This window comes from Nomascus leucogenys, chromosome 2 (genome assembly GCF_006542625.1).
Source record: "Nomascus leucogenys isolate Asia chromosome 2, Asia_NLE_v1, whole genome shotgun sequence".
NCBI classification, from domain to species: Eukaryota; Metazoa; Chordata; class Mammalia; order Primates; family Hylobatidae; genus Nomascus; species Nomascus leucogenys.
Genome location: NC_044382.1, coordinates 30006204 through 30235413, shown reverse-complemented (window position 1 = coordinate 30235413; position 229210 = coordinate 30006204). Strand labels below are relative to the sequence as shown.

At 39.1% G+C, this 229210-nt stretch overlaps 1 protein-coding gene across 4 annotated transcripts; it reads right to left on the bottom strand.

The window, feature by feature from the left end:
- Nucleotides 1-5850: 5850 nt before the first annotated feature.
- Nucleotides 5851-206722, bottom strand: HTR4 (5-hydroxytryptamine receptor 4). Of its 4 annotated transcripts, XR_001115209.2 has the most exons (8): nt 206257-206722; nt 189049-189121; nt 110398-110523; nt 108620-108820; nt 80552-80705; nt 66523-67091; nt 47778-48024; nt 36187-37917 (listed from the first exon to the last, which is right to left on the bottom strand). XR_001115209.2 is itself a non-coding variant. In XM_003266614.4 (7 exons), exons 2-7 carry the CDS (start codon nt 189072-189074, stop codon nt 37827-37829), a joined length of 1167 nt encoding a protein of 388 aa, XP_003266662.1. In that variant the 5' UTR covers nt 189075-189121; nt 206257-206722; the 3' UTR covers nt 36169-37826. The 4 variants fall into 4 exon arrangements, 3 of the variants coding, with proteins under 3 accessions (XP_012360124.1, XP_003266662.1, XP_030678552.1); XM_003266614.4 differs by lacking the exon at nt 47778-48024 and having other exon boundaries at nt 36169-37917; XM_030822692.1 differs by lacking the exons at nt 47778-48024; nt 206257-206722 and adding an exon at nt 38876-38995 and having other exon boundaries at nt 189049-189122.
- Between the last annotated feature and the right edge of the window lie 22488 nt (nt 206723-229210).

The window sequence follows — 229210 nt, the reverse complement described above, 5'->3', positions numbered from 1 at the left end:
TGCAGTGGCAGGATCTCAGTTCACTGCAACCTCCGCCTCCTGGTTCAAGCGATTCTCCTGCCTCAGCCTCTCAAGTAGCTGGGATTATAGGCACCCGCCACCATGGCAGGCTAATTTTTGTACTTTTAGTAGAGACAGGGTTTTGCCATGTTGGCCAGGCTGGTCTCAAACTCCTGACCTCAGGTGATCCACCCACTCGGCCTCCCAAAGTGATGGGATTATAGGCGTGAGCCACCGCGCCCAGCCAAGTTTGGTTTTGTTTGTTTTTTTGTGGCGGGGGGCGGGGGGCGGGTGATGTGTGGGGTTTATTTGGACTCATCTTTCCATAACCTGTTCCTCATACCATATTCCAGGATAGTAGGAAACAGAACTGGTGAGGCTGTTGAGAAAGAGGAAATCATGACAGTATGAAAGCTAGCATTTTTAAAAGCGATTATTACTAAGTGCTTTCCATACCTCCTGCAATAACACTTTAAATGTATGATCAATATGTTCCTACTTTACTGGTGAGAAAACTAGATTTTAGGAGGTTACATAAGTTGCTCAAAAGCACACATCTAGGAATTGATGGGAGCGGGATGCCGTCAAAGGATGACGTCCTGCAGGATGAGTCCAAAGCCTGTGCAACTTGGGCAGTTTCTTGGTCCTTCATAATGAGAGAAGGCCCATATAAGGGTGGGCCTGCCCTAATAGGGAAACTGCCAAGTCAACTTACTGCTGCCACTTAAATTGAAACTACTACAGCTATGTTTAGCACAGTCCCAGAAAAACAGAGGCTGATTTTCTGATGCGGGAGATGTTCCATTTACACATGGGAGGCAGGTAGAATGCAAAAGAACACTGCAATCCATACAATGTCTATAGCATGAAATGGATACGCAGCAGCTAAAAAAATTATATGTGTTAATGTGAAATGATGTTTAGAGTACACTGTTGAAAAGGCAAGTAGCAAATTATTATATACCAACATCATTTTATTTACATATAAGAAAAAAACAAAGCCATATGTTATACATGTACATTTATACATATGTAAATGCATAGAAAATGTTCTTGAATTACATAAGCCAAGTGAAAAGAGCATTTACTTCTGGGGAGGGGGGTAGCATTGAGTTGGAGTCAAGGGGTATTTTGTTGTATGTATTAATATATATAACAAGAAATTTTTACAGTGGAAATGGATTGCATAAATACATCATTTGTGTAACCTGTAATTTATATAGTCTAAAAATGTATAATTTATATATTTAGAAATAAAATAAAGAAGAAGGAAGCATTTTGTTAGAATTGAGAAATCTGAATGTTTTCAGTCCTGACTTCAGCCTCATATCAGCTCTTGTTCTTGGACAAATCACTTTCCCTGACAAAGTCTTTCCTCTTCTATAAAATGAAGTCAACAATCCCTCTTTATATGCTGTCATGAGAGACTTAGAGATCTTATAAAAGTGCAGAGAAACTGCACAAAGCTTGCAATGGTAGGCAAACTGCCTTTTTAGGGGCCACTCCTACTATGAGCAGCCTCCCTGATGGCCTGGAATATAAAGGACCAATGCTTTCTTTGACTCACATCTTGTTCTCACGGTCTATTGCTGGTTATTCAGTAATCCCAGGTTGCTGAATACTAGACAGACTATAAAAGATCAGTGCAGAAGGGCCTTTCCTGCTGATCAATAATTTACCAGAGTCTTCCATGGTTTAAAGATGGAAATCGAGGCTCAGGCAGAGGAAGCAAGAGCAAAGGAAAACAAGAAAGCAAGTGAGTGGCAGAGTTCAAACTGGAATAGGCATGTCCAGAGTTCCTTTTCGGGTCCCAGGCTGATGTGGAAAGGAAAATTCTTAAGCAACATTGTTCATTGCTCTTCCCTAGCAGTGTCTAACAGGTGAAGGTGGAATACATACATCCCCATAATGAACACAGTTGCACATGCTTAGGACTGTGGGCCTCATTTAGAATAAGACTGCCTGGGTTTGCATTTCAAATCCACACTTCCCAGGTCTCTACCTTGAGCTAGTCACCAGTTACAGCTGAGGTTTGCTCAGCTGTAAAGTAGGGGTAATTTTCATACTAATCTTGTAAGGATTTCACAAGGATTAAATGAAATAATCCATATAAAGCACTGACCACAATGCCTAGCAGAAAAAAAGCTCATTAAATGTCAGTTTATCTTATTGCTATTTTATTATTTTTATTAACAAAGATATTGATCTGGGGCAAGCTGAAAGAAAAGGTAAAGAAGGAGAAACCTAATCTGAATCCACTATAACAGTAGTTAAAAATATATGCAGTTTCTTATCCCTTCTCTCCATGTTTCCAAAAGTGTAGAATGCAGCTTGTAGCTAAATCACAGTAACTCCTAAAGCTTGGAAGCTCCTCTTCTGTAAGTTCTCTTTTGATCCTCCCAATTAACTGAAAGAGCCCCACACAAGAGGTAGGGCATTTCTAACAACTCTCCAACATTCACTTGTCTCCCTTTTAAACACAGAAACAGAGGTTGCACTTTGATCACTGGCATCTAGTTAAAACTCAATAGCCTTTTTTTCTATTTTGAGTACTGATATAATGTTCCCTTCAAAAATAAATTTAGGTAAGTGAAAACTTGAATGGACTTAAAGATATTAAGTAGGTAACAGAACAGGCAGAACACATTTGGTAAAAATCCTAACAGTGGCCCTCAGACGACCCATGTTGGAGCACTCACAACAATCTTACAAACTCAGAAATTCTATTTTGTAGATGAGACAGGTGAAGTTAAGTTTTGAGTAAGGCCCAAAGCAACGCGTTGTTCATACTTAGGACTTAAAATCCATTCCTGAATTGTTTGAATTCAAACCAAATATTCAGCCTCAGTTTTCTAAATTAGATGGAAAAGAGATTACAAATTTTGGCCAGAAGAGGTAAATGCATTAGTCTTCTTTTCCTTCCTAGACTAGGTGTTACAAGATTTTGACCACAGCAAAGTGAAGAGACAAAAAGAGAGGAGTGACAATGTTTTCTCACCAAAGAGAGATCCAATTCCAAAGAGATAAGTGGATAGACAGCACAGCACCAAGAAGACATTATTTTTGTTCTTGCTTGAAGACAATATTAAAGGCAACATAGTTATATCCACTCCCCAGCCCCTCCCTAGGTCCCCTCCCTCATCCAACCCATGCCCACCCCCCACTCTCCAGCTAGATGGCAATTTGCATCAGTACAGAGCAAGTTAGCAGCATGAAGTGGAAATGTTGGCAAGACAAGAGGGTGGGGGCTCAGAAGGAAAAGGTTTTTTTACAAGCACATACTTGGGTATTAGTTGAAGAAGTTGGTTTTTATTTCTTTTGCTTTCTAGCTGTAAATGGTGAAGACTAGAATGGTGCATCCCTCTCTAGTTTCAGAGCTGAAGAGTCTTGCAGCCTGGAGAGTCAAGTGGAGAGGAGGCACCGTGAACTTCCTTTCTCCCAGACATGGGGATAGTCTGATTGTAGCATTTATCAACCCCAGTGATTGTCAAGGCCAATCTGGCAGACATGTCTGCAGCACATCATCCTCTTCCTCAGATGCTTCTCTTCTTGACACGGCAGGCTTCCTGGAAGAGGGTGGCCTTCTTAGAGAAGAGGGCAAGGTATACGTCTCCTCCTTCCTTGGGCAAGCTATAAGTCTTCTCTTTCTGAGTCTTTCATACACATGCTAAATTACCTGGATTCCTAGGCAAGGCTAGTAGCTGCTCACACAGAACAAGTCTGGCCCTGTCCTGTAAATCACCAATGTTGGCATTTGATGAATCACTCACAGCATCCCAGCCCTAGTCCAAAGTGGTAACAAAGCAAGCTTGTGAGGCTCTCCTCTGCAAAGGAGACCAGTTTCTTGACAATGACAAGGAGTACTATTCTTGCAATTGCTGTCTTTTCCCTGTCCAGGGTGCCTGTGACCTCTACAGACACCAATCATGGGCTGGCTCACAAGCACATCTAGAGAGTTAAGAAGAGTCCTGTGATATAGTGAGATCTCATTTTCCTCTCTATGTTATAATCTTTGTGTCTCTATTGAATCCAAGTTCCCATTTAATATGGAAGACCTGCCACTGAGAAATAATATTTTACATAAGCAGATATGCTTACTAAGCTCCTGGGAAAGAAATATTTCATAAGGGAGAAATCCTACTGTAGTTATGTATATGTGTATGCGTGTATGTATTAAGTAGTAGATCCTGTCAACAATGGTGGCATTAAACAAAAGTTTACCAGCTACCTCAAAGCACTATTATCTGGTTCTTATTATCCCTGTTTTAGTCCTTCCCTAAGAAATGTTTCATTGTTGGAGGGGAAGAGAGCCATTTTCAGAAAGGAGAACTGTGGACTTCCAAATTCACTAATCTTTGCTTTTTCCATGAAAAAGAGAAGAAAGAGAATCCACTCTGAGGAGAGATGGGTATTAATCCTCAACACAGGGAGGTCCCATCAGTGTGGTGACCAACATTCCTTAGTTTGCCCGGGACCATGGAGTTTCCTGGGATAAGGGACTTGAATGTTAAAACCAGAAAGGTGATCACCCTAGTCTCCTCTGTGGTGTCTGACTATCCCTTCTCACCATACCTGGGCACAGAAAGAAGAGAGAGGGCCGGCTAATGGGTTCTACCTTCATGGAAGAAATAAGGGTTAAGGAGGCAATTGTGGCATCTGATATCAGTTAGGAAGAAGAAGGATCAACAGACAAAGTACAAGGGCAAAGAGAACTTGTGAGGTTTAAACTCCTGGCACATCTTTATCTTGCTGTTAAACTCCTGGCATGTCCTCAATCAAAAGCGTGTTACATATGAACCTCAACATCGCCCACATGCCCTGTTTCCTTTGTCTCACTAAGGGAGGACCAGTAATAAATCCTTTCAATGGGGTTTTAAAAAATCAGCTCAGCAGCCAAAAGAAAGGCAGCTTTAAAAATTTGCCCTCAGACCCTCAAGCTGAGTATATAATTTACCCCAAGATGAAAGAAGATGGTGATTGCTTTGACTGAGAAAGAGAAGCATCTCCATAGGTATTTCGAGAGGATAAGATGCTGACAAAGGTGAAGAAAAGTCAGTTTCCCTCCCAGACTCTGGGTTATAAGGTCATTCTCAATCAACATTCTCAGGAAAGAAGTAAGATCCTTTTCCCATTGCCATAGAAATGAAATGAATTCCTAATGACCTCAACATCAATATGCCAATAAGAAAATGTCAACTTTAAACACACATATGTGCATGCACGCACACACATCAGACAAGCTGCAAAGATGCCTCTTAGCAATGGCTCTGAAGCCAAAACCTAAGTGGAATCTCCAAAACCTATTCCCAAGGAGGAAAAGAAGGAAAATATTCATGGCTATAAGCCAAAAATCTTGACACTTCACTTGTCACTATGTCAATGCTTCTAGATAGACATATTGGCATTGATATCAACCTAACTTTATTAGAAGAAGCATGATTAATTCAACCACCAAAGCATGTCCAGAAGAAGATGGCCACAATGGAGAGGAAACTGGAGACGTTCAGTTTATAAAAAAAACTCACAGGCATGGTGACAGATTACTCTCTTCCAGTATTCAAGGCCTCTCACGGGAAAGTGGGGGCTAACTGCATGGAAGTTGGAGCAGCAAAAGGTTTGTGTTCCAAGAAAGGAAAGAAATTCCTTATAATGAGAGCTTCTCCAAAATAAAAGGGCCTGAATTAGGAGGTAGTGAGCTCCTGTCCCTGGAGGTGTATAAGCAGAGATTGACCAACTTTCAGGGATGAAATAGAAGATGCTACTCCTGCTTTGCGTGGGAGGCTGAATCTGACAATGCCTGAAGTTTCTTCACAACTCTGAGACCCTCAAGGCTCTGGCCTCAGCTACCCCCCAACACTGTCCTCCATGTACCTCCTCTGGGCTCTCAGCCCCTACTGCCTCGTGCCTCACTGGTGGTGATGAGGATCAGGAGTGATGCCAGGGTGACCTGTTCATGCAAACATGAATGCGAATGAATGGCTAAGTTGTGAGCCATGTCCTCAATCAGAAGCATGATTCCAGGGATTCTGGGTCATTGTGTATGGGCAGTTTCTCGAGTTCCTGATGATGTCCACTGTGCAGAACGGTGTACCTAGAAAGGAAGGAAAGAAGGCATGAGAATTCAAAAGGCATGCTTCAACAGCACCAAAGTCAAGAGCACTCCTTCTACTCTTGACTTCCTTTCTTTGCATACTTCTGAGGGTATCGTGAAGTGGGAGTGGGGGTGGGGTGATACTTCATAGAGATAGAAAACCAAATGAACTGCACCCAGATTACTCATATTAAATGTGGAGAAACAGTCCTGGAGGAAACGACAGGCCTAGGAGTGCACAGGGGGTAAGTGGCAGAGCTGGGACAAGAACCCAGATTTCTTACTGCCAACAAAGCCTGGGATTCTTGTGTCACTCATCAGAATGAACCCTATGTACCACCTCAAGCTGTACCTGAATATGCTACGTCCTATCTACCAGGGATAGTTTTGGGTTCTGACTGCTGATTGAGATGAATAAACCACTCAGAGCCTGAAATACAATGTAACCATATTTGTTACTTTCATTCCTTTTGGTGCCATTTGGAACAGTAAATCAATTAGATGAATCAAACAGCAAGTTGACTCTAAGCATCAGAGTGAAATTTACTACTTGACAAGTGTTTATTATTTTTCTGCAGTGTCATACAATTGCACTCAATATCTTAATTGCCTTTAAATGCATCTCAATTGCAGGCGAGTCTCATCATCAGTTACCCAGATTCCAGCATCTGGCAGCCATTCCTATGAAATTTCTACAGATTTTAGAAGCATGTTCACCACTCATTTCTCTGAGGCCAGTGTCAAGCATTTTCAGTGAGACAAACAAACAAATACCAGTCAGCTATTTGGCATCATATGTTGACAAAACAACTTGGTGGTAGTTTCTCATGACTTACATTGATGCTTTGCTTTGAGTTACAATAATTTATTGTTGATTTGTATTGACAAATTGGTTTGTACTAAGCCCTCTCCATAAATTACTTTATTTAATCCCCATAATTGCCCTATGAGATAGTATCATTTTCATTTTACATGTGAGCAAAATAATGCATAGTCAAGTTTAGTGATGCCCACGGGAATATAGGTCATACATGAAGACACATCCAATCAAACCCACTCTAGCTCATGCAAATACCCATGTGCTTAACTGGTTCTCACATAGCCCATGGACTAGGTATAAGTCTAGAAAAGTGGTTCTCAGCAGAGAGCATTTTGTCCCCCAGGGGCCATTTTGGAAGCATTTTTGGTTGTCACTGAAGAGGTAGTGCTACTGGCACCTAGCGAGTAGGGACCAGGGATGCTGATCAACGTTGTACGATACATAGCACAGCCTCCCACAACAAAGAATTATCTGGCCCAAAATGTCAACGGTGCCAGGATTGAGAAACCCTAATCTAGAATAACTAGTCCCTTTAGCTGGCTAGAAGCAGGTGTTAATTGAAGAACAGGGCCTCAGTGAAGGGCCTGAGTCCGAGCTCTCACAGAACCATCCACCATAGCTGTTGTTGAGAGAGAGCTAAGCCAAGCAGATGTGACATACAGAACCAAAGCATCTGCTACTACTTGCCAGATAGGTCAATGTTAAGAAGAATAAAATGGGAAAAGAGATAGAAAGGGCCAGATCAGCCACTATTAACTAGGGTGGCCAGGAAGGGTCCCAGTGAGATATGCAAGACCTTAGGGAAGCTAGAGTCCCAGCTAGTGAGTCGTAGATGCTCAGCCTCCAAACCACGCCTTGCATACTTGGCTTTGCCATTCTGCAAACCAAATGTCTGCTTTGTTGGCTGGCTTCTTGTCCAGCTCCATGAACACAGGATGTCACAGGGGAGTGGAAGCTGGAGGAAGGAAAGGGGTTCGCTCCTGTGAGCTTTCTGTCTGCTGTGGTTCCTATACACGTCATTCCTGGAATGCTTCTTTACCCCAGCGAGGCAGTGCTTTCCTGGAGCAGCAGCTGAGTCCAGGTTAGTCTTTCTAACTCTTGCAGAACCAGCCTTACAGCAGCCCCTCAGAAACATCAGGTTCATCTAGACAGTCCCTCTTTCTCAAAGGTCTAAATTTCTGCTCAGTAGGGTCCCTATTCTAAGTGTCTAAGTTTTTGTGATTATTTTATCTATTTTCTCAGCCCTAGAGCGAGTAGTTGCTCCCTGCAGTTGCTAACTCCATAATACTTCAGAGCATTCTTTCAGTAATTAATGACTATATGCCTAGTTAGCAACATTTTATGTTAAAATGGTGTTTAAATACCCAGGCCGTTTCTGTCTACTGACCAAGCCCTGTGAGATATAGTGAGAAACTGAGGCATGTGCCTATCTGGGAAAATAACATTCTAGGTAGAGGGAACAGCAGATGCAAAGGTCCTGAGGTTCGATCCTGCCTGGTGTATCTGAAGAACCTCAAGGATGCAGCCGGTTGAGGCAGAAAGAGTAAGGGGAGGAATGAAAGGAGTTGACGTCAGCAAGGCAGCCAGGGCCAAGTGGGCGAGGGTGGGCTTGAAAATCCCTATAAGGCTCTGGCTTTTACTACATGTGAGGGGTCTGAGCAGAGCACCGACATGGTCTGAATGGCCTCTCAGCAGACTCCCTCTGGATGCTCTATTGTGAGTATATGGGATGGAGGTAGGGTGTGGACGGTGAGACCAATTAGGAGTTTACAGCAATAATCCAGGTGAGAGAAGACAGTGACTTGGTCCAGGAAGTAGCTGTACAGGTGGTGAGGAATGGTCAGGCTCTGGATATAGAAATATAACTCCCAGTAGCCATTTTATGATGTACTTAATTCTGCAAAAGGTTTAGCCTTCACAACTTTTCTCAGGCCCTGTCATGTGTGGTTATTTCCCTTTGCCTTGTCTCGTCAGCTAGAGGGCTGCATTATGCAGAATAGTAACCATGACCCTCACTTGAGTCAAGCAAACCTAGTTCCCATTCAGGCTCTACCACTTGCCAGCTTTGTGGTATTTGACAACTTATTTAATCTCTCTATGCATCGCTTTCTATACCTCTGTAACTGAGGGTAATGATACCTACCACATAGCTTTGCTCTGTGGATTAAATAACATAATGTAAGAAAAACATTAACACAGAGTCTGCCACATAGTAGAAGCTCAATATGTTGAAGCTAAAATTATTTTTTTTTACTTTTTAATCTTAATTTTACTATTTTATTGAGATTAAAAAGCACCACTTACCAACTTTGTGACATTTGGCAAGTTATTTAATCTCTCTATGCCTCACTTTGCTCCTCTGCATTGAATTAAGAGTATGTAATGATGATGATGATAATGATAATGATGATGATGATGTACATATAGCCTTAGTGGCTGAGAAATATTTTTCTCTTGTATTTCCTTTATGGATGAAACTTAACTGGCCTCAAGATATAGAAGCCTCCCTGACTTTGCCTTTCCCTTCTCCCTTATCAGAGTCACAAAGCCCTCTTTTGGCAAATATGCGTACTAAAGCAACACCAATTGATTTCCCTATCCACGGACTCCTGTCATAATCAAAGTTACTCTGCAGGCCAGGCAAGGCAGGTGATAAGACTGGTATTATACAGAGGAGAGAAGTAAGGCTCATAGCAGCTGAGTGAGTCTCCTGAGTGTCATGATGGGTGAGCACAGGCCTGGCCAGGACCAAGGCCAGGAGCCCCTTCCCCATTGCTCTTGCCCCTGAGCAGCATTGCTTAATGACTTATGTATGAGTCTTCAAACAAGGGCTCAGGACCAAACAGCCCTAGGAAATGGGGCTGCGCTTTAGTATCTGAGGTGCAGGGATATCCCTGAAGTGGATGTTTGTGCAGGAGAAACCTGAATGACAATACTAAAAAATCATACACAGCTCAATTTATTAAGACATTAGGATGTGTGCCAGGTACCATTTTTGGAAGTTACATACCTTATTTCATGTATACAATTTACCTTTTACATTCGCTAAGTGGCAGGTGCTCTACTTAGACTGTTCTTACAGATTAGAAAACTGAGGCTCAGAGCAGTTACACAGTTTATCTAAGGTTACAATGTGCATGGTGCCTGTGCCCTTAACCTCAGAACACACTCCTGAACCTTTGCCCTGTTCTATGGCTAATAGATCACTTTCACTGGCAAGCAATGACACCTTCTCCTACACCGAGTTCACATGAAAAAGGTATCCTAGTTGAGAAGGCAACCAGACATCTGTGACCACGTAAAAAGATGTACTGCCGTGGAATGCAGGCAACCTCTACAGCAGCCTGCTTTTCACACATCTCTCCTCATAAGCATCTGTTTCTCATGTGCTAATGAGTCACTTGTCAGGAATAACTAGAAAAGAAGTGTGGGAATGGAGTGGATATTCCAAATGGAGGTTCCCTTTCTCCAGAGGGCAGTTGAAAGGCAACAGCTCTCTGTGGATATGAGAGTAAGCAGATGGGCAGGTTTTCCAATTACAGTTGATCGTTGAACAATGTAGGAGTTAGGGTTGCTGATCCCCTGTGCGGTTGAAAAATCTGTATATACTGCTCCAAAACTTAAATACTGGTAGTTTACTGTTGACTGAAAGCCTTATTGATAACATAGTCAGTTAATGCATATTTTGTACTTATAATAAAGTAAGCTACAGAAAATGTTATTAAGAAAATCATAAAGAAGAGAGCATATATTTACTATTTGTTATGTGGAAGTGGACCATCATAAAAGTTGTCATCCTTAGCATCTTCACATTGAGGAAGGTGAGGAGGAGGAGGATGAAGAGGGGGGTTGGTCTTCCTGTCTCAGGGGTGGCAGAGGCAGAAGAAAATCCATGCGTAAGTGGACCCACACGGTTCAAACCCATGTTGTTCAAGGCTCAACTGTACAACATTTGAGTGGTTCCTCTCACCATGGTACGGTGGCTGATAGACACAGGAGGGAGGAACTAGTCCAAGCTTTCCTTGGCAGGAGTCTAGCAGAGGATAGTACATCCCAACCGGAGTCTGGCTTATAAAGACATACCCTGGGTTTGAGTATTCCCAAGTCTCCATGACTCAAGCATATATTTTTAAGTTGGTATTTTCACTTTGGTAATAAATAAATAATAGGAGCAAATCTGGGATCACCTGGTTGGCCACCTTATAAACTTACATTGCCTTGTGAATTCAGAGCTCACAGCTGCGTTCATGTCCACTCCGCTGTTGCTGGCTAACTTCATGCACTGTCTCTAACTGGAGTGTGCAAACCTCCAGCAGTCTGTAGCCCCATTCATGGGGATCTAAACACCCTCAATTTGGGAAATATTGAGAGAAAAGAAAGCACAGGGTACTGCAGGCAAACCGAATAGCGTTCAAATCCCAAATTACCATCTACTAGTTATGAGTCATGGTCAAATAAGTTACTCCCACCTCCTTAACACCTTTGTTGTGAAAGTGAACATCTACAAATGCCTTAATAGAAGGGCTGGACACGCAATGGATGCAGGAATCTTCACTGGTAAGTAAAACAAGATTCAGAAAATGTGAGTTTCCTAGGGTCAAAGAAATAAATAAATGCAGAATAGTTAAGAATACAGGTTCTTGAGGCAGAATGCCTTGGTTCAACTCCTGACTCTGCCATTTACTAATTCTGTGAATTATCACAAATGTTCTGGCTTGTTGTAGACATTAAATGAGATAATGCACATATAATGTTTATTGGAATAGTGCCAGCCAAAAAGTATTGCTCTTATCTGATGATTGAGGTAGAACTTGAACTCAGTACAAAATTCCCAATTCAGTGCAGAAATCCTTTCCTTAGTAACTGAACAAATGTTTATTCACTTGTTAATTGATCACAGAGCTAAGGAAACCTTAACCCTGTGATCAATAAAGATCACTTAGAGCAGCCTGGATTTGGGAACTAGTAGTATAATAATAGCCCCCCTCTGCCTGCCTAGCCTGGCATTATCTGTAAATGGCTTTACAGATAAAGAGCTCCAGAAAGAGACAATCATCTGTCAGAGTGGCAAAAGTCTCCCTGTTCCATTTGGTGTGAGATCTTACTTGCCTTCTCACAGCTGCTTTGGTGGAAAGACAACTCTAGATGGGCGGGTATACCTGGGCAGTTTCACATCTAATAAAAAAACACTGCTGTTTCCCAAGCAACAGCAATGCAAGCGGCAACTCCCTTCAAGCTGTGTTGCTTCCCCCATTTGCATTAATTTACTCAAACATGACGGAAGCCACATTACATTTGGTAATTACCTGAGTCTACAATTCATTCACTGAGCAATTAGCATCGCACTTAGAGCAGCCTGGATGTGGTAATTAGTAGCGTAATAATAGCCCCCTCTGCCTGCCCAGCCTGGTATTATCAGGAAATGATTAGACTTTACTATAAATCACCCCAGCCTTCTCCTGCAAGGCAGTGTTCACAAAGACTGGGTGAGGAGGGAGGTTTGCAAAATGTTTTAATCATTAAAATATATTATATTTTAATATATATTTAATATATCATTAAAACATATTAAAATATATAATATTTTAATATATATTTAATATATCATTAAAATATAAAGTGCCTTGGTTTAAAGAGATTCAATACTAAGGCAGTTTCACAAAAGCCAGAGTTCTGTTAGCTGGAAACAAAGATTTTACAGTTGGTATTTTTTGCACGAACACAAATCCTAGACATTTATTCATTCAGCCACTTATTTACTAAAATATTTTTTTTATTGCTTACAACAGTCCAGGCACAGTGCCATGCCTTGGAGATATCAGAATGGAGACACAGTCCCTGTCCTCATGGAGCTAGCAGTGTAGTGTGAGAGACCACAGCCAGCTGTAACATTATAGTTACAAGTAGTGTCAGGAGTGAGAGGTATTTGGTGATGCTATGAGAGCATGTCAGAGGGGGATGAGATCTCGGTTAGTGTGTCAGGGTTCTGTCACTGAGGAAGCGACAGGAGATGAGAACTGAAAATTGAGTAGGGGCTCACCAAGCCAGGGTGCGGAGGATGCAGGCAAAAGGACCAGCAAGAGCAAAGGCCCACAGTCCTGGGGGCAGGCCCATGTGGTGAGAAGGGAACAAAGTAGGCATCAGCCGAAGATGAGGGCACAAAGTCAGCAGGGACCTACCACACTAAGGACCGTTGTCCTCGTCCTAAAAGCAGTAGGATGGCAGCCAAGGTCATGAGCAGAGGAGGTTCCTGAAGACTTTATGTTTTTAAGGAACATTCTGGCTGTGGTGTGTTGAATGGACTAGAGTGAGGTTGGAGTGAAGACCCAGGGGCAAATTAGGAGGTGTATTAGCTTCCTGTTGCTGCTGCAACAAATTACCACAAACTTAGTGGCTTCAGGTGACACAAATTTATTATCTCGCATTTCTGGAGCTTAGAAGTCCTGTATGTTGGTAGCAGCGGAGGTATTGAGATGTAGTTGGATTCAGGATATAGCTTCAAGGTAGAGCTGACAGGATCTGCTGATGCATTGACTGTAGGGGCAGTGAGGACAGTCCAGGCACGGGCATGGAGTTGGCATGACTGTAATTGATAGACTGTTAGAGCCTCTGAGTGGATAAGTATATGAGAGATAAAAACTCGAGGGGGGAGGCCAATAATAGGGGACCTCTCACTTTGGTGAGTTTCACCTTCAGGAACTCAACCAGATTTCACTGTAAATATCTGAGAAGAATCCCCTCATGCTTCTGACAGGGAGGAGGGAAGTAATTATTTTGAAATATTCCAGAGCATTCTGTTCTTAACGATGTCTGCCTTCAGGAGAAACATGTAGCAAGCCTAACCTATTAGAATTTTATCTAGCCCAGCTGACCTTGGGGGAAGGGAAATATCCAACTCCAGCCCCCTTAAGCCACCCAAGAACCAAAGGGGGTGACAAACTAAGAAGCACGTGTGAAGTTCACAGCCCAGAAGCACAGGTTCTCTAGAAGACAGAGAACTGATCACAGGACTACAAACCATTCCCCTCCCCCCATACCTTAACACCACATCGGTAAATAGTGTGGCTGTTTACTAAAGTGCTTTTACCAAAGACATCACGTGTAGCTATCAAGAAAAAATTACAAGGCATAGTAAATGGCAAAAAAAAAAAAAAAAAAAAAAACCCACATGGTTGGAGAGGCCAGCTTAAGCATCAGAACAAGAATCAGATGTGGAAGGGATGTTGGAATTGACTGGGAACTTAAAACAACTGTGATTAATATGCTAAGGGTGTAATGGAAAAAGTAGATGACATGCAAGAACAGATGAGTAACGTAAGCAATGAGATGGAAATTCTGAGAAAGAACCAAGTAGAAATGCTAAAGGTCAAAAACACTGCTGCAAAAATGAAGACTGCCTTTGATGGACTTAGTAGACTAGGCATGGTTGAGAAAAGAATCTCTGAGCTTCAGGATATCTCAATAGAAACCTCCAAAATTGAAAAGAAAAAAAAGACAGAAAAAAAATACAGAGCACAGTATCCAAGAACTATGGGACAACTAAAAAAAAGTGCACCACAAGTATACAAGAAAAAGAAAAAAGAGAGAAAGAAACAGAAGAAATATTTCATGGAGAATAAATAATCATGGAGAATTTCCCTGCAAATGAATGTCAGATGCCAAACTATAGATCCAGGAAGCTGAGAGAATACCAAGGAGGATAAATGCCAACAAAATTACAACTAGGCATTTCATATTCCAACTAAAGAAACTCAAAGATAAAAAATTCTGACAAAAAGCCAGAGTGGAAAAATACTTATAGAGGAGCAAAGATAAAAATTACATCCAACTTCTCAGAAACAGTGCGAGAAAGAAAAGAGTAGAGTGAAATGTTTAAAGCGTTGAGAGAAAAAAAAAAATGGTAACCTGTAATTCCAACCCTGTGAAATTATCCTTCAAAAGTAAAGAGAAATAAGAACTTTCTGGGACAAATAGAAATTGAGGGAATTTGTTGCCAGTATACCTGCCTTGCAAAAGAAAAAAATTTTCACAGACATTATTTAGATGGAAGGAAAATAAATAGGCCAGATTCTCAGTTTTACAGAGAAAAAGGAAGAGCATCAGAGAAGGTATAAGTCAAGTAAAATAATAGCTTTTATTTTTCTTATTCTTAATTGCTCAAGTAGATAACAGATTGTTCAAAAATAATAATAGCAATAATCTATTAATTACACATGCTTTTATGCTCCTCAATGGAGTTACATCCTGATAAACCCATCATAAAGTAGAAAAATTGTTAAGTTGGACCATCATAAGTTGGTGACTATCTGTACATATGTTTATGTGTAAATGAAATGAATGACAGCAATAAAATAAGGGATGAGAAGAGGAATTATGATTATTTTGTCATTATAAGGTATTTGTACTACCAAAAGGTTGTATAGTGTCATTTGAAAGTGGACTTGGATTAGTTATTAAATATGTTTTCCCAACTCTAGGGCAACCACTAAAAAAAGTAAAAATAGAAGTTAAATTGATATGATAGAAAAGATAGAAAAATAGAATAATATAAAATGCTTATTCTAAACCACAAAAGGTAGAAAAAGGGTAGAAGGCAAAAATAAGAACAAAGGAACGAGGGCAACAAATAGAAGACAAAAAATTAATTTAGCTATGTTAAGAATCACTTTGAATGATAATGGCCTAAATACACCAATTAAAGGACAGAGATTGTCAAAATTGATCAGAAGTAAGACCAAACTATATGTTGTCTACAAGAAACCCACTTTAAATATAAAGACATATAGATTAAGAGTAGATGGATGGAGAAGTATATACCAAGGTAATATTAATCAAAATAAAATGAGAGCAGTTACACTAATTTTAAACAGAGCACACTTCAGAGCAAGAAAAGTTATCAGAGATAAAGAGATGCATTACATAATAATAAAGGGGTCAGTTCTCCAAGAAGACATAGTAATCCTTAACACTGCATACACATAAGAACAGAACACCAAAATACAGGAGGCAAAAACTAAGAAGTGCAAGGAGAAATAGATAAATTCACGATTATAGCTGAAGACTTCAACACTTCTCTATCATAAATGAACAGATTCAGAAGGCAGAAAACTAGTTAAGGGCATAATTGAACTCAACAGTACTAAGAATCAATAAAATTTATATCAACAGACTACTTTACCCAACAATGCCAGGATAGACATTCTTCTTAAGTTCATATGGAACATTTACCAATATATTCCACATTCTACATTAAACTTACCTTAACAAATGTAAAAGAATAGAAATTACACAATGTCTGCTCTCAGGCCACGGTGGAATTAAAGTAGAAATCTATAACAGAAAGATAGGTGGAAAATTCTGAAATACTTGGAGATTCAGCAACACACTTCTAAATAACATATGGATCAAAAAAGAAATCTCAAAGTAAGTTATAAAATATTTTGGACTAAATGAAGAAAGATCTAAAATCAGTGATTTAAGTTTCTACTTTAGGAAGTTAGAAAAAGAGGAGGAAACTAAATTCAAAGTAAGTAGAATGAAATAATAAAAATTAAGGGAGAATTCAGTGAAATTGAAAAAAAGAAATTCATAGAGAAAATCAATAAAACAAAAAGCTAGTTCTTTGAAAACAACAATAAAATTGATACAACTCTAGCCAGTCTAAACAAAAATGAAGAGAGAGAGAAAGAACAAAAATTATTAATATAAGAAATGAAAGAAGCGACATCACTATAGACACCATGGGCATTAAAGGGATAGTCAAGAATAATCAAGTACTACAAAATACTCTATGCCCACAAATTTGATAACCTTGATGAAATTGACCAATTCCTTGAAAGACACATTCTGCCAATACTTACACAAGAAGAAATAGACAATATGAATAAGCTTATATATATATTAAAGAAATTGAATAAAAATTAATAACCTTTCAAAACAGAAAGTACCAGGCTGAGATGGGTTCACTGGTGAATTCTGCCAAACATAGAAGGAAGAAATTATACCAATTCTCTACAATCTGTTTTAGAAGATACAAGCAGAGAGAATACTTTCTGACTCATTCTATGAGCATTATCCTGTACCAAAACCAAAGACATTACAAAAAAAAAACCCTATAAATCAATACCTCTTGTGAACACAGATGCAAAAATCATCAACAAGATATTAGCAAATCAAGTCTAACAATGTATACACAGAATTGCCACCCAATCAAGTGGGATTTATCTCAGGTATGTAGGGCAAATACAACTTTTGAAAATCAATTAATGTAATCCATCATATCAGTAGGCTAAAAAAGAAAAATCACATGATTATATTAATAAATGCATAAAAAACATTTGACAAAGTGTAACCTCAATTCATGATTTAAAAAGCTCTCAGTAAACTAAGACTAGAGGAGAACTTTATTAATTTGATATCGAAAATCTACACAAAACCCATAGCTAAAACCAGGCTTAATGGTGAGAAACTCAAATATTTCCCCTAAGATCAGGAATAAGTCAAGAATGTCCGCTATCACCAATGCTTTGCTTTGCTTTCCTTTTCCTTTCTTTCTTTCTTTTTTTTTTTTTTTTGAGACGGAGTCTCACTCTGCTGTCCAGGTTGGAGTGCAGTGGTACAATCTTGGCTCACTGCAACTTCCATCTCCCGGGTTCAAGCAATTCTCTTGCCTCAGCCTCCCAAGTAGATGGGACTACAGGCATGCACCACCATGCCCGGCTATTTTTTTTTTTTTTTGTATTTTTAGTAGAGATGGGGTTTCACCACGTTGGCCAGGATGGTCTCCATCTCCTGACCTTGTGATCCACCCAGCTCGACCTCCCAAAGTGATGGGATTACAGGCATGAGCCACCACAGCTGGCCTGCTTTTCAAGTTTGTACTGGAATGTTGTAAAATTGTAAAACATGTACAAGATTTATATGAAGAAAAGTACAAAACTCTGATGAAAAATATCAAATATGAACATAAATGGAGGTATATTCCATGCTCATGGATAGAAAGGCTGAATATTGTCAAGATGTCAAGGCTTATAATTGATTTATAGATCTAATGCATTTCCAATCAAAATCTCAGTGAGGTTTTTTTTGTTTGTTTGTTTTTTGACAAAGAATAACCGATTCTAAAGTTTATATGAAGAGACAAAGACCCAGAACGGCCAACACAATATTGAAGGAGGAGAATAAGTCAGAGGACTGATACTACCCAATTTCAAGACTTAATATAAAACTACAGTAAACGAAGCAGTATAGTTTGGCCAAAGAATAGACAAAGAGATCAATGAAACAGTATAGAGAGCCCAGAAGCAGACCAAGGTAGATATAGGCAATACAAGGGAGAAAAGATAGTCTTGTCGACACATGGTGGTAGAACAACTGGACATTGACATGCAAAAAAAAAAAAAAAAAAGAGTCTAGACACAGACCTTATATCTTGCAGAAAAATTAACTCAAAATGCATCATAGACCTAAATATAAAATAAAAACCATGACAATACTAGAGGATAGCTTAGGAAAAAATCTAGATGACTGTTGGTTTGGTGACAACTTTTTAGATATAACACCAAATGTACAATTCATGAAAGAAATAATTGATGAGATGGACTTTATTAAAATTAAAAATTTTGCTCTTGGAGGTTAAGAGAATGATAAAGCAAGACATAGACTGGGAGAAAATATTTGCAAAAGACATACCTTATACCAAAGACATAATATTATCCAAAATATACAAAGAACTCTTAAATTTCAATAATGACAAAATGAACAACCTAATTTTAAAAATGGGCCAAAGACCTTAACAGACACCTCATCAAAGAAGATATTTAGATGGCAAATAAGCAAATGAAAAGATGCTGCACATATATCATCAGGGAATTGCAGATGGAGATGAGACAACACTACACACCTATAAAAATAATCAAAATTCATCATACTGATAGCATCAAATGCTAGCAAGAATGAGGAGCAACAGTAATTCATACAAAATTAGTTGGAATGCAAAATGGTTTAGCCACTTTGGAACACAGTTTTTGTCTGTTTTTTTACGAAACTAAACATATTGTTATCATACAATCCAGCAATTGAGCTTCTTGGTATTTACACCAAGGAGTTGAAAATGTTGATGCAAAAACCTGCACACATGTATACATGAGCTTTATTTGTAATTGCTAAAACTGGAAAGCAACCAAGAAATTTTTAGTAGGTGAATGGATAAATTGTAGTGCTTCTGACAACGGAATATTATACCGTGCCAAATCGAAATGAGCTATCAAACCGTGAACAGACATGGAGGAATCTTAAATGCATATACTAAGTGCAAGAAGCCAATCTGAAAAGTTTATGCACTGTATTATTTAAATAATATGACATTCTGGAAAAGGTAAAACTATGGAGAAAATAAAAAGATCAATTGTTGCCAGACGTTGGGGTGGGGGAGGAGGAGGAAGAGATAGGCAGAGCACAGAGGATTTTTAGGGCAATGAAATGATTCTGTAAAATACCACAATGGTAGATACATGTCATTATGTGTTTGTCCAAGCCCACAGACTGTACAGTACTAAGAATGAACTCTAATGTAAACTATGGACTCAGGGAGGTAATGATGTGTCAATATAGGTTCATCAGTTGTAACTAATTTACCACTCTGGAAAAGGATATTGACAATGGGGGAGGCTGTGCCTGGGGTAAGGAGGCATATAGGAAATCTCTGTACCTTCCCCTGAATTATGCTGTGAACCTAAAACTGCTCTAAAAAGTAGTCTCTTTAGAAAACTTTTTAAAAAAGTACCTTATTTAGTCACGATCAATTGTTTAAGAAGTATGAAGGAGTCCACCACTTACAGCCAAGGAGATAAAGAAGTGAATTGGAGCACTGGGGGTAATCCAGACGAGAGGACTTCTAAGAATCACAGTTATACTGGGTGATTTCAGCTCCATCACAGTGCTCATCTCCCATAGGGCTTGTGAAGGCCATGCTCCCAGAACAGGGAAGAAGCCAAACCCATCATTAAAACATTTAAAAATAGAAAATTAAATAAACCACTGAAACAATATTAATATGGGCTTGGCAGTTCTGTGCCAACAATTGGGCACCCTTAACTTTGTCCTGTAGGACAGAAGTATAAACAGACACTTAAGGATATTTTGTATAAAGAAATAAATAGGCAGACACAGACAGACTCACAACAGACAGTGACAGACTTACAGAGCACTTTCAGAGTTAGACAGGAACTGGTCTATTGCAGAAGAGCAGGAGGAAGCTGGAGACAGGGGAACAGCCACTTTTAGTTGAAACAGAAAACAGCCACAGATGAGGGAGAGCCAAGCAGAATTTGGGAAAGAAAAAAGAAAAAAAAAAACATAGAGATTAGTAGACACATGATCTCAGCCTAAATGAGCTTGCCAATATTCTTAAAGTGCTTTTAGAGGAGGATAAGAAGGGGAGCATAATTATTGCACAACATGGTTATGCCACAGTGTACGTCTAAAAAGCACACTTAAGCTAGTGTTTCACTTGAGTCTTGCAACAACTTGGGATGTTCACAGGACACATTACTACCTTAATTTACCAACTAAGGAAACTCAGCCTCCTCTTCCCTCCTGTAGCTAATCTCCATGATATGTCTATGTTGAAGGAGCTTTGAAAATATAGTTGAATATATATGGCCACTTCCTCCGTATAGTCATCTCTGACTGTCTCAGTGTGATACTCCCTTTCCTTCTTTTAAACAAACAGCACTTTCTGCTTCTGCAATTCATTTAACAATATAAGCCGCTGTGGCTTGTTAAATGCAACTGCACGTGAATTGAAATAGCATGTTTTCAGATAAATTACAGACCTTTTGGGGAAAGGAGCCATGACGTACTCATTCAGCGCAGTTAGGTATTTCACTGACCATTAACTGAGCAATGGTGGCTGAGAGTTAAACGTCCATAATTCTAATCCCAGCTCCATTACTAAGTAGCCTTGCAACCTCAGACCTCCCTACGGTTCAATTTCCACATCTACACATACAGACAATACCAGTACCCTCTGTCAGAGAGTTATGGTGAATAGCAAATGAAGTAAGTCATGTTCATCATGTATAAATAATTCCTGGCATAACATTTATAAATATCAGCTAGCATCATTTTAATGCAACTTTAAGTTAAGTACATGATTAAATGGTCATTTAGATCTCCAATTTTTTCTTCCTTCAACTTGATTTGTCTTGTATTTCATTAGCCTGATGGTATGACTTGGTATCCTGAACTAACAAAGCTCTCTTAGTGTTACCATCTGAAAACTATGTCTATTTTATGAAAATTTCCAATTTCATAATCCATATGCCAGTGTGAAAATTTAAGAAAGAAACTCAAAATCTTTCAATGGGCTCTAAATAATCATTTGAAAATTTAAATATCTGGGTATCTGCATGTCATGCTTCTCTGAAAATTAAACTTCAAGGCAATAAGGATCCATTCACTCAAATAGCAGCAGGATTATTGAATTTCAGTGCACAAAGGGTAGCCAAAACCATTCCTTCACTCTTGATCTCCCACAATTAAGCGGTGTTGAATGTTCCTGCGTGGAGCTAGAATTACACATGAGATAATATAATAAATTATTACAAATCACCAATATTTGGCATATATATGTTGTTTTATTAGACCTTAATAATTATTTAATTATGATCCTAACAACTTTTACATGTCTATTTAATATTTCTTCCTAAATTCAGGTAACATTGGTGGGTTTTTTTGGATGCAACCCTTAAGGAGTTGTTTTTTTTTTTTGAGACGGAGTCTCGCTCTGTCGCCCAGGCTGGAGAGCAGTGGCGCAATCTCGGCTCACTGCAAGCTCCGCCTCCCGGGTTCACGCCATTCTCCTGCCTCAGCCTCTCCTAGTAGCTGGGACTACAGGCGCCCGCCACCACGCCCAGCTAATTTTTTGTATTTTTAGTAGAGACGGGGTTTCACCGTGGTCTCGATCTCCTGACCTCGTGATCCGCCCGCCTCGGCCTCCCAAAGTGCTGGGATTACAAGCGTGAGCCACTGCGCCCGGCCGCCTAAGGAGTTAAATGACTGAATTTTTGAGTGTGCACCGTGTAGATAATATAGACATGTCTGAAATTACTGAGCAAATTCTGGCAAAAAAAAAAAAAACCACAGCCCTTTCCTTGTGAAAATTTCAGAAGAGGATATAATGCTTATGAACAGTTGTTTTCACCACAACATGCTTTAAAATGACAAATGTGATTAATGTCACACAATAATGTTAAGATGAAATCTAAGGTATTACTATAAAATAAAAGTTTAGATTTTCAGAAACTGTATAATTTGTATAACATGCCTTATCCACAGTCTCCTATTCATGTCAACCTTGCTGAATTAACAGTATAGTTTTCCTGAGACCTCTGGCTGCTTGCATTTTTCACTGGCTCGAATGACCATGTAAAACCACACCAACTTTAACATATGTTTTTACATACAGAGATTGTCGCTTACATTTGTATTGCAAACCATAATTGTACAAAGCCCTTGGACATCCATTATTTTGTTTTCTACTCACCACAAACCCTTGAGGTTGGTATGGTGAAAAGGAGTGTTACACATTCCCCCCAAACCCCACCTCCCAGACAATGTAGAAAACTTTAAATGACCACGGTACAGCCTATTCTAGAAGGTCAATCTTTCCATTCTTAAGTTTGGATATGTTTGGTACAGGTAAGGCCTTAGCCTCTCAGCCTGGGATAGAGCTGTGGTAGATCACAGGCCTAGGAAGCAGCCAGGTGGCTGTTGTGTTAGCTGTTGTGTGAATGGTGATGTGACAGGCCAGGGATTGGTTGGTGGTTAGCCAACTGCCTGGCAGCAGGTGTTAGGAAAACTCAAAAGCAAGAAGACAAGGGCTTATGTTAGCCAACAAAGAGAAGAGGTCAGTAGAGACATGGGATCCCAGAACATTGGCTTAGAGTGCTTCAAACACCTGGATAGCTCCCAGACCTGCTTTGAGTTTCTAAGAACCCCAGCTTTCCTCATTACTTCTATCTCCTTTACTCTGGCAGGAACTCTTGGCTACTTAAAATGGTCTTATCTACAAATATTGAGATATAAGACCTTACACTTGTTTGTCTTTGCCTTAGAAGGAAGAACTAAATCTATCCCACCATAGGGATCCATAGGGATGTCTTTCTAGGAAGGGAGGTCTTCTTGTCCCCTTCCTCAGACTGAGAGCTCTGTGTCACAACAGTCGGGGAACAAGTCTCAGAACTTCTTCTAAGCACAGCTTACTTCCATCGTTGGAAGCAGATGCCATTTGCTTATCCTAGCATGGCAAAACCCTGTCTACAAAGTGTATTTTATTTATTCTGCCCTATACATCGAGTACAATTCTGAGGAGTCTTGATATGGCTTGGCTGTGTCCCCTCCCAAATCTCATCTTGAATTGCAGTTCCCATAATCCCCATGTGTCATGGGAGGGACCCAGTGGAAGGTAATTGAATCATAGGGGCGGTTACCCCCATGCTGCTTTTCTCATGATAATGTGTGAGTTCTCATGGGATCTGATAGTTTTATAAGAGACTTTTTTTCCTCTTTTGCTAGGGACTTCTGCTTGCTGCTGCCAAGTGAAAAAGCATGTATTTACTTCCCGTTCTGCCATGATTGTACGTTTCCTGAGGCCTCCCCAGCCCTGTGGAACTGTGAGTCAATTAAACCTGTTTCCTTTATAAATTACCCAGTCCTGGGCATGTCTTTATTAGCAGTGTGAAGTGGAGGAATACACTTCTTAAACATAATTTTTATTATTTTTGCAGCAACAATACCAGGAAACACAAATTTACATACTGCTCCACAGTAAAGTCTATTTGAATCTCCTGACTTAAAAAAAAATCTGAGCTAAAGCTGGTTTAAGTACTATAGAAACAACAGGGTGATATGAAGATATGTGACTCCTTTTATAAACTAACTTCAAAATGTTAGCTTTTTTTATAGTCATCAACTCACTCTAATGCTGTACCACTGTGATCTTAACTTTGTTTAAACATCAATCCTTGCACACACTTTGCTTAAACGAGTCTTGCCATAGCCTTTGGCCTACACCAAATAATAAAACGGTGCTGATCTGACTACACAAGATCTGCTGTCAAAAATGTTTTGCCTCCTCACCTGAACATTTCCCCAGTCCAAAAGCTCTGCTTGTCGTAGTGGCAGTCTGAGTCCTGGCACATTCTGAAGCCAGCTCTGCAGCATAAACAATAAGTTCCTACACGGGGGTTGTGTTTGTTTGGTCAGGGCTTTCTCCATTAGGCTTGGTCATCAGCAGTTGGCTGGTTACAAATGCAGTCCTGAGACCAAATGGCTGCAATCCAATTATCCCAGCTTCCTGTCTGCATAACCATGCCAGGGAGGAACATAGTCATGTTTGCCTGCCTTGTCAGGCTCCTAGGATGCAAAGTATATCATTTGGAGAAAACTAACAAACAACAGATCCTCAGATATTTTGATGGAGAGGCAGTATGGTGTGGAAAGAGGACACATTGGTCCAGAATGCAAAATCTCTGGCGCTAGTCCACATTCCGCCTCTTCCTGGCTCAGTATCTAACTCTTCATTTCTCCAAGCTTCATTTTCTCATGTATCAGAGGGAGATCACAACAGCAACAACAGGGTAGCTGGGAGCTTCTAGTGAGATGATGTATGTGAAAGAGCTTTGAAAATTATAATGATGATAATGGTGATGGTGATAGTGATGACAACAGCAATGATAGCTGACAGTTATTGAGAACCTATTGTGAGAAGGGCACTGTCGTATTTGTTTGATGGTCACTATCTTATTTAATATTCACAAGTATTTTTGAATAACTGATGACAGTGGTAATGATGCTATTAATAAAGATAGCTAAGATTTCTTAAATATTTACTATATATAAGCCTCCTTTCTCAGCATTTTAAGCATATTAACATATGCAGCTTCCCATCATGTAAAATAAGTACTATTATCATCTCTACTTGACATATGAGGAAAATTAGATACAGAAGTTGGGCAATTTGCTCAAGATCATACTGATGGTAAGAGGCCATAAGGATTCAAATGCAGGCATTCTGACTATAGAATAGGAGTTGCCAACTTTTTTAGAGTTGGCAAACTTTTTCTGTGAAGGGCTAGATGTAAGTATTTTAGGCCTTGAAGCCACATAGAGTCTCTGTTGCATATTCTTTTTTGCTTTCCTTGTTTTCCTGTTTGATTGTTGTTGTTTGTTTTTATACCCCTTTACAAATGCAGAAAACATTTCTAGCTCAAGGATCACACAAAAAAACACACATATGGCTGAACTTGGGCCACAGAGCTGTAGTTTGCTAACTCTTGCTCTAGAAGTAATTTCTTTTTTTGAGATGGAGTCTCCTTCTGTTGCCCAGGCTAGAGTGCAGTGGCACAATCTCAGCTCACTGCAACATCCACCTCCCAGATTCAAGCGATTTTCCTGCCTCAGCCTCCCAAGTAGCTGGGATTACAAGCACCCACCACCATGCCCAGCTAATTTTTGTATTTTTAGTACAGATGGGGTTTCACCATGTTGACCAAGCTGGTCTTGAACTCCTGACCTCAAACGATCTGCTCGCTTCAGCATCCCAAAGTGCTGGGATTACAGGCATGAGCCACTGTGGGCCCAGCCTCTAAAAGTAATTTCTATTTTACAGATAAGAAAACTAAAGATCAAAAGCTTCAGGAATTTAACTAAGGCCATTCAATGAGTGCTGAAATCAGGATCTGAATCCAGTTTCGTTTACTTTCAAAAACTGTGTCAACCCACACTATACTGTCTCTGTGGATGCTGTTAAAATGTAGGATATTATTACTGAGTTAGGGGTACTGTACTTTCTCCAGTCAATTTTCAAATTGAAAATAGTTTCTCCTCTTGGAACAGACTTGGGGGCCAGATAGCAGGCTGAGAGCTAGCCGACCCCATGCCCAGTACAATGCCTGACCCACAGCAGGCATATAATACATAACTCCCTGTTGAGTGAAATAATTCTGATTTCTGACTGAATTCAATCATTCCCCAATATCTCAGCCATTTTCCCAGACTCTTCTGTATTTTGCATTTGAATCATGCCTTCCTTGTAAAGGAAGGCAATAATATATTCCTTAATCCAGTTTCTAGGGAACCTGGAACAATTTATGAGATAATTTCCAGAGAACTATGTGGAGGAAAGAAAAATGTTATACGTAGAAATATTATTTTTGCAATGAGTCATTGTGCTCACAAAAATGTCACTAGAAGACTGTACTTATGACTTCTAAATAAATACATCACTAACCACAGGAAGGAAAATAGGGAGAACCTAGTGACTTTATTATAAATCACTATTGTTGTATCCACCAATACAGTTTCACATTAAAGCAGGGATTTTAATTGTTATTTAACCTTGGATTTTTATTTCAGGGAATAAATGAACTTCTTAGAAATGTGGCAAAAATTGTGTGCATATGTCCAGATTTTTAGGGAAAAGATCATGGATTTCATCAGACTCTCAAAAGGATTTATTATGCCTTAAATGTTAGCACTACAGCAGAATTGTTTCAGTGTAGTTTACCTTTGAGGAGAAAAAGGGAAACATGAAAAGTTGCTGGTGTGTGGTGATCAGTACTAGGTTTTCCAGGTGTCCTTGTCCGTGTGATACTTTCTTATATTCTCAGGATACTCACATAGGGTCCCACTCACCAGTTTCCCACTGGCATAGGTGTCTGGGTCTGCAAACTGGTCTGGAAGATTAATCACAGTCCAAGCTGTCCACAGTGACCAGCATTCAGAGCACCCAACAGGGTATATGCAACCACAGAAGGTGGCAATACAGAGTCTCTTCCATTTTATCTTCAGCCCCAAGATCAGGCCCATAGAGACTGGCATAACAAGCCCTGAGTTTATTATTTTGCATTACTAGCACTTAACACAATGCCTGGCACACAGTGGGTGCCTCCTTAAAGTTTGTTTAAATGAAAACAAGCAAAATGGTGAAACTGATAGCATTTTTTCCTTACATTCCTGAGATGGTTAATAAGGTTGTTTCATTTCTGTTATCTCCTGAGATTATCTATATATGGACCCACATGTCTTTGCCAATTAGAGAATGACTTTTACCTTGTCCTAGTTTTTGCTGGCGGTGCTGGTGATGTTGGTGTTAGTATTGTTGTTTAGTTTTATGTGGAGATAGCTAATTTGGATGCTTCTCTTTTGTATGTAGGCCTGAGAACAACCATGGAGATTATGGTTGTTACCCCAGGGAACTATGTCCTGTGGAAAAATGTATTAAACAGGTCACAGTAGGCTTCATTAGGTTTCATAGACAAGGTAGTCAATGAACTTAGCCTTGGTTTTAACTGGCAGGCAATGGAAGAAAAGCATGGTTAGCAGGGAGAAGTTGCACACAGCCTGAGAGCTGAAATGGGAAGTGGGAGTTGGCCCAGTTTTACTTATTGTACTCTGAATTGGGCACTGTGTTGTAGGAGTGGATGACATATTGATGAGAAACTGGGCACTACTACATAAAGTTTTTGAGTAGAGTTGCTGAATATAGAAAATTTTAGGAAGGCATAACTATTTTTTCTTTTTGTATTTATTGTTGTGTGTGTATGTGTGATTTTAAAAACATCAACCTGATGGTATGTCCAGATGTAGAGGGAAAAAAGGTAGAAGAGGCCAGGCACGGTGGCTCGTGCCTGTTATCCCAGCACTTTGGAAGGCCGAGGCGGGTGGATCACGAGGCCAGGAGATCGAGACCATCCTGACTAACATGGTGAAACCTCGTCTCTACTAAAAATACAAAAAATTAGCTGGGTGTAGTGGTGGGCGCCTGTAGTCCCAGCTACTCAGGAGGCTGAGGCAGGAGAATAGCGTGAACCTGGGAGGCAGAGGTTGCAGTGAGCTGAGATGGCGCCACTTCATTCCAGCCTGGGCAACAGAGCGAGACTCCATCTCAAAAAAAAAAAAAAAAAGAGGTAGAGGATAGCCATAGTTGTCCTCATATGAAGTGGTGAGCAGTGAAAGACCAGATAAGTTGTATCAAAGTAAGAGAATTTGAAGAATAAATGTAAGAGACTTGGAAGATACAAAAATAAAAAATGACTTCCTACCTGGAATATTAGACAATCAGTAATAATAATAGTAATATCTTGAATTTGTTGCCTAGTTCTACATATTTTAGAATATAGTATCTTAATGAACCTCACTGGTCTTACTACTTTTTGCCTGGCTTTCTGTTTTTTGTGACTAGATATTTCTCACCTATTAACATAATCACTATCGGTGTTTGTTCAGTGGCCATTGAACAAAATTGATTTATGTATCTCTCCTCTAACAACGCAAAAACACTTGTCAAGTGAATGAATAAACTTTGGTGAGGTAGTCTAGGGCATCTGTTTCATGAGAAAGCTGAGACCCAGAAGGTAAGTGGCTTGCCAGAATTTACCCAGCTAGTGAGCGGCAAAATGCAAGGTGGAATCACAATCCATATCTTTTTTTTCCCATTATTCAGGCTATCACAGTAAAATCATCAGCTGCAATAGGAAGGTCTGAATAGCAAAGAAATGCCAGGAAATTAGAGAATAAATAGAGAATGCTCTCCACCGAGACGGCTACTATTAGATGAGACAGAATTCAAGAATGATTTTGGCCTTTTAGTCTTACAAGTTCAGTGTTTCCAGATAGCTCTGTGCTGAGGAGAGGAGATGCAATAATAAGAGTGACCCTGATAAGAGTACCCTTTCCTAGTTCCTTCCACTGACTCATATCCCTTGACCAACTGCCCACTCTCTAGCTGGCTGGGACAAGAGGTCCCACCAGAAATGGTGCCTCTGCTCAGCGAGCCAAGGCCTTTTCACTTGAAGTTACAGAACCCTGGCTTGGGTTCTCTTTCACAAAGCCTTAGTAGCTGATGACTCACGATCTTCCCAGCGGCAAGTTCCTGAGAATGATAAAAAGCGATCGCTATAAGTCTTTGGAGAAAGAATGTGGGGTGGTGTAGGGGGGCTGATCTTTATCCTGGCCAAGAATTTCATCATTAAGCAGTGGCATATGGGTCCCTATTTGTACCCTATTGACAGGAAGGCCATATACTGATGATTGCCATGCTAATTCAGGGGACCAAGGCCGGAATCAAATGACGTAAACCCCTAATGACATTCAATACGGAGAAAGACTAAATTGAAATTAAATTATCTGATCTCGACCAAGTTTTTAAAAGTAGAGATAATGTCTGCCCTTTCATTCAGGACTCCAGACCAATTTAAATGACTATTCATCCAAGCTACTAGACTACCCTCACGTATTATAAAATATCTTCTAATTTCAGAGGGAGTGTCTCTTTAAAGTTTGGTGGCATTACTTCTGTCTCTCACCTTCTAGGCAGCCAGAAAATTAGAGCATGGATTCTCAACATAGACAGATCTAGGTTTGTAGCCTGGCTCTGCTCTTTATAACTTGCATGACCTTCGGTTAGAAACGAAATCTAGGTGGGTGGATTACCTAAGGTCAGGAGTTCAAGACCAGCCTGGGCAACACAGGGAAACCCCATCTCTATCAAAATACAAAAAATTAGCTGGGCATGGAGGCGTGTGCCTGTAATCTCAGCTACTCGGGAGGCTGAGGCAGGAGAATTGCTAGAACCCGGGAGGTGGAGGTTGCAGTGAACCGAGATGGCGCCACTGCACTCCAGCCTGGATGACAGAGTGAGACTCCTTCTCCAAAAAAAAAAAAGTAGTCTCCTTAGGCCGCATTTTACTTACCCATAAAATGGGCATTATATACAATAATAATAAAAACAATAATAGAAACTACCAATTATCTCCCTGGCAGTGTGTTAATTGCTATCATAATTTCATTTAAATTATACAACCTCATGAGTTAGGTAGTGTTAATACCTCTATTTTTACCAATACAGAAACTGAAGCTCAGAGAAATTAATTAAAGTGTCCAAAGAAGCAAATTTGCAAATTGGGAAGTAGGGATTCAATCCAGTCAAAACTTCTTATGAGAATTAAATGTTACCAAATATGTGAAGTGTTTAGGTAGTCCTGATTATCTTATATGCTCAATAAAGTTGCATCCTTTTACTGTCTTAGAAGGTGAAGTGAGACTCTTGCTTGGGAGACACATTAATTGGAGAGGATTAAGAGGCATATTAGGAGTGTCGTAACAAGACACTGAATGACAAGTAGATACCATTTTCCATGCATGCAGATTATGTTTCTTCTGTGACTCCACAGCCAAATCCTTTACCATCTCCATCTTCTCCTGAATAGTCCTCTTAGCCTTTCCCTTCTCAGATTAGACAACTGGCACAGAAACAATCACTGCCTGCCACTTCCACCACTTCCCCGCTCCTGGTTGCTGAACAACCCTTTCCATATGACTCCACATACTGCTTCTGAATTTCAAATGTCATGAAATTCAGAGTAATAATAGTAACAGCTACACTTCAGTGAGAGCTTACTGTATGCCAGAGACTGTGTGCCACTATTTATATGCTTTAACCCACTGACGCCTCATCACACTGGGTGGGGAATGTGCTATCATTATCCCCTTGCAAAGAAGATACTGAAGCTCAAAGAGTTGAGGAACTTCCTTGTGTCACACATTCAGTAACTGGTAGACTCTAGATCTCAACTTATGTCCATCTAATGTCAAAGCCCACGCTCCTAACCAAAGACAGTTTCTCAATTTACAAATGGCAAAACTTTAGGCAGAAAGTTGCAGAGACATTCCCAGTCACACAGCAAATTAGAAAGGATGCTGCTGAAAAATCTGACATTTTATGACATCTTTCAAAGATGCTTTGTTACACCGTAGCCTGAATAACTCTCACTGGGTCCATTCTACATCTATGGCTCAGTTCACGCTTCATTTGCTCTATGTTGTCTCAATAAATGCCATTATTGGTGAAATGGAGGCCAGTGTCCTCTAGGATTACACAATGTCAAGTAACTCACAAAACTTCAGTCCGCTTCATCACAGCATTCTATAAATACAAAACTTTAAGCTTAAGCCCTTTTTCAATAGACAGGACCAAAAGAGAAAATAAAGTTGCCGTAACTCAGGGATATAACGGTATTTTAAAACTCTAATCTTTCTGCCACTTGAAAAAGGTGTGATAAACATCTTGATTTTATTCAAAACTGTCACAGAAAGACTTTTCTCTTATCAGAAGGCTGCAGCTTTTGAAGTGCGTGGAGTACTAATGGCAGAGCAGCACTGAGATTTGGGACTGAAGGGGCAAAGTGGGCTGGTACAGTGGAGATGCCGTAACAATGAAAAGCTTCACATTCTTCCAAACAAATACATCCAATGAATTTATTTGATAATTTCAGTGCACAAAAACCTGTGTTGGGCACTAGGAAAAAAAATGAGCAATAAGAATTGGCCACAGTCCTCAAGGAGCTCAAAATCTGGTAGGAGAGATCAAAAAGAGCATAATTAATGAATCACACTGAAAAGCATATCAAAATGTCACAGGAGAAGAACAAATAACGTGTTTGGGGATTGGAATAGGTCAAAAACCTCATGCAGTCCTGGAGGCTGGAAAAGACTTCAGGTAGGAGGTGGTATTTGAAATACACTATGTAAGAGGTGCCAGGGGAAGCATGCCCAGTGGAAAGAACAGCAGGAGTAGTAGCTGAATGTGCAAATCCAAAGAGTTGAGCATATTGTTTGCTTTGCGGGGATGAGGGGAATAACTGGAAGAAAAACTCTAACAGTGGACTTACAGAAAGTATTGGTAGGCTATGAGGAGTCCTTGAGGGATTTTGACTGGGGAAATGGCATGCTGAAACTTATGTTTTAGAGCCTAATTCCCCAATCCAGATGAAAGATAATGTCAGTTGTAGAAAGGATGATGTCAGTAAGGATAGAGATAAGGAAATGCATGAGAAAGTCTACTGATTACATAGCCAGATTGATTTCCACTCATTTCTGATAAAATAATTTTTATCAAGAATCACTTTCTGGCTGGCCAATAATTGGCTTTTCCTTCCAATTAGATGCTATTTGGAACTAGCTAACTTGAAATCAGTGAAGACCTACTGTATAAATGCATCTTTGTTTGTAGACAGCCAAAACTCCACGGAGAAACAAAGGGGCAAAGGGGAAAAGTGCACAAGAAGAGAATCCATCCATTTCAAGGATTGTTCTTGCTGCTAACAAGAACAGGCCTCGGGTGGATCAAGTCCCCTTAGATTTGGTGGAACCTGGGCTCCATTTCCAGCTGCAGGTAATTTCTGCATCCTTGGAAAAATTCCAGATTAACTTCTCTGACGTACAGCCTGGTTTTCTGATCCCTATGATAGGAAAATGATACTTACCTTAACAGGGTTAAATGAGGTGTCTCATGTAAAATGCTTTCACCAAGGCTGACATGTAGTAACTGGTAAATGGCACCAGAGCTACTGAATTATGATCAGCCTTTACTTATTTCTCTGATCTCATCCTACCACTTTTTTTTTCACATTCATTAGACTGTACTGGCTATGTCAAGCACATTTCTGCCCCAGTGCATTTGTATTTGCCTTTCCCTTTGCCTGACGTGATATTCCCTCAGATCAAATATATGCCTGACTCCTTAGAATGCTTGTCCCCTGTCACAGAGCACACCTCCTCCATCTAACCTTCCCTAACTACTTCATCTAAAACACCCCCTTGCTCATCTCTATTTTTTATTCTCTTTATAGCACATATCAGTATCTAAACTTGCCTTATTCATGTATATGTGTCTCCTTGTTTATTTTCTAGTTTCTGACAAGAGAGAGTAGAGACCTTGTCAGGTTTATTAGTAGACTTCTGGCAAGAGACCCTGCCTCATAGTCGGTGTTCAGAAAATCTCTTTTTCTCTGAATGCCATAGTGCTGTTGAGTGAATTAAACTATAGCAAATAGAAATCACCTAGTGCACAGTAAGCGCTAAATCAATACTAGTCTCTTCCCCTTAAATGAATCTAGAGATGCTCCAACATGCAAACAGACAATTTGTAAAAAAATCAAGAAAGAGGGCATTCTCCCAAGGGTAGGTTAGTTTGGAGGTGGATTCTGCAGGAGTTTGTGGGGTCTGGTAGCAGGTACTTCACAGCCAGTGAAGGCTCAGGTCTTCATTCTAGGAAGGAAGTTTCAGGAGACAGTATGCTTTCTGAATGGAGGAAGAGATTTTGTAATGGGGAGGTGTGATTCTGAGGAAATGATTGTCACCTGGAAAAAATAGTTCGTGGCAGTATTATGAACACCGCCTCAGAAAAGCTAAGGACAGGAGGTAAACAAGCACCGGCACAGAGGATATTCCTTGGTCCAGCGATTGGGCTTTAGGCTCCCAAGATCATTCCTTCCAGGGCACAGATTATAATAACCAGAGATGGGGGATCCAGACCTACCTATTCCCCATCCTGCTTGAATCTTTTATGTGATGGAATTCCAGATAGATTTGTGTATGAAGAAAGGATTCTGATGTGAAAACCTAATTCTTGTCCACCCCTGGCATTTTATATGTGAGAAGATAGGTCCCAAGAGGTAAACAAAAGAGCTAAGTCTGTTTTACTCTGGACATTACTCTGTCTCCTGACTGCTGACAGGGTTCATTCCATTGTTCCACACCCAGAAGAGATGGCACCTAGATTTCATTGACACATAACCTGGGCCTAAGGGAGACAGACTCCAGGCTCTTGGATGGCTTGTGACACCCCCCTTCCAGTTTTTTTTTTTTTTTCTAAAGGCTTCAGCAGGGATGCACATACTTAACCTCAATCCAAGACCTCCAGATATACATTGTCACACTGCCTTAAATGGCTCCTCGTGGTTTGTGTTCTGAGAGTAGCTGGACAGGATCCCCATCCTCTGCTCATGAGGTGACCATGTCATAGAGGTCTGTCTTACTGCTGGAGGCCTTGATGAAGGTGACAGACAGGCAGACAGGTAGAATCTGGTAAAATCACATTATCTAGGGGCCCGAGGCTTCTAGCTTTCCTTTGAGGGGAACCTGGTACTGGAGTCAGAAAATTCTCTAGCTTCAAATGGCATAGCTACTGGAGAATGCCCTGGGACCTTGGAGGTTACCGAGAAGCTCCACAAGACTGAGGCATGGGAGTTGACTTTGGCATTTTATTGCATATTCAAAATTCAGTTATTAGTTTTCAGACTCATTTTTCCTTCAATATATAATTTATATAAACATGTACAGAATGCAATCATATAAACATATGTATAATTTATCAATAAATATAATTTATCAATTAAAAAATCTATGTAGGCTCCAATTTTTTCCATAACACATTTCTGGGAACTGCATCAAAAAGTAGATGACCATAAAGCCAAAGATGCTTTCCATGTAAACAAAGTTAGATCAAGGATTCTAGGACCTTCAAAGCCTTAGCTTCAAATAAATCATAGCTATAACTAACAATCTCATAAACCAAAAACACAACCATCATTACAATTTATAATCCTTTGAAATTATAGAATTAAGTTTCATGTTCTATGTGGTGGGCACACATGTACTTTATGTGTTGATCACACAAGGGATCTCAGTGCATTATAAACTGTATAAGTGGCCCCTTTGTAATTCTACTTTATTAAAAATGTAAATGAAATTAAGTTGTTAGCTAAAATAGCATTAAACCACAATTAACAATCATATACATAGACTATCAGATCAGGAAAATTTTCAAAAGTTATCAGGTTCAATATCTTAGTTGACTCTTTATGTAGTATTCATGCTAGCTGGTCATAGTCTGGTCCATGTTTGATTTTTTTCATAGGATTTGTACATATATAATTTATAGTGTGGGGACGATTTTGATGGTCCAAGTATTTTCTTCTTCAAATACATTTTTTCATAGTGAATAGACATTTGAATCTTATTCCATGTGACTTTGAAGTTATATGAGAAGTTACACTCCTTATTATCAAAATTAGCCTGTAGTGCCCTACTTTGTGAATAACCAAATCCCTTTAAATGAGTTTTTGTGATTCATAAATTCATGTGTTGGGCAACCTGAAATGACCAAATTAGGATGGGTGGATTTGGAAGAATTAATATCCAAAGGGTGCTTCTACAATTCCTAGAATTTTATTTATTTATTTATTTATTTATTTATTTATTTATTTATTTAGTGAGATGGAGTCTCACTCTATTGCCCAGGCTGAAGTGCAGTGGTGCAATCTCAGCTCAATGCAGCCTCTGCCTCACGGATTTAAGCAATTTTCCTGCCTCGGTCTCCCAAGTAGTTGGGACTACAGGCAGATGCCACCATACTCGGCTAATTTTTGTAGCTTTAGTAGAGATCAAATTTCACCATGTTGGCCAGGCTCGAACTCCTGACCTCAAGTGATTCTCCCAGCTGGGCCTCCCAAAGTGCTGGGAATACAGGAAGAATTAATACCCAAGGGGTGCTCCTAGAATATTATTTTTTTTAACAAGGCTCTGGGTTTGGCATTTACCTTCCTGCGACCTTTGCCCTGGGGCATTTCTTTCTCTGTTTCTTTATCAACATAGAAACTTACTCTCTTAAGTTGGTTTACCTCCCAGTAAATAAATTCGTAGTCCTTGAGTGCTCAGGCACATCCACAATAATCCAAAACGCCCAAAGTAATGATAAATATGTGGAATGGCATTTTATGATTTACAGAATGTTTTCACAAAAAAAAATTATCTTATTTATCTCCACAACAACTTTGTGAAGTAGGCAAGAGAGATTCTCTCTGAGGTCTGAGACATTCAAGAATTAGTTCAATTTGCTTAATGTCAGCAATGGACCCAGTGCACGCGCTGCCTCTGTGCTGTACTCCTCCCACCAATGTGCTCATGCAGGCAGTGGGTGGGTGTGTGGGCAGCCACAGCAGATTGGTTGGGTCTCATCATCAGGTCCAGAGCCGTGGGGCCCAGAAGCTGGCTGCTCCCTTCTTCATATTAGAAAAGCACCTCAAAATGGTGCTTGCCTCCTAATGGTGGTTGCTGAGCCTAGTGATGGCAGGGGAACAATGACTTGAAAAATCAAAGGGGGTTGGTCCAGCCACAGAGTCAGGGTGCAAGTTAGAACTTAAATAAACTTTCTTCGTATGTGACAAGAATGGTTCCCTGGTTCAACCTGCTTCATTGATCAGGGAGAATCCCAGTCTACACAAAGAGCATTTCAGCATGGAGAGATATTTCTCACGAATTCTGAAGAGCATTTCTCTTTCAGAGGCTATTTCCTTTCCCTACAACATGACTTTCTCCCCAACAGAATTAAGTCTTCATAGGACAGAGAGGCTTTTTTTTTTTTCTTTTTCTTTTTGGCATTTGGATGGTTCTTCTCTTCCTTATTCCAAAGTTTCTTCCTGTCGGTTTCAGTTCCAGAAGTAAAGTAAACAACAATGGAAACAATAACTGACACTTCATAAGCAATAAGAAAAAAAGAGAATACGATAAATAATCCTGAGATGCTATTAAACCACAGCCAAGATCAAAGTCAGAATCTCACATGGCTCTGGGTTTGGCATTTACCTTCCTGGGACTTCTGCTGTGGGGCATTCGCAAGAGCCACTGACTCAGCTTTGAATAAAAGACATCCAGATTAATCTGAAGGACAAAGCTGGAAAGGTCAGGGGTCTAAAAGGCCCAAATGAGGAGGGTCGTTCCTTTGAAACAAAGCCAAAAGGCAGGCAGGCCATGGCTTCTCGAGGTAGCAGACGGCGATAGCAGCATCCTGTTGTCTTAGAAACAGAAAGAAAACTTAAAGATCCTCTAGTCCAAGCTTGAGTGCACAGATGTGGTAAGTGGGGTCCAGAGATGAAAGAACACTATTCAAGATCTCACAGCTTGTTAGCAGCACAGCCAGGACGGCAACTTGGTTCCTCTGGCTTCAAGTACGGCATTGCCTCCGCATCCCCAGTACTGCTGGATCCTGCCCTCCTGCACCTTGGGGGAGCTGCAGGGGAAAATGAGTCTACCTAGTGTGAACTTCCAACAGTTCTCTCCTTTCAGAGCAACAAAGCCAGATTGAAGGGTTTCAAAATGATATCACAAGTTCATGGGAAAGATCCTGAAGCCTAATAAACACCTATGACGTTGCTAGCCCTGCCCAAGGCTCTTTAGAAGACGTCCCGTTCTAGCCCAGCAGGAGAGCGAGCATCTCAGGGCAGACACGCCAGCGGCCAGGACACCAGGAGGAAGCTATCTGTTTTCAGCTTCCCTCCAGAGTTGCTGTGGAGACCATTTTCCTCTGACAGATCTCTGACCCTGTGTCTTCCATGGAAAATAAATGGAGCATGTCCTGAAGAGGAGGACAGACATTGGACATAAGGAAGAGCAAGTGGACCTCTGGGACTGACAAGGGGGCCAGCCAAGAGGATGCACGTTTGGACCCAGACACAGGGAGAAAAGTGTGTTAGCGTCTGGCACAGAACAGGGTGAAGAAGAGGCAGGGGATAGCTTGAACATGGCTGTGACGGACGTGACCAAGCAAGTAAGCAAGACAGGAGCGACACCTCTGGCTAAGACAGGTACAGAGAGGGAGTATTTTGTTGTTATCTGTGAGCCCACAGCAAAGAAGGCGTATTTGGAGACATCAGTGACCGAGATAGGACGCAGCAAGCTGTCTTGCTTAGAACGTGAGTGAGACAGATCAGACATAGTGAGTGACGGGAACATGTCAGAGACACCAGAGACCACGCAGCAAGAGCAGAGAATCTGGGAAGAGGGAGGGTTGGGAAATAAAAAGTGAACAAGGAGGCCATTATGCCCCTGAGTCCCTCCAGCGCCACCTGCTGGAATCTCAGAGGAAAAGCCCAGCGAGCACTGGGTTCCCGCACCGGCGGACGGAAGGCCTCAGGTGAAGAGAATACCGCGTGCAGTCGCGCACAAGCAGCAGCTTAGGACCTGGCCCTCTTTCGGAGGCATGGCTGTCTTCTGGGTCATTGTCCCAGGGGCCTAAGTGTCACTGGGCTGAGCAGCCACCAAAGGAGAAGTTGCTGGCGGGTGACACTGACTCTCCCACTGGCCACCACACTCCACTGCATCCCTAGAGAGAGGAGAAGATTACAGAACCTCAGAATTGGAATGGATGTTGCAGATCATCTCCTGAAAGAGCCCACCTGCATGGCAGGAACACTCTGTGACATGCAGATGAGTAGCTATTTGGCTTCTACTTAGGAATTTCCATTGACAGGCCAGTCCATATGAATTTTGGGCAACAATAGCTATTAGAAATAGCCCATTAATGTTCAGCCAAAATCGGTCCCATATGGCTTCTACCTGATGAACCTATTACGCCTATCAGGCCCCCTCAACATTGTGCCCTCTACCGATTATATCCTCCAAGTTTTCTCTACTCCAGGCTACACATTCCAATTTTCTTTAATAGTTCATTATATGTTATGGTTTCCAGATTATTCCCCATAATGGGCACCTCTCTTGAATTACGGTACTAGGAAAGTGAACACCTCTCTTGAATTATGGTACTAGGAAAGTGCACAAATTTTCGCAGTGAGCCTGACTTACATCATGTGCTTTTCATCATCAACTGGGTTTACTTCTATGAATGTAGTCAAATTCAGTTCATTTCTAACAATAGTAATAAGTTATTGGCGTATATTCAGCTTGCTGCCAACTTTGATTGTTTTTGATACAACAACTGTCAATTCCTGAGGTTCTTTATTACATTTCTGCATAGTTGATTTTATTTATTTATTTATTTACTTGAGCCAAAATATAAACCATCACACTTTACTCAGTTAAACTTTGTTATATCGGTTTGGTATCACTTTAGTCAGCTGAGATCATTCTAAATCATAGCAATTTTAACATTCAAGATATAATTATTTAGCACTCACTCAAACTAGACATTAAATTTTTTGCAAGCACATAGTAAGATCAAATAATCTACAATGGTAGATATTTCAGTTTAGTGTCATCTGCCTTTTAGTTTTTCAGGCAAGGTAAAAAATGTTGAGCAAGATAAAATAGAGAAACATAGTTACCCCAAGACGGGCTTCCTTGCAGTCAAACATCTAATGCTCAATGTGCCTGAGAATGGACCCACTCTGGCAGGCTTTGTCCAATGCCTTGCTAAAATGTCTCTGCCAAACAGAAAATCTGTCCTAGCAGATAAAGAAATTATTTGGCATGAATTATTATACAACAGTGAATCTTACTTACACAAGCTATGAGTCTATGGTTTCTGGAGTTTAGCTTTAGTGTTTCTTGAAAAATTGGGGCAATATTTACCATCTCCAGGCTTCCACCTATTCCCCAGTCTTAGACGAAGATCATTCAGACTTGTTAGCAACAAGTTTTTTTAAGCCCCTGAGATATGACACATCTTGGCTCAGAGAGAGTTAAATGCTTTCCATCAATCCTGGACAGCAACTTTCTCCCTAAAATGTTCTCTTCTTTCCAGTTGGAAGTTCTATTCTTATTACAGCAGAATATGCAAGATTTCTTCCCTAAATAATGAAATCTAACTATTTCTGGGTTAGATCTGAACATAGCTCTGAACATAGCTTTTGTTCATCCTTGATTCATCCTTGGTTATATGTTCCTTCCTGCAGATTTTCCACATGCCATTTTAAAGTGTAAACTCTCTAGATAACTCAAGATGTGCCCTCAGGCCTTTACATGCTCCCTTACATTTTTATCTGTCTTATTCATTGAATATATCTATTGAGAGAAAAACGAATGAATGAAAAAGAAGGAATGAAGGTTAAAAAGGAAGGAAGGAGAGAAGGAAGAAAGGGAAGGAGGAAGGAAGGAAGAATGAAAGGAAGGAAAGAGGGAAGGGAAGGAGGGAGAGAGGGAAGAAAGAAAATAAGAATTTCTCATCTCTCATTGGCCAAATCCCCTTTGTATCATATTTGTTATTATTGTCATTATTAGCAACAATAAAAACAACCACCCATCAGTGCAGCACTGGTGCACCAGGCATTGGGTTGAACGCAGTATGTGCCTTAATTCATGTATTATACCCATTTAACAAGCAAGGAAACTGAGCTTCAGGGAGTATAAGTAATTTGCCCAAGTATACACAGTTAATAAATGACAGGGTCAGACCTTACATTTAAGTCATTTTTGACACCATCATCTGTGCTAGTAATTGTTCTACTGTATTGTCATTCATCATTTTGACAACTACCACTATGGATACAGTATTAGGTGTTGCTGTCTCTAGCATTTCTTTGTCCCACTATAGCAGACTCCTGGGTGAAATGAATATGTACAGGGGTGCATGTTATAAATGTTCCACCTGTGAGAAACCTGCAGTGTGATGTGGCCTCTCCATTTATTGCAACACAATATGACTGTGACACTAACATGGGACTCTTTCCTGCTAACTCCATCTGACCATTAAAGAAGAGTCATTGCTAAGTGGAACCCAATGTTTTCTGTGATGTAGAAATAGGGAGAGTAGGTGTAAAGGGGGGGAAAAAAACCCTGCAAAGATAGGAGGAAAGTACGGAAGACAAAGAGAGGGGCTACATGAATAAACATAATAAAGAATGAGGGGTGAGGATAAAAGACAAGGCAAAAAGATCAGAGCTAAAGAAAGCCATGTGGTTGGGCATGTGGAAGGCTCCAGAGCAATTGGAAAGAGGAAGAGGTTCTTTGAGAAATGTTTCCAAAGGGCTACATCAGCTCTCTCTTTCTCTCCCTCTCTATCTATCTTTGACATTGGCAAACTCAGTTTCAATATATTGGCTTTCTTGTACAATTCTTTCAGAGATTTAAATAAAGATTGAAAATACTCCAGTATTGCTATTTGATGCCTAATGCCAGGTTACATCGATATAGCTTTGGCCATGGAGAAAGGACAATGGCCCAGCATCTAACTCCATGAAGGACTCACAACCATCTCTCTCTCAGCAGGACGAATGGGAACTTGAGAATAATGACAGAGTGATCTTATGGACAGTTGGTTCATAGCCGCAGTTCTCATTGTTATACTTACATAACTGTTCACAGTTAACAGTTTAGTGCCATCTGCCTTTTAGGTCTTCATGCATGACAAAAAAAAATATGGTACATTATGCAGCACCATAAGAGACCTCCTTCCTGTGCAATAAGATCATTCTCAGTGCACATGGCTTTAACACTCAGGAAGCCCCTTTCACTCCCAGCTACAAGGTCACCCTACTAATTCAGAGAAGAAAGCAGCAGAGTGTAGCAACCAGAAGACAGGGACCTGGGTTCTAATGCCTTTGGAGCCTCCAGTTGAGTGACTCTGGATGACTTCATCCCTTTCCTGTGCCTCACTTTTCCCATTTGTTAAATGAAGGGGAGGATAATCTGTCAGATCCTTTGCAACTCTGACATTCTGATTTTATGAGTAGCAGGGATGGTGGGTGACAGAGACAGGCCTTCTGATTGGGCACCAGCTGTGTGTGGGACTGTTCTCCAAAGCTGTGGGTAATTGCTTCAAATTTGGCTTTTAATATTCTATTGTTAGTATCTGATACTTTATATTCCATGTGGAGGGAAGAGGTTTCACTGGAAACACAAGGAGGGTAATTTTGGATTTGTATTAAAGAATCTGAAAGACCTCAATTTCGGAATCTGTGAAATTACATTGCAAAGCTGTTAAACGTATTTGGGTAGGATAGGATAGGGTGGGGCTGAGATGCCACAACTTAAAATGCAGCGAGATCACAACTGTCTCTCCTCAAACATATGTTTGATCAAAAACATTGGCAGAGCCACTCAAAATCCCTGATGCAAAACATCATTTAGAAAGATCTTTCTCCAATATCTTAACGGATGAGTTTTAAAAATGCATTTCTTGTTGTAATCGTTTTGGTAAAATCCCTGACAATTTACAAAGCATTGTCATATCTTTTTTCGCATTTAATCTTCAATGCAAATCTGTAAGGCAAGAAGGTACAGAGTCTTGTTTCCATGTTAGAGGAAGAGGAAAGTGTAATGTAGGGGCATGGATTGATCGATGGGTAATGGTGGATCTAGTGTTATAACTCAGGTATTCTGCCCTACAAATCAAGAATTCTGCCCATTTGGAAATACGGAAATCATTTATCTGGTGGGAAGTTTTATAACGAAGTTTAATATTTGCAGTTAATGAAACAGACTTACAATTACTTGTTCTCTGGAAGAAAGAATAGGAGGAAGAAGAAGGAGAAGAGGAGGAAGAAGAAAAGGAGGAGGAGGAGGAGGAGAATCACTTGCTAAGTCATCTTTCTCAAAGGTCCAGAGGCTATGTGCATGAGAACTATATTGGGTACTTGTATAAAATACAGATTCCCAGGATCCATACCAGACCTTTGACAGTGAGGGTAGGAGGGCAGGAGTGAAGCGGAGAGAGCGGCAATCTGCATTTTAAGAAGCTGCTTTCAGCTGATTCTTACGCACCCAGGTGTATGAGATTTCCCTCCAGCCATTCTACTCATACCAGAGAGCGAGCTTAGAGCTAGGGACTTAGGGGGCAGTAGAGAGAAAGCACAGGCAGGTCAGAGGAGCCAGAGCTAGAAGTCCCTGCTCCCAAAGGGAAAGGAATGGAAACAATAAAATAAAACATATATTTCAGCAAAGTGGACAAGGAAGTATTTATTGGTTTTCATCGCATTGAAGATAAACAGATGAGAAAAGACTTGGTGATTATGAAAATGAGAAAGCAAAAAATGTAAAGAGATGCATAGAGCAATGTTTTTTTAGGTGCTTTTCATGTGATGAGAAATAGAATTCTTGGGTATTGTTAGCTGATAAAAACTGAGTTGTCTATAAACCGTGAGGCACATAGATTTGTAATAAGTTATCAGCAAGTTCGCTTATTAAAAGTCCATTTCTTAAATTGTCTTTAGATTCACTATCAACCAGAATTCTACTAAGGCTAGAAGATCAAGTGTTTCCCAAGCATAGGATGTGTTCTGTGAGTGATATCTCAGACAATAGACACAGCATTAAATAATCTGAATGACAGCAAGGGGATTCAAATTATTCATTCAGTCATTCTGACTCAGTGTTGTCCTGCTCTGGTTTAACAAGTCTTTAATATCTAACAAACGCAGTGCAGGTGTCAAGCTCAAAGCCTTTGGCAAAAAAACACGATAAAGTTAAATTTTAATAACTTTGTTTTATTTTCATTTCATTTATATTAAAAATCATCTTCTCTATATAGTTTTGCATTTAAGGTCACGATACAGAGTTTCCTTTACAAATATATTTATTTAGATTTAAAACGTATTTAAAGAAAAATAGTAAATAAATAATAGCATGGCATGGGTAGAGTGGTGACATGATAAAAAATCATGAAAGTAGCATGCAAGTGACAAAAGCCCCTATCAGACAGATGAGAAAACTAAATTGCAGAAAGCATAGTGTCTTGGCAAGGACATAAAGCAATGCATCTGCAGGGCATGAGCTCTACGATCTTTCTTTCTACTGTGTTTTGAAGCTTGCAGAAAGCTGAGCTTTCATAGTTTGGGATGTTAACATTGTGGCCTCTGGACAAAATGTATTCCCAAGGGCCCTTTAATCCCATCACCAGCCTCAGATATGTCCGTGTTTCAATACACCAAAGTGCAAGATCAAATCAGGTGTGGTTTATTCTAATCCCAATGTACTTCTTTCCCTATTTCTCAATATGTGTATGGAACTAAGAGGTCAAATCATATCCTTTCATGACTTTTTTCCATTGTTTACCACAGTTCCTAAAAGGCAAATAAAAGGATTGAAACTCTGAATCTTTGGGAGTCAGACTATCTACCTGCTTTTTCTATAGTATTCCAATATAAAAGAACCTAAAATATCTAGGAGAAAATACCTTAAAAGTACGTTTTAAACACAGCCAATATTTACTGAATGTTTATTATGTGTCAACTACTGTGCTAAGAAATTCATGGATTATTTCATATAAACTTCACAATAATCCTATCACATGGGTTTTATTATTTGCAGGCTCTGGCTGAGTGGAACGAATCCTAGTAACTTTCCCCAGGTAGAATATCTAGAGAGCGGTGGGGTCAGGATCTGAACTCAGAGCCTGATTGAAACAACATCACTAAATTTGCACCTTCATGGAATGGGCATTCTTAACCCCTAAACAGTGCTCTTGAGAAGCTGCCCATATGAGTGACAGTGAGTCAGGTACATGAACAATGAGAACACATGGACACAGGAAGGGGAACTTCACACTCCGGGGACTGTTGTGGGGTGGGGGGAGGGGGGAGGGACAGCATTAGGAGATATACCTAATGCCAAATGATGAGTTAATGGGTGCAGCACACCAACATGGCACATGTATACATATGTAACAAACCTGCACATTGTGCACCTGTACCCTAAAACTTAAAGTATAATAAAAAAGAAAAGAATACTTAAGATACTGAGGGATAAGCTGAGCTCCCAAGAGAAGGGCAAGCAGGTGGTAAGAGAGCCCAGAGACTGAGGGGAAAGTGGGGCAGGAAAGTTTGGAGAACTCCTATTGGAACCGTGCCTAGAAGAATGAGTAGTCTTGTGCCAGGCTGGAAAGTGAGACAGCATTCAAGGCAGCAGAGACGATCCAGAGACAAGATAATTCACTATTTGTTTGGGAAAAGCTGACCAATCTTGTATGTTTATTGCACAAAGAGTTAGGTCAGGGGAGCTGGGCTGCAGTGGGGAGAGTTGAGGGAAATAAGCTGGAAAACCAGATTGGATCAGGCCAAGAAGGGCCTCATATGCCCTTCCCTCTCTGCCCACTGCAAGTCCTACTGTACTGCTCAAGGTTATCCTGTTACAACCCAATCCAGCTGGCATTTGCAGTTTAAAATCCCACATGTCTGAATGGCCTTTCCATCTTCCTGAGTGATAAACACGAAGCAGCTTCTCCCTTTATGGCTATATTATATACATAGTCCCAAAAGAAAACCAGAGGCAGAGAAAATAATTTATAATTTGCAACTCTGTCAAGGAAAGAGCATCCTAAAATCACCAAAATGTGTGAATAGCCTTTCAGTTCAATTCTAGAACTCACCCTTTTGGAAAGTCATGCAAAAAATGGACTGAATGTAGAAGTCTCCCAGGATGGTCCGGTTAACTTTTGAATGCATGTGTCTGTGTGTACCTTCCAAGGGCAGGAATTAGACCATCAGGAAAAAGTGAAAAGATAAAAGCTCAACTGTGAGCTCCTTAGCGGCAGGAATCTTGCCTGTCTAGGTCTTTGCTGCAGCCCTTCTGCCTAGTACAGTGTCTGTACCCTATTAGGTATGTAATAAAAAGATAATAAATGAGTGGAGGAATTAATGAGTAAGTGAGAAATTGATGTAGGAGTTCTGAGACCTGGGTTCTGGTCTTTGTTCCTCTGATGATGTGGCTGCACTAGCTTAGCGAACTTCTTAAGTTCTCTGAGCCTCTATTTTCTCGTCTGTAATAGATTGAGGTCAGCAATCTACTTCAGGTTATTTTTAACAAAACTTCAACCAATAACCTCATGGAGTGGTCATAGGAGTGATGGGGCAATGGTCATGATGCTGTGCACACATGTCTCCACACCAACACCTGTTTTGTTCAAAGCAATTCTATTTTTGTTGTTTGCACTTCCAAGTGAGATACCGTTTGAAGAAAAGATTGCTACACCCTCCAAAAGTGTTTGATAACCACTGGACTATTTGAGCTCTCATATCACTTCCAGCTAGAAGATTATAAGCTTTTATGATGAAGATACAGAGAAGTAAAATTTGACCAAACTTTGCAACAACTGGGACTGTCAAACAATATAATGCCTTACCTTGGATAGTAATGAGCTATCCTTCATTAGGAGAATTGATAGAAAGCTGCTTACAGGCAAGTGAGAGAAAATATCACCGTACTGGGTGGGACATTTGACCAGATCACTTCTGAAGCCCTCTCCATGTCTAAGAATCAACAATTCTGAAATTTTACAGGCGTTTTGAGTTAACTATCAAGGAGTACAGTTTAGTGGTTAACAACAAAGGGATGTGGAAATTATTAGAATCCTGGCCCTAACATCACCAGTTGAGGGACCTTAGCAGTTATTTAATCTCTCTGAGTTACAGTTTTCCCATCAGTAAAATGAAGACAATAATACATGCTCCACAGAGTAAATGAGATGACTCAATGAGATGTCATATACAACGCACTTAGCTCAATGCCTGGCATATAAACTGGTGCTCAATAAATGATAGCTCCTAAGATAAGATGATGATGATTATAAAGATGAAGTGTGAACCAAAAAGCCAAAGTATTCCTAAAGCAACTAGTTATTATATATGACAATCATTCATATCTATATATGTGTATGTGTATATATTCATACCTATGTGTGTGTACACATATACAGACACTCCTTTCCTTAAAGTCAGAAACTCAAAGCAGGCAATCCCAATTTACACATGGAGAAAGCAATTAAATTTTACCAGCCAGCAAAGAAAACTAAAGTCAGAAAAGGAGAAAAAAAACTTGAGCAGATGCCAAATGTATTTGTTTGTCAGGTTTATCAAAATACGAATTTGCTCATTTCTTTGAGAATAAAAAACTCTCCAAAAGCAATTCTAACTGTGAAATGTTTCTAAGAATCTTGTTAAAAATAACCTGAAACAGGCATGGAAATAAGAAAAGACAATTCAGAAACCATTTTTCGAAAAGTAGATTCTTGGCTCTTTGGTTGAATATAAGCAGAACGTACTCAGCTGTTTGTTTATATAACCAGAGACATTCAGTGGGTCTCCTTGCTCAGGGCTTGTAGATGACCTCACAGCATTTCTAGCAAGACAGCAGCTAGAACTCTGCATCATTCCTTTTCTCACAGCTCACCTATCCTTGCAGTTGAAGTGCTTTTCCTCCTCCTCCTGAACCTACTGCTCAGGAAAAATCCTGTTTCTTATCAGAGGGCTTTATAGTGATTTTGACACCACACCATTTCCCTTCAAACCCTGTTCTGATAATGAACCAGAGTTCCAGAAATAAGAATCTTGTCCTAACAACCACTCTTCCTGCCATTTTGCCTAATAAGATGGTGGCGATTATAACAAGAATGTCATTTATCAATAACTTACTGTGTTCCAGGTATAGGTACAGTATCTGTCTCACACAAGTCTTGCAACAGTCTGATCAGGCAAGAACCACTTGTGCTCCCATTTTGCACAGGAAGGAACCAAGGCACCAAGAGGTTGAGTAACTAACGCAAGATCACACAGCTTCAAAGCGGCAGGACCAAAAATCAAACTGAGGCCCATCAAATACCAATTCCTATGCTTTTAACTGTAACACTAAACCACTGCATCAGAAACATGGTTCCTCCTACATTGGGATTCTGTCTTTTTCTTTCCAGAGCCTGAAGTCTTGATCCTAATTGTCTCTGTATGAAAAAGGAAGCAACATAAAAACTGAATGAGAAGATGTATCCTTAATTCCAGCCCAGAGCCCCTTCTTGCAAATCTTTAAACAGCAATTTGTTTCTTATTAAAGCTTCAAAGAACATATATATATACATATACGTATATGTGTGTGTGTGTATATATATACATATATGTGTGTGTGTGTGTATATATATATATATATATATCTTGATCAGTAAATAGGTCCAATATTTTTTCCAAATGCAATCTCAGGCATCAAATTAGCTGTTTACCACTAAGCACCTATAGAGATATTTCTCCTTTGGAAATGTCTACATTTTCTACCAACCCCAGATTGCCAAAGATTCAGTAAAGGAAAGCAGAATGGCCCCCTAAAATTGACAGTATCATCTCTGACATATCTCTTCTCACTAGTATTATTTCCAGAAATTCTCCAGCTTCAACCAAACAAAATGTTACACTGGCTGAAGTAGAGTTTGCTCTCCCCTAAACTTAACTGCACTGTGGGACGATGCTTATGATTTTGTAACTCACAGAATCACAAAAAAGGGGCTGAGAACATGTTATTCAATCTACTCACCTCTTCCCCAGAAATGTTGACTGATGAACATTCAGTTCTTCCAGTTACTGATATTCAGTCAATCAACACTTTTAATTGATTGATGGTCATCCAATTTTCTCCTTCAACTTTACTAGGACCTCCCTAGTAAGGCAATCCATTCCATTTTGTGCTGAAATACATGTTCTTATAACCTCAATCTTTTGTTTCTTACCTCTCTCCCTCACATTATGCAGAAGAAGTCGAATTCCTGTTTCCTCTAACAGCCCTTTAAATATATAAAAACAATAATTATGACCTAAAATCTCTTTGCTCTAAGCTCAGCATCCCCAGTTCCTTCTACTGTTATTTATATGTCATAAATTCTGTAGAGAAAATCATGGCATTTACCCTCTTCTGAACATACTCCAGCTTGTCAATTCCCAGTATAAGATGAAGCTTTTATCATTTCCATGGACCAGGTACCTGCCATTGCACCATGGACTAAACACACATTTACATGGGAATATGGTTTTCCAGTGGGTATCTCAGTGTGCTTTGGAGGAGATTTCTTCCTGAACAGCTGCTCTGACTAAATTGGGAGGTCTGTGTCCTCGCCAAGTACATGCTGTAAGAGAACATGCTCCTAGAGCCTGCCCTAGTGGAAAGGGCTTATCTGCAAGGTTACTGCCAGCACTCTAACCACAGAAGTTCAGGACCCTTCCTCCTAGAAACCACATCAGTCACCTTCTACAGCACTTTTTTTTGTTTTGTTTTGTTTTTTTTGGTCTTGCCTTAAGAATGTATGAGGATTAAAAGGAGCCAAATGGTGCAGGGGCTGAACCTCCTGGCACTGTTGAAAGACCTCTCCTGCTGTCCTTGGCAGTGGCAAGGAGGTTCTCTGTTGTAAAGCTCAGAGGACTGGTTTAAAGCAGGGTTTCTTAACCTCGGCACCATCTGGAAATCTGGGGCCAGGAAATTCTTTGCTCTGGGGTGTTCCACGCATTGTCAGATGATTAGCAGCATCCCTGGCCTCCACCCACTATATACCAATAGTATTCCCACGTTGTGACAACGAAAAATGCCTCCAGATATTGCCAAATGTTCTCTGGTAAACAAGGTCATTCCTGATACAGAACTACTGGTTTAAACCCACACAATCTCAGTGATCTAAGACGTGCAGCTAGATCTAAACTTAAAGCATTATCTAATTCAGCTTCTTCATTTTCTTGGTGTTGGGAGAGGTCATGACTTGCTGATGATCACTAAGGAATTAGAAGACAGGCCTCCTGCTCTTTCCAGGACACCAGCGGTTGTTAACCCTGCTGTACACTCAAGCTCCTAAAATAAATGGATTTCTGGTTCCCAACCAGACCAATTAAAATGGAATCTCTACAAGCAGAGCTCAGGCTCAGGTATTGCTTAAGAGGCCCCAGGTGGCTGTAATGTGCAGCCAGGGTTGAGGGCCAGGGCACCACATCACACTGCCTCTATCTTTGACCTCAAATAAACCACGTTGGGCATTTCTGGAGCTGAGGGTTGTTTGGGGGCTTGCCCTGCAGGGTGGCATGCATAATCCCTTTTTACTGTGAGCGCTGATCTCTGAGGGCTGGTACACAGAACCTCGACACCCTGACAGTGGGTGCACCTATAGAGCAAAAGGGGGAAAACAAACACACACAGAATGTGCTCGACTTGTTTGACATGGCTAGTATATTTTATGTTGGGTCAAAGAAATGCCTACAGGTAATTTAAAATCCAGAAGGCATATTCAAAATAACAGCACAGGGCATGATGTACCCAGGAAACGAGTCTTGTCTCATGTTGCTTAAACAATTATTTATAAACAGTGTGATTAATTTATTTCTGGCTTTTCTTCTAGTAGAGGAGCCCTGCATTCCTTGTTTCAGGAGAAGTGTTCAGAACATGGAGATTTCTATTGACTCATTTCTTAAGAAATTCTTATCAGGAAGCTGAGAAAATAACTGGAGACCTGGAGGAAGATGTTTTACCAAGATATGAATGATGCTATGCAAACACTTATGATAACGATGTAGCAGTTTCCATTCATTGAGTGCTTTCTGTGTAATAGGAACTGGCATATCCCTGAACGGATGTTATCAATTTAACCTTAACAAAATCCCCATGAAATGGGTTCTAATATTATGTCCATTTTACAGATGAAGGAAAAAACTTGGAGATGTTTGGTCAAACACTTAAGGTCATATTGACACTAAATGGTAGATCTCAGACAGGACTGAAACCCAGGTGGGCCAGATTCCAGCGCCTGCAGCCATGGCACTGTGCTGAGTGGGATGGCTCTTTGATTACATACCAATGGTCGCCTTCCACTAATCCAGAAGCTGGAACTTTTCCTGAGTAGTAAATCTCAATGGAGGGGATAATGTTTCAGCCTCAACACATTAGCCTAGAAGTGGGCATCCTGGAGAGAAGCTTAGGCCACCCGATTAACACATTTCTGAAAAGCAGGTACATTTTGCAAACAGCACTAACTTTTCTAATCCTGAGTATTTGATGAGACCATTGGTGTTCTTTTGAAGTTTTTATTCTCGCTATTTTCCTGGTGTGTTCTCAACAAGAACAGTGTTTCTGGAAGATTACTTCATGTTGTGATGGGGACCAAGGCCGGCTTTGTGGGTATGTGACCAGTGCATATACAGGAATCCAGACCTAGGTTTAATGCTCTGCTGTTGCCATCTTGAAATTCTTAATAAATTTATTCTTGAATTTGTGAATATTAGTAGAATGTGTATGTATCAAAAAGTGAAATAAAAGCAGTTGAGTTAGTTTTCTGCACTACTCTGGTAAAAACAAAATACTTAAGTGTGTATGAACTACCTACCATGATTTGTATAATTTTGATAATTCCACATACCAGTTAAATGCTCTTTTATTTACATTCGAAATTGGCATTGCACAATGTAAAAGTGAATGATAAATTGATTCATGTATCAATGATGAATGATAAATTTATTCATGTATCAATGATGAATGATAAATTGGTGCTAATAATTTTAAAAATTTCTTAACTAGAACAAAGGTAATTAGCAAGTAAAAAAACACCAAGACAAGTTGGGAGGGAGTGAATGAAAAAAAAAAAGAAAAGCTTTAAATTTTAATACCTTTAAGAAGACTTTTTCCTGCCGTTTGAACAAGTGGCTTGTATTTTTATTTTGCATTTGGCCAGCAAATTACATAGTCTGCCCCGGTAGGGGTTAATGGAGACAAAGGAAGGTCATCCTCATCCACCTTTGATTTACCCAGATTAAGTCGGTTTTGGCTCAAAACAATGAGGTAAATGTTGAATACAATTGTAACCTCTAAAGTTCAAGGTAAAGGCCGTAAGATGGCTTTTAAATGTCAAACAACTTTCCGACATTAGCAGAAACCTCTGAAGAGCCAAAGTAAATCAACTCTAAATCATTTCCTCATCCATGGGTAAAAATCTTCCAATTCACAGTGTGAAAATCTGTATTTAAAAGGGGAATTCTGATGTGCTGAAGTCAAAATTTAGCAAATGGTTTCACAGTGAACAAACAACTATTTCAGTTATGGAATTAATACATATTTTTTAAAGTGGTGGAAACTTATTCTGGCATACACAGTCCAGATGAAAAATGAAGTATAAGAACATCTGTTTATTTAACAAATACATTAATTGAGCAATTTCTGCACCATGGGGAAATTTTAGGGAATAAAAGTGACATGGTACCTGCCCTCATAGACTGGCAGTCTGGCTGGAGAGACAGATAATAAACAAGTTAACAAGAACAAAAAAATATATGGTAAGTTATCATAGTTGTTATTTACAAAGGAAATAACAAGGGGCTGTAACCCAGATTTTTTTTTCTTCTGCTGTGTTTTGGGGGAAGCTCATTCTCTTTGCCTCTTACTCATTTTCATTTTTTTTCTATGTTTACATTTTCTCCTCTGTTGATTTAACATAGAAATCTGAATACACTAATGTCGTACATGGAAATGTTAAAGATTTATATAGCACATCCAATAGAATTGGTTGATTAGTTTTTGAGCGTTGGCTGATAACAAGAGCTAGTGAGTCTGAGAGAAAGTTATATTGCCTCCTTCCAGAGAGAACGCACATTTAGCTCTGGAGATGCTTGGTCAAACAAACTTTTTACAATCATGAGAATTTTCTACATTTATATCTATGCCAAGAGCCACTCACCACATGTGGCTAATGAACACTTGGAATATAACTAGTGTGACTAAAAAACTGAGTTTTTAGTTGTGTTTCATTTTGGTTAAATTAAAATGTAAATAGTCACGTGTGGCTAGTGGTTACCCTATTGGACAACACAGATCTAGAGATCTCAAGTCAATGGACAGCCTGTTTATCACAGGGATTGACAGTGGATAACGGAGGATGATAGCCAAGAACCAAGTTAGATAGGCAATAAGTTATTTGAAAAGTGCTTGCAGAAGTTCTCAGACTTCTCAGGAATTGGGTAAGTGTCCTAGGTTTGAGTAAGATCTGAACCTGGAAACTGGGGAAGAATCTAAGCCTGGTGAGAGAGCAGAGAAACCCATCTCCAAAGCTAAACTTTGCATGCAATCTCTGCTGTGTTGCCTAATTTATAAATAGTCTGTTCTTAAAATTATCACTGTCATGTGGACAGAGCTTTGCAGTTAGCAAAGCAAATTCATATCAATTATTTTGTTTTATTTTGACAATGAAGGAGTGAAATAGGAGGATGGGGATTATCTACCAAAGAGCCAAAACTGGAATCTTTAGCAGATTTTGTACAGGGAAATTCTCTGCTCTAAGGTTACAGTCAGCACCGCTAGTCCCTTTTCTGCTCTGCCCTCAGTTATCTGAACTAATAATCATGGAGACAGTTAAACAGAAGAGACAGTAAGCCAGTAGAGTAAAGACAGAGCATTTTTTCTTCCCCTTGTCAAGTCCTACAATGTTCCAGGCACTTTACTAGGCTCTGAGGATACAACAGGCAGCAAGACTGGCAAGGTCCTTGGTATTTATCCAATGGACAAAGAACCCCATTATCAAGTCCCCAAAGAACCTCAAATCAAATTAATATGACTTGTTCCTACCACCTGCCACCTTGTTGTGGTCACAAGACTATGTAGTCATACCATGTCTTCCAAGCGGGGAGAGAGGCTTAAAGCATGACTGAACTGAAGCAGGCTTCCAAAAGGAATTTTCTGCTAATTATATTTTACCAGTTAACTTAGATAAAGTTATTATCTTTTAAGAGATTCTGGCCCGGGCATGGTGGCTCAAGCCTGTAATCCTAGCACTTTGGGAGGCTGAGGCAGGTGAATCACGAGGTCAGGAGTTCGAGACCAGGCTGGCCAACATGGTGAAACCCTGTCTCTACTAAAAATACAAAAAATTATCTGGGTGTGGTGGCTGGTGCCTGTAATCTCAGCTACTTGGGGTGCTGAGGCAGGGGAATTGCTTGAACTCAGGAGGCGGAGGTTGCAGTAAGCCGAGATCATGCCACTGCACTCCAGCTTGGGTGACAGTGTGAGACTCCGCCTCAAAAAAAAAATTTTATAAGAACCTAAGAATTCTAATATGTGTCATAACTTGAAGCCCTGAATCACAATCAATGCCAGCACACCTTGGACCATTCTGATCCACAAAAGTCTAGGACTGTGGCTCTAAACCTTTAATATGCATAACAGTCATATTAGTAAAAATGTCATTTACAAGCCCTGCACTGATTCAATGAGTGGGACCCAGGAATCTGTGTTTTTACTAAGCTACCAGATGATTCTAATGTGAGTTGTCTGCTGAGCATGCTTTGATGGAAAAATGATCAAGAAAAATAAAAATAAAAGTTGCAAATAAGGGAATAAAATTGAACTCCCCAAATTTCCAACAATAATATACACAGAGAGCACTAAAAGAAATTGGGATATTTATTCTGAAAAACAAAAGCCTCAGAAAGAACCTATGGCCAAATATGCATAAAGGGCTGTCCTAACGTAAGAGATATAACCTGTTTTTCTCTTTCTCAAGGCAGAACAAGGGTTAGTGAGTAGAAGACACAGGGATGGAAACGTCAACTCAATATTAGGAAAACCTTTCAAGCTCTAGAGCTGCCCAAACTTTGAGTAGGCTGCTCAGGTAGGAAGCTTCTCTCATTGCAGGAGTTCAAGCAGAGAGTGGATGCCCATCACCAATGATGACAAGGAAACTGTTGATTTGTTAGCAATTCCCTCAGCTCCTGATAAACCTTGGGCACACCTGCAGTGATGTTCTGTTCACCGTACTGTAATACCTTGCTTGTGTATCCCTTGCTTCAGTGGTTCATGTTTATATCTGCTGCATGCTGCCTTCTGCATTAAATGATCAATACATGGTTCCTGTGAATCAAACTTCAGAACCTAATAAACTGAGTTCCAGAATCTGCAAACCTGGAGTTCTAATGGGCTTCCTATAACCTCAAAAGCAAAATCTGGGTTTTACAGCCACCTTTTCTACATCCACAATGAACCTTTAGCAATTTATCTGCCCTTCTTCAGTAAAGTTTTAAAGTTTCCTTCAATAAAGTTCTTATACTTTAAAAAACAACTTTTTTTTAAGGAACTTTAGTTATTGCTTCTGTGGATGGTGGTTTTTTTTTTTTTTTTTTTTTTTTGAGAAAGGGCCTGGCTCTGTCACTCAAGCTGGAGTGGAGTGGAGTGCAGTGGCACAGTAGTGTTTTTCTTAATTCACATTCTAATTGTTTTTTTCTTGTGTGTAGGAAAGTCACCGAGGATTGAGTGTTATCTCATATCGTCCATCCTTATGGAATATTACTTTACACAGTTTATAGGGCACTTTCCTGGAAGATGATTATAATAGATCATGCAGATGATTAATAAATAATGGCAGATTTGCTCTCTTTTTCCAGTTTTTGTATATCATATTTCTTCTTTCTGTTCTTTGGATTTTGTATGTACAATGTTGACCACAAGAGATAATAAGACATCATTGTCTTATTCCTGACTTTAGTAGGAATGCAGCTAATGTTTTATCATTAGGTTATTTCTTTTCTTCTCTGCCACTATGTTCAGTATGGGTTTCCTAGAGTGGGAAAAGTGATTTCCATAAGACTAAGACAGATATTGGTGGGTGGGGAAAACACAGCTGCAGAACAAGATTAAGGACAAGACAAGGAGAAAGAGGCTGCCTCCAAATTCACTGAGAATCCGAGTTTGTACACTTGATGAACCTCTTAGAATTTCACACACTGGCATTATGCCTCTTTTTAATACATCCATGCAGACAAATTAAAATTGCCCCCAAAACATTTATATGATAATAATTCATGTTTAGAAGCTATATTTAGAAGACTATGTAACCTATATGTCTAGACAAATTGTGTCATCATTCAACCAAATGCTGTCTTCACTTCTATTTTGATCATGGGTTGCATATTTCCAAAAACACTTTTCCAACAGAAAATAGTCAAACACAATTGCAGACATCTCTGCTACTGTGTACACTAGTTAGTACAATTTTAGTAATCAAAACCCTCTAAGAATGCCTTTCAAAAGCATATTTTATTTCATTGGCTACCCATTTGCTTATTTAACAATAAAATTGCATGTAAATCAAAGGGCCATAAGGATAGGACAAAGCTTGGGAGACCTATGATTCTAAACCATTGAGGCCAGGCTTGGCTGTTTCTAATTCAACTTGGAAAAGTAAAATTCCATTCTGTTAAAAAGACTCTAAAGGAAAGAGGTTCCACAATATCAGAGTGTTGTCATGAACTGGGTCTTCCCAGTGTGAATCTTGTAGACTAAGTTCTCTATAGCTTTTAGGATCTCAGGGAAGATTTAACAAACAAAACCTAATTTTTGATTTTGAGTATTTTAATCCTTCATAAATCTGAAGAGAATCAGGAAGACCTTTCATCAGCAAAAACTGTATCAATCAATTGATCATCGACTGTTATACAGATACTATGTTAGAGACTATATGGTTCCTAGAGAAAAGGAAGCCATAGTTTCTCCCCTCAAGGAATATTTGATGTGACAGGAATTAAATAAGGAATTGTATACTCTAAAGCAGTATGAGTGTCATGAGAAATAGTGCTGTAAACAGGCCACTGCCATCCAGCAGAAATAGAGAAGAACAAATACCCAAGTTGAAGAAATGTGAAAAAGGTATGTTCTGAAAACCATAGGAAGAAGAGTTTGATCCCAATCCTGAGACAAACTTCTTTTAAATTGATTTTTTATTTGAATAATCAATGGGTACCCAAAGATAGAAGTCAACAGGTGGTTAATAAGAATAGGCCTGTCTGATCTAAACTTACTTCCTTTAAAAAAATGTGTATGAAAATGCCTTCATTTGAACAAGTTATTAGTCTCCCATGGTTTGTAGGCAAACTAGAGAAATATGAACAAAATGGTAGAGTTGATAGATTAAAAAATGACTCATTAACTTTATCCAAAAAGTCAAGGTGATCATGGTAAGTTGTAATCTTAACTCTGACTCTATGTGGCTGGACAAGGCTGAGTTTTGAAGTCAGAAAGAGTTGGGTCTGAATTCCAGCTTCATTGTTTACTACTTGTGTGACTTTGGGCATATTACTTACCCTAACACTCAATTTTCTTATCTTTAAAATGACAATGATAATAATACCTTACCTCTTTGAGTTATAAAAATTAGATGTAAATGATGAACTTAGGGCTCTCAAATATAGTAACAAACATTCTTTCCTGGAATAATCTTAGGTTTCATAATCATAATCATTATTATTAATAAAATGGAAGGAGGTTTCTAGTGACCTGTCCAGTACTTTTTAAATGTTTGCCTTGGGTGAGGAAAATGAAGGCATGCCTGTAATATTCTAAATTTTATACATGCAGCTAGAAATTTATTTATCTTACACTTTTATGATTTATATTTTGCCCCCATGGTTGAATTTTACAGTTATTTTTGTTTAGCTCCATCTTTTCAATACTAGCTGATTGGTTTCTTTTTAAATCCTTAAGCCTGCCCTCTAATATGTTAGTTCTCCCTCAGAGCCACAGAAAAAGTGTCTTGATTTAGTAACACGATACAAGATTATTCCATTTATGGAGATAGGGATGACTCAGAAAACTTGTGGTTGGAGGGTGAGATAGTTTGGATATTCATCCCCTTCAAATCTCATATTGAACTGTAATCCCCAGAGTTGGAAGTTGGACCTAGTATGAGGTGTCTGGGTCATGGAGGTGGAGACTACATGAATGGCTTGGTGCCCTCCTTGCAGTAACTAGCGAATTGTCACTCTATTAGTTATTGTGAGATCTGGTTGTTAAAAAGAGTCTAGCATCTCCCTCCTCTCTCTTGCTCCCCTTCTTGCCATGAGACATGTATGAACCCCCCTTCATCTTCTGCCATGAGTAAAAGCTTCCTGAAGCCTCACCAGAAGCTGAGCCAATGCTGATGCCATGCTCGTACAGCCTGTAGAGCCATTAGACAAATAAACGTCTTTTCCTTGTAAATTACCCAGCCTCAAGTATTCATTTATAGTTACACAAAATGGGCCAATACAGGGGGTAAGAGTACAGAGCTAAGAATTCTGTTTTGGTTGCATCACATTTAAGATTTCTAAGAGATACCTATACGGGGTTGTCAAGGAAGCAAATTGGATCTTCTCTCTGGATCTCAGAGGAGTGTTATGTCCTGGAGATATTGATCAAAGAGAGAGATGACAGCATGAAGATTGTATTTAAAGTTATAGATAGTGAATGTATAAAGTAAGAGCATAATATGAGAAGAGTATCAAGAACCAAGTCCTGAAGAACTCCAACAGTTTGAGGCCAGAGAGAGGGGAAGAGCCTCTAAAAGAGACTGGGAAAAAGTTGCTGGTGAGTTAGCAGGAAAACCAGGGAAGTGTGGTATTAAGGAAAATCAACATAGGAAGTATTTTAAGAAGGAAGCTAGGCCAACTCCAAGAGGTCAAGTAAGAATACGTTTTCAAAATTTGAAACTTCTGTAAGTCAAAAGTTAACCAAAGTTAAAAAGCAAGCAGGAGATGGGGGGGTGTATTTGCTAAATCTATGACACAAGATGAATATAGAGAATATAACAAAGAACACCCAGAAATTAATAAGAAAAATACAACTAAGTTGTCACAAAAAGGGCCAAACACATAAAGATGCAGTTTATATAAGAATAAATATAAATAGTATATAGCTAATTTAAAAGAGGTTCAAACTCACAAATCGCTGAGTAATGGAAATTAAATGATACAGCAATTACTTTTGCACCAACCTAATATTTTTTAATTAAGAAAATATTAAAGATTGATAATATTCAATGTTGGTGAGGGGAACTCACACTCGCAGATGAGAATGCAAATTGTTACAGTGTGCTAGGATGCCAATATTATAGTAAACATAAACATTTTAAATGAGCATACCTGTCAATATAGCAATTTCATTTTTGGTAGCTATCTGAAAGAAATACTTGCACATGCACCAAGAACTGTGTTCAAGGGCATTAAAAACAGTACAGTTTGCAATGACAAATAATTGGAAATACTTACATGCCCACTAATAGCAAATAATTAAATAAATTTTAATATGTATTTTTAGTACAGAAGATTATGGAACAGCTGAAACAAATGAGTTAGAGCTATATTTTCCCCAGTGAAAAGATCTTCAAAATGTATTGTTAAAGGATAAAAAACAAGATGTAGAAAAGTACATATAAAATGATCCCATTTACATAGAGTGAGAAAAAGTTATGATATTTCTATGGTTTTTATGAATGTCTGTAAATACATTGAAACGATCAGCAGACTAATGTTAACTCTTGCCTCTGGGAACAGGGGTAGGATTAGCAGGATAAAAGCTGATACTGATTTTCATTGTTTTGGTTTTATATTTCTTGAATTCATCTGAATTTGCTGATGATCTACCATGGGATTTTTAAGAAAAATGCAAAAATTGTCTTAGTTGTGTTAAATTAAAACAATTGATCAGAAGAATTAATTTTAGAATTTGTTCATTCATCAAGAGTTTAAGTTCCTATTACATATCAGACAATATGTAGAGTACTTGGTATATAGCGGTGAATAAAATAGGCAGAATTCCTGTCCTTTGTAAGATTTAACCTCCAGCAGATGCAGGTTTCAACTATTCTCTACAGGCTACCCTTACTCTTATAAGATTCTCCACTCCCACAGTAAAACATCACAGACCAACTTCCTGCACTTTTCATGAACTCATGAAGAAATTTATGGAAGACTGTAATCCCAGTACTTTGGGAGGCCAAGGTGGGCGGATCACAAGGTCAGGAGATCGAGACCATCCTGGCTAACACGGTGAAACCCTGTCTCTACTAAAAATACAAAAAAATTAGCCTGGCATGGTGGCGGGTGCCTGTAGTCCCAGCTACTGGGGAGGATGAGGCAGGAAAATGGCATGAACCTGGGAGGCGGAGCTTGCATTGAGCCAAGATCATGCCACTGCACTCCAGCCTGGGCGAAAGAGCAAAACTCCATCTCACACACACACAAAAAAAGACTGAACAAAAGGCAGCAGAAAACGCAGACTTAAATGTCCCTGTCTAACAGCTTTGAAGAGAGTAGTGGTTCTCCTAGCACAGAGTTTGAGATCTGAGAACAGACAGACCGCCTCCTCAAGTGGGTCCCTGACCCCCAAGTAGCCTAACTGGGAGGCACCCCCAAGTGGGGGCAGACTGACACCTCACACGGCCAGGTACCCCTCTGAGATGAAGCTTCCAGAGGAACAATCAGGCAGCAACATTTGCTGTTCAGCAATACTTGCTGTTCTGCAATACTCGCTGTTCTGCAGCCTCCACTGCTAATACCCAGGCTAACAGGGTCTGGAGTGGACCTCCAGCAAACTCCAACAGACCTGCAGCTGAGGGTCCTGACTGTTAGAAGGAAAACTAACAAACAGAAAGGACATCCACACAAAACCCCATCCATATGTCACCATCATCAAAGACCAAAGGTAGATAAAACCACAAAGATGAGAAAAAACAGAGCAGAAAAGCTGAAAGTTCTAAAAATCAGAGCACCTGTCCCCCTCCAAAGGAGCGCAACTCCTCGCCAGCAATGGAACAAAGCTGGACAGAGAATGACTTTGATGAATTGGGGGAAGAAGGCCTCAGACGATCAAACTTCTCCTAGCTAAAGGAGAAGTTCAAACCCATCGCAAAGAAGCTAAAAACCTTGAAGAAAGATTAGATGAATGGCTAACTAGAATAACCAGTGTAGAGAAGTCCTTAAATGACCTAATGGAGCCGAAAACCATGGCATGAGAACTACGTGACGAATGCACAAGCTTCAGTAGCCGATTTGATCAACTGGAAGAAAGGGTATCAGTGACTGAAGAGCAAATGAATGAAATGAAGTGAGAAGAGAAGTTTAGAGAAAAAGAGTAAAAAGAAACAAACAAAGCCTCCAAGAAATATGGGACTATGTGAAAAAACCAAATCCATGTTTGATTGGTGTACCTGAAAGTGATGGGGAGAATGGAACCAAGTTGGAAAACACTCTGCAGGATATTATACAGGAGAACTTCCCCAACCTAGCAACGCAGGCCAACATTCAAATTCAGGAAATACAGAGAAAACCACAAAGATACTCCTGGAGAAGAGAAATTCCAAGACACATAATTGTCAGATTCACCAAAGTTGAAATGAAGGAAAAAATGTTAAGGGCAGCCAGAGAGAAAGGTCAGGTTACCCACAAAGGGAAGCCCATCAGACTAACAGCTGATCTCTCGGCAGAAACTCTACAAGCCAGAAGAGAGTGGGGGCCAATATTCAACATTCTTAAAATAATTTTCAACCCAGAATTTCATATCCAGCCAAACTAAGCTTCATAAGGGAAGGAGAAATAAAATCCTTTACAGACAAGCAAATGCTGAGAGATTTTGTCACCACCACCACCAGGCCTGCCCTACAAGAGCTCCTGAAGGAAGCACTAAAGATGGAAAGGAACAACTGGTACCAGCCACTGCAAAAACATGCTAAATTGTAAAGACCATCAATGCTAGGAAGAAACTGCATCAACTAACAAGCAAAATAACCAGCTAACACCATAATGAAAGGCTCAAATTCACACATAACAACATTAACTTTAAACGTAAATGGGCTAAATGCTCCAATTAAAAGACACACACTGGCAAATTGGATAAAGAGTCAAGACCCACCAGTGTGCTGTATTCAGGAGACCCATCTCATGTGCAGAAAAAAAAATAGGCTCAAAATAAAAGGATGGAGGAAGATCTACCAAGCAAATGGAAAACAAAAAAAAGGCAGGGCTTGCAATCCTAGTCTCTGATAAAACAGACTCTAAACCAACAAAGATCAAACGAGACAAAGAAGGCCATTACATAATGGTAAAAGGATCAATTCAACAAGAAGAGCTAACTATCCCAAATATACATGCACCCAATACAGGAGCACCCAGATTCATAAAGCAAGTCCTTACAGACCTACAAAGAGACTTAGACTCCCACACAATAATAATGGGAGACTTTAACACCCCACTGTCAACATTAGACAGATCAACGAGACAGAAAGTTAACAAGGATATCCAGGAATTGAACTCAGCTCTGCACCAAGCATACCTAATAGATGTCTACAGAACTCTCCACCCCAAATCAAGAGAATATACATTTGTCTCAGTACCACATCACACTTATTCCAAAATTGACCACATGGTTGGAAGTAAAGCACTCTTCAGCAAATGTAAAATAACAGAAATTATCACAAACTGTCTCTCAGACCACAGTGCAATCAAACTAGAACTCAGGATTAAGAAACCCACTCAAAACCGCTCAACTGCATGGAAACAGAACAACCTGCTCCTGAATGACTACTGGGTACATAATGAAATGAAGGCAGAAGTAAAGATGTTCTTTGAAACCAGTGAGAACAAAGACACAACATACCAGAATCTCTGGGAAACATTTAAAGCAGTGTGTAGAGGGAAATTTATAGCACTAAATGCCCACAAGAGAAAGCAGGAAAGATCTAAAACTGACAAAGGGGATATCACCACTGATCCCACAGAAATACAAACTACCATCAGAGAATACTATAAACACCTCTATGCAAATAAACTAGAAAATCTAGAAGAAATGGATAAATTCCTGGACACATACACCCTCCCAAGACTAATCCAGGAAGAAGTTGAATCCCTGGATAGACCAATAACAGGCTCTGAAATTGAGACAATAATTAATAGCCTACCAACCAAAAAAAATCCAGGATCAGACGGATTCACAGTCAAATTCTACCAGAGGTACAAGGAGGAACTGGTACCATTCCTTCTGAAACTATTCCAATCAATAAAAAAAGAGGGAATCCTCTGTAACTCATTTTATGAGGCCAGCATCATCCTGATACCAAAGCCTGGCAGAGACACAACAAAAAAAAGAGAATTTTAGACCAATATGCCTGATGAACATCGATGCAAAAATCCTCAGTAAAATACTGGCAAACCAAATCCAGCAGCACATCAAAAAGCTTATCCACCATGATCAAGTGGGCTTCATCCCTGGGATGGAAGGCTGGTTCAACATACGCAAATCAATAAATGTAATCCAGCATATAAACAGAACCAAACACAAAAACCACATGATTATCTCAATAGATGCAGAAAAGTCCTTTGACAAAATTCAACAACTCTTCATGGTAAAAACTCTCAATAAATTAGGTATTGATGGGACATATCTCAAAATAATAAGAGCTATTTATGACAAACCCACAGCCAATATCATACTGAATGGACAAAAACTGGAAGCATTCCCTTTGAAAACTGGCACAAGACAGGGATGCCCTCTCTCACCACTCCTATTCAACACAGTGTTGGAAGTTCTGGCCAGGGCAGTCAGGCAGGAGAAAGAAATAAAGGGTATTCAATTAGGAAAAGAGGAAGTCAAATTGTCCCTGTTTGCAGATGACATGATTGTATATTTAGAAAACCCCATCATCTCAGCCCAAAATCTCCTTAAGCTAATAAGCAACTTCAGCAAAGTCTCAGGATACAAAATCAATGTGCAAAAATCACAAGCATTCTTATACACCAATGACAGACAAACAGAGAGCCAAATCATGAGTGAACTCCCATTCACAATTGCTTCAAAGGGAATAAAATACCTAGGAATCCAACTTACAAGGGATGTGAAGGACCTCTTCAAGGAGAACTACAAACTACTGCTCAACGAAATAAAAGAGGACACAAACAAATGGAAGAATATTCCATGCTCATGGATAGGAAGAATCAATATCGTGAAAATGGCCATACTGCCCAAGGTAATTTATAGATTCAATGCCATCCCCATCAAGCTACCAATGACTTTCTTCACAGAATTGGAAAAAACTACTTTAAAGTTCATATGGAACCAAAAAAGAGCTGCATTGCCAAGTCAATCCTAAGCCAAAAGAACAAAGCTGGAGGCATCATGCTACCTGACTTCAAACTATACTACAAGGCTACAGTAACCAAAACAGCATGGTACTGGGACTAAAACAGAGATATAGACCAATGGAACAGAACAGAGCCCTCAGAAATAATACCACATATCTACAACCATCTGATCTTTGACAAACCTGACAAAAACAAGAAATAGGGAAAGGATTCCCTATTTAATAAATGGTGCTGGGAAAACTGGCTAGCCATATGTAGAAAGCTGAAACTGGATCCCTTTCTTACACCTTATAAAAATTAATTCAAGATGGATTAAAGACTTACATGTTAGACCTAAAACCATAAACACCCTAGAAGAAAACTTAGGCAATACCATTCAGGACATAGGAATGGGCAAGGACTTCATGTCTAAGACACCAAAAGCAATGGCAACAAAAGCCAAAATTGACAAATGGGATCTAATTAAACTAAAGAGCTTCTGCACAGCAAAAGAAACTACCATCAGAGTGAACAGGCTATCTACAGAATGGGAGAAAATTTTTGCAATCTGCTTATCTGACAAAGGGCTAATATCTAGAATCTACAAATAACTCAAATAAATTTACAAGAAAAAAACAAACAACCCCATCAACAAGTGGGCAAAGGATATGAACAGACACTTCTCAAAAGACATTTATGCAGCCAACAGACACATGAAAAAACGCTCATCATTACTGACCATCAGAGAAATGCAAATCAAAACCACAATGAGATACCACCTCACACCAGTTAGAATGGCGATCATTAAAAAGTCAGGAAACAACAGATGCTGGAGAGGATATGCAGAAATAGGAACACTTTTACACTGTTGGTGAGACTGTAAACTGGTTCAACTATCGTGGAAGACAGTGTGGTGATTCCTAAAGGATCTAGAACTAGAAATACCATTTGACTCAGCCATCCCATTACTGGGTATATACCCAAAGGATTATAAATCTTGCTGCTATAAAGACACATGCACACGTATGTTTATTGTGGCACTATTCGCATAGCAAAGACTTGGAAACAACCCAAATGTCCATCAATGATAGACTGGATTAAGAAAATGTGGCACATATACACCGTGGAATACTATGCAGCCATAAAAAATGATGAGTTCATGTCCTTTGTAGGGACATGGATGAAGCTGGAAACCATCATTCTCAGCAAACTAGCAAGGACAAAAAACGAAACACCGCATGTTCTCACTTATAGGTGGGAATTGGACAACGAGAACACTTGGACACAGGAAGGGGAACATCACACACTGGGGCCTGTCATGGGGTCAGGGGAGGGAGGAGGGATAACATTAGGAGATATACCTAATGTAAATGATGAGTTAATGGGTGCAGCACACCAACATGGCGCATGTATACATATGTAACAAACCTGCACATTGTGCACATGTACCCTAAAACCTAAAGTATAATAAAAAAATAAATAAAATAAAATAAAATAAAATGGTAATTGTACTCATACCATATAAGATTCTTCAAAAAAAAAAGAAATTTATGGAAGAAAATATGGAGTGTACATCCATATGCCATCTCTAAATTGTCTCTTTGCTTTACAATGATCCTGCAGATTACCAGACGCAGCAGGATTTTAACAATACATCTTATTTAGTAAAATAGGCTTTCTTGGGCTGCCCTAGAAACTCCCAAACTCTCTATGAAATAAACCATCAACTGCTAAACAACTGACTTAGCAAATGTATTACCAGAGCATACGCTGTTTGTAAGTTGTCAACAGCCTGTACTTAGGCAACTGCTAGCTTAAATAGCTAAAACCTATTTGGCACCCACACAGAAGTTCTTGTACACACACTTTATGGTTGATTTCTTTCTATGACACTCATGAAGGCATAATAATTAAGAGAGAATGTCAGTTTCTAGGAGTATCCTTTGGGGCCTTTCCTCCAGCTGAAACCACAACACCATGCTAGGCTTTAGCTACAAATCTGCCTACACTTGTAGCAAAAAAAGGAATTCATGCTCTGAGCAGCCTCTGAGGCACAGGGTTTATATTTTATAGCAATTCTTATTTTTCTTTTCTTCTTTTCTTACACATGCAAATGAAAATATCCCCCAATTTTCAGTTGCCAGAACAGCTGAATACTAATCATTATCAGAAAAATTAAATGCTTGTCTCAAAGAAGGAACTTCTCCTTAGAAATTCCTGTGCATCTCAGGGCAAAGAAAAAAATGTCATTGGCAATCCAGTTTTGCTACAGGATGGATGTACTTATCACACACAGCTTTGCATAGCTGAGAACAATTCTAGCCCAGGGTGACCAGAAAAGTCTCAGGGTTTGGAAAGAGGTACCATAACTAGACACTGGACATTCAACTCCAAAGTCACTCCCACCTCCATCCACTTATGTGACCTTGGGGAAAAAAAAATCACTGGACCTGTCGGTATTCTATTTCATTTCCTTCCTTGTACTGTTCTATCTGCCTGAAATGGCTTCCCTGCCTTCTCCTCCATGTCTCAAATTCTTAGGAAATACTGTTCTGTGTTCTGTGAAGCCTTCCCTGAGCTTCTTAAGCCAAATCAGCTTCCTTTCCTTTCTACCCCAATTCTAGATTGCCCATACATCAATTATATCACATGGTATTACTGTTGTATATTTATTATGGTATTTATTTTAGTTTATCATGTTATTTATGGCTATATTAGATTTTCAGGCACTACGTTATTACTATTGGTCCTAATATTAATAAAACTTTTAGTGTCATTGTGAGTGCTTACTGTATGTCATGGCCTATATGAATATATTATCTCTACTCATCACAAAACCCACATGAGATGAGAATTAACATTATTACAATTTTTTAAAGGTGAGGAAAGTAAAACTAAGAGAGGGTATGCAGATGGCTAGTAGGAGCACTGAGAATCAAGACAAAACCTATTTTACTTTAAAATACATGCTTTTAACCACTAGTCTAAAGTACCACCTTTAAATAATAATGGATAACATTTACCAATTACTTGTTAAGTGTCAGGCTCTGTACCGTGCACTCCACATACACTAGCTAATTTGATTCTCATAAAAACTCTGTGGTGTAGATACAGTGATTATTATTTTAAGTTTTTAAAAAATGAAATTGAGGTTAATAATGTTTAAATAACCTGCCCAAGGTCACAGAACTATGGGGACTCGATTCGAATTCAAGTCAGTCTCCCTCCAGAGCCTGAGCTCTTAACCGCTGCTGTATTCCAAGACCAGATAGTAGAATCTTTTATAATCTTTGCAAACTCTATGCAGGTTTCAGGGATACCCCTCTGGAAACAGAAAACTGGAGCATTACCCCTTCTGAGTGATACAAATCAACCAAATTGATGAACTCCCTTAGTATACTCACCTTAGTACATGTGTGGATCCGTTAATGGTTGTGGTTGAACAAGGGACAGTCTGGCCCAGAATGGAAGGTCTTCGGTAGCGCTCATCATCACAGCAGAGGATGATGAGGAAGGCACGTCTAAAAGACTTATTCAAGAAGGCGTAGAGAAAAGGGTTCAACCCGGAATTGATATAGCCGAGCCAGAGGAAAGCGGTCCACACCTGCCCAGGGACAGTGTAGTCTATGAAAGGATCCACAATATTGGTGACAAAGAATGGTGCCCAGCAGAGGCAGAAGCAACCCATGATGATGCACAGGGTCTTGGCTGCTTTGGTCTCTGTCCTCATGCGGTGAGTGCTATGCTGGTCTGCCGACTGAGGCCTGCTCTCAGAGGAGGCTCCTGCCCGTTGTAACATCTGGATCTGGTGGGCATGCTCCTTAGCTGTGACATAGATGCGGTAATAGGCCAGCACCATGAGGAGAAATGGGATGTAGAAGGCCACCACAGAGCAGGTGATGGCGTAGGGCTTGTTGACCATGAAGACACAGTATGTAGAGTTAGAGTTCTGGTTGAACTTCCTCTTTTCTATCTGAGAGTTGGAGGGAGAGAGGAAATGAGGAAAGGAGGTAAAAAGGAAAGAAAAAGTGAAAAAGAAGTGGGAAAAATGGGGGAGAGTGTAAGAAAAGAAAAACGGAAAAAGAAGAAAGTGGAGGATTGGAAGATAAAAAGAAGGGGAAGAGAACAGGGAAAGAAAATGGGAGAATAAAAGAGTAAAGGGGAAAGGAAAGAAAGAACAAAGTTTATCAGCAAAGCTTTGGTTTTCTTATAAGCCTACAACACAAAGAACCTTGATGACAGAAAAGGAACACGATCATATCCCAGGGCTCAGATAACTTATCTGTACAAGAGGAGCTGAAGGCTCCAGGACAGTAGAGAAATAAAATAGAGACAGAATCATTTATTACATTTACCCAACCAGAAGTGGAATTCTGCCTCTGTTCTCCCTTCCCTGTCTGCTTGCACATAACAGATCAGTCTCTTAACAGAATGTCTGTAGATCAGTAACATTAGAGTCACCCGCAGTACATATTATAAGTGCAGATTCCTGCCCACTCCCTGCTGCCAGCCCTCCACTCTCATCCCTGAAAGATCTACTGATTCTAAATCTCTGGGCAATGAAGCCCAGATATATGCATTTTAAGCAAGTTTTTTCTAATAATTCTAAAGCTCATTAATATTTGAGAACCATTGCTCTATACCATGCTAAACTTAGCTCTTTGGGGGATGCCATGGGGCACTTTTCTAGAGTCATTTCTCTACTTATTGAGTTCCCTGATGGAGGTTTGTCTCATTTAGATAATACAGCCTGTGTTGTAGTAACAGCCTGTGTTTTAGTGTAACAGCCAAGAGGGGCCTTAGGGCTTGGAGGAAAGAAAGGGTAGATATTTTAATGGAAGAAAAGAATATAAAGATTGGGTAGGGCAAGGTCATGAGGGACTTTGGAACCCAACAAGAGTTAGAACCTAGACAATACTCAATGCTTCAACTTACTCTCCTCCCAGTCTCTCCTGAAACCACTCCATTTAGGTGTTCACCCTAATCACTCCATTGAAAATGCTCTGGTCAAGGCTATCAATGACCTCTGTGTTGCCATTCCTCCTTTTAAATGAGCCATCTACACCTTTGACATAGCTGAACCCTCCATCCTTCTTTTTTTGAATATTTTATTGGACCAAAATACATATAAAGTACATAAAGTGTATATACAGATGAATCAATTATTACATAGTAAATATACCTGTGTAATTACTATTCAAATCAAACCATAGAATATTATCAACAATGCAGCAGCCTCCCAAATGCTTCTCCTAGTCATTAATATGCCCAAACACAGCCACTTATCTATATCATCATAATGTAATTTTGTTTTCCAGCTAAGTATCGATATAATAATAAAACACACAATCTGTATCTTCTTTAACTTAATATTGCATCACTCACATTATTGCACGTACAGGTAATTTATTCTTTTTCATTGTAGTATAATATTGCATTATAGGAATAAACTACAATATTACATATTCCAATATTGACAGACATTTGAGTTATTTTTGGGTTTGCACTATTTTGCATAAAACTGTTATGAATATTCTTGTAGAAGTTTGTGTGTGTGTGTGTGTGTGTGTGTATTTTCATCTCTCTTAGGTATATACCCAGGACTGAAATTGCTGTCTCATAGCTTGGGTATATACAGCCAAACGGTTCCCAAAGGGACCGTATCAATTTATATTCCCACCACGAGAGCAAGAGAGTTCCAGTTACTCCACATGCTCGCCAACATTTGGAATTTATTGTCAGTATATAGGGATATCTCATTGTGGATTTGTTGATGATGTTGGTAAAGTGTATTTGATTACGTAAGTAAAATACTCTATGTGTTTTTGACTCTTTCCATTGGTTTAGATTAGGATTTGTCTTATGCTTTGTTACTGGAAAGTGTCCTGGGCATCCATATCCACATAATTATAGTACGTTGACATCACTCCTTTTGGAAAGCATGTGAGACTGAGTTTCTGCATCTGTTTCCTAATTAGCACTCTGTTTCCTTCAATGGGACGAGAGCCATGCCTTCAGAATGGTAAAATATTGCCTAGATCTTGCCAGTCCCAATTCTTGCAGCTGTATCTTCAGTTTCAATCCGAGTAAGTCACCTCAAACTCTCAGTGTGCCCTGCTTTCTGCATCTTTGTTCCCTGTTTACTATGTCCTGGCTATTTCATTGTAATTTTGAATTAAATCCAATAAACTTGAATCAAATCTAAGTTTATTACAACCCTTCAGTTTCTTATTGCAGTTTTACTGTGCATCTCCTGAGAACTAATAATGTTAATCACTGTTTTGCCCTTTTGATATCCTCTCTTTCGAATTGATTATTCAGATATTTTCCCATTTTAAAAATTAAGTTGTGATTCTCTTTCTTATTGATTTTTAACATAATAGTTCTTTTATATTCTAGATGTCTTTTGTCAGATTTATGTGTTGCACATATATCACTCTGTGGCATGGCTTTTCACTCTAGTATCTTGTGATACAAAGAAGCTCTGAAAGAACCTATACTTTAGGTTAGTACTTGTATCCTGTTTATGAAATCTTTGTTTACGCCTAAGTATAAAGATACTGGCCGGGCACAGTGACTTACACCTGTAATCCCAGCACCTTGCGAGGCCGAGGTGGGCAAATCACTTGAGGCCAGGAGTTTAAGACCGGCTTGGCCAACATGGCAAAACACTGTCTCTATAAAAAAATACAAAAATTAGCCAGGCGTGGTGGCAGGCACCTGTAATTCTAGCTCCTAGGGTGGCTGAGGCACTAGAATCACTTGAACCCGGGAGGCAGAGGTTGCAGTGAGCTGGGATCATGCCACTGCACTCCAGCCTGGGTGACAGAGTGAGACTTGGTCTCAAAGATATTGTCAAGAGATGTAAAGACATTCTTTTACATGATCACTTAGCATATCTTTATTGTGTTAATTTTTATGTCTTTTTTTTTTTTTTTTTTTTTTTTTTTTTTTACAGGATCTTGCTCTGTCGCCCAGGCTGGAGTGCAGTTGTGCTCACTACAACCTCTGACTCCCAGGCTCTAGCAATTCTCCCACCTCAGCCTCCCTAGTAGCTGGGACTACAGGTGTGGGCCACCACTCCCAGTTAATTTTTAAATATTTTTTATAAAGACAGGGTTTCATTGTGTTGCTCAGACTGGTCTCGAACTCTAGGCTCAAACTATCAGCCCATCTCAGCTTCCCAAAACGCTGGGATTAGAGGCATGAGCCACTGTGCCTGACCAGTTTTTACATTTAATGCTTCTACCCACCTGAAATTAGTTTTTCTGTATGGAATGATGTACAAGATATGGATATTGAATTGACCCCTGCAGCATGTATTGAAAGGATTATCTTTTCCTAGTTGCACTGCAGTGTAACCTTGGTCATAAATCAGAGGACTGTATATGCACATTGCTCCACGTTTGGATTTCCTGTTTGTTCTCTTGAGTTGTCTCTCTCTGCATATACTGCTTTAACTTCTATAACTTCACACATCTTAGACATCTAGTTATAAAAGTCTTTGAACTGTGGTTTCTTTTCTTGAAGGCTCTTGGATAATCTTTTATCTCAGTATTTCCATATAAAATTTAAATCAATATCTCAATTTCTAGAAAGATCTTCTAGGATTTTGATTGGAATGAGAGTAAAATTATTAAGGGAAACTGACATCTTTACAATGTTAAGTCTTCGAATTAATTAACATGGTAATTCCTTCCCTTTGTCTTTTTAAGTATATTTCAATAATGCTTTTTAATTTCATAATTTTCTTTGTGTCTTGCACATCTTTTGTTAGATTTGTTTCTAAGTATTTTATGTTTTTATTCTGTTGTAAATGGTACCATGTTAAAATTCTTATTCCTAATTGTTGCTAATATGTAGAACTTGGTGAGGATTTTTATTGTAAGCTGGCTATGTATTCAGCAACTTTGCTAAGTTAGATATCAACTAATACTTCATCTTTACATTCTTTTTTTTTTTTTCTTGAGATGGAGTCTCGCTCTGTCGCCCAGGCTGGAGTGCAGTGGCGCAATCTCGGCTCACTGCAAGCTCCGCCTCCCGGGTTCACGCCATTCTCCCGCCTCAGCCTCTCCAAGTAGCTCGGACTACAGGCGCCCGCCACTACGCCTGGCTAATTTTTTGTATTTTTAGTAGAGACGGGGTTTCACCATGGTCTCGATCTCCTGACCTCGTGATCCGCCCGCCTCGGCCTCCCAAATTGCTGGGATTACAAGTGTGAGCCACCGCGCCCGGCCCATCTTTACATTCTTTTGAATTTTCTCCAGGAAATACTTATATGATCTGCAAATAATGGCAGTTACATTTTTTTCTCTTTCCAATCCTGATATCACTTTCTCTTGCTTTATTGAACTTGATAGGGCCTCCCGTCTAATTTTGAATAAAAATGAGAGTAGTTGACACCTTGTTTCGCTCCCAGTTTTAGGGGATGAGCCTTCAGTAATTTACTAAGTATGATATTTGCTAAATTGTTTGTCAACACCCTCTACTTGATTAAGGAAATTACATTCTATTCTTGGTTTGATGAGATTAAAAAAAATCATGAATGGGTATTGAATTTTGTCAAAGCATTTTTGGCAGTAACAAAATGAACATGTGGGTTTTCTCCCCTTTCTTTTATTGATGCAATGAATTACATTGATTGCATTACAATTCCTGGAATAAGTCTTATTTGTACTGGACCCTGTGACACACTAGTATTTTTCTTAAGGATTGAAGGACTTTTCCACCAACTATAAACACTGCCTGCTGACAGGTCTTAGTCATCAACCTTCTCTAGAAATAGCTCTTGACTGAAGGGAGCTGCTTAACCCAATGTCACTTACCCTTCTTGGGATCAATCTGCATCCATTGTGAATATACACATGCATGAAGGTATGAAGAATAGACACCTATATGATATACTCACAAATGTTTGTGAGTCTATAAAACATATTCAGTATCTTGTTTTATAGACTATTATAAGGTTATCATGTATCATCCTCTGAATTGATATTTTTATCATTATGAAATATTTCTACCTCAAGAAATATTACTTTCCTTAAATTTTATTCTATCACTTATAATAGCAGAGTAACACCAACTTTCCTTGAATTATCACTTGCATAGTGTATTTCTATTTTTTTATTTTCAATTTTTCTGTCGCTTTATATTTAATGGTCCTCTCTTACAAGCAGCATATATTTGTATTTTGTTTTGATGCAGTCTGACAACTTTGTCTTTTAGCATTTATTCTTTTCATAATTTAATATTTACTAAAATTACAAATTGATTTAGGTTTGTCTATAATCTTACTGTTATCTATTAACCTTTTCTGTTTCTTGGTTCCTTGTTTCCATATTTATTGCTTATTTTCAGAATAATACCTGTTTGTATTAACACATTACCTCTCTCCCTATTAGCTTATTGGATATATATTCTTTTATTATCTTTATTTTAGGGGCTACAACTCATTACAGTCTATTTCATACATTTGCCATTTCCTTGGCAATGCAAAGATCCCAAACAGCCCATCTCCATTTACCTGCCCCACGCTTGCCTTTTATGCTATTGTTTCCATGCATTTTAATCCTACATATATTTGAAAACCCACAAGACATTAATATTATTGTTATTTTAATAGTCAATGTTCTCTTACACTATCCACATATTTATCATTTCCAGTGCTCTGCACTCTGTCCTGCATTATGGTGCTTCTATCTGGGATTATTTTCTTTTTGACTGAAAAATTCTCATAAAAGTCACAGTATAAAACCTGATGTGGAAAAATTCCCTTCATTTTTGTTTGCCTGAAAATGTCTTAATATCATCTTAATTTTTAAAGCATATTTTCACTGGGCATAGAATTCAATGTTGCAGATTTTCAACATGTCATTCCATTGTCTTCTCACTTCTTTCATTTTATTGCATGGTCAGCTGTAAGTCTTATTTCCCCTGTTAAGTTTAATTTATCATTTTTCTCTAATTACTTTTGAGATTTATCAACTTGTCTTTGATTTTCAGCAATGTTTTAAAATGAATTTTCTAGATATAGTTTTCTTCTTTATTTAACCTGCTGGGGCTTTGTAGAGTTTCTTGAATCTGTGACTGATAGCTTTTATCTTTTTGGAAAATTCTTAGGCACTATTTCTACAAATATTACATCTGCCCCATTTTCTCTCTCTTCAAATAGAATACTAATTATATGGACATTAGAACTTTTCTGTATTATATATATGTAACATATATATACACATATACATATAAGTATATGTATGGACACACACACATATATTCTGATATGATACATATATGTATATATATATATATATATCAGAATGGTCTGTAACAAAATTTTATCCATTTATCTCTATGTGCTTCAATCAATATTTTATTACAAGGTTATGATATAACATCCTCTTGAATTGATATTGTTATCATTATGAAAAAATGATATTACCTAAATTCCAGTTTACTACAGGTGTTCTCAGATATGTCAAATCTACTATTAAATTTATCATTATACTTATTTATTTCAGTATATTTATTAGTTGCAGTATTTCCATTCAATTCCCCCCCTCTTTTTTTTTTTTTTTGAGACTAGGTCTTGCTCTGTCGCCCAGGCTGGAGTGCAATGGCACAATCTTGGCTCACTGCAACCTCTGCCTCATGGGTTCAAGCGATTCTTCTGCCTCGGTCTCCTGAGTAGCTGGGATTAAAGGTGCATTCCACCATGCCCCACTAATTTTTGTATTATTAGTAGAGATGGGGATTCACCATATTGGCCAAGCTGGTCTTGAACTCCTGACCTCGTGATCTGCCCACCTTGGCCTCCCAAAGTGCTGGGATCACAGGCATGAGCCACCGTGCCCAGCCAAAAATTCCCTTTTTTTTTTTTGTAGATGCTCCTTATCTAATTACTCCATTATCTAGATTGCCTATGAGACTGTTTCTGTTGTCTTTCTATGTTCATGGTTTTTGGCCATTTAGTCTTGTTTCCTACAAGGTCTGGTGACTTAATTAAAGGACCGACATTATATATAAAAAAGTACAGGTGCTCTGGATGGTAGTAGCCTATTCCAGAAATAATTTAATTTTCTTCTGGCAAGCACATGGAATATGAAAAGAACACCTCAATCATGTTTAGGTTATGTTTAATGCATTACTTTCAATGGCAAAAACCACAATTACTTTTACACAGACCTTATATGACTCAGTAAAGGCCCTAAAGGAAATAGTAGAGGTCTTCTTTTTCTCTTTGAGAGTATGGCTACTAAGTCTTATTTGCCTCGGTTATTTTCTAATCTTTCAGAGAGTATTTTATTTAATCTTCATATTTTGTATTTAATTCAGTGTGTTTTATTTAGCATTGACAGTCATGCTTATGACAGTTCCCGCCTTATCTAGAAACCCAATTCTCTCTCCTTCCTTATAATATATTTTAAGGCATATTTGCTTCCAAGACAATTTTCTCTTTCTTTGTTTTCTTCCTCACTGGCTGTTCCTTCCGACTGTCCTTTACTGTCCTTCGTTCCTTAGACCTCTTCTATTCTGTATCTACCTGCATTCTTCAGGTGATCTCATCTAGTCATATGGATTTAAATAGCATCTAATCTTTGAGAATGGTCCACTTTTTTTTCTTTCTGATCAGGACCTCCTAGGAACTGCAGAATTTGATATCAAGCTCCTTACTTGACATCTCCACTTGCATATCTAATAGGTATCTCAAATAAATAAAAAAGCCAAGCATTTGACTCTCCCCACCCTATAAACTTACACACAGTATTCTCATCTGGATTGATGGTCACTCACTCTAATCTTCTAGTTGCTCTGTCCAAAATTTTGGGTCATGTTTGACTTAGGTTTTCCTTTCACATTCCTCTTCTAATTTTTCAAAAAAAAAAATCATGTTGGTTAAATCCTCAAAATAGATCCAGATTCTAAATCACAATCTCGACTGTTATCACTGAGGTTGGAGCACCATTGTCTCTCACCTGTCAGATTACTTCAATAGACTCCCTTACTGTCTGCTTATCAACAGAAAACCAGAAAGATTCTTTAACAATATAATTCAGGTCATGTTACTCATTTGCTCAATACTCTGCAATGGCTCCTCATTTTCCTTATAGTAAAAGTCAATGTTCTTAAAATAACCTGAAAAGTCCTACACGATCTTTCTCCTATATATTTTTTTACTTCCTCTCCTACATTTCCCTCCCTCATTTACTCTGCAACAGCCACACTAACCTTGATATGTTAGGAATATTCTGCCACAGCACTTTGCACTTGCTATTTTTCTGGCCTGGTATGTTCTCTGAGATATCCACAAGTACAGCTCCCCAACCTCCTTAAAGCTGTAACTGAAACATCACCTTCTCAATAAAGCCTAGTTTAACACCCTATTTACAATCTGTTATCCCATTCACCTGCTTTTTCATAGTACTTACCATCTCCTAACATCCTAGATATCTGCTTATTTTTAATCTCCTCTACTTATTTTCATCTCATCACTTATTGTCTGCCTCTTTGTTAGAATATACTTTACAAGGATGTGGGTCATTGTCTATACTGTTCAGTAATGTACCCTAAGCACCTGAATTAGATTCTCAAGTATGGTTGGGGCCTGAAAAATAATTAATTATAGAGCAAAAGAAGATGCGAAATCTGACCATTTCTTACCACCTCAAATTGCTATCATCCTAGTCCAAGTTAGCATCATCACTTGCCAGAATAATTGTAACTCCTTCCCAAAAGTTTTCACTGTTTTCTGCCATTGCACAGTCATTCTCTATAGAGTAGCCAGAATGATTCTTTTAAAACATAGGGCAAATAATGTCATTCCTCTCACCCAAACCCTTGAAAGCTTCTTCTATCACTCTGAGTAGCCACAATCTGACTCCAGGCTACCTCTCTGACTTCTACTTTTCTTAGCAATTTCCTCCTTGCTCACTGCTGTCTGTAATCTTCTAGGCCATTCCTTGAACTACCCAAGCATGCTCCCACTCCAGGGCCTTTATGATTATTGCAATTTTGTTCCAAAACACTTTTTTTCTTAGTGCTTACATGACTTACTTTCCCTCTTCCTGCAGGACTCTGCTTCAGCAATATTTTATCAAGGAAGGTGAATGTCATGTGTAAATCACTCACTTTTTACTTGTTTTTGTGGTTTTTTTAAAAATAAAATGTAACACCTGAAATATATCATACTTTCTCCTCACTACATTTTAAATGCCATATGAACTGAAATTTTTTTTACCATTAATTTCTCAATTGCCTATGCAACATAGTGGGCATTCAATTATTTCTTGAATGAATGAATAAATGAACAGTGCAGCCGTTACGAGCTTAGACTTTGAAGTTGTAAAATTTCCTTTATAAAATGAATATTAAACATAGTAATATTGTGTTGGTTAGATGATATTGAAACGTGAAGAATTTAGTATATCGTCTATAAATATTTAATAAATGGTAGTGATGATGGAAAGAGAAAGCAGGGTCTAGGTTTAGGAACATAAATGAGAAAATTATTATGTGAACACTGAATTTTTAGGTGGTTTCTTTCCCATTACGTTAACAACCCTGCATTGGGTGGGTGTGGTTACCAATTTGTAAAATTTGGGGATGGATTAGGACATTTCTAGCAAGCTTAGCTTTAAAAGCACAGCTGATTCCATTGAGCAAAGGAAGAAAGTCCTTGGAGTAGGTTTCTGCCTTGGGCATCTGTACTTGCACGTATGTGTAGGTTTATATGTGTGGGTATATAACTGGTCATCATTATGCATGGATTCCATATTTGTGAATTAATCTACTCACTAAAATTTATTTGTAACTTCCTAAATCCCCCAAATCAATACTTGAGGTGCTTTCACAGTGTTTTTATGGTCATTTGTAGACATGCATGTGCACAAAGCAGTGGAAGCATTGTTTCCTGATAGGTGTGTTTCCAGCTGAAGTCAAACAAGGCAATGCTCTATCATCTTGTTTCACTTCAACAACTGTCCCTTTTGCTATTTGCTGGCACATATTTTGCCTTTTGTGCTTTTTGATGGGGATTTCATGGTTTAAAATGGACCCTAAGTGTACTGCTGAAGTGCTGTCTGGTGTTCGTAATTGCAAGAAGGCTGTGATGTGATTTACAGAGAAAATACATGTTTTAGATAAGCTTCATTCAGGCATGAGTTATAGTGCCTTGTCCATGACTGCAGTGCTAATGAGTCAACATATAAATTAAATAGGGGTTTTTAAGCACAAACACACATCAAACAAGGTTGTGCATTGATTGGCTGACGAAAATGTTGTGACCAGAGACTCACAGGAACCTAATCCTGTATTTTTCCTGGAAGCAAAGATTCAGTATTTACCAATTCAGTGTTTGCAATGACTTTATAAAATTTAATTGCTGCCAACAACATGACCATGTGGATGGCGCTAGCTTCTCTCTAGGCAGGTTCAGTGTGCGAATGAGTGGACAGATATGAATATTAGTCATGTTAACAGTAAACAGATGCTCCATTTCCCATTTAGGTGAATTAGGGTCCATTTTAAACCATGATTAAAATTTAATAGGCAATCCCTTTGGATCATTCTAAGTGAACAAAAACTTTCTGGGTTGTTTTCTTTAGAAATTCTACTCAGGAGGTAGAAGTGCTGATCCCTCATCAGAAGTTCCCAATGCACAGAAGCATATGTTTCCAAAAATCTTCTCCATTAGGGAATAAGTATAGCATATAAATTAAGAGCATAGACTCTGGAATCCAAAGCCTGGGCTCAGATACAGTCCCCACTACTTCCTACCAATTACTTTAGTGAATAATCTCCCCGATCCTCTGTTCGCTGATCTATAAAATGAGGACAATGATAGGATCTACTTCATAATGTTGTTGTGAAGCCTAAGTGAGGTTCCCAGGAATAATGATTAACAGGGGGCTTCATACATACATAGTAAGTGTTCAACATTTACTGCCCATTACTATTCTTGGAGCAATAATAATTGTTGAAAATTTGGATTTCATTTCCTCCAGGAATGGTAAAACTGACAGTTTAAAATAAATTGGATAGGATTCAAACACTGTCCATGCAGTTACCCTTCTAATTCACTCTCCTGCCTCCGGCATTTCTTTCAGAATCCCAAGGAATACTTGTTCTGACATGAAAATCCTGGCCCAGGCCTTTAAAGGAGGTTAGACTCCTTTCCTTAAAAAAGAACAAGGCAGGACTAAGGGCTAAGAATGGGGTGAAAAGAGGAAAGGGCAGCTCCTTCTCTTGAGGGTCCTGTTGCTCTTAATCTCTCCTCTCCACTCCCCTTCCCACATCTCGATGTATCCTGGGACCACTTTTAAAGTGAGTGCCTGACAACTTCCTTATGGAGTATATATCCCTGCTAAGGAATCTAGATCATAGATTTTGATCTTCATTATAAGTTTAGTATGTTAAAGCTGGAGGACTCTTAAAGGTTAGTATCTAGACAGAATGAGATGGTTAATTTTTTGTGTGAACTTGACCAGGCATAGGGTACCTACACATTTAGTCAAGCATTATTCTGGGTGTGTCTTTGAGGAAATTTTTGGATGAGATTAACATTCGAATCAGTAGACTGCCTTTCCCAATGCAGGTGAACCTCATGCAATCCACTGAAGGCCTGAAGAGCAGGGAACTCATGCTGCCTTACTGCCTTCAAGCTGTGATATCAGTTTTTTCCTGCCTTTGGACTCAAACTAAAACATTGACTCTCCTGGGCTCTAGTGTGCCTGCATTTGGACAGGAACTACACTATAGGCTCTCCTGGGACTCTAGCTTGCTGACTGTAGATCTTGCTACTGGTAAACATCCGTAATCCCATGAACCAATTCCTTACAGTATCTCTTTCTCTCTCTCTCTCTCTCTCTCTCTCTACACACACACACACACACACACACACACACACACACACACACACATTAGTTATGTTTATCTGGAGAACCAATACACAGGGATTGGAATAATGCCTGGCATACGTTACATGCCCTCCTAGATCCCTGGTAGACCTTCTTCTCCACTGAGAACCAATGGATCTTCTCATCGCAGTGCTTCAGGAAGTGAGACAGTTCAAGCTGGGCTCAGGGCTTACTTCTCTCAACTTTTAGCCTGGAGCTGTCTTCATTCCCCGGCAGCCTCTACCCACATGACATATTTTCTTCAGGTCCATGTCAGCTGATACGGTTTGGCTGTGTCCCCACCCAAATCTCATCTTGAACTGTAGCTCCTCCCATAATTTTCACATGTTGTAGGAGGGACCCGGTGGGAGATAACTGAATTATGGGGGTGGTTTCCCCCATACTTTTCTTGTGGTAGTGAATATGTCTCATGAGATCTGATGGTTTTATAAAGGGGAAACCCCCTTCGCTTGGCTCCCATTATCTCTTGCCTGCAGCCATGTTAGATGTGACTTTTGCCTTCCACCATGATTGCGAGGCCTCCCCAGGCATGTGGAACTGTGAGTCCATTAAGCCTCCTTTTCTCTATAAATTACCCAATCTGGGGTTTGTCTTTATCAGCAGTGTAAAAATGGACTATTACATCAGCCTTAAAGACTCTCCACATAAAATGGAATAAAAACCTTTTGGGGCAAATGACATGCCTCAGGCCCTGGAGTCTAAGCTTTGAATACTTGTTCAGTTATCTACAGGCTGTGTGACATTGGGTATGTTACTTAACCTTAACCTACATAAGCTTGTGAGCCTGGGTTTTCTCATCTGAAAAATGGGGGAAATAACTATACTTTCCCCACAAGGAGGTTTTCAAGATTATATATAAAGTATTTAGCATACTCTCTGGCATACAGCTATGTTAAAGAAAAAAATTATTCATGACATTTGTTAAAGCAGTAAAGCAGACTTTATTCAGGACTATCAACATAGGTTATAGGGACTACTGTGATGGGGTTTTGTAGTAGAAGAGAGAGATTAAAATACAACAACGGAAAGTGGAAATTTATAGCCAAACAGCATGGTGAGTGGGGGTTGGTGGATGGAAAATTACCAATAGGAAACATCAGGAGTAAGAGAGGATTCTAGCTAAACAAACCTAGCAGGGCTCTTGCTGAAGACAGGCCAAGGTGATCATACATCACCTGGGAGATGGTGGAGGATGAAGAATCCAGTCAAATATCAAGGGTGGGGGATTCTGGCTAAACCAACTTAGCAAGATTCTTGCTAAAATTGGGTGATGCAAAAACAGACATAGAAATCCAAAAGTCAAGACCTAGATGGGACAAGGATTCAGAAAAGTCTAACTAAAGTTGGGTTAAGGAGAGGATTTTTGTCAGTAAGCATTCAAAAGTGTTAGCTTTAAAAAAAAAAAATCACCCAGACCACTATCAGATTCTTAGGATACTCAATCTAATATTATTTATTCATTTAGGAATCCCATGCAAAGTTGATCAGACAGTAAACCAGTGGGGTCTGTGTGGATACTCACCAAATCAATTATGCCAATGTTATTCCAGCCTTGCATTATAGGGAGAAAAGAAATAAACGTGGGGATGACCCAGCAGCCTCCCAGCATTAATGCGATGCGCAGAGGGGTCATCTTGTTCCTGTAGACCAAAGGCTGGCAGCAGATGGCGTAATACCTGGAGAGAGAATAGAGGGCAGAGCATAGGCATGGGCAAGGAGGAATGGGAGGGAGAGAAAAGAGAATATACGAGAGAGAAGAGGGGAGGAAGAGGGGATGGAGCAAGGGATGGAGAAGAGCAAACATTGAGGAGAAGAGTTGGAGGGGAAGCAGAGAATAAAAATAAGGAAATAAAAGAAAGAATAAAGGGTAAAAAGAGGAGAGCAAGTGGCAGAGGAAGGGAAAAAGAAGGAAGAGAGAAGGGAGAAAAGAACAGAGGAAAGGAAAAGTGATTATATAATACAATATGATATACTGGCCTGTGAGTTTCTGTTAATATAAATATTAATATATGCTTTGGATCACATCTCAGGATCATTGCCTGCAGTTGGCCCCACAGTCCTCTCCATCTCCCAATATCTGGAGGAGGTCCACATACACCAGAAGGTCTTTTCTATTTCTAGCACTGTTCCAACACTATCCCGATGCCTGTGCATTGAGGAGCCTCTACCCAGCCCTCTGGGCCTCAGTATCCAGGCAACTGAAATCTATTTGATTACAACTTGAGGTGACCCAGGTGTAGCTCTATATCTGGGCTCTAACCACTGTGTCTCAGATTTGTCCCCATACCCTTGATTACCTGCCTACATGGAAGTGGAGCTCTAAGTCAGTGTTTTTTTTTTAATTGTGGTTCAAGGATTCCTCTCCATCCCCCCCATCCCTGCCATGCTGAATCAAACTCACCTGAGGAAGCCTTTTTAAAATGCAGATCCCAAGGATCTCCTGAATCAGAGCCTGTTGGTGAACAACCTGGAGCTTGATGTTGACAAGTGTGAGTTATTACTAAGTGTGAGTTATTGCTAAGGATACTCAGTTTCCTCCTTCCAAACATGTACACTTCTTGGCATCTTTATGGCTGGATAGGACCAAGGGACTAGTCCTGACCAATGAATCATGAACAGAATTGACATGCATCACTTCTGGGACAAACCATTTAAATGTTTCTGGGATACTAAGAATGTAAAATTTTGAATATTTCCTGCTCCATCATTTCCTGTCTACTGGATGAGACCACCCCACTTCCATTTATTAGGGTCTGACCTCTCTCTTGGGACACAGTGCTCACTCTCTTTTGATTCCATATTCTGCCTATGATATTAGCTTTCTTCATGCCTCCAGACAGAGGTACAACCTGCCCATTCAACAGTCTGGCCTCTAACTTCTAGACCATTCCTGCATGTTATTCTGGCCTTGGAGATCACCTGTTCCATGCCCAGGCATGGCATGGAATTTCACAACAGGCAGAATGCTACAGTAGATCTATCATTTATTTCTCTTTGGGAGAGTACCAACTATAAATGGAAAAAGAGCCTGGAGGCTAAGTCTATTCTTTAAGGTTTTATACCATTTAATGATGAACCACCCTCATACACCCCTCATTTTATGCAGTTCACTTTGTTAATTTTTCCCACCTCTTCTTTTCTTAATTCAAAGCATAACTAACATAACAATGGCTATATTCTTTGAAGAGGTGGAAGTAGGATGCGTTGAGAGAGAGGGTGGAATGAGGAGAGCCCCGTGTTGGAGCATGAGGAGCAGGTGCCTCAGGAGCAGGGAGAGGAGAAATACCCCCTTTCCTACAAGGCATTGAGGAGCAGCTGACGACATTGTGCTAAAAGCTCCTTGTATCCAGCAAGCTCGGTGGGGCATCCTGATCTGGGCCAGAGTGCAAGAAACAACAAATCGAAGAATGGGATAGTGGCTTGCTCAGAAAAACCATTGTCTCCATTATAATTCTGACACGGCCGCAAAATCAAACTAAAGATAACTCAGTCATTGAAAGAATCATGATTAGCTGGATTCCCTCCATACTGTTGGCTTACAAGAAAGACAAATTATATCTGAGTAGCAAATTTCTCTGAACGGTGATATTCATAATCATCAGGGGTTTATTATTAACATAGAATTAATGATGAATTTGAAGTGGATGAAATATACTCTTTTTTTTTTTCAAATTTTGTTTCCTTCTTGATTTCCCGTTGGGGGCAAGTTTCTTTCCATTTAACATCCTTCCTCTTTTCTCTTGTTAATAGCACTTCAAATCCTTCAGGAGTTATCTCTTTGCTGTTGCTATAGTGTTATTGGGAAAACAAATCATGGGGCTGTGACTTTTCTAGCCTAGGGGTGACCCAATCAGACTTTCTCCTGGGACTCAATGTCCTGCAGAGGGATGGAAGGTGGGCAGGTCAGCAGAGGACCTTTTATCCCAGCAGCAGCCCCCTGGCAGGGCTGGGGATTAATTCCTGCTCCTTGGATCTTTTGCAGCATACTTTTACCCATCAAGTCCTCACTCCTTAGCTCTCTCTTTAAATAAACCGCCTCATATATTTCCAATAAATTCTCTTTTTGCTTAAGCTGGTGTCATGGGTTGAATTGTGTCCTTCCTCTTCCAAAAGATATGTTGAAGTCCCAACTCTCAGTAACCTTGGAATGTGACCTTATTTAGACATAGGGTTTTAAAAGAGGCAATCAAATTAAAATGAGGTCTTCAAGGTGATCCTGAATCCACTGTGACTGATGTCCTTATGAAAAGAAAAATTTTGACACAGAAACTGATATGCACATTAGGAAGGTGGCCATGAGAAGGTGGAAGATTGGAGTGATGCGTCCATAAGCCAAGGAACACTTAAAGTTGCCAGCAACCAGCAGAAGCCAGGAAGAGGCAGGAAAGAATCCTTCCCCTACAAGTTCCAGAGGGATAATCGCCCTATTGATACCTTTATTTCAGACTTCTAGCCTTTAGAACAGTGAGGCAATAAGTGTGTATTGTTCTAAGCCATCCAGTTTGTGGTACCTGTTATGACAGCTTTAGCAAACTAATACAGTTGGCTAACAACAATCTCTTGCTTGCAAGAAAAGTATCCTCCCTCACACAGAGCAGTAAAACTGGCTTGAATGCCAGATATATCTTTCATAGTATACTTAAGTAAGAATATCTTTTGTTTCATTCAATATACTTTCAGATCATAGCTCAAGTTTTGGCATCCTTTATTCTGTTATCCCAAAAAGGCAATAGAGGGATAAATGAAGAATGAATTCTGCCCTATCTTTGTTGTGTAATCAATATAATTTTCGAGGTTTAGAACGAGGTGCCAAGATGTTGCCAAGTAAAGAGCAGATTTCAGAAATTTTGGTTGGATCTCCAACATCACAAAAATCCAAAAGTTCAAAAACACAAGGCCAAATTAAGTATCCTATAGGGCACTATTCACCACAACCAAGGTGCGGAACCAACCTAAGCATTTATCAGTGGATAAATGAATATAGAAAATGTGGTATATATATATATATATATATATATATATATATATATACACATGATGGGATATTATTCCACCATAAAAAAATAAAATCCTGTCATTTCCAGCAGCATGGATGGAACTGGAGAACATTATGTTAAGTGAATAAGCCAGGCACAGAAGGACAAATATTGCATGTTGTCACTCATGTGAGGGAGCTAAGAAAATTGATCTCATGGAGGTAAAGCATAAAATGATGGTTACCACAGGCTGGGAGGGGTAGTATGTAGGGGGAGTATGAAGAGGGGTCAGCGAATGCATAAAAAATACAATTAGACAGTGGGAATAAGATCTAGTGTTTGGGCAGCACAATTGGGTAACTTTAGTTAACAATCATTTATTGTATCTTTCAAAGTAACTAGAGGAGTGGATTTGGAATGCTCTCAACACAAAGAAATGATAAATGTTTGAGGTGATGGATATCCCAGCTACCCTGATTTGATCACTACACATTGTATGCTTGTATCAAAATATCACATGCACCCCATAAGTATGTACAACTATTATGTACCCATACAATTTAAAATATTTTACATAAATAAATAATATCTTGCAGGACAAAAGGTACATTTGAGAAAGTAGGATGTCTTAGCTGAGAATATTCTTTGATTTCCATAAATGGATGTGGATGTTTAGAGGGTTATGTTGGGAAAATAATAGAATTTACAAAAGAGGGCTTTAGGATGTATGGTTATATTGGTGCTCATAACATTTTTATGAAAGCCTTTCTTTCTAAATCTAACTTGCCCAGGGCTATTGCCAGTTTCCCTTGACATAATGAACATCCCATGAACAATAATATTGCCCTACATTCTGCTGTCCAAATGTTCTATGCTTTAATTTGCTTTAACCTAGATTTCTAGGAGCTGCTGCTATATAGAATTAAATAGTAGTAACAGGTTTGCTTTTAAAATTCAACTTAAGGGAGGATACTGTGAATGTAGTACACATTTTACCAATTCCTTACACATTTTTTTATTTGAAACAGAATCTTGTTCTGTTGCCTGGGCTGAGGTGCTTATGTGATCTTGGCTCACTGCAACCTCCGCCTCCCAGGCTCAATTGATTCTCCTGCCTATCTTCCTGAGTAGCAGGGACTATAGGCGTGCACCACCACACCCAGCTAATTTTTGTATTTTTATCAGGGACAGGGTTTCACTACACTGGCTAGGCTTGTCTCAAATTCCTGGCCTCAAGTGATCCACCCGCCTCAGCCTCCCAAAGTGCTGTGATTACAAACATAAGCCACCACACCCGGCCCCCTTACACATTTTACATACACAGTCAGTTCCCTGGAAAATCCTTGCCAGAAGTAAAGTGCTTGGACAATGAGCCCATCTCGTAGGGGGCTAAGGTGGAATACATCAAAACATGCCCAGACACAGATGTAGAAAGTTGCTCTTGCAGGATCTGGGGTGGTTAGGTAAGGGTGGGAAGAATCCTTTTTTAAAATTATCAATAAGTAAAGGGGGAAAAAGGATTTTATTTTACTTAAATTTAAACTAGGTTAGGTAAATTGTTAGTGACAGGTAAGGATATGAATAAGAAAAATACTAAATTATGTCTAGGTATATGTTTTACTTGCATTTTGACCTCTACATCTTCTTCCATCTGGTCCTCTGTCTTACAGTAAACATAATTTGATTTTTGAGTGGGACTGAGTATAGAACATAAGGTTCTTATTTGGAGCTCAAATTCTAGCATCTACTTAACTTTATGTGCTCAAGATTCACACCAAGACCTGGTACCCTTGAGGCAGCAGCCCTAAATAAGTCACCTCATATCCTTCCAATGTCTTTCTGATCTTTGCTTTCAAGCAAAAATTCTAGAAAAGTAAACATCCTCTGAAGGCTGGACTCAAGAATGCAAATTAAGTAGGTGAAAACAAACATCACTGAATAAAGGGATTAATACAAATTGAGTTCTAGTATTAACTAATGGTGCTTCCTTAAAATTTTAATATTTGCCTGTAGATAAGACTAGACAGAAATCTGATAACTTCACTTTTATATATTGTGGTTGATTTTCAGTTTCTATATTTGGATTATAATGTCCTTGTTAATAACAAAAAGGAAACTGACCTATCACGAACTATTCCTGCAACACATAAACACCACCACTAGACAGAATTAGCTAATTAAATTTGCAAGTTCTTTGGAGGGAGGTAAGGCAAAATGCACTGGCTGATTTGACAATAACAGCTAGTATTTATTTACTGACCAAGGGCTCTGCCCATTTGATCTCATTTAATCCACACAACTGTTAGATTGGTGCAAAATAATCGTGGTTTTTGCCATCAAGAAAAATGGCAAAAACCATGATTATTTTGCACCAACCTAACACTTTTGAGACAGGAACTATAAATATATCCATTTCACAGATGAGGAAAGGGAAGCACAGGAGTGATCGAAATTTGCCCAGTCTCACAGGTGGTAAGAACTGAGCTGGCATCTAGCCCAGGCAGCCTGACTCAAGAGCCAGGACATAAACCTCCTATCATTTCACTCAGCTGCCTCTCCCATTGAAAAGCCACTTTGGAAACAATCAAAACATAAACATACTGAATCTCAGAACTTGAAGGATGCTGAGAATCATGAAATCCTCAAGTCTTCTGGTATGGTTTGGCTGTGTACCCACCCAAATCTCATCTTGCATTGCGGCTCCCACAATTCCAATGTGTTGTGGGAGGGACCCAGTGGAAGGTGGTTGAATCATGGGGGTGAGTCTTTCCCGTGTTGTTCTCATGATGGTGACTGGGTCTCACAAGATCTGATGGTTTCATAAAGGGGAGTTTCCCTGCACAATCTCTCTTCTCTAGTCTGCTGCCATGTGAGACATGGCTTTCACCTTCTGCCATGATTGTGAGGCTTCCCCATCCACATTGAACTGTGAGTCTGTTGAACCTCTTTCTTTTGTGAATTGCCCAGTCTTGGGTATGTCTTTATCAGCAGCATGAAAATGGACTAATACAGTAAATTGGTACCAGGAGTGGGGTGCTGATGAAAAGATACCTGAAAATGTGGAAGTGACTTTGGAACTGAGTAACAGGCAGAGGTTGGAACAGTATGGAGGGCTCAGAAGAAGACAGGAAGATGTGAGAAAGTTTGGAACTTTCTTAAGACTTGTTGAATGGCTTTGACCAAAATGCTGATGATATAGACAGTAAAATCCAGGCTGAGGTGGTCTCAGATAGAGATGAGAAACTTGCTGGGAACTGGAGCAAAGATGGCTCTTGTTATGATTTAGCAAAGAGATTGCTGGCATTTTACCCCTGCCTTAGAGATTTGTGGAACTTTCAACTGGAGAGAGATGATTTCGGGTATCTGGTGGAAGAAATTTCCACCATCAGGAAGAAATGCTAAGCAGCAAAGCATTCAAGATGTGACTTGGGTGCTGTTAAAAGCATTTAGTTTTATAAGGAAAGCAGAGCATAAAAGTTTGGAAAATTTGAAGCCTGACAATAAAATAGAGAAGAAAATCCCATTTTCTGAGGAGAAATTCAAGCTGGCTGCAGAAATTTGCATAAGTAACAACAAGCTGAATGTTAATCCCCAAGACAATGGGGAAAATGTCTCCAGGCCATGTTAGAGGTCTATGTGGCAGCTCCTCCTATCACAGGCCTGGAAGCCTAGGAAAAAAAATGGTTTGTGAGCCAGGCTCAGGGTCTCTGTACTGTGTGCAGCCTAGGGAATTGGCGCCATGTGTCCCAGCCACTCCAGGCATGGCTGAAAGGGGCCAACACAGAGCTCGGGCCATGGCTTCAGAGGGTACTTCCATGTGGTGTTAAGCCTGTGAGTGCACAGAAGTCAAGGATTAAGGTTTGGGAACCTCCACCTAGATTACAGAGGATGTATGGAAATGCCTGGATGCCCAGGCAGAAGTTTGCTGCAAAGGCAGGGCCCTCATGGAGAACCTCTGCTAGAGCACTGCAGATGGGAAAAGTGGGGTTGGAGCCCCTTTGCAGAGTCCCTACTGGGGCACCACCTGGTAGACCTGAGAAGAGGGCCAGCATCCCCAGACCCCAGAGCTGGAGATCCACCAACAGCTTGCACCGTGCACCTTGAAAAGCTGCAAACACTCAATGCCCGCCTGTGAAAGCAGATGGGAGGGAATCTGTACTTAGCAAAGCCACAGCAGTGGAGCTTCCCAAGACCATGGGAATCTACCTCTTGCACCAGCATGACCTGGATGTGAGACATGGATTCAAAGGAGATCATTTTGGAGCTTTAAGATTTTACTGCCCCACTGTATTTCAGACTTGCATGGGGCCTGTAGCCCCTTTGTTTTGCTCAATTTCTTCCATTTGGAATGGCCATATTTACCCAATGCCTGTACCCTCATTTTATCTAGAAAGTAATTAACTTGCTTTTGATTTTACAGGCTCATAGGCAGAAGGGACTTGCCTTGTCTCAGATGAGATGTTGGACTGTGGACTTTTGATTTAATACTGAAGTGAGTTAAGACTTTTGAGGAACTGTTGGGAAGGCATTATTGGCTTTAAAATGTGAGGACATGAGATTTGGGAGAAGCCAGAGGTGGAAGGATATGGTTTGGCTGTGTCCCCACCCAAACCTCATCTTGTTTTGTGGCTCCAACAATTCCCATGTGTTGTGGGAGGAACCCGGTTGGAGGTGGTTTAATCATGGAGTGGGTGTTCCCCATGCTATTCTCATGATGGTGAATGAGTCTCAAAAGATCTGTTGGTTTTATAAAGGGGACTTTCCCTGTACAAGCTCTCTTCTCTTGTCTGACACCATGTGAGATGTGTCTTTCCCCTTCTGCCATGATTATGAGGCCTCCCTAGTCATGTAGAATTGTGAGTCCATTAAACCTCTTTCTTTTGCAAATTGCCCAGTCTTCAGTACGTATTAACCAGCAGTGTGAAAATGGGCTAATACATCCCCTCTAAAATGAAGTGTGTATCCAAACCCGCTTAATTTTTCTAGGGATTTGGAATTCACCAGGTCCTACTGCAGTACATTCTAAACTTAAGGGCATCCTAAAGTTAAGAAAGTTTCCTCTAAAAATCAATTGTCAGTAACTTGCAGTTTTTCCCTCTGGCTTAATTTAAATTTCTATCTAATTCTTTTTCTGCATAGTGGTTCTAGAGACATCTGAAGAGAGCTTTTACATCCCTCTGAAGTCTTATTTTCTGCAGGTAAAAAATTCCCTGTTGCTCTCAACCAGGGGTGACTTTGCTCACCAGGGGACATTTGACAATGTCTGGAGATTTTGTTGTTATTGTTGTCACAATTGGGAAGGAAATGCTACTGGCATCCAGTGGGTAGAGGTCAGGAATGCCGCTCAACATCCTACAGTGCCCCAATAACAATACTGGTCTATGTCAATAGTGCTGAGATTGAGGATCCCTGGTTTAGATGAGGGGATTTTCACCAATAGCAGGAGTGGAGCTCCTTGTCCTCTATATGTGCTATAACATGTCATTATTTCTTAAGAGTGGGGTGCCACAAGGACAGCACTATGTTCTGGTGCATCCTATATGGACCAAAAACCACTGCATTGCCTTCCACTTTGCTCACTATAACTTAGTATAGCCTAGGGGATACCCATAAGCACAGGACACCTGTGCCCCTAAAAAAGGAAATGATCTAGGACAGGAGGTGGGAAAACTGTCCCCCAACTGATGTATAAGTTCCATGAGGGCAGCAATGTTTGCCTTGTTCTGCTTTGTGTCCATGATGGCTAGTACAATGCCAGATATATTGTGGATACTGACAAACTGGATTTTAAAAAAGTAATAAACTCTCAATCACTACCAAGTACAATAAATTCCATTAAAATATGTTACCAGATTTTGGAGATGTGAACAGGCATATCTAGTAGAGGGATGGGGAAAGGCTTTCTTCAATGGTTTTTTAAATCAAATGTTAGAGACTGGATCAGGATGGTAGAGGAGAAAGTGTAATCTAGGTGCTGCAGACAGCATGGCCAAGGCCTGAAGAGAGAAATTATATATATGAAATACATACCCATAAATGTATATTCCTATATCTATATAGCCCTATAAACATAAGAGTAAAGTTAATGAAATTGTAGGGTGTTCACAAGGAAGTAGACAAAAATAAGCCTAAAAAGGCTGACTGGGGCACGTCTCAGAGCAGTGGTTCTCAAATTGTATCATCTGTCAGAATCACTTAGAGGATTTGTTGAAACACAGATTGCTGGTTGGTCTGGAGTGGGGCCCAATAATTTGCATTTTTGATATGTTCCCAGGTGATGCTGTTGCTAGTGGATTGGAGACCACGCTTTGAGAACTATTGTCTTAGAGGTTTTGAATGTTAGGCTAGGAGGAGTTACCAAAAGATTTTTAAGCTGGAAAAAAATCGTAATCAATATTGCTGTGTGCTTTTCTAAAGAAGCTGAATTAAAACAAAGTCAAGAGAAGGAGTTGTTGATTCATATGCTAGGTGGACAGTGTTTAACAGGAAAAGTAATTGTCTCATCTCAGGAATACATGAATCAGCAAGATTTGTTCTCCAGCCTTCCATTGGGTATCTCCCATTCTTCCTTAACCAGAAAACTTTTACAAAGTAGTTAAATGAATGTTCAAATGATGAGTGAGGTTCCAGATGGCCAGGATTAACTAAAATGAAGCAAGGATATTTACAAAGTAATTTCTTATGCAAAACATTTCAAAAGTATTGCTCATAAAACTCCATTAAAATCCGCTTTTGTAGACCAGCCACCAGCTTCTCCCACCGCAGCCATGTGCAAATGTGTGATCAAATTGCTTTTAAATGTCTCTGGGGACACAATTTACTTTGACAACTCTTAGTAGGCAGCCATGTATTTTAAGCTCCATGCTAATCCCTTCCGTGCTCCTTCTGCAATTAAGGAAAATTCTACCTCCTCACTTCCTGCCCTCCCAACGACAGAAAAGGCACAAGAAGCGATGATAATAAGTTGGAATTCTAGACTGTCAGAATTGGACGAGATAGTAGCAGTCAACTTCATGTCTTCACAATTGGGTACCAACTTTCCCTGCCTTAACTATTTAGTAGCTCTGTGGTCTTAGAATCAGTTACTAACCTCAAGAAGATCCAGTTTCCTCATCTTTAAAGTTAGAATAATTATGTCTACCTCCAAATATGCCTCTCCTTCACTGTGAGAATTGATGAAATAATATATTTAAAACATCGGAAGTTCTTGGCACATAAATATCTGTTTAATACATATTATTATAAACAGACTCAAATATATTTTGGAATTATGAGCTCTACATTATTTAACAAATAATAAAAAGCCACTTGGTTCAACATCTTTCCCTAACAGTTGATTCTAAGAAATATAAAGGTGAATGAATTGGTCTCTAAAGGCAAATGAAAGCATTAAGACCATATTTGTTGTGTGCAATGGAGTTGGTTACATGTAAGATTTGATAATCATACATTGTCGCTTAAGCTGCTGAGTTTTGATGTAGATGTTACATGCCAATAGATAACAACAGGGTAAACATGTATAGCTTGGGGTAGCTGTGGGGTTCACTGGTTGAATAGCAGTCCTCCTAGCAAAAGGTGGTTCAATACATTTTTGTAGCAGAGCTCTGGATGAAGAAACTTGTGTTTCTGTTCTTAGTAATTCTTTTTGTTATATTTTAGTTCCCCTTGTTCCCCCTTTAAGGAGGTGGAGAAGAGAGAAGAGCAGTAGTAGCTTTAAGAAAAAACTAAAGGCCTCTTCCCTGTGGTCTCCAGGCTTGGCAAGCTTTGTCACTGATCCTCACTGATCCTGGAGGATCAATGAGGAAGACCCAGCAGAGATATTCACCAGGAGCTGGAGACAGGAAGAGGGGCTGAGGAATTAGCCAAAAGCAGAGGCAGAACTGTGGGTTCCAGGAAGGAAAAACTGTAGGGGTAAGGGGACAGAGAGAGACTCCTTTCTGTCAGCAATCTGGAGGACATCAGGTTGGGCCCTTGCAGGAATTATAATCCCATGAGCAATCTTCAGATTTAATGTTTATTATGTTCCTCTCTTAAATATTCTTCTGTGGGTGGGCACAGTGGCTCATGCCTATAATCCCAGCACTTTGAGAGGCCAAGACGGGTGGATCACTTGATGCCAGGAGTTTCAGACCAGCCTGGCCAACATGGTGAAACCTCGTCTCTATTAAAAATGCAAAAATTAGCCAGGTGTGGTGGCGATCACCTGTAATCCCAGCTACTCGGGAGGCTGAGGCAGGAGAATTGCTTAAACCCAGTAGACGGAGGTTGCAGTGAGATGAGATCCTGCCACTGCACTCCAGCCTGGGCGACAGAGTGAGATGCCACCTAAAAAAAAAAAATTATTCTTTACCTTCATGATAATAAAATTTGTAAGAAAGGGAGTGTCAGCCATCTAGAAAGGCATTTTATAACAGACTACAGGAAAAATAATAGCCTGCCAAAAATGTCATCTAAAAACATCTTGGCAGTGGCTTACTGGACACACATAGAGGTTACCAAAGTATTATTTCATAGCATATACTAATTAATAAATCTGCCAGCAGATACTGACTGTTCCACTGACTCATTGAGACTCAGCTCAGGGATCACTTTCCCTGTAAAGTCCTCTCTGGCCCTCAAAAATCAGTGAATGGTTCTCCACCTCTACTCTGTTTTTTTACAGTACCTTGTGTGTATCTGTAACACAGTATTTTCCTAGCTATATTGTAATTGTCCACATTCTTTTCTCCTGCTACAACTACTACTATTTCTGCTACATACACCATTCAGTTATTGAAGGCACACTATATAGCAGGAAGTGTATTCTATGTTATATCTAATTTCTAAAGGAACTCTGCAAGGCAGCACTCATCCTCATTTCAAGTATGAGAAAACTGGGGCTTGGAGAGTTGAACCCACTTACCCAAGATCATACAACTAGGTTATGGTAGAAGTGGGTCTTAAACCCACATCTGCTGAAGTCTATGCCTTGGTGACACTGGTAAGTGGGACAAGGCTAGACAAAAGTGACTCTATCTAGTAAGAGGAGAAGACCATGCAGTGGCCTAGAAGCTTTATGAGCTGAGAATACACAAGAAAAAGACATATTTAATGATGAACCTGACAAATAAGGTAATATACAGGAAGAATAACTCGGGAGCTATTACAGTAATCCAGAAATGGGATGGGAAGAAGGAATAAAGAAGAAGAAGATATATTTCAAAGATATTTGTAGGAAGTGGCCAAGACGGCAGACTAGAAGCAGCTAGTGTGCATAGCTCTCATGGAGAGGAATGAAAGAAGCGAGTAAATACAGCACCTTCAACTGGCACATCCACATACACGTATTGGGACTACTCAAGGAAGCAACTCGACCCACAGGGAACGAAGATAAGCAAGGCAGGATGTCGGCCCTCCTGGGAGTGACATGGATCCAGGGGAACCTCCCCTGACCAGGAAAGTAGTGAATGAATGTGCGACCCCTGGAACCCATGATTCTGCCATAGATCTTTTCAACCCTTGGGTCAGGAGATTCCCCTGTGAACCCACTCGACGAAAGCCTTCAGTTTGATACATAGAGCTACATGGAATCTTTTCAGAGCAGCCGCACAGGCACGTGCAGAGACCTGGGAGCCCTAGATACCTGGACTTCCTGTGCATCCTGGCAAAAGTAGCTGCAACTCTGGCAAAGCAGAAAGTTAGATCCCTGTACATACCCCTAGAAAGGGGCATGAATCCAGGGGGCTGAGCAGCAACAGTCTGCAGGCCCCACTACCACAGTACCTCACAGGATAAGCCCTACTGGCTTGGAATTCCAGCCAGCCACTGGTAGCAGCATTGCACCTACCTGAGACAGAGTTCCCAGTGGAAGGGGTGGGCTGCCATCTTTGCTGTTGGGTGACTTACCCATTCTAGCCTTTGGGCTTTGGCGAGTCCAAGTTGACCGCGGGCAGAAGCTGTTTCTTGGCACAGCATAGCTGCTCTATGAAAACGTGGCCAGACTGCTTTTTTAAGTGGGCCTTGATCCTGTTCCTCTTCACTGGGCATGACCTTCTAACTGGGGCCTCCAGCCACCCCTGCTGGGGCTCTCTGGCCAACAGAAGCTCCCTGGGATGGAGCTCCCAGAGGGAGGGGTGCGATGTCTTCTTTGCTATTTGGGTGGCTTAGCTGTTCTACCCTTTGGGCTTTAGAGAGTCTGAGGTGGCTGGGGCCTAAAGCAAATCCCCAGCATAGCATAGCTACTCAACAAAAATGTAGCCAGACTCCTTCTTAAAGTGAATTTCCAACCCCATTCCTCCTCACTAGGCAAAACCTTCCAACTGGGGTCCCTGGCCACCTCTTAACAGGTGCATTTGGGCTGGTAACAGGTATGTACCTTCCTGGGATGGAGCTCCCAGAGTGAGGGGCAGGCTGCCATCTTTGCTGTTTTGCACTTTTCACTCTTGATACCTCAAGGTAGTGGGAAATCCAAGGTGACTAGTGACTGGAGCAGGCCCCCAGCATACTGCAGTAGCCCTATGTTAAAGTAGCCAGACTTAAGTGGGTGCCTGTTCCCATATCTCCTCACCAGGCAGGTCCTCCAGGCCTGGGCCTCCAGCCATCCCCTGTCAGAGGTATTGAGCCAGTAGCAACTCAGGACCTCCCGGGGCAGAGACTCCAGAGGCAACTGAAAGCCTCTCTGTCACTGCCTCTGCAGTGGAACTGCCCTTGCTACCCTTGGACTAATGAAGGAGCAAAGACCCTAAGTGCCTTCTCTACACCTCCAACAAGCTGCTCCTTGACCCAAGGAGAGAAGGCCAGACCATCTCTCATGGGTGCCACCTACTCCTTCTGCTTGCGCCAGACAGGTAACCCCTAACTGGGGCCCCAGCACATACCCTTCAGCCTGGGCTGACTGCACTGAGCAATTCCTGACCTCAATCTCTCTGGGGTGGAGCCTTCAAGAGACAAGGAAAAGACCCTTGTCCACAACCACTACTAAGGTCCCTTCCTCTGCTGCCTCCAAGTGGAGGAAGGAAAATGAATACTGAGATTGCCCCAGAGCTACAGGGGGAAGCCCAGGACTTCCAAGCCATGATCTACAGCCAGCATGTAAGGGGGAGAGGAACCCACACCTTCAGAGCATTTAGAAGGAACACAGCTGCAACTGTGAGGAAACAGGGGAGCCACACAACTGAGCAAGAGTCTACCAATTGACCATATGTTTAAGTGCCACCCACAGGACCACACCTCAAAGCTTAAACATCCAAAATACCTCATTTACATACCCATCTCTGAACCCAAAGACAAGAAGTCAGCTTCAAATAAAGACTGTACACAATGCCTTGGCCCTGTGAAAACAGGCAGGAAAGGAGTCTATTGACTGTACTCAATCTACACTGCAGTTAAAGGAATACCCACATACAGAGATGAGAAACCACCAATGCAAAAACTCTGGTAACTCAAATGACCAGAGCGTTGTTATGTTTCCAAATGACTGCACCAGTTCTCCAGTGAGAGTTCTTAACCAGGCTGAGCTGGCTGAAATGACAGAAATAGAATTCAGAATATGAATAGGTATGAAGATTATCAAGATTCAGCAAAATGGCAAAACCCAATCCAAGGAAACCAAGACACACAATAAAATGATACAGAAGCTGAAGGATGAAATAGCCAGTATAGAAAAAGAACGTAATGGATCTGACAGGGCTAACACAATATAAGAATTTCTCAATGCAGTCACAAATATTAACAGCAGAATAAATCAAGCTGAGGAAACTTTTTCAGAACTTGAAGATTGTCACTCTAAAATAAGACAGTTAGACAAAAATAAAGACAAAATAATTAAAAGGAATAATGAAAACCTCTGAGAAGTATAGGATTATGAAAAGAGGCCAAATCTACAAATCACTGGCATCCCTGAAAGGGATGGGGAGAAAGCAAACAACTTGGAAAACGTATTTCAGAAAATGACTTACGGAAACGCCCCCAACCTTGCTAGAGGCCAACAGTCAAATTCAGGAAATACAGAGAACTCCTGCAAGATTCTACACAAGAAGACCATCCCTAAGACACTTAATCATCAGATATTTTAAGATAAAAATGAAAGAAAGAATGTTAAACACAGCTAGAGAGAGAGAGAGAGAGAAGGTCACCTACAAAGGGAACACCATTAGTCTGAAAGCAGACCTCTCACCTGAAACCCTACAGACCAGAAAGAATTGTAGTCCTATAATCAACATTCTTAAAGAAATATCTTCAACCAAGAATTTCATATCTAGCCAAACTAAGCTTCCTAAGTGAAGGAGAAATAAGATTCTTTTCAGATAAGCAAATATTGAGGGAGTTTGTTACCACCAGACCTGCTTTACAAGAGATCTTGAAAGGAGCACTAAATATAGAAAGGAAAGACTGCTACCAGATTATACAAAAACACACTTAAATACACAGACCAATGATATATAAAGCAACCACACAAACAAGCCAGCATAATAACCAGCTAACAACACAATGACAGAATCAAATCCACACATATCAACATTAACCATGAATGTAAATGGATTAAATGCCTCACTTAAAAGTCACAGAGTGGCAAGCTGGATTAAAAAAAAAAAGCATGACCCAATGGTATGCTGTTTTAAACAGACCCATCTCACATGTAATGACACCCATAGACTTAAAATAAAGGAATGGAGGAAAATCTACCAAGCAAATGGAAAACAGAAAAAAACAGGGATTGCAATCCTAATTTCAGGCAAAACAGACTTCAAACTAACAAAGACCAAAAAGCACAAAGAAGGGCATTACATAATTGCCAAGAGTTCAATTCAACAAGACCTAGCTATCCTAAATATATATGCACTCAACACAGGAGCACCCAGATTCATAAAGCAAGTTCTTAGAGACCTACAAAGAGACAAAAGTGCCCACACAATAATAGTGGAAGGCTTCAACCCTCCACTGACAGCATTAGACAGATCATTGAGGCAGGAAATTAACAAAGATATTCAGGACCTGAACTCAACATTGACCAAATGGACCTGATAGACTTCTACAGAACTCTCCACCCCAAAACAACAGAATATACATTCTTCTCATCACCACATGGCACATACTCTTAAATCAATCACATAATTGGACATAAAACAATCCTCAACAAATGCAAAAGAATTAAAACCATATCAAACACACTTTCAGACCACGATGCAATAAAAATAGAAGTCAAGGCTAAGAAAATCACTCAAAGCCATGCAATTACATGGAAATTAAACAATATGCTCCTGAATGATGTGTGAGTAAGTAATAAGATTAAGGCAGAAATCAAGAAGTTCTTTGAAACTAATGAGAAGAAAGATATAACATACCAGGATCTATGGGACACAGCAAAGGCAGTATTGAGAGGAAATTCATAGCACTAAATGCTCACATCAAAAAGTTATATAGATCTCAAATGAACAACCTAACATCACAACTGAAAGAATTAGAGAAGCAAGAACAAATCAACCCCCAAAATAGCAGAGGACAAGAAATAACCAAAATCAGAACTGAATTGAAGGAAATCAAGACACAAAAAAACATTCAAAAGATCAATGAACCCAGAAGTTAGGTTTTTGAAAACATGAAGAAGATAGATAGGATACTAGCTAAAGTAATAAAGAAGAAAAGAGAGAAGATCTGAATAAACACAATTAGAAATGACAAAAAGGATGCTACCACTGATCTCACAGAAATAAAACTAATCAGAAACTACTACAAACACTTCTATGCACACAAACTAGAAAACCTAGAAGAGATGGATAAATTCCTGGACACATACACCCTCCCAACACTGAACCAGGAAGAAACGGATTCCCTGAACAGACCAATAATTAGCTCTGAAATTAAATCAGCAATAGCCTACCAACCAAGAAAAGCCCACACCTGATGGATTCACAGCCTAATTCCACCAGACGTAGAAAGAATACCTGGCACCATTCCTACTGAAATTATTCCAAAAATTGAGGAGGACAGACTCCTCCCCAACCCATTGTATGAGACCAGCATCATCTTGATACCAAAACCTGGCAGAGAAACAACAACGAGAAGTCAGGCCAATATCCTTACATGAATATCAATGCAAAATCCCTAACAAATTACTTGCAAACTGAATCCAGCAGCACATCATATAGCTAATCCACCACAATCAAGTAGGCTTCAGCCTCAGGATTCAAGGTTGGTTCAACATATACAAACCAATAAATGTGATTCATCACATAAACAGAACTAAAGACAAAAACCACATGATAATCTCAATAGAAGCAGAAAAAGTCTTTCAATAAAATTCAGTAGCTCTTTATGTTAAAAACTCTCAAAAAAAACTAGGTATTGAGGGAACATACCTCAAAATAATAAGAGCCATCTATGACAAACTCGCAGCCAACGTCATAACGAAATGTCAAAAGCTGGAATCATTCCCCTTTAAAAATGGCACAAGACAAGAATGCCCTCTCTCTTCCAATAGTATTGGAAGTCCTAGCCAGAGCAATCAGGCGAGAGAAAGAAATAAGGAGCATCCAAATAGGAAGAGAGGAAGTGCAACTACCCTTTTTTTGCAGATAACATGATTCTATATCTAGAAAACCCCATGGTATTGCCCTAAAAGCTCCTTCAGCTGATAAACAACTTCAGCAAAGTTTCAGGATATAAAGTCAATGTACAAAAATCACTAGCATTCCTATATACCTACCACAGCCAAGTTAAGAGCCAAATCAGGAAGGCAATCCCATTCACAACTGCCACAAAAAGAATAAAATACCAGGAATACACCTAACCAGGGAGGTGAAAGATCTCTACAATGAGAATTACAAAACACTGACCAAAGAAATCAGAGATGACATAAAGAAATGGAAAATCATTGCATGTTCATACCTGGGAAGAATGAATATTGTTAAAATGGATGTACTGTCCAAAGCAATTTACAGATTCAATGCTATTTCTATCAAACTACCAAAACATTCTTTACAGAAGTAGAAGAAACACTATTTTTAAATTAATATGGAACCAAAAAAAAAAAGCCCAAATAGTGAAGTCAATCCTAAGCAAAAAGAATAAAGCTGAGGCGTCACCTAACTTGACTTCAAGCTATACTACAGGGCTACAGTAACCAAAACAGCATGGTACTGGTATGAAAACAGATACATAGACCAGTGGAGCAGAGAGAGGGTCAGAAATAAGACTACACACCTACAACTATCTAATCTTTGACAAAGCTGACAAAAACAGGCAATTGGGAAAAGATTCGCTATTCAATAAATGGTGCTGGGTAACTGGCTAGCCATATGCAGAAGATTGAAGCTGGACCCCTTTCTTACACCATATACAAAAGCCAACTGAAGATGGATTAAAGACTCAAATGTAAAACCCAAAACTATAAAAACTCTGGAAGAGAAACTAGGTAATACCATCCTGGACATAGGAACAGGCAAAGATTTCATGACTAAGACACCAAAAGCAATCACAACAAAAGCAAAAATTGACATGTGGGATCTAAACTTAAGAACCTCTACACAGCAAAAGAAACTAACGACAGAGCAAACAGACCCTACAGAATGGGAGAAAATATCTTCAAACTATGCATCTGACAAAGGTCTAATATCGAGCATTTATAAGGAACTTAAACAAATTTACAATAAAAAAGTCAAACAACCCCATTAAAAAATGGTCAAAGGACATGAACAGACACTTTTCAAAAAGAGGACATATATGCAGCCAACAAGCATATAAAAAAGAGCTCAATATCACTGATTGTTAAAGAAATGCAAATCAAAACCACAATGGGATACCACTCACACCAGTCACAATGGCTATTATTAAAAAGTCAAAAAATGACACATGCTGGCGAAGTTGAGGAAAAAAGGGAACATTTATACACTGTTGGAGGGAGTGTAAACTAGTTCAACCATTGTGGAAGCACTATGGTGATTCCTCAAAGAGCTAAAAGCAGAACTATCATTCGACCCAGCAATCCCATTACTCGGTATATACTCAGAGGAATATAAATCATTCTGCCATAAAGACACATGCACCCAAATGTTTACTGCAGCACCCTTCACAATGGTAAAGACATAAAATACATCTAAATGCCCATCAATGACAGATTAGATAACAAAAATGTGGTACATATACACCATGGAATACTATGCAGCCATGAAAAATAACAAAATAATGTTTTTTACAGGAACGTGGATGGAGCTATAGGCCATTATCCTTAGGAAACTAATGCAGAAGGAGAAAACCAAATACTGCATGTTCTTACTTATAAATGGGAGCTAAATGACGAGAACTCATGAACACAAAAAAAGGGAACAAAAGACATTGGTTCTACTTGAGGGTGGAGGCTGGGAGGAGGGACAGGAGCAGAAAATCATATTAGGTACTGGGTTTATTAATACCTGGGTGATGAAATAATGTATACAACGAACCCCTGTGACACAGTTCAACTATGTAACAAATCTTCAAATATACACCCAAACCTAAAATAAAATTTTAGGTTTTATTTTATATATATATAAAATATATAATTTTTATAAAATAAAATTTTTAAAAAAGATATTCATAAAAAATAGGTGTGATTTGGCATCCAGCTCATCATGGGAGGTAAGCAAAAGATGACTTCAAAAAATTGTGTTTCAATGTCTGAAAGATAACTAATAGATTCACCTTCAATATACAATGTGGAAGAGGATATAATATTAGTTTACAATAAAAATGTCTACTTGGAGCACACTGAGGTTTGAGAAAACAGAAGGATGTTTAAGGCAAGATGCTGAGCAGACAGACAGAGAACCCCAGAGCCCAGTGTGTGAAAGGGATGAGGGAGAGACAAGAGCAGAGGTGCAAGTGAAGCCACAGGATAAATGAGGTTTCCAAAGGAAAGAGGGGACATACTCAGGGCTGGAAGGCTAAGGATCTAACCTTCAAGGGCACTCAGCTATGAGTCAGAAAGAACAAGATGACTATCAGTGTCTGGGAAGGCCCTCGCTACCACTAGGAATTTGCATTTAGAGAGGAAAACAATAATGGAACAGTCCTTGTGGCTAACGTTAATTGAACACTTACCAAGCACCATGCACTGGTCTATGAATTATTCAGTTTATTAAGTGAATAATAAACACTCAGTTATTTATTCCTCACAAGTCCTAAAAGAGAAGGGAAGGGATTTTCTATCAATAACACAATTTTTACAGATAAGACAAAGTCCAGAAAACCTTTGTCACTTCTCCAAGACCACACACTTGACAACCAGTCAAGCTGTGACTGAATCTAAGCAGCCTAGCACCTCAGGTCTCATTCTTAACCATTTTCTATATTAAGAGTTCTATGAGGACAGAGAAACCAACCCCAGAGTCATGCAAAAAACCACAAGTCACATCTCAGCATTCTATGCTCAGCCAAACATGCATGGAACAGCTATTATGTTCCAGAAAGAAAAACACATGAATAGATAAGTCCTACTCTCAAGAATTTTATATTCTAGAGCAAGGCAGACAAATCAAACAATTATTGAGACGTACATACTAAGAATCTTCTATTAACCATGATGCTTCGATTCAATACTCCATGGGAACTCAGAGGAAGAAATGACAAATTTTTATGAATGAAGCCCACCAGCCATTGGAGAAGGTGACACGTGTTATCTGAGTATTGAAGAAAGGTGGATGTTTGCCAGAAAAATAAAAGAAACCCAAGGCACAGGTAGCAACATGCAGTTATGAGGAAACATATCATATTCAGGGAATGATAACAGATCACTCATGGGTAGGAGTTGAGGTAGGAAAATCAGACTGAGAACACATTGGAAAAGCAGTGCAAGCTGAGCTAAGAATTTAGCCTTTAGTTAACAAGGGCTTTCCTGGGGGTTTTCACATGTGTTTTCAGGAGCAGCCACTCCCCAGGCCTCACCAACTTCCCTATCCCCTACCGATACCCACAGCACCTGCAGATCCCAGCATCAGCATCACTTCCTCAGGAGCCTACCCTGCTTTGGAGATTGCAACTTAGCAGACTCCAATAGCTTTTTTTTTTCTTCTCCTTAGAGTATTAAATGGCCACCCATTTTACTGTAATTATCTGTTTACTCTCTGTATTCCCAACTAGACAAAAAGTTCCATGATTCAGAGTTTTTCTGATCATTCACCACTGTATTTACAATGCCCAGAACAACTCATAGTAATTAGTAAGCACTCCATAGATGTTTGATGAAATGAATATAAAAATAACAGTTCAAACCCTCTGGCATGAAATTCGACTCAACAAATATTATGTACAAAGCCTGAACCTGCCCTAAAAGAGTATGTGAGAAGGAGAAACTTTTAATATACTTTCCTTATGAAATGCATTTCAATCCTATTGGGAAAACAAATGTAATTGTGTGACACAGTTCACGATGACAGACACTTTTCATTTATACATTACAAAATTGAATTATACTCCAGGGAGATCATTAAGAAATGCAGATACATTTATCTCCAGCACAAGATTAAACATGCAGCCTTGAAGTAAGAATTGTATGTTTTACAAGTAAACCTGTTTAAAAGAGGATCGGAGACCAAGAAACTGTTGGAGAATTTTGCCGATAAAACACACCAGATTTTCGAGCTGTGCAGAGGAAGGGTGACAATTCAGCTGGATGTATCCAAAAAAGAATCTTGCAGTACTATAGAGAATGCTATCGTCAATGAAGTGAAATTGACTTTTTTTAAAAAAGGGAATTACATTTGATGCTAAGTAAAGGACAAAGTACAGCATGTTCAGAGAAAGGGGATAACAATGGTTAAAAGTCTGAAAAGTACGGCTTATGAGGCCAGCAGAAGGATCTAGAAATATTTGGCCTAATATAGGGAGGAATTGGGGATGACATACCTCTGTTTTGTTGTGGAGGCTCCCTAAAGATACCTGTAGGGTCTGGCCAGCCTAAGGGGAATTGGTATCTCCTCTTCTTGTCTGCCTAACACCCATCTTTCCAATGAGAACTGCCATTTCCTCACACCATATGTTTTTGGTAAAGCTGGGAGTCATGGTGCCTCACCTCTGCCCAGTAACCAGGATGTGTCATCTCCACACCACAGTGACTGGTTAAGTGAAGAGTGTTTGACTCAAGCAAAGCCAACGAAAGTTCTTCCATGAAAAACAGCACTTAGGTTTCTCGTCTTATGGACTCACGTGTTAAGGATGGTTTAAGATTTGTTGCCTGTGACTATTTTTCTTTCTTGGTGGAAGAACCCAGCCTAAGAAAAAAATCTAACAAGAAACCAGAGCTGATGGACAGCATAGGGACAAAGAGGGACAGATAGAAAGAGAGGAATAGACATAGGGAAACAGAGAGGGAAGTAAACGGAGAACAAGAAGGCAAGATGGAGACAAAAAGGAGAGGGAAACAGAGTTAGAGAGGGGCAAAGTTAGACTAAATGACATTGTTCAAATCCTTGTAGACAGCCACGTCTGAAGCCAGACTTTTCGGTTATTTGAACTATCAATTTATTATCTGCCGCATGCTGCTGAAAGAAACCTTGCTAATAGATCATCCAATAAGCAAGTTGGTAAAAACATAACATTCAGGCAACTCACTGGCATATATCATAAACTCAAAATATATTCAAATAGGTCTGCTTATTACATGTGAAATCACTGGCATTTATAGGCAGTTGCTATTTACAGTGGTTACCTCAGGTTATGCAGCTGTGGAAGTGGATATTGAAAGAATTGGGGACATTATGTTCTACTTGTGAACTGATGGCATTTTTGACAATGCTCAGGTATTATTAATATTGTGACTTCAAAAATCTGTGAGGATTAGAAAAGGGACTGTTAGAAAAAAATCAAATGCAAGCTTGTGAACAAGGAGGAGGTTAACCAAGACCAATGTGAGAGTGATGCACCCCGTAAGAGATGGTGAGGGCTCCCTTAGAGGGAGAAGCGAGCGTGTTTGATGAGAAAGCAGAGAGAACACACTGGTCAGGAAGATTTCCATGCTCCCTGGCTTGTTCTGACCTCAGAGGGAACTCCCAGAACTGAAGCAGAATGTTCTCAGAGAACTGAGGAATGTGCCATTCTAGCAACATTTTCAGCTAAAAGGCTATTGTGGATGGACTTGCATTTGAGAAGGTTACCTTTCTAGCAAAGGGAAAATTGAAGTTCAAAATGTGTATGACAGAAATTAGTAAAAGTGAAGGCCCCCAACCCCAATTCAACTGACCATCCACTCTGGCCAGCACTACACCGTATGCCCTACCCCTCAAACAACCACCTGTTAATGGTTTGGTGAAAATTCATTCATGTTCTTTCTTTTTCATTCTCAATCTCTCCCTCTTTCTTTCTCTTTCTCCCTCTCTCTTTTTCTCTCTCTCCACACACACTCATGTAAACCCAGATACACGCATCTCTATATTTATTTTACAAAAGTGGAATTATGCTAAGCATTAGAGTCTGCCACTTGCTTTTTTTCCCCCCAGCATAATACACCAGTGATATCTTTCTAGGACAACACACGTCATTATTTCTCATGGTTTTCAATGGCTGCCTTATATTTCACTTTTAAAACTAGTGCTCTATCATGACTACTTGGTTAGTTTTTATTCACCACAGAACTTTAGATCTTAAAAAAAATCAACTGTACTCTAAAGCTTTTAAAGCAGTTTTTGATCTCCTATGACCCATACTATATGGTGCATTTATTTTAATTACGTTTTGGAAATTATTTTTAAGGAGGCAATAAATTCTTATTAACAGAATTCAATTCTGAAAGCACCAGGAAGCACAGTGAGCTGAGAATGGGAGTTGGGAAAATGCATTTTGTAGTACTAAAGGAGTCCTACATTTTGCTTTGATCCAGGAGTCTGCCATCTGAGAGGAGTTACAAATCAAAGCAAGCCCTCTTGCTCAAAGGAACTACCCCTTATGAATGATCCCAGAAGACTTGTCGCAGCTCTAGAGAGAAGGACATGGCATACTGCCAGGAATAACATGGCTAACAAGGACATCACACCTCATTGAGACATTCACTCTGTGCTTTGGCCCAGCCCAGGTGAACCAAACTGTTAGGACGGGAAGGACACAGCAAAAACAGAGCTAGATGATAAATAAAACCATACTCTTCCAGGCTAAACATTGCCCTGTAATGTTCAGGATGGACCCTCCAGCACTATGAGAGAATGCTCTTGGGACAGGGAAAGCTGGAGACAAGATGGAGGCAAGATCCCCAAGCTCCCCAAGGAAAATAAAACAAAAGAAACCGCATCTGATATCTTACTTATGGTATTGGAGTTTTTGACATACACTGTCAGAGAATGAAATGGAATTATTGGCATGACTCTCACAAAGAGAATGTGCTGACCACTCCATTTGTTCAATCGTGTTTGCCAAATACCTAAATAAGTATTTATGCAATGACTGTTTAATTGTCAACCTCCCCATAACAATGCAAGTTCTTTGAGGGCAGGGACCTTGCCCTTGTTCGTAGCCTTGAGCTTCCTCCCATTGGAATAGAAAGACATTTAAAAAGAAAGTATAGACTTGATTTTAATTATAATTACACTGAGTTCTACAAAAGAGAAAAATGGTTTTGATGGAGTCAGCGAAGACTTCTGCAAAGAAGAGAAGATTTAGCTAAAATCCGAAAGACATGCAGGAGAGGAGGGGCAGAGGAGGTTTTCAGGCAGAGGGAAAAGCCAAGGCCTCAGGTGGCTGAGCAGAGAGCCCTGGAGAACTAGAAAGAAGGCCAAAGCGACTCGGGCCTGGAGGTGAGGTTAGGAAGGGGGTGAAGGGAAGCTGGGGACATGGACAGGAAACAAAGGGTGAAAAACCCTGTATGAGTCTGGTTTTGATTTTCAGTACAATGAATAGCCACTGAAGGGTTTTAAGCAAAGGAGCAACAGTATCAGAGCAGCATTTTAAAAAGATGGCTATTTGATCTTGTGAGTGACAAATGGATGGGGAGGGGATAAAACATATTTGGAGGGAATAATTAGGAAAGTGTTGAGTGATTTCTCCAAGAAATGATATTACTTTGGATGAATGATAGAGAGAAATAGATTAGGATCTCTTTCGGAAAGAAAATGAGCAGGGCTTGTCATTATTTAAATGTAGGAGATGAGGAAAGACTGCTATTAGAATAACTACCTGGTTTCTAGATGATGCAGCTGTTGGAGCAGCTATTCACTGAGGAGGTGCAAGTTTGATGAGAAAGATCATGAGTTGTATGGCTAGTTACAAGAAACTGACATGAACAACAACATCCACTAACATGGAGTACTGTGACAAGCTGGGCCAAAGTGATGCCTTAAATGGATTATCCAATTTATACCTAACTGTAGTCATATAAAATAGGTGCTATCTCCCCAAGTTTTAGAGACAAGAAAGGCTTAGACTCAGAAAGGCTTAATCACTTATTGCCATTCCCATAACTAAACATTTTAAAAGCTGGGAATTGAACCCAAATCTCTTCAATTCTAAAGCAGATGGTTCTTAAAGACCAATTCATGCTGTTTCGTGACAACTCATACCTACTCAGGAAAAGTTTCCTGATTTGAAAAGTACATAGGCATAAATCTGAAGCCAAACCTTTCAAGGAAACCTCTAGACCTTCTCTCAGGGCTACCCATAGCAAACTCTCCACAACAGACAATTGATTCTACACTTTCTCCCACTTTTTTCCCGGCTGACTGGCTCTTTTTCTTACTCTTGCTTTTACCCAGGCCTTGAGGTTACCTCAGCTGCCCCCATCTCCCCTGCCTGGCCTTCTCCAAATTCCTGTAGTACTTTCAGTCTCACTACTCATTTTAACAATGATCATATGCAGGTTACCCAGCAGGATTTCCATAGATTTTCTACTTCCTTACATTGTATTTCCTATAATATGAACTTTCATACCGTGTATCCTGACTGTCTTTAAAAGTCTTTCATGTACTGAAGTCAGATTGTTGTAAACAAGCTAATAAACACAAATTTCCAACTATGCCATGCCATGGGTCTGTTTACTTGCCATGAGTTCAATTTTACCAGAGTCATTATCTCTAGCTAGATTGGAGTCTCATTATACATGCATTTAACTTAAGCATATTCAACTATATGTTCTTGGCAGAGCAAAAGAGAAAGCAATTTAAATACAGCAGGCCATTATGACTACCATTCCAATCAATGCACAGAAGTCCCATGAAATAGGAGATAAACCTGCTGTCCCCTCAGCTGGTTTCAGTCTCTAAGTACCTCCCCCAGTGTGATTAATTCTCTGGGAAGACAATGATGTTAGTGTTTAAAAGTGTGTATGTTAGATATACCACGATCTCTAGTTTTAGTCAACTACTTTTCCTAGTCCTCAATTAAAAAAAAAACAGTGATTGTTGGTGAAACCCTGTCTCTACAAAAAATTAGCTGGGCCTGGTGGCGGGCACCTGTAGTCCCAGCTACTCAGGAGGCTGAGGCAGGAGAATGGCGAGAACCTGGGAGGTGGAGCTTGCAGTGAGCCAAGATTGCACCACTGCACTCCAGCCTGGGCGACAGAGCGAGACTCGGTCTCAAAAAATAAAAATAAATGAAAATAAAAATAAAAAACAGTGATTGTCTGAGCACAATAGCTCACATCTGTAGTCCCAGCACTTTGGGAGGCTAAAGGCTGAGGACAACTTGAGCACAGTAGTTCGAGACCAGCCTGGGTAACATAGTGAGACTTGTCCCTATAAAAAATAAATAAGAATAAATAAAACTAAATTTTAAAAAAGTGATCTATCCCAAGACTGGAGGAAAACTTGGGTTTGCTGGGCTACTCAAGAGACAGTAAGAAATCATTGTCCCTGGTAATTCTGATTATATGTGATTTGTACCCCATATTTTTCTGAGAGCTAACCCCTAAGATAACTACTACATTGATAACAGCATATGTTTGTGTAATCATCTGACTTTAGACTGCATTTTACCTTTATGATGAAATGTAAATTAGCAGGAATTGGAAAATGAATAGTGATGATACAAGTGATAAATACATAAATCTGCAACAAATGAGGCAAAGATGAAAATCATTAGGTCTCTTGAAGTCAAATATGAAGAAAGAAAATAAAATTGTGCAACAAGAATGAAATGCTAGACCTGGGTCCAAAAAAACATAAAATTATTGGAAAGCTTACTGTAACTTTCTGGAAAAGAGTCTCCACAATTACATGCACACACATAAATATGTATATCAAATTATTACAGAAACATATTTTCAAGAAAAGTTTATGTTCAAACATAGGGCATTTTCATTCTGAACCACCCCTGCTGCCCTCTGGGAAGATGTACTCATTCTTGATGCTCAGCTTCTTCAGAATTTTGTTCATGCCATCAGTATAAAATTTAGAGCGCTACAGTAAACTTGATTGCTGACATCTGTTGCTATTTAGATTGCAAACTCTTTGCAGACAGGTTCTAGGTCTTAATAATCTGTGCATCTACAGTGCCTCAGAGAGAGCCTGACTAAAAAGGGGGCCTCTGCAAAGGCTGGAGAGTGACTCTATAACTGAATTATCAAATTTACCTCTCTGAGATTCATTTCTTCTAATGAATAAGAAAAGGCAGACACTGCCCAATATCCATCAAGTCTTTGTCTCCAGCACAGAGCTCTGCTATGCACATTGTTCTGTCCTTACCTATCCAGGGAAATGCAGCACAGGTGAAAAATCGATGCTGTTGTGAGTAGGACGTCCAGAGATGTCCGAACAAGACAAAACATCTCCCCGTAAATCCAGATGTCTTGAACCAGCTCAATGGCACCAAAGGGCATCACCAGCACCGAAACCAGCAGATCCGCAAAAGCAAGAGATACAATGAAATAATTTGTTTTTATTTTCCTGTGAGTGAAAAAGTGTAAGAGAGGAGGCAGGGGGAGGGATGAAGGGAAAAAGGGGAGGGAGAAGAGATCAAGAGAAAAAACAGGGAAAAGGGAAACAAAGAAAGAAGAAAAGAAGGGAGGGGGAAAGAGGAAAGAAAAAGTCACATGCTTAGTGTATTCCGTGAGATTCAATTTCCCCTTCTGTAACATAGCTGAGAAGACCCAGCGTGGTCCAGCCTCTCCTGACTTCTCCAGACCTACCTTATACCAAAACCTTTTTTTTCCTCCCCCTTCTGGCCACCCTGCCCTAATCTGAGTTCCCCTGCACATACAGGTCCCTTTTGAGGGCCATTGCAGATGTTCTTTCTTCCAACGTTGCCTGGTTAATCCCACCCACCCATCAGTCCTTGGTCGGGCATTCTCAGGGAACTCTCCCAAGGTATGCCCTGTGACTGTAGTCACAGTTCACCATTTTACACTAGTAGACTGGCTACTGTGTACTCCCATTTATAACACTGGTCAGAATTGTGCTTTTACACTTTATTTTCATCATCATTAGATGTGTGCATGTCTTACTTAGAGAGGAACTGCTTCGTTATACACTCATATGGCCCAGAGGCTCTCATCCCAGGCTGTATACTAGAATCACCTGATGCATTTTAATAAGTATTGATGCTGAGGTCTCACCCCAGATCAGTTAGTTCAGGCACCCTTGGGAGTTAACACCTCTCCCCTCAAAGGTTACCAGATAAAATACAGGATGCCTAATTAGATTTGAACTTTAGCAATAAATAACTTCTTAAATATAACTATGTCCAAAATACCACATGAGACATACTAATACCACACGATGATAGTTTTTAAAAGTGCTTCACATGGTTCTAATTGCAGCCAGGGTTGAGACTGATGAAGCGGAAGTGCAAAAAACACAGGTTTAATTTCTAGATCTGTCCCTTGTGAGCCACATCTTCCCTAAACCATTAATAAAATGGGGAGGTTAGATTATATGTGCTCTCAACAATTGTATATATAGTGATCACAACTATAAACACATTTGACAAAGAAAAAAATGACAGGATGGAAATACACTGAAGTGTTTACACTGGTTTTATTAGAGTTGTAGGATTAATTGCAATCCCTTTTTCTCCCCTTTTATTTTTAAAATGTTGTTCCCATGAATGTTTTCTTTTTTTTTTTTTTTTTTTGAGATGGAGTCTTGCTGTGTCCCCCAGGTTGGAGTGCAGTGGCGCGATCTCAGCTCACTGCAAGCTCCGCCTCCCAGGTTCTCGCCATTCTCCTGCCTCAGCCTCCTGAGTAGCTGGGACTACAGGCACCCGCCAACACACCCGGCTAATTTTTTGTATTTTTAGTAGAAACGGGGTTTCACCGTGTTAGCCAAGATGGTCTCGATCTCCTGACCTCGTGATCCGCCTGTCTCGGCCTCCCAAAGTGCTGGGATTACAGGTGTGAGCCACCGTGCCTGGCCGAATGTTTTCTTTCTTAATTACAAATTATAATGGAAATATTCACACCCAACTCTCTAGGGAGAGCTCAGAACTCCTATGTTTCCTCAAAACGTTCCCTCCTGCTGCTCACCTGAGCTGCCTGTCCCAGCACACAGCCACCATCACCAGCAGGTTCCCCAAGATGGCCATCAGGATAACCGTCGAGAGAAACATGAGCAACACGACCTTCTCCACTGACCCAAAACCCTCCTCGGAACTGAAAGACACACACCAGCACAAAGAATTGAATGAAACTCTGGGACACAAGAAAGAAAATTCATCTTTTCATCATTGACCTTCAGAAAGGTAACTTCACCATCAGCTGATGACACATATATTAATCATGCATTTAATGTACACCAAAATCTGAACCTGTCGCTTGACATTTTATCCTGGTTAGCTCCTACATAAGAGGAGTATGAGGCTTAGAGAGCTGAATTAACGTTATTTTCCATCCAAGCACTTGTGGCTTTCCTTCAGGGCATTTAGTTCAACTAGCATTCAGACATACATGGTTGATTCCTGTTTTGTGCACTTACTCAACTAGATTGCAAAAGCTGAGTGAATGAATGATAGTAACTTTGTAACTGCAGGAGCAGCCCAATCTGGTCCAACTTTGTGTATAAAATGGTGAGTTGTGTTTTAGTTGCCATGGACCCCCAGGTTGCAAGTTAAACTGACCAGGCCCAGATGAACCAAGCATGCAACCACAGGGTGAAACCTAAGTGCTTGGACCAAGGCATGGGGACCAAATAAAGAAGTGGACATCTCATGGTATGATCCATGATCCAATCATATAGAGCCCTAGCATCACCTTGTGGAATAATCCAGTCAGATCATACCTCCTGGCATTAACTTATCACAAGATCCAATCAGATCATACCTTATTACCCTCTGCCTATAAAACCTGCCACAGCCCCCGGCTCAGGGAGACAGATTTGAGCTTTGCCTCCTGCTTCCTTGCCGATCAACTTACAATGAAGCCTTTTTTTTTTTCCTCAAAAGCCTATGAACATCAGCAAGGAGCCCACTGCTTGCTCAGTAGCAACTTGAACCAGTTGTTACTGAGCAAGTTACTTTGCATTCATACAGTTGCTTGGCTTGAATGCAAAGCCATCTTGTTACAGTGTCCCATTCCAGCCCATGCAGAAGCTTCTGCTTACAGGTAGGTTCTCCCAGCGAAAAAAGACTGGGTTTGATGGTTGTTCTTACATCGGTTCACCTGGACAAATTGAATTCAGATTCTGTGAAGTCCGTTGGAAAGATAGTAGCCAATAAATAAGCTCAGTGGCTCCTTTCACCACCCTGATCATTTCTTTTGGTGCCCACAATATGTCATTGTTTTCCCAGTTCAAATTTGTGATTTCAGCATCTGATTTAGTCTACAAATGTTGCCTTCCCCATGTAAACTCAGCATTTTGTTTTATTAACTTGAAAATGAAGATCCTTTTTCAATGAAAGCACGATATCTGCAGATTAATATTCAGACGCTATAAGGATTTTAAAAACTTTTATAGTATAATAAAATGTTCTTTTTAATGAAGTTTCAAAGAATCTTAAAACTCTTAGACCAGCGGTGTCCAATCTTTTGGCTTCCCTGGTCCACATTGGAAGAAGAAGAATTGTCTTGGGCCACACAGATCATACACTAACACTAACAATGGCTGATGAGCTAAAAAAAAAATTGCAAAAAAATCTCATAATGTGTTAAGAAAGTTTATAAATTGGGTTGGGCTGCATTAAAAGCTGTCCTGGGCTGCCTGTTCCCTGACAGGCCGTGGGTTGGACAAGTTTGTCCGAGACCCAAACCCCACATTTGAATATGGGTAAACCAGGGCCCAGAAAGAAGAGCTGACTTGTCAGAGCATGTTAGCGGCTGGTCTGGGAGAGGCTGCTTTCCTGTGAGCCCACCACTGAGAACACACAGTTCCAAAAATCAAGAATTCTCTGTCTTTCCTGAGCTCTTTTGACTGAAAATTAAGATGCATGCCCTCTCCAAATGAAAGCAGCCTGCAAAGTCCTGGCTTTGGCCTTGTCCAGAACTTCTGTTAAGCTGGCACAGAAGACAAGGTGCCAAAGGGAATGAGCAACCAGTCTGGCAGTGGTTGGAGAATGAGAAAGTCCCTCCATTCAGCTGAGAAGTTTTTATAGGCAGATTGATAGATTGTTTGTAACTGAGGTTCAGATGAAAAGAAATTCCAGATATGCTTATCTAAATCACCCTTCTACACTTAAGTTCTAACTATCAACAGTACGAATATCAGATAGGGAAGATTTAATTCAATGAGGAAAACTGTACACTTACGAAAAAGACCTTAATAGGCTGATGTGGCCACCAAAAACTCATTTGATCTTAGGTCATGTTAGTTGAGTTAAAGCACTAACAAAGGAGGTGATGGTGGTTCTCTTCCCTGTCCTTCTTAGAGACTAACGGCCCCTCTGAAACTCATCTCTTCCACCCCCAGGGCCTCTGTATTTGAGGTGCCTTCTTGGAATGATTCTTCAGTGACAGACTTCTTGTCATTCAGGCCTCAGATTAAATTTAACCCCCACTTAATGTACCACAGCCAACAAACATTTTTCATTTTCTTTACAGCATTTACTGTTATCTGAAATGACTTCTGTTATTGATTGTTGTCTGTGCCCCAATTCCACAGATTGACTTTGGTTATCTTTTTCACTACAATCTCCAGTGTCTGGCACAATGTCTAGTCTACAGTATGTATTAATGTACATGTAATACTATGTATTAATATTACATATGTAGATGATGCATTACATAGTAAGTGCTCAATTACTTGCTGATTCAGTGAAAGAGAGATATATTGTGCTCATAATGGTTATATTTATTATCCAATGTCTTTGAAGCCTGGTTGAAAGTATAGAGATTTCACCTAGAGATAAGAAGGCCAAGAGATGAAACGCAAAAGCTACTTTCAGCTATCTGACGCTGTCATTTGAAATAAGAGTAGATTTACATATTCATTCATTTAACAATTTCTGAGCACCTACTCTGTGTTAGGCATTGTTGTATGTCCTAGGGAAACAGCAATAAGCAAAACAGAGAGCAAAACAGACAATAAACAGATGCATGAGACAGTATGTAAGGTGTCAGCTGATAGTACAGTCCATGGCAAAAAAAATATCTAGGAGGGTAAGGAGGACTGGATGGCCTGTGGGGGATTGCAGACTGGCTATTTAATAAAGGATGTCAGAGAAGGTTCAATGATAAGGTTATCACAGGTTGTGAGGCTAACTAAGACCAGTGGGTGAACTTTAAGCAGTGGTTCCCAGCCTTACCTGCATATTTAAGTTACCAGAGGAGCTTTAAAAAATGCAGATTCTGGGAATCCACCCTCAGAGGTGCTGCTTTAATTGGTCTGAGTTGCAGCCTGGATAGAGAAATTTTTAAAAGCTCCCAAGTGACTCTGATGTGTAATGAATTAGAGTCACTGACAGGGAGGCAAGATTTAATACTAGATAATAAGAGCCTTCTAACAATTAAAGATGATCTGCAATAGCTTCCTGGTGTTGTTTTGTGCTCCCTGGCACAGAAAGTGTTTAAGAATACCTGAATGGCAATGAGATACTAATTTGCACTCATTAGGATGGCAATTATAAAAAATAAAACAACGAATAAAAAATAACAAGTGTTAGTGTGAATGTGGGGAAATTGAAACACCTGTGCATTGCTGGCGGGAATGTAAAATGCTACAGCCACTGTGAAAAACAAGTTTGATGGTTTCTCTAAAGGTTAAATATAGAATGCCTATGTGATCCCTCAATTCAATCCCGGGGTACACCCAAAAGAATTGAAAGCAGGGATACAAACAGACACTTGTATACCAACAGTCTATAGCAGCATTATTCACAAGAGCCCAAAGGTGAACACAGCCCAAGTTTCCATTAATAGATAAGTGAATAAATAGAATGTGGTATATACATACTACGAAATTTTATTTCTCTATAAAAAGGAATAAAGTTTGTTGTTGTTGTTGTTGTTGTTGTTTTTGAGACAGAGTTTCACTCTTGTTGCCAGGCTGGAGTGCAATGGCGCGATCTTGGCTCACCGCAACCTCTGCCTTCTGGGTTCAAGCGATTCTTCCGCCTCGGGCTTCCAAGTATCTGGGATTACAGGAATATGCCACCATGCCTGGCTAATTTTGTATTTTTAGTAGAGACGGGGTTTCTCCATGTTGGTCAGGCTGGTCTTGAACTTCTGACCTCAAGTGATCCGCCCGCCTCGGCCTCCCAAAGTGCTGGGATTACAGGCATGAGCCACCATGCCCGGCCAGGAATGAAGTTTTGATACATGCTACCACATGGATGAACCTTAAAAATAGACGAAACAAATAAGTAAGTGAAATAAACCACACACAAAAGGAGAAGTATTGTGATTCCACTTACATGAGGATTCTAGACTCAGCAAATTCATAAGGAAATAAAATAGAAAAGTAGTTATCAGGGACTGGGAGCACAGGTGAATGAGGAGTTATTATTTAAGAAGTATAGAGTGTTTGGAATGACGAAAAAATTCCGGAAGTGGATAGTTGTAATGGTTGCACACCATTGTGAATGTTCTTTTTTTAGCTTTTTATTTTGGGGCCAGAGGTACATGTGCAGGTTTGTTATACAGGGGGTTTGCTGTACAGATTATTTCATCACCCATGTAATAAGCATTGTTTGATAGGTAGTTTCTTGATCCTCACCCTCCTCCCACCTTCCACCCTCACGTAGGTCCCAGGGTCTGTTGTTCCTTCTTTGTGTCTGTAATGTACTCAGTGTTCAGCTCCCACTTGTAAGTAAGAACATGCTGAATTTGATTTTCTGTTCCTCTGTTAGTTTTCTTAGGATAATGGCCTCCAGCTCCATCGATGTTGCTGCAAAGGACATGATCTCATTCTCTTTTGGGGCTTAATATCACTAAACTGTATGCTTAAAATGCTTATTTTATATATTAATGATAAATTTTATTATTTATATTTTAGCATTATATAAAAAAAGAATTCCCAGATGACCACATATCAAGATACTGTACACGGCTCCTGTATTGGGGGCAGGCTGGCCTGGCTCTTTTAGGTCGCTTTTTTGTCTATGGACTATGATTTAAACATATCCTTATAACATGAATTCTCCATCAACAAAACCACCACCATTAGAATAATCTCTCTTGTACTGTCTTTCCTCTTGTAAAAGAAGAAAACAGATTCAGAGCGTCTGTGATGAACATCTCTGGCTCCAGAGAAGGTACATTTTGAACCAAGCGGGAATGTCAGGGTTAGAGAGCACCAAGTTCAATATAATGGTTCATTTGTGGCATGCCAATTAGGAGTTAGAAATAGCTTAACTTTAAACTAGGAGTGACGAGCAAAATTTAAGCATAGAAGAAGCTTTTTTAATTAGGCAGAACTGTCCATTGAACTAAAAGTAAGTCCAGTAATGACAATTAAAATAAATTCCAAACCACTTCTGCAAAATTCATGTTAGGTCCTTGGGTTGCCTCTGACACCCTCAAGCAATCCTGTCAACCACAACTGGATAGCTTTCATCTGGCTGAAGAGCTGTCCACTCCACTAAATTTGTTCACTGACAGCTATTCTTATGAGAAATTTTACTTTCTCTTCTTTTTTGCTTTCTCTGTGATCTTTAATCCATTAATAAACTCCACAAACTTGTGGGCTGGGTTTGCCATTTTCTCTGCTCTTCATGAAAGAAAATATAAAGACACAAATTCTGGGTAAGTTTCCACATAGGTTAGTATATGTGACAATGGACTCTGAATATGATAAAGTATGATAAATAAGTGATTATTGTTATTAATAATGATAGAGACAATAGCAAAGGAAATCTTAGGTTATACTTTGTCACACACACACACACACGCACTCTCTCTCTCTCTCATACTTTCTGGAGAGTCAAGAACATTTTTTGTTGTTATTTATTTATTTATTTTTGAGACAGAGTCTTGCCCTGTCCCCCAAGCTGGAGTGCAGTGGCACAATCTCAGTTCACTGCAACCTCTGCCTCCTGGGTTCAAGTGATTCTCCTGCCTCAGCTTCCCAAGTAGCTGGGATTACAGGCACCTGCCACCACACCCAGCTAATTTTTGTATTTTTAGTAGAGACAGGGTTTCGCCATGTGGGTCAGGCTGGTCTTGAACTCCTGACCTCAGGTGATCTGCCCGCCTCCGCCTCCCAAAGAGCTGGGATTACAGGCATGAGCCACCGCGCCCAGCCTTTGTTGTTATTTTTTGTGGGCTTTTTGCACTGGTTTTGTTCATAAACAGCTGTAGGACTTCAAAAAATTCACTTGACTTTTCTGAGCCTCAGTTTCTTCATGGAACAATTGAGAAAGTTAGACTAAATTTCTCATTCATCAAATATGTATTGAGTGCCAACTATATACCAAGCACTGTGCTGAGTACTAGATTCAATAGTAAAGAAAATGGACAAATTTCCTGACCTCATGGGGTTCACAGTATGGATGGAAACAGACATAAGCAAATGCACAATTAAAGAAATAAATACAGTTTGTGATCAGTTCTTCCGAGTTCGATTTCCCAAATATTAATGTTTATATTAATCCACTGAGGATCTTGATAAAACGCAGATTCTGATTTTTTTTTAGGCTGAGGCAGGGTCTGGGATTCTGCAATTCTCACAGACCCGTAGGCATTGCTGATGCTGCTGGTTCCTGAGTCACAGGTGGAGTAGCAAAGTATAAAAGGCGTAAACATGACATTATGATAGAAAACACGCTGGCTTAGAGAGAAATGTTAGGTGGTTGAGAAACACTGGAGGTGACATTCAACTGAGTTCTGATGAATGCAGAGAATTTGGAAGTCAGAGGAACCAGGATAAGTGCATTGCATTCAAAGGGAAGAGCAACTGCAAAAGCCCTGAGACAGAAAAGATTTTTCATGTTCACTATCACAGGGGAAATGAGCAAGGGACTAAGCATCCGAGATGAGCTCAGAAAAGTAGTCCGAAGCCAGACCCTGAGGACTTTTTTGTGCTCTAGGGAGAAATTTATGTTCTGTTGGAAGATCAATGAGAAGACACAGAAGTGATGTAAGCAGAGTAATGACATGGGGGCGGGGGTGATAATAGGCCAGGGGTTTCTGCAGGAGTCCAGGTAAAAGAAGATGGTAGTTAAAAGTGGCATGGTGGCTGGGGAGATGGAGAGAAGTGGGTGGAATAAAGGTTTATTTGGGGAGTAAAGAGATAGATAAGAAAAATAGATTCCATGAGTGAGTGGGAAGAAGCACAAATAAACGCCGTACTTTAGAATTGCATATCTGAATAAATGTTGGTAAAATTTAATGAGATGGGTGAAACACATTAAGTGTGAGATACCTATAAGACATTCAAGTGAAGACATCAAGTAGGCAATTGGATGTGTGTGTGTCTGGAGCTCAGAGGGATGACTGGGCAGGAGATGCACACTTGGAATTGCCAGCACTTCTATGGGATTTAGAGAACTGAGGAAGGATGTGATCACCCAAGAAGAGGGTCAGGGTCTCGATGAACGGCAGTACTGAGATGTACAGTAGAGAAGGTAGGACCAGAAGAGGAGACTGCGAAAGACTATTCAGGATGTTCTGAGGACATCAGATGAGAGTGGTATTTTGGAAGCCAAGAGGAACATTTCAAGTGAATATATGTATGTATAATATATATATATTAGGAATATATAAATATATATATTCTTGATACTTCCCTGGAACTACTTCAAGATCACTCCTAAGAATGACAGGAAGCAAGGAGGCAGGGAAACTAGAGTACTTTTTCTCTTTATCTTTTTATGTATCGAACTTTGCAATAAAATTATGTTAGACCAGAGGGCTCCACCATTGCACCAATGATCTCCGCAGTAAGTGCCTCCTCTCCCACCTGTTAGGAGTGTCATGTACACAAGAAACATTCTTGAAAACATACACAGCACATCCACAAAAGATCCCAGTACTCCCTATCCAAGTATTTCTTTCACCCTCCCTGCCCAGCCCTGCACAGTCTTTTGCAAAGGAATTACATTTAAATTAAAGAAAATAATGTTTCATTTCTTACCAATCAACAGTTAGGAGAAGAGTACAAGGGCATTCTGACTTACAAGACAGCCTGTCTAAAATTGAATAATTTTTTTCTAGTGAAAATTTTATTAACCTTAAATGTAAGGTCCCTGCTGGTTTCTATACTGATAAAAGATTGAATATTAACCAAGAGGGCCTTAACGTTCCACTCAGCTTGACTAAACTTTAGACAGCCTTCTTCCTGACTCCAGGCTCTGGGCTCCCTTTTCTTAGAGCATTTACTTTAGAAAATTTGTAACTGCAAATTCTTTCTCTAACACTTTGAGATGTAAATGAAAGATACTCACCAGTTTTACAAGCTGGGACTGTCATTCTCAAGAACTTTTCCTTTCCCTTTGAAAGGAAATCATCAAGAAATATAGTGCTCCTATCTCTCAGTCTGTGTGGGAGCGAACAGCCTAACATAGGTGGACACCTTGTTCCAAGTTGTAAAACCATCTCTTGTCATGAAGATATGAGAAAGTTTACTTATCCTTTGGGTAAGGCTAATTAGGTAGCACATTAGGTAATCCCTTCCCCCTACTCCATTTCTTAAAAACTCTCCTGTCCTTTGTCGCAGTGAAGTTGAAGTCAGATTGCATTCTGGTCTCTCTCCCTATTGCCATAGCCTTGGAAAAGAAAAAAGTCATCTTTACCTGTTTAACTTCATCCAGTGCAATTTTTGTTTTGACAGTATACACCATTTATTACAAGTACAGATGTTCCTAGACTTATGATGGGGTTACCTCCCAGTAAACCCATTGTAAGTTGAACACATTGTAAATGGAAAATGCATTTAATGCACCTAACCTATAGAACATTGTAACAGCCCAGCCTACCTTAAATGTGCTCAGAAAGCTTACATGGGCCTAGAGTTGGGCAAAGTCATCTGGCAGCAGACTACTCTGTAGAATATAGGTTATTTACCTTCGTGATCACCTGACTGATTGAGAGTTGTAGCTCACTGCTGCTGCCAGGCAAGGTAAGATGGTATATCATACAGCATATTGCTATCCTGGGAAAAGATCAAAATTCAATATTGGAAATACAGTTTCCACTGAATGCATATTGCTTTTTTTTTATTATACTTTAGGTTTTAGGGTACATGTGCACAATGTGCAGGTTTGTTACATATGTATCCATGTGCCATGTTGTTTTGCTGCACCCATTAACTCGTCATTTAGCATTAGGTATATCTCCTAATGCTATCCCTCCCCCATCCCCCCACCCCACAACAGTCCCTGGAGTGTGATGTTCCCCTTCCCGTGTCCATGAGTTCTCATTGTTCAATTCCCACCTATGAGTGAGAACATGCGGTGTTTGGTTTTATATTGCTTTTACATGATGGTAAAGTAAAAAATTCTTAAGTCAAACCATCATGTAGGGGACCATCTGTAATTATATGTGTGTGGCTTCTTCATTACCTTTATTACTGGCCATGAACAAAATCTGAGTTTAACATATAGGAGAGATAAACTCAGATAATAATCGCATTGCTAATATGACTTATGTAAGTTAATTTTTCAAATATTTCTTTATTTAAAATAGAAAAAACAGAATCCATGAATATGTTGTTTTTCCTTATAACAAATAACCTGAGCAATACTATGTAATTGTTTTAAAGTATATATCATTTCCTTTAAATACATGCACTCTTTCCCCCTAGGTTTCTTGAGAGACTAAACATACAAATGGACAATGGCCAGACCATGTGTAACAATAAAACTCTGATGGACAATCTCTGGCAGCCAGCCCAGAACGATCAGTACTTGTTCAACGACTGCGAGCTAGCTTCCCCCTTTTTTAACCCTCTTACCTGCTTCCAACTCAAGACTAACAACAGAACCCCAAAGACGCTGCTCCCCAAAGCAATTACATAAGATGCCTCACTGCTTGTTAGTGCACCTCCTGCTTCATTGTGCCAACAACCTCCAGTCAGAAGATAGTAGAAGCCTTCTTTTCCCTGCTTATAAAGCTTTTTTACTCCCCTGCCTGTCTTTGAGACTTTGCTAAATTCCAAGGATGGTGGCTGATCCTCTTGCTTTATCATGCAAATAAATCGCTTCTGTTTGTTCTCATCTGTGTGGTCTTCATTTATTTCCATATTCTAGATGTGTTCTAGATGTTACACTTATTTGAAATCCTATATTTTGAATTAAGTAGAAATCCTTTCTGAGGGAGAAAATATTTCTTACGATTTGGCTTATATTACTTTGGGTTCTTGTACTAAGTTCTCAGGTCTCCCAGTTAACATTTTTTCTTTTCTTTTTTCTTTTTTACAGAAAGCTTTAAAAAAAAAAAAAGGGGGGGAGGATTAAATAAGATAGTTTGCATAGCCTTATTCCATAATATGAAGCATCAGAGCAGTGGTGCTTCAAAATCACCAGCAAACACTAGGATCATCTGGAGGGCTTGGTTAAAACACAGACTGCTGAACCCACCCACACTTTCTAATTTAGTGCATCTTGGGTGAAGACCAAAACTTTGCATTTTTAGCAAGTTCCCAGGTAATGCTGATGTCGATGCTGGTCTTGGGACCACACTTTGAGTACCACTGACCTAGAACCTTACAAGGGATACCCTTAATCTTAACCTCCATTCTGCCTTTGCAAATTATTTTCTTCTGCTTCTCACTTTGAAATGTCTTCCTGGGAAGTGGGTTGGTTTTGACATTGATGTACTGAGCACCTACCATATGGCAAACAATGCACCTGGAAGATTTTTCATGTTGGCTAATTCAATCTTCATAATTATCATTATCATGTGATGTAATATCATAATGCCCCCTTTTCAGAAGAGGCTGGAGCTCAGCATGGTTAAGAGACTTAATATTTTGTAACTATTAAGTGGTGAAGCTGGGATTTAAACCCACATATTTTTATTGCAAGTCCAGTATTTCTCCTACTAAATTTTAAATATGCTTACTCAGAAGTGAGTATATTTCCTTTAAAAAAACACATGCTAAAGTTGCGCTTTTTGTCTAGAAACTTAAGACTCAAAATGCTGATGATGACAGCTTATAATATGTGTTGTAAAATGTGCTGGCTATAGAAAATGGTAGGAGAAAAAAGGAATAAACCTTATAGGATGGAAATTATGTATAATGGAGTTTTTATGTAATTCTAAAATAATTCTGTTTGATTTTTTTTGAAAACCCTGTAGACAACGACAGGAGGGCAAGGAGGTGGTTGGTGCACAGCTGGTGAAGGTTAGGTAGTTTTGAACTGCAAACATGTGGAGTAAAATTCTTGAGGCAAAATCTTAATAGACTTTTCAAGAACCTCAAATATCACACATACTGGGCATGAAACAAACTTCAAAGCCCAAAGAGGATCTGTCTGTATAGCGTATAATGGAGTTAAAAGCTGTAAGGAATACAAAGGATTTCAGGATGAAAGACACTGTTTTCTGAGACCATGCCTGAATGTGAAGCCAAGGCAGGATAGATAGGCAAGGTGAGATCTACATCTGGGGAGATACCCACTGCTGCACAGCATGTTAACCACTAAGGATTCAATTCTTCTTGGAAATGAAATGCCAAATAATAGTGCTAGTAAATTAGACCTCAGAGGTGGTCTCTCTTTAAGAAAACCCATTTTCCAAAAGTGGAACTGAGCCAACAGCTACAGAGATAGATTTTCTTTACAAGATCATTTTTTCTGTATGTGTGCACAGTCTAGGGTCTCTGGTTTGTGTTGAAAACATTTTTTTTACACACACACTTGTTAAAGAATACACTCATCAGGCACAGAAATGTCCTCCTTTGGGGTAAAACACATGACATGTTTTCAATATTCGGCTGATCATTTCCTCAAAATTATTCCTGTGATTACGAGAAATTCAGCACAGGGAAAAAAATGTGGACCACATATGCCCTCTCCACTTTGGTGAATCATTTACCCTAAGCATAAGCACTCAAGGAAAAGTGGACTTTCCCATACTCTGATAGTAACCTGCTCTCCATTCCTTTGCAACAACTGGCCTCTGTCGCTAGGCCCAATTGCCAGTGGATACAGCTCTCCATATTTTGCCAGGATCTTGGTTTGCTGTTGCCCAGTACTATGGTTTCTCTTCTTACTTCTGCCTCTGATAATGCAAAAAATCCTTTGACCAAAGGAGAGATGAAACAGCTCAATTTTATGCTGTTGCAGGAGTAGTCAAACAATGGCCAGTGGGCCAAATCCAACCTGCTGTCTGTTTTTATAAATAAAATCCTAGTGGAACACAGCCACACTCAATCGTTTATGTAGTTCTTCTAGCTGAGTTTACACTACAAAAGTAGAGCTGAGTAATTACGAGAGATTGCGTGGCCCGAAGAGAAACTTTACTCCCTTTATGACCCTTTATGAAAAAGTCTCATGACCCCCGCTCTTTTGTAACCAGAGATGTTTGGTCTAAAGAAGAATATGGCATAAAGACACAAAGACCTATAAGAGCCTAAAAGGAACCTATTTACTGGGAGTCATTCATTCCTCTGGATTCTCTCGCTAAGTGGAAAGCAACACCCTTCCAGTTGACCATGCCAGAAACTGAACATCTTGCTCATTTTTTTCTTCTCCTTTACCTAGGTCATCATCTACTTTGAGGATCTCTTAAATCCCTTCACTTCTCTCCAATCTGCTGTCAATACCCTAGGAGAGGGCTTCCTTTCATCTTTGCCTAGCCTATCACAACCACTTTTCTCCCACTAACTACTTTGTCTTTGTCTTCAAATTCTTAGTATATGAGACAGCTTAAATTTAACATGTCCAAAATCGAACTCTTGATTTCCCTAACCTCAAACCTGCTTCCCGTCTGAATATATAGCAAATCTATTTCTCCAGTTGCTCGGGTTAAAAATTTGGAAGCCATTCTTACCAGGTCTCTGCCTCTTCTACCTCCAATACATCAGCAAATCCTGTTAGCTCTAACTTCATAATGTTTCCTGATCCCAACCCTTTACCAGCCATTGTTATACCATTCTAGTTCCTACTACATCATGCTTCACTTGGTGACTGCAAAGGCCTCTCAACTGGCATCCCTGCTTCCATCATTTCTCACATACAATCCACTCTTCACCCACTAGACAGAATGAGCTTTGAAAAATAGTGAGATTGGAACATATCATTTCCATACTCACTGCCCTTAAGATGGCTTGTCGTCTCACTAGGAGTAAACCCAGAGCCCTCACCATGACCTATGTAAATTTACAAAGCTGGCCGCTGGCTGCTTCCATCATCTCGACTCTCACCACTCGCTCTTTCCCAGGCTGCTCCTGCTAAGGAGACTTCCTGACTTCCACACTGTTCCCAGATGGTGCCAATCGTGCATCCACCTCCACCATCCACCTCTCACCTGATGCTACCAATCATCTGGATCTCTCCATCCAAGTGACCAGAGAAGCTCACCCTTCACTTCATTCAGGTGTCTGCTCAGATTCATCTCTGCAGAGAGGACTTACTTAAAAAAGAACCTCCCCTCACTCTCTATTCTCTTGACTTGCATTATTGATTTTCACAGCTGTTACCTTTTATGCTCCCACACACACTAGAATAACTTGAATGTAAAATCACCGAAAGCAAGAACTTGGGCTGTTATATTCACTGAAGTATTTTCCAGCACCTTTTAGGTACTGTTTTACAGTACCTGGCACATAGTAGTGCTGTGAAAGTACAGTTGGTTCTCTGTATCTGTGGGTTCCACATCCGTAGATTCAACCAACTGTGAATCATAAATATTCTTTAAAAAATAGTGCCTGTATTGAGCAGGTACAGACTTTTTCTTGTCATTATTACATAAACAATACATGTAACAACTATTTGCATAGTATTTACCATTGTATTAGGTATTGTTAAGTAACCTTGTTAAAGAATATGAGAGGATATGCTTAAGTTAAATGCAAATACTACACCATTCTATATCAGGTACTTGAACATCCTTGGACTTTGGTACCCCAGAGAGGTCCTGGGACCAATCCCCTATGGATACCAAGGGACAAAGGTATCTGTGGAATGAATGACTCACTGACTGAATGAATGAGCTACTTCTTAATTAGTTATTCTGCCTTGGCAATTACTCTTTCCCAACACTCTCAACACTGAAGTCAAGATATGTTTTTCCCCCAAAAGAAATTAGCTAATTTCTCCCTCTTGTTCAAAATCTTGTAATGTCTTCCCATTGCAATTTTGATAAAATAGCACATCTTGACCTGGTTTAAAGTGGTCCCTACTTACCTCTCTAGCTTTATTTCTGACACTGTTCCATAACCAACACTAAATGAAGTGCCCAAATTCCCACTCAGTGAGATGAGACATGCTTATTAAACTCCTTTCTCTCCTTCCCATTCTTTATGTGGCAAGCTCTCGCATGTCATTCAGCACTCAGCTTAAACATCTTATTGTCTGGGAAGCCATCCTGACCTCAATATTGTCCCTGTCGTATATGCTTCCATTGTACCCTATAATTATATATCATAGCTTTTATCATCCTACATTTAATTGTTATTTAAAGATCTGTGCCTCCCAACCACACTAACTTACTGATTTTGGTATCAACAGTGCCTAGTACAACAAATATATATTAGACAATAAAAAGATATACAAGGTAGCCCTTGCTTGAAAGAAGTTTAAAGTAGTGATCAGCTCAGTAGTTCTGTTAATCCTGTCTCTAAACCACTCCCCAAGACAAGTGCATTTGGGCCAGCAAACCTCGCTTTGAATTACAAGTTATAGCTGTTAACATCACATACAAACCGCTAAAGAGTTAACAAGTTTCTCCAGAGAATATCAGGAGCCTTTCCCACATTGTACTCTGTAGGCTAATAATACTTTTAAGTCTATTTTCTAGTCATGTCCTGGGCACCGAAGTTGTTAAAAAGATTAATAAATTCGGCCCGACACGGTGGCTCATGCCTATAATCCCAGCACTTTGGGAGGCCGAGGTGGGTGGATCATAAGGTCAGGAGTTCAAGACCAGCCTGGCCAATATGGTGAAACCCTGTCTCTGCTAAAAATACAAAAATTAGCCAGGCATGGTGGCAGGCACCTGTAATACCAGCTACTCGGGAGGTTGAGGCAGGAGAATCGCTTGAACCCAGGAGGCAGAGGTTGCAGTAAGCCGATATCACGCCACTGCACTCCAGCCTGGGCAACAGAGTGAGACTCCATCTAAAAAAAAAAAAAAGATTAATAAATCTAAATCTAAAACACTTACAATATTGTTTGGCATGTAGTGTCTGTTCTCTTAATCCTAGCTATTAATATTCATCTTTTCTGTTCATTTCAAATAGACACAAATGACATTAACGTTGGTCCTGGTCTTCTAGCCCACAATGTAGCAAGAAACTCAGTCTGATCAATGACTGATCATTATGACAGCATGTTGTAATTTCAACAGTGGGGGCTGTTGAAACGACAAGTATAAATAGCGGTCAGAGAAAAGAGGTAATGAGTAAGAATACACTGAAGTTTTTCCAGACATAACCAGTAGAAAACAAAATTTAACATAGCAGAGAAGAAATAAAGGTGCTGAAAGCTCATAGGAGTGGAGATGGGGTTTAGAAGGTGGTAAACGTATGTGAGGGGTAAGAATTTGGGAGGATTTGAGGCTGGCATAATCATAACAGAAGCAGGGAGTATCCAGTATCTTGATGGGGCATAAGGATTTTGAAGAGAAAGGCTCTGCATTCTATTCCACAACCAGCATGTATACACTCACACCTACACGCCCTGCCATGCACCCAACATACAAGAGAAGATGAGGGAGTGAAGGTGATGGGAGAGGCAGGTGGGGAATAATGGTGGGGTTGCCCAAAGATAGACAGATTGAAGTTCAGATTCTCTACCTGGATTAGACCCTCTACCCACTACTTCTCCTCCTGCACCTGGTTACTAGTCATCCCTAGAGCCAAAGACAGAATCATGTAAAGTAGGCTCATTTAGAAATGCTGGCTGTGGCATTCCAACCTGGCAAATCTAAGAACTGTATTGCAGTACTATGTCAATGCACATCCACGTGATGCTTGTGACAAATGTTAAAAAAGCCTTAAAAACATTCATGCTCCAAAAATTCCAAAAGAAATAAATCATTATAGCTGTTCATAAAGATTTCTGTACATTATTACTCACGACCATGTTGTTCATAACTGGAAAACATGAAACATCTAAATGTCTATATTTGGGTATTGGTTACATAAACAATTTATTAATACACAGCCATTGAAATTCAGGTTTAAAATATTTAACGACAGGGGACATTTCTCCTAAATACCATCCAAAGTTAAAAGCAGGTATAAAACAGTAAAGCACAAGCTCAACCTTTATAAAAAATATATATTTATATATGGGCCCAGATACTATAGTGAAAGATTAATTTGTGACCTTTTTTAAAAAATTACAAAAATACTAGAAGAAATGAATGGTTACTTTCTTCCTCCATCTCAAGAAAATAACTAAGATTTGTACAACTACAAGCTTTGAAGACTCCATTGTCAAGCTTGACAGGCAAGCAACAGAGCCTCCTGCCTTCAAGGGATCTGTGGACGTGGTGGTGACCAGGACAAAGTGAAAAGCAAAAGGTCCAGCTTAACCCAGAAAGAGGAAGAGGTCCACAAAATGTCTGAGATTGAATTTACCATTGAGACCCAGCTTGAGGAGCTCAAAGAAAAGTTAACTAATTTAGAGATTAAAAGGAATTTGGCATTTCATACATCTGAATGTTGTAGAGTAACACTGAAATGCAAATCTGGTATATGTATGTGATATACATACACATACATTCTTACATATACAAACATATATATATATACAGGTAAATGATACATACATGGTACCTAATATTTATACATATGACATACCTGTATTTATTACATATGACTCCATATATTAATATTATCTACATCCAAAATGGTTATCTCTAGGTGATATTAATCTAAAAAAATTTAAATTATTTCTTCATACTTTTTTTTACCTTTTCCCAGTATTTCCCCTCAAATGTGTATTACGTTGCTAATCCACAAAAAAATTGTGTTTTTTTCAAAATGCATTGCCTATGTCTGGTTTTGCTCATAAAATTGCCTTGATAATTATATGAAATCTACACTTATTATTCCTCTCACCAGTTATTAAACTTACTAATTGGCGTACTTCATTTTAAGAAGTTTTTAATTGCAAAGGTAGCTATAAACTGTGGTGTGGTGCTTAATAGAAGAAATTTTCTCAGTTTTTGCCCATCCACCTGAAGCTGCTACAAAGAAAGAATAACTTTGCTTCTACTTGCAAATGAAATACTCTATCTTTTCCTCAAGACGTTATATATGTTACATCCAATAGAGACCATAAGTCTGTCCTCTCCAGTTCCATTGTTTGTTTTGTTTTCAGAACTCAGTGGAATTGTTTCTATTTTTAAGTTTAGGGGTTTTGGCCACACTAATCCCCATTTTTTATTCTTACATAAGCATTACAATTTTCATTTTTTACACTGATTATTTCTAGTTTAGATTATCTTATCCCTTTAGAGAAATTTTTAAAGTATACACAGGTCTGATAATTAATTAACCTATAAATCAATCAACTAACCAACCAATCAATATTTATTATGTATTTACCATGCTTGGCCATGGAGATATAGTTGACAGTGAGACAGATAAGGCCCCTGACCTCATAGAGCAAGCGGTAATGAATTATATATTATAGAATCACTCTTCTTTGTACAAATTGTCCATGAGCTTAACTAAAGATGCACACATTTATAAGTAGCCAGGAAATTGTAACTTCAAACAATGAGATACAATTTCCACCAGTCAGACTCAAAAAACACCAAATTGCTAATCTTTTGAATTGACGAGGGTGTGCTGAAAGCATACTCTCAGGACTGGTTGTGGGAGGACACATTAGTAAACCTTTTTGGATGCTAATTTGGCAGTATGTTCAAAATTTTTGAATGCACATTTTTGACATATCTATTCTAGGGAAATGCCCCAACAGTTGCTTAGGTGTCCAAAGATGCATGTAGAAGGTTGTGTGTTGCTATGGTTTTTTGTAAAACTGAACACTTGGAAACGGTACAAATCTTCACAAATCTATTAGTGATTAATTACATCATGACACATTGATACCCTTAAAAAATACTATGCAGGTGTTAAAAAGAATGAGAAGGGATGCATATACATATAATAAAAAGTATACAGCCATGCATAAACAATGAAACCAGGGAAGTAGTTGTAGGGTCAAGACAGACAGAAGAGTTTTTTTTTTTTTTTATCAGAAAGAGATTTGATTTTCATCAGGAATATATCTGATCAGCAGAAAGTTCAGTCATATTTGTAATATTTTATATCTTAAGCTGGGTCATGGACACACAGGTGTTCTTTTATGTTTTTTCTCAGTACCTTTTGTTATATCTAAAATAGAGCTGTTATATCTAAAATAGAGCCATTAGCACAGGAACAGAAAACCATATACTGCATGTTCTCACTTATAAGTGGGAACTGAACAATGAGAACACATGGACACAGGGAGGGGAGCAACACAGACTGGGGCCTGTTTGGGGGATGGGGAGAAGGGGAGTATCAGGATAAATAGTTAATGCATGTGAGGCTTAATGCCTATGTGATGAGTTGATAGGTGCAGCAAACCATCATGGCACACGTTTACCTATGTAACAAACCTGCATATCCTGTGCATGTATCCTGGAACTTAAAATAATTTTTTAAATGACTTTTTAAATTAAAAAAATCTTATTTTAAATACATTTTATTATTTTATTGTATGTATGTGTATTATATTTATTTTATTTATTATTTTATTGTACAGAAGTTGTGCTATACTTACAATAAAATAATATAATGTATCCAAGACACAAGAGTAGATTAAAAAATCATACATCAATATATATTACATGATATCATAAGAGTTTCAATAAAATAAAAACTGAGAAGAAGAGGGAGACAGATATGCATATGTATGCATACATATACATACATTTAATATAAGTAGATCCAGAGGTCATGGCCATAAGAATGCACACCCTATTGTTAATCATAAATATTTTGGGCAGGGGATCGAAGATGATGGGAGACTTCTTCTTTCGGAATATTACTAGAAGTTTAAACTACATGAATTTGTATGCTTATGGGTTACTTGTTTAACTGAAGAATAAGGAAAGACTTCTCCCTCACCTGTGAATCCCATCTTTTGAACTCTGGCCAACATCTAAGTCTTCTCACTTTGCACTAGAAGGATAATGTACTGCTCTTGCCAAATAGGTCATACACAAGAGTATTAATTTCTCCAAGCAGCTGGGTATAAGCCCTGCTCCAAGCAGAAAACAAACAAACTCACTGACTGAAAAAGAGGCTTGGCCAAGGAATGTCAGGTTAGATATAGGCATACATTTTTCCATTTGTTCATTCAACCATTCCTTCACCAGCTTAATCATATGTAGATGCACTCAACAGAGTATTTGATAGTCCACTCTATTTCAGGCACTGAGAAGAGGAAGCAGGCATAGTTCCTTCCCTCAGGGAGCTCAGAGGCTACTGAAATAGACAGACACGAATTCAATAACTGCATATACATAAAATTACAGCTATGGTGGATATTACAAGGGGAGGTACACAAGGTAGCACTGACCCTGATGGGAGAACAGAAAACACTTTCTTGAGGAGATGATAATTGAGCTGCAACTTAAAGAGGAATAGAAGTTGACAGAAAAAAGGCAGAAAACATTGGGGACTGAGGCTGGAAGTGCAGCCGTGAGAGCCACATAACTTAGTACAGCAACTGAAAGGAGACAAAGATCACTGGAGTGCAGAGAATGAGGGGATGCCTCATGTCAGATGCGGCCAGCAAGGGTCACATCAAGAGGGGGTTGGAAGTTGTACTAAGTATTTAGGTATTATCATTAATTCAGTGATTGTTTTAAGGAGGTTGGCACTGGGGGTGACATGATTAGATTTGCATTTTGACCTATCTGGTGTATAAAAGAGAAGGGACAAGGGTATTTTTTGTGTGTTTATGTGTGTGTGTGTTTTTGTTTTATTTTGTTTAGAGTGGTCTTAGTAATTTAAAAATATTTTCCTTGTATCGATATCAGTCAACCTACCTAGAACCTGGTTATTGGTGGAAGTGGCACCATCTCCTAGGGGATGTTTGAGATATCTTTGGGATACCGGGTTGTAGTTATGATTGGGGAGCACAACACAAATCTACAGGAAGGACAGGTTTCACATTACAACATGAGGGACAATCCCTCATAAGAAAATTATCATTCCACAGGCCACATTCTCCATGATTCTAGAACATCCTACCAGCCACTTGTGTAAGTGAAAAATTTGTTTGCAATTCTCTAATCTAGAACATAACTCCTTTTACTTATAAATAAAAAGAATCTTGCACGGTAATTTCCATACACTGAATAAAGGGAAGGGCATGCTTTCATTTGGTTCAGAACAAATATTCACCCTGTCACCTACATACAAGTCTGTTAGACTTCGTTGGTAGTGGTCACATCCATGGTGGTGACTTAATGTACAAATGCACATATCTGACTGCTTTATTATGTTTCTGTTGTAGATGAGCCTGAGCATTTATACAATGAAATGTATGGTATTTTACCAAAATTACTCTCCTTTTATTGCTTCTTTGTATTTCAGTTAAGGCATTATATTGATAATTGTTCATTGTGTATAGATACGTTAGATTACTCGTGGATTTCATTTCAGTATTGTAAAGGGGTATTACAAGATATTTGTTTTTAAAAAGAGAGTAGCAGTTGATCTGGGGTGATTGAGAATTACTGGCCTAGAAAAATATGACTTTCAAGAGCTAGGCTGTTTTGATAGACAAGACACACTTCAGGTGTCTTGTCTAAATGAATGCACTGGAGTGTTCCTGATTTATCAGTACTGGATGCATGCAGTTAAAGAAGCTCAGTGAATGTCAAAGGTTGGAGAGAGCAGCACAGGGGCAGAGGTGGCACACTACTTCCCTATCAAGAAAATTAGAAAGATCTGCTCCAGCTTCAAGCTTTTCTCAAAGTCTTGAAGGATTTTTAACACATCTTCCATAAAAAGCTGTAATTTATTATCTCATGAATATCTACTTTGACAATATTTGCAAATCAAGTTTGTGGAATTTTGGTGTGTTCATGTGAGTGTCTGTTTTGTTCATTCTCAGAATAATTCTTAAGGTAGAAATGTTTCTATGTGCTAGAAACTGCTGAGATAAAAAAATTAATTTTGTGGTTAGCTTGAAAATAAATGGTGGGCTCTAATATGCAATGTAATGTAATATAATATAATAAGGGTATCTCCTTAGGGTTGACTGTGGCAGCTTTCCAAGACTTCAGGCCTTGTCAGTTTCTCTGCTTTAATAATAATGGAATAAAGAACAGTTATTCTCATTACCTGAGTGCTACTATATGCCAGAAAGAGTGATATCTGTTTTTTATTCATTGACTGATTTTTATCGTCACAACAGCCTATGGCTATAGATATTACGACTATATCCAATTTACAGATGAAGCAACTGAGGCTCAGAGACTTGAACTGATGTGCCCAAGGTCAGATGGCTGGTAGATAGTCCAGAACACGATATCTTAATCCCTATGATAGACGAATGTAATAATATTTTAATTTAATCACCAGTGGCATAATTATGAAGATAATCTAACAGTAAAATACATAATCTGGAATACAGATGAATAGAAATGTTTGCCTCTTTAAAAAAATCTGATAACTCCTTTGAGAACCAAGCCTGCTCTCCTTCAATGAGCTTGTGCTCCGTACTTCCTCAGTTACTCACTCCAATGTTCAGTCCATGAGTTCGTCATTACCAATAGTTGTAAATTGAAAACAATTTCAATTTAAAATATCTCATTCTTAAACCATCATTTCCTGTCTCTAGAACCCTTTTCTTTAGTACTCTTGACTCCAGTAATTCTTTGACCATCTCAGGGTATTCAACCTATTGATTCTAACATGTTTTCACTGTCCCTCACCCTCCTCATCTCAGAACATGACATGCCACAGGCAGGCTATGGATTCTAAAAGATATCGTGAATGCTAAAAGTGCTGGAAGATTAAGGATACCCTGAGAATTGTCATGGATAATGATAATCCAGTGACACTAAAACATATCTAGACAATTAACCAGAATAATGAAGGGTTTAGAATTATTCCCTGTGGCACAGGTAGAGCAGCTGAGGAAATGGAGATCTCATTTGAGAGACCAAACAGCTCAGAGGTGCTGGAGTAGCTAACTCCAATATCGGAACACTGTCATGCAGTTCTAAAGAGTGTGGCTGGGTCCTAGTCAGGGAAGATACTGGAAGGAAGGGTTCAGCTCAAACTAAGAGAAAATGAAAGGCACTTTTCTTCTCATACTACAATTACAATCCAATTGTATAGCTGAAATGCTGTATTGAGAAAGTTTCTGAGAATGGGTTCTCAGTCACCATTGTCTCAGTCAGATTGGGCTAGATTATACTCTGGGAACAAAGAACTCTTAATCCTCAGTAGTGTAAAACAGCAAAGGTTTATTTTTCACTTCACTGTACATGTCTGTGTGCATTGTCAGGGAGGCTCTGCTCAACTCATTCCCTCTGTGGTCCAGAAAGATGGAGTGATCACCATCTCAAATGTTCCCATTTTACATGCTAGGGGGAAATAGAACTTGGGGGGTTAAAGTGTGTATGTGTCACAAACTGGTAATAAAATGTTCCAGCCTGGAAGTGACTTATATTACATCTACTCAAAAACTCATTGGCCAGCGCTAGTCAGAAAGACTCACCCAACCATAAGGAGAATGGGGAGTGCAAATCTACAATGTATCCAGAAGGCGAGAACAATAAACAACATAATGAGCACCAGAAGCAGTGGCATGAGCAGTGGTTGACCTCCTGGGTCTAGACAAGGCATTCTAGCATTTGTCTTCCTACTCTTCATCCCTGCCCTAATCACCAGAGCTGCCCTGCAAAGCCTTACAATGTAGTGAGCTCCCTAACACCATAGTGTTGCAAGCAAAAGTTAAAGGAGTGCAGGTTAATGACACCATAGAGGCTATTCCTTTATCTGGTAGACTAATGGTCTACCTGGATCTACATGGGTCTCTTACCACTCTGAAATAAACAGAACTAGGAATTATGGAATACTTTGCTAAGTATACCAGATATTTAGAGAAAAATTACCAGTTCTCAGGCCAGCTAAACAACCAAGCAATGGGGTGAATTTTGCTCATTTAAAACGGAGAGAAACATAGGCTGACCATTATAGTTCCATCATTGCTCCTCTTCCCGCAGGAGAGCAAAGCACATTAACTCTCTCCCCAGCAAGCGACAATGATGAGAAGAATCAACATAAAGTGAGGGAAAGGATTTTTATTGAAAAAGCTGCTATAGCAAAGTTTGTGGTACTAAATATTTTTTTTATAAAGACCAGCACTTGACTATCAGCCTCCCTATTCAGCTACAGACAGGACAGCAAATGGTTGGGTGAGAAAATGCACTGCTATTCACCCAAGACTGTTAGGCTAATCAGCAATGGAAAAAACATCTGAAAACACCTGATAAAAGGGCAAATATGCTGTAAAGGCTCTTGCGCGCTCTCCCTCTCTCTCTCTCTCTCTCACTCACACACACACACACACACACACACACACGTGACAGATTTTAAAAATCAACATCTGAATGCAGCTTTCAGTTATCAAAAGCTTTCTTTATGATTCCTATTTAATCCACAAAATTCAGGGAGGTTAGAATTACTATTATAAGTGATATTTTCAGATAAAGAAATTCAGATTCAGAAAGATTAATTTGATTCACTTTGTGTCCAAATGGCTCTACATCTGTAGTACACAGGAAAGCACCTTGAATGGATGTGTGACAAAAACTGACTTCTTAATCTTTCAAAGATGACCTCATCACACCACCACTACTTGCTGGGGCTGGTGATGGAATGTCGGGCTTGAGGGACCACAGTTCCCGTAATATACGGTACTTCTTACATGCTCAGGGAAATCATTTATCATTGACATTCTACAGTAAATGAAATTTCCACCCACCACAGAATTCATTTTATTTTTCATATTGTCAAATGGCATAAAATAATTTTCTCTGGTTTCTGCTGCTAAAATGTCCTTATAGTGGAGCTTATAATATCCCAAGAGGAAGCAAGCATGATAGGATAACTAATGAGTATGTCCACATGAGAGTCAACCTCTAAACACACTAGAAAATCAGCCAAACCAGCTGGAGATAAAATGGCTGACTGGCTGATTGAATCATGTATTCCTCACTGGTCCAGTTGAGAAGGGCTTCTGGGTACCTCTCCTCTTTACTTTCTGCCTGCCTTTACCTCTTTTCTCCACAAGTTAAAATCATTAGAGGCTCTTCTCAATCTCCAATTTTGAGGCTAGTGTAATTCTTAATAGAAGGAGAGGTAAGCATCCCCTGATCAATTACAAGAGGTTTGTACCTCAACATGGCCTTCCTGTGACTCCAGTTACCCTGTCCAAACACTGAAGTTGCACATTGGCTCAGAAACTGGATTCCTTTCTTTTCCTGCTCCTTATTTCTTTCTCCTCACCTCCTCCCTTCTCCCTTTCTTTCTTTTTAATTAAATGAGTAAAACATGAACACATTCTTATTTAATTAAATGAGTAAAACATGAACACATTCTTATTGTTAACAAAATTGGATTAAGAATAATTCCTGCCTGGCATGGCCATGTGTTGACAGAGATCTGGAACCATTATGAACTGCTGTGGGAGCATCACCACATTGATAGAATTTTGGTACTACCTAGTAAAGTGGAGTTGTATACACCTGCTACCCACTCCTAGGCACAGAACCTAAAGAAACTCACACATGTACCCAAGGTGGCATTATTATTTATGGACTCATTTTCTATAATTGCAAAACACTGGAAATTATCTAAATATTCATTAATAGAATAATCAAAAAATAAACTATAGTCATAAAGTTGACTACTACATAGGAGTAAAAATGTTTAAATAAACTAAACATATCAATATTGATACATTTCACACATGTAATGAGTTTCTGAAAAGCAAGTATTCCCCTTGAAAACTGGCCCAAGACAAGGATGCCCTGTCTCACCACTCCCATGCAACATAGTATTGGAAGTCCTAGCCAGAGCAATCAGGCAAGACAAAAAAATAAAGAACATCCAAATAGGAAGAGAGAAAGTCAAACTATCTCTATTTGTAGACAACATGATTCTATATCTAGAAAACCCCACAGTCTCAGCCCAACAGCTCCTTCAGCTGATCAAAAACTTCAGCAAAGTTTCAGGATGCAAAATCAATGTAAAAAATCATTAGCATTCCTCAGAAAGGCAATTTCATTCACAATTGCCACAAAAAGAATAAAATACCAGGAATATTACTTACCATGGAAGTGAAAGATCTCTACAATGAGAATTACAAAACACTTCTCAAAGAAATCAGAGAAGATGTAACAAATGGAAAAACATCCCATGTGCATGGATAGAAAAAAATCAATATCATAAAAATGGCTATACTGCCCAAAGCAATTTACAGATTCAAAGCTCTTTCTATCAAACTCCCAATGATATTCTTCACAGAACTAGAAAAAAACTATTTTAAAATTTACACGGAACAAAAAAGGAGCCCTAATAGCCAAGGCAATCCTAAGCAAAAACAACAAAGCTGAAGGCATCATGTTACCTAACTTCAAACTCCACTACAGGGCCACAGTAACCAAAACAGCATGGTACTGGTACAGAAACAGGCACCTAGACCAATGGAACAGAATAGAGAGCCCTGAAATAAGGCTGCACATCTATGATCATGTGATCTTTGACAAAGCTGACAAAAACAAACAATGGGGAAAAGACTCCCTATTCAATAAAGGGTGCTGGGATCACTAGCTAGCCATATGCAGAAGATTGAAGCTGGACTGCTTTCTTGTACCACATACAAAAATCAGCTCAAGATGGATTAGAGGCTTAAATGTAAAACCCAAAACTATAACAAACATGGAAGACAAGCTAGGCAATACCATCCTGGACAGAGGAATGGGCAAAGATTTCATGACAAAGACCAAAAGCAAACACAACAAAAGCAAAATTGACAAGTGGGATCTAATTAAACTTAAGAGCTTCTGCACAACAATGACAAAAAACTATCAACAGAGTAAACAGACAACCTACAGAATAGGAGAAAATAATTTGCAAACTATGTATCTGACAGAGATCATCCAATATCCAGCATTTAAAAGGAACTTAAATTTACAAGAGAAAAACAACCCTATTAAAAAGTGGGCAAAGGACAGGAACATCCATTTTCCAAAAAAAGACATACATGCGGCCAACATGCATATGAAAAAGAAGCTCAATATCACTAACCATTAGGGAAATGCAAATCAAAACCATAATGATATACTATCCCACATCAGTCACAATGGCTATTAGTAAAAAATCAAAAAATAACAGAGGCTGGTGAGGTTGCAGAGAAAAGGGAACACTTGTACACTGTTGGTGGGAGTGTAAATTAGTTCAGCCATTGTGGAAAGCAGTATAGTGATTCCGCAAAGAGCTAAAAGCAGAACTACCATTCGACCCAGCAATCCCATTACTGAGTATATGCCCAGGCGAATATAAATCATTCTACCATAAAGACATGCACACGAATGTTCATTGCAGCACCATTCATAATAGCAAAGACATGGAATCAACCTAAATGCCCATCAATGACAGACTGGATAAAGAAAATGTGGTACATATACACCATGGAATACTATGCAGCCTAAATAAATAATGAGATCACGTCTTTTGCAGGAACATGGATGGAGCTGGAGGCTATTATACTCAGCAAACTAACACAGCAACAGAAAACCAAATACTGCCTGTTCTCACTTGTAAGTGGGAGCTAAATGATGAGAACTTATGAACAGAAAGAAGGAAACAAAAGACACTGGGGTCTACTTGAGGGCAGAGGGTGAGAGGAGGGAGGAGAGCAGAAAAGATAACTATTGGGTGCTGGGTTTAATTTCTGGGTATTGAAATAATCTGTACAACAAACTCCCATGACATGAGTTTACCTATGTAACAAACCTTCACATGTACCCCTGAACCTAAAATAAAAATTTAAAAAAGTAAATACGTAAAATAAAAAGGCAAGTTGTCAAATGATATGTGAAGTATGTTATTTATATAAAATATGAAATATAAAATATATTAAATATCATTTTGTAATACATGCTTAATGTACTAAGTATTAAGAAAATGCAACAGAATGATAAGACTACAAATTCTGGGAGACAATTACCTCTGTGAAGCGAAGTGAGGGGATGCACACAAGGAGGGGTAAACTGTATTGGTCATGCTTTGTTTCCTAAACTGGGTGATGCAGATTTGTTCTGTTGTGCGGTGTTAGTTTGTTAGTCTGAACTATTTTGCAATAAATTATAAACACTCTGGGAAAAAAAATTCAAACATTTCAATAAACTTAAACCTCATTTTGACCACCACCCAGCACCTAGTCCTGGGCACCCTAAAGAGTTATCTACTGTTAGTTATTAGTTCTTTTCCACTCAATATAAATAGCATTGTTTGAACAAACGTATCTCTTTCTTTTTTATATAAACGATAATCTAACATGCATACTTTCAATAAACCTCATGTCTTAACTGTATAAATGCACTTCCCTCTTTAACAATAATGAACTTTCCTGGAACTTAAGCATTTTCTTTTTGAGGCAGAGGGTAATCGCTAAAAGCACAGTCTTTAGAGACAAACTGCCTGAATTCTTCCAGTCCTGGAGTCAATACAATATTTACCCAGGGCAAGTTATTTTCTGTGCTTCAGGTGTCTTATCTATAAAACGAATAATCACAATACCTACCTCTTAGGATTGTTTGAGGATTCCACGAGTAAAGTCATGTAAAACGCTCAGAGAAGTGGCTGGAACATAGTAAGGCCTTGATAAATATTATTCGTAGCTACAGTCTTTGCTATAATATATTGGAAAGGGCCCTTACAATGGCATCCTTACACCAAGCCCAACTTATGGCTACTCTAGAAAAATCAGGATGTTCTTTTGCCCACTTCTCCTAATTATGCTAAGCTTTGGAAATCAGCCATCCTTCAGAAACTCTATAGAACCTGTAGCAATGTCCAGTCTTTTGATTTCTGCACAGTAAGTTCTATTTGTCCAAATTCCAGGCATTGTTTTCTTACAGGAGAATTTCTTCAAGTCACTCATAGCTGTCAGTTTCTGCCAATTTAATTTGGCAATTAAAGAACTCTACATAAGTGTTTATATGTCACTGTTCTTTCTTTAAGTTGAGCCTGGGGGCACAGCCAACGTTTCTTTTTTCACATTCATGCTAATAATACTTTGGTTGAGTTGCACATAGCATATGTAACTTTTTGGCAATTTATTTTTCTCATAGTTCTCAGAGTTTGCTTCAAATTTATCACATCATCTATGTTATACTTGCAGTTAGTCTATTTCTCACCTAATATCAAATTTTGGATTTGCGTAATTCCCTACATTAAGAGAGATTAAAAACAAAAACTTTAGAGTCAACCAGACCTGAGCTCAAATCCTAGCTCTACCATGGGTTAGGCATGTGGCCCAAGTAAATATATTAGTTTTCTATAGATAGATAACAATTTACTGCAAAGTTAGCAGTTTAACATAACACCCATTCATTATCTCACAGTCTGGGCATGGTGACTGGGTTCTCTGCTCAAGTCTAAAATTAAGATGTAGGTAGGGATCACTGCTGATCTCATCTGGAGCTCAGGGTTCCCTTTTCAGCTCACATGATTGTGGGCATAATTCACCGTCTTGCAGTTGTAGGACTAAAGACCCCATTCTCTTGCTGCTGTCAGCTGAGGTAACTTGCAGCTCCAGAGGCAGCCCACATTCCTTGACACATGGTCTCCTCCATCTTCAAAGCCAGCAAGAGATTTTTCCCACATATCAAATCACTCTCAAATTCACATCACTGGTTTCTGCATCTCTTTCCTCTGGACTCAGATTTAAAGGGCTCATCTGACTGGGTCTGGCCTACCTGGATAATTTTCCTATTTTAAGGTCAGCTGATTTTGGAACCTTAATATTACATGCCAAATTCCTTTACATCAGTACCTAGGTAAGTGTTTTATTGAATACCAAGGAGAAGGAGTATGTATGTACTCCAGGGAGCAGGATATCTTGGGGGACAGCTTATATTTTTGCCACTCACAACAAGATATATTGGCTTTGCAAGCCTCAGCTATAAAATGGGAACAATGGTGCTCACTGCAGAGAAAAAGTCAATTAGATACAGTGAAACAAAAAAAGCTTCCAAGTACTGATTATACTCAGGATTAGGCTGCCTGTTTTCATTATTTCATCTTCCCAGTAATCTTTTTCCCCCAGTTTTACTGAGATACAACTGATACGCAAAATCTCTACATTATTAATGCATACAACTTAGTGAGTTTGAACATGTTTACACTCATGTTGCCATCACTATAATCCAGGCAATAAATGTATCCATCATGCCAAAAGTCCCCCTTTTTACTCTAATGAGAGCTATCCTATTAACCAATGAGTAAGTGCACTGTATCTTATTGTTAACTGCAGGCACTATTTTGTACAGACCTCTAGAACTTACTCATCTTGTATAACTAACGTTATATCTATTGAATAACAACTCTCTTGGTAAGCATCATTTTATTGTCTACTTCTATACCTTTGACTGTTTTAGATGCCTCACTTAAAAGCAGTCATACAATATTCGTCTTTCCGTGACTGACTTATATCACTTAACATAATGTCTTCCAGGTTTATACATGTTGTCACAAATGTTAGGTTTTTCTTCTTTTCAAGGCAAAATAATATTCAACTTTATGTGTTTAACACATTTTCTTTGCCTATTCATTCATCTGTTGATAGACATTTGGGTTATTTTGGCTACTGTGAATATTGTTGCCATGAACATGGGAGTGCAGATACCTCTTTGAGATCCTGATTTCAATTCTTTGGGATATATAGCCAGAATTGAGATTGCTGGATCATGTGGTAATTCTATTTTTGATTTTTTGAGGAACCTCCATACTGTTTTCCATGGCAGCAGTACTGTTTTACATTTTAAAGGGTCCTATTTCTCCACAACCTCACCAACATTTGTTATCTTTTTTTTTTCTTAATAATAGCCATCCTATCAGGTGTGAGGTGATATCTCAATGTTTTTGATTTGCATTGCCCTGATGATTAGTGATAGTAAGCATCTCTTTTGTTTGTCATTTGTATGTTTTCTTTGGAGAAGTGCCTATTCAGATCTTTTCTCCATTTTTAAATCAGGTTATTTGATTTTTTGCTATTGAGTTGTAGGAGTTCTTTATATGTTTTGGAAATTAATGCATTATCGATATATGGCTAGCAACTATTTTCTCTCATTTCATAGGTTGCCTTTTCACTCTGATGTTTCCTTTGCTGTTCAGAAGTGTTTTATTTTAGTGTAGCTCTACTTATAATTTTTGCTTCTGTTGCCAGTTTTTGGGTGCCATATCCAAGAAATCATTACTGAGATCAATGACAAGAAGCTTTTCCCCTCTATTTTCTTCCAGGCATTTTATGGATTTAGAGCTTATGTTCAAATCTGTAATTCATTTTCAGTTAATTTTTGTGTATGATGAATGACACGATTTTATTATTTTGGATGTGGATATACAGTTTTCCCCAAAAAAAAATTATTGAAGAAACTGTCCTTCCCTTATTATATATTATCGGCAGCCTTATTGAAGATTAATTGACCATATATATGTGGGTTTACTTATGAGCCTACTATTCTGTTCCATTGATCTTTATGTCTATTTTTATGCCAGTCTCAAACTGTGTCAATTACTGTAGCTTTGTAATATATTCTCAAATCAGAAATTTTGGTACCTCCAGCTTTGTTCTTACTATTCAAAATTGTCTTGACTATTTAAGGTCTTTTGCAGTTGCATGAAAATTTAAGAATTGTTTTATTTATAATTATAAAAATGTTTTTAAGATTTAGATAGGGATTACATTGAATCTGTAAATTACTGTGGGTAGTGTAGACATTTTGACATAGAATGTATTTTTGGGAAAAGCACACAAAATCACACATTTTTATCTAATTTCTTTCATCAGTATTTTACAATTTTCAGCATTCAAATGAGTCTTTCACCTCCTTAGTTAGGTTTATTCCTAGGTATTTTATTCTTTTTGATCCTATTGTAAATGAGATTGTTTTCTTGATTTTTTTTGGGGATAGTACATTGTTAATGAATAGATATGCAACTCACTTTTGTGTGTTGATTTTGTATTCTTCAGCTATACTTTGAAGCCTAAATTAGTTTATTAGTTCTAACCTTTATTATTTTTAGAGTCTTTAGGGTTTTATACATATAAGATCATGTCATTCCAGCGTCTTTTTTTATAATTTCAAATTTGATTTTAGATTGAAGGGGTACATGTGTGGGTTTGTTATCTGGGTATATTCTGTGATGCTGAGGTTTGGAGTAGGATTTATCTCATTACCCTGATATTGAGCATATTACCCAATAGTTTTTCAACCCTTGTCCTCCTTCATCCCTCCCTCCTCTAGTGGTCCCCAGTGTCTACTGCCATCTTCACGTCCACAAGTTCCCAATGTTTAACTGCCACTTAGATGTGAGGACATGCAGTTTTCTGTTCCTGTGTTAATTTGCTTTGGATTATGGCCTCCAGCCCAGCAGCCCTTTTAAAATGAGCCCAATACAGAGTCTCCTTTGGTGACTGATGCTGATTAGGTCCCCAATAATTATTCTTTATATAAAAGAATGATGCAAAGGCTAATAATACTCATATTTTACAGATGAAGAAACTGGGACTTAAAGATAATATCTAAAAGCAGTTATCATAGTTATAGCCTCTGGTAAATAGAAAACACTCATTAATACCAATTGTCATCATCATCAGCAGCATCAGCATTATCATCATTTTATATTAAAAAGAAGAAATGCAAAAGTCTCCAGTAGCACCTACCACACACCCACTCCTAATCTGGGCCATTTAAAAACTGTGGAGATGATGAGTCTTTTGCAAGGCATTTCTGGGGAGCTCCTGTTCCCTGAGAAGCTGCCTGGTCATTTTTCGGCTGCTTTTTTTAATACCCCAAGGAGGGCTGTGGTTGAAGCTCTAGTCCTGGAACTGACAACACCAGAATCCAGAATCTCCCAGTTTCTTAACACCAACTTGATGGTGGAATTTGCATTGTCTGGTGCAAAATGCAGCCCTTTTAACATTTACTTTTGATCTTTATCTTCTGGTTATACAGATTACTTTATCTAATTTTACCTGTTATTTGTTTTAAAGCTTTTCACCCCATCTTACCCAACTTTTAGTGGAGAAAGGTAATACTCAAAAGCTCTCTCAATTCTTATAACAGCATATAAAACATTTCATGCTCATTAAACTAACACCCTTCATTCTCTCATTCTTTTCAAATGTCAATCCTTAAGTGGCATAAATAAGGTTAGCAAAATCTTCTAAGAGATTTTAGACTTTATCTAGTACAAATACCTTATTTTACTGTGGAAAAACTGGAGCTTTCCCCAGAAAAAGGATTTTCTTAGAGTCATCAGCTGGTGGCAGAGCCAGGACTAGACAGATGGACATCAGGAGTCCAGTCACCCAGTGCCACACACTTTACAATTACATGACTCCACTTGGCGCCTAGTTTATGACCTCCAAAGCTCTGCTTAGTGACTACTTTCATTCTCTCTGTGTATTTATGTATAAAAAACTCAAAGGAGAAATTACAAAGTAAAAATAGCTCATTATAACTTAACAGTACCCCTAAGCAATCAGACATTCTGTAACAATTCAATGGCCAGGCTTTCCTGTTAGCTACTGCAGACACTGATAACTACCTTCCCAATAGCCATTCTATCCTACTTCCTAGGTGACAGACCCCAGTTTTGTTTGGGGGCACCAATATGCCCAACTCCATCAAGCTACTCTCTTTTTCAACCTCCCCTGCTGCCAGGAGCAACAAGATATAGTTTGGGCCAAGGAGTTACAGGCAGAAGCTGAGTAAGCATTTGGGGAAGACTTGTTTTTCTGAGTAAATGAATAAAGATTGCTGGCATCACATCTTCCCTTTTTTTCTCTTTGAACCTAAATTGATATCTAGAGCAACAGCAGCCACCTGGAAGCCATACATAGAGACAACAAAATGGAAAGCTAGAGGCACGGGTCATTGATATCACCGGCTGGCTGCACCAGCCCTGAACTATTAATAACTGAGTATCTTTTCAGTAAAAGAAACAATAACTCAGAAACCAACATGGTATAGAACCTAAAGGCACTGCCTGGGAGTGACAGACTTGGGTGTGAGTCCTGGCTAGCTGCCTGACATTGAAAAAGTTACCTAACTTCACTGAGTGACAGGATTGATTTAAACATTAAATAAAAGAATGCATATAAAGTGCTTAAAATGGCACATTGCAAGCTCTCAGTATATGGTAGCCTGGTTAGATGTAGGAATCTCTCTCTGAAATTATCTTATTACTATCCATTGTTTATCCAGGGAATGTATGCAGAATTGATCTCATTGGTCAGCAAACAACACGTATTACACCCACAACTTTATACGTAGATTGGTCATGGAAGGCACAAATTACCAAAATAAAACTAATAAATATTCATCAAAGATTGCCTTAGAAGCCTAGAATGCTAAAGCTAGAAAGGCAGCTTAAACCTTCATCAACAAATATTTGCTGAGTGCCAAATACATGTTCAGAACCATGCTAGTCACTGTTGATATATGAATATATCATTGAAGTAAGATTCCTGTTCTCATGGGATTTATCTTGTAGTGGGGGCATTTCCTAATGTGTATCTAATATGACCATTTCAATTACAGCTGAGGAAACTGAAGCCCAGAGATGTTAAATGACTTGCAGGCATACCTAGATCACACAGCAGTTAATGGCAGATGTTGGAGTAAAATTCAAGCCTCTTGACTCCTATTGGGTTGGTCTTTTGTCTATATCCTGAAATTCCTGATTTACATTTTTGTATACCATCAGAAAATATTCCTTACTGTCCACCAGGATGACTGAGATAGAAAATCTGATCCCTGAGTTTCCTTCATTTCCTACCACTCTCTCATTTCCCTATGCTCCAGGAAGTATAGTCTTGGTCTGATTTCCTCAAATATGTCAAACTTGCTCCTTTTATAAGACTCTTACACTATTATCCCCTACTTCTGGTTGGTCTTCATCCCTAGTTTTATTTGTATGGCATTCATTCACCATTTCAGCCACAGCTTGAGGGCCATTTGTTTTGACTGCCCCTTAAAATGTATCATTGTCATTCTCTACCTCACTCACCATTTCTTTCAGCTCCTATATATAACCAGCTGAAATTAACTTAACTAATTTTTTTTTTCACATGTTTGTTGTTGGGCTGCATGAGAGCAGACACCTTATCTGCCTTGCTCACTGCTGCATTCCAGAGGCCAGAACAATGCCTGCAACCAGAGCTGGTACCCAATAACTATTTGTCAAAAGAACACTGGGTGATGCTGTTAGCTCTAGAATTCTAGGCTCCTGAGACAATCTTTGTCTGATAAATATTTGTGAGCTATACTCGGCAATCTATGTTGAACAAATGAATGAATAAATCCTGGAGCCATTTTGTATTTAGCTTTATAAGATACTAGATCCTGAAAAGATCCTGAAGCAAAGTTACTCAAACCCTTTAATGTGAAACAGGAGTATATTAGTCCGTTTTCACACAAGGCACTCCTTACATGGCGGCAGGAGAGAGAGAGAGAGAGAGAGAGAGAAGGAGAAACTGCCACTTTTAAACCATCGGATCTTGTGAGAATTCCCTCACTATCACAAGAACAGCATGGGGGAAAGCACTTCCATGATCGCATCACCTCCCATCAGGTCCCTCCCTCGACATGTGGGGGTTACAATTAGAGATGAGATTTGGGTGGGGACACAGAGCCAAACCATATCAAGGAGGAAAGTGAAGTTGAGTACTTGCCTCGAGATCTAACTGACTGAATTAACTGATGTGTAGACAGGGCGAAGTTGGGGGTAAAATCTATCCATGGCTACCTCTCTAAAAATCTAGAATAATAGTGAATGAGATAGCAACTGATGATTTGACTATGAGATGGTCCAACTTCTCTCACCCACTCCTTTACTCTCTGCTGCCCTAATCCTCTTAAACCTCACAGGATGCATGCCTGAAATTCCATCACAGATTTTCTTTTTCTTTTATCTGGGGCTGCACTCTGATGGCCCTGGGCAGCACAGTGTTTCTGAAACATTTGCACGTGGATGCCTTTAGGTGAGGCAGACACTCTCCAGCTCCCCTGAACCCCCACTGCTCCCTATTGTCTCACCTCTGGCTGCTTTAGAAACTTATCTTACCTGCTGGGCCCCTGGAACCACGTTTGTTTTAGGGCTAAAGTGCAATTTCTTCAGCTGCTATCGATAGATTACATTTGACCATGAGTAAATGACCCAGAGCTAATTTTGTTGCATGGAGGAGAATATCTTGAAGATATTTATAGTCGCATAGGGTATCAGAGGTAAAAGAAATTTAGACACAGTCTTTTCTCACCTTTTTCATTTGAGAATGAAGAAACAGGCTTAGGAAAGGTAGATGACTTGCTTAAGGTCACAGAGCAAGTTAGTGGTAGATCTGGTACTGAAATTTAGACTTGGTGACCAAAGTGGTCTGGTGCAGAGCAAGGATGCTTTGAAGTACTAGAGGGGGTGAAAGAAAGCTGGGATGGCTGGTGGTGGAATTTAGAACATCTTCAAGATTCTGCCTGGGCTGAGCCCACCTTTCTCAGGCTTTTCCTCCCAGCAGAACTCTGGAAGGTAGGATACTTTCTCCTCCCACGTAATGATACACTTGTACCTTCATCCTCCTTCACTAATTTGTATCTGTATCTTTTCTGTCACTTTATATAACTAATTACTGTTTACTCTTTCCAAGCAGGGTGTGTGGGGATCCAAACTGTGGGAGAGAATGGTGTTACTTTGGGGAAGCCTTTGCAGAAACAAGACAGTCTGGAAGAAAGGGAAACTCTGGCTGCAGAATTTTCTTCTCTTTTTGTGCTGTGGCCCCATCCTCCCATCTGGCTCTAGGGGAAAGTCCTATTTAAAAGTGAGAGTTAGTAACTTAGCATCTTTTTTTTTTATTTTTTTATTTTATTTTTTTTTTTTTTTAGACGGAGTCTCGCTTGTTGCCCAGGCTGGAGTGCAGTGGCGCAATCTCGGCTCACTGCAAGCTCCACCTCCCGGGTTCATGCCATTCTCCTGCCTCAGCCTCCCGAGTAGCTGGGACTACAGGCGCCCACCACCATGCCCGGCTAATTTTTTGTATTTTTAGTACAGATGGGGTTTCATCGTGGTCTTGATCTCCCGACCTCGTGATCTGCCTGCCTCAGCCTCCCAAAGTGCTGGGATTACAAGTGTGAGCCACTGCGCCCGGCAACTTAGCATCTTTCAGCAGATATCACAGTTGACTCTGGCACAGCCTCTTGCACCCTCATACTTCCTTTCCTGGCTGTGCCTGCCTGAGCATGGGGATAACTGATTGCCCTCAGTTTTCCTCACCCTGCTTCTAGATTTGTAGCTGGATTTGGGGACCTCTGAAGGAATTTTAACCACATAGGGAAGCGGTATGATCAAGTGGAAGAAATGAAAACACCAAGGCTCGTAAGATTGAGATCTAGTCCTGCTCTGCCACCAACCGGCTGAGTCTCCCCTGCTGAAACATCAGTCAGCTCTGTGATTGCAGGACCAATAGACTTTTCTCAGCATTGGTCTCATTTAATCTCTGCAACACCTGCATTGTTGACCAACCTCTTTAACAATTTTTAAAACAATTTCTAATTCTGAAATGTTCCAAAAAGTACAGAAAATATTACATAATGTTGAGCAAACAAACCGTACAATCAGACCTGAGCAATGATTATGAGAAAAAGCTCAGGTGGCCAAAGGTTAAATTCTGGGAGGGTCTTAGACTTGGGGAATGGAGAAGAACCAGGGGGAAGAAAAAGGCTTTACTGCTTTGCTCCCTCTCCCCAGAAGTTATCACTACACTAAAAGTCAGTGTATATCATTCCCAGTAGGTTTTAGTTCTTTTATTATAAATGTATAATAAATATACATTTAATATATATAAATAATACATAAATATTATGGTCAAAATATACTATTTTAAATTTTTTTTTATGTTTTCTGTACGTTTACGTTTATGTGAATAATGGTATCATGCTGATGGTATCCTTTTGAAAGCTGCTTTTTTATTCAATGCCATTCTTTTGAGATTGTCTATAGTATATGTTATAGACTGAGTCCATCTTAATTGACACTCCACTATATGAATAACCCACAATCTATTTTTTTCTCCTATAAGAGATAGATAATTTGCTTCTACTATTTTGCTACCACAAGCAATCTGCAATAAACATGCCTGTGCACAAGTTCGAGTTTTTCTAGGTCAAAAATCTAGAAGTGATTCCCTGCCTCAGCCTCCCAAGTAGCTGGGATTACAGGCATGCGCCACCATGCTCGGCTAATTTTGGGTTTTTAATAGAGACGGGGTTGGTATTATTTTTATTTTATTTTTACAGAACAGCAGAGCAAATACTTTCTCAGCGCTACCCACATGTTCATTAAATTTTGGGGGTATATCACTTCTTGAATTGTATTTCTACTTTCTGGTTTAATTTCCTTTTTCCTAAACTCCATCCTTCATACTTGAGTGAGAGACTCTATGTGAATGCTCTCAGTCTTGTTGGAAAATGTATTTGTTTCAACACTGATGTTGAAATATTTTTCTTTACAGATGACATGTAGTGTGCAAATATTTTCTCCCATTCTCCCAAAAGGTTATCTGTTTATTCTCCCTATAGTTTTTGTTTGTTTGTTTTTTGCTGTGAAGAAACTCAAGTTTAATTACATACCACTTGTCAATTTTTGCTTTTGTTGCGTTTGCTTTTGGGGTCTTTGTTATGAAATCTTTGCCTGTTCCTATGTCCAGGATGGTATTGCCTGGCTTGACTTCCAGGGATTTTACAGTTTTGGGTTTTACATTTAAGTCTTTAATCCATATTGAGTCGATTTTTGTATATGGTATAAGGGAGGGGTCCAGCTTCAATCTTCTGCATATGGCTAGCCAGTTATTCCAGTACCATTTATTGAGTGGGGAATCTTTTACCCATTGCTTGTTTTTGTCAGCTTTGTCAAATATGAGATAGTCATAGATGTGCAGCCTTATTTCTGGGCTCTCTATTCTGTTCCATTGGTCCATGTGCATGTTTTTATATCAGTACTATCTTGTTTTGGTTACTGTAGCCTTATAGTATAGTTTGAAGTGGGTAACATGATGCCTCTATCTTTGTTCTTTTTGTTAAGAATTTCCTTGGCTATTAGGGCTCTTTTTTGGTTCCATATGAATTTCAAAATAGGTTTTTTTCTACTTCTATAAAGAACTGTCATTAGTAATTTGATAGAAATAACATTGAATCTGTAAATTGCTCTGGGCAGTATAGTCATTTTAATGATACTGATTCTTCCTATCCATGAGCATGAGATGTTTTTCCATTTGTTTGTGTCATCTCTGATTTCTTTGAGAAGTGTTTTGTAATTCTTATTGTAGAGATCTTTCACCTCCATGGTTATGTGTATTTCTAGGTATTTTATTCCTTTTGTGGCAATTGTAAATGGGATTGCCTTTATAGCCTCATTAAAAAGTGGGAAAACAATGTGAACAGACACTTTTCAAAAGAAGACAAACGTGCTGCCAACAAGCATATGAACAATACTCAGTATCACTGATCATTAGAGAAATGCAAATCAAAACCACAATAAGATACCATCTCACACCAGTCACAATAGCTATTACTAAAAAGTAAAAAATAACAGATGCTGCAAGGTTGCAGAGAAAAGGGAACACTTATACACTGCTGGAGGGAGTGTAAATTAGTTTCACCATTGTGGAAAGCAGTATGGTGATTCTTCAAAGAGCTAAAAGCAGAACTACCATTTGACCCAGCAATCCCATTTCTGGGTATATACTCAGATGAATATAAATCATTGTACCATAAAGATATATGCAAGTAAATGTTCATTGCAGCACAATTCACAATAGCAGAAGACATGGAAACAACCGAAATGTCATCAATGGCAGATTAGATAAAGAAAATGTGCTACAGATACTCCATGGAATACTGTGCAGCCACGTAAAAGAATGAGATCATGTCTTTTGTGGGAACATGGATAAAGCTGGAGGCCATTATCCTTAGTAAACTAACATAGGAACAAAAAATCAAATAACATGTTCTCACTGACAAGTGGGAGCTAAATGATAACTACTTATGAACATAAAGAAGGAAACAACAGACACTGGAGTCTACTTGAGGGTGGAGGGTGAGAGGAGGGAGAGGACCAGAAAAGATTACTATTGGGTACTGGGCTTAATTACTAGGTGATGAAATAATCTGTACAACAAACTCCCATGCCATATGTTTACCTATGTAACAAACCTTCACATGTACCCCTGAACCTAAAATAAGAGTTAAAAAAAGAATTTTTTTTTTACTGAGAATAGATGCCTAAACTAATAATTATATCCTCTCAGCTCTCTAAGGATAATAGCCCCATGTCTTCTAGTCTGTACTGTTGCTGAAAATTTGCTGTTGCTCTGCAAATAAGCAGACTCTTCTCTCTACTAATATTTTGTCTTCTATGTCTTTGATATCATGCAGCTTCACCAATATTTTTATATATGAATTTACTTTCACTTTTTCTACTTAGGACTCATTGTTATTATTATACATTAATATTCATGTACTTCATATATTCTGAAAAATTTCCAGCCATCGTTTTTTGAATATTGCCTTTCCCCCATTCATCCTATTTGATTTTTGTGTCTCATACGAAATGTAAACTAATTTATTTTCCTCTGTCCCCTATGTCCTTTAAAATTTCAGATATTATTTATCTCTGTACTACCACTTTGCTAATTGCCTCACTTCAGTCTTTTAGTTTATTAATTCTGCCTTCACTATGGTTTATGTAATGTTTTATTTTCCTTTGACAATTTTAAATTTTGATTACTATGTTTTTCTCTTTAGAAGTTATATTTGGCTACATTGGTTTATTCTTCATCATAATGTCTCATGGCTGTCTTATGGTTTCAATTTCTTCTATTGTTTATTAATTTTAAACAATTATGCTGTAATCTCTCAAACTGGTATGCAATCTGAAGTACTTATAGTTAAAATTTTTCTGCTTTTGGGTCCTCTGATTCTGACTCAAAGCAGCTTTTACTCTCATATATTTTTCCATTTTTGGTTGTGAGCTCCTCTTTCATGGGACTTTTCCTGTGAGAATTCTGGACAACTTTGGTTCAGTGTGTGTCCCTTCAGAGGAGTATCAAGTTTTCTTCTGGCAGGAGACCTGCCATGGCAAATTTCATGATATTTTCTTGGCTTGTGAGTTCTCAGATCAATGACAGTAGTATAAATTTGAACCACACATATTCATTACAAAACGGAACTTTTCATCATTTGTTCTCAAAGCTACTCTTTCTCTGATTTTGTTCCAGTCAGCTAACCAAGAAAGAAACACAGCATCATCATTAATGTCTCATATTTTCTTACACTCTCATCCAAATATGTGACTCCTGTGGCTTCTATCTCATTACTTTTTCTGAAATACCTCAATTTCTCTCCACCTTTAATGTAATTAACTTAATTCTTTGATCTCATACCTGAAATAAACCTTGTAATTACTGCTTCTGCCACAAGACTTAACCTTCCCTGATTCATTACACCACAGATGAATTGATTTTTTTTTTTTTGAGACAGAGTCTCGCTCTGTCGCCCAGGCTGGAGTGCAATGGCGCAATCTCAGCTCACTGCAAGCTCCGCCTCCTGGGTTCAAGCCATTCTCCTGCCTCAGCCTCCCGAGTAGCTGGGACTACAGGCGCCCACCACCTCGCCCGGCTTATTTTTTTTTTGTATTTTTAGTAGAAACGGGGTTTCACTGTGTTAGCCAGGATGGTCTCAATCTCCTGACCTCGTGATCTGCCCGCCTCGGCCTCCCAAAATGCTGGGATTACAGGTGTGAGCCACCGCACCCGGCCGATATTTTTAAAATTCAAATCTAATCCTGTCATTCTATGGCTTAAAAATTATTACTGCACCTCCATCACTTTCAAAATAAAAATAAATCATTGAATTCTAAGATGAAATTCAAGTTTATTGGCAATCTGAGCTCTGTTTTTGGCTTTTATCTCTTGCAAATTTCTCCTGGATGCCTTTATACAAATGACCAATGCTTCAACCATACTAAATTTTCAATGTGTTCAAATTCCCAGAATATTTTTATATGCTAGAGAAATCAATGTGTTGATCCATTAAATCCAGATAAAGCTTCTCAGCATGAATTATTGTCACATCTTTTCTGATGATAAAAATTGTTACTTTATTACACGTCATTATACTAAGTATATTTACTATGCTTCATAGTGAAAGTATATTAAATTGTAGTCAGCAACAATATTCTTTTTAGGAATTGCATTCATTTGTTTATATTTCAGTAGCAGTATAACATATATTCCTAATAATATGAGAGTGTATGTGTTTAAACATATTGTCAATGACAAATATAATAATAGAATTCTCATAGACAGGTAAACTCTTGTCTTAAGTGAGTTCTTAAAGGGGAACTGAGCTGTTAGATAATATGGTTAGAAATTATAAGAATAAAAAGTTGAGATCAATAAGTTCTTTTCTGGCTCATAATTTTACAATTCTGAGTTTCGTGTGTGTGTGTGTGTGTGTGTGTGTGTGTGTGTAAAGCTACCTACTTGACATTACAGTAAGTGTAATTCATTGGGAAAAGCAATAAAATAATAAAATATTATAGCTGAAAGTGACCTTAAAGATAATTTAGTTCAATAGTTTCTGAAATGTGTTACTAGCCAGAACATTGTTTCCAAAGAAAAATTTTGAAATCCAACATGTGAGACAGGTACATGTGGGCCTCCCCGGACTTCATTTAGAGACTATAATACTGCAGCCCTATGCACAGGTAATCCTTCCTTCTCCTATCTACCTGCAACACAGAGATTACACAGGACTAAGTTTAAAAATCACTGATCTACCCCAACCCAGTCACTGTTCAGATGAAAAACTGGAAGCCCAGAGACCCAATGATGTATTCAAGGTCAATTAGCCATGGATAAGGCTGGCTTTAACCCTAATCTTGTACGTCTCCATGAAGTTCTATGGCTATGACTTTTGTTTTTTACAGTAAGTTCAACCCAATCTCAGAAAGCCAATAGAATTTCTCATTTCTCATATCCCATAAATAGATTAATGTTATAATGTAACAAGTTTTCCCATGTATTTACTCCCTAGAAGCTTTGACATAAGAAATAGTTGCTCATTGCAGAAAATTTCAAAAATAAAGAAAAGCAAAGACATAAAAGATAGAAATCTTCAGAAATCTCTGCTGGAAGAAATAACCATTGTTATACTTTTTTCTCTGAAAACTGTTTTTTTTTTTAACCAAATGGGATTATACAAGGTGTATCAGTGAGCATTTCTAACTGCAAATAGCAAAATCCTCTTTAGCTAATACAGACAGAAAAGACATGTATTAAAGGATATTAGGCAGTTCTAGAATCTCTAGCAAGATCAGAGAGTCAGTGTTGAAGTCAATCCAACCAGAAAATAATACTCAAACATTACAGGACTTCTCCAGAGAAAATTCTAGCACCAGCACGACCAAAGGGCACAGATGCCACAGCTCACACTCTAGACTATAGTGTAGGCCCAAGATCCAACACCAGCCCAAAGTGAGATTCTCCACTGCCTCCCAAAAATTACAAAAGAAATTTTCCGATGGCATCTGCTTCATCCCATTTTCCTCTCTTCTTGACAAGACTGATAGCACCCAGGACACAGGACACATCTACCCACCAGGATCAAATCATGCCCCAAACATGAGAAGGGTGTGCAAAGATCCCACAATGCAATGACATAACATTTGTAACAGGAAAAGTCTTCATATATTTGTGTTCTTTTAATTTATATATTATATTAATTATTGGCCTGACAAGATTGATACATTGACAATTATATGCAAATCATCTTGCCATAAGCAATTTGTATTGATTCCAAATATAATGAATAATTCAATTTATCCTTTCCTTTTTCTCGTCCTCCAAAAAAGTATTTTAAAAATCTTTTCCAATCTTAATGATATAAATTATAAAAATGATGCAACCCATTTATAAGGACAAAAATCCATAAAATTTTAGGCTGCATGAGGAGTTAGTGTAGTGACACACTTACTTACTCCAATGACTAATAATTATTGCAACATCGTGTTTTTATCTCTCCAACTTAGTTAAAAGTATAGTACAGATGATCAGTTGCTTCAGACACCAATCAGCATCCCACAGACTTCCGATCAAAGACTGTGGCTGCAAATCAATTGCAGCATATGGCATTTGTGCTTCTATTACCCAGAGCAGTAGCTGAGGACATAGTAATTAAGCAAATGCTAATGAGAAGTCTAAAAAATTCACAAATGTATGAATGTATTGATTATAGTTATTTGGCACCAATTTTAAGTGACAAGCACAACCTGTGTGAAAATGCACTTGTGAAAGTCTTAGTATGTACTGATAATGTCTTACTACTAGTCTCTGAATGTGTCCAGGAAATCTATTTTTACAAATTCAAATGGTGCAATTATCATTACCTCACTAATAAGTAATCCTGATTCATCTTCCAAAAGCAAACCTCAAATTTGGTTACTCTCCAACTTCAACTCTGGATAGGCTCTCATTGTTTATTCTTTAAAGTTCACAGTTCTTACCCAGGCATTCAAAGCTCTCTATTAACTCACCTCAAGCAACTTTTTCATTTATTATCCCCCCCATTCCTCTTGTCTTTAGCTCAGCATTTCCCAATGCTGGCATTTTGGGGGCTGGGGCTGGGTTTTTTTGGAGAGCTGATCTGTGCATTGTAGAATGTTTCACAGCATCCTGACCTCTAACCATTAAATGTCAGAAGCATCACCACCCCCTTCTGTTGCAACAACCAAAAACATCTCTAGACATTGTCAAATGTCCCCTGGTGGTGGAGGGAGAGGGGTGGGAGGTGCCCCAGTTGAGAAGTACTGCTCTAGCAAAACTGAATTACTCATTCTTCCTACACAAACTCTGATTTTTCCTACCTCCATGTCCATCTTTCATTCATTCTGCATATATTTTATTGAACATTGACTCTATGAAAAGCACTATACCAGGTGCTAAAAGTTCAGTAGTGAACAAGATGGCTATGGCCCTGACTTTGTGTAGCTAATAGCCTTATGAAACAAGCCAGATGAAGTATAAGCCAAGAAGGCAGAGAGTTGAGTAAGCAGCCCCTGAAGAGGTAGAGTGAAAAGTGCTGAGAGCAGAAGCCTCCACTCACCTGGGTAGGACATCCTTTCCAGAACTCAGTGTATACAAATTCTACCCACCCCCTGAAGCCCAGCTCAGATGCTGGCTTTATTCAGCCTCCTCTGATAGTTTCACACAGAAGTAATATCCTATCCTCTGCATAGCCAGAGCAGACATTCTCTATGGTACTTGGCACCCTGCTCTGTATTGGTTATTATTCATGGCCCCATTATTGCATACATCTCTGACTACATGAATCTCTTATGTATAGGATGCATGTCATATTCATTTCTGATTTATCCACAAGAAGCTCAGTTCTTTACACAAAAAGAAAAGCTAAATTCACATCTACTACAGGCTCCAACCAGGGTCTTTTCCAAAGGGCAGTGAGGGTAATGTGTTTAAAATGCCGTACATCACCTTAAAACCCAAGTTGAAACAGTTTCTCATCACTCTTAGGATTAAGAACAAAGCCTTGAATGTAACTACCAAAGTCCCTAATGCCTGTCTCATTCTTCTTCTTACTCCTTACCTGTTACCACTGTGCCCTTTACTGTCTGTGTTCCAGCCATATTCACTCCTTTTCAATTGCTTCAAGGTGCCATGTTCTCTCCTAAAGCAGGGCCTTTGCACTGCTCTTTTCATTGCCTAGAATGCTCCCCAACCACTGTCTAGCCTCTGCATCGCACCTATCAACTGTCACTTTCCTACATAGCCTTATCTGACCCTCCAGCCAACATGTGGTTTTTCAGAAACATGTTAAACAATCAATTTCATTTCCTGTATAAGTTATTTAGCCTATATTATATCCTTGCCTCTATGATTGATAAAGGCTCATCACCTTCACTATATCACAAGATCAGTGAGAACAAGTACCTCCTACACTCATAACAGTGACTGACACATAGAAAGTGTTCCATAAAAGATTTTGTTAAGTTGATGAGCAAATGGATTTTTAAAAGTAGTTAAAGTTTTGATGAAGATGTCCATAATTGAACAATCAACATTCTGAGCATGTTTATGAAGAGGGAGGCAAAATACCTTCATTCCAGAATGTTGGAGGAAGAAAAGTTTTATCTGGGATTACTTAAGTAGCCATCAGTGAACTCAGAGGGAAGATTCTGGGATTAAGATGAAAGAGTAGGACCATAAAAAGGGTATGTGCATAGGACAGTCAGAAGAAATGAGGAGGAGCTGAGGGAAGGACAGACTGATTTGGGGGAGGTTGGTGGTAAAGAAATGAGACAGAAAAGTGATGCTCAGAAGGCCAGTAGTTGAGGCCAGGCACGATGGCTCATGCCTGTAATCACAGCACTTCGGGAGGCTGAGGCAGGCAGATCACCTGAGGTCAGGAGTTTGAGACCAGCCTTGCCAACATGGTCAAACCCCATCTCTACTAAAAATACAAAAATTAGCCAGGTGTGGTGGCACATGCCTGAGTCCCAGGTACTAAGGAGTCTAAGGTACTAAGGCAGGAGAATCACTTGAACCCGGGAGGTGGATGTTGCAGTGAGCCAAGATCTTACCACTGCACTCCAGCCTGGGTGACAGAGCCAGAGTCTGGCTAAAAAAAAAAAAAAAAAAAAAGGCCAGTAGTTGAGATCAGAAAAAGTACTATCAGTGAAGGTTAGTGGTCAGTAAGAAAGACCTTCAAGCCATGAAGTTTAGCACTTTAAAAAGTGTCTTGGAACACAGTAGGTACTAAATAAATATTTATTGAGTAAATTCTGACCAAATAATCTTCTACTTAAAGTAAATCTACTTTTTAGTATTGTGTCAGACTTATTTATAATTGCCTGACTACTAGCCTTCCTTCTGCAAACAAAATTCATGTTGAAAGAATGGCTAACTGGAGTTGTAAGACACAGACTTTAAAATAACTAGTTAACATGTTCAAGAAAATAGATGATAAGATGGACAGAATTTCACAAGTAGATTTTAAAATATTTTAAAATCAATGTAAATTCTAGAATTTTAAAATACAATTATTGAAATTAAGTAATTGATAAATGTAAGAGCAGGATATGAATTACAGGACATAGATAAAGAGAACATTAAAAACAGGAAGATAGGCAAGTAGAAAAAAACACTGACTAGATAATAGAGATAAAAAAGAATGGAATACAACAAAAGGAAAGTATAGTTGATAGATGAGATACATTGAAATGGTGTAAGGTATATGCAATTGGTAGTCCACAAGATGGAGAGAAGGAAAGGACAAAAGCAGAGTTTGAAGAAATTTCTGAGATTGCTGAAACACATCAAATCACAAATCAAGAAATATTATGAATCCAACCAAGATCAATACAAAGTAAAAGAAAGCCTAGGCACAAAATAAAAAGAAAAATCTGCTTAAAACTCCAATGTAAATAGAAAATTTTAAAAGCAGCTGGGAGGTGGGGAGGAAATAGACATATTGCTTCAAAGAAAAGATAAGACATCTGACTTCTCAGCAGTAAGTATGGAAGTCAAACACAACGGAATGAAAACTTTACAATACTGAAAGAAAACAATACTGTCAACCTGGACATTTTATATCCATTGAAATTACCCTTCAAAAGTGAAAAAAAAAAGAAAACACTTTAAGGCAAATAAAAACAGAATTTGTCATCATATCTAGTACTGGCAAATTTTAAGAGTTCTCTTTATGAAGACAAATGATCCCAGAGAAAAACATGGGAATGCAAACAGAAATGAAAAACAATGGAAAGGGAAAATATATAAGTAAATTTAAATTATTTCTTACTATACAAACAATATATTATGTTTTTTGCAGTTTAAAACATATCTAGATTTAATATGCAAAACATATAAGAAAGAAAGGAGATAAATGGAGTCAGTGTTTCCTTATCATTGTCTGAGAAATGGTAAAAGTAAAAATTTATATTAAGCTAATAACACAGGCATATTTTAATCTCTATAATAACCATTAAGGAATATACTGCTAGCAAATCAATAAAGGAGAAAAAGCAATAATAAAAGACAAACTTTTAGTCCAAAATACGGTGGGAAAGCTTATAAAATAATTATAAATAAAGGACAACTAAAAAATAAAAATTACTATACTAGACATAATTCAAATATATTTGAATGTAAATATTTTAAATAAACTCATAAAAAAGAAAGCATTGTTAACTGGGTTCCTAAAGTATGTGCTTTAATAAAGTTAGTTTAAATATAAGGACAAATAAAATATTAATATATCTTCATATATATACATAAACATATATAATTATATACATATATAACATATATACATATATAAACACATATATATTATATTATATATTTTTTAATATATGTATATAATTTTTATATATATATATTTTTTTTTTCACACATGACTGGGGGCCTAATCAGCACCAGTCACTAAAGGAAGCTCTTAACTAGGCTTATTTCAACAGGACTGATAGGGATGACATATTCCTATATGTAGAAAACCCTAAAGACTCCGGAAAAAAAATGTTGGAGCTAAGAAAGGAATTCAGGATACAAAGTAAAGTTTCAGAATACAAGATCAACACACAAAAAGCAGTTGCAGTTTTATACACTAGTAAGAAACTATCCAAAAAAACAAATTAAGAAAACAATCCCATTTACAATAATTTCAAAAGAATAAAATATTTAGAAATAAATTTAACCAGTGAGGCAAAAGATCTGTATGCTGACAACAAAAACCAGTAATGGAAGAAATTCGAGAAGGAGAAATGGAAAAGATCTTTGACTTTAGTTCTGGCAATAATTTTTTTTAAGTATGACACCAAAAGCAGAAGCGACAAAAGCAAAAATGAACAAGTGGCATTGCATGAAACTAAAAAGCTTCTTCATAGCCAAATAAATAGCCAAATAAATGAAAATGCAACCCACAGAATAAGAGAAAATACATGCAAACCACATATTTGATAAAGGGTTAATATTCAAAATATATGAGGAACTCCCACAACTCAATAGCGAAAAAAAAACCACACACACAAAAACAATGTGATTAAACACTGGCTAAAGGATTTAAATAGACATTTTTCCAGAGAAGACATATGAATGGCCAAGAAAAATATGAAAAGGTGTTCAGCATCAGTAGTCATCAGGAATATGCAAATCAAAACCACAGTGAGATAACACCTCACATCACAGAATGGCTATTATTAAAAAAAAAAAGATAAGTATTAGCAAGAATATGGAGAAAAGGAACCCCTACTACACTGGTGATGGAACTGCAAATTGGCACAAACATTACGGAAGACAGTGTAGAGGTTCCTCGAAATAGTAAAAATATAACTACCATATGAGTCAGCAATCCTACTTCTGTATATTTATCCAAGGAGTTGAAATCAGAGTCTTAAGAAATACCTGCACTGTCATGTTCACCGCAGCATTTTTCACAATAGCCAATATGGAAAAAAACTGCGTAAATGTCTATTAACGGATGGATAAATAAAGAAAATGTGATAAATACATGCAGTGGAATAACATTTAGCCTTTAAAAAGAGGGCCAGGTGTGGTGGCTCACTCTTGTAATTCCAACACTTTGGGAGGCTGAGAGGGGTGGATATCTTGAGCTCAGGAGTTAGAGACCAGCCTGGGCAACATAGTGAAACCCTCTCTTTGCTAAAAACACAAAAATTATCTGGGCACAGTGGCATGCATCTGTAGTCTCAGCTACCTGGGAGGCTGAGGTGGGAGGATCACTGGAGCTTGGAAGGCAGAGGTTGCAGTGAACTAAGATGGTGCGACCGCACTCCGGCCTGGGAGACAGAGCAAGACCCTATCTCAATAAATAAATAATAGGAATTCTACCATTTGTGACAAGATAGGTGGACTCATAGGACGTTATGCTAAGTGAAATAAGCCAGACACAGAAATACAAACACTGTGTGATCTCACTTCTATATGGGATCTAAATTAATCAAACTCAGGTGTAGAATGATAATTTTTCAGAAGCTGGGGGGTTGGAAAGATGAGGAGATAATACTCAAATGGTGCAAAGTTTCAATTATACAAGGTAAGTAAGTTCTGGAAACCTACACACAGCATAGTGCCTACAGCTAGAAATACTCTATTATATACTTAAAATTTGCTAAGAGAGTAGCTCTTATGTTAAGTGTTCTTACCACAAAATAATAACAAGAATAAATCGGGTTGGGGGGAAGTTTGGGAGGTAACGGTCGTGTCTACGGCCTTGAGTGTGGTGATGGTTTCACAGGTGTATACTTATTCCCACACTCATCAAGTTGTGGACCATAAACATATACAGCTTTTTACATGTCAATGATACCTCAATAAAGTAGTTTAAAAAATAACTGGGGAATTTTTTAACGTTTGGAAATTATGCAATATCCTTCTAAATAAACCATGGGTCACAGAAGAAATCAAAATGGGAATTTTAAAATGTTTCAAACTAGGTGATAATTAAATTATGATGTTGTAATATTTATGGGATGCAGATAAGGCAAGGCTTAGTGGGAAATTTATAACCTTAAATGTATATATTATAAGAAAAATTGTTAGGAATATAATTTTTTCAAAACAGCTTAAATTACATAAATAATCAACTAAGAAGCTAGAAAATGAAAACCAAATTAATCCCAAAAAGTAGAATGAAGGAAGTAGAAAGGCTAAGCAGATGTTAATTAAATTAAAACCAACAACACAGAAAATAAGCAATACCAATACTTAATTCCTTGAAAAGACTAATACAATTGACCCTAGACAGGCTTATTAAAAAATTTTTAAAGAGAGAAATAAGGCACAAGTTATCAGTATCTGGAATGACAAATGGCACATACCAGAGATCCTACAAACATCACAAAAGTAATAAACATGTAAACAACTGAATGTCAATAAATTTAAAATTTAGATGAAATGGAGAAATTCCCAGAAAATCATAATTTACCAAATGTACTCCATAAGAAAAACAAAATCTGTAAATAAAAGCCTTTCTACAAAATCTTCAGGCCCAGATAACTTACTGGTGAATTCTTCCAAACACTTAAGAAATAAATAACACCAACTTACACAAAAACTTCTAAAGAAAAATGGCCAGAATGACCTTGATACCGAAATCCAAAAGGGCATTACAAGAAGGATAAATATATGCATATTTATCTCATAAATATTGATCTAAAAATTCTAAGCAAAACATGAACAAATTGAATAAAACCACATCTAAAGCAACAAATAATAGTTATTTCATCATTGTGAGGTTAGTTTAACAAATATAAATCAATGCAATTCTCCATGTTAATAAAATAAAAGAGAATATTCATATTACCACCTCAAAAAAAGCATTTGAAAAAATGTTATAATTATGATTTACAAAGAAAAAACTCAGCAAACTAAGGATAGAGGGAAATTTTTGTAATCCAAAAGAACATCTTATAAAGGTATTTTACACAAAATACTATACTTAATAGGGAAATGCTAAAAGCTTTTTCATAATATCAAAAACGGGCAAAGATGTCCACTTTCACTACTTCTATTCAACAGTGTGCTGGAGGTCCTAGCCAGTATGATAAGGTAAGAAAACAAAGTACGAAGTTTGAAATCAAAGAAGCAAAACTGCCATTATTTACAAAAAGCATGGCTCTATACATGAAAAATTTCAAATTATCTGAAAACAAAGTGTTAGCATTAATAAACTAATTTAGAAAATATACTGGATACAAGGTTAATTTCCAAATTAATTTTATTTTGACATAACATCAACAAATAATTAGTAAGTTAAATTGAAAATGATGCCATTTATAGACATACAGTAACACATGAAATGTCCTAAACTACAGGAAATAAGATAGGGTGGTATTGGTATAAGAGTTGACTAACAAACCAAAGGGACAAATAGGATTTGGAAATAGCCCCACCCATAATCATCACAGACTTAAGATACAGAGTAGTGGAGAAAAAAGACTTTTTCAATGAATGGCCCTAGGTCAATCTGATATCTATATATATATTTAAAAACTCATCATAACGCTTACCGTATACCACATAAAAACTCAAATTCAAATGAATCATAAATCTAAATGTGAAAGATAAAGTAATGTAGTTTCTAGAGAAAAACTTAAGGGTTTTCTCTTCACGACCTTGAGGTAACCAAAGATTTCTTAAATAAGATGTAAAAAGGCACTAACCATAATAGAAGCCATTGATAAATTAGACTACATTTTGAAGAGCTTCTGTTAACCAAAAGTCACCTTCAAAAGAGTGGGAGAATATATTTGCAACATGCATATCTGAAAAAAATGGCTTTATTCAGAATACAGAAAGAGCCCATAACAATATGAAGAAAAGCAAACAATTCAACAGTAAAATGAACAAAAGACTTGAACAAAATCTTCACAAAAAAAAGATACCAATACCAGCATTTGCCAGGATGGGGAGCATTTAGATCTCTTATACTGTTGCTGGAAAACTGAGAGTATCATGCAGAGCTGAATATACACATAGCCTGTGATCTAAGCAAACCTGCTACTAACTCATTGTACAGTAGAAATGGGTACACATATGCAAGAAAAATAAAAAGCAAAAAAACTTGTATAGCACTCATTGTAAGAGTGTAAAAATCAAAACAACTCAAAGGTCCACTATTAAAATGAACTTTAAAACTGTGTTGCATTCACCCAATGGAATAGTTAGCTATGAAAATGGATTAACCACTTTTGCAAGCAATGAAATGTATAAATCTCAAAGATATAATGATGAATGAAAGAGGTCAGACACTAAACAATATAGAATGTATGATTCTATTTATATGAAATTCAGAACTGATGTATGGTAATTACCTTTGCAGGGCAGAGGTAGGGACTAGGCACTTCAGGCATTGGAAATGTTATTATTTCTTGATACAGTTATTCCAATAAAAACATTTTTTTCACCACCTACCTGGACCAGTGGGGTGGGAACACAGTGGAGAAGATGGCTGGCTACCTAGTATACTAAATGAGATGATAAAGGGAAAACATTTTGTAAACCGTAAGCCACTATGTAAAATAAGGTATCTCTGTATACCTATTGCATTTGATGGCTCAGACAGTATAGGAATTGACTGCTGTATCTCACATAAGCACAATACAGCTCGTATTGGCTCAGCTGGTACCAGGGTCAACTGGAACCAGGGATGCTACTGTGGCCGGGACATTCTCCTGCTTGGTCTCTTGGGTCTCTGCTTTTTTCAGTATGTTCAATTCTTTCTATGTTACCACAGATTGCATTTTCTTTTTCTTTTTTTTTTTTTTTTTTTGAGATGGAGTCTCACTCTTGTCGCCCAGGCTAGAGTGCAATGGCGTGATCTCGGCTCACTGCAACTTCTGCCTCTGAGGTTCAAGCGATTCTCCTGCCTCAGCCTCCCGAGTAGCTGGGATTACAGGTGTCTGCCACTACGCCCAGCTAATTTTTGTATTGTTGTGGAGATGGGGTTTCACCATATTGGCCAGGCTGGTCTTGAACTCCTGACCTCAGGTGATCCACCTGCCTTGGCCTCCTAAAGGGTTGGGATTACAGGCGTGAGCCACCACGTCCGGCCTCACAGATTGCATTTTCATGAGGAAAGCATGCTCTGGATCTTCACATTCCAGAGTTACTACCTATATTGAACGACAGAGTGGGCCAGGGATCCCCTTCAGGACAAATTATCTATGGCCCTGAAGTCAGGATCACGTAACAGATTTTTATCACCATTGTATAGATGAAGAAACTAAATGTTTCTGTGATTTAAAAAAAAATCGGAAAACAAATCAACCCAGACTGCTGCAGCTGAGATCTTTAACCCTACAGAGTGTAGCAGTCTCTTCTTTCTGAATGGCCTGTACAACACTTGGTGTATTAACTGCTACCAAGAAGCATGCAAAATCTTTGATGTGGATGAATTAACACAACTCAATTCTACAGATCCTACTATATGTCAGGATATGTGCTACGCTTAGTGGGGGATAATTTGATAAATAAGGCATGGCGATTGCCCTCTGGGTCTCACAATCTGGTAGAAGAGAAGTTCAACAGATAAATGATTTTAATATATATGGAATTTTTAAAAATATTAAAAATACAAACTGAAAGACACTAACAGATTAATTTGGAATTGCAGAGACTGGAGGGAAAAAGGAGCGTAGAGCAGGTGTCCTTTCAAATGAATTTGAAATATGAGAAGTACTTTGAAAGGCAGTGATGGGGAATGAGGACATTATTGGGAAAGGGTAGAAAATGAGCAAAATTAGAGCTGAGAGAATGCAGGAAGGATTTGAGGAACTGCAGTTTACATGATACAGCTAGGACACCTGGCATACAGGCAGGTGTAAATATGAGGTATAATAAGACTGCAGATAGGCTGACACACTTGGAATGCCAATGTGAGAAACCTGAATTTTCAATGTGAACACAGTTGAAGGTGTTAATGCAACATTACATTGGTTTAAAAAAAAATGGAGCCATATACATATTTAAATTGTATTTACTAGCTCCCTGACCTTAGGCAAGTGGCTTAACTCCACCAAAACTGACTCCTTAGATGAGGTAATAGTGCATGTAGAACATTTAGCACTATTATATATTCAGTATATAATATGTGCTTCGTAAATATTAGCTGCCATTATTATTGTTTCTATGAAGGAGAGAGACATATTCAAGTCTGTATGATGGTTAAAAACCAGCTTCTGAGTTATTTTAAATTTTATTTAGATTTACCTTTGTGATGCTGTGGCTTAAATCCATACAAAATATTTGGTGATAGGTCCCATCTTTGGGATATATAAAATAGGTCTTCTTTGATATATAAAATAGGTCTGTAACTGATTTGTCACTTCTATGAATTAGGCTCCTGTCAAAAATAACACTTTATTGGAAGTTGTCTGCAACATTTAAAAGATTTGGATTCTTTACCGTGAAACAGCAATGTTTCAAATCACTATAGGTACAAGGTTTAATTGGTAATTGTTTTATGTCCCTCTAACTTAAGCAATATTACTGTAGATTATTTCTGGAGATAAAGGCCATCCTTTTTTCAGTTAAACCTTAATCATAATGGTGGAAGTAAAAAGGTATTGTGGGGAAGCACTGGCTTTGGCGTTGGCTTGATCTAGGTAAGAGTCTCAATTCTATTTCTTCCTCTTTGTCTTCAGAGAAATTGTTTAACTTTCCAGGAATCCAATTCCTCACTTGTAAAATGAGATAAAGATATTTATGTTCTTAACATAGTGCTTAGACGCATGATAATTCCTTCTTTTCCATGCTCTCAAATCACAGCACAAATACTGCTTAGGGGGCAAAAATGTAGTGGGCACAGACTGGACCAGAGTTTAGATACTTTGGTCAAAAAAGTTGAGATACTTTTCAAGCTTCAATGTTGGCCTATCCTGCCCATGCTGTGATTCAGGCAGCAGTGATGCATGCTGTACAGGGCTCATGAATTGACTGAAGATAGTTGAAGGAAATAAAATTAGTTATTTTTTATGGGTCTTTGTTGTTTTTATACCCATCATCCCAGCATCATGTCCCCATTCTTTTCCTAAGAAGGCCCTAACTCACCTTTGATGAGCCTCTCCATTCTCACTTGCAGTTCAAGTGCCCTGGGTGGGCACCACGTGCCTCCAGAGATGGAGCATGTGACCCAGTCCCAGCCAATTGGAGCACTGAGTTTCTCTGACCACAGTAATTAGTTCATCACAGGAAAGATGATCCAAGTTGGTCCAATCATAAGAATAAAGAGATACGTGTAGGAGCTACCAGAATATTCTATTTTTCTGTCTGTCCCACTGGATTTCGATAGTTGGAGCCTAAAACATAAATGTCCCATGGACATTTATGAATGCGGAGAAACCATGAAAGTTATTTATTTATACTTTCAAATTTAATTTGGCAATGTCGTATACTGCCAAATCATTGATCCCTAGAGAATCCCAATCAGAATACTGGAGGGCGACAGCTAAGATGAGGAATGTGCAGGAGCTTAGAACCTTGCTCTGGACTGTCTAACTGCAACTGTAAACTTAGGTGGAATGAACTATACCCCAAATCTATCCAAAAATACATTCTTGTCTGGATGAAGAACTGGTTTATCAAGCAATAACTAAGGCTATTTTGGAGCCAACAGTGTAAACCAAGCTTACTTTCACATTCACTCAACAAATATTTATTGAGCGCATACTGTTCTAAGAAATTGGGTAAAATAAGCAGTGCCTGCCTTCATGTATCTTAAAGTCTTGCAGGGGAAACAAACAAACAGGCAATTATCATATAATATCATAAATATTATAATGAGAAGAGTATATAAAATATTATGGGGACATTTTAGAGAAGCAGCTAATCTAGGCTTTGGTGGCCCACAAAAGCTTCCGAGAGATTGTGCCATAACTAGCCAAGTGAAGTGGTGAAGAAGAATGCTCTCAGTAGCAAGAGAATGCCATTTATGGAAAAATGGAAGTAATGCATTAGAACTGGAATACGGGCCATAAAGTGGAAAGTGGTATGATACAATACAGACAGAACAGGGGCCAAATCACAAAAGCCTTTAACAGCCATGTTAAAAAGTCTGGATTTTAATCAATTGAAAGCAATGGGGAACTACTGAAGGCTTTTAAGCAGAAAAGCAGCATAACAAGATTGACATTTTAGAAGCATCACTCCAAATGCAGCATGCAGAATGGATTGGAGGGAGACAAGAGAAGAACATTTCTATTAGCCCCTTAGTGTGACCAACAAGGAGGATATTGCAGTAACCCAGGTGAGAGATGATACTGTTCTAAATCAAGCCATTGTCAGAGAGATGTAAAAGAATTTCAGAGGGATTAAGGAGGTAGAAGCAGTAGGGTTTAATATTTTATTGGTTCTGAAGCTTGCCTGATCTTCGGCCATCGACTCCCAGATGGCCAGTCAGGATGCTACATATTCTATCAGGACTGTTAATAGAAGAGATTCTTACATCAGACAAGGGACTGGTTCATGTCACTTAGGATCCTTTTCAAGTTTGCAGTACTTTGATTCTGTGCTGAAGATAGGGAATAACAATGAATAATTATTTAATTAATGATTTATTGAATGATAGGATTAGGGACCCCATCGTTGCCTAAAAATTGGTAAGATATTGGAAATAAAAAGAAAGCACTACTTATAATGGCATTGCATTGCACACACAGCTAACCTATTCTGAGAGAGAAAGAGAGGACCCAATTGAATATTACAGGCAATTTTGTTCAATGTTCCACTGATTGATCACATGCCCCCAAATAAACATGAGACAAGAGCTGGGTATCTTCTCTTCCTTCAGTCAACTCAGTTCCCACTGTCCTTCACTGGGGACAAACTCTGGCACTCTGCTTATAATTCTGGTGATCAAGGATATGAATTTTTGAATTTTCAAACATCATGGCTCCCCAAAATATAAGGCAAATACTTATTACAGTTCTCAAGATAATGTGTTCCAACACTAGAAAAATGGTGATGTGGATTTATTGAAAAAGGGCATATTAGGCCCCACTTTTGTATAATGTACTTGTGTATAAGGAATTTTTAAGGGTTTTTTTTTTTTTTTTTTTTTTGAGACTCTACCCAGGCTGGAGTGCAGTGGTGCGATCTTGGCTCACTGCAAGCTCTGCCTCCTGGGTTCACGCCATTCTCCTGCCTTAGCCTCCCGAGTAGCTGGGACTACAGGCGCCCACCACCACTCCTGGCTAATTTTTTTGTATTTTTAGTAGAGACGGGGTTCCACCATGTTAGCCAGGATGGTCTCGATCTCCTGACCTTGTGATCCGCCCTCCTAGGCCTCCCAAAGTGCTGGGATTACAGGCGTGAGCCACCGCGCCCGGCCCGTGAGCCACTGCACCCAGCCGGTATTTTTTTTTACTGTGAAAATTCACCTTAAATATTAATCTTAGAAACTTTTGAGTGAGATTTGACTCCAGAGAAGAATAAATTAATGAAAATTACACTATCCCAGAAGTTGTAGAACTTGAAAATACAAATTTTATAAGCTCCAGAAGGATCATTGGAAGCCAGAGCATTTCAGAACAATTCTAATATGATGTTGTTCTTCCAATAAAACATTCTTCATCACAACTATCTGAGAAAAAGAGTGAGTGGAGGCCTTCTTCAGCCCTCATAGTCTTGTGAATAGAAAGCTCCTAAAGGTATGTTAAGTGGTTAAGTTTCTGGATCCTCTTCTTGCAGACTGCTCAGGTAAAATGCTGATTCAGGACTTTCACTTGTCAATCAATTTCTCCAGTGGGACCCAAAATAGTTTTTTGAAAAATGTTGTCCTGTCTAAATTGACCCAGATGCTGTGATTTAATTTGCAACTGGAAATACAGTTCGGGCAGTCTCTTTTTCCCTTTGTTTTCCATAAGCTTTCTCTCCTTTTCTATTTTTCAATATAAAATAAAGGACAAGACTTTACAGTGATTAAGAAGCACACATAGCAATTCCACAAATGTTGCTAGGCAACAAGGGCTACGTATTAGCTCAATGAATGGATTCTGGGCATCTGCACGAAGGAGAAATATGAGGAGCTTGTGAGTGAACTGTCTTGATAACCACAGGGGTTAGTGCTTTTGACACACATGCTGTTGGATATGCCTGAGAAAGGGAAAAGGCACACTTATTTTAAACCTTTCTGATGGTTTATTTTTCCAAAATGTGTTTAGAATTCTCCTTGATGGAAATTTGACGCAGTGTGTTATAACGATCATTATCTCAAGGGGGAAAGTAGTAAAAATGGCCTGTTTCTATTTCTCTAGTTCAGGGCTGCACCTATAGCCTGAGTTATTTTAACACCTTCCCTCCTGATCCTAATAGGCATACTTTCTCCCCCTCCCATACCAGTCCATTCACTCACTTGATAAATTACAAGGGCATGTTCTACCTGCTAGTGAGCAACTCCTCTCCCTTGTGATCAGCATTTACCCTCTTCAGTTGCTGTGATAATATAATATTGTTGACTCTAAGAAGTCTGCTTTATTTTGTTCCTATTACAAAGCAATACGTGATCATTAACAAAAAAGCAGAAAAATATAGACACAAGAATGAACATTAGTATCTGTGTTCATCTTCACCAGAAAGAATAATGTAATGTAAATTAAGGCAATGTAAATACCTCGGTGCATATCATTCTAGATTTTTTTCTGTACATACACAGACAGATTTTTTCTTCTATCACCCATATAAAAAAGTTATAACTTACCTTATAAACTCCACAATAGCCTACATAGTTTTTAATGACTTCTGCACTACACCAGGATCATTGAAGTATTTTAATGAAACTTGGAAGAGTAATTAACAGGATAAATGATCAGCTATAAGATAACTCTACTAATCTTATTGCATTTTCCCGTTAATCACCTAAACCCAACCATAGTTAGCTTTATTAATTACAGAATCTTATATCATTATTTCCTTTCCATTTTGATATGGTTTGGATATTTGTCCCCTCTAAATCTTATGTTGAATTGTAATCCTCATTGTTGGAGGTGGGACCTGGTAGGAGGTGGCTGGATCATGGGGATAGATTTCTCATAAATGGCTTAATGCCATATTTGTGCTGTTCTCACAATAGTGAATGATTTCTCAGGAGATCTGGTTGTTTACAAGTGTGTGGTCCCTCCCACTTCCCTCTCTCTTGCTCCTGCTTTGGTGCCTGCTTCTGCTTCACCTTCTGCCATGAGTAAAGGCACCCTGGGGTGCCAGGCCAGATGCTAGTGCCTTGCTTGTACAGACTACCCAACCATGAGCCAGTTAAACCTCTTTTGTTTATAAATTACCCCATCTGAGGTATTTACAGCAGTGCAAGCACAGCCTAACACACACTACTTGTAATATTACCCTAGTCAAGTCTCTCTCTCTCTCTTTTTTTTTTTTTTTTTTTGAGACGGAGTCTTGCCCTGTCACCCAGGCTAGAATGCAGTGGCACGATCTTGGCTCACTGCAACCTCTACCTCCCAGGTTCAAGTGATTCTCCTGCCTCAACCTCCTGAGTAGCTGGGATTACAGGCGCACGCCACCACACCCAGCTAATTTTTGTATTTTTAGTAAAGAGAGGGTTTCACCATGTTGGTCAGGCTGGTCTCGAACTCCTGACTTTGTGATCTGCCCGTCTCGGCCTCTCAAAGTGCTGCGATTACAGGCATGAGCCACGGCGCCCGGCCTACCCTAGTCAAGTCTCTTACCTGGTTCTTACAGTAATGAATTAATCACGACTCTGGTTTCAAATTTCAGAAACTTCAACTCAAAGGGACTCAAGCAAAAGGCAAAGTGTGGCTGCATTGCTAAAAGTTACAGTAGGAGAGGCTAGCTGAATGCATAGTGGAAGTCACAGACTCAAGTAAGTCAGCAAGACTTAGCTTCACTCCCACTGTCTCAGCAATTCCCTCTTTGGCAACAGCTTCATTCCTGGGCCAGCTCTCTCCAAAATGTGAGGAGATGGCCATCAGCATCTCTAGGCTTCTACGTTCTCAGGAACTCTAGGGGAAAAAGCAGTCCTCTGATTTAGTCCCAGGAGTCACTCTGATTGTACCCTTCTAAACCAATCACTGTAGCCAGGGGTCAGGTGCTCTGAGTAGGGCCAGACCCGGAGAACATTCCTACTCTGAAGCCTGATGACACAGTTCACCCCACCCAAAACTCAAGAACCCAAGAGTCAAGGAGCAGTCATTCCCCAAAAGCAAAATCAGGGTGCTATCAGCAAGGATACTGTGCAGTCAAAAGCAGCAACATTTCCTGTGTGTTCCATCTACTCTTTCTGATCCACTCTACACTCTTCTCCAGCCAGGCTCAGCATATGGACCGTATCAACCAGCTCCTTTCCCTCTGGCTTCCAGTTGGGCTTACTCAACAGGATGTATTAGCAGGAGAGTGAAGTCACTGTATTTCTTCATCTCCTGCCTTAGTGGGTTACAGGTTGGCAGCAGCTGTGTTCCTGATCTCTTTGTGGGCTCTGATGATAACTCTCTCCCCTTGGCCCTTCAGGCACAAAGATGATAACAGCTCACTGCTGTGCTAAGCTCCAGGGTATTCCATCATCCTTTGTTGATTTTAACCTTGCACACACTTTTAACTATTTGTGCCTGCTTTCCCTTTCCTATGGGACCTCCTATCAGGCTGCTCAACCTATCACTGTTCCTTCATGTCAACCGCAAATTTGGTTAGCATTAAAGTCTTCATTCAAGAAATGGAAGTGAATATTAAAAGTTCAAAGCTAAGGGACACTGTCAATTTAATCCAAATTGCCTGTTATTATGACCTAGGCTTTGGTGACCACAGAAGTATACTGAGGATTGTGACACATACAGCCAATTTCAATCGCCTTCATTTTGGGTTGATTTAGTAGGGTATATCTGGAATATACTCTGTGAAGGTTATATTTTAGTGGAGATGATCTTGATTCTCTAGTAGTATTGAAAAGAAAGTGAATGAAGAAAGGAAAGAAGAAAGTAAGAAAAGAATGGAAGGAGGAAAGAAGGAAGAGAGAGAAAAAAGAAAAAGGACCTAGGAATAAGGAGTTTTGATCTTGGAGTAAGGAAACCTTAGAATTCAGTCCAGCTTTGTTTTTGACCATTGTAGGTGGCCTTGGGACATCTTCCCTTTTCACCAGACCTCATTGTCCTGACTTGTAAACACTAGGATTGGGCCAGACCATTTTTAAGGTCCCTTCCAGTTTTAATAATCTATGAAGTTCTAATGAACTACAATTAATGATGCTTGCAAGAAAAAAATGCCCTTACAAATACTGCCTGTTCAAAGAAAATTAAGATACTTTACTAAATTAGATAAATATATTTTTTCTGACCAAGAAAGCAAAATCTTTTTGAAAACTAGGAATCATTTAAGTTAATTATGGAATGAAAACCCAAGGTACCGCCTGCCCTCAATTCAAAACAAACTTGTTTTTGTTCAGATTCTTGCTACAGACCAAATTTTATGTACAGACAACGTGGGGCTATCAATAGGGATCTGCAGTGAAGCCCAAGGAAAACACTAATGAAGCCAGCAGGAGCCCACACAGCCTAGCCATCGACACAATGCAAAATTGAAAACACGACTGAAAATCCACAGAGGAGGATGTCCCCACACTTCTTTGTGTGCAATTTGCCTGGTCCAGCCAAGATTGTAGAAGCTGTAGGAGGAAGATAAAAAAAATTTTTTAAAAAGAAAGGGCCAAAGCAGGAAATGAGCTGTAACTTGACAGAGTCACAAAAGAAAACAGAAAAGCATGAAACATATCAGGTCCAAAGAAGGAATTTGGAAAATATAGCCTATTTATTCTGAAATGAGGCAATTGATAATATAAAAAAGGATACCAAAATAAATTAAAAGCTCTGAGGTATTTCATGCTAAAAATACTCATTATAAATAGCCAGGGTACAAGAACAGGCAATAGACAAGCCGGGTTTGAGAAACTAAATTTGTTGATATATTAGGGGAAAAGAGGTAATGTAAGCAAGAGAGACTCCATCCTTGAGGGCTGGATGTTCACCTGGGGCAAGGTCAGACAAGGGCAGAGCACCTGCACCAGACCCAGTGAGGGCTTCACAGCCTCAACAAAGAAGGTAGAAGAAAAGGGAAGAAAAGTCAGAGGTTGAACCATCTGTGCTGACAAAATGGTTTTAAGTTGCTTCCCAAGAAACTGATCAGTTTGTAATGGCAGCCTTAAACATTGTGTTGAAAGGAAGGTGAAGTCATAGCAGAACCAGGCACAGGAATAAAGAGTGATAGATTGGCAGTGTTTCCAGTGGGGATGGAAGTAGGAAGGGAAGGTGGTGACCCACTTGAGAAATTTGCTGACCTTGGAATGTATGTTCTAGAACTATACTGTCCGATATGGTAGCCACTAGCCAAGTTTAGTTATTTAACACCTGTAATGTGGCTGGACAGAATTCAGCTGGGCTGTAAGTGGAAAATGCACAATGGATTTTGAAAACTAGGTACAAAAATATATACTATTTTAATAATTTGCATATTGATTATAGGCAGAAATAATACTTTAGATATGTTAAGTTAAATTGAATAGATTATTAAAATTGGCTTCACTTGTCTCTTTTTGCTTATTTTTAACATAAGTGTTACAAAATTTAAAATCACATATGTGGCTAGCATCTGTGGTCTGCATTGTATTTCTATTGGACAACCTGCTCTGTAAAGTCCCTCTTCTCTCTCTCCAGGCTTCTGTGATATGATGATATTCAGGAAGCCTTGACTTAGCCCTCACTATCTTCTCCATCTCAAGCAGAGCCTTGTCTCAGACTAACCAAAAGGAAACCACATTGAGACTCAACAGATGCTGTAACCACACAACTCACACCCACGTGAGAATATACACTTACTTAGAAGAACAGTCACTGCCACCTCCTCACATGTACACCCCATTCATCACATATGTACACAAGCATATTTGTATGTGTCAGAAAAATATCCATAAATAGGAAAGGAATATTAGCAGAATCATTATCACAGTGAAAATTACATTTCAACTGTAATTATTTGTTTGAGTTAGGGAGACTCATTAGTGCTTGTTAATAAGAAAAGGTTCTTTGAAATTCAAGAGTATTTAACTTCACGTCTTCCAGTTCCTAACAAGAAACCAATTTACTGAAAGGGGATTCCAGAATCATGCTTCTATCTATAATCAAGACTTCAGGGCTGCCCACGCATAACAGAGAGTCAAAAGTAAGCTTTGGCCTTGACATAAAAACCTCCAGTGTGATCGCCAACCAGCACAATTGGATTCTACTCTCTTAGCTGTCTTCTCTGGACTTCTGCTCTTTTCCAACCCTATGAGCCACCTGGTCTTCCAGTCCTGTCTTCCACTAGAATCTACCACCTAGCACACCTAGAAGTACCTGCCAGTTGCATCAAACTCCTGGTCCAGACTCTGCTAGTCAGTCCATGGTAGCATAGAGAGACCAATTCTAACGACTAGTTTGAGGCTCTGGTCCAGCAAGTTGTGTTCTTGAACTTTTCAATTAGGTGAGCTAGTAAATTCTCACTGTTGCTGAAGCCACTTTGAATTTAGTTTATCTTGCTTAAAACTGTAAAAATCCTAACAGCACTCTGCAAATATTTGAAGAGCGATTCCATGGATAATCTATTTTTTCTATACTTCAAGGGGTAGCTTCTAGTGAAGTCTCTCCTGATGATGTACGTTCACCCTGAAATTTCCTTTTCATTTGTCCTTTTCAAAAAATGGTCTACAGGTCATGATTATCATTTTTAGAACTTGCCTTGGAGATCTGGCCCATCCATAATAAAGGGAATTCAAAGGTCATTTCAATACTTCATTCTGAGTTACCGACAATACTCAACATCAAGTCATTCTTGCTGCTTATTTGGATCCCAGTTCTGGGCTCTTGGCTTCTGTATGGATCCTGAGACCCAGACGCCAATTTGCGTTCCAGCTTTGACCGGTATCCAAATGCATCCTGATGTTTCTGACTGCCGCTTGTGTAATTGCTCCAAACCCCAGTGGCTTCAGGATCAGGAGTCTGTCTACCTGATCATTCCTCCCAATCTAGGAACTGCAAAGGGGTCCCTAGCACATTGTGAGAAACTTCTCTAAGTAAACTAAGCATTTTCTCTGTGGTTTAAAATTGTCAACTTCCAGATTACTCATTGCTATGGTCTAAATATTACCATTTACTGGATTTGCCTGATGCTAACTGCATATTATAAAACTGCTTTGTGGACTAATCTTTCCTCATGTACCTGTTACATTTCTCTGTAACCAGCCCTATCCTGATGGATAACTTTGTCTTCAAATCCCAGCCACATCTCACCAAACTTTACTTAATCTTTCTACATGTCCCAACCTACAAGAAACACCATAAAACCACCATGACTCTCTACCAATAGTTTATCATATTATGATGTCATCCTTGCCAGGCTGATATCCTTCTGATACTCCTGTGTTTACTTACTGACACATGTATAGTAAGAAAACATTGAACTCAAACAAAACTTTCAGATTCGAAACTTGGATCTGTTATTTACTAGCAGTGTGTCTTTAAATGCAAAAGAAAATATCTTTTATACCTCTCAAATTTTCATTTTCCTTATCTATAAGTTGGGTTAATGATACTTGCCCTTGTTTTGCTAGATATTGTGAGACTTAGATAACAATGTATGTGAAAGCACATTGTAAATTTTGAAGGACTATATAAATAAATCATTAATATAAGGTTTTTTCACTAGCCAGAATTGTTATCTCATACTCCTTTTTAACCACAAACAGCCATACATATTATTAATAGTTGGTGAATATTTGTCATTTCATAAATATGTATGCAAGTACTCCTAAAAATCTATTTGTAAAGCAAAATGGAAATGTATGTCCAATGAACTAAGTGAGGGAGGGACTAGGGGGATAAAGCTGTTGAGGAAAAAGAAGAGGTAGAAAAATGTGAGTTGTGAATGTGAATGAGAGAAAGAGTGTTGGGCAGAGTGGAAATGCAAGAGAGAAAGAGAAACAGGGAAGACAAGGCAAGTAGAATGCAATACAGGAGAGGAAGAGGAGGAAAAGACAGCAGGGAATGAGAAAAGACAACAGAACAGAAAAGGCACCAGACATTCCTAAACCAGAATTACCTGCTTGGAAAATGTTCAGAGACTGCAATGGAAGCAAGCTCCTTGCCTCCAGGTCCTTCAGGAAAAAATGGGCCTTTGAACTTATCTTAAGGAAATCTCAGGCAGCCCAGTGAGGAAAATCGGTAGCCAAGGCCTCTCCACAGAGACAGACAATGCCTGCTCTGCGGGAAGAGACAAGAGATGGGACAAAAACTGGACAAATGAAATACTCAGATGTTTAACAACAGCACAGAAAATGAGAGGAGTAAAGGGGCAGAGGATGAGCTTAACATCCTGTAAAACAAAACCTGTTGTCAGACCTATTAAAATATTGCATAATTTGACACAATCTCACTGTTGTTTCTTTTCTTCACTGATATACGTAATAATCTGGGTTTAGTTGACTGGTAAGTCAAATTTAACCAATCATCTGGACATACTTAAAAACAGGACTGGATTTTTGTCCTTGCGATAGTTTACTGAGAATGATGTTTTCAAAAAAAAAAAACAGGACTGGAATTTTCAAGCCCAAGCAGAGTTGCTGCTTTCTAGGATCCTGAAGTGGGAATGGAATTCTGATACATAGGAGGGACTTCAACCCTCTTTTGGAGTGTTCCTGTGCTAACGTTGTAGGTCCTCAGCTGATGTCAGTCACCTCTGAGGACAGCATAAATAAATAAATAAATAAATAAATAAATAAATAAATAAAAGAGGTAACAGCAGCTGAAGATTTCTGATTAGAGATGAGAATGAATTCCTAGAGAATGAGTCAGTCAAAGAGAAACAGAAAGGTTATTAAAAGGGCATTCCCCGTCCCGGATTTTCTTGGAGGGGGTCCTGAATCACAGAGCACATGGCCTCACCTATCTGGGATGATATAGACTTTCCTTCTTAGAGTGGGCTATTTGTACTGCTGGCTCAGTGACCTAAGGTACCAGTCAGCTTTAGCACAGCACCTGGAGCAAGGAAAGTCTTAGGGGTTTATGGTTACGGTAGTAGAGACAGTAGAAATAAAATGAACAGTAACAGCTGTAGTAGTAGTAGCAGCACTTGTAGAAGAGGAGTAACGCTGATCTTAGGAACTGGTGTAATAATACCAGTATCTGTAAATTCTACAAATAGCTGTAATGTGGTAGTCAGGGATCTGAGCTCTGCAATAAGACCTCCTAGGTTTGGCTGGTTGGTTCCATCCCTTATTATTAGTTGCATAAATTTGGGCAAGCTAATTAACTTTTCTGCACCTCAATATGAAATGCAGATAATAAGAGCACCCCTTCATAGAGTGCTCATATGGAGTGCAAGAGAAAATACCTGTGAAGAGCTGAGCTAAGCACTTACACTCATTGAGCATTCAGTGCCTGTTAGCTAGCAGTAGCAGGGATGGTGGTGAGGGTGGCAGCCTGAGCAAAGGAATAGATCCCACCTAAGGGATACAAAATAAAAGGCATGTTGTCCCTGTCATTAGCAATCCCATGCCATGAAATCTGCAAACAGCACCACAGGAGAAGGCTTTTCAACCTCAAATAGAGAACTTGTGTTCTTTTCACTCTCCCGTCTCCTCTCCAAATCCCATAGCCTCAGATTCCAGGCTGCAAGTGAAATTCAGTGTGCTGTGGGGGAAGTTTCAGGGGCATAGAGTGGAGATGGGTAATGGTTATTAATATCCACTGGGCACAAAACTTTCTATGATGGGCCCTCAATGATGTGGAGATATTGCCTAAAGAGTTAAAAAATAAAATAACGGCTTTATCAATGTTAATTAAATTCTTCCAACATTATAAGATGTCAGACTAAATACCAGGCATATGAAGTCCAGCAGAGGAGGTAGGCATGTTAAACAAACAATTACAAACAACAATGACAATTATAAATAATTGATAACAGCAATTTGTATAGAGAGATCTGGGAGCATAGAGGGGAGGTCAGGAGGCTTGGGGGTCAGGAGATGATAAATGACTTCATACTTTGAGATGCGAGTAGGAAACTGGTGAAAGAAAGAGGGGACGTGAAGGCTGGGATTAGGCTATAGAAAGATGGCCATTCGTCTGGCTGAAAAATGAATTGGAGTTAGGGAGTCAAAAAGGTATTTGGAGATGATGCCAATCACGCAGAAAAGAGGTGAAGCCTTAAGACAGCAATGACAGGAAGGGTAGAGAGAGGGTGGCAGCGTCAAGGTTACATAATTCTAAATAAAACACTGCTAAAATTAAGCTGGTATAAAAAGGGTACTAGCTATTATTTTCAGAGTAAAACCTCATCAGTTCAACATAATTGGATAGAAGCATGTCAAATTAATCAAATATGATTTGTAGCTTTAAAAAATACATGACTAACAGCTTAGGAATTTTTGACTAGATGAGATATTTTAAAAACTTTTCAACTTCCCCACTCCTAATTAGAAGCATCAATGCTCCTGCAAACAAAATGAGGTTCTTAGAAGTAAAGTTCTTTTTGATTGTTTGTTTGGGGTTTTTTTGGTTTGTTTTTTGAGACAGAGTCTTGCTCTGTCGCCAGGCTGGAGTGCAGCAGCACGATCTCTGCTCACTGCAACCTCTACCTCCCGGGTTCAAGCGATTCTCCTGCCCCAGCCTCCTGAGTAGCTGGGACCACAGGTGCATGCCACAACACCCAGCTAATTTTTGTATTTTTAGTAGAGATGGGGTTTCACCATGTTGGCCAGGATGGTCTTGATCTCTTGACCTCATGATCCACCCATCTTGGCCTCCCAAAGTGCTGGGATTACAGGCGTGAGCCACCGCACCCGGCTGTAAAGGTTTTTTTGTTTTTTTGTTTTTTTGAAGTGGATTGAACCCTTTTGTTTTTTTATTTTGTTCACACAGATGTGCTTCACGAATTCCAAGGCTGGTCTCTACTCATAGCCTATTCCCCTCTCACTAGTGTAGAAAGTCACAACCCTCAGGCTTGACTGTCCAGAGAACTGGTCTGAGTCTCTCAGTCATAGAAGACTTGTTGGCTGATATGCCTTACCCTCAGTTAGGGGTGTCATCTGGGTGATTCTAGGCCATCAGTAATGCAATCATAGAAAATAACATTTGAAGTTACAAATAGAAATCAGACACAATTTTTCTGATTCTCAGGACTCTGTGGCGTGACTCAATTTGTTTTGCAAAACTTCTGTCAGTGGTGCGATGATAAAATTCAGTTCAATTCCAGGACAAGCCATCAAAACATTCCCTTTCAGGGAGGGGATTTTATCTTATCCTCTACTAAAGTACTAAATTAGTTGAAACTCTTAATTATCATAGCTTGTCTAAAAGTCACACTAACTCAATGCACTGTTTATTTTCCAAATCCTTGCACATTTCTTACATCGTAACCCTCATGAGTCATAAAGAATGTATTTGCTATGAAAAATATTAGACTCGATTCTCACAATCATATTGACTAGAAATGAAAATACAAAGAAAATAAGTCAGTATGTCCCACGTTACCAATGAATACACAACAGGTGATTTGCTCTCATAAGCTTCCTGAGTTCAGATCAGAAAGGTGACAGTTTTAACCTTTGGATACTTCCTAATTATGCAAAATGCTTGTAGTCCTTGCAAACGAGAGAATAAAATGATCCCTTTGGTCAGAAGAAGGCAGAGCTTCCACATAAAGGTAGTTTTCTGGATGTTAATATTTGGAGAGAGGTTTACATTTGCTGGTCTAGATCATTAGCTCTTTTTGGAGTCAATTTCTTTTATATTTAATTGATCATACAGCAGATGTGATTAGAATCCTCCCCAAAATGTTTCCCAACTGAGAGCCACACTAGGTTAGCCAGCTTTCTATAGACATTTTTTACCTGAATGTCCCACAGTTTTCTCCATCTCAATCAACATCAAACTAACTCCTCGTTCCCTATCACCACACTTCTTCTCCAAGGTCACTTTAAAAACATCTTCCTCTTCCTCCTCATGCAATTCATCATGATCTACTGGAAATGCTACTTCATAAATTTCTCTAGGACCTGTGTTTTTTCCTTTACTCTCACTCCCTTCTTCTTCCTCCTGGTCCTTATCCTGCCTCCCCTGGACTACCGTCACTGTTTCCTCGGGCCCCTCCTCCTGTCAACCCTGTAACCCTATTGGCATTCAGTCTCAGTCATGCTTCCTACAGGCCTGACAGAACTTTTTTGTCTTCCGTGCAGACTGATAGATCATATTTCTGAACTTTCATATTTAGTTTTCTACAATGCCTCTGTATTTTCTATTACCAACATTTTTTGAATGCCAAGAAGTTTGTCGATTTTTTTAACATTTAAAAAATGACTCTAATGTATCTATTTACACAGAACACCTTTTCTGGAATTCATCTTTTGAGGATTTGAACTGCAGTAATTACATACAATGAACAATGGCGGCATTTGAAATAAGGTGAGGCTAGAAACGTCAGTTACACTGTTGATAGAGAAAGCTGAGAATAAATATCCATCTATATTTGATATGCACAAAGGTATGATTAGTATTGAACATTCAAAGATGAGTATGTTGTATAAAACCTTTTGAAACTAAATGAAGTCATTATAAGCTAAGAAGTAAGTGAGTGGGCAGAGAAGGGGGAAAAAAGATTCTTCTTACATTCTTTAAAAATGCAAATAAGAACATTGCCTGAACATTATTATCTGACTGATAAAATGGTAACCACTTAGCAGATATTTATTTAGAAATCTGTTCCAATTGAAAAAAGGTCTGAAATTCAACACAACCCTATTTGCTAAATGGTAATAAAACAGAATTCCAGGGAGAAAATAGCGGGTACTAAATGTCATAATATGGTTCTACAAAGTTAAGGATAATTCTTACCACTGTTTTCAAAATGTAAGTGATAAGGTGAAAAGCCCTCCAGGACCAGGCAGGCAGATTGCACACTGAACAACTGTACGCTGTGGCTGTGAAAGGTAATGTGATAGTTCAAGATGGCTTCCTTTCAAACAATAGGGACTCACAGTTACGACTCTGGTAAATTGGAGAGTGCCCAGCTTCCCTAAAAGGATTTTAATCCATTTTTAAAACCCTGGACAGGCCAAATGAACATATCCGCTAGGCCTTCAGTTTGAGAACCCAAGTCTAAAATGTCAAATGATAGACTCTCTGCCACATAGAAATCTTTAGAAAAGCAAACCACTAAAGTTCAAAAATTTGGGTGAAAATACTAGCTTCGCCTCTTTCTAGAAATGTGACTTTGGGCAAAATAATGATTCTTCTCTGCCTCAGTTACTTCATATGTAATGCTGGGGCCACTATCAGTGAGATCATATATATAGGTCACATGTTTGGAGAAATGTCTGAACCATAGCAAGTCCTTCTTATCAAATGTTCAAGGCATCAAACAACAGTGATTTGATATTTTCCTTTTATTGTCCAAATCCATTTTCATAGATTTAGTCATGGTTGAGTGACATTTTAATCTAAATTATATATACCTTAGGCGATAGTTTGTCTTTGGACAGTTGGGAGACAATTTGAAAAAATCAGTGATTTTGGAAGCAAAGACTTGGATTTTAGTCTCAGGTTAATCACTTATTAGCTGTGTAGGCTGAGGAAAAATCACTTAACCTCTCTGAAACTCTTTTTATTTCTTTTGTAAATAAAGATATTTATTTCTTTATTTACAAAAATTGTGCTTTGTAGGCCTGCAAGAAGCTACAAGTCATAGGCAAGGCTCCAAATTATAGAAAAGAGCTTCTAAGAAATTGTAAATAATTCACAGCATCAGGCACATTTCTTGAATCTCATCACAGCCTGTGCTTGTAAAGTGAGACAAAAAGACACACTCTTACAGGAATCCAAGTGACCCTTCCATCTAGACCATGCTGTAATACTGTTAGGTACAGAGGTAATTCTGACTGGGCTTGAGCCGAGAGTCATAAAGATTTTGTAATTTTTTTTTTAATCAGGCAATATCTCTACCCTTGCCAAGCTATTTGCATCCACTGATTTGCACAGGTCCTAATAAACTATCTAAAAAATCTCATTAAATATGACATTTAAATAAAGATTGGTAATAAAAGAAGCAAACTGCAGGGAGGAATAACAAGGTGTCATAAGAAAAGAAGCCAGATACACCAGGGTTGACTGAGCAACAGACCCAGAACGATGCAGGTCAATAATAATTCTGAGAACATGTAACTGTTGATACTAAAATTCATCATAACACTACCCTCTGTGTGTTTCAGGGAAGAAGATTAGGTCTGAGAATTTGAAATGCTACAATGCTTGCTTCTGAAATACTTCTATCTCAAGCAATTTTAGTATGGGACCCACTTTGATCAAGTATGACATGGAAGGAATACTCTTCTCACTTCACAGGTGAAATGATGTGGATTTTCATTATCAAGGAGCTTCTGCTTTACTAAAGTCCAGGGGGAAGCTTTGAGGCCTATAGACTGCTCATTTAGCAGGCTGTAATTCAAAGTATGCCTCAGTGGAACTGATAGAGCTAGAGGCTGCAGAGGTTCAGCTTGGCAAGCAAAACAAAGTCAGGACACTTGGGAGCACCCCTTTCAGTAATAATCAAATTCTCCAAAAGAGGTGGACAAGGTAAACTGCACAGAAGACTGAGCTTCCTGCAGTCAAGCAGATTGAGATTCAGATGCTTACATTAATGCAGTCACATCTGCACCCTCAGGTTTCTGAAGCCGGGCTAAGCAGCCTCCACAGCAGTAAGTTCCAGAAGAAACCAAGCTTATATAGTGGGGAAGCTGTATCTGTTATTTGCCACAGTTTTTATGCACTTATATCAATCAATGAGAGTCAGAAGCCTGAAAACTATATTTTTCAGACTTTCTTGCCCACTGGCTTCTGGTTGTGTTTTCCAAATGAGAGACTCAAGATGGAAATTTGGGCGATGAGGTGAGAAAGGGGAGTATTTTTCTTCTGTATTTGGAGGTGCTTTAAGCAGTAAGAGCAACAGCAAATGGTTCCAGAAGTGTGGCAATGGCTGTGCCTCCAGCAGACCCATAACAGCAAGGAGGATCATGAGGCTTCTTGACCTCTGGTTAACATCTCCTTCTCCCTGCTCTGCCACGGAGCTCTGTGAACTGCACTAAATCTCCGTTTGCTTAAAATATATAGAACAGTTTCCATCTTCCTGCCTGGACACTGACAAATATAATAGCAGAAAGAAATAAGTCAGGGGTATTTTCTTGTAAACAGGGGTCACCAATCAAGGGATTGATTGCATATAAAGCAGAGCTGGCTGTATGGAATCCAGCACAAGACCTGGAGTCAAAAAGACACAGGATCTTAACCCAGATGCTCCAATTCCCAAACAGAACTGTGTCCAAGTCCATCGAAGCTGCAGAGTAAAGAGAAAATGGTGCTAAATAGGTATAGAAGACCAGTGGTTTCATTCCAACTAAGCCACTTACTAGCTCCAATATTGAAGGTTTTTTATCACCTTTGGGAGCCTTCATTTCCTCACCAGAGAATGGGCACAGTCAGGGATAAATATTCAAACAATTTAATAACTGACCATTAAGGTCAGCCAGGTAAATAAATGGATACTAAATTTAAACAATCAAGAAACTTATAGCATATACTAATTAAGTATCAGTTTTTGGGTAATAAATACCTACCTCTCATGACACTTGTGATGACTAAAGACACATTTATCATTTACTCTATGCATACTATGTGCAAAATACTATGTTAAGAGTTTTGCCTATGTTTTTCTGAAGATTACCTATAATCTTAAGAAAAATTCCATTTTCAGATGCCAAAACTGAAGGCTCAGAGAGATTACACAAATTCTTCAAGGTCATACAGCCAGTAAGTGGGAAAGTCAAGACTTGAACTCATATTATTCTGTTTTCATACAGCCAGTAAGTGGGAAAGTCAAGACTTGAACTCATATTATTCTGTTTCCATAAACCCTACTTTTCCAGCATCCCATGGTGTTGGTAGTTGAAGTTGTGCTAGGAGCACTTCAGAAGATGTATAGGATCACATATCTGTAGAAGATTACTAGCTTAATTCCACAACCAGAAAATTTCACACATTGCAAGAGACCATTGCTTTCAAAATATAAATGTGTCTTCTTCCTTCTGGTAGTTTGTGATGTCTCTAGCTTGAGGTCCCCCGTAACCCCAGGTGGCACAGGGGTTTTCAACAGGATAAGTCCCAGCTCATATTCACTGTGCTCCTGATCTAATCAAAGTACTTACTGAATAATCACCATTTTGTCAGTCAAGCAGTGAAGTTGAGTATTATTCTCATTTACATTTCTAAAGCAACATAAAAATAACCCCTTTTAAATGGTACCCACTCACTTTCTCCTTATATGCTAATGAATGTCACAATTTCAGAGCCTGAAGAGAGATTTCCTGCAAAACACCTAAATGCCTTAAAGTTGCACATGTTCACAATTCTGACTGCCAGGTTACAAACATGAATTAACTCCAGTTCCAAATCAATTCCACATCAATAAATCTTTAGGGCAAACGACTAACACACATTGATTTTTAAAATTCTATAAATTATTTCAAGACTTTAGAATAGTCAGCATTAAAAATTACCATTTCATTTCAGGCTTTAGTGAAACATAATGTGTATTTTTACCGGTATTAATCAAACCCAAAATAAACTTTCCAATTTAAAAAATTTCTATATTTTTCTGTTTGCTAAGATTGGAAAATTTCAATTCATTCTTGTAGTTACATTGATATCCAATACATTTAATTTCTTGATCTAAAGTAATGAATTGCGACTTGGTGTCATGACAGAATTAAGGCAACTAGGTAATTAATTTGAAGCCAACTACTCACTTTTGTTATGGTTTTTAATTAATGTTGTCGCATGTGTATAGCAGGTGACTGCTTTTATATAAAGATTATGTATTTTATATTTAAATTATTCAATTTTTGGTATTTACTTAGATTTTCTGTGTTGTGTATAAAAGCTTGCCAGTTTGATCTTCAGTTAAAAAATATTTAGTGGCTCCCTAGTACCTAACATCAAGCCTACCAAAGGAATCAAAAAGAAAGATTCTTTCCCTGGAAAATTCTTCCTTCTTTGATTTCTTTCTCACTTTCCTCCTTCTTCCTTTATATCCTTAAAGTGGCTTACAAAAATGATCAATACATTATTTAAAAAGCAAAGGAAACAAGATGAAGAGATCAAAAGGGTTGGAAAATATAATAAAGGCATCTTAGCGCCATTGTACATACCTAGAGATCTTCTACAATTATTAGAGGTGATTATAAATTTGTCTCTCAGTTTCCTAGAAACCCTAGCAAAGGGCAGAAAATGCTACCATTTGTATGATTCATAATCCTATAAGATGCTTTTTTGGTTTCTAATGAGAAACATTAATAAGAAAGCACAACGGTTATTTTGTAGAGAAGAAGCAGATCCTTAAACGAGGTTGTTCTTATTAGAGAAGAAAGAAGCCCCAGGGACTGCAGGGGCAGTGAAGCAAGAGGGTAGAGAGCGCATGGGGCAGGGAGGTGAGTCAAGGGTAGGAGGAAACTACCGTTAAAAAGAACCAAGATATAAAATAAACTTTTTCTCTGCTCAAAATCTGGAGGCATTATCTTGAGAAACCTCAAAGTGCAAGTTTATATACATATGGACTTTCCTTCACCTGTTTATCTCCTGTCTGAACATTGTACTCTCTGGAACTTAAAAAGAAATTGATTGAAAAAATTTCTTAGAAAGCAGAAACTTTCAAATTGTAATAAACAGCAAGAAAAAAGAGACAGAAACCTGGGCTGCAGTTAGAGATCACACATCAACTGAGGAAAACCACATGTCAGCGGGGAGAATCTGGTAGTTAAACAACATCAAAAGCATGGCTGTCTCTGAAGTCAGGCATTAAGTGTTTTAGGGCTGAATTAAGTAGGGTGAGGCACCAGCAAGGCTCATTCCCCAAATACAAGCCAAAGATGTTCTATAGGGTATCTGCTGCAAAATCATCAAAGCCAGTGTTTCCATTTTTCTTTCTTCAACCCTTCAAAAAAAAAACAACAATGCAGCTGCCTCCTCCGGAGCCTTGAGGAGGTAAAAACAGACCAATAAAACAGATCAGGTGGGTGTCAGTCTGTCTGGAAAGAGCCGCCTGTTGACTGCTAAGTTGGCTGACACTATTTACCAAGGGACAGGACTCATCAGGAACTTGCCTCCCCAACCAGGGCCTGATTCACTGCCAGCTTTTCATCATGATTCAATCCATCCTGCATCAACTGCTTTCTCTGCCATGGAGACTCTTAAGAGGAAAATGCTTATAATGCTTCTCATATTGCTAAAATCAAGACCTAGTATGACTTTTCTTTAGTCTTACCTTGTAGTTCACAGAGAACATAGCTCACTGTATGTATCTTACTATTAGAATTCTTTTATCATCATATTACATACTTTAGTTCAGTGATTGTCATCTAACTACACAGTGAAATCCTTAAGCCCAGGAAATTGTCTCCCTCTTTCTGACACGAAGTGTAGGTGCTTAATTATTTTATAGTAAAGAAATAAAGGCAATCTACTGACTTCTTCCTGTGGCTGGCCATGATTCCATTTTCTAACTTTCCTGGAACTCCCAAAGTTCTTTTTTATGTCTAATCCTGGTCCTCCAGCATTTTTCATAGTAATTCTTTGAGCTTGTACACTGTAACTACTCCCAAATTACCTTTGATTATGTTAGCCAGAGTTAGTTTCTGATGTTTTTAGTCAAGGATGCTGACAGACACATTGTAGCAAGGACCAAGCTGAATAAGAAAACTCAATTAAATGACGCCAAACAAACAAAAAATGAAGTGATCAGTATGGCCGGACAAAATACTTAACTGTAAGACATTTTATTTAATAGAAAATGTCAACTAGGACCTCTCTGTCTCTTGACATCTGGGGAAAATTGACTGGAGCCCCTCAATTCTACAGCTTGTGGAAGTCTAAAGCCTTCTCTCAGATTTCTGAAATCTCTCCAGGGCATTTATAGTCTCCTGCCATCCTGTTCCTTTTGGGTGTCCATTCTCACACGGGCATCCTCTCTTTCAAACCACATTTACCAACACAGGAATGTCAGACATCTCAGCAGTGTATACATAGACCCACACACGCACATTCACATGCACACATGTATTGAAATAAAATATCATATAAAAGAAGGCAATGCAGTTTTATGACCTTGAGCAAGTTATTTAACCTCCTTGTGTCTTAGTTGACACACATTGTAAAATAGGGATAATAATGATATGGAGCTTGTAGGACTGCTTTAAAAATTAAATGGGATAATACCAGTTTATAGCCCATGCTGAGCTCACACATTCAACAAAGGAAACATTCAACATGAATTCATAGCAAAGCTAGAAAATTTTCCTGAAGGAATGAGTCCTTGGAGAAGTCAGCACACACACCACATTAAAGAAAAAAAAAAAAGATATGCAACTGTACTCTCAAAGTCCCTTACAACTAATGTTTTGCCCCTTCCCAAACAGAGCCCAGATTCTCCTTCTCTGAATCATCTCTCCTCCAAACTCCTCCCTTTTCCATTCATTTTCTTCTATCTTCAGAGCAAGTAAAAAGGATTCTTTTCCTGGGCTAGAAACCCAGGCCTTTCAGTTCTCACCTTATGTAGGCGCTTTTCCAAGTGGGGACATCCCTTATCAAAGAAGAATTTCTGGTTCATGCTTTTAAAATAATAAAATTTCCTCTTGCTAATTACACCTAGAACAAGGGTGTCTAGACTTTAGTCATTTGCATAATACCCTTGTGAATTTTTTAACATTCCTTTATTAATTAATATAAAAATGCATATTTTTAAAAACAAACCTACATTTACATTTTAAATAAATTAATCATATAAGGAAATATTTTTCGCTATTATAAGTGGCAAAATAATATTACTCATCCGAAGGAGGTAATCTCAAAATAAACATTTAATTTTAAAATAAAAATATTGTTGGCATACCACCTAAATTCATTATGTATTCCTAATAATTCATGCATCACAATTTGGTAAATGTGAGCCTAAAAACATCTTTTATTATGGACATTCAGAGGCTGTACTGAGAGGACATGAGTGGAAAGTCTGTGGCATTTGCCTGTTATTAATATTGTGGATAGAGAGGGGGAGTGGGTGAGGAGAAACATATGTTGATGGGATCTGGTTACAAAACTGACAGAGAGGATGGTCCAGAGACAAGATTCTGGGGCGTGATATTATCTTGTATCCTGCACTATTGTTCCACAGCACCCAGGAGAATGGCTAATGTCCATTTAATCAAATTGTATTCTGCTGTTATAATCTAATGCTGCTATAAATAAATGTTTAAAAGCTAGAAATGTTACAGCTCATAATATCTGAATTATTCCCTCAAAAGTACATTTTAACCAACTGATCCAGTTTGATACAGTGTCTGAAATTTAAAACAATTTTATAATGTGTCACCATTGATATTGCTCACTCTGGCCTTTTAATTAACAAAAACAAAACTGAGATTCTCTGCTTTCTCTGGGCAAATAATTTTAGAAACTTTTAGAGGAAAATTAAAGACCTGGCACCAGGTCTGGCACCAGCCTAAATAATCTATGTTAAAGTCCTAAAACTCTGACCAAGTTAGTACATCTGGGAAATAACAAAGTCCACACACTTTTATTGAGAGTGTAAAATGTTTTATTGCTAAAAATTCAGTCTTTTTGTATATCTATATGTACTAGACCACAACCTTATTTGAAATATATATATTACAACAATGACAAACTGATCAACATCACTTTATTAAATACCCACCATGTACCAGGGATTTTGCCAGGGATCATGAAACACATTCTACCCTCAAGAAATTCCCTGGTTGGGGTGATAGTACATCTTGGCAACGCAAGTCATATTACACTAGAGTTTCTGTCAAGATATTTGACAACTCCTTTTGTGATAGTTTTCTACTATGTCAAACACAGAGGCACAAGGCCCCTGATCTATACCTGAAATATACTTTTCTAGAGGTCTCAAGTGAATGAAAAAGTTCTTGTGATTACAGCAAAAATGTATTTTTTAGGATGTATTCCAGCTACTGATATCTATGGATAATTCTCAGCCTCAAATGCCAATTCATAACATTTAGGCCTTATTGAATACACTTTTCTTTGTACTATTTGATTGTGCCAAATAAAGCAATCTTTTCAAAAAGAAAATCTTCCCTAACAGTCAGACTATTATTTCATCTCCAAGGCTTTCAGAAAATTACAGGAAAACAAATCAAAACCAAACAAAAACCATTTAGCTTTATGTAACTATACCATGCAACCATTATGTCACATAATATAATGACCTAGTTGAGAAAAGAAGTGGACAAACTAGAACCTGCTATAAAAAGCAACATGAATTTGTCTCAACTTTAGATGTACAGATAGATATTCTTAAGCTATTTTTACCCCTACTTAAATACATCTTTCTTCCTATTACAGAGATGAATATCTATTTTCAAACATCATCTCCATAATGCAGACTTTTAGTATAGGAAGCTGGAAATGTTTACAGCCATATTACATTTTTCATTTAAACAGAAATGACAAAACACTAATAATCAAACAGTACCACGAACATGATTATATATGAAACATCAAAGAAAATCCACATCCATTAACTTTATAACTCTACAACAACAGATTTTTAGAGTCTTCATAGCAGAAATGTTCACAGTTTATAACACAATATGTATAGAAAGGTAACATACCTCACATTAGCATCAAGTTTGTCCATTACAGGAAATAAGCATGAGTGAGTTGGATTTCAATGCCCACAGGGTCCTAAAATGCGGGAAGTAAAAAGATGTTACAAAAGAAAGTAGCATTGACAAATACAAGTCCTCGTTTTAAAAAACTCAAATAATTATTGCTTCCTATTATGACTTGTTTTGTAGAAATATTTAATAAACAATACTAAAGTAAAAAGCTTTTGGCATATTGAGGTATGGTACAGCCGCGTGTCACAAAAGGTTTATTTACATCCTACTGATCGCTTTGTGATTAAAACATATGGGTGCTTCTTTTTGCTCCATTTATTGTTATTTTTGTTCTTCCCAGAAACATGGCTTATTTTTATGATCTGCATTAGGACAGTAACTAGTGAAGATAGGTAGCTACATTCTTATGCTTAAAATAGTATATTGCCCAAAATGGCCATTTTGTTCCTATGAGGATTTTTAAAAAATGTTTAAATCATTTTAAGGGTAGGAAATCACAGATTCTTTTGAGAATCTAGTAAACTCTTGAGAACTGTCTGCCCAGAAAAAAATAGATATGCATGCACACACATGCACACTTTCTAGAGAGTCCATGATTCCTTGAACTCAGGAATCCAGGAATCCCAGGCCCATCCAGGAACCCCAGGCTAAGAATTCCCAATCGAAGGAGAGTTCCTCTATCATAGACCCTCAGAAGACCTCATGCTCTTTAATGGATGGGCATTTACTGATCTCCACAAAATCAGCCCTCTTTACTAATTGTTCAGTTCCATTTTTGCAAAGAATTTTTATATCTTCATCACATCTGTTCCACAGCATGATGAATCAGTGAGTGTAGGGGCAGGGTCCAGCTGCCTCTTCCAGGGTCACCATGAGCAAGTCCCTTTTCTTTCTGAGCATCATCATTCACTTCTCAGTAAAGAGAAGAGATTGGAAAAAAATAATCTCTGAGTTCACTCCTAGCTCTGATATTCTATAGTTCTGTTTGCTAGTTTTCTAATTGAATCTTACCAAGAAGAACCTGGAAATCTGTTTATCTACATAACAGAACCATGAAACTCAGCCTGGGCCCTTGGACACCTTGGCCAGGGTGAGCTAAACAGATGTGGCTGGCAGCCAGGAAGAGAATGGCAGATCACTAGATAAGGAAAGGACCTCGACTCTCTGTGTTTTTTGATGTTTGTTTCTGAGATCCTCCAAACTTAACAGGAGCTCCCATGGGCATTTCTGCGCCTGGGGCAGGCATGGGGAAGGCTCCACCTGCAGGACTCTGAGCCCTCTCCCCTAATCTGAAGCAAAGTAGCTGTGTCCACATCTATCTGTTTTATATTTTGAATGTAGAATAATATTTTGCTGGAAATATACAAGTACAAAGCCCTAACTATTGAAGTGACAGGGCTCAATCCTCTTTCCTTGTCTATCTAAACTTTTTCCTGAGATGATCACATCCATCTGGCGGCTGAAAACACAGTACAATTACAATACTATTCACTGTAGACTCCCGAAATTTTATCCCTACATTGAAACTTTCCCAGGTGTAGACAGTGCCCATCCAGCATCTCAAAATGGAGATTAAAAAGCATTTCAAACTAAACTCTTCCTTTCTCATCTCCAATACAAAAACCTGCTCTCCTCCAGTGTTCTCCATCTCAGTAAATGGCCCACCATTTACCCAGTGATTCAGACCAAAAAAACTTCTTCTCATACCCTAAGACCAAACCATCAGCAAACTCATTCTCTCTACTTTGAAAATGATTCCGGCCAGGGGCGGTGGCTCATGCCTATAATCCCAACACTTTGGGAGGCCTAGGTGGGCGGATCACTTGAGCCCAGGAATTTGAGACCAGCCTGGGCAACATGGCAAAACCCCGTCTCTACAAAAAATTAGATGGGCGTGGTGACATATGCCTGTAGTTCCAGCTACCTGGGGGTCTGAGGTGGGAGGATCACCTGAGCCCAGGAGGTTGAGGCTGCTGTGAGCCAAGATCACGCTGATCACGCTACTGTACTCCAGCCTGGGTGACAAAGTGAGACCCTGTCTCAGGAAAAAGAAAGAAAGAAAAAAAGCAAAAGAAAGAAAGAAAATTATTCCTATACCCGACCCTTCTCATCACCTCTGGACCCAGCACCGGGGTCCAAGCCACCAATTTCTTTCTCTGAATTACTCACCCACACCCCCAATCTGTCTCCTGCCAGAATGATATTTTTTAAATGTAAGTCAGGTCATTTCCTGCTTGCATAAAATTCTAGTGGCTTCCTATCACACTTAGAATACAATCCAAACTCCTTATCATAGCTAACCAGACCTTACAAGATCTGGCCCCCGCTCTTCTCCAAACTCAACTGTAGCCATGCCCCTCCCCTTCCCCACCCACCAGCTCACTGGTTTTGCCGCTTTCCTGGGCCATAACTGTAGGTTCCCATCACAGGGACTTTTCACTTTGTCTCTTTTCCCTGGAATGTGACCATGTAGATTACTCTCTCACTTCCTTAGGGGTGCCGCTCAAATATCACTTCCTCAGACAGGTCTTCTCTCAACACCTAACTACAATTTCACACCCCATTTTCTAAAAATGTCTATCCTCTTTCTCTGTTCTATTTTTTCTTCCCAGTATATATATATATATATATATATATATATATATATATATAGTCAATTGCTTCTTTATTTGTGATCTGTCTTGCTCACTAGAATATGAATTTCAAGAGGACATAGGACACTGTCTTGACCACTGTGACATCCTCAGTGCCCCAGAGAAATGCCTGGTGTATTGTGTCCTCATCATAGATATTTATTGAGTCAACTGAGTGGTTCATTAGTTTTGCAAATGAGAAAACTGAGGCTTAGGAGTTTCTGACTTTCACACTGGGAGGAAGGGGGCCATCCCAGAATAGAATACTGTAATTTAAAGAATAGCAAAAGTGTTATATCTTAATTAGTTACCCTTTACTACGTGTTAATAAGTACCAGACATTGCCCTTTTTCTCCTCCTCCAACCTTTGAGTCCAACCTCCCAGTCCAACCTCCATCCTATAGATGAAGAGACTGAGGGTCAGAGAGGTTAATTGAATTGCCAAAGTCATACACAGCAGCACTTGACCAATCTGGGAATAGGATTCAGGGCTATGTATTCCAAAACTCGAGCTTTAGCTTACATCATTCTCGTCATCTTATTATACGTCCTCCCACTAGAGCAACAGAGTATCCTGATGAAAGTGAACATTTACTATAATTTTCTGCTATCCATCCATCTATTTCATCTTTCTCTGAGAATAATGTCTTGACTTTCCTTACTGGAACCACCCCTTCCCTTCTCCAATCCCTAGCTCCAGTGATGAACACATAAGCAGGGCTGGTCAATCAGAATAGTCCATTCCTGGCAACAAGAATCCCTTAGCTTACTGGCTGGACCAGGGAAAGCCAGGCCTAGAATTTTTGCTAGAAAGACTCTATCTTTCCTCCGACGTCAGACAGTTTGAAGCTGTTGGTGGCCATCATTGCCACCCCTGTGAGGAGCCTGTCTGAGAAGAAAACTAACCCAAAGGAAGGCAGAGCCGCAACACAGGGAATGCCAGTGTCCTGACTATATAATTTGAGGCTTAAGATCCAGCAGTGTCTTAAGATAATTTTACACTTGAATGTCCTAATTACTAGAGCCAACAAATTCTTTTTTCCTCCTTAAGCCAGTTTGAGTTGTGTTTCAGTCAGCAAGCAAATGAATGCTGAGTAATATACAAAAAAATCAATATTGTATTGTTTTACAGATTAAAGGGAAGAAAAGCTGGGTAGTTTCAGCTTTAAAAGCCATTAAAACCTGAAGTTTGTATCATTAAAACTGCATATGATAATGTTACAACACAAGGAAAATCTTATATATTCATAGCATATACATTGTTACATTTTTTGCACTGAAACCCAATGAGCAAATTTAAAATGATTGCCTTTTAACAAACCAGTGAGATAGCATGCATTTTGTCAGAGAGAAAGGAACAGAGGAAGGAGGAGATGATGATTAGTACCTATCCTAATTTGATTAATTGATTATGCCCGGCTATTTTCTGCAGGACTCACCAGGGAGAACTAATCAGAGCCATGATTATAGGAACATCTCTTGCTGGGAAGATTGCATAGGGTGAGGGGGATGTGGAAGGAACCAGTGCTTTTATCTTGAATACTTACATTTCTGGCTTCTTCACAAAACACTGCCTAGCTAATTAAAAACACAATCAACTCAGAGCATCTCCTATGCTCAGGTACAAGTTGTGTCACTTCTAAAAATTCTGCCAATTCAAATCCATTAAGACCTGGTGTGTATGTGTGTGGTGGTGTGACTGTGTTTTAATGACAGTAACGCTGTACCCTGCCATCTGGACTAAGGGACAAGAAATGATACCCTCCATACTAATCCCCTTCAGAGAAACAGTCCTAGATCACCGGAAAAAGATCATGGCAAGTTCTGGAAAAGCGATGGGCGAGGAGTCAAGCAAACTCTTCTACCAATGTGAGGTACAAATGCATGTCTCAATAGTCTCTCAAGACCATGCATGACAAGCTCAAACCACTGGAATTACTGAAAACATTTTATCCATCATAAAAGTAAAATTGCAGCAACATATAATTCTATCAGATTCCCTTGAGCTTCTTTTTCTTGATGGATATATTCAGAATCTGATTTTTCCTTATAAGACTAGGAGGAGGAGGAAGAGCTTATCTTTTTTATGCCACTCAAAACCATTCCAACCCTTGGTTTTCTGGCTTTACAACTTTTAAGGGCAAACCCCAAAGGTAAGTGCATCCCATCTTTACCCTTGTTTTCGATTCAGAATTCTCTGAAATATTGCTGTGGAACAGGCGTTAATGGTTAACAGAAGGTGTGTAGTTGCATCTCTATTATAAGAAGTGTGAGCCCAGGGTTCACATGTGAACAGCCGCCACCTATTGGAATGAAATATTGATGTAGTTTGGTACAGTGCCAACATCTGCAAACCTGGAGCTATGTCATAACCTCAGCTTGCTTTGCTCTGCTTTGTTTTGTTTTCTCTGGTTTTGGTTGCATGGATGGATATTCATGCATAACTATGCTGGGATTGACCACGTTTCTTTATAGAGTATGCCTACGTGGGTTAAATTTCTACATCAAACGACACATCCCAATACCCTTCTTTTGGGACAAGTGTCAGGAGTAAGTAAAACACTATTATGTTAATAGCCAAATCAAGGGTGGGAACCTGACATAATGGAATAATTGATTATGGCCCACTGGAGGGGGAGTCACTGGACCTAGGCCCTCCACCTGACCCTGCTACTGTCTTATTCTTAAGCAAGTCTATTCACTATTCATGATCTCAATTTTCCCAACTGCAGAATGGAATGGGGCAGAGGATGAACCCAAGGGAGAAATGTCAAGTAATTAGAACTTCTCTAAAGTTACAGGAAACTTGTAGAATGTCTCAAATATGTTCCATAGGTAGAATAAAAGTAAGAGAAATGTGCAAGGCCAGATATTGGAATAAGAATTACCTATCCAAAGGCTTGTTGTTGGCTTTGTCACCTCACTGCTATAACCTACTACCCGCCATATGCACTAAAACACACAATCCCATCAGGATCACACAAGCAAGCAACCCACAAACAGTCTTACAAATTCCATGATGATCGTGATTTCCTAGTACTCCAAACTCTCTTGACCTTCAGCATGAAAAAAAATTATCGAATCATCTGAAAACTTGCAACAAAGAAAATACTCTCACTAAATGGAAGAAAAGAACCCTCTCCTTGGCTATTTACTTGGATTTTGTTTTCTGGGAAACATTCAGAATTTATAGGATGCTGTCCTGGAAATTTTTTTTAACCTTAATCAGCTGATACATTCTCTTTAAAAGAATTTCTGCCTATAAATTAGTCCCTCACCAAAAAAAAACATATTGTTTACCTAGAGCTCTAAATTGCAGTGTACAGGTGAAAATGTGAACAAACGATTAAAAAAAAAAAGAAGCCTGTGTTTCACATGCTGGATCTTACTAGCGCTGGTAGTAAAAATGTCATTTGAACTAAGTCATTTAGAAAGATTTAGTCCTAAATAAAAAGTTTCTAGCCATTTCATTTGCATAACTGAATATCCAATACAGACGCCAATTCCGTTATAATTGGAATACACCTATACTGATACGTAAAATTAGGATGCAAAATGTTTTTAACTTTTTTAAAAGTAAATACACGTTTCTCAGCTGGGTAAATAAACATATCACAGCTGGTAAGTTTAGCACCTTTGTCAAAAAACTATTATATAAAACAGCCCTTAACCAACAAAAGGATATTTAAAAGGATTAAAATACCCAACCTACCTTTTGTTAAAAGGAATGGATTACAGGAAAAATAAAGGGGTAACATACACTTGCATTTCATGTTGTGCTGAATGGGATATATCTAGTGTTTCTAGAAATCAGGGTTTTTTTTTTCCCCAAAGGCAGAGATTTTTTTTCCCCAAAGAATACAATGAGATCCCAAGAAAACAGGACCAATTAAGTGTGAATCTGGGAATTTTGTGGGAAAAAAAGAGAAGATTCAGTCATTAATTTATGTGCTTTTGGAATCACTTGATTAACATTTCACTTGCTATTTGACCACAAATTATATGAGAAAAGAGATATAGTACGTGATCAGCAAGCTCCTGAGAATAAATGGCATGGCATAATCGGAAAGTTCTACTTGATAGTTAGAGAAGGAATAATTAGCTTTGTCTTTGTGGCTCCAGAGGAGAAATGGGTGCAAGGCTCACGAGGAGTTTGAGACTGACTGTGAGGCAGATCATCTCAATCATCAGTGCTGTCCAATTATTGATCTGTGTGTCTTGGCAAGTGAAAGGATCCACCTCAGTAGGAGGCTTAGCAGCCAGAAAGCCATCAGATAGTCATGTTTGAGGGAAAGGAACAAATCTTGGATGATTCTGAATTCTGAGGAAATCCAGGAATGCAACGAGAACAGAACTAAGAGGCTGTTTATTGTAGAGCAATGGTTCTCAAGTTTAGGCATGCATAAGAATCACCTGGAGGCTTGTAAAAACGAAAAGCCTGGACCCTACCCCAAGTTTCTGATGTAGTAGATTTAGAATGGAGAATCTACATTTTAACAAATTCACAGATATTACTGTTGCTAGTGGTTCAGGGACCACTCTTTGAGAACCACCACGGCAAAACAGCAATTCTCCAAGTGTGGTTCACATCCCCCTGGGGAAAGAATATGTTCTTATGCAGTAGGTATCTAGAGCATTAAGTACTCAACAGATCATATGGTAAAAAATGTGCTCCCTTTTCATTTTCTGTTTTAGTTACTGTTGTTTATGTTGACTAAAAGGTTTCAAACAGGTGCTACTTTATCTACGAAAACCCTCCTATTATTTCCTAGTCTCTCTTTTTAAAGGAAGAATAGGTCTCAAGCTCACATTTTTTTTTTTTTTTGCTGGAAACACTATTGTCTTAGTTGGGACCCCAAGAAGCAGATCTCATGATAAGGACTAAATGCACATTGTTAATTTGGCAGGTGCCAGTACACTGATAGGGGAATAATAATATAAAAAATGGAATAAGACACAGTAAGATGTGTGTTATTAAGCCACTGAAGCTTAATCTCACAGGGAAGCTTTGGGAAATGGTGTAAAACATATGCCTCAGAATTCTCCCAGACAAGGGGGTAGGAAGGTGGGATGTGGATACTCCCGTACCCACAATTTGTTGGTTAGAGCTATCCACAGTGGAACTTGGATTCTCAGGCACCTCCAATTTATTGTGCTTGTGTGCAAAGGGGATTCCAGTAGACTGAGAGTGGCCCTCCGAAAATGTTTCAGGTCCATCATTGGAAGTCTGATGGCTTACAGAGAAATGGTCAGGGGATCTGCAGGGAAATGAAGCAATAACCACATTGTCTGTTCCAGCTATTTAGCTGAAATCTAATATGAATACATTGTTCTTGGTATATTGTATTTGTTTTTACAGTTATCTTCTATTTCTTGCAATTGGTACTGGTTTTCACTTTCATTTTTGTTTCTTTATAAAATAAATTTATTTAAGGAAAATTAATTGATCTAAAGAAAAATATCACGTAGTTAATGTTCCAGATGGTATGAAAAGGTGGCAAGAATCACGAAGGAGTAGAATTCAAATGGCTGAAGTTTGAGAAATGCAGGCATAATGGTTTAAAGTGGGAGGTGGCACTTTTTTCTATAAATGGCTATTTACCAAATATTTTAGGCTTTCAAGAGCATAAGGTCACTGTCACAACTACTCAACTCTGCTGTGTAGTATGAAACAGCCATTAACAAAACATAAATGATGGGCATGGCTGTGTTCCAATAAAACTAAATATATGGACATAGAAATTTGAATTTTATATAATTTACACTTGTCACAAAATATTATTCTCCTTTTGATTTTTTTGAACAATTTAAAAATGTAAACATCTTTTTTTTAGCTTGCAAGCCACACAAAAACAGGCAGTGGGCCAGATAGTTTGCCAACCCCTGATTCAAACCACAACCCTGGAATCTGTCCCAGTTCTACTAATTACCAATATGACCTTGGGCAAATTACTTGACTTTTCTTAGCCTCAGCAGCCTCATCTGTATAATGGAGATAAACATACCAACAACCTCACAAGGTTGATGCAAAATTTAAAAATAGAAAATGAATATTCACAAAGCAGGTGCTCAATGAGTTCACAGTATGATGTTAACCAGCTGTTGTAATAAGGTGGATTCCAGCTTTCCTGTGTCCCAGTCATTGGAGGGTAGATATTTCCTAATCTGCTTCTTCACAAAGGCAGCTGTGCACCTAGTGGCCCATCTCCCCTACTTTGGGATGTGGCTACAGAAATTATTCCTCTTCTCTATAGGATAAGCCTCTGAAGGCTGAGCCTGAAAATGCCCAAAGGTTCTTGTCATTACTGATTTCAGAGGTCTGGAATTTGGAGCAGGTCAAATCAAAATTCGCATTTCATCTAAATTAACAACTAGTATTTTGAATCTTACAGAATTATGCTGTTGACAACAGTGGTTCTCAAACATTAGTATATCTAAAAATCACATGGAAAACTGTAGATTAAGGCACTGCCACATTCAAAGCATTTTTGAATCATAAATGCCCCAGTGATTCTGATGAAGATGATTCCTGGGGAGCAGTTCAGGAGACACTGCAAGGATGGAGTGCAATCTGTCCAGGTGAGCATACCCTTCTGAAATCCTCTTTAATGATTTTTCTGTATCAGTTTAAATGCCTCATTGGCTGAGAGACCCGGATTATAGTATTTGCTCTGCATGCAAGAGAAAGGTTTCTGCAGGCATGTTTACCTCTGCTGTCCTCACTCTGTGCTATTTCTTCTGAACCTCCTGGATTAGGAAACCATTTATACAGAATTCTCCATTTCAGATATCACGTGCTAATGATCATATCCAATTAAACATGCCAGTGCAATCTCAAAAGACATAGGCTATTTACAGCCTCTTAGATGAAAATTCTTAAGCAAAATCTACATTTTTTTTTTCTAGACTAATAAAATGTCACCTCCCCAAAGGCTGCTGTCTACAATCTCCTACCAGGAGTTTCTAAACCAATCCCTGGAGCAAAAAATAAAATTATACCTATATAATTTTTTTTCTAGACTAATTTTTTTTTTCCTAGACTAATAAAATGTCACCTCCCCAAAGGCTGCTGTCTACAATCTCCTACCAGGAGTTTCTAAACCAATCCCTGGAGCAAAAAATAAAATTATACCCATAGATTTTAGAGGGGCCCATTTAACACAGAAGAAAGGGCTCCTGGGGAAGAAGCAGAAGGAGAGCAATGGCACATTTTTATAACAGACCAAGAACCTAACCCTTCTCGTGCATTACTTCGTTCACCTTCACATCACGCTATCAGGAGGTTCTGCAATTATTCTCATTTCACAGATGAAGAAACTGAGGCATAGGAAAGAGGAGCTGCCCAAAGCAATTCCGGACAGTGACTCCAGAGCCCAGAGTTTTAACTACTAAGTTGTCCCACAAACAACAATAACAACAACAAAACCTAGATCTCAATGATCCCCTATCTCAGCTCTCCCAGCTTAATTTACTATTACTTATTTGCCTCTCAAATAAGTACACAACACTTCTAGAACATCTACCAACACTTAAAAGACAATACGTTTTTAACTAAGGCTCAATTTTGCTCTTGGCATCATGTGACTTTGAGCTCCTCACTTTGCCCCAGGTTTATCGCTGTTCAGGGTGGTTAAGACATCCAGCCCACCTATCTTACAGACCTGCTACTACTCATGAAGTTCAAATAAGATAACTTACGTTAAAGTCCTCTGAACAATGCAAAAAGTTATCCAAAATGGTAATTTCTCAGTCTGTCATTTTCATAAATTATTTTGAAATGTTGAGAAGGAAGAAAGAGTGCATTCATCTTATGAAATCGTCTGTGTCAAAAATCAGATTTTCCAGAGATCTAAGGTAGATTGTAAAATACCAAAACTGCTGATCTTTGGGGGAGCAAAGAAACTCTACTACTTGGAAGGTGGACTATTTTTTGTGGCTCAATGGGAGCTTGAGAATCAGATGACCTGGGCACTGGACATTGCCCTGCCACTACCTGAACTTTAGTGAGTCTTTCCCTCTCCCCTTACAGGGGAGACAAAGCTGCTTGGTGGTTAATAAGGTGGTTAGGGCCGGGCATGGTGGCTCACGCCTGTAATCCCAGCACTTTGGGAGGCCAAGGCTGGCGGATCACCTGAGGTCGGGAGTTTGAGACCAGCCTGGCCAACAAGGTGAAAACCTGTCTCTACTAAAAGTACAAAAATTAGCCGGGCGTGGTGTTGCACGCCTGTATTCCCAGCTATTTGGGAGGCTGAAGCAGAAGAATCGCTTGAACCCTGGAGGCGAAGCTTTCAGGGAGCTGAGATTGCACCACTGCACTCCAGCCTTGTTGACAGAGCGAGACTCCATCTCAAAAACAAAACAAGGAGGTGGTTGGTTTGGGGATCAGACTGCCAGTGTTAAGTCCCAGCCCAATTACCACCTCATGAGTGACCTTGGACAGGTCAGGTCACCTGTCTTGGTTTGTTTCCTCAGCATAAAAATAAGAATAAGAAACAACAACTTCGCAATTGTCCAAAGAATGGATTGGTGAATAGGTAGACAGAAATATGACAAAACAACTATGGTAAAATGATAATTATAGAAACTTTTTGGTGACTATATGAGTGTTCACTGTATAGTTGTTTCAACTTTTCCCTTAAGTATCTATTTTCATAATAAATTACTGGAAAATAAGCCTCAAAAAGGGCAACAACAGAGTTTTTAGAACAGTTAAATGAGACTCACAGCTCTCAGCAATGCTCATGGAAGATGCTTGGCATTAGCAATGATGATCTACTGTGCAGGTAGAAGATGGGATACAATCTGTGAGTTAGAGTCGTGCTAGGTGAACAGATGTGACAAACATGAGCAGAATGAGAAGCCAGGCCACATGACACAGAAACCAGGTGGACAAAGAAGAGCCAGGATGTGCCCTGAACTCTGAAGCATCAGAGTTCAAGAGAGGTGCACGAATGGAAGGATCAGGATGTTGTGTCTGGGTTGCCTAATGTGGGGGAACCTCAAAAAGAAAGGCAGATTGTCTCTATTACAAGCCACAGTATGTGACTCTCCATCCAACATCCCTTTCAGAGAAGAAAAATACTGGTCTTGAAGTCAAATCAGAGTTTAAATCCTGTCTTTGCCATACTAGTGTGTGATAGGAGGGGACATTTATTCAGGCATCCACTACACCACTTGTCATTGGAAAAATTTACCACAACCACAAGGATGAGCCTGTGGCAACTATGCTTCTGCTACGACTTCTTGGTCATAAACAATTGAGCCAATCAGATTCTCTTTCTTGAGAATCTGAACTAAGAGAACAGACTCCTGGGAATGTGTCAAACTAATGGCAGAGCAATGTGGAAAGGGTCATGAACTCCAGGAGCTGAGTTTTCTAGAATTTACTGTTTTCCCATCCTTCCTGGAGCCAAGTTCCTTAATTCCACTATAAAAGCACTATTGTTTTTTCAATAAATCCTAATTTTTTGTTTAAGTAGCCAGTGTTGGCTTTTATTTCGTATAACCGATAAATATATTTACTAATACACCTAGCCTTCTAATTAATACAAGAGTTTTCTTAAAGTGTCTAGGCCTTAGTTTTCTCATCTGTAGATGAGAGAGACAATACTTTTCTCAGGACTTGATAGAAAAATCAAAGACTAGGTGCGCAAAACATACATATGATAAATATTCAATAAACATTATTTAAATTAAATCTGAGTTTCAGAACAGATCTTTCTGAGTAAGTGCTTAGAGACACCTTGCTTGGATGAGGAATGTGTGATCATGAAAAAAAAAAGAAGCTAATATTCAAGAAGAAAGAAGGAGTTCATTGAATTTGAAATTTGGTTTTAAAAGAAACTTTCTGATTGAGATATCAAAAATTAAATTAATTCTACATAAATATGAAGACTTAAATTTCTGTTGGGTTTCTCCATAGTGCTAATGTGGATTTGAAAGGGGAAGAAATGCAAACTCGATGGACAGATAATATATTTTTCTTAACTTAGACTCTTCAGAATTTATCTGGCAGTAGACAAGATATTAAAGGACTTTTGATTTGGATTACTCTGTAAGTAATGAGGAATTTTATCATCCAAATTAAGGTAGCAGTGGGGGTAGGTGGAGACAAGGAACATGACAAGATCTAAGACCAGAATTAATTCAACCTAGAAGTACAATTGCTGAGAAAAAGCAAAGGATTTTCTGAAACTCAACATAAGAGGCAAAGCTTAGATGCTTAGTAAGAAATGTCAATTCATCCCTAGTAATTATTGACCTTTCAGTCTTGTTCCACTCATTGATTCTCATTAATCCAAATGTTTAGTTATCTTAAAATCAGATATATTTTCATTCTAAAAATCCAGGTGGCTGGATTGTGAGTTTCATTTTTGTTCTTTAGGTCTTAACCCAACAGTTCTCAAATAGTGGTCTCAAGACCAGGAGCAACATCATCACCTGAGAACCTATTAGAAATGTAAATTCTCAGATCTCAACCTAGGTGAATCAGAAACTTTGGGAGTGAGGACCAGCAATCTGTGTTTTTTTTTTTTTTAAGTTTTAATTTGTAATTTTTGTGGGTACATAGTAGGGTACATGAGATGTTTTGATACAGGTATGCAATGTGTAATAATCACATCATGATCATGTAAAATGGGGTATTCATCCCCTCAGCCATTTATCCTCTGTGTTATAAACAATCCAATTATTCTGTTGCTCATGAAAGTTTGAGAAGCACTCTCTTAACCAACCATGAGGCTGGTAAAGCCAGTGCTCTATCATTTGTTCACTGGCAGTTACCAAACCTATGAACTTGTTGATATAGGGTCTTAAAAAAATAGTCAACCTTCTCAGACGTGCCTTAGATTTGCAAGCATATTAGTAATTGGTAAATGATAAGGCAGTCATTCTTACTCAGACTATACTTAAGGCTAGCCCTATGAATAAGTCTATTTGGTAGCCATTTACGTTGTATTTCCCTCTGTTCAAATCCGTACTACTTTCTACTGTCTCAATAGTATAAAAAAGTCAACAGCATGCGGAATGGAGGAATCAAAGGGTAAACCAAGAAGAATAAAAACAGAGCTTTTTTTAAAAAAAAATGGCAAATTTAATTTTGACAAGAGAAGAAATTTTAGATTGATGGTAAGGAGAAGTTAATGGAAAAATAAAGGTATAATTCATTGTTCCTTCCTCCATCCTTCCTCTCCCCTGTACCTCCCCACTTTTCCATTACCCAACCCTGCCACCACCCCTCTCACTCTGCATATGCCTTTGAGCTATTTCTGAATAACAGAGAAGGGGCAAAGACATAAAAATGAGAGAAATCACATTTCAGCTGAACACAACTCACAAGCTCATAGGCTCTAGCCTGTTTTCTAGAGGCAGACTTGGATATACAACTGGGCTTGAGGATATCTAAGCTCTTTTCTACCCTGTAACACCAAGATCCCATTCATGCAAGGCACTATAATATGGAGGTTCAGAGCATGGACTCCGGAATCAGACAACACACAAGTTCATCCCAGCTTCACTACTCCATAGCTGAGAGAACTTGGGCACATTATTTTACCTTTCTAAGTTTGAGTTACCGTATTGCTAAAATGAGAGTAACAGAAGTATCTCTTTCATAGGATTCTTAATGAAGATTAAATAAGATCATTCTCATTAAGCATTTAGAACAGTGTCTGGCACATATCAAGGTCTAGATTAATGTGAGCTATTAAGATTATTATTATATTGCCTTCCAAATGCTTCTCAGCCTTCAGCAGCATGTTGAGCATTTCCAGGCATAGCAACAAGGCAGTGAAAAGCAAGAGGAATAAGGGTAAATGTGTGAGGATGGTAAAGTTGGAAGGGGGTGGGAAGGCAGCTAGCAATACAGCAATTCATCTATTTATTTAAAAACTTTGTTGTAAGATGTTGCTGTACAAGGTTACAAGACTCGTGCTTGAATTACAGCAGTGGTTTTCAACTAGAGTGGTGGGAGGAGGGTTACTTTGCCCACCCACCCCCCAGGACTTTTAGCAATGCCTAGGGAAATTTCTGGTTGTCCCAAGTAGGGGTTGCTGTTGGCATCTAATGAATGCCAGAGATGCTGCTGAACATTCTATGATGCAGAGCACAGTCCTCACAACAACGAACTATCTAGCTCAAAATTCTAATAGTGCCAAGAAATCCTGAATTACTGAATGCTGTGAAGTTACCTTAATAATATTATTGAATATTATTGAATAATATTATTGAATAAAAATATTCAAGAATAATATTGAATATTTTTCAATACTCAAAAAGGCAATGATATGGAAGATTGAATTTTCATGTCAACAAATTGATCAGTTAAATATCAGAAGGTAATCATAAGAAATTAGGTGAAATGTTTCTTGCTACGACCAAGAACATCAGTGGCAATCAGAGAATTCTAGCATTGAAAGAATCCTTGGAAATGATTTAGTGACTAGATTCTAGTTGAAATCATTCATCACATTTCACAGGTGAAGAAACCAAGACTTAGAAAGGCAAAGTTGATCTATGTCACACAATGATGCTACAGCCATTATCCAGATTCTTCCAAAAAACTAATTTAACTTGTCAGACAGTGATAATATCAAAGGTATTCAATTCATGTATTTCCTTTGCATTTTTTCAGTGATCATAGTCTATATCTATTCTTATCTCCAGAAACTCCCAAATAAGGGTCTTACCTGATAAGGTGGTAGCAGTGGGAATAAAAAGAAAAACAAAATAGATTTAAGAGGTATTGAGGGAAAAACAGACAAAACCTGCCTATTGACGAAAACTATGGCAGCTACTGATGAAGGAAGAGGCGGAATAAAAAGGTGACTTCAGTTCCCAGCCTGGGTGATGTAGAGGATGGTGGCGCTCAATAACAGGTGGAAAAATCAGGAGGCGTCTTGGGGTAGCAGGATGCCTATGTTGGGTTTCAGGTGCTGTCCTTTAGTCTGTGAAGTTGGGGAAGGAGATGAGGAGATGAACAGAATCAGGGAGGTCCAGAAGAGCAGGGTGAAAGAATATACATTTGATTTGTTGGCTTCAAGGATGCTTTTGCCCCTAGAAGGAACAGCATCAGAACTGAAATCCAGATAACTCAGAGGAACCAGAGACACTACTGTCCTGTGGGCCCTGGGGCCTCCTTCTGCTCGATATGAACTGAACTAAACGCCCCCTGACGCTCCTGCTAGCTTCAGTGAGCTATAGTTCTTCTGGCATTTAAATGATGACTGTGGCTCTCCTCTATAATAATAATTATAATAAGGATATTTCCCACAGGAGGGAATGATGCAAACATAAGAGAGACTTTAAGATGAGAATGCATGAGGAAAATAAATATGATTAAGAAATGACTTGCTAACGCTGCAAAACCTCTTTACTTTTTACTAATGTTTTTCCTAACACTTGTATATTTCCTAGGTGAGAGCTGCTCTTCAGAACTCTGCAGGTCTCATCCCTTCTCTGACTTTTTCCTTGTTTTCAGGGCACCGCATCTACCACCCACGTCCTTTTCCTTCAAAACCTGTGCTCACTAGGAGCACGCAGCAACATCTCCCTTGGTCACTGATGCTCAAGTTCCATTCTGGGGACAGGGTAAATATCCACTACTGCTCACCACAGTCACCCACAGCTTTAAGGGCCAGAGAATCCATCCCAGTGATAGAAGACAGGGAGGGCAAACTTGAACCAGTGTCCCATCAAAAGCCTCCTTTGGTTCATGCCAAACCTACACCCTAAGAAACATTCTGTTTCTTCATTTGATTGGACCAAATGGAAATCAAGCCAAGATCTTTTCTTAACATTGAACTCTAGGAAGACAAGCTCATGCCTACCGCTTTTTGACCTCTGCCAGCTGCGACTTCCTTGTATCAACAGCCACTTCTTTCAAAGACAACTAACAGCACGGTGCCGCACAGGGTAGCAAGCTGTGAGGAAATGCATCTGAAATTAGGATTGGGATTCCGTGAAAGGCAACTGCAGGATGGTTGCGAGTACCAGCAGTGACCGCCAAGGCTTTATGCAGCACATCGTACCCACACACTCATGGCCACGTATACACACACATCAAAGTGGACGCTCAAGACACACTATCTTGTCTCTCTCTCTCTCACACGCACACACACAAACACACACACACACAGCACACTCTCCGGGCTGCACATCAAGGACCAGCCATAGAGTCCACACACACATCCAGTTACACACTTGGCTATGGATGCACAGCCTATACGCGCTCTCTCTTACACACACGCACACACATAAATCTTTACATACACAACCTCCCTTGTATAGTCAGTGAGCACACATGCAGTTTCACAAGTATTTACATACACAAGTGCAAAGCACCAGCCCCAAGCCTACAGTGATCCCACGCTGGAAACACGTCGTATACAACCAGCCAGCCCACCTACACCCTGAGCCGCCCCACAGCCCACCCTGCCGCAAAGCCGGGTCTCCTAAGTCCAGAACCCCCAAGCTCCCGACCCCGTCGTGCTGCCCCGCCCCCGCCGCGTCCCCACCGGCACCCGTGGGCTCCTGGGGCCCCGACCCCCGGCGCACTTGCCGCACATACCCGCTGCCGGAGGCGAGGGAGCGAGGTGCCCTGGCAGATTCGAGCGGCCACCCCCAGCCGCGGAGCCGAGCTTCTGCCGCCGCCGCTGCCGCTGCGCTCCCAGCCGCTGCCTGCGCCCTCCCCGCCGCCCCCTCGGGTGCGGGCTCCAGCCCCCGCGCTGGGGAGCCGGCGGGCGCGAGGCGCGGGCCAGGGGCTGCGGGCGCAGGACCCCAGCCCCGGATCACCTGGGCTCGCCGCGCATCGTCCTTCTCCCCAACCGAGCCTGACTCCACGGGCTCAACAGCCCCCAGCCCCGGTGGTCCCCGCTGCCCTGCCCGCTGCCGCCCCCACTGGGCGCCAGGGACAGCGGGGGTGCCGCTCTGCCAGCAGGGCGCACAGGGGAGTGGGCGCAGAGGCGGGCTGGAGCGATCTCACCCGCTCCGGGCTGGCCAGCACGCGCCCTCCCTGGCCTGAGCGCTGCTCATCTGATGGAGGGCAGGAGGGAGCCCTGGGCTAACTGCAGGCTCCTGGCTGACCTTGGACAAGTTGGTTAGCCTCTCTGAGTACCCACTTCCTCTATTCAAAGATAATAAATATGAAAGCGTTTGTGGTGTCTGTGCCAGGGAAATCCTATCCCTGTATAGTTTACTTCCTTCTTATGCCTCTGCCTCTGCCAGAGCAGGGAGAGTTTGGGAGCAGGGTTCAGAGTGAGCTTCGTAGCACCTTGGATATAAGACTCAAGTTTTCCAGAGACAATGATTCCATTTGCCTAAAGTCTTCCTAAATGATCCTGTCCATATTGATAGTCCACTATTTGCTGTCTTAGCCTGTCCTCCCAGCTTTGACCACCTGTGACCTTCAGCATGTAGTTAAACAAGAGACAAGCCTCAATGCTCCCATCTGTAACACGGGCATAAACTCACAGTTTTGTGGTGCTGGTGTGCCACTTAGTGAGTTGCAGTATCTGTGAGGGACGGTGACAGAGTGAAAAATATTTTTCCTCAACACATGTGACAAAAGCCTCAAATTCCAAGGATAAAATAATTCAAGAGTTAGACTAAGCATGTTGGGAAGGGCAGGAGAGAGCAGAGCCTTCCTTCACGGAGGCAGGCAAGGAGCAAAGGGGTAATGGGTGAGTAATTCACCCCCTCAAGGGCCACTGAGGCCTCATGGAACCTAAACAAAACAGAGAAGCTGTGGACAGTGACTAACTTCTGAAAGTAAATAAATCTGCCAAGACAATCTTAAAAATTATTAACTTATGATTGTGAGCACATCTCAAGTGAACTGGAAATTTAAATTGACCAACTTATCCATGCTAGAAACCTTTGAGTTGGTCCCTTTCTTAGTTTCTCTCTGCTGATATGCCTTGTCTCTCATTTTCCCTCTATTTTGCTAGGTCCTTCCTTCTTCCTCATGGTCTATATTTCTTCCCCATCTTACTCTTACACTTTTTAATCTCTTCTTTCCTTCTCCTCCCATCTGAGTCCCCATTCTGTGTAACTCTTCTTCACCATCTTTGTGCCAAGTTTTTGTCTCAACATCTCTCAGCCATTTCCACCTATTAGTTCTTTCCCTGGTGTGTATGTCTTGAATATGTATTTATTGCATATCCCCTATGAAAAATTTAAAAGCAGAGGAGCTGTAGATTATTTCTTTAATGACAATAAGATCTAAACTTGAATTTACCACTACTCCCCTTCCCTAAACCAAACACTTCACTTAAATGACACCATTATCCTCACTCATGGATGCTCAAAGCCTGAATCATCTCTGACACCTCCACCTCTGTTCCCCTTCTCCCCACTTTCTACTCAAACATTTGCCAGTTCCTGGGGAGTCTATTCCCACTCTGTCATTTGCATCTGTCCCTTCCTTCTTATTTCCACTGGGCCTAAATATATATATATATATATATATATATAGAGAGAGAGAGAGAGAGAGAGAGAGAGAGAGGTAATCATCAAAGATTTTCTAACTGGTCTTCTCTCCCTCCAGTCCATCCTCTTCATTGAGGTCAGCATGGTCTTCCTCAGGCAGATAGATCCCCAACAGCATCACTCTTTGCTCTAAAACCCTAATACCCATGAAAGGTAGAAAGCAGTTCCCCAAAGATATCCATGTCCTAATCTCAAGGACCTGTGGTTATGTTACCTTGCATGGCAAAAGGGACTTTGCAGATGTGATTAAGGATTTTGAGATGGGAAGATTATTGTGGATTATACAAATGGGTTCTTAAAATATTATTAAAAGTAAAAGAGAGCAGTAGAAGAGGAGGTCAGAGTGAGAGGACATAAGGACTCAACCAGCTGTCACTGGCTTTGAAGACAGAAGAAGGGGCCATAAGTCAAAGAATGCTGATGGTCTCTGGGAGCTGGGGAAGACAAAGAAAGAGATTCTCCCCTAAAGCCTCCAGAAAGGAAGGCAGCTCTACAGACACCATGATATTAGCAAAGTGAGATCTATGTCAGATTTCCCATCTAGAGAACTGTGAGATAATGAATTTGTGTTGTTTTAAGCCACCAAGTGGTAATTCGTTGCAGCAGTGACAGGTAACAAATGCAGTGCTTCTCTTTTACATATGGAGTTGCACACAAATGCTTTATCTTGTTATTAACATCAATTTAGGTAGCCCAGACTTTCAGCCATTCACTATACCCAAACCTTCTATTTCATGCAGTCTTTTCTTCAAACGCTTTCTTTTCTTTCCTGCTCTGTACCAGTGATCACGATGCCCTCTCTTCTGGAATGCCCCTCCACACGATGCCAGTCCTACCACTTGCCAATGTCCATGGACTCCCTGGAGTTGTTCCTGATCTCTCCCTTCTTTACTTCTGCAGAACCCTCTGTTTGTTTTTCTCAAGGTGTATCTCATATTCTCATTTTAAATAGTGCTTTCTAGTGAGAGAGAAGGGAACAAGAAGACTTTACACACAGGTTGAAACTGCTTCTCGCTTGCTGCTCTCAGAATGCTGTGTTTATGCCTCTCCTGTGGCAGTGGCCACCACACTCTGTTGTTTGTGAGTTATTTATGGGTCTGCATGGCTCACTGGATTGTGAATGCCTCAAAGCCGGAAACTAGATCTTGCCTCCTTTCTTATGCCCCCAGCCCCTAGAACCATGCCAGGCACACAGTAGGGACTCTATAAATGAGCTTTAAACATATAAATGAAGAGAGCAGGTGCAATGTCTTGTTGTATTGAACAGACAAGGATATTAATACATTTTTCTTGCACCATCTGTTTCTGTTTAGTTGGGCTGACCAATTGAAGCACCTCGGTTAATGCAATGTGGTTTTAAATGGGGCCGCTTTGTTTGATGCATGCCTTGAAATGTAGACCATTTTTTTGTTTTTGTTTGTTTGTCCTGTTTTTGCTGAAGAAGAGCTACAATAAAAGGGCTCTTCATTTTTTAATCAACTTTTTAAAGGGCTACTATTGTGAGTAAAAGCATTATAAACGTGCAAAATCTTTGGCCCAGCAATTCTATTTCTTGAAATGTATCCTAAGGGTAATAAGCTTATGCATACAAGGATTTGCCTAAAAGAATGTTCACTGCAGGGCCTTTTATAAGAGTGAGTACTTGGAGAGAACTCAAATGTTTAATAATGAGAGATTCACCACTTAAACTGTATTATCCCTCCCATGAGATATCCTCAGGTATTGAGCATGATTTTGTCAATTGATATTCATTGTATAAAAAGATGTTTGTGGATATGCTTATATTCTTTTTATGCTTGTCTGAACTTTCTAACTACCATACAATAGCCATATATTTAAAAGTTTCCATTTTTTTTACAGAACTGTTTTGCCTCCAAAAGTCATCATATAAAACTTTCATATTTATCCAACTTCCAAGAAAACTCATCTACAGATGGGATTCAATTCTCTGATTATGATGAAAGAAGGGAAAAGTCATAAAAGACTTGAAATTTAATCTGGGCATACTTTATTCTGTTAATTTATTCACTCTAGGAACATTTATTATACCATCTTAATTAAGGCGTTTGAGAGCAAACAACAGAGACAGATTCTAGCTACCTTAAACAAAAGAAAATGATTGAAATAATATGAGAAACTCACAGAACCACTGAGATACCAGGAAGCAAGCTTGGAGAAGCAGGCACCAGGAGAGCTCTGGAGAACCACAAAGCAGAAAGCACAGCAACCGGTTCACAGACAAACTCAACCAAGATGCCACAGCATCACTCCTGACATGGTGAATGGCTTCCACAAGTTTTCCATCCTTGGGTGAGTCACTCTCCCAAATTCAGAGTCCCTGGAGAATACACTGGATGGCCAAGGTTAGCTATGTGTCTTTTTTCCCCTTGTTCTGAGTCAGAGGATTGGAGGGAGAGGCCCTGGTCCCACCACTATGACTACACACAATGGGCAATATATTTTCCCAGTAAATTGATGATGCTGTTTGGAAGATAACATGGAAGCTGGCAGCCTAAATTCCCCCTACATGTCCCTGTCCCTGCGATGTGTCAGAGACCTGTGCTGTTCAGGCCACAGGCTCAGCTTCCCTGCCAGGGACCCTGTACAACCAGCTCAGTGGAGCTACCGGGCCAGAAACACCACTCGAAGAGATGGTGTTCTTTGATTCTATTATTTCACTTATAAACTTGAATGGTTGTCCACACCATACTTTGCTCAACTGGTACAAATATCCTGCTATGTACTTACTACGTTGCAGTCTGTCAAATGGCCTGGAGTGTGTCATCAGCACCACACCATGGAGATTATCTTAAAAGTCTCAAAGCTTGTTTTAAAACTATTGTATTTAGGGTGCCTTAGCTACAGAAAAGCGCTGTGTGTGGGGTGTGTGTGTGTGTATGAGAGAGAGAGAGAGAGACAGAGAGAATGAGAGAGAGGGAGAGAGAGAGAGAGAAAATAGAGAACAAAGAGAAAGGAACAAGGAAGATGGAAATTAAATTCCAAATTTAAATTGCTAAAATAAATCAATGCTTCTCTTGAATTCACAAACTTGAAGCCTGCATACCTTCCATCCACTTAAGAGCTGCTGAAAATTTAAACAGTTATACAAAGAGTTTTAATGCAGCTGCAAAGGCATGGAAACCAAACTGTGAATACCTTTCCCATAATAAAGCAAGGGTGACTGGCTTTATTTTAATAAACACCACAAAGTAAATAGATCCTAGAGCAAGACACTGTGTCATATATGGGCACATGGGTCATTCACAAGCATCTCAGTTTACCTTATAGACAATCATTCTATGTCAGGAAGGAACTTCTAATAAAACCTCCCCCAAATAAAGTTAGAAATGGAGAAACCTTTGCAATTTGTTGTTTGTAAGAGTCAAATCTACAGCAGAGGGCCATGTTTATCCTTATTTTGCTATATGTTCTGAAGTGCATGATTATCTCCCAGTTTCCCAAACCCATATCAGATTAATGAGTGGGTCTTGTGCCTCAGACCTTTCCACTCGGCCTCCAGGGTGCTCAGGTTCTGGAACTTGCTTCCTCTCTCATCCCATCTCACAGCACTCTCCTCACCTACTGTGCTGAAGCTATGCTGGGCTTTAGGTTTCTAGTCTTACACACGGCTCTTTCTTGACTCAGGACCTTTGCATTTACAGTTTCCCAGACCTGAAATGCTTTCTCTTCTCTTTCAGCATAAATATCTCTTTTTACAGGTCCAGGTTTCCCTGCACCATTTATCCCTCGCTCTGTTATTTTCTGTCTCTGTTGATGTCACTCATAGCCCTTATCTCACTCTGTAAATAACTTATTGATGTGTTTTTCACTTACCCTGCCTCCCTCACTAAAATGTAAGCTGCTGGAAGTAAGAGATAATGCACTTCATAAGAACTTGGCTTAGGGTGGACACTTACTTGGTAAGAGGTGAATGGGTGGAAACATGAACACGGGGACAGTTGGATTTCCCCTTGAGCATCTGTCCTCTCCAGAGGAGTCACAGTTGCCCAGGAACCAAGGGTCCTTGGAGGTCAAAGGAAACCGCTTCCATGTGGACTAAACGATGATCACTCATTTTTATGAGAGGAGGTGGCTTGGGAAGAAGTAGACTCACATGTAGGAGGGGTTGTAAAGCAGAACAGGTGTTCAGACACAGTGACATCATATGTCTGTAACTAAAAAATGAATGTGGAGCCAGAGAAGGAGGAGAGAGGCTTCAGACTGTATCTAACTGGGAAACAGCTGCCCAGAAGTCAGCCTAGTTCAAAAGGAATTAACAGAATTGAGCAAGAGAACATAAGACCACATCAATTCAAGATAGGACGTTCTTAATCACTTACTATCCAGCAAAGTCCGTATTAACCTGCTGTTTGAACACTGAAAAGCCGACCGCGTGAAGCAGCAGAGAATAGAGGCAGATAAAGGGCGGCAAAGCAGAGTTATCACAGTCCAGATAAGAGCCTCCTGGCCCCTTTCTGTGTTAGCTGGTCTTTGTCCTCCAGTCTTCCCGGTATTGTTTGGTTTAATCTATTTATGTTTGAGACTGCAGTTAACTAATTCATGTTTTATTATCAATAAAAATCAAATAGATGAACATTCAGGGTACTGGAAAGGAAATCTAGAAAACAGTGTTCCGAGTCAGCTCTTTTGGGCAAGGGCAGTCAAAACAATGAAACAGACATCAAGAGTATGAAGTGCTGGGAAACTCGTGACAACACTAAAATTTTATAATTTATTTTTAGATTTATATGTAGTAAAATTTGCTGGTTTGGGTGTACAGTTCTGTAAGTTTTGACCAAGCTATAGAGTTGTGAAACCACTGCCATGTTCAGGATACAGCAAAAGTGATATTTAACGTGGACAACTATACTTAGAGATACATTTTAAATAATATATTAATGGGGAATCTTTGAATGAGTTCCTACCCCATACTGTCCATCGCCCCTTCCCTGTACAGGTTGGTCCCATTCATACACCTAGAGGCTCTTGTCATGTAAGTAGGAAAGGAAGTCCTGAGGAGGAAGGGGCTACAGCGGGAAGAAAAGTAGGAGATAAGGAATGGCCTCTGGCCCCTGAAGATCCCTTAAACTGGTTTGAGCTCTAAAGAGAAGGGGTTAGAAGCAAAAATCAATAGGAGTGTTCAAGAGGGGTTTAAGCACAAGACAAGATGCTATGTTCTGGGCCCAATTAATAAAGCAGAGCTAGACCCAGGAAGGAGGACCTATCCTTGGCTCTGGAGAGGCAGGTCTTCGTGTCATTCCCAGCTAGGCTCCTTGGCACAGACACTGGTGCTTTCATGATGGGCAGGGGCAACAGGATGCATCTCCAGGCAGCACTGCAGGCAGTGGAGATGGTCAGAGAAAAGAGGGACAAGGTGAGTGTGGCTGACATATTTGCATTTGTGGTGCATGTGGATCCCTTTGGGGTCTCCTACAGATAATAAGATGGTTAGTGGATGATTAGAGCTATCACTTAATGTTTTAAAAAAAGGGCAACCAGGCTGTCTAGGACGTTGGCGAGTATTTGTTCCACAAACATTTTACTCATTTTCTATGTGGTGTCCCCTGTACTTAACCCTGCAGGATATGATGAATAAAAAGATAGGACTCCACTTTTCAAAGCACTCCAAGCCAAGCAAAGGAGATGGAGTTGGACCCAGATAATTTCAACTCACTGAGATCATTAATAAGGTAAGCATAGGCAGCAAGTGGAGTTCATTATTATTGTTATTATTACTGTCATTATTTTATTATTACATAAACATTTATTGAGCACATACTTTTTGCTAGTCACTGTGATAAGCGTTTTATATGCATTATCTCAGTTGAGCCTCATAGCAAGTCTATGAAGGAGATTCTATTACTATTGCAATTTTACAAAGGAAAAAGAAACAAAGCACAGAAAGACTAAGAAACTTGATACTGAGAAAACATGGCTAGAAAGGAGCAGAGACAAGGTTGGAATTCAAGCTGTCCGACATTAAAGCTTTTGCCATGAGCAACTATGAAATAAAATGTCGTTAATAGTAACTACAATGTAAAAACAACATTACACATATTGAGCACTTACATGCATTACACGCATTACACGTATTGAGCACTTAACTATGTCAGATTATTTGGACCACTATTATGCAGAGAGAAAGAATACAATCAGGCTGGATTTCTGATGCATGAGAAGGTGGAATAGGGGCTAGGATATTACAGAGAAATAATTCACTTTAGTGTAAGACTGTTTCAACATTTGGGGCTGTCTAGCACTGCAGGTACCAAAGCACAGGCTAGATGCCATCTGCCAGGAATGCTGAAGCAAAAACCCCTGTTCCAGGTGTGAGATTCAACATCACTTTCTGCTGCTCCCCCAGCTTGTTGATTATCTGATGCTAAGATTTGAAAAGCTCAGTCTCTTTTGCCAACTCCTTCTCTGGCTAGCACTTAAATGTCAAAGCCCTCCCTCTTCTCCTTTCACTCCATTCACTACAGTCCCCCTACCCCCATGCTATTTCATCCACAAGACTTGCTTGATTACCATTTGTATCCTAATAAGTCTCAAATTTTGCACTCCAGCCCAGAATTCTTTTCTAAGCCCCAGATCTAGCTTTTGGACATACAATATCCACGCTGCTGGTCTCAGGAGGACCTGGTCTAATTCATCCTGGATGATCATGAAAGAGAGGTCCCTAGAGGAAAGAAATAAATAAAAGGGGTAAATCGGTTTAACTGAGATCCTGAAAAACTTACAGAAATGGTAAAGGCATTTTGTGCTGGTTAGAAACAGAGAAACCACTTAAACTTCAGTGGCACAAGATTGTGTCTTTGATGACCTAGAAGAAAAGTGTAACCACCTGGACCACCAAGGAACAGTATTTATAATGTCATAAAAATTTAAATGTTGTTTTCTAATTTTAAACTTTTAGAATGAACCTGGATATTTGAAAAGAACGAATGTAGCAGGACAGAATATATATTTCTCAATCTCAACATTATAAAAACAATGATACAACTGGCATAATAATTGGAAAGTAGAGGTGAGAAAGTGTGATGATTGGATAAAGAAACTTTGATGTCCTCATCATACAAAATAGGAGTCAAGAGATGTCCATCTCCTGTGGTTAATGGAATTAACATTAAAATCAAAGTATAATTGTGCTATTTAAAGTTGTGGAGGTGATTAGAAGAGGAAATAATATGGGGAGTTCACTAAACAACAAATGAAGAACTATCTATGTAAGCACACTATGTAGAAAGAGGGAGATAATTTCCAGAAAAGTTGTGGTGAACACTGGTTTCTTTAGATACTTATGCTCATGTTCATGTGCAGTAATCACATCTCCCCATCCAGACAATCTGTGTTGTAGGGAAGCTAAACTCATTGCCAGTGCTAGGGATAATCTTAATTGGCCTAAACCAGTCAGTATATCCCATCCGCCTGGTCATAATGACTGAATCAGGCATAAGCAAGTGATCCAGCTGGGCTAATGATACACAAAGAGCCTTTGCTTAGGATTCTGGGAAGAAAATATTTTTGCCTTCCTGTGAGAGGTCTCAGAAATAATGTTTCTCTCTTTCTTTGGACAGTGAGGTAGAAGGATTATGTATCACGAAATGTTACAGCCATCTCTGCCATCCAAGAGACAGCCAGTAAAAACAACATGAGGAGAATGAGCCAGAGACTCTCTGAGAAAATGAAATCAAAGTCCTGATTATGTTGTCATAAATCAAATCAAAGTGTACCTGAAGCTATAAACAACCCTTGAACTATTCAGTTATGTGAGGCAATATATTGTCTAATTGCCTACCCAATATTCTTCATGTCTTTCCATGAATAGTAAAACCTCGATTTTATTCAGTGGTAAATGACTACATTCGTAACTTCCCAGCCCTTGGCTGAGATCTGGCCAGTGAAATTTAAGCAGATGTGTGGTATGGAACTTCCAGGAAGACTCCTTCAAAATTCCTGATGTGACTAGAGCATGCCATAATTATTTTGATTCCTTACTCATTCCTGTTCTGTAGAATGAGGAGCTCCAACAGCAGGCATATTGAAAATTTGAAAATAGAAGTCATAAGGAAGAAGAAAACTACCAGAACCTTTGTCCCCGATAGAGCTTAAATAGTAAAGATCGACTACATATCTTCAGGCTTCTGCTACCTGAGAAAACTAATGATGAAGTGTTTAAGCTACTATTAATTTGTATTTTCCATTATATACATAAACCTACTTCTAACCAATACAGCTTTTTTTTTTTTTTTTTTTTTTTGAGACAGAGTCTCACTCTGTCGCCCAGGCTGGAGTGCAGTGGTGCGATCTCGGCTCACTGCAAGCTACGCCTCCCGGTTCACACCATTCTCCTGCCTCAGCCTCCCCAGCAGTTGGGACTACAGGTGCCCACCACCATGCCGGGCTAATTTTTGTATTTTTAGTAGAGATCGGGTTTCACCGTGTTAGCCAGGATGGTCTGGATCTCCTGACCTTGTGATCTGCCCACCTTGGCCTCCCAAAGTGCTGGAATTACAGGCGTGAGCCACCGCACACGGCCAGCTAATTTTTTATACTTTTCAAAATTGAACAGTCCTGATAGACGAACTCAAACAAAAAGATCTCTCTTCTAGAGATAGCTGATTCTTAAGTGGTAAACAGACAGATGGCTTTTTGTCTTTTCTTATAAGCACTGTATTACTAGATTTTTTTAAAAAAATGATGTAAAGAATAAAAAATGAAGAAAACGCAATTAGGCATGAAGAGTAAGGAGTAAAACATCAAAATACATGGTTTGTGGTAGCTGTACCACAAATGGGAGAGTAATGCTATGTAGGAATACTGGATGGGTCCTTGCCTAAGGGCAATGCTAAATTATGAAATACATCACTGGAAAGCATACTGTATAGTATACACACACATAAGCATATCTAAATGTGGTTGCATAGACTACTTAAATAAAATGAGGAAACTTTCACAAAATGTTACTAAGAGAAAAAGTGGAATGCCTAACAGCACATTTAATAGCATCCTATAGTAGAAATTCCTGTGGTTCTAGATTAAAAATCTATGAGAAATTTCACAAAACATTAACAGTGGTTGTCTCTGAGGGGCAGAATCAGAGTTCATGCTTGCTTTTTAAAATTTATATTTTTCAGTATTTGCCAAATTCTCTACATTGAATATGTCTTACTTTATAATAAGAAAAAGTACAATATGGGTTCTTTAAAATGTTTGCAAAAATATTTTCTAATTGAAAAAAGAATCCTGGGCCTTGACAACACAGCTAGTTGGGAATAGCAGTTGGCATCAGCTGTGTTGAGGAGAGACCAAAGTAGAGGATGTGACCACATCGGGGCTCAAAGCAAAGGAAAATGGAGCAGGCTGTTTCCAAGAGCAAATTGGGCTGGCCTCACAGTCCTTCCACGGCCACACTCTCAGAGCTCAGAGCAGTAGGTGTGGCCCAAGACCAAATCTTTTAAAGCAGTGAGTGTGTCCCACATACTCTAAACTTACGTTTCCATAGGTTCAGAACAACTCACCTCCAGGCATGACATCTGGACTGCAGGCACACAAGTTTAGCTCTGGTTTCTTCCATTCTCTGTCTTGGAGTGAACCCAGGAAAGTGAAGTAGGGAAAACGGAGAAGCATGTGAGAGGCGTACGAGGTGGCACATACTCAGGGCTAGTGCCCTTCTGCACACTCAGGTGATAACAAAGCCTGGCTTTGTGTGAACTTTACAGCTTTGAGTATCTTTCTGATCCAGAAAGCAGCCTGGGTCATAAAGTACCTTGAAGAGAGAAAATGGAAGAAGGTACAAGTTGATGTAGATAGTGTCATTTTGGTAACAGTAAATATAATAAATTCCAGATTAAGAATATAAGGTCAAGGAGATGCCTTTGAAATGAGTTAGCCAATCAGCTTTTAAAAACAGAGGAAAACAACGTCGTGAACTTAGGGGGAAAAAACAAAGGAAAAATCAATCAGAAAGGTAAATATTTACATTGCAAATTCATGGGAAATTTGATGCTCCTGAGCTTATAGCCTTAAAAAATGAGGTTTAAGATTAATGATTTTAAACCTTTGGTGAGGTATACACTGAAATTTTCAAAAGGGCAGAATTGCAGTAACAGATTCACACTAGTTCATTAACAGACTAGATCTTTTTGTCTGCATTTTTTCCATGCAGTTTAAAATAGAGATGCTCTATGAGACAAAAAGTAATAATTGCCTTTCTAGCCTCCAACTCTTTTTCCACTTAAGTACCTACAGTATCTATTTCACACCGTCTCCAAAGCTCAGACTTATTTCCACTCTGCCATATTGTCTACTGCAGTAGGACCCACCAGATCAGAGGTTCTGAAATCTTTTTTCAACATTCTGTTTCCTGCAAGCCTATTTCTCCCTCTTTTTCTAATAATAGGAATAATTATAACAATAAGATAAAATGTAAAATATTTATCTGACTCATTGGGACAATACTCATATGCTCCTGGGCATTTATTTATTTTTTAATGAGTAAACCATCTAACATTTCTGAGTAGCTTAAAGACAGCGCTGATCTCTTAATTTCTCTCAAATTTCTCAGCACCTGGGACAGGGTCTGACACATAGATGATACCCCTGTTACTCTTCTAAGAGTAAGTGAATGAATTCATAAATTATTCAAGCTCATTAAAGACAAATACACCCTGCTATCACTAATACGCCTTTCTCAAGAACCCTCATAAATGATAGCTCTATAAGAACCTAATATTGTTTATCAGAGGGACTGGAAGGTTGAGTATATAGAGGAGTAACATGCATTTTCACTTAACTTGTACGAGTTCAATTTCACATGTTTGTCAAAATATAGAGAAAATAATTCAAATACCAGGAGAAATTATATCACCCATTTCATTCAGTAACCATATACCCTAGAGTTAGCATATGGGAGACATAAATTTTATTTCCCAGTTTTCATGTACTCCTCCCAAAGAAAGCCTCTCACTGTGCTAAGTGTGATTTTAGTGTCTCAGGTAATACACTTTTTATATGGCATTCTTCATAAATACAAACAAGCAATATCATGTGACAATCAATTAAAGAAGCAACAATCCATTCTAAGCTGAAAAAGAAATTGGCTGGGTTGGATTTATTCTGAAATGGCATAACGGTTTCCAATGTTGTCCTTTATAAGGAAATGTGTTAATGCTATCATTTTTGTCCATATGTTATTTTAACCTTTCAACTAATTTTTAAAATCAAGTCTAAGATGTAGCTACACTGTAAATATCTGAAGAGTTTGGGAGGAGGGATTTGCTCTGTGTGGGGTGTGTCTGTGTGTGTCTGTGTGTGTGTGTGCGTGTCTGTGTGTGTGTATGTACTGCATGTGTTGCCATGACAGGAATACAGCTCTAGGCGGAATGAAAACTTACCTTCCATCATAAAGCTTCACATTTGGCCACTTTCCTCTGCCTCTGTAACTGAAAAAAAAAATAGAGCTTGCTATAATTTTAGAGGCCCCTGCTCCAGAGAAATCACTTTTCCATTAAACTGTACACACATTTATTTCAAAGACAAAATGAAATCTGAATTGAGGGCAAGGATAATTGAGGAGTAGGTCCATGATACTGTGGCTACCAGAGATAGGTGAATTCAGTGAGAGACAACCAGGGAGCCATACACAGGCATCTAAGTCTCAGGAAGTACTTGTATATTCCATTATTCCCAGGAATTGATGCTGTGCCAAGCATCTGAGTTACAAGCTATGTAACACCAGACAAACTACTTCCCCTCTACAGACTTCATCTCTAAAGTGGGCAGAACCATGATACCTACCTCACAGAATTGTAGTAAATATTAAATGAGATAGTAGAGGTAAGGTGCTAGGGCACATGATTAGACATGAACCCTCATTTAATAAACACTAGTTATTAACAATTATTCACTCATAAAATAAGGTGTGGGATTAGACAGTTCCTCCCAGTTTTGGTATTCTAGCTCAGCACTATTCAGTAGTAATATGCGTGCCATATACGCAATTGTAATTTTCTAATAAACACATCTTATAAAGTAAAAAGAAACAAGTGAGATTCATCTGAATAATGTATGTTATTTAATTCTATACAGAGAAAATATCATTTTAGCACATAAACAACAAAAATCATTAATGAGGTATTTTGTGCTCTTTTTCTTGCACTAACTCTTTGTGATTGAGTGTGGCCACACATACAGTATATTTCAAATTCAGACTGGCTGCTTTTCTTTTTTATTTTATTTTATTATTATTATACTTTAAGTTGTAGGGTACATGTGCACAATGTGCAGGTTTGTTACATATGTATACATGTACCATGTTGGTGTGCTGCACCCATTAACTCGTCACTTACATTAGGTATATCTCCTAATGCTATCTCTCCCCACTACCCCCACCCCCCAACCGTCCCCAGTGTGTGATGTTCCCCTTCCTGTGTCCATGTGTTCTCATTGTTCAATTCCCACCTATGAGTGAGAACATGCGGTGTTTGGTTTTTTGTCCTTGCCATAGTTTGCTGAGTATGATGGTTTCCAGCTTCATCCATGTCCCTACAAAGGACATGAACTCATCCTTTTTTATAGCTGCATAGTATTCCATGGTGTATATGTGCCACATTTTCTTAATCCAGTCTATCGTTGTTGGACATCTGGGTTGGTTCCAAGTCTTTGCTATTGTGAATAGTGCCGCAATAAACATACGTGTGCATGTGTCTTTATAGCAGCATGATTTATAGTCCTTTGGGTATATACCCAGTAATGGGATGGCTGGGTCAAATGGTATTTCTAGTTCTAGATCCTTGGGGAATCACCACACTGTCTTCCACAATGGTTGAACTAGTTTACAGTCCCACCAACAGTGTAAAAGTGTTCCTATTTCTCCACATCCTCTCCAGCACCTGTTGTTTCCTAACTTTTTAGTGATCGCCATTCTAACTGGTGTGAGATGGTATCTCATTGTGGTTTTGATTTGCATTTCTCTGATGGCCAGTGATGATAGCATTTTTTCATGTGTTTCTTGGCTGCATAAATGTCTTCTTTTGAGAAGTGTCTGTTCATGTCCTTCGCCCACTTTTTGATGGGGTTGTTTTTTTCTTGTAAATTTGTTTGAGTTCATTGTAGATTCTGGATATTAGCCCTTTGTCAGATGAGTAGGTTGAAAAAATTTTCTCCCATTCTGTAGGTTGCCTGTTCACTCTGATGGTGGTTTCTTTTGCTGTGCAGAAGCTCTTTAGTTTAATTAGATCCCATTTGTCAATTTTGGCTTTTGTTGCCATTGCTTTTGGTATTTTAGGCATGAAGTCCTTTCCCATGCCTGTGTCCTGAATGGTATTGCCTAGGTTTTCTTCTAGGGTTTTTATGGTTTTAGGTCTAAAATATAAGTCTTCAATCCATCTTGAATTAATTTTTGTGTAAGGTGTAAGGAAGGGATCCAGTTTCGGCTTTCTACATATGGCTAGCCAGTTTTCCCAGCACCATTTATTAAATAGGGAATCCTTTCCCCATTGCTTGTTTTTGTCAGGTTTGTCAAAGATCAGATAGTTGTAGATATGCGGCATTATTTCTGTGGGCTCTGTTCTGTTCCATTGGTCTATATCTCTGTTGTGGTACCAGTACCATGCTGTTTTGATTACTGTAGCCTTGCAGTATAGTTTGAAGTCAGGTAGCATGATGCCTCCAGCTGTGTTCTTTTGGCTTAGGATTGACTCAGCAATGCGGGCTCTTTTTTGATTCCATATGAACTTTAAAGTAGTTCCAATTCTGTGAAGAAAGTCACTGGTAGCTTGATGGGGATGGCATTGAATCTATAAATTACCTTGGGCAGTATGGCCATTTTCATGATATTAATTCTTCCTACCCACGGGCATGGAATGTTCTTCCATTTGTTTGTATCCTCTTTTATTTCATTGAGCAGTGGTTTGTAGTTCTCCTTGAGGAGGTCCTTCACATCCCTTGTAAGTTGGATTCCTAGGTATTTTATTCTCTTTGAAGCAATTGTGAATGGGAGTTCACTCATGATTTGGCTCTCTGTTTGTCTGTTATTGGTGTATAAGAATGCTTGTGATTTTTGCACATTGATTTTGTATCCTGAGACTTTGCTAAGTTGCTAATCAGCTTAAGGAGATTTTGGGCTGAGATGATGGGGTTTTCTAGATACACAATCATGTCATCTGCAAACAGGGACAATTTGACTTCCTCTTTTCCTAATGGAATGCCCTTTATTTCCTTCTCCTGCCTGACTGCCTTGGCCAGAACTTCCAACACTATGCTGAATAGGAGTGGTGAGCGAGGGAATCCCTGTCTTGTGCCAGTTTTCAAAGGGAATGCTTCCAGTTTTTGTCCATTCAGTATGATATTGGCTGTGGGTTTGTCATAGATAGCTCTTATTATTTTGAGATACGTCTCATCAATACATAATTTATTGAGAGTTTTTAGCATGAAGTTGTTGAATTTTGTCAAAGGCCTTTTCTGCATCTATTGAGATAATCATGTGGTTTTTTTTGTCTTTGGTTCTGTTATATGCTGGATTACATTTACTGATTTTCATATGTTGAACCAGCCTTGCATCCCAGGGATGAAGCCCACTTGATCGTGGTGGATAAGCTTTTTGATGTGTTGCTGGATTTGGTTTGCCAGTATTTTATTGAGGATTTTTGCATCAATGTTCATCAAGGATATTGGTCTAAAATTCTCTTTTTTTGTTGTGTCTCTGCCAGGCTTTGGTATCAGGATGATGCTGGCCTCATAAAATGAGTTAGGGAGGATTCCCTCTTTTTCTATTGATTGGAATAGTTTCAGAAGGAATGGTACCAGCTCCTTCTTGTACCTCTGGTAGAATTTGGCTGTAAATCCATCTGGTCCTGGACTTTTTTTGTTTGGTAATCTATTAATCATTGCCTCAATTTTAGAGCCTGTTATTGGTCTATTCAGAGATTCAACTTCTTTCTGGTTTAGTCTTGGGAGGGTGTATGTGTCAAGGAATTTATCCATTTCTTCTAGATTTTCTAGTTTATTTGCATAGAAGTGTTTATAGTATTCTCTGATGGTAGTTTGTATTTCTGTGGGATCGGTGGTGATATCCCCTTTGTCATTTTTTAATGTGTTTATTTGATTCTTCTCTCTTTTCTTCTTTATTAGTCTTGCTAGCGGTCTATCAATTTTGTTGATCTTTTCAAAAAACCAGCTCCTGGATTCATTGATTTTTTGAAGGGTTTTTTGTGTCTCCATTTCCTTCAGTTCTGCTCTGATTTTAGTTATTTCTTGCCTTCTGCTAGCTTTTGAATGTGTTTGCTCCTGCTTCTCTAGTTCAATTGTGATGTTAGGGTGTCAATTTTAGGTCTTTCCTGCTTTCTCTTGTGGGCATTTAGTGCTATAAATTTCCCTCTACACACTGCTTTGAATGTGTCCCAGAGATTCTGGTATGTTGTGTCTTTGTTCTCATTGGTTTCAAAGAACATCTTCATTTCTGCCTTCATTTCATTATGTATCCAATAGTCATTCAGGAGCAGGTTGTTCAGTTTCCACGTAGTTGAGCTCTTCTGAGTGAGTTTCTTAATCCTGAGTTCTAGTTTGATTACACTGTGGTCTGAGAGACAGTTTGTTATAATTTCTGTTCTTTTACATTTGCTGAAGAGTGCTTTACTTCCAACTATGTGGTCAATTTTGGAATAGGTATGGTGTGGTGCTGAAAAGAATGTATATTCTGTTGATTTGGGGTGGGGAGTTCTGTAGATGTCTATTAGGTCCGCTTGGTGCAGAGCTGAGTTCAATTCCTGGATATTCTTGTTAACTTTCTGTCTCGTCGATCTGTCTAATGTTGACAGCGGGGTGTTAAAGTCTCCCATTATTACTGTGTGGGAGTCTAAGTCTCTTTGTAGGTCACTAAGGACTTGCTTTATGAATCTGGGTGCTCCTGTATTGGGTGCATATACATTTAGGATAGTTAGTTCTTCTTGTTGAATTGATCCCTTTACCATTATGTAATGGCCTTCTTTGTCTCTTTTGATCTTTGTTGGTTTAAAGTCTGTTTTATCAGACACTAGGATTGCAACCTCTGCCTTTTTTTGTTTTCCATTTTCTTGGTAGATCTTCCTCCATCCCTTTATTTTGAGCCTATGTGTGTCTCTGCACGTGAGATGGGTTTCCTGAATACAGCACACTGATGGGTCTTGACTCTTTATCCAATTTGCCAGTCTGTGCCTTTTAATTGGAGCATTTAGCCCATTTACATTTAAGGTTAGTATTGTTATGTGTGTATCTGGTCCTGTCATTATGATGTTAGTTGGTTATTTTGCTCGTTAGTTGATGCAGTTTCTTCCTAGCCTCGATGGTCTTTACAATTTGGCATGTTTTTGCAGTGGCTGGTACCGGTTGTTCCCTGACCCTTTGTGCTTCCCAGGTGAGGCGATGCCTCACCCTGCTTCGGCTCATGCACGGTGTGCTGCACCCACTGTCCTGCACCCACTGTCCAGCACTCCCCAGTGAGATGAACCCGGTACCTCAGTTGGAAATGCAGAAATCACCCATCATCTGCGTTGCTCATGCTGGGAGCTGTAGACTGGAGCTGTTCCTATTCGGCCATCTTGGCTCCACCCCCAGACTAGCTGCTATTCTTGTATTCAATAGCAGCCACACATGGCTGTTGGCTACCACATTGAACAGCACAGTTCTAGAATAATCAGTTTAGTTTTAAAGATTCAATTTGCTTTAGCTGAAGAACATTTAAAAAATAATGCCAAAAGGCACTTGAAAGTTCAGCACTGAGACCTTGGGTGACAGATCTGGGCTAGAAATGGAGATAATGGAGCTATTTTTATTGTTAAGGACATGAGAATGTGTGGCCACCACCAAGCCTGATATCTTCCCTAGGGAGCCATCTTTGGGTTAAGCCATTATTGTCCACCAAGGAGTTATAGAAATATATTACCTTGAATGGTTGGTTGCTATCACCACTTGGGTCTCTCTATGGACCTATGAGACAGCAAGAGAAATTACATTATACTTGTGTTCCTGATTACATCCCAGTTAATTAATAGTGATTCTAGTCTTATTTATAACAGTAACTTAAAGTTAATGGGCAATCAGAGTTGTAACAATCATTAAAATAATAAGGAATGTAAAGACAGTTTTATGCTAGTAGTTAAACCTGAAAGACACTAGAAATGAAGTGTGAAGCAAAGGAGGTGAATTGTGTGTGTGTGTCTGTGTGTGTAACCAGTGAAGCATATAACCTGATAAGGAAGGAGTAGTTTAACTGTTGTTCCAAGAACCCAAAAAGATTCTGAGCATACACACCATGTAGGAAAGGGAGATGAGAAGATAGAATTGCAGGGCAAGAATCTATAAGATATTAAAACTGTCACAGGTGGTACTTTAGGTTGATCTATCCCAGACATGCTTTCCAAAAAACTTCCTCACAGCCTTGCAATAGTTCGCCAAAATTAAATCCTTTTCGAGGCTGAACACAACAGTGAAAACTGTTGCTTCTCATTGTGTTCATCTATGACACCTAGTCTGTGGCAATGAGGATGACTGCACCTTTGAATCAATGTATTTCATGAGTTTAATGCAGAGATTAAGAGCTCAGACTTTAATTCTGCCATACCTGGGCTTGGAAAATGGCTCCCCCATTTACCATGTGACCTCGAGCCTAACCTCTCCCAATCTCCACTTTCCTGTGAAGTGGAAACGGTTACCTCATTCACAGGAATGTTGTAAGGCTTAAGTGAGATGATGCATGCAAACCACCAGGCTCAATGGCAGGCACCTCGTTATTATGAGCATTTGTTGTAAACTCTCCCCCTTGCAGATTTAGTTATGCAAAAACAAGTTTTTAATGCGGTAGATCATAATCAAGAGCAAGCATTTAGATGATTCCACACATTTTGCTCCTTATTACACATTTAATTATTTTGGGTAGTTGGTGGAAAGAATCAATAAAAACGCCAACAAGAAAGGCAATTTTTAAAAATGTTAACATATTTCAAACATAAAAATAGAAGGTGAAAATTCTATTCCAGTTTCACGAAGAAAATCTTTAAGGTAGCATTGTGATCCCACTGTGACACACTAGAATCGTCTGAGACAGGAATTACATAGTAGGAAATTGAGTTCTGAGCCTCATTTAAGGGAGTGTAGCTATTAAAATAAGAACATACTGCCTTAATTATCAGATGGTCCTGGCACTGAGAAACTGCTCCTGGGCTCCTTTCTCTAGACCATAGACCTCTAATTTGTAAAGTGAGAACACTGTACTAAGATATCCGATTTCCTTCTGCTTCTCATACTATAGGATTCTATGTCTGTAACAGAATTGGGTCCCAGTGATTCAATTAATGAGAATGTGACTAAATTAAAATAATTAGCTGTTGAGGATCCTCCCCCATCAAAATTGGGAGGTCCTTCTTATAATTCTTGAGATAGCAGGATTCGAGGTTAAGAGGAAATGATGGGGTAATAAAAAGGGCATGAGGATTTGAGAAGAGAGTTAAAGGGCAGAGAAACTGAAGGCAGCACCTGAAGATGGAGAGGCAGGTGGGAAAAAAGCAGGAAAGGAGGGAATTTGAATGTTCCTGGAAATTATGTTTCACCTTGCTGTTGCTGAGACATACTTACAAAAGATTTGAGTTATTTTGAAACGGCTGTAGATTGCTAGACTGTGTTCTTTTGATGAAAACACCATTTCTGGACCAACCAGGTGGACTATAGCATTATCATTATCCCTAGTGGTTTCAGAGATGCCACTCAGCCATGTGGTCAAGCTTACTCCCTTTCAGGTTGGTACGTGTCTTCCCCTATAATCCTCACCCCGCGCCCTAAGAAAATCTCTTACATGGGACTATTGGATGCATCCCAAAGGTGGCTATTTGACCCCTTTTACTTGGGAAAACCCAGGATGACAAATATGTGGGAATTTTTCCTTCCATATTTCACAGTTTTCTTTAGCTGGACCCATATCCATCCTTCCCCATGGACATAAGCAGTGGACGACTGTGTATTTTACTTTTCTGAAGTTTAATTCCTCTCATTTTTTTCTTTTGTGTTTTAAATCACCTTTATGCTTTTGAATTGAAATAGGAAGTTAATTGACCTAGATTGCCTTCCACTCTTCCCTCCCCTCTCTCATCTGCTGACTCAGGACAAACTTCAAACACAATTTAGGCACTGTCTCTACAGTTCCTAAAAGCTTTCCTGACCTCTTCCTTAATTCCATAAAATCTGTGCAAAGCTCATCACCTCACTTATTGCACTGTATTAAAATGATGCATTCATGCGGCCACCTCTCCTTCATGGTAAGCACCGTATCTCCTTCACCTCCTTCTCCATAACACTCAGCACAGCCTCTGACACGAAGCCAGTCTTCAGCAAGTGCTTTGATGAATAGTCAATTTTGAAGCAGCTCTTGAAGACTCCCTTGAGGTCCATTTTCTTTTGCTGAAGCCCAAAGAGGTGGGGAATACAGGGAAAGTCCTTCTCTAGGTTCCCATGGGAACTGAAATAAATGCAGCAACAATTAGAGGAGAAATGAATGCACTAAAAATATCATTTTACAAAGTAAAGGACTGTCACTATTTCAAGTATTCAATTATACCTGCTGCCCTTTCTTTCCTGTAGGAGAATGTTTAAAACAGCTTACAAAATTATAGTTCTTTGTTAATTAAAAAGCTTATTCATCAATCCTAATACTACTATATATATAGATAGATAAATAGATGTGTATGTATATATACACATATAAAATATCTAAGATGTCTAGATCTATGATCTTCTTTCTTCCTTTTATTTATTCATTCAGCCAATCTTTACTGCATGCCAACAATAATGTGCTAGACACCATGCTAAGCTTCAGGGACACAACAGTGACTAAAAGAGCCAAGATAGTCTTTCTTCACGGAGTACACAGTCTAACAGGAGAAATAGACAACTTGAAAAGCAAGCAAACAAATAAATATAGTCTTACAAATTGCGCAAGTGACATGCAGGAACTAGCAAGGTGCTACTATGGAGACTAATGGAGGGGTCGTTGGGTTGGGCACACTCAGGAAGAGGCACCTAATGTTAGACCCAGAGGAAGAGAAGGGACTGGTCTACAAAGAGCTGGAGGTAAACTGTTCCAGCCCAAAGGAAGCACAGGTGCAAAGAGTTCAAGAAAAAGGGAATCAGGAGCTTGAAGAATGGAAAGAAGGCTCATGTGGCTGCAGCAGAGCTGAACAGGAGGAGATTGACTATGTATGATGGAGAAAATTTAGATTTTGCTCAAAGGGCAATGGGAAGTCACTGTGGCATTTTAAGGAGGGATGTGCTATAATCTCATTTCAAAAGATCACTGCAGTTACTCCAAGATAACAGTTTTGGAAGGTGAATAAAATACGTGAAAGCTAACTATGGGATTTTCAAGCAATTGAGCAAGAGATGATAATGGTTTAAATAAGGATGGTGGTAGTAGAGACTGGACAACATGAATGTGGCTGAGAAATATTTTGAAAGTAGACACATCAAAATTTATTTGACAATTTGAATTCTAGAATTCTATGACAGAATAAAAACAAGTTCAACCCTATTTTATTCTGTGATAAAGTCAGTGTTTCAAATAAAATGAAGTCGAACTTGCTTTTTCAAGAAGGTAAAAAATATTGATTTTGAGGAAACTGTGAGAGACCTAAGCAGAACGACTAAAGAGATAGCTGGATGGCTCGCTTGCTCTCCCGCTTCTCCTTTCCTTTCTCCTTCTTTCCTCCCTCCACCACTTGCTTTCTCTTCTGCACACATCCTTGGGCCTTCCTCATTCTCAGGCAACCTCCACCTTGCTCCGTGGCAAGCTCTGTCTTCATCCTGTCTCTTTCCCATGTTGCCCACCCTTTGCTTACAGCTGTCACTATATATCTGGCTTCTGCCTCTCCTGCAAACAAAAACAATGACTTTATCATAAAATAAGGTCCTTCTACAGATTTCTTTCAACCCACCCTTCCAAACTACTCACATGTTTATAACTACATGAACCATCCCCTGGGCTAATAAGTCGGGGTCAAACACACACCCTT

Coding starts and splice junctions, on each gene's coding strand:
- HTR4 (XM_030822692.1), bottom strand. CDS start 189,074: ATGGACAAACTTGATGCTAATGTGAG. Junction 38,996..66,522: donor GGATCCACACATGTACTAAG/GTGAGTATACTA, acceptor TTTATCTGCTAG/GACAGATTTTCTGTTTGGCA. Junction 37,918..38,875: donor GCAAGGAAGCCCGTCTTGGG/GTAACTATGTTT, acceptor TCCTCTCTCTAG/GGATGCAGTGGAGTGTGGTG.